The sequence below is a fragment of the Typopeltis vanoorti genome, chromosome 18 (assembly GCF_054136105.1).
Source record: "Typopeltis vanoorti isolate ZY-2024b chromosome 18, IOZ_Tvanoo_1.0, whole genome shotgun sequence".
NCBI lineage: Eukaryota > Metazoa > Arthropoda > Arachnida > Uropygi > Thelyphonidae > Typopeltis > Typopeltis vanoorti.
Genome location: NC_143566.1, coordinates 59706637 through 59950678, shown reverse-complemented (window position 1 = coordinate 59950678; position 244042 = coordinate 59706637). Strand labels below are relative to the sequence as shown.

Sequence of the window (244042 nt, the reverse complement as noted above, 5' to 3'; positions counted from 1 at the left end):
GATATGAGGAAAGAACTTGACATTGTCAGCATCCAGTAATGCATTAGCAGAGCTAATCTCAGGTGGTATGGTCACTTAAACAGAATGGGCGAAGAAAGATTAACAAAACGACCCAGAGGAAGACCAAGATATAGGTGGAGATTGATACAGTACAAAGTGCCTTAGATGATAGAAATATAAGATCTGATAATGTTGGAGTCTTGACAAGTAACAGACTGATTTGGAGGAAAATTGTAGATAGAAAGTAACGATGTAATTTTTTTTCATGTACTATCATATCCTGTACACCCCTTGAGGGTACATGGCAGGAATTTGATGATGAATTAAATGGAATAAACTTGAACAAGACCATAAACAAATACAGTGACTTCAACCAATTGAAAGGAAGTTAATTGGCCATTTAAGAGTAATTTACTTAAGAGTAATATGCATTTCTTTAAAGGATTATCAGCATAAATTGGCGTTTATTAAATCGTTTACACCCATTATTTATCTTGCTTTGGCCATTCTGGGATATTTGTTACATGGAGCACAAGAATTGCTTGGAGAACTAAAAACATCCTATCTCCCCAATTATACATGAGAGTTAATAAAGAGCATGGAGCTAAGAGACTCAAAGACGAATACTTTTAGCGTCAGATTTTTGACATAGATGGTAGAACATAACGCGTGCACGAACTAGCTAAAAATTTAATAACGGTTCTGTTTTCCACTAAGCAAAAAAAAAAGTCCCAAGTAAGCATTTTCAGGTTTGAAGTAGTGTAAGTAGCAGGAAGAAGCATAAATTTTTTCACAAACATTTGGAACTCTGATAGCAGATCCTACCATACTGATAGCATCCGTGAAAACTTGAATCTAAATGCATGCTGGTTACGATATATCTAGATTAGGTGCATGATAAAGTTCAGAAATTTCACTCTTAAAATAAAATCTGAAATGATGGAATTGATTGTTGATAGATAAATGTGATAGTAATAATATGGTTAATTGTTGATCAAGCTTAGAACTGGGAAAACCAACACTAATGGGTGAGCACAACGTGTGTAGGGCATCAGTAAGCCGATGATGTAATTGGACCTTCACATTAAGGTGAGTTCCTTTAGTGTTCTTTCCTGACCAGTTCATGACTGCTATTATTTTTTTTTAGAAAGCTGTTGAACTCAAGAGTAGATGAGAAGGTGGAGATTTATAGAATTTTTTTCATTAAACATTGTTAGTGAAGGAATAAAAGTTTTTTTTTTTTCAATGGATACATATTTGTACTGAATAGACATTAGGCATTTACAGTCATGAAGGTATAACAGCTTGTGCTTTCTAATCACCTACCATTCTCCATGCAATTTCTAAGGATGATTTGCTTGCTCTGCCTTGTCTTTCCCCTATTATGAAACTCATCCACATTAATCTTGATAATAAACACTACCAAATTTGTGGTCTTAATCAACCCCAATCCATTAGATTGTGCAAATTTCCCTACATTCCAAAAACCTGAAACTCCCTTAATCAGGTTGGATCCTTTCAATCAACTGTCTTTATTTTGAAAATCTAGCAACCAAATATTCATATTTATCCTCATCCCTTACTCTTCCACTTCCTCAGATCTTTCCACCAATAGTACACATGTATTCAATTTTAAAACCTTTCATGCAACAGAACTGGTAATCCCACTCAATGTATTTCAGTTACTAAATTTTCATCTCCATATTAACATTCAACCCTCAATATTAGGATTCAAATTAAATAGCAACAGACCTTGGATCCTCTCTGGGAATTTACTCTATTCACAACTTGCTGATACCTATCAGACAAACTTCCAAGTGTTCCAACCTTTTACATGTCTGTTCCTGTTTAATTACCAACTTGTCTGCTAGGCCGTTTTAAAAATCGTATATATATATATATATATATATATATATATATATATATATATATACACATATACATACATGACTGCATCTCCCATATCATTTGTTACTTTGGTATAATAATGCTAAATCCTTCCTTTAACAACCCCGTAATGTCCATTGATAATGCTTTTGTCAACCCAATTCTGAATCTTTGTCTTTGCCAACTACACCTGCAGGCACAGTGACTGCTTTGAGGCCCTTTTTTTTTTTTTGTCACTGTTGCATGCTTACTACCTTTACCAAGCAAGTCAATTTCCTTGCCTGCTCTTTGTAACCATGCAACTTTATATTACTACCACTTAATTTGTACATCCTCCATAATGACTTGTAGCTTGCACTCATAATTCAACCATTTTACTTCATTATTTGACCCTTTGAGCACATTCTTTTTTCTTTTAGCAGATAGGGTTGATTTCCATTTTCTCATTCTGTGACAGCTGTTTAGTCTCATGAGCTTTTCATACCTGCCAGTCTTAGTTACATTCTTTTTCCCACAGAATTAGTACTACTATGTCTGTTCCAGATCCCTTCATGGTCACTCACTGACGAATATTCCATACCCCATTCATAATAATACATAATATATTCTGTTGAAATTAAGTTCAAACCTTGATCCTCGTATGGCCTCTTGCATTCTATTTATTGAAATTATCATTCCAAATTATATTACCATAACTAAAATCGCTCATTGTTTCTGTTGTTCATCCAATTTGCCTATACACTTTCAACACTCCATTCTATACAGCAATATTCAATTAAATGTCCTACTGTATCACTACATTAGTTTTAGTTCTGGGAAGAGATAGAAGTCAAAGATGGGAATAATATTCCCCAGTTATTGTTTTACCCTTTTCAAGATAAACAAAATGCCTTTAGCATTCCAAAACACTGGTGCAGTGGCCTTTCCTGCTGATGGAACCAACTTTTCTCTTCTTTGGTGCTGAACAACCGGTTTCTGGCCACTTTTTTGACTGCTGTTTGGATTGTGGTGTTGAACCGAAAGCATGGTTTCTATGATTGGTCTACTATTCTGTCAAAGTTGTATTGTTTTTTTTTTTGGGAGGGGGGTACATACATAAAATTACATTTAAATCTTTTTTCAGGAAAAGAAAAACGAATCTAATGCAAGGCCATGTAGCTCAGTGGAATTGCTTGCATCCGGTGCTAGGCTGCCCCAAAGATAGACCTTAATTCAAGTTTAATCACTGACTGGAGGAACTTTCTAAGCAGGTCCTCCACTAGTTTCCGAGTTAGTCGATCTCTGGCATGGGAAAGCAGGTTTTTTCTCACTGAAAATGGCTTTTGTCTCCTGTAAACTAGAAAATCGACCACATTGTTTCAGACCAGCACATACACATATTCTGTTAGGTTTAGGTACCAAGAGACAAGAGATAACATTTGTTTGCCAGTCTCTTCATCGGCTGCTGCTTATAATTAGTGATGGTCTTGGGCCAGCTATCTCTGATTGCCTATCCATAGAGATTGAACTACCCACTCAGCCTCCACAAGCTAGATAGGTAGGCATAAAAGGCCTCTCCTACTTCCTATACAGGAATAAAAGGCTGATTTTATTATTACGTGACGCCTCCAGAGAGTCCAAGGACTCATTGAGGGAGGGCACCTACTCTGCAACTGTCCAACTCATCTACCACCCACCACCACTAGTATTTCCACAGATAATCACAAACATTCATGCCTACAACAGGATTCGAACTCGCAGCCTTTTGTCTGGGGAGTAGATACACTAACTACTTGGCCAACAGTTAGATATTTATATTTTACTTGTAAATCTAATGCGTATTTCCCAAAGGGAAAAAAAGTGAGGCTGTATGAGCCCTATCTAACTTTTGGAAACTGGGGGACATTCAAACACCATTACCCAGTCAGAAATAGCTGGCATGAGACATTCTAAATGACATCCGGTGAAGAGAATACAGTAGACAACTGTCATTTATCACATTTCTCCCTAACCAGAATTCAATGTATTATAGTTTGAAAATAGTTGTGGGTTTTCTTGAATTAGCGTGATGAAAAAGCCGCTTGACCAAAAAATCAACAAGCGGAAATGATCGGAGGAAGGTTCCTATAGTCTGCAAATAGAATCGAACTTAAAATGGCCTTTCTTCAACGGTGACTGCTATGGCTGCAAATTTCATTTCCACAGGTTTCTAGAAAACCCTGCAGAAATGAAAGCCTTTAAGCAGAACTGACTTTCTATTTTTTATGAAAGAAATCAATTTTCTTATAATGAACTAACCTTTTTTAAGAGAAAAAGTTTTCATTTATTTAGAATAAAGAGCCAATAGGCTTCGTTTCGGCGATGTAAAACTATTTAAATTAAGGGGATTTTAAATCCCACATTGTTTTAAAACCGAATAAGAAAATCAAAGATCGGAATCGGAGTTTCATGCGGAATATAGTATCTATAAACGTATCTGCGTTCTTTTCAACTAAAGTGACAAAGTGCGGTGATTAGAAGTTCACTAATAAGGAAACTACCGATATACGATGTATCATGTGACCCGGTGAACCGTTTCGTTTACGAAATGGGAGCTAAGGAAGCCATCCTAATTGAAGTACCTGCCTACCTGTGGTGTCATTTCGTTCAATAGTTCCATCTATATAAAGCAAACCCTTTATGTACGAATCCACATGAGAATGGCAAGATTGGTAGCATTCGAAGGTTGTTTTCGAAATTTTGGGTGCAATTTTATCCTGATAGACAAGTAGCATTAGATTTCTGTTAATAATGAAAATAACGATAAGCAAACTTTTATCAGAACATCTTCATTTTCCAATCTATCTATCCCAATGGCTTTAACAGGCCTTTAAGGCCCACAACCTTCCAAGCATGCTTGGATTTCGTAACCGAAATACGAGGATAGAATGGTCACTCCTATGCCTGAAGGTATTCTTGGCTGTATCCCTGTGTGTTCACGGGGTTTGCCTGCTTGCGGGATGAAAAACACCAGATAAACTGGCGGAAAAACCCTACTGCCCGCGCCCAAGACCGGCTAACTTGACTATGGCTGAGGAAGATCCTTCAGCTCCTCGCGTCTCCGACGAGAATCGAACCTAGGACACTCCTTTCCCAGGCATATGGTTGCGAAGCGCAAAGCCACTAGGCTAACAGCGTGGACCCATTTTCCAATCAGTCTCAATATTTCCAGAAATCCAGATTGTACATATACAACACGTGTTGGAATACAAGTAGCATTAGATTTCTGTTAATGAAAATAACGATAAGCAAACTTTTATCAGAACATCTTCATTTTCCAATCGAAGTCTCAATATTTCCAGAAATCCAGATTGTACATATACAACACGTGTTGGAATATATATATATATATATATATATAAAGTTTTTTCCCCTTTGGTTTAAAATACGTTAAAGATACCAAGAAAGTTTATATACGCACTTTGTTTTAATCATTTTCCCAAAGTAAGCAAAACTAAGTTTTGTGCGTGAAATATATTCACGCCTGAGCTATTCACATGTGTGTGTATATATATATATATATACCCAGGATATATTTTATTTTATAACCAAGCTTATAAAATTACTTTGTAACCTTAATATACAGTATCCCCAAATTAAAAAACGAATTACACATATATACACACACCGGTTTCGACCTTTATTGAGGTCTCTTCCATGGGAACCAGAGCCAGGAGAGTGTAGACATTCTTGGCATATTCCCAAGATTTCTCAGACTTGCCTTAAAGTGAAGATTTGGTCAGTTGTGCTTCTACCTTAATGAAAGCCACATTGTTCTTCTTGGAACTTTGACTCAACTATGCTCCTGCATCTTCTTTCCAAGCACTTAGCACATACTTTCCCCAGCAGGCTTAGTAGAGAGATGCCATGATAGTTGCTGCAATCTCTCTGGTCTCCCTTCTTGAAGACTGGTATTATTATTGCTGTCTGCCACTGCTTTGGTGCTCGTCCAGATATCCAAGCAGCCTGACACACTCGAGTCAGCCAGAGAACACAGTCTCGATATACGGCTTTTAGCATTTCGGGCCGAATTTTATCATCACCAGCAGCCCTGCCCAGTTTTAGCGATTCTATTACTAAATGGCCTCTTCTGCTGTGAGTAGTCATTGCCCTGATCTGCACCTCTTGAATGTCCACAGCTGCTGGGCCATCTGGGTTAAGAAGGCTCTCACAGTATTCCCTCCATCTGTGGAGGATATCCTTCTCGGTTGTTAAAAGGGCACTATCGGAGGCCTTAATTGCCCTTGCTGTGCACGATTTCCTCCCGCGTAGGCGGCGGATGGTCTGCCAGAATACCTTGTTCTCATTTCTATAGGATGAGTCTAATCTTTCTCCAAAGGATTCCCAAACCTTCTGCTTTGCTGTCTTTACTGCCTCAGCAGAAGCTTTTTATGCATCAGTGCACCGGATACGCATCTCAGGTGACCTGACCCTAAGCCATGTAAGTAGGCCTCCTTTTTTGCCCAGACAGCTTTTTGGACCTCTGGGTTCCACCAAGGTGTCCTTTTCTCACTGCCCATCGCCACACCGAGCTGCTTTCTGCCACAGCATGAGAGTGCAGAGGTAGTGACAGCTGTTCTGAACAGCTCCCATGCCTCCTCAACATCTGTAGTATGTCTGGGAATCTCCTTGAACCTGGAGATGTTATCTGTAAATTTCTTCCTCACAGCCTCATTTACCGATGCCTCCCATTTTACGCAGTATAGCTGCTTAGGTCTACCAGCGTTGATGGTAGCGTTTGGTTTCTGTAGTCATAGAGTACAAACAACAAGATGGTTGACAATTTTGCCCCTTTCCTCACATGAACTGAGGGAAATAGGACTGTTGAGACTATAAAGAAGTCAATCAGAGACTTTTGTCCAAATGTATCCCTGCACCAGGTATACTTATGGACGTCTCGGTGCTGGAAGAAGGTATTGACAAGCTGTTAGTACGTAGAAGTCCAATAATTTCAACACATCTGTGTTAAGGTCAGGAGCTCCGTTCCAACCACACCCCTTCATATCTGGTCATCTGTTCCAACATGTGCATTGAAGTCAGTCAGTCAGCACAACTGATTCCATCTGCCACCCTGTCAAAAGCAACATCCACTTCCTCCAAGAAAGCAGAGTATTCTGACTCCAGATTAGGTGCATAAGTTTGCACCATTGCGAAGTTGTGGTTTTTCATCTGGAGCCTTAACACACACACACATACCTGTACCCCAATGGGATCCACTCAGCAACAGGGCCTTGTGAGTATCCCCACACCAGCCTGAGCAGATATTGTCAGGCTCACACCAGAGTAGTAGAACTTCCACCGCTCATCCAGGTCGACAGTTCCAGAGCCTCTCCTTTTGGTGGAAGAAATCCTGACTAAATCTAGTTGGAAGTGCTTGGCTTAATCGACCACTTCCTTTTCCCTGTCAGAGAAACGATGTTGCAGTTGCCTAAAGCCATAGCCTGGTGTCATTGCCATTTCCATCCTTTTGCAGAACCATTTCTTTGCACTGCCCCTAAACAGTTCCCCAAATATAGGTAGTTGGCCCATTGGTGGAGTTTCCTCTAACAGAATGCTGAGGAATGGCGTCTAAGGGAAACTGTAACATATTTTTTGAATGGGTCCATCTTCCTATAATCCGAAAGCATCCCTTGGTAACCTGCGTGACGCAGTATGACCTGACCATGTTAATGTTTGGTAATTCCAACTTTAATCTTTCAAAGTTGGAATATCAGGTACATGTCCTTGATACACAATGCTTTGAAGAAATCCCCGCAGCCAAAAGTCAAGGATTGAGATTAGGCGATCTCGGTGACCATGGCTTGGGAAATGCACGACCAATGATTCTTCTGTCAGAGAAATGTCGCAAAACACGCTGTACCTGAAGTCTCATGTGGGGTGGCATGCCATCCTGCATGAAGATGATTGAATCGAGACATCCTTTTTGCAGTTGTGGAACCACAAAGTTCTGTATTGGCATACCTATTAGCATTGACGGAACAGGTCACTGGTCCATTTTGGCAATTTTCCGATGATAAAAGCCATAAAACCGCACCACACTTGACTTTGGGCGAGTAGATAGGTATCTACAGACACACATGCAGATTAGTTGCAGCCCAAATGAGAGTTGCGTGTGTTAATATCGCCGTTCAAATAGAAGTGCGCTTCGCCACTCCATAAAATCTGCTACGGCCATGCATCATCCACTTCCATGCACACTAAGAATCTCAAATATAAGTCGATTCGTGTGGTCGCAATTCTTGAACATGACTGATTTTATAGGGGATAAATCTTCAACATCTGATGTAGGTTTTTCCGCCCCATTGTGTATACGATATCCATTTGCCGGGATATTGCTAGTGCACTGCACAATCATCTCCTGTTCCACAATAGCAGTTGCAACTTGTTGGTGATTGATTGGTTTGTGTCCCCTGCCTACCTGCACTGCTAGAGTGCCGGTAGTTCCAAATCGCAGAATGTTTTCGTAAGTTTGTTATGCTAATCGGTCCTTTTCGTAAATTTTTCATAAGCCAAAAAAAACACAGACAAGCATTATTGTTCCACTGATAGAGTTTGACTAACAAAGCAAGCTCACATAAGAGGCATCGAAAAGCAGTTCATCTATGAATGATAAGAAATCTCAGAGGCTTTCATTTTATTGCATGCTCGCTCACAAGAAACACGATAATGCAAATTAATGCATTTTACTCTGTAAACAGCGCCAAAATTTCTCCTGTTGACGACTTTTGGTACTATTTTTTTTTTCGTTGAATCGAATATCCCGTTGCACTGTGTAAGTCTACCGAATATTGGCAGACTTACGTAGACGAAATACATTACTCCAATGAGTAATGTATTTCGTCCAATACATTACTCGTTAGATGGCTCTGAACACTTGACATTTTATAATTGCCCAGTATATGTGGATGGACCAGGCAGTGCTATTGACCTCCCTTCCCACAAGCAATGGTTATGAACTGAGCTCCTGGAAAGTATTATAAACAGTACAAAATGTTGAGCAATATTGCTGTTAGGGATGACTACATCCCTTATTGGGACAATTAGGCCTCATTTTAAACTAGTCTTCATGTACCCATTTGTTATTGAATTAAACTATTCATTCACATTTTGTGGATGCTTCTCTCACATCATATATGCTGCTTTTCACCAAATTGTGTAAAAAATTCATACCATTTCATTTTTCTCTTTTCTTACATTTATAGAAACTAGCATCTCCTGTTACCAGTCAGTTCATTTTTATGGATGTGATACAGTCAAAAAAACAACAAAAAAAAAGTCTTTGCTCATCTCATAAAAGTTGCAACTATGAATGGAAATACAAGCATTTCAACAATATGCAGCAATAGTTCTTTCACAAACATGACTTCCTGGGCTCAAATATAGTCACCATCTAACATGTGGCAAATAGCTTTTGCAAGTACACAAAATAGATATTTAATTAAAAGATAACTCTAGGGGTGTGAACAAATATCAATGTCATATTAAAAATGAAGATATCACAAAGGAACTTGACATTGTTAGCAATTCAAGAATGTGTGAGTAGAGTTAATCTAAGGTGAGGAAAAATTAGCCAAACAGGTGTTTAATGCCAAGAGAGTTTAGGTGGTTTAATTCAGTCAGAAGTGCCTTAAAAGCATAAAATGTTAGATAATATTAGAGCAAACAAGTACTAGACTAATTTGAAAACTGTTGATAGATTAATATGATCATGGTAGCCTAAACACCCTTTGAGGGTACATATCTAAGCCAAATCTTTAATAACATAAGAAAATAATTTTTTTAGGAAGAATGATAATGCCATCATAAACTTCTATGATGAATGTAGCATATCTCCATTACCAGTGCACAGTATTCTTGTCCACCACAATGGAATCATTCCATCATAAACTTCTATGAGGAATGTAGCATATCTCCATTACCAGTGCACAGTATTCTTGTCCACCACAATCGAATCATTCGGTCTTGCCCTTCATTTGTATTAGATGTACTTATGCAATTACCTACCTCTACAGAATCCTGCAAAGAGGTTTTGGCACAATAAAATCTAAGGACTATATTTCCAGTTTAGAGAATCTTATGACAATCCAGCAATGGACTATCCACTGATTTGTTTCAACCAGTACATGAAACTGTTTTATTTTTCTGGAAGTATCATAAAGAGGCCATTTCTAGTAACAATTTTTTTTTTTTTTTAAACTGATCCTCCATTATTTATTGAATTTGCATGGCAAGTAAGGTTTTTCATACTTTGGGAAATAATTTTTGCATAAAATAAGTTCACATTGCTATAATCTCAGCAATAAATGACATTTTACACTGTTCAAAACAATTAGGGGATATTTTCGTTTGTCAGATAATTATAAATTTCTGCAAATAATTATAATTGGGTACTTTATACATGAATAAATATTTCTTACTTATGGATAGGGTGTAATTGATAAGATAGTTTAAATAATTGGTATTTATTACAAATTGTGTTACATTTGTAAATTATTTTTATAACTTGCTAATTTACAAGAAAACCAAAATATCCCCACAGTACAAATGTATTATGTTTGCAAATAACCACAAGTGAGCAGGAGCTACAAAAACTAATATTACTTAACTACCAGATTTGAATTTTTTTTTTTTTTTTTTAAATTTATGCTCAATGTATTTCCTCTACTTTTTGCTGTCTCTATCACTAACAGTATCATCAGGAGGTTACTTAACATAGGTATAAAACCAACAAAAAAAATGTTTTCCAACTTAATATCCAAGTTGAAAAGAGCAGAATGATTGTTTTAATTACATTAATTAAAAGTCATTAATTACACGTTAATTAATGACTCAGATGTCATGAAGGATCATTCCTTGATTTCTATTTATTGTGCCTTTTGAACGAATGACTCCTTGAACAATCTGTCGAAGAAATTCTAAGTAGTGCATGGAGAAAGCTTGCCAATTTACAGTGTGATGTTTAAGGATGTTTACTACGTCGCATTTTTTTTCTTCCCTTTTGTTTTCAGCACCCACTATGTTCTTTGTTGTGGATTTCCAAACTTCCATCTGACCTATGTATATCTTTCCACAAAAACAGAATTTTGTATACCTTGCACAGTTATAAAAAAAGAACTTTGCCATTAGAGGAGCATAGAAAGCTTCGTAAAGTGTTAACTGGTTTGAAGTTCACTGCTTGTAATATTTCGGCTATTTTTCTTGTACTGCCAATGTATGGAATGAATACTATGCCTTTGTAATTAATTTCTGAGTTCTCACAAGATATAGTTCAAAATTTGTTTTTAGAGTAACTCTTGAAGGAACTGATTAAACAGGATTTTAAGCTGTATTTTTCCTATTTTTTTTTTATATATATTTTATTTTGTTGAGAGTGATGGAATGAGCTTGCTTCTAAATACCTGCCTGTCTGGGTTTCTTTCCTATAGATTTCTAACGATAATTGCCATTCCAAGACATTGTCTTGGAATGGCTATTTTCCATTCTTTTCTACTTCTGTGAATTTTATTTTTGAATGCCGATTATTCAGTGAACAAAATCTAGGTGGTTGTGGATGTGTTTCCATATAATAAAAATGTCATCCACATATTTCCACCATAGATGTGGTATTTGAAGAACCTGAGCTATAGCAGGTTCTTCAAATTTTTCCATGAATAAGTTGGCAATTAGAGGTGAGCCCATTGCAAGTCCAATTTGGTAAAAATTTCCAAGTGAAAAATGAGTATTTTAGGTAATGCTGGAAGAGATATGCAATGTCCAGAGGAAATAAGTTTTAAAACATATCTATAGTCTTCAACCGAAACATTAATAAATAACAAAACTTAATCTAAACTTTTTTTTTTCATGTTAGGCCCATACACGAGAGGTTGGCTGGTTAATCTCTAGTATTTAATACTATATATGGGTAATGGGAAAGGAAAAACTTGTTTACATTTGATTTAAAAGCCTGTATGTTGTATTCCCTGGGAAATAAGTCAGGGAGAAGACTGTTCCACAGTACAGCAGTAGCAGGGATGAAGGAGGAGGAAAAGAAACTTGTTCTGTGGGTTTCAAGGTGTACTGTGAAAGGATGTCGGACAGCAGCTGTACATGTTCCAATGGGCTTAGTACAGAGTGGGAGGAATTATTGATGCTGTTTCAGATGAACATTTCCCATGGAAATATATATAGAATATACAAATTGCAGAGACCAAACATCTATGTGAGAGGAGAGAGTTGGTAAGCGTGAGTCATTTATCAGTCTAATTACTCTCCTCTGTATTGAGTCAAGCATTTTGAGGGAGCTTTTAGGAGCCCCACTCCAAATGTGAGAGAGCAGTATTAGATAGCTGGGTGGATTTGCAATTTGTATAAGGTTAACAGCTGTTTACAGGTCTTGAGCGAAAGAGAAAACCTAGTTTTTTAGAAGCTGAGGATGCAACGGTTGTGATGTGTTTATTCCAGGAGAGGCTTGATGTCAAAGGTAATTCTGAGAAGAGAAATCTCATCTTGTCTGGGAATTTGAGTGTTATCAAAAATAATGCTGGGAGGGGGGGGGGGGGGGGATGGTTTTTTTTTTTTTTTTTTTTTTTTTTTTTTTTTTTTTTTTTGCGAGAAATAAGACAGAACTGGGTTTTATTTTATAGCATTGAAGTTGCCGAGGTTATCTGAGCCCCCATTGGAGAATGGCTTGGAGGTCAGAATTAAGGGCAATGGTAGTTGATGCTCTGTGTGTTGAAGTGAGTTGTGTAGAGTAGGGTTTGTCAAATGAAAGGGAGGAGTGCAATGTGCTGTCGTCTGTAAAACTGTTTTGGGTTGGAGGTCAACTGAAGTAGGTCATTGATATACATACAGAAGGAAGAGGGTCAGTGAGAGAACTGAACCTTGTGGGACCCCAGCATTAGTTGGCTGGTGGGAGGATAGGGAGCCATCTACCATCACACGTGTGTTCAGACAGGAAACTGGCAATCCATCTGCAGAAGTCCTGAGACAGTCCAAACGATGGAAGTTTGCTTAGTAAGCCTTTGTGCCAAATCTGGTCAAAGGCTTTAGAGATATCAAGTGCAACTACTTGGGATTTTGCCAAATTTCTCCATGGCATTTGTCCAGCGATGGGTGATGTATAAGAGTAGATTTCCTGTTGATCGGCATCGACCGAATCCATATTGGTGGTTGCTTAATAGCTGGGTACCTTCTAGGTAGAATAGCAGCTGAGAGTTGGTTTTCTCCAGCCAGTTTCCAGGCTTTGGGACACACACACACACTAGTGGAGTAAGAGAGTATGTAAAGAAGGCATAGGATAGGAGTCAGTTTTCAGACCTTCAGGATAATTGGAGGAATGCCATCAGGGCCAGGAGACTGTCTTTTTGCAAAAGAGGTTTATGACCTCTTTTGCAAAAGGATACAGGGTGTATGTTGGGCATTTGCCATTGTCAGTTATGTGTGCATTAGAGGCAATTATGAAGCCAGGAGGTTAACTTTTTCTATGGGTGATGTTGCAATTGAGCCATCTGGGTATGATAGTGTAGGGCTAAAGTTACAACCAACTGCCTTGGTGAGAGACCAAAAGGAGTGGCTGCCATTTGAACAAGCTGCAAGCTTCCTGCTTTTTGCCTGTTCAAATTCTGTTTTAGAAGCATTGATAAGCAAAGGTTGGTCAATTGGTAGTCTCTGCTCCTAATGGCTCATGAAAAAAGTTAAGCAAGTTTGAGCACGGTTAGTAGTTGGAAGGGAATCAATCATTTAATGCTGTTGGCACACTCTCCCTTGTTGAGTGTTTGGACTCCCTGGAGGTGTCACATAATAATTTTCTTGCATCTGTTTTGGACTTCAGTATGGGGTTTGCCACCCCCATCCTGACCATAGTCATGGTTGCAGATGTATGATTTATATCAGCAACCATCCAACTAGAAGAACACAAATCATAGGTTACATATAACACAATCTTTTTTGAATTCAAAAGTTTCACAAATGAATCTTTCTTTTAGTCAGTTATCCTTCTATTGTTCTAACTAAACTATGCACTGCAATATGGTATACTGAGTGGTTAAAACATCACATTCCCATACTAAATGGAGTCCACTACTACAACAAATGACATCAGCTACAAATATAGGTGGCAAACTATGTGGAAACAGTCTGCTTCACAGTCATGCTCAAGTGAGAACAGACAAGGAACACTAAACTGAATGACAAAGCTACACATGCTGTTACCACCATGTGCAGCTGACCATAGACATGTTGCAGATGCATGATTTATATCAGCAACCATTGGCCTAGAAGAACACAAATCATACATCTGCGACCACCATGACTATGGTCAGTCTAGCCTGGCAGACAATGTTTTGGATACAACCCACAGGATCTCCCAGAAAAAAATTCCAAGCTCCACCACAGTAAATTCAAAAAAAAAAAAAAAAAAAAAAAAAAAAAAAAAAAAAAAAACTATTTTTAGAATCTGCAGCAGCACTCAGAAGTCAACCAAATCTAAATAAATACAGTTGCAGAAAATTTGGGAAAGATTAATCATCAGAGATCCCACCTTGCATTCTAAACCACCTACGATCACCCATAGATTACCTAGATAGGACTTGAGTCGCCCACATGTTTATCTTGCGTATTGTGTTGTAATTGTATGTTACATTAGTTTTTTTGTAATCCTTGAAGATGTCTCAGTGACTGAGATGATTTATTGGAAGTATTAAAATCAGTTTTAATTCTTTCCGAGTGCTGTATACATTCCATTAAGCCTCCAACATGAGGTGGTTGGTTCAAGAAGATAACACTCACTTTTCAACATATACTGTTGTTAAATCACACTGGGCATACACTTTGTTTTTACATGGCAGATGAAATTTACCCACTGAGACCACTACCACACTCCATGCTTGAAAGAGCCATGGTTGGGCTCTAGAACAGAGTTTTCACAATAACTCTTAGCAGACCCACAACATTAATGTACTATAATGCATCCTTTCACAGGTGGGAGTTGTGTAAAAAATTAGGTAGATATCTATTAACTTGACCACTCAAGTGTACTTGAGTCTTCTTAGGCATAAAATCGAAAGGGATTTCAATGGCCCACAGCTGATTATATGATGCATACCATTGCTGGATAATCTTGTATTTTCCCCTTCACTGACTGCTACTATTTGCAACACTTTATGAGATGAGAATTTTTTGAGATGCAGTTTGGCATAAGGATATGACTGAATACATTAACTGTAATAAAAAGTGGCATACAAGAGGTCAGAGAACCATGTGGGGACTAGACACTAAGCAGAAAGAAGAGTGATTCTCTTTTGGAACAACCAAGGAAGAGGGTTTCAAAAAACAGAAGCAGATAGACCAGATACTGCTTGCATTCTTAGAGGGAATGGATGCTAGTTCACTGGAAAGTTAGGACCTTGATTGATGAAAGTACCTATAAAAAAGGTAGGTAGAAACAGATCTGCAGATAGCAAACAGTGAATATGAATTAGAAAAATCTATCAATTAATCAAACTGTCCTCTTCTGGACAGCACGATGAATTTTTAGGATAAGTTTTGGTGCCACCTCAAACAAAACAGAATTTTGCTTCGGTTGATTTGGTCAGATACAGAATTATGAAATGCTTGAGTGGAAAATGATCACAGGAAAGTTTAAACAGATATCGTTTATTTTTAAACAATTCCTAAAAGAAACATTTGTTGCATTTGACTTGTCTAGTGATCCAAGTATCAAAGATCTTTAAAGTTTTGGTAGTAATGAGAATGTTCTTACTCTATTGATGAATGGCATGGAATTAAAACTATCAAAACAATGACACTTCATTTACATACAATGTCTTCATGGGTAATGAAAGGAGAAGCAACACTTGGCCAACCAGTTACAAAGAGCAAAACTGGATAGGATGTTTGCAAAAGTTAGCTGAGTATACCAGACTCGATCTTGGAAACTAGGAGTGACTACAAATTTCTCCAATGTGGCAAGTTGACTGGCAACTGACTTAGTCACTATTATTTTCAAGAATTGAAATGAAGTTAATGGGTTTGATGGCAGATTTTATCATCCTTTTTCTGGAATAGGCTAAATATAGGCTTGCTTCTTTATTGGAATGATGTACAATTTTTTTCATTAATTATTATTATGTGTATATCTCAGTTACTCCAAATACTTCCTGGAAAAGTATCAGACAGGAGGAAGTACTGTTTTTGTATAGTGAGACTTGATTTGACTAGCAGATGCAAGAGAGTAATGATGCCAGGAAGTCAGGTTTGCCCGATATGAAAGAATCTTTATGTAAACTTTTTTTTAATTATGTAACCTGTTCAAATTTTACTTCAGAATTGTTTCCTGTTATAGCCAGATGTTTATTCATCATGAAAAATCGACAGCATACTTAAAAGCAAGTAGAAATTAGCATTAGGTGTTGTAATAAAGTTCAACATATCTGGACTGATTTTCAATAACAAGATGAAGAGAAAACTGATTTTCGAAACTGGGAGTACATCTTAACTGAAATGAGATTGTACTCCAGTCTTGAAAATCAATTTAATTTTGTGGACCTGGTATTGTATTACAAATCTCTTCTTAAAATGGATAATATTTTCATTAGATTTAACTTTAAAATTAATCAGCTATCAAACTAAGATTTAATTCTGCGAATTTTTCATGTAGATACTTTAAATGTTGGAATAAAGCATACAATAAATCCAAACTGCGAAATTTTTGAAAAAACAACAGATAACTTATGCTGAAACTATCAAACTTGATGGAATTTATTAATGCTGACAGTTACTAATATTTCATATTAAATGGTCAGTATGAGATGTCAGAACAATTGAAAAAGGGATGGGGAAAACATTTTTATAGACACTGAAGAAAAACAGAGTTTACATTAGTGTTTCAACAGCTACAATAAATATTTCCAAGCTTTAAAAACCCTTCATTTCTTTCTGTAAAAGATCACTACTGTCATATGGCAATAGCATCAAAGATATTTATTAAATCAAGACACACACACTCTCTCTCACACACACATACACACCCTACGAACTGCAAAGTGAATATGACAAAAATGGTTTGGAAAAGTGAAAACTGCACATTAATGGGTTTACATTTTTTGCTAATGCAAAAACTGCAAAGTCATTTCTGTTTTACATGAGAGGGAGATGACTGTTTTATAAAAATATCTGTTACGTATAAAGACAAATAAGCAATACCAATGCTTTTAATTAAATGCTTCAGTTCAAGAAGTAATTAGCTTTATAAACGTAAGAATGAAACTATACTTTGATGAGGCAAAATGCATATACATAAAAATATTTTATGTATAAAGATAAAAGTGAATACTGATGCTGTTTAATTAAGTACTTCAGTTTTACAAATATTCAACTTTATAAATCTATTCAAACTACACTTGGACACCTATTAGGCTATACCTATTATAAAAGTCTATAAGCAATGTTTTTGTTTAATGATTACCTTGCAAACTATGTAGATTCTCCATTTCAAAATTATGAGCATCTGATTTTGGTTTTTACATCTTAATGAAACATTTTATAGTTGAGGTCCTTGTAATTTGTCACTTATGAATATTTCACTAAAATGACTGCTTATTCTAAACCAGAGAGAGATGGATGCAATACTGAAACATTACACAAATAACTTGTCTCAATTTTATAAATATATATGTAAGCCTTGATAATTTTATATGCAATTAAGAACTGCAAAATTCTGGGAAGTATAAAGTTTATTCAATATAAAAAACCTGTAAACCAGGAATGAATTGGAGTTACCAAATAAATATTAAGAAACCTTATAAAAGTAACTGCTAGGCACTAAATGCAGAAATATGAAAATTTCAAAGATTTGTAATGGTTATTTGAATTTACTTCTCTGGTGAACTTTTACAGTCCATTAAGTTATTGTCTGGAATATACAGCTTTTATATGAAGTCAAATTACCATCTACATTTTGGCTGTAAGTTTTCCTTTAAATAATATAACAGCAACAAGCATCCTTGATTTTTTGACAAAAATGCATTCTGTTTGTAGCAAGGTATATCATTTCAAATGACAAAAGTTTACACTGAAGTCAGGATGGGGATACAGGGAAAGAATAAAATAAAAAAATAAAATAGCAAAATGCATTTTACAATGTAAAATCTACTACTGCAGCTTGTAAATAAGAACATACTCTACTTGTGCATTATTTCCTTCACATCATGACAGCAAACAATACTTACATTAAAAAAGTAAATGTATCAATAGTGTACAAGCAGAGAAACTATTCAACAGTAAGAAGCCAATGTCAAATAAGACACATGAACAAGATTTTTTTTTCTCTTTACATACAAGTGGATGTCAATCAAGACAACCTTCAAATTCTGAGACATAAATAATATTTCTTTCACTTCATTCTATTCATAATACAGAAACCATTTTTAGAAATATAAAGAACATTAATTACTACAGTGTTTAAAATACTATAACCCAAATATAAACCACTATCTTCACTGGTACTCTTGTTTTTATCAGTGTCAAAAAATACATGTCTATACAGTAGAGTATTTCATTAAGATTTCTAACACGACCAACTTATGAATCTGTCACTGGATTACTAACCAAAATAATAACTTTGTTTGAAGAATATGCATGAACAAAAAATATACACCAAGCTTCACCTAACAGTATAGTGAACCACACAGAGATCTTAACGCCTCATTTCACTATCCTGCAAATAAAGCTCATAGTACTCTTCCATTTCATCATCCATTTCATCTGGATAGAGATCGTCACCACTGAAAATAAATATATAAAATTGAGAATCTGAAAATACAAATTACACAACTTTTTTTTTGTATTTAATTTTTTCATGCAGATTCAAAAAGTGAGAATTGAGGGTTTGAGAATAAGGTACTCTGATATTCAAATAGCAGGAATCATTTAATACATAAAAAATGCTATGATCATATGGTGCAAATGGGAGCAGTCATTGGAGGAGGTACAAGATGATGATTTCATGTAAAATCAAAAACACTGAATATTGTGTGCACCCTTGTCTTACAAGGGTGCACACTATATTCAGTCTTATTCATCATCTATATGAATCCCATTACAAAGAAAAGTGACATTAAAATAAAGGAAAGAGCCAAGATGTTCATCTCAGCTCTTTCCTTTATGCAATTGATGTTCTACTCATTAATTTAGTGGAAGTCTGCAGGATTCCTTAAACTGAATAATTGCTGCAACAATTATAGCAAGAAAATACAAAAACAGGCATAGAAAGCATCCTGTATAGAGATAGAACAAATAAGATATTTCAGCTATTTCTGCCTGCCTGGTCAGCTAAGTGGTGATTAGCATATCAGCTCTCCAATCAACAGGCTGCAGGTTCAAATGATGCCATGGATGGTTGGCGATTATCTTTAGGCAGATGAATTTCATTGCTCAGTGGGAACCACCACTTGCATTACTAGAGTTGTAAAGTGGTGGTTTCCACTGAGCAATGAAATTCATCACCTGCCTAAAGATAATCACAAACCATCCACGACATCTAGAGCACAGTTTCCAGATTATGTAAAAAAATATATAAATAAATAAAAATAACCAAAAACCTCTATCTCGATATTGTATAAATGTACTATAGGTTTAAAACCATTTGTGAGTTAAAAAAAAAAAAAGTGAACATGGCAAATTAGATAGGAAAATAAACAGAATAAGCAAAGCTGGTATGATAAAATTAAATGAATAAATTTATATGAAGTAAGAGAAATCAGACAAAACACTAAAACTAGCTATATACAATTTTCAAATGAATTTTAACTTACGGATGTGAAAGTCAAGTTAGAAATAAAACAGTCAGTCATTCAAATACAACTGATATGATAGTTATGAGAAAAATTAGAGAAGTGAACAGATGGCATCAATGGTAGAATCATGTAAAAAATGAAAATATTAGGATGGAATATGACATTGTTAGCATTCAGAAATGTGTTAGCAAAGCTCATTTTAGGTAGCACAGTCACTTAAATAGAAAGTTAGCAAAATAGATAATTTGGAGATAGGAAGTTATATATAAAGATAATGTAAATTTATGTAGTAATATCCTATCTCAAACACATCCCTTAGTGATACAAAGTAGTACTTTGCAATATTTGATCTGTTTTAATTTTGAACATAAAAATATAAAGTAAAATTTTTCTTATTTGAAGAAATTAAAGAACCACCAAGGTGCAAGTGATATCTTCAAATAATTTTTGAAAATTTCAATGAAAGAGTTCTCATAATGCATCATAGTTTGAATTATAACTGACAAATACAATTACCACATAAGTGCATTTCAAAACTGACATATATTTATCTTAACAAATATAATATTTAAGAAAAAACAGACACAGAAGAGAAATTAATTCACCAAAAATTTGATTGTGTTCAAATTCAAGTAAAATAAAAAACTGTTAACAGAATAGACCAAACGTACCAATATTCCCAATCACCAGTCAAGTTGGAACTTGAATCTTATTTGATTATTTATACAACATTCAAGGTAATATAAAAGTATTGTCAAAAAGGATAGAGCTTACTCATTACAATATATTAACACAGTTTCCATATTATGGAAACTCTGAGCAAAAACTGTTCATAAGCTAAAATGATATAATATAAATGAGACATTATATAAAGCAATATAGACAGAACCAGGTAAGTGTTCACTTTTTAAAAAATGTAAGAGAAACAAGGATTTTGTTAAGATGCTTTTTTTCTGATAAAACTTTCATTACTATTGACATTTTTTTACATTTGTTACTTTTAGAACATAATTTTACTTATTCTGGAGCCAAATTTACAAGTTTCTTGAATAATCCTTGAAGTGCAAAAGTATAATGCTAACATTTAAAAAACTAGCAGTACAAGAATATTAAAATAAAACTGCAAGGTATTCAAATCCTTATTATCTGAGACTTCCATGGAGTCAAGGACTCAAAGGAGGCTATACACTGTTCATACCAGCTGTCATACTTCAAAGTCACACATGAGAAAAACCTACCTTGCATCCCTTTTTTAACTATGGACAAACTTCTACAGATATCCCCTTGTTCTTTCTCCACCTTCCACATAATGAAAAGCTTCAGACAATATCTATAACACCTGTACAGAAGTTAAAGGAGAAAGAGGAGCATCACCTTTCTCCTGTTAACTAGTCTGCAATCCACATACTCAATCTGCATTTTATGATCCCAATATAATCTTTAGAACTCTTCTTCGCACACTTAACATGGCTTCTTTATTTCCTCAGAACCCAGGAGACCAAATCTGTGCACAGCAGTTCAAGTGCAATGTTATAAAATCTGCATTTAGACATTTTGCCTCCATAAGGCCTTCTAAGAGGCAATATGACTTCTTTATCCGTACATGTCAAAGTCTGTTGCCCCGTTGCAATTGCAATTTTTGCTATAACCTTTGAATTTAATTCCTATCTCCCATAATGCCAAGATCCCTAGCCTCATCAGTCTCTTGTAGCATAACTCCACTAATATGCCTTTGGAAATCTCTTCACACCAAAGTGCATAACTTTATTCTTAATAACATTGAACTGACAGCCAGTATGATTTGCTCACATTTCCAGAATATTCAAATTATTCTATAAGTGCTGGATGGCAATTAGTATCATTCCTAATGGCCATGCCTACCTTTGCATCATCGACAAACAATTGAATATCTGTCAGATCCTTCCTGATATCATTAATGCATAAATTGAATAACAATGGTCCAAGGACTGAACTCTAGTGTATACCACTGATCACTTAAATCTGAGATATTCACACCTACCATATATTACTTCCTGATACCTGTGTTAAGACACTTATCTAAGTCAAGAGTTTATATTCCAATCCCATATTCTCCAATTTATGCAACAGCCTGTGTTTATGTGGTATCCTATCAAATGCCTACATTCATTCCCTTTATCTGACTTAGCCATAACATTGTTATAAGATATGAGCCAACTACTAAAAACACAATCTCCCTTTAAGTAAAGCCATACTGTTTCTTGCAGAGTATAGTTCGTACAAGTTTCTTTGGTTCAGTGCAAACTGCCAAAGGAACTATTATACATTCCATTTCTGCAGAATCTTTTCTGAGCTCAGGCTGAAGTTATACAAATATGTCAAAGGCCTATCCAATTTGGCTGAACATTCCTTTAGCACATGTGCTGATATTTCCATCTGTCCCATCAATTGACTAATTGATGGGACAGATGGACATCAATTGCCAAATTCTTACCCAGGTTATGAAACAGCTCTTCAACTTCTATCTCTTTATCCACTATGGTAGTAACACTGTGCAGTATGTTACATACACCTGGTTAATATATCTTGGCAAAGTGAAATTAACTGAACAATCTCAGCAGCTTCTGATACAAGAGTATTATCTGCATTCAGTGAAGTTATTCTTCCACATTTATTTTTTCCTTTTACTTGTGGCAAAATGATAAAATTCTTTTGGATTGCCTTTAGCCTACACAGTCAGCTTCTTTTCAGCTTTCTGCACAATATAACTCTTCTGGCCTGAGATTTATATATTTTATAACTTTCTTATTCTCACAATATTTCTTCATATCCATTTTACTCTCACCCTATTTTCTTCAAAATTATACTATCCTATTTAAACATTTTTTCAAAGATGCTCATGTATTGCTGATATCTTTCCCCATTCAGTTATGATTCAGTTTTCTTCTGATGCTTTTATAAAAATCTAACACTTATCTTTAGTTCATCTTTCACATGCTGGTTGAGAAAGATGTCTTGCAACAACTTAATAAATTCTCCTTCAATTCTTATGAGATTTCTCTTTTACCCAATTAATGTTTGGATAATTTAAGTCACTCATGATTACTTGTTTAATGCTAAATTACCCATCAGGATAATTTGGCAATGCATTTCATCATCCCCAGCAACTGAACCACCAGATAACCTCAAACAACTGCTGCACAGAGCAATTACATTATTAGTTTCATTTGATGCATTTCTACCCTAACAGGGCAAGTCCTCCTCCTCTCCTATTGTTTCTGTCATTCATAAAAAATACTATACCTTTACAATCTCAGTTACTCTCTGATGGCCATGTTTCACTAATGGCAACAATCTTAGGCCACAATGTATTCACCAAAGCAATGAACTCATCAACTCCTTTGTTCATGGGGCTCCTAGTATTTGTGAAGAGACACAAAAGTTACCACCTGGCTTTTTCTTATACTTAAATCTATAGTCTGCCTGGCTCTGTTGAACAACTTTCTCTTTTTCCTTCTCAGATAAACAACCATGCTGCTTAATGCAGTCTTTTCTACTATCAAACTCACTCTACACATCCAAAATCTCACATTAATTTCTTCTACACAGCCTGTGCAACTGAATCTTTTGTCATCATAGCCCTTCTTCTCAGCTCTTTACTATCTTAGTAGCAAACCAAGAATTTTTACTCTCACTTTTCTTCGTCACGTTTTCCAACGAGCCTTTCAAGTTGGGCTAAATAGGTTAAATGTTTTACTTGTTCTACAGATTCTCCATTCAGGATGTAGCTGATGTTTTCAATATTCATACCTATTTTCATCATCTTACATTTGATTTTACATCAAACCATTTTCTGTATCTCCAAAGTTTCAAAAAAATCTTTCCCTGTGAATTTATGCATATCTAAGCTGGAACATTGTGTTAGTGATGACTAGTCCTTGTCTTGAGCAGAAATACATCAAATACTATTACTGTAAGCTTACCATTGCCCTTGAAACTTCATAAAAAAAAAAGATTGGATATACTGAGGATTTCAAAAGTAGCTCTGACATAGATCCTGGAAGTAAAAAGTCCAAACTAACTAGGCAGAGAATGACAGAAAAGGAAAGACAACAAATAGCTGGTTGGGATAGCCAACCAATGCACAAGACAGGTGGTAACTGGAGGAAGTGAACTTCCAACAAGTAAAGGTGCTTGTTGGAAGTCTGAAATGCTCGAGTCTCTAATGACTCGAAAAATATCTCCACTTCTTCCTTAGTTGAACCTTCTGTGGGATCAGGGTACAAATAAGTCTTTCTCCAATTCTGCATTTTGATGTTTGCCAATGTCATTCAAGATCATCATCTTCATATTTAGTGTTGAATAGTATAGCCATTATCTCTCTTTCCCTGATCATTATTGCCTAAATAAAACATCTTAGTTATTTAGAAGAATCGCATCCATTTTTGTCTCCTGTTTCAGTATTACTAATTATGTCAGTGTAGTATCTCTCCCACTCCTTAGTATTGCTTCTTTTCCACTGATAACTTATGTTAATGGCATCTATCTTGAGTTCTGCTGACGTTGCTCGATTTCAGAACAAGCTCTTGTATATATATCCATAATTTCATTTTTGTTTGTATTCCATTCTTTCATGCCATTATTTTTTTTTTTTTTTTTTTTTTTTTTTTACAAAAAGCAAAGTTCGACAGCTTCAATATTTATACAGAGTCCCATGAAATTTCTGTGCTAGCTTGGCAGGTTGAGTGGATAACATCCACTCCATAACCAACAGGCAGCAATTTGAATGTAGCTGAAGGCAAGAATATCTGTGAAAGTCTAGGTAGATGATTTTTATTACCCAGCATGAAATCACTCCATTTATCAATGCCTGAAGTGACTGAAAAGTACCGTGTTTAGTCTCTAGGACAGGAGAAACTGATTATGTTGAAAATTTTTTCACTTGGTTATACTATAAATTAAAAATACTAAGAAATTATATTCTTGGTTTCATCCTTTATCCAAGTGAAAGTTTCCATGTGAAGTAACTTCCCGACTGGGCTACATGTATATAGAGGCTAATGACCACATCAATGACTTCACAATGCATAGCATTATCCATGTCCGTAAGGATATGTATGTTGCATTATGGGATACTACGCCAATTGATGTGAAGTCATTAGCCTCTATATACAAGTAGCCCAGTCAAGAGTTATTTCACGTGCAAACTTTGTTTGCTTACACTTGGATAAAGGATGAAAGAAGAATATAATTTCTTGGCATCTATAATTTATAGTATAACCAGGTGAAAAAAATTTTGATGTCTTCATGCTCTGTGATAGAGCAAGGGTGGCTTCTTAGCAAATGTCTGGAACACATTTCATTGGTTTGAAATGCTGACCAGAGCCTGGATCGATGCTATATGAAACTGATTATCTAAATTTAGTTTCTCATGCTACTTTTATATATCAATCCCAGTTCTTACTTGTGCTCAGCACATGGTACTGATATTTGCCAGCAAAGGTTGGTCGATTGGTAGAGCCTCTGCTACTAACGGCTCAGCAAAAACTTAAGCAAGTTTGAATGCAGTTAGTAATTGGAAGGGGTTCAATGCTGTTGGCACACTCTCCCTCGATGAGTCATTGAACTCCCTGGAGGTGTCACATAATAATAATAATAATAATGCTGTAGATTCTTTAAGCTTTCATGTAGGAGATAGAAAAAAAATCTACTGACATTTTTCTTGAAGAGTTGTTATTTGAGAACACATCATGAGAACGGATGTTCCCAGAAAACTGAGGTAGATGGAACAAAGGAGAAATAAGAGAAGCAAGTTCAATGTGGTGTGTGTTTGTGTGAGAGACTATACCAAAAAGGTATGTTAGGCAGTTGCTACTCTTATTTTACAGGCCCAATAAAAAGTGGAAGAATGAGTGTTGCCAGTTCAGTGGAGCAGTGACCATGGAAGTACCTGCAAAAGACAGCTGAAAAAAAAGACAGCATTCTAAGGATGGGCAGATGTGGGATCTGTATAGTTAATAGCTGGGTAGATGAAAACTAGCATCTTGAAGGTTTTTTATTTATTTATTTATTTTTTTTAAGAGGCAGGAGGTAAATGTCAGTCCAAGGAGAGATATCTATGGGGGGGACCTCAAAAGTTCTGATAAACACCTAGAACAAAAATGATATTAAAACAACTGATATAATCACAAGAAAGAACAACATATCTTAAAACCCTTTAATCCCCATGTTTCAATTCCTTCATGGTGGTTATCACAACAACAGAGAGAGATTAAAAAAAAAAACTTATCACATTTGAAAGAAAGCACTGAAAAAAAAATTTATAGACCATCCTACCATCAAAATACTGAACTGTATGAACAAAAACATAAGAACTATGATACCCATTAAAAGACTCTAACATTCCACCATTTATAAGTAGTAAGATAACCGGGTGGTTTTGTTATGTATGGATAACCGATGAACAGTTAATGAAACAAGTAGTTACAAATAAAACTGACAAGAACAGATCCTCAGGAACACCTAAAACAGCCTGATGAACACTTTATAACAGATGCAGCTTATGACAGACAGATGGAGAACTCTAGTGATGGTAGCATTAGACCTAATGGTCCATTAAGCTGCTGAAGACAAAACTGAGAAGAGTAATTTGAACTGGAGTAAAACCCAGAAGGAACTACTCCCAATCCCGGAGACATACTGAATACAATCTTCTCTTCCACTCATGGCGGGTTGAGTTTCTCAAAGACAAATTTTTACCATTTCTTTCTGTCAGCTGTCTTTTTATAAAGTTCTATTATAAAGTTTAAGTGGGTGCTTTCTTTAATGCTGTCAATCCATTTCTTTCTTGGTCTTCCTCTGCTGGGCTTTCCTTCAATTCTACGATTTAATAATATGTTTGGTAGTCTTTCTGCATTCATTCCTGAACAAACAAGCTTAGTTGGCTCTTTTTTAGTGCTGTGATTATTGTTTCTTCAAAGTTAAATTCTTCTCTGACTTTTTCCTTTATTTTTCTTAGGCATACCATTTCAAAAGCATTGAGTTTATCCATTTCTTTTTTTTTTTTAAGATCCAGCATTCTGAGCCATAGAGTACTGTGGGAATTATCACTGTTTTATATATCTTTGAGTTCTTTGCTTAATCTTTTATTGTTCCATATTTTTTGCAGTCTGCCAATTGTTATCTATCCATTATTGATTCTGTGTTTGATGGTTTTGAAATAGTCAACATCTTCAGTGATCATTGATCCTAGGTAACTGAACTGCTTTACTTGTTCTATATATTCGTTTCCTATTTTCATTTGGATTGCTTCCCTTTTTCTTATTACCATTAGTTTTGTTTTACTAAAATTGATTTTCATATCACATATCATATTTGTTACTTGTTTGATGCAGCTTGATCAGGATATTTTCTAATTTTTCTTAGCTGTCTATAGTGATAACTATGTCGTCAGCATACTTTAAATGTGTTATATTTCTTCCATTTAGTTATGCCTTCACACATCCATACTCCTTTGTCTACTACTTCTTTTAGGTATAGGTTGAATAAATATTTCAATGTTTTTGTAATTCATCATTGCTTGTGTTTCTGAATAGTAATTCTTGATAGAATTTATAGGTATTTGTGGAACCCTCAGTTTTCTAGAATTTTAATGAGTTCGCTTCTGTTTATCAACTTCAAAAGCTTGATTGAAGTTGATAAAACAGCAGAGTAGGCTTTTAATTTTTGTCTCTCATAAGATCTGCTAATCTGTTTAATGTAAAAATTGCATCTATTGTGCTTTTGCTATTTCTAAATCCCATTTACTCTTCTTCCATTTCTTCTTCAAAGGAATATTTAACTCTGTTTTGAAGAATCTGATGAATATTTTATACCAGTGGCTTAAAAGGGTGATAGGTCTATAGTTGTACAGGATCTGACATCTTTTTTTTTGTGGATGAATATATTCTGGCCTGTTCTCCATTCTGTTGGAGAATTTCCTTTCTTTAGCATTTTGTTGAACAGTTTCCTCATCATCATCAAATTCCTGCCATGTACCCACAAGGGGTGTACAGGATATGATAGTACTATATGAAAAAAATTACATTATTATTAACTTCCTATCTACAATTTTCTTCCAAATCAGTCTGTTACTTGTCAAGACTCCAACATTACCAGATCTTATATTTCTATCTTCTAAGGCACTTTGTACCGTATCAATCCACCTATATCTTGGAATTCCTCTGGGTCGTTTTGCTGCCAACCTGGCAGAGAACACTTGTTTTGCTAATCTTTCTTCGCCCAATCTGTTTAAGTGACCATACCACCTGAGATTAGCTCTGCTAACGCATTCCTGGATGCTGACAATGTCAAGTTCTTTCCTAATATCCTCGTGTTTAATATGATATTGCCATTGATGCCATCTGTTCACCACTATAATCTTTCTCAGCACTCTCATATCTGCGGTCTCTAGTCTTTGGTCAAGTGTTTTACTTCTGACCCAGCTCTCAGATCCATAAGTTAAAACTGGTTTGAACACTGTCTTGTATACAGCTAATTTAGTGTTCCGACTAATTTCTCTCTTATTCCATATGAATTTGTTCAATTGACTTCCCACCATATCAGCTTTGCTGATTCTGTTGTCTATTTCCCTATTTAATTTACCATCTTCAATAAAAATCGTGCCTAAGTAGCTGAAATGTTTTACTTGTTCCACAGGTTCTCCATTTATAACACAGTTGACATTTTCAATGATTCTGCCTATTTTCATTGTCTTTGTATTGCTGACCTTCATACCATATCTATTACAACAGCTATTCAATTTAGTCAGAGAATCTTGCAGACTTGTAGTGGATTTATTTAGAAATATAACATCTGCATAAAGCAAAGAGCTGAAATTAACATCTCCAATTTTGATATCATGTTTAATACCACTTTTCTTCATAATGTGATCCATATAGATAATGAATAACAGAGGGGATAATGTACATCCTTGTCTCAAATCAGATTCAACATTAAACCATCTTCCTGTACTTCCTTCAATTCTAACTGCTGACTTACAACTCAAATAAAGACTAAGTATTGCTTGATATAATGCCCCATTGACACCATATAACTGTAGCGTATTGAATAGCTTCTCTCTTGGCACCTTGTCATATGCCTTTTCCAAATCGACAAAACTTAAATACAGATCAATGTTATATTCCCATGCTTTCTCGACTATTTGTCGTAAAGTGAAGATCTGATCCTGACAGCCTCTATTTGGCCTGAATCCAGCTTGTTCTTCAAGTTTTTCTTCCACAATTCTTCTCAACCATTTCTCAAGTATACTTGCCAGGAACTCAGTAGGAAAATACCTCTGTAATTCTCACATTCAGTTTTATTTCCCCTTTTATATATGGGTACTATGAGAGCTCTACTCCAATCATCGGGAATTCGTCCTTCTGTCCAGGCTTTCTGAACTATGCAGTGCAGCCACTGTAAGACTTTTATACCACCATACTTCAGCATTTCTGGTCGAATATCATCTACTCCTGCTGCCTTTCCACATTTCAAGCCTTTGATGGCTTTTCTACTTCAAGTATGGATATGTATTCCTGACTGCATGCCTGGTCAGTGTTTTTTTACCACTGTTCTGTCATCACTGCTTGTTTCATTTAGCAGTTTTTCAAAGTAATTACTCCATACTTCAAGGATATCTTTTTCTCCTGTTTTCATGTCACCTTTATCATCTCTAACTCCTTTTACAGCACTCTTTCCTCCATTCCTAAGCATCTTCAACAGCCTCCAGAATATTTTGCCACCTTCTTGATATTTATTTTCTATATTCTTGCCAAAGTCCTCCCATGACATTTGTTTAGCTAGTTTTACACAGTGTTTAGCATTCTTGCATTTGTCTCTATATTCTCTAAGAGCACAAGCTGACTTATTTGACAGGAACGTTTGATATGCTTTCTTCTATTCCTTCACTGCCTTTAACTTCCTGTGTCCACCAGGGAATTCTGATTTCTTTTATCCTTGCAGACAACCTCACCACGTCTCTCTGGCAGAATCAATCAATGTTTTCTTCAGAGTTTGCCACTGAATCTCTAAGGTTTGATTCCTGTTCTCAAACTCTTTCATTTTTTCTTCAATAATCTTTGTGTATTTTAGTCTACAGTTCGCATCTGAGAGCTGCTCAACTTTTATTCACTTTAAAACTTTCTTACATGATATTCTTTTTCAATATGAAATTCAAATTGAATTTCAATATGAAATTCAATTTGAATCCAATTTCAAATCCTCTGTACACTCTGGTGTCCTGCACCAGGGAGAAAACATCACTATCAACAATAACATAGTCAATGAGACTTTTCTTATTCCTTGCCTCTTCTCTCTATGTGAATTTGTGCACATTTTTATGTTGCAACATGGTGTAAGTAATAACCAGTCCATGTCCTGAGCAGAAATCCAACAGATATTTGCCATTATTAGCTTTGCTCTTTTTTTCAAAATTTCCCAAAATATTTTTGTATGTCTCACAATCATTTCCTACTCTGCTATTTAGATCACCTACAAGGACCAACTTTTTCCTTTTTCATTGTGTCAGTTGCTTTTTCTAAAGCCTCAAAAAATTCCTCCACTTCTACCTTAGTTGAACCTTTTGTGGGACCATAGGCACAAATAAGTCTCATTGTCCAGTTCCCCATTCTCATATTTGCCCACATTACTCTACTTGAGACTAACTGCCATTCAAGAAGATTAGCCTCGTATTTTGTGTTGAATACTATGGCCAATCCTTCTTTTCCTTGTCATTGACTGAATATAACATTTTGCATTTATTGCTCAGAAAGATCTCACCAGTTTTTGTCTTTTTTGTTTCAGTCACCCCTATTATGTCGATCTGGTACTTATCTAATTCATCAGCTAGCTCCATTTCTTTGTCATTCAGGCTTCTTATGTTGATAGTACCGATCTTTAACTCTGATGATGTTGAATTTGGGGTTTGTTTTCAGATTTGTTCCAGTAGCTGACTTTTCGCTGTTAACCCTGGTTCCCTGGTGAAAACAAAGGGGGGGAGCTTATTTAACAGGGCGACGCCCCAACCAGCATGAAATTTTGTCATGTCGTACCATCATTTTTATTTTGGTTTAACCAATAAGAATACAATTTGGTCGGCTAAATCCCAAATTGCCAGCCCATCCTCGTTCGTTCAGTATCCAAGTAGATACCCAACAGGGTGCACCACGGGAAGATGAGGATTGGACATTAGGTCAGAAGCCCTGGTCGGTTCTCCGCATTCCTTTAAAGGCTATGTGGAGGTCTCCTCTCAGTTATACAGCTTTGACCCTTAAGCACCCCAAACAGTTTCCTTAGTAATTTATTACTTTCTCTCCCTTTTTCTAGAAGTTCTTTTTGATTGTTGTCTATGCCTGGTGTTTTATTGTTGAAGGCATCTTGATCTATGTTTTCTTCAGTTGCATACGTTTCTTTAAAATGATTAGCCCATATTTCTTTTGTTTCACAGCTACTTGTTGTGGTTCCATCTTTTTGCAATATTGAAACTGGGTTGGGTGAGTATGTTCTAATTATCTCTTTAACTATTTCATAAATGGTCTTAGAGTCATGTTTTTTTTTTTTTTTTGTATTCACATATTCCTGCTTTTTCGTCTAAATATGTGATTTTTGCTAATCTACATTTCTTGTCTATTTCTTTTTTTCAAATTTTTGTATAATATTCTATTTTCTTCATTATCTTCTTTGAGAGGTTAGCTCTGGATATTCTTTTTTTCTCTCATAAGTCCAAAATCTATGGTGAAAGCCAATCTTTATTTACTCATCTGGTAGCCCTGGTGTTTCATTGCTGTTTCTTTACCTTTTTTCCAAGACTGTATACCTAAAGCAAGATTATTTAATTTTTTTTAAAATGTTCTCTGATAGTTAGATCTTGTCAAGCTATCATTGAGTTTTGAGATGTCTAGCTTCTTTTGTTTTTGGTGGTTTATTCTCTTTCTTTTGAAAGTGATTTTTAGTTTGGCTGATAGTAGTTCATGGTCTGTATCCGTGTCAATCTTTTTTAATGTTTTGACATTTTGGAAGGAATGTTTCCATTTCTTATTAATGATTATATAGGCTATACAGTTTTTGATTTCATTGTTTGGTGATGTCCAGGTGTATTTGTGATGTGGCCTGTGTACTGACTGATCTTTGCATTAAAATCTCCCATAATAATAATCAGGATATCCCTTGTACTTGTTCGGCTGATTTCTTCTTGCAGCTGTTCAAGAAATTGACTCCTCTTCATGTGACTGGTCTGAGGCATAAACTTCTATTATTATTATTATATATATTCCTTTTTCTTTTGCTTTGAATCTTACTGAGATAATTCGTGATTGCCTGTGGAAAAACTAGTGGTGGTGGTGGTTGGCAGTAGATGGCGTTGGTGGATTGAGTAGTGGAGAAAGCTGTAGAGTAGGTGCGCTCCCTCGATGAGTCAATGGACTCCCTGGAGGTGTCAAATAATAACAATAATAATAATTCTAGAGGAAATTGGTCTTACATCAACTATTGAGTTTAGGAGCCATTTTTTAATGGCTAGTGCTACCTTCCTGAGTAAAATATGCTTACGTTTTTTATGTAGATTTTTCCCTTGCCTGTATATGGGTGTCTGCAACTCCTACTATCTCCCATTTAAACAGTTCAAATTCTCTCTCTATCAGTTTTAATTTGCCAGGTTTGTACAATGCTCTGATGTTGATGGTTGAAATACTATATATGCAATTTGCGCTCCATATAGCTATCTTCTCGCCTACTCCATGTGGAGTTAAGTTACAATCAAAATGGATTGATTATCTGAATATCCATTTACTACTAAGAGAGAGAGAGAGAGAGATACCTACCTCCAACCCTATCACACCTGCCAAGTTTAAGATACCTAAATTTTCTCCTACTTATATGTCATTTGATAAATCTTGTATATTTCTTGAGAAAACAAGTCCAAAAACAAAACCCAAGCTTCACATTAAAGCTAAAGTTAAAGGAAGTCATGGAAAAGAGCATATCAAAATTTCCTAGCAAGTAAGTCAACAAGAATACAAAAAACTAAGTTTCATGTAAAAGTAGCTAAACAAAAGTCAAGGGAAGACTAGTAAGAATACAGAAAAAAAATACAATGATGCTGACAATATATTCTGGAATCTGCTAAAAAAATGGAGAAGAGTGGTGTAAAATGAATTAGAGATTATAAAAGACAAAAACTGAAGATATTCTGAATGTCTGGAATAATTATGTTGAAAGATTATTAAATTAGATAAGCACTGACGAAGAATGGCAATAAAAATATTCTTGGGGAATGCAGTCAGGAGGAAATCAGTACTTGAGATAGAACACAGACCTAGGATATAATATAACATGCATGATACCATCATGCATGTTATATTATATCCTAGGTCTATTATATCATCATGCTTGTTGGAACATGCATGATATATGCATGTTCCAACAAGCATACAGTAAAGAATTTACCATTTGTATTCTGGTTTATCAATTATATGTTACAGTTGTGCAGTTATCAAAAATATCTAATGTGTGTAATTAATTGTTAACAGGTTTTTGTTGTGACTTCAAGAGAGGTGTCATCATGGGCAGCACGTCCATACGTGTCATTGCTGCTCACCTGGAACATCCAAAATCAACGGTTGGTGATGTGAACAACTAGTGCAAGAAAACACCCAGGTGGCTGCAAAAAATGACTGACAGCGATAGGAGGGTTAAAATGAGTGGCACACAAAAACTGGCTACAATCAGCACAGACCATCCATGATGAGTTCCAGAGTGCCAGTAACACCATGGCGAGCACTAATACTGTACGAAAAGAACTCCATTTACTGTGTTTTCCACGGAAGAGCAGCTGCATACAAACTGAACATCACAACAATGAACATAGTGGCTCATCTGCCCTGGTGCAAAGAGCATGTGAACCGGACAACTGACCAGTGGAAAACTGGCACTCTTGAGTGATGAATCAAGGTTCACCTGTTTCCAGTCTGATGGCAGGGTGTGGAGACAGCCTGGTGAATGCTTGTTACCACAGTGTGTTGTACCCAAAGTAAAGTTTGGTGGAGGAGTAATGGTGTGGGGTTACAACCATGGACAACCACCAGTGGTTTGGAGTGGGACCACTGGTGGTTGTCGATGGTTGCATGAAGACAGGTCAATACCTTGATATTCTGGATAATCAGGCTGCCTACACTGTGGAGTTTTTATGGAATGGACCCATGTTACTGGGTGTCAAATGACTGCCCTGCTCAAAGTCCTGACTTCAACCTCATCTAACACCTGTGGAACAAATTGGAGTGGTGATTGAGGTCCAGAGCAGCACATACTCGATTTGTTGCTGAACTCAGTGCTGCTTTGATGGAGGAATGGAGATAAATTCCACCTGATGTCTACTGCACATTGGTGGAAAGTCTCCCTTAAAGTGTGCAAGAGGTGATCAAAGCCAAAAGGTGGACATACCTGATATTAGAGTTCACCTGCTGGTATCAATTGTAGATTGCTAAAGTGTCTGGACAATTATTGGCAGATAGTGTGTATGTGTGTCTATTCCTCCTCCCCCCTCCAGAAAAGGCACATGAAGATAGTTTAATGTAAAATCTGGCATGAGACAAGGATGCAGACACTATCTTCAATAATATTCATCACCTGTATAGATCACATAATGAAAGAAAGTGGCATTATAAACCCAGTACCAAAATCTGAGATTAACTACTTAACTCAACATGTTATACTCTTAAAGAATCCTGCAAGATACTAGATTTAAGTAAATTTAAGTAATTACTATAACAAATTTGGTATGAAAATCAGCAATAAAAAGACCAACCGAAAATAGGCAAGAACACTGAAAACATCAACTGGATCCTGAATGGAGAACCTATAGAACAAGTAAAACATTTCAGCTAATTTAAGCACAATTTTTTAGTGAAAAAGGCAATTAAATATGTAAACAGACAAAATAGAACAAAGCTGATATGACAAGGCCCTACTCAACCACATATGGAATAAGAGAAATTAGTCAAAACAGCAAGTGTTCAAACCAATTTTAACTCACAGATCTAAGACAAAGTTAAAACAGTTGATCAAAAACTAGAGACCAATATGACAGTTCTGAGAAAAATTAAGGGAGTGAACAGATGGCATAAATGTAAGATTTATATGAAAAATGAAGTTATGAACTTGACACTTTGAACACCCAGGAATGGAATGGTCACTGTATACAGAATGGAAAAGGTTAGCAAAGGTGTTTCTGATTGCAAAGGAAAAATACCAAGTCTAGGTGGGAACTGACAGAAATGCTTTAAAAGAACAGAAATGACAAAATGACAATACCATAGTGAAGTTCAGACATAAGATTCCCCTCCACTTTTCTCTACAATTGTACACCCACATTCTGATTTACTACCCAGAAACTTTGTATACCATTTTTTCATGGACTGCTTCTTTAACTTCTGTGTCTGATGCAAAATATTTATTTTTTTGCATCTGCAAATCAATGTTTTCTTCATATTCTGCCAGCCAATGCCTCAGGTTTTGGCTCATGGTTTCATACTCTCACAAATAATATATCTGAATCCATTTTACACCTAAGAGTTATCCAACTAATTCAAAGCTTAACTATATATTTTACTTTTTGTGAAGTGATATTCATTTTTATCCTACTCAAATATGGGTTTCAACTCCCTTGTATAAGCTTTCCTATCTTAGATGAATCTGCAGACAATTTCTATTGACTTAGTTCAAGCGTAAACATATCCTGAGGCATATATTAACATGGTTTATAAACACTTTGAATTCTTTTCAATCAACATTGAAAAGAAAAAGTGCTATGTTTGATCTCTAGAGCACTATTTCTAGATTTACCATTAGCCCACCAACAATAATGTGCTGAAACACTGGCAACTCATAGGTGAGTGTCATAAGTTTGCCTTGATTAAAACATTTCAAGAGCTTTTTATATGATTTCTTTAAAAAAAAAAGATTTTTTCATTGATCATGCTAAGTCAATGTTTTGCTCGGATGGTATTGCCTTTCACTTGAAAAAGCCCTCAATTCTTATTTATCCGATCTAGGATAAAAGGAACCTAGCTTTTGAACTGGTGAAATTAACTAGTTTCATACACAATCAGAAAGTGTTTTGTCATCTCATAAAGTAGATGCATGACACAAATTAACAGACACATCATCCTTCCAGGAATTTAGAACCAATGGCTTGTTCCAGGCTGTCCTGACTTCTATGTCCTCCAGCTGGGTGGTATCAGAGTATCTTTTTTTTGGATACTCTCTTGAACCATCCATTTTTTTCTTCCAATATGTTTGATCCATCATTTCTTTTGGTATATGTTGTCCTTCACTTCTTGCTATGATTATTTGGTCATCTGCAAACAAAAGGGTGTTATGATCTAATTTAAATGCAAAGCATCAATAATAATTAATCCATCATGCATTTAGCATTATATCTTTGATTTTTCTCAAAATATTTCCTCCATTAGCATGGGATTTATTTATTTTTTTTTCCCATTTATTTCTTTAAGTGTCAGTTTTCCTTTCTATTAGCTCATGATATCTATTACTGCACTTTTCTAATGAATTATAGGCACAATCAAGCAGCAGCATAAAAAACTTTTTCCCATCAAGGTTTGCAAATCATTCTATCTGGATAAAACATCATACTTAGAAAGATCTGTTTTTCAATCATTGTCTCTTAGAAATGTAACTTTTTTTTTTTTTTTTAGTTCTGTTAGTTTTATTCCTTTCATAATTGGTGGTGCTTAATTTCAGCTGCAATTCAGCTTTCAGTTGGGATTTGTTCCAACTTTTTTTTTTTTTTTTGAGAATTACTCACAACAGGCTGTAAATCTGTCTATAAATCTGTCATGGATGGGATAAATAATGTTAATAGTATAGGTTAAGAATTAGATAATCAAGTAGTATCTGCTCTAGAGACCAAACAATTTTTAAATCCGCTTCAGGCTTCCAACAAGAATAATAATAATAGTCTTGTATCTGTATGAAATCATGCACCATAAATTTGTCACAAGACCACTATTTCACTTATTATAGGCTTGATACCATGTTTACTCTCTAAAGAAGGGTTCCCAGACTGTAACTTAGTCAACCCCAGAGTACTAATATGCTATTTGTGTTTCAATATTTTTGTATGGGATGATTTAAAAGAAGGCAGAAGGATGAAATACTGATAGGATGCAGAGCAAGAAGGCGAGATTTGTATGCTGGATTGCAATTGCAAACCTATTCAAGTTTTTCATAGTCTAGTGGTTTCCAAACCATGTAGTAATACCAAAGATTCAAGTTATAGGTAACAAAAACCTTGTGAAACTTTACTTCATTCTCCTAACTTAAACAGATCAGACGGCTTATGTCTATCCCCTTTATGGGAGATAGTACTTTATAAATCAGTTAATCTTTCCTAACCTTTTATTGTATACATTTTTTTTTGTTAGGAAATTTATTGACCTTTTTAATTATCTTACACCAGCTACTTAGGTGGCGCTTTTGGAAATTGTCAGTTATTGTTTAATATCTTGAGCTTAAAATGTACTGAAGATGCCTGTGACACACAGGTGAAATTGTGCTATTAAATAATCTTTGTACGCGAGTTTTCCATTATTAATTTTGTATCGATATGTCTACTCACGGTATACCTCTTTTAAAACTTATAGTTTCAAATGGTAGAAAATGTTAAAAAGAAAGAGTAGATATAATGCTAGTTAAAGACAGTTGAGAGTATTAAAAAAAACACTTACTCATAATCATCTCCATCCACTATATCTGAGTAATGGCTCTGCATGAACATAGCTTCTTCTGCAGTTAATGGCCTACCATCAGGGCCATATAAAACAGCTTCATTCTATATAATTAAAAAAAAATATATATATATAAAGTTATTCTAAATAAATATTTCTGATTATGATGTATGGAAGTTCAACGTATAATGAGCCTAAACACCAGGATTTCTGATTATGACTTTTCCGACTCAGTGAAAAATACTGAGGTAGTCAGGAATAAGACATGAATTGAAGCTTTTTTAAAAAAATGAGCAATGATTGCTGTACTTGTGAGCCTATTCTTAAAAGACATTAAATTGGGATTTGGTTCAACTTTTAAAAAGGAATGATCCAACCAGAAAGTATGATCAAAGAGCTCTAATGTTCTATTTTATTTCCATCAAATAAATTGATATTAAAATAATTATGACAATCTCACCTATTAATATAATTATGAAATCTACATAACTAAAGAAAAAACTTACCTAAAGACTTGCACAAATATTCATGCAAAAGTTTAGATAACCATTTAGCCATTTGCGTTAAGGGGGAAAGCCTTTCTCTTACTGTGACTAAACTAAACCTTACAATTTCAAAAGTGAGTCACCAGATGAAAAACGATGGCAAGGCTTACATTACCTTATCTTCCTCAAAATAATGTTCTCAGCAATAAACAGAACTCTTGATAAGAGGAAATGCTGTATCCAAATTATAAAAATCTGGAATGATCCAACTCCCAGTTCATTGTTATACACAATGTCATTTAAAGTTACAAATATAAACAAAGATTCATAAACTTGAATAAAAGTGGTGCTTCAAGAAAAACAAACTGCCAGGTTGGCAAGTGGCTCAACATACCTGCTCTTCAACCAACAGGCTGTGGGTTTGAATCCTGCCATAGGCATGGATATTTGAAATTATCTTGAGGTGGGAGATGAGAGACCACTAAACACTTATTGGAGGCCTGAAGATGGTTTTGAAAAAGTTCAAGGTTTTATTTGGTCTCTAGGGTAGGATTTTGAGATTATGTTAAAAAAAATCCTTAGCTCATCCATGGTATTGAAGTACTACAGCAGTGGTCAGCAACCTTTTTAATATGAACGGCGCAATACTGCAGGCGCCATGACGCTCACGGGCGTTACGTTGCCGACTCCTCCTGATTTAAATAATTAAACTTAAAATTACAATTGGCATGAATGGTTTTGAAATGTCTTTCTATATTACTTCTTAAGAAATAGCCACACTATTATTGCATAATAAACAAATACATTTGCCATTATGATTGATAAAGCAAGGTGCTCGCATCTGATCTGACAGATACATGCTAATTATTAACACGAATATTCTTTTTTTATTCATTTTTTATTTTTAATGGTATTTTATATTCATATGTGACAAAAATATGTTGTAAAAGGGAGGTAAATAAAATAATGTTAAAATTTGAAATCTAATTTTTCTTAAAAACAACTAATCATAGAATTTCTAAGCCTTAAACCACTAATGTAACATTCCTCATATTAATGTTGCTTTTTTTTTTTTTTGGTCTAACTTGCAAAATTGATTACACTAAATTAATTCACTTAAATCTGTGTAGCTACAAAAAAAAAAAAAAAATTGACCGAGTTCAAGTGACTGAAAGGTATAGACAGACACTAAACAAATATACCGCTGCAACTTGCCGACATCAGCATCAGTTCACCCATATGACACAGGACAAAAGTAACTAATTAGAGTGTATTAACCATAATGAAGCTTAACAATATAACTAACACCAAGAGAAAAAAATACATTTATGAAACTCACTAATATTTTGCTGGTTTTCTACCCAGCATCAAAGCACAATGAAACTGTGATAGACACACAGCACTAAATGAAGGAATTGTAGAAACAATTTGAATTGTAACTGACACCTAATGTCCTTACGTGGCACCCTCTATGGGTCAGATAACTACAAATTTAATTCAGAGAAGTCAAGCTATTAGGTCTTAAAATGATAGTCTCCCAGATTTTTGGTAAATTAATGCAACTATGCTTGTTAAGTTTGGGAGAGAGTGCTTCAGAGCTGATGCTGATTCTGAGAATAGCCTCTCAGACCTTTAAGGACTTCTATGTGATAAAGATGTTTTTCTTCATCTGATCCTATTCGAAGGAGTGTCCAGAGCATGGTTTGCCAATCATTGCTTGCCATACAGATGATCTTGGATGTAATTTTTATGTTCTTCAAGGCATATGCTAACTGATCTACCAGTCTGTCCGAAGTAGACTAACTTACAGACACAGGGAACTTTACACACTCCCGGTTGTTCACGAGGATGTAGTCGATATCTTTAGGAGAGTGTATATAAAAGTAAATAGCTAAATGAAAGGTTTGAAAGTGGTATAGAGATCATATATGCAAAGAACTTTGGCTATTTTTTCTGATGTATCCTTAACATATGGGATGGTGCATGTAATATTTTATCTATTTTACATGGGCTGTAGCCACTGGCTAAGAAGGTGTTGCAAAGGTCCCTAAGCTCAGTTTCAAGGGCTGTGTCATATGAACAAATAACCCTGGCTCTGTGAGTAAGAGTTTTGAGGATGCCATACTGTTGGGAAGGGTGGCAGTATTATTGTTTATGTAAATACTTACCAGTATGTGTGTATGGGTTTTCTGTAGATGGAAAACAATAATGAGCCATTAGGAAGTTATGTCACTAGTGTATGTAAAAAGGAAAGACTATTGTTATTTTCTTTTAGGATGTTGGCTGTTAAGATGCACTAAAATATATCTAATGTGTCTGGAACACGAGGCCAAACAGCAAACACATCAACATAGAGCAGCCAACATGTTGGCTTTTATGTGGCTGTGTTAAGAGCTTAGTTTTCAAAATGCTTCACATAGAAGTTTGCTTGGTGGTGGTGGGGGGACTTCAGTAGTCCCATCTAGCTTGTATGTTTTTCCTTTCCACAGGAAATAATCTGTATGTATGTATGCATGCATGTATGGTGAATCCAAATAATTCAATTATGTCAGGGGAAAAGATGCAGATTGATAAGGTCAAGAGTCTCTGTCAAAGATACATTAGTGAAAAGTGAGGTGATATTAAAACTGACCATTATGTAAGAATATATCAGAGTTAAATTTTCTAGTAATGTTTTAAAGTATAAAGAATTTTTAATAGATGAAGGAGAGTTGCCTGTAAGGAAGGAAAGTGATTTGGATGAATGTTTAGCCAGTTTGTAGGTGGGGAAGTCTATGCCATCTACTATTGGACAAAGGGGGATATTGGGTTTGTGAATTTTAGAGATCCCATATATCCAAAGTTGGTTGGACATAAGTTTAAGTTTTTTGGTAATTTCTTTAGGCCAGGATGTAATTTTTTTTTTTTAACTTTTTTTTTGAGATTATGTAGGATCCCAATCTATGATCTGAAAGTGGAGGAGTCTTTGAGAAGTTGATTCATTTTCTGTTGTATGCTGCTTGGGTCATAATGACAGTGGTATTACCCTTATCAGCTTTAGTTACAATAACTTGTTTATTCTTACATAGCTTTTCAAAGTACTGATGTTTCTTTTGATGGAATGTTATCCTTGGAAGGCATGGATTTACTTAGAATACTAACCACATCCAACTGAATGTTGTAAGTGTGCAAGTTCACAGATATATTTTCTATGCTGGTTGTAATTTTAAAAAATGTCACTTTTTTTTGGGTGTGATAGCAAAATTATGCCCACGACTAAGTTCACTGATTGCACCCTCTGAAAGTGTCTGTGATGATAGATTTACAACCATGCAATAAGTCAGGAGAAGCTCTGCTGTTGAAGAGCTGCAAAATTTTTTCAGATGACAATTCTTAACTTTTTCAAATTCTTTACTAACAGCATTTTCTGAGATGGAGATTAGAATAGACCACAGTTCTAGAGTGAGTATTTCTGAAAGCTCTTCGTGTAATGTAGGGATGGCAGTGCTGCTTTTTGTCAACTGGATGCGAGTGTCACTGATCTGTTCATGAATTATCGCTATGCTTGCCTGCATATAAATACCCTTAGATTTTGTGGAATTAAACTTCTGTCTGAATCTTAGACAGTTTGGAATGGTATTTGTGTCCTGACATCTCTTAAGGAAGGTCAGTCAAGAGTGTATTAAGTTGAAATGGGTTAGAGTAATATTGGAGTAGAGATATTGGATAAGTTACTAAATAAAATAAGTGACAAACATGATTTATCACATAATTTGTTTTTATAGAATGTTCAAAATTGACTGTAAATTAGAAATTCTGAAAGAAAAATTATGTACACACATGCACAGCTTGAAGGAAACATCACTGACAAATTATAAAATTTACAATTAATCATTTTTGATTGTTAGAAGAAATTAAAAAATATTTATGTACTTACTGGCATAATGACTGTCCTCTAAAAGAATGAACATAAGCTAGATGAAAATTCGAAAATGGGGAAATCCATGTTAATAATGGACAACACAAGCTATCATAATGTGTCAAGCATTGTGTTGTTCTGTGTATTATTTCACTGTTGAAATAATGAGTTAGATTACTTCAGGTGAGAGCTTAGACACATGCACTTAGGTGAGAGATTGTTATTACAGAAAAGGATAACATGGACCATGAAAATAGTGATACTTTTTTGTCAGACAAGAAAGCAATGAGGCAAGGAATTTGGTTGAATCATCTCAGGCTGCTTATTTGAACTAGTCAAGTTTTAAGAGTTATTTGAATACACATCAGTCTTGTAGATGATTATCGCACATGTCAACTAGTACCAAAAACATCAGGAATAAAGACTAATTCTTAGCAGTGGTAACTGAGGCCAAAGATTATCATCGTTAGTGAGACCTTGATGACAAAAGAGGTTATCCTCAAGAATAAAATGCAATAGTGTTTTCAGAAAGTACAGACAGGAGAGAAAGGATGGGGAAGTATTGTTCAATATTATAGATTAAATCCAATAAGAGTACAGATCCTGAATGATGGTTTGAAAGTAGTATGAAGTTGGAATTAACAGACTAAGATAAATAGTTGGATGCCACTACAGACCAGCCTCTTTTGAAGAGGACCAAGCTCTACAGTTAAATCTTAAGGATTTAACTATCATTATGAGTAATTTCAATTAATGGAATACTAATTGCCAGACAAGGGAAAGAATTTTCTCATGAGAATGATATGGTTCCCCCCCCCTTTTAAAAGATAATATGCATCGGTACAGCGTACTGACACACACACACAGATGATCTACATTTAGAAATGTGTAACATTGTCATTTTTTTTTTTAAATGTTTACCTAGTATTCAAATAAGCTGAGTTATTTAACAAAATGTGCAATTTTCATATTTTAACTGTCAAGATATCTGCAATATAAAATATCAGGGGATGAAGGGATAAGAGTGTTTCATAGATCGATTGCAAGGATATGGGAGACAGCAGCATGGCCTAGAGACTGGAAGAAGTCTGTTTTCATACCACTACAAAATGCAATAGTGTTTTCAGAAAGTACAGACAGGAGAGAAAGGAAGTATTGTTCAATATTATAGATTAAATCCAATAAGAGTACAGATCCTGAATGATGGTTTGAAAGTAGTATGAAGTTGGAATTAACAGACTAAGATAAATAGTTGGATGCCACTACAGACCAGCCTCTTTTGAAGAGGACCAAGCTCTACAGTTAAATCTTAAGGATTTAACTATCATTATGAGTAATTTCAATTAATGGAATACTAATTGCTAGACAAGGGAAAGAGAATTTTCTCATGAGAATGATATGGTTCCCCCCCCCTTTTAAAAGATAATATACATCGGTACAGCGTACTGACACACACACACACACAGATGATCTACATTCAGAAATGTGTAACATTGTCATTTTTTTTTTTTAATGTTTACCTAGTATTCAAATAAGCTGAGTTATTTAACAAAATGTGCAATTTTCATATTTTAACTGTCAAGATATCTGCTATATAAAATATCAGGGGATGAAGGGATAAGAGTGTTTCATAGATCGATTGCAAGGATATGGGAGACAGCAGCATGGCCTAGAGACTGGAAGAAGTCTGTTTTCATACCACTACATAAGAAAGGTGATATGAAGGCATGCAAGAATTATAGAACTATTAATTTAATATCTCATGCAAGCAAAATTTTATTGAAGATCATGCTAAATAGGATTGAGGCCAAAGTTGAAGCAGATGCCTGAGGAACAAGCAGGTTTTAGGAAAGGTAAGGGCACCAGAGATCAGATCCTTTGCCTTACAGATCATAGAAAAATATAAAGAATTCAGACTCCCTCTGGTAATGTGTTCCTTAGACTACTTTAAAGCTTTTGACTGTGTTGAGCATGTGAAACTGTGGGAAGTAATGAAAAGAATGGGCTTTCCTCAACACACTATCAGGTTGATAGCCAACCTGTACAGGGAGCAAGAAGTCACAGTAAGAACAGGTGTTGGATTGACTGATTGTCTTCAAGTTGGAAAATTAGTTAGGCAAGGATGTTTACTTTCTCCTCACTTGTTTAGTATATATGCAGGGGACATCATGCGTGACGCATTGGATGAGCTCAGGACAGGAATTAGAATAGGAGGTAGATTGATCAGTAATCTGAGGTATGCTGATGATACAGTACTCCTTTGTAATGACATGGAAGAAATAGGACTAATTCTTGACAAAGTTAACAAGATCAGTAATAACAGAGGACTTCATCTCAATCCTAGCAAGACAAAGATTATGGTTCTCAAAGAAAATGCAAACAGAGAAGCTCTCGAGAAACAAGTGTATCTTAATGGAGAAAGAATTGGGGAAGTCAGCAAGTTTGAGTACCTGGGATCCATTATTAATGTGAAGAATTGCTGTTCAGAAGACAACAGAAAAGGGTTAGGAATGGCTAAAACAACAGTCTGAGACCTGTCTAAAATCTGGAAGGATGGATCTATCTCCATGGGAACAAAGTTGAGGATTTTGGATTCAGTTGTTTTTCCAACAGCGACTTATGGATGTGAGACTTGGAACCTAAAGAAGTCAGATAAGAAACGGATATCTGCTTTTGAGATGTGGTATTACAGAAGGCTGTTGAGGATATCATATACTGAAAGGCATACAAATGAATGAGTGTTAGGAAAAGATCAATAGAACTTTAAGGCTCCTTAAGGATATCGACAGAAGAATGTTAAAATATTTTGGACACAAAGAAAGGATGGAAGGGGAACTTCTCAGAACAGTAATAGAAGGTATAGTTCCTGGAAAAAGAGGAAGGGGTAGACCATCAATGAGATGGATGGATGGATGGTGTGTGTGTTTACTGATCTTTAGAGAGTTGAGGCCGCCAGAAAAGCAAACAGGACTACATGGCGAGGCCTGGTGTGGTACATCACTGAGCATTGGAATGACTATATGGCATCTGTAGATGACCAGTGAACATAGAGAATAATTTTTGTGAATTTTAAATTACTTTCATGTTTATGAATTAATATATTCATGTCAGGGGACACATTTTCACAAGCTTACTAAATAACTTAAGGAAATTACAACATACAATAGAATATACATTAAATTAAACTTTAATATATTTCCAATATTTCGGCAATGTCACGTTGCCATCTTCAAAGGAACTTACAATAAAGACACGTGCATGCAGGCACTAAACACAGTAAATGAGAAACGAAGCGAGGAAGCTATGGTTTTCCTAAAAGTCCTGATGGTGCCCACTAGAGGGCTATGTAGGTATTCTTAGCCGTTATGCTGAAGGTCTCCTGATGCAAGCCTCCCAAATTTGGGGCAGTCTCATGCAATCAAATTTGTTGAGGTTTGGCATGTTTCTTAGGGCTGAGGTTGATTCCATGAATAGTCTTTCAAATTTGAACTTGCTAAGGTGTATTACTGTGGCTTTCTTCCACGTATTCTGTGGCATATATCCATAGCATGGTCTGCAAGACCAGAGCACTGTACTGGTGAAACCAGATGTAGTCCTTGTGTTCTGAAATTCTGATAATCGCTATCCTGCTTGTTTGGGCCAAAGTAGGACAACTTACAGCTACAATGGACCTGGTATACACCAGGTAGGTCTAGGGGGAGTGTTGGTGTTTAGTGGAGCGGATAAGGGATGCCAATTTTCTATATGGTCTGTAACAAGAGGTCAAGTCATGTTTTTTTTTCGATTTTGGTAATTTTTTCTGAGGTGCCTTGGATGTAGGGAATGGTGAGGGATTTAGAGTAATCCTTGTTGTGAGGAGGATGGGGGATTGTGGTTTACTGGTTTCAATATCTTTTGGATTTTTTTGGGGGGGGGGGAAGGGGTAGTCATTGGCTGAGAAACTGTTGAGGATGTGATTTAGTTCAGCCCTGTTGTATAGTGTCTTAACAACGCGATATTGTTGCGAGGGGGGGGGATGGTGGGATTGTTGGTGAATGTATCTACCTGTATGGGTGGGTTTTCTATAAACTGAGAAAACCAAGGTTCCATCAGGCTGACTAGTGTATCTAGGAAAGGGAGGCCGTTGTTTTCCTCTTTTTTCAGGGTGAACTTGATTCTGGGGTGTTGGTTGTTTAAGTGTGTTAAGAAGGAGTATATCAGAGACATGTGGCCAAATAGCGAACATCATCATCAACGTAGCGAAGCCATGTTTGGTTTTTGTGGGGCAGAGTTTAAGGCTTTCTCTTCAAAGGTCTCTATAAAGAAATTGGCCAAGGGTGAGGAGAGTGGTGAACCCATGCCTGTCCCCTCTATTTGTATGTAGAATTTTCCCTGCCAAACGAAATAGCCAGAGTTCATTGTGAACTGAAATAGGGCTGAAATATTCAGGAGGAAATTTAGCTTGGATTAGCTCTAAGGTCCTTGAGTGGGACATTTGTGAATAAGGAGGAGACGTCAAAACTGACCATTATGTCAGTATGTTGGAGTGTAAGGTTTTCTATGCTGGGCTGAGTTTTTTTTTTTTTTTTTTTTTTTATATGTGTGGTGTGTTGCCAGTATAGTGTGCGAGCACTTTGGCCAAATGAGCTAATTTGGCTGTGGAGGAATCAATGGCATACACTATGGGACGTAATGGCACATTTTCTTTATGTATTTTTGGGAGTCCACATACATATACATCGGTGGGATATAGAGTTATATGATTTTAATTTGTTAGTAACTTGTACAGGCCAAGAAGTGACATTCTTAAAGAGCCTGTGGAGTTTTCTAATTTGTGAGTTGGTAGGATTGTATTCAATGGGGAGGTAAGTAGTCCGATCTAATAATAGAGCTTACCTGTGCAGTCCGTTTGGTTGAGTACTATGGTGGCATTTCCTTTATCTGCTTACTATTTCTTTGTTTTCCTCATTTCCTGCAGTGCTTTATATTCCTTATTGGATATGTTGGTTTTTGGTGGTCTTGCTTTGGAGAGAACACAAGCTACATCCAGTCTCATATTGTTGGCTGTGTGGTTTGGAAGGTGGCGGATCCTGCGTTCAATTTGGATCCTAATATCCTCGGCCAGTATTTTTCTGGGAGCAATGGTGAAGTTGTGGCCACTTGAAAGCGTGTTGAGTGCTTCAGAGTAACTGAAGAAAGGTTGACTAGTGTTGGTTGAAAATTTTGGTTCAGAGGTCGAGTTCTTTTTTTTTAATTTCTCAAATTTCTCGATATGTCGACTCCGTATTTTCTCGAATTCTTTATCCGCAGCAGTGCACAAAAAAAGTCATAAAATTGACCAAAGCTCGTGATTTAACGTGCTGGAAAGCTCTCCTTCAAGTGCCTGAATAGCTGCGTTAGTGTCAGCCAGGAGAATGCGCTACATCAGGAGACCTTCAGCCCAACGGACAAGAATACCTACATAGCCGGCTAGGGGCACCACCAGAACTTTTAGGAAAACCATAGCTTCCTCGCTTTGTTTCTCATTTACTGTGTTTAGTGCTTGTGTGCACGTATCTTTATTGTAAGTTCCTTTGAAGATGGCAACGTGATGTTGCCGGAATATTGGAAATATATTAAAGTTTAATTTAATGTATATTCTATTGTATGTTGTAATTTCCTTAAGTTATTTAGTAAGCATGTATAACCAACGTTTAAGCCTTTCTACAAGACTTACATTTTTACAAGCTGTTAAATAATGACATGCCAGTTTCAATTTTTTTTTTTTTTTTGATACTTATTTTTAAAAGTACACATACCAGGCACTGAATTAGAAACCCTTATGCAGATGTATGTAGGTGTCAATTATGCAACAATGAGGGGGTTCCCAAAAATAACCAGAATCTGAACTTGGCGCATGCACATTTTCTAGTTACAGATGATACTGCTAGACATCGTGAATGTACAGCAGTTTTCTGTGCCAGCCTGGTAAGTGGCACCATCCTGTGTGAGCTGGTTTGTTGTTCTGACTACTTTTTTTTTTTTTTTTGTTAGTGCTTGCAAGCAAGTTGGGAAATTTTGTGATGGCTGATCATAAGGAACAGTGCATGTGTGAATTTTTGTTTTCCTCTAGGTAAAACTGCAGCTAAAATATGATTCCACACTGGAAAACATTTGGTTATACAAAGCCAAAAGGGATGAATATATGCAAAATAGACTAACAAATAGGAAAACTGCTGACTGACAGGCTTCTGAGAGTAACATATGGAGGTGTTGATGTCTAACAGGTGGGAGACCAATTGGATATTACATTTTTGTTCATGAAACATTATTGTTTAACTTGTACATTAATGATACTAGAGTTGTTCTGGATAGCAATATACAATTATTTGGTGAAGATACAAAGATTAGGTGAAAAGGAACATTTCCGATACAAAATCCTTAGCTGATCTGAACAAACGGGTTCTATAACCAGTTAATTATAAATGTCAGTTCAATGTCACGAAGCGAATGCTGGACTGAGGACAATTACAGGCAGAGTACTATATTAACGATAATTTGTTACTAATGGTCAATGAAGCTACAGACCTGAAGTGATAGTAGAGTTCAAGTTCATGGACCACAATGCCAATGTGGTTTGTCATCACATTGGATAACTTCAATACTGAAGAGAACACTAAACTGTACGAATAAGTTAATCTTCTCCCTGTCAAAGCCTTCCCACAAAGCTTTGATGTGAAAGTTAATTCCATTTGGTAGCATTGTAATGCCAAAGGATATGATATTGAGAACAGCTGGATGAATGATTTCCATAGTAAAGGCAACTTGGATGAGGTTATGGTTTGAGTTGAGATGTTATCATTACCAACATATTTGGAAGGACAGCTGGTTAAAACATTTGGGGGTAATGAGGATTATAATCTGGTCTTCTGGTGGGTATTTGAACTATAGAAATATTCAGTAACATTTCAAAGGAATAAAACTTACTAGAGAAACTTCAGCCATAACTGGATCACTTAGGACAACAGGAGATGATGGTGCTCTACCCCAATTACTAGCTCTTAATTCAGCAACATTCATGATCATATTCTTAACATCCCTAGAAAAGCAATAAATATTTTGACTGTGAGTTTCAAAAGCTATCAATTCATTCTTTCATATAAAACTGAAAATGGAATGTGGTTAACAGAGAATATGTATGTAATAATTACATATTTATAATAGAATAACATTCTATTATAAATTCTGCAGCATAGCAAATATTAGAAATCATACAGAAAATAATTATCAGTTAGCAACTTAAGTCCAAACATTAGTAATCATCATGTGCAATCCAATGTTACAATATTCTTTCAAGAACTAAATTCTACAAGCTACACAAGGTCAACAAAGTAGTTTCATGTGAATATCATGGAACTAATTTTAAGTGGTGGTCAAGTACAACACTCGTGGCTGACTTACACATCAATGTTTGAGATGTGCAGTAGCTGCAAGGAGTATCTTACATGTAGCCATATAGAGCCTTCACTTTGTTCTGCATTCAAACAATACTCCATATGACACTTCCAATATCATAATACACTGGAAAAAATCAACAGATACATGGGCAAAGTGAATCATGCCATGTAACAAGCCACATGTTTGTAGCCAGTATAAACTGAAGGAATATGATGCTCCCAAGAGAGTGCAACAATGTCTGGATGAAATGGCTGTGAGAAGGGAACTGATGGAGTTTGAAAGAGGCATTGTGATAGGATGCCAGGTTGAGAAATTGGGCCACCCCAGGTCAACTGCAAGTGCTACCTGCAGCAGACAACCCACCACACTCACCAAAAGTGACCATAAGGTGTGCTACAAAGGATAATATGTACAAACCTGCATGTTGAATGCAGAGTTCCAGACATTGACTGGAACACGAATCTGCACAAAAATATTCAGAACCAAGGCTCAACAACATTGATTTCAATGGTAGGACTGCAATATGCAAGCCCCGCATTACCCAAACCAATATGCATTGTCATCTTCAGGGGTGCAAAGAAGATGTACAGTGGGACATGGAAGCTTAGAAAGCTGTTATGGAGCCACGAATCATGTCTCTTACCAGAGTGTACAAACCCAAATATGAAATTCAAACGTGGCGGCATCATGGTATGGTCTTATCTTGGTTTGGCTTCAGACCTGTGGTGCTATGAACTCCGAGAGGTGTCCGAACATTCTGGACAATGCAATGCTTCCTGCTTTGTGGTGTTTCTACAGAACTGATCATTGTTTCTTTCAGCAAGACAATGCAACATGTCATAAGGCTGCTACTATAACTGCGTGATTTGTGGGCATGAACATCATATTTGACTGGCCTCCACAGAGCACTGATCTCAACCCTAGTGAAATTCTGTGGGATGAAGTGCAGCATTGGGTGAGGTCAAGGGACATCTACCCCCATAACAGTCCAAGACCTCATTACATGCCTACAGGAAGAAATGTCCAAAATCCCCATTGATTGCTATCTTACACTTGTGTAAAGTATATGCCTGGTAGTCATCACAGCAAAAGGTGGTTCTATATCTTATTAAGGTGGGTGCCATGGCTGTTTGTTCCTCATACACTATGGTGTCCACTGACTTCTTTCTAAGCAGTGTCCAATTATATTTTAATGTGCATTTCAAACATTAAGCTTTTTTTGTGGTGATATTTGTGATGCCTTATCATGGAAATGATTGAGGAAAGAATGATTTTGTGTTCATTCGGTTTGGACACTTCTCAAGCAAGTGCAAGGATGTCTGCACAAGTAAGGCACTAGATAAGAAGATATCTGCAAAGTTATCCAACTGTCATGCAGATTACAGAGAGAAGAGTATGCAAAAAAAAGCATACTTTTAACTTAGAGTTCACAAATATTAGGGGTAGAGTTTGCTTTGGTGAAACTTTACTATCAGAGGCAGACATACTAATTGGTATTATCAAGTGTAGAGGGTACAGTATTTTTAGGAAGGATAGACAGGATAGTAGATGGGGGGGATATGCTACTAATGATGGATGATTTGAATCCAGTTAGTCATGTGGATTTGAAGACATCTGGTGTGAGGTGAAGTCTAAGAAGAGCAGATACATAATGGGACATTGTTAGACCTACTTTATTAGTTGGTAGTGAAAAAAATTCAAATAAATACCAATTCAAATAAATAAAATACACCAAATAAAGATGATGGATGCAAAATAAGTAATCATAATATGGGATTGAAATCTCATGAGAAGAATTAAAATGAATTTATTGAGCTGTTGCAAGACAACCTTTTTTGAATGTTCCATTCAGAAAAGGTTACATGCTAAACTACAAAGCAAGAAATTAGGACCAACTGAGAAGTATGCCGAGTTCTGTGCCAAGGTATTAGTTGTTGAATGGGAAAGATATCGAACAGCATGTGACAGAAGAAACTTGAGATCAAACAGTGTTAAAGCTGATTATAGTGTTAGAGAGGGAGGGGGATTCAGTTAAAGACTATGCTACCCCTGGTTGGTGACAGTGATCATGCAATATACTGAATTAACCATGTAACCTTTTCTGAATTTTCCATTCTGATAAGGTTATATGCTAAACTATAAAACAAGAAATTATGACCAACTGAGAAGTATTCTGGGTTCGTTGCCAACATACTGGGTTATTGGATGGGAAGGATATTGACAGTGCATGGGATGTACTTAATACAGCAATATATGAGTTGTGTTCCTAGAGTTCAAAGAATAAATAGAGTAGGAACGAAATGGATATGTAATCTTATTAAACAAGATTCACAAGATGATGTGGAAGGAATATCGTGTGCATAAGGATGATGTCAGTTATGAAAACTATAAAGAGCAAGTCAGAAGATCTACAACTGTTGTACAGAAAACCAAGTCTGAGTATGAAAAGAAACTAGCTCTACAAGTAAGTGAGACACAGAAGATTGTTCAACTATCAATTGCCTGGTGTATGCAACATTGAGCTCACCGCTATCTCTTCAATGGACGAAGAAAGTTAGTTGTGTGAAGAGGTATCAGAGCTGTTGTACAAACTGAACAAGAATTCAGCAGAACTGTGACCAGACTATATAATTTGAGTCTCAGAACATGGAAGATTCCACAGGAGTGGAATAAAGTAATCCCTTTGTATAAGGGTGGTGCAAAGACTGACGTATCCAACTATCAGTATCTCTGAAACAGTGAAGATTCTGGAAAAATTGGTTATGGATCACATACAAAAATGAGTTGTAAGAGAATTATACTTTGCAATGAACAGTACAGGTTTACCAAGAGAAGGTCACATTTGTGCAACTTGCTCACATTCTATAATTACTAAATCATTTAAGGAATTGACAACGTAGATAAGAATATAAATTAAATTACACTTTAATGAATATTTCCGATATTTCGGCAACGTTACGTTGCCATCTTCAAAAGGAACTTACAAAAAAGGCATGTGCACGCAGCCACTACAACACGGTAACTGAGAATTAAGTGATGAAGATATTGTTTTCCTAAAAGTCTTGATGGTGCCCCCTAGTGGGCAATATTGGTATTCTTGGGTGATTGGGCTGAAGGTCTGCTGATGTAAGCCTCCCAAATTTGAGGCAGTCTCATACAACCAAATTTGTTGAGGTTTAGAGAGTTTATGGCTAAGGCTGATTCCATGAATAGTCTTTTGAATTTGTATTTGCTACGGTGTATTACTGTAGCTTTCTTCCACCGTATTCTGTGGCGTGTATCCAGAGCATGGTCTGCAAGACCAGAATGGCTGTACTTGTGAAACCAGATGAAGTCCTTGTGTTCCAAAATTCTGATATTCGCTGTCCTGCCTGTTTGGCCAAAGTACGACAGTTCTCAGTTACTGTGTTGTAGTGCCTACGTGCATGTGCCTTTTTTGTAAGTTCCTTTTGAAGATGGCAACGTGACGTTGCAGAAATATCGGAAATATTCATTAAAGTGCAATTTAATTTATATTCTTATCTACGTTGTCAATTCCTTAAGTGATTTAGTAATGCATAACCAACGTATAAGCTTGTCTATGAGAATCGCATTCCATAATGTTAGTTGAGTTAGACAAGGACGGATAATGGATACATAATGAAAGACTGTTGCAATTGGAGAATATGAGATTGGATAATAAAATACTAACATGGATAAGAGGACAGCTGACATAATCAAGAAGTGGTATACGGAGAATGTGCATCTGCAAGATTTAAGATAACCAGTAGTGTATCATAAGGACCATTCCTTGGTCCACTGTTATTCAATCTAATTGGGAAGAATTTGACAAGAGACAAAAGGTATTTTCTTTTTTCAAAAATAGAAAGGGTAATCAGGAGTGCAGCTGATATATAGTACTTGCAGAATGATTTGAATAGGCTGGAATTGTTTGCATGTAAAAATGGCTGTCAGTTCAATGTTAATAAAAGTAAACTCATGCACTTAGGTGTGATGAGATATACAATGTCATTATTGGTAGAATTATGACAGAAAAACTGATCAGGCTAGGGCTCTCAGAGTTTTAGCAGACAGGAAGTTGAAGTTCAAGGGTCATATAGCAAAAATTGCAAATAGAACCCAGAGGATAATTGCAATTCTGAAACAAACCATAGCATTTAAAGCTAAGGAAGTTATTTTGCCTCTTTACAAGACTCTGAGGTCTTATCAGAGTCTTTATAAGACCTCACTTGGACTATTATGTACAGGTCTGGTCTACTGGTTTCCATGGCAATTCTGATAATGGACAAGAGTGTAAAGGATTGTTAAAATGATATCAGGATTGGAGAATACAGATTATGAAGACCGATTGAGAATTTATAGACTGCAGCCACTAGCAAACAGGAGAAAGAAAGATGATATGACTGACAAATTTCTCAAAATGTTATACAGAATATCAGTAGATGGAATTTTTCATTTCACAGATTGTGGGTAAAGGATAAGAGGGCATCCCCAGAAGGGGGGTAGGATCTTGATTTTTCTTTCTCTAATAGTGGTGTGTGATTGGCATGGATTGCCATTGGAAGTGGCAAGTGCTGGTAGTGTGGCTGAATTTAATAACACCTGCTGCAGGTAATATGTGATCTCCCTTAATCCCTAACTACCTGGAGGTACCTTATTATTTGCTTTTCACTGAGCTAACTTGAAACCATATCTTAACCCTGACTAATTTCCACCTATGGCACTGCTTACAGGTTGTTCTGCTTAGTGAAACTAAATATATCACAACATAATCTCAAACCAAATTTCAATTTCTGAGTACTGCAGTGAAATATAGTTGAATTCTAGTATTGAATTCCCACAAAAATGACCAGCCATAAAACTGGGGACATGCCATAAATATCTGATATGGCAATGGTTTTATTGCAGTTTACTTTTGGGAGGGTACAAGCATGAGATAAAATATATTTTGATTAATGGTACATTTCAGGAGTTAGCAAAAATTCTGAAGAAATGCAACGTGATTATCACCTTCAAATCACACAAAAAAATTGGCATTCCTTATCTTCTATCCTCAAGACCAGCCATAATCCTTAAATTTGGCTGGTACATACTAAGCAGCACTTACAGCTGTACTTCCATTTTCAAACAGGCAAGACAGCCAACATGTGATGCAAATCACATGTTGGCTGTCTCACATCAGAAATTCACATTTTATGTGAATTTCTGAGCACAGATTAACATCTAGAACTACCACCAAACACAAAGGATATTTTACAGAAGCTGCAGACATCGAAAAAAGATGGAAAGAGTATACAGAAGACCTTTACAAAAAGGACTCCAAAATTACTAAGAAATTTGAAGAGCAGGATTATATACAGGAGCCAGTACCACTGGAGAGTGAAGTGAGATGTGCACTGCAACAGCTATCCAGTAAGAATGGAATACCTATTGAGCTGCTCAAAGCCCTGGGAGAAGAGGCAGTTAAAATTTTAACAGCTCAATGTCAGCAAATTTGGATCACAACTGCATGGCCTAAGGAATGGAAAAAAATCAGTTTATATACCTTTATTGAAGAAAGGCAATGCAAGAGTGCAAATACAGAACTATAGCGCTGATTTCTCATGCAAGTAAAGTCTTAAGATCATTCAGAAAAGACTGGAACCATTCATGAAGAGAGAAATGCTAGATGAATAGGTAGGATTTCGAAAAGGCAGAGGAACAAGAGATCAGATCTTCAATGTGAGATGGATAATAGAAAGAGCACAGGAATATCAAAAGAATGTCTACTTTTATTTCCTTGACTACAGTAAGGCTTTTGACTCTGTAGATCATGTGAAACTGTGGAATGTGTTAAGAACAATGGGAGTACCAGAGCATTTCGTTATCCTTCTGAAGAATCTTTATTATGAAGAAGAAGCTACTATCCAAATAGACCTTGGAGAAACTGAATATTTCACAATAGTACAGTGAATACATTTTAAGAATGGCAAGACTGGAGGAGTCTTCAGCTGGTATTAAAATTGGTGGAAGAAATATTAATTTGAGGTATGCAGATGATACACCTTGCTAACAGAATGAAAAGAAGATTTGGATGAACTTATTATGAAAGTTAAAGAAGAAAGTGCTAAATATGGCCTTAAACTTAACCTTAAAAAGACAAAAGTTATGACAACATGTGAACTTAACGATTTTGAAATAGATAGGGAGAAAATGGAAGTAGTTAACAATTTTGTGCTCCTAAGATCCCGAATTGATAAAGATGGTTATTGTACTGAAGAAGTTAGAAGATTATTATTCGGAAAGAAAGATCACAAATTTAAGTAAGATCTTTAAATAAAAGATATTAGCTTCGCAACAAAATCAGAATCGTGAAAGCATGGTATTCCGTGTAGTACTGTATGGATGTGAAAGTTGGACCCTGAGAAAGAGTGAAAGAAAGAAGATAGATGCATTTGAAGACACTTACCAAGAATACCATGGACTGCAAAGCAAACCAATAAATCAGTGACAGACAAAGCTAGATTGCTCTGTCGAAGCTATGATCATCAAACAAAAACTGTCATACTTTGGACATATGCGAGCAAATGACAGTTTGGAGAAGGCGATGCTTGTTAAAGTTGATGGAAACAGGAGAAGAGGAAGACCATGAATTAGAGGGGTGAATGGAGTTAAAGCAACAACTGGAATGAGATTGGAAATTCTGAAAGATATGGCCAGGGACAAATCTGAATGGAGAGTGTATGTTCATAGAATCACCAGGAGTTGAAAACGACTTGATGGAACACAACGCACTACCACTATGGTAGCTCAGGACTTGCAGATCATGCCTTGAATAGCTGTCATAGAATCCACTGGAATATAAACACAAGGCCTAGGATTCCACAAGTCTGATTTTTTGTGTGTTTCATTTATACATGTAATGGAGTATGGTCGCCCAACATCATCTTGACTGAAGCCTTTTTTCTATGAAAATAATGTTCTCAAAGTTTGCAAAAAATTAAAAGCAGCTGGCTTAAGTAAAAAAAAAAAAGAAAGTTACGAGTTCATATGAATTTGCTCCCCCCCCCATAACTTTTTAAGGAGAGAAACTCTTAGTAGGTAGCTATAAACCCAAACTCTTCCTATTCTGTTATTTTCATCCTTTCAAGCCTTTTGAAAATGAAGAAAATAAGTACCTATCAAGTAAATTTTTTTTTTTTTTTTTGTTTCTTCTTCAACCTTTTGGTTCTGTCCACTGCTGGATGAAGGTCTCCCCCCATGGTTTTCTAGACCACTGTTTTCTACCTCTCCCATTCATCTCACTCCTGCAACTTATTCCAGTTCATCCTTCCACCTTCTTCTCGGTCTTCCTCCATCCATTGGTCTTTACTCTGTTGTGTTTCTAGTCCATCTCCATTATTGCACCTGGCAATATGGCCAGCCCATCTCTGCTTAGCCTGTTTCACCTCTCAAACGTCCAGCTACATCTGGATATGATTCAGCCACCTATTGAAAGAACAGGGATAAGAAGTGCAATTTGATGGTCATGTCCATTAGAAAGTGTGATAAACCCTCACGCTGAAGAGAACAGTTAATCGGATTATCTCACGCTCATAGCTGCCTCTCAGTTGCCTATAACAAGAAACACACTTCCTTGTTCTATGCTGGGTAACTGGATCTTAGTTACATTGGATAGACTAAAATATGGAAATTATTTATATTTTTGTTTTCTCTTTTTATTGTACAATACAATTTTAATGTCTGGACAAAATAAAGATCCTTGCATAATTTCTTCGCTTAAATATTGCCTTACCTTGGAGAACCAATTTCACTTTTAATTTTTTTGCGCTAATTTTTTTCTAATCACTTACTCGAAAAAACATTTTTCTTTGTTCTCGAAGAAATTAATTCACGATAATTATTTGAAATATTCTTTTAAAAAAAGGAAGTTAGTAATGATGTAAATTTTTCATGTAGTACTGTCATATCCTGTACACCCCTTGAGGGTACATGGCAGGAATTTGATGATGATGATGAATACTTCACAGATTTCCTTTAGGACACACTTGAGCCACTTTGCTTTATAGAGAATAACATGAAATTCTTTAATCATATCACCACTAAATTTTTTCTTTATATAGTAATCTACTGTTCTTTGTACTTTCACTTTCTTGTATAATTGGTCATCACAAAATGAAATTAACAGTTATGATTTAAATTTATATGTATATATTTTCTGCATAATTAAAATATTTTATTCTCCAATTTTTAAAGTAAGCGATACATTTGCTTATTTTTATCATTCAAAATATGTATATCAAATGCATCAAATGTGAAATTTCATTTCCATATTTTTACAATAGAATTGAACTTTATTTTGCCTTCGATAGTTTAACCCTCCCCCCTGTTGCATCACTATCACACACCTGAAAACTGTTATGAAACATAAGTTTTTATTTAATTTGTTATTTTTCACTAGTAATTGTTCCACATAACTTTAATTTTTCGATACAGAAACTACGTGGTGATTATTATAAATCAGATTCAAATTATAAATTATGTGATATTCGGTAATAGGTGAAATTAATATTTAAAATTACTGTCATCTCCTTCAAATGCAATATCAGAATAAAGAAAGATGGAAAAACCAAACATGACATTTCTGCCTATAAAATACTCAGATATTGCTTGAAGTTCTTTAGTGCGCTGCATGTTCTATTTCTCAGTGGGGGTTAGTAATCTCCGTTAGCTTAGAGCTGGGCAGAAAGGCATAATTAGTAAGTATACCCAAGACACAATTTATTTACGAGATGGCAAGCAGCAGTAGCATTCAGGGTAAGAAAAGGAAACTTCGTGAGAAGCAGAAAAGTTGGAGCCTTCGCCTTTCGAGCAGCTCTTGTTCTACCGATGAGAAGAGAAATCTTCCTAGCCCTGAAGATAGCGATTCTGCCTGTACTTTAGATATGTCTTTGTGCAGAAAATGGATGATCGCCACTGAATGTACACCAGCTTGTCCATGGTTTCCCTTCATAGGTAAGCCAGGAATTAATGAAGAACTGACTCCAGCAACATTTTAAGCTCTTTCTGTCTATTTTTAGATGATGATATTCTTTCCTTCATAGTGGAACAGACTTACCTTTATGCTTGCCAACAACATCAGCAAGTTGAGTACAGTCTGCATTCTCGCAGTAAACTTTGGAGCCCAATAGATATCAACATGCTCCTTACATTTATAGCACTCTTGATTGTGCAAGGTATCGTGAAAAAGCCCGCTCTCGAAATGTATTGGTCTACAGACTGAATTCTGAACACGCCAATGTTTCGTAATATTATGACTGAAAAATAATTCAGTCTCATCATGAAGTATTTGCATTTTCAGAATAACGAGGAATACAATCAGGCAACACATCCTTGCCCAGTCTTCAACAAAATTTATGATTTTCTGATGAAAATCCGTCAGAAATGTAGATCACTCTACATTTCTAATAGAGACTTGAGTATCGATGAAAGCTCGGAAAGTGGATATCTTTGGATGGAATTTCAAACCTTATACGGGAAAGCAAACTGTAATTGAGCATGATAAATATTCGGATCTCCCCTTGTCGATGCATGCAGTAATGCAGTTACTAGACCCTTTACTGGGGAAAGGTTACTGCATTACAATGGATAATTACTATATGTGTCCTGAACTTGCTGATTTGCTTTTACAGCATCGTACAAATAGTTATGGTACTGTAAATGCAAAAAGGCAAGACATTCCTCCAGATCTGGCTTCAGGAAAGCTATCGAAGGGGGAAATCCGAGCTTATCAGTGAGGGAAAGTCTGCACTACATTGGAAAAAAAAAAAAAAAAAGATGTTTTTCTGCTGTCTTCCCTGCACAATCCATCAAAGGAATCCATGGAGAAGCATGGTTTGAAGAAAGAAAAACCCATTGCTGTGTGTGCATACAATGATACTATGGGTGGAGTTGACAGGTGCGATCATCAGCTATCATTCTACTCTGTAATGAGGAAACAGCATAAAAAATATTACAAAAAGTGTTTGGACATATATTGGGTTTTGTTATTTGGAACAATTTCCTCCTGCACAAGAAAAAATGTTTGTCTACCATAATATATCTAGAATACAGAATAGAAATTGCGAAAGCATCGCTGCATGCACGTTCTTCAGCAAGCAGAAAAACAGGCAATCCTGCCAGACATCTGAGGTTGAATGCTGCTAACTCCAACCATTATCCCGAAAATCTACCACCGACTGCTAATAAAAAAAAAACCTGCACGCAAATGTTATGTATGTAATAAAAAAAAATATCAGAAAGGAAACAAAAATCTGGTGCCCTGAACGTAAAACTGCTTTGTGTGTTTACCCTTGCTTCAGGGTGTTCCACACTGGTCAAGAATTTTAAATTCTGAACAGTATGAAATAAAAAATGTTTCTTTTCAGGGCCATCAAAACAGTCCTTTTCAGAACTACAAATATTGATAGAGGGATATCTGAATGTACTGTTTCCTTTTCATCTTGAAGGCAAATTTTTAAGTTCTTTTTATAACACAGAATGATATTTTCGTATTTTCGAAGGAATATAACATAAGAGGAACTGGAATACTCTTTCCAGTTCCTCTTGAACTGGAAAGAGTATTCCATGTAAAGTATTTCACCAAAAAAATAAAAACAAATAAAATATATAAATACTAATGTGAACATTTTCACCTTGCCAACACTCGATATTGATGTGATATGGGTTCCAAATTTCTTGTTTCGGAGATATATATATTACAAAGTTTTGTAATAAAAATTTCTGCTACAATGAAGTTTGACAGAATCAACAATATTACTACTAGCTTATTTCTGTTTCTCGTGTGGGAGAAAAATGGTAAAATGTCACTCTTATAATTATATCAGATGTTATACTGGGAAAAATAGTAAGAAAAAAATCATATGCACTCTCTTCAAAACACAAAGAAAGAACATTGTAAATTCAGCCAATGAAAAAAGAAAATGCAACATATTTTTCTTCTGTTATCCGATTTTTTTCTCTTGGAAATTGATTACATTATAACGAATAGAGAAATCATGTCAGAAAAATTATTCACGTAAGATTCTAATATCAGCAGACATAACATTTTCTTCTAGATTAGATATCTAAAGTAACCAAACCTTTGCTATTTTACACTAAAATGAATGGGCATGTTCCCCAAGCGATTTACGTTTGTAACAGTTCTCTTGCGAACAATTTATGAAATAAATTCTGAAATATCTGCAGATTGAATAGGTCTATATCCCCCCCCCCCAAAAAAAAGAAGATTATGAAACACATATGCATCTTTTCTTTTAAAATAATTCAAATCCTCTTTTTCAAGATAATTGTATGAAATCTCTAATTTTTCGATAATAAAAGTGAAACTGATGATTATAAATTAAGAAATTATTTTGGCATAAATAATGTATCAGCATGTAAAAGAAATATCAGTATTTCTGTTAGGATATCTGTAATCAACAATCAAAAAGGAAACAAGACATTCTTGATGTATTCTGCACTACAGCTTGAGGCACTTTAGTGTGACTTTAATGTCTCTCTTTTCTTTCTCAATTTAGCTTTTCCTCCAGCTAAGAGGATATTACCAAGTATTTCTAAGACGTAGATTATTTCAGAAATAGCAACCAGCAGCAGCAGTAGAAGTAGTAATATTTAGATTTTTTTTAAAGAAAACAAACAAAAAGAATACTACTGAACTTTTGTGTGGTAGGCATATAAACAATTTTGCATGGTGAAAATATAGCATATTATTTCTAAAATTTCAAATAATTTCAGCAGACAGTACAACAGCTGATTTTAGATTGCAAATAAATACTACAGAATTAGAAGCTTCACGGTACAATCTGATTGCCGTATATCTTTTGTCAAAACGGTAAAATGAAGTAATAGATTTTGAATACTATGTAGAAAAGCTTTCAAACCTGTAGAAATTTAGAGTAGTTATGCAACTGAGTTCCAGGAGAGGATGGGGGGGGGGGGGGAAAGCATTAGAAAATCTTCAAAATGAGCAAAAATTTTGAATCATCCCGTATATGATATTTTTCATATTATATTTTCAACATATCTATGAGGATATATGCACTGGACATTATCGTAATGTGCATAATACAAATAAATAAAAGACGAAGGCGAAGAAGCACTGCTAAAATATCAATTCTAAGCAACACAATAGATGTCAAGACATGGGGGACACAAAGGTCACTCAGCAACAGTTAATTCACTAATGGCTATAGAATAGCTGTAACGAGGTTAACAGTAGAGGAAGGTAATGGCATGATAAAAGGTAGAATGCCGACGAAGATTTGATCCATGAAAAAAGGTAGGGAGAGCTGACTATTTCATCCACATCAGCCAGTTTTTTTTTTTTTTTTTTTTTGGGGGGGGGGGGGGTAATGTATTTTACGATATCTGTGACACCTGTTTGAGATCTTATCCAGGTATTTGTCTTCCCGTCTTTAATGTTATTTTTAGCATACTTCTCTCCATGCACCGTGTTGTTCTCAGCTTTTTGTTTAGGGTTCTGTTGAACATGTTTCTCCCCTGCATGTTAGGACAGGAAGTATGCTCTGGTTGACAGCTTTCCTTTTTAGACTCTTAGGGAAATCACTTCTGAATATGTCTCATTTTTCCCCATAAGCCATCAATCCAAGGTGAATTCTTCGTTCGATCTCTTTTCTTTGGCAATTCTCAAAGATAACTGGCTCAAATATACATATGAGGTAACTTGTTCTATTTCATGGATTTCAACTTTGACAGTTCTTTGGTTTATGTCTTTATTCATTATTATTTTTGTTTTTTCTCTATTTATTTTTAATCCAATTACTCTGAAGGCTTCATTTAGCTGATTTAGTCTTTCTTCCAGATCTTCAAGATTATCTGCTATTAGGATATCATCTGCAAATTTCAGATAATGAAGCCTTTCTCCATTTATGTTTATTCCTTTTGTTTCCCAATGCAGCTGCAAATACTTTGGGAGATATAGTATCGCCTTGCCAGATGCCTTTTTGTATTGGAAACTTTTCACTGTTATTATATAATTTAATTACAGAAGTCTCATTATTGTAATATGTTTTAGTGTTTCAATATATGGTTTCTCAGTTCCCTAAGTTTCAAGAGCTTAATTGCAAATGTTTTAACTGAAATCAAATGCTTTTTCATGGTTTTTGTTTCATATCCATTCTGTTGGAGGATTTGTGTTAAGTATTTTAGTTCTTCATTACATCTTTCTTGTGCGCTGGTATTTTCATCATATTCAATGCAACAACCGATGAACTTATCAATTTCAAAGATTACCTCAACAATTTGCACACCACCATAAAATTCACTTTAGAACAAGAAGAAAATAAAAAACTTCCTTTTATGGATATTCTATTAGAAGTTAATGAAGTAAACTCCTCAGTATATAGGAAGCCGACAAACACTGGAAGATTTCTAAATGCAACCTTACACCACCATCCTTCACAAAAAATAAGCTTAATTAAAACTCTTCGAGACAGAGCATACAATATCTCCAGCACACAAGAAAGATGTAACGAAGAACTAAAATACTTAACACAAATCCTCCAACAGAATGGATATGAAACAAAAACCATCAAGAGAATTAAAATGCCTCCAACTAACACAATAAAACAGGATTACAAAATTGCAATCTCACTTCCTTATATCAAAAATGTTACAGATAAGCTAGCCAAATTAATGAACAAACACAACATAAAGGTAGCCTTCCTTCCTATGGAAAACATTTCAAGATTCCTACATCCACCAAAACCACCTCATCATCCTCTTAAAAAACCAGGAGTCTACAAAATCCATTGTTCTTGCAGGATTTGCTATGTAGGACAGACAAGAAGATCTAGAGAAATACGCATGGCTGAACACCAAAAAGATGTACAATACAAAAGAGAACAAAAAACGGGTCTTGCTTTCCATACCACTTCCACTGGACACGATGTACTCTGGCAAAAAACGACGATGTCATACATAGAAAACAACAGTTATATAAGAAAATTTAAAGAAGCTGCTAATATGCTAAAAAACCCAACCCAATACAATAAAAATCAAGGTTTAATTCTCCATCAAGTGTGGTCAGCTCTAATAAAAAATCTACCTCAATCTGAGCTCGGACTGTATGAACGAGAACACGTGGCATCATCCAGTATTGTTCAACATCAATAACGTTTTATATCTGCATTCTGTTATTTGAGTTTATGAATAGCCAGACGGTTATGATTTGTATTTATTAATTCTCTTGTTTAAACTTTAAGTTATACTATTTACCCCCTGAAGATGTAAATCCTACAATTTACGAAACTTGTCGGGAACTATTATTTCAGTATTTTGTATAACTGAATAATAAAAAATGTGGTGTAATCATCAAAATATATCTTAAAAACAACAATATCAAGCAAAAGCACACTTTTGCTCTTGGCAAAACAGACATAATATGTGAAAATGCACACGTTAACTTTGCTTAAGAAAGGAATTAAAATATAAAGGAAGAAATTGAATCCTAAATTAAAATGAAACCGAAGAAGGAAATAAGTATTAGATTGTACTATGTTTAAAGTATTGTCTAAAATAGATGGAAATCTTAAACTTTCAAAAACATCAATATTAAACTATGCCATGTATAAAATCGTGTATTGTCGTGCAAATGAAAGTTCAAAGGTTACAGTTTGACCACCAAAGATGACGCAACGAACGATAAGTAGGCATTCATGGAAGGCGCTCGAAATTCGCGTTCCCTGAAGAGAGCGAAGAAATTTACTTACCTACTTAGACTAGATAAAGTATTACTTGATTTCTGGGAAGCTTTCTCTGGATAAGAATTTCTATCCTAGAGCTCTGACTGGCACAGCATAAACAAATAAATTTTGTCAGAGCTCAATACAGGAAACATGAAGGTCAGTTTAGAAGTTATATCTCAGTAGGCACAAAGAAATAAAAGAACGACGAGATAACAATATAAAAACTACCCACTAGACAACACTCATCTAGTGGGTAAATTTATATTCTCTTCCCCACACTCCCACCATAAGTCTACTCTTGGAGACAATAACCCCCATCCATGTTTCCTTTACTATGGAACATGAATGGCATCACAGCAGTAGTAGTACCAACTAGGATTACCTCCCTAACCTGGTAATTGGTCTAATTACTGTTTTCTCATCCTTCTGATTCAAATATCTGTACTGATAAAAAAACTGAAATGAGGGCACCCCATCAATCAATGCACCTGTAACTTGTCTCATATAGGTGAAAAACTGGATGCACAATTTCTACCCAGATAAAAAATCATAAGTATAAGACAACCACTTGCATATAAGGATGGACTGCATTTGAATTCATTTGGCATCAGGAGCCTGGAGAAATTATTTCTTGATATGAGACCTAAAGTACAGTTATTCCTCCCTTGATGAATTTCTAGATCATCAAGGAAGGAATCAGAAAAATGTATGTGAAAGTTCAGCTATGGTATGCAAATGTGATAAAGATACGAATGTCCTTGAACATGGCTATGTGGCGAAAGGGTGGAAGAATATGCTTTAGGTTCGGACTTTTTAAGTATGTCTGGGAAGGGAAAAGAGAAAATTCTAGAACAAGATCAAATAGATTGCATACCTAATTATAAGAATAGGCTAGGTGGATTTATGTCTATACACAAATGCCAGGAGCAATAGAAACAAAAGGGGTCAAGTTCATTACTTTACTGAATATGATGTGGCCTAAGATTGTTGACATTAGTGAAACCTGGCTATCAGAATCACATATGGTAAGTGGGATCGAGTGTAATGGGTATACTATTTTTAAGAATGACAGAAGAGAGAGGAGGAAGAGGAGTATTACTGATGATATCAGATGACTTAAGTCCAGTTAGGGAAGAAACAAGAAAATAATGACGGTAACAATGTCTCATGTAGCAGTGAGTTTGAGTATCTGGTGTGAAGTGGAAGTTAACAGAATGAAATATATGTTGGGGTGTTGCTACAGACCTGGCAGCTCAGTCGCAGGGGATGAAATGCATAGCCAATTTAGCCTTATGGGTACCAAACAAATGATCATTATGGGTGACTAATTTTCTAAACATTGATTGGGGAGAAGAGAAATAAGAGGAATTTATTGAATTGTTGCAAGACAACTTGCTCAAGCAGTATGTGAAAGAATGAACTCATGGTCAAAGAGTGTTGGATTTGCTCAGTGTCAGAAGGGGTCTCTGTTAAAAATATGGCTATTTTACTACCAATTGGTGACAGTGATCATGATGTGCTTTCTTAGGAAGTATCTAATTGTATCGATGCTTCGATTAAAACAGGTTACATGGTGAACTACAAAGTTGGAAATTATGATCAACTTAGGAGAATACCATCTTTGGTCCCATGGTATCAGTTACTGAATGGGAAAAAGTGCTTAAATGAGGTGGTATCTGAATGTATCCCTAATGTTTGAAGAATAAATAAGTTGGGAGTGAAATGGATGTGAAACCTTATTAAGCAAGAGATCCACAAGACGATGTGGAAAAAATATCATAAGAATAACAGCAAGAGGAGTTATGAAACAAAGCTCAGGCCAGAAAAAATGAGTATTGTTGTGGAAAGCTAAATTGGAGTATGAAAAGAAATTGGCCATTGGCCTTGCAAGCTAAAGGCAATCCGAAAGAATTTTGTCATTATGCTGCAAGCAAAAGAAAGAATAACTTTATTGAATGCAGATGGTACTCAAGTGTTGGAAGCTAATGAGTGCTCACTTTGCTAAAGATATATCAACCAGGTGTATGTAACATTGTGCACATGCTACTGCTACATTGGATGAAGAGTTAGAGGTTCATGAAAATAAGGTTGAAGAGATGTTGCATAACCTGGATAAGAATTTGTCTATAGGGACAGATGGAATATCAGCCCATTTGCTAAAGGAATGTTCAGCCAAATTGGCTATGCCTTTAGCCTGTTTGTATAACTTGAGCCACAGCTCAGGAATGATACCACAGGAATGGAAGGAATGTATGATAGTACCATTGTACAAGGGTGGTGCAAAAATTGATGTGTAACTACCAACCTATCAATATCTCTGTGGTAATGAAGATTTTAGAGAAGTTGGTAAGAATTTTAATTATTAAAATTTTAATTATAATTAAAAAATTATAATTAAATTTTAATTAAACATTGTAATGAAAACGTAACACACTGGTGAATGTCTGACATTAACCTGGCCTGAAAACTTTTCTCCGGCAATTGGAACTCTTCTTTTCGGCAATTTGAAACCTTGTCTGCAGCCTACAAGAAGTCTCTCTCTAGCGAGATCTCGAACTGAGAAGCTCCTTTCTGGAAGTGGGAAACTCCTCTCTCAAGCAATGCGGATCCGGGCAATATCTCTGATGGTGACTCTGGACCAGGCGGCCTCTTCTTTGACAGCAATTCTGGGACCCCTTCTGCTTGCTTCAGTCCCTTTTTATTAGGCCTCCTCTGAGACCTCGCATGAAGTTTGGCAACCCCAAAGATTTGGCGAGTCTTTCATCTTAAGTTTCAAGTTCAGCATGCCTTTTGTTCTCCTCCGCTTTCTTTTGATTGTAAGTTGTAAGTTGCCAGCCATTGGAAAGTTGGTTGAACTCTTTCTGACTGACTTTGGAGATGTTTACACTTAGAGCCTGCAAGCCTTTCTCATACATACAAGTTTCAATAACAATCTTTCTAATACCACCACGTACAGCTTTGTACAAGAACATTGCCTTTGTTTTTAACATTCTAACATATTTTTATTAAAGCAGTATATACAGTTAGCTTCAAAAGAGTTATTTACAGAAACATCTAATACAAACTATACCGAGACAAACAAAGTTTTTTTTTTACAATATTCACATGGGACTTAACCTAAGAAATCTATGTAATGTGCTTTGGAATATTTAATATTTAAGCTACAATCGAGTTTTTACACTTTGCTTATAATCATATTCACTCGGCTCACTGTTCGACTTCCACTGATCCAAATTAATTCATTTACCCGGACTTAAGAAAATTACTGATTTGACAATTTTAACGAAAAATAAATAAACAATAGCAATACACTTAAACCGAATCAAAAATAATACAAAATAATGATAAATAAAATATTATGTTTTCAGTTTTAAAAGAGATCGACCAAAAATCGCTCCGCGATCGACGGGTTGAACACCCCCTGCACTATGATCATGTTGGATTTTTCTAAAGCATTTGATAGGATACCATACAGGTTTTTGCATAAACTGGAGAATATGGGAATGGAATATAAACTCTTGACTTGGATAAGGGGATGGTTGACAGACTGATATCAAAAAAGTGGTATGCAGTGGGTGTGAATCTGCCAGATTAAAGGTGATCAGTGCTGAACCTCAGGGTTCAGTCCTTGGGCTGTTATTGTTCAATCTGTACATTAAGGACATCAGACAGGGCAACTAGGGATGCTACTGATATTCAGCACTTACAATGATTTGAATAGGCTGGAAATTTGGGCAAACAAAAATGGCTGTCAATTTAATGTAAGTATGTGTAAAGTTATGCACTTTGGCATGATTAGAGTTCCAGCAGCATATTATATTAGTGGGTTAGCCACAAGAAACTGAAGAGGCAAGGGATCTTGGCATATTGGTAGATAGGAATTTGAAGTTCAAAGGTCACATAGCAAAAGTTGAAAATACTACTCCGAGGATAATTGTAATGTTCCAGTCAGAGTCTCAAACAGTCTTAGGCATTGGATACAAAACTACACAAACGGAATTTGAGCATGAGAAAGTTCGAGGAGTTTCAGATTTCATAACAGAAGATCCTGAACTAAAATCAGGAAGATTAGTCAGCCTTGAGCATGTGAAGAGCCTGATAAAAATGGAAATTAAACCTCATAAGGACGAAGTGTTGGAGAGATCAGAACAGGTGACTGAGCTATTAAGGAAGTATGAAAAAAAGGTGGGGGGAAGCTTGTAAAAGAAAGAGTTGAAACTGATTCAAAGAAGAAGCAGAAACTTGTTAACCGGATTACCTATGGCAGTTTCTCAAAGTGTGGTACGCGAAAGGTCGTTAGGGGTACGTGGCAATTTTCGGCTATGCATAATTAAAGTAGTATTTAAAATTATATTTTTCAACAAACAGTGCAATTAGAGACAACAGGGATAAAATGGCACTAACTAATGAATCACATCCCCTCTCCAACAGAAACTGCTGTATAGACGAGCAAAACCATATGTTGCCGGTAGAACATATGGTTTTGCTCGACACCACCCCGTCGTTAACGTGTTAAAACTAAGAAATATATAGCGAATGTGTTTCAGATTATGGAATTTGGTTGAAGAGAATTAGCATTTCAACTCAACTGTTGAAATGCTAATTTGTCTTTGGTTCGCACGATCTTTTCTTAATACAGCACCAATCATATGCAGTTCTTTGCTGCTCTACGTATCTCAAGTCTTGTAAATTACTGGTAATTTTTGCTTGAAATAACAGGAAAGAAGATGACGCTATTTGGGTAGATGACTTTGACGATGCACACAAAGAAACTGTTCTCGATGCCAAAAGTAGTGATAGCAAGTAGGAGCTTCTTGGTAAGTTGCACCATTTTCAGATTTTTTTCCTGAAAACTTTAGTTTCTGAAAATTCCCACACATATCGCGCAACACGATTTTTTAGCTTTAATTTTGGGAAAAAAGTTAGTTATATTAGAGTAAATACAGTATTTTTTTTTTTTAGCTTTCAAATTCTTACGTATGGATCATTGGTTAAAGATTGGATTTATCTTTGTAGTGGTGCAGAGCTCCGTTTTTGCTACCCCCGTGAGTTTGATTGGGCATGTTAGTTCAATAACATCGTTGGGATCTAGGCTCTTTAATTTTAAAAATAGCAGCCAAGAGATAAAGGAGACATGAGCTCCTGTGTCTAGGAGAACATCACAGGGTGTACCCTTTATCGTGCCTTGCACGGTTGTTGAGGAATTTTCTTGCTCCCTAGTCACCCCCAGCAACACTTAGCATTTTATATAGCCTTGGGTTTACTGCACGGGTCCCTTTTGCCTTATCATAGGTCAGTGTTTCTCAAGCTTCAGATATCTGCGTACCCTTAAATTTATTATTAGCAAGTCCCCTAATTAATTAAAAAATAAATTCATTAATAAATTAATTTAAAACAATTAGGCAATTAACAAGACAGAGAACCTATCACATGAGTTGATTGTCCTCCCTGAGACAACGGGCACAACCGATCAAGTGAATCCTCGACCTTGACTTTCTGAAAAGATATCAATTCGCATGTAATTTCGCTAAAGGCACTGTATCTCTCTCTCTGTGGGATAGAGCACAAACCCAGCCACGGATCTAGGAGCAAGGATATCAGATGGGAGGCAAGACAGGTGAGATGTTAGAGATTAGAGTGGCAAACTCAACTGAGAAAAGTTCCAACTGGAAGGAGGAATTGATAAACAATGCCACTAGCCTAACTACTTCAGTTGAGGAAAGGAAAGGGATAGATAAATACTTCCACACAGTGTTCCAAAGGTTCAAGGGGGGTTTTTACAGAGGAAATAATCTCGTTGTCCTGTATGGATTTAGTAGAGCATACTGTTCAAATCACCACAACTACTTCCATCCATGTTAAGCAATACCAGACTCCCATAAAACAAATGGAGAGATTGCAAGCATTGTTACAAGAATACGAAATGGCAGGGATCATTGAGAAAACTAACTCTCAGTGAAACAGCCCATACATACATAGTGGAAAAGCCTAATGGTAGTCTGAGATTTGTATTGGACTTAAGGGAAGTAAATAAGGTTTACCAAAACTCATTATGTAAGATAGAAGAGTTATTGAAAGGATTGGAAAATGGCAAATACTTCTTGAAACTAAACTTGAACTCGGGCTACTTTCAAATCCCTTTAAGGAAGGAGGACAGGAAATATTTTGCCTTTACAACTAGGTGGCAACCAACTTTGTAGGCTTCCACAAGGTGCAAGAAACTCTGCCATATCCTTTCAGTCTCTGATGAACACAGTTCTTGCTGACATTCTAGGTAAAGGGATCATTTGTTTCCAAGACTAATATATTCACAAGATTTGCATGAACACAAAGAGATCTTAATAGCTGTATTGATGAGATTGAGCCAAGCCAAGCTTTCATTAAAATACTCAAAATGTCAGTTTTTTTGAGAGAAGTTGAGTATTTAGGTCATCAGGTTAGTGAGAATGGAATAATCCCCACTCAAACAAACATAAGTGCTATTCTTGAAGCAAAGATTCCAAAAAACTGTGAAGCAAGTCCGATGATACATTGGGATGGTTAATTTCTATAGAAAATTTATTCCCAACTGCTCTATGTTAATGGAAACTATTGTCAGACTAACAAAGAAAGAAATAAAGTTTAAGGAAAATGAACAAAAAAGTGTCTATGATTCTCTAAATTTGGCCCTGATGAGATCCCCTGCTCTCACTTATCCTAAACATTTTTTTCTCTCGGCAGATGCCTCCCGTGATACCATAGCCTCTGTGTTGGAGCAAAAACACGGGAACGATTTCTGCCCAATAGCCTTCATTAGCAGAAAGCTCATCATCCTCCAAGCTGAACTATTCAATTATAGAAAAGGAGGCCCTAGCAATTGTGTTCTCCTTTAGAAAACTCTGATATCTGTTATTGGGACAACACATAATCCCGAGGTCAGAACACCAGCTGCTATTCCTTCTTGTCTTCCATGAAGGATAAAAATCTGAGAATAATTAGGTGGACCCTGGAACTCCAAGAGTATAACATTGATATCCAATACATCCCAGGAAAAAAGGAACGTAGTAGCTGACTACTTATTGAGGTCATTAAACACAGACAATGAAGAAAATCAGTCTATTGAGAGAGAGACGACAGTTCTACCTCCATCTATAAAATCGAGAAATTAGAAGCAAACAAAAATAAACCTCCCCACCTTTAATCTTGGGAAAAGCCCCTCATTATTGAAGCCCAACGGAGAGATCCAATGTGGAGAGGAGTATATGACAGAATAGAGAAAGGAGAGTCTCTTCCTGACGAGTTTTTGTTTCTGAAGACCCTACATATGGATGATGACGGGCTTCTGCTCTCCAAGCAGGAAGTGACGAGAAGATGGAGAGATACTGATCCCAGCAGTCATGATACCGTGGGTGCTCTATACATTCCATGATTCTGACATAGCAGGGCATCAGGGCTTTGATCGAACATGGCAAAGAATAAGTGATAGATATCTTTGGAAGGGTATGAGAGGGGACGTGCTCACATGTGTCCTCTTGTCATATATGCCAGAAAAAAATCCGCTTCAGGGGAAAGGCCCCAGTGCAGTTTTCCCATCTCTGTCCAGGCAGTGGCCATAGATATAATAGAGCCCCTGCCCACTACACAAAAGGGAAATAGGTACATACTTGTTGCCATAGACATGTTCACGAGATTTCCTGAAGCGACAGCCATGGCAGTCCTGCAAGCAAACATTATTTGCTTGCAGGACTGCCATTCATTCTGCAATCAGAGAAAGCCCTGCAGTTGTCCTTTATGGGTTTGAGCAGAATTTCCCCTGTGATATAAGTACTCTAACATCAACACTGGATACTCGGACATTGATGAATACTTAAACAACCTAGTCGAGTATAACAAGCTGACTCATGAAATCATAGCAGAATCCAGCAGATGTAGCTCGCAGAGAACAAGGATGTATGTGAACAAGCTCAGAAAATATAAAGATTTAAATCCTGGAAACCTGGTTCTTCTTGAACAAGTCAATCCAGAAGAAAGGGGAAAGTTTGGAAGTAGTGCACTAGGTCCTTACGAGATCCTGGAAAAACTTTCCCCAGTGAACTACAAGAGTCAGAATGTAAAGGACCCTGGAAAGGTCATAATAGTGCACTGACAGAATCAAAAGTGTACAACAAAAGAAATAACAGACTTGCGTATTTGGGTGATTCCTTAGAATAAATTTTTGAGAAAAGAGCCTCTGATCATCAGAAGAGGAATGCAAGAGAATGTAATAACCTGGGAAGAAGGGGTAACACTACACTAGAGGAGGAAGCGGGCAAGTACCTAGGTTCATAAACCAGGATATTCAGGAGAAGAATGTAAGTGAATGCAAAGAGATCCCCAGGGAGGGAATTACTGAGGTTGTAGATGCGGTATAATTTAAGATTGAGAAATAAAGGATGTTTTTTTTTTTAAAAAAAAAAAATTATTCACATTCGCGTCTAAAATTTTTTTTTAATAAAAGGAGTGGGCCTTTGTAAAATTCGATGCAGTAAGACCCCCCCGCCATCGAATTTTACGTAGGTCACAACTTGTAAACAAGGTATATATTTCTGTATTAACATTGTAAATTTTGTGAAAACCCATGTAGCTAACTCTAAGAAGCAACATTCAAGTTTGGACAGAAATAGTAAATATCAAAAAAATTTTTAAGTTGTATGATTCAAGGTTAAAAACATAGAAATCGACAAAGTATTGATGTAATTCAGTTTTGAAAGAAACAATGTAGGAATTGTATATATAAAGTAAGTGCTTTTTATTACACTCTGAGTCAGCCAGATGCAAGTTTCAAGGACAGTGGCATAAAAGGTGGTTCAGATCTTAAGCAGTTCTACTTTTTGTAAACAAGATTGTGTGTGTTCCATGAGAATTAGAAGTGAACATTAACATTGAAGGTCAAGACCATTTTGCGCTAGAATATTTGGGGGGGGGGGGGCTCAATCCTGAGTCCAGGGACCTGAAGAGCTGTATATAGGAGGTCCTATAAGTTACAAAAGATGTAGAGAACTCTGGACCCTCTCCTCTCGCCGTGTTAGTCGGCCCATCTGAAGTCGGGAGAGCATAGCTGTGGGCGGCATGAAGCCATCGAAGGAGCAAGAAAGACGAACCAGCATACCTTGCCAGTGAGAGAACCTGCAACATGCATCAGACGACTCAGAAACATCGGTAAAATGTGCTTCGAGCCCCCCGGAGTCATCTACATGAGACAGCGGTAAAGACAGAATCCCTGTACGGAAGCTAGAGCCTGAGATGGATAAGCAACCAACAGAACCTGCAAAGGAGCTAGGAACTGGTATAGTGATGTGTGTTAACGAAGATCAGCGAGTACAATTTGTTATGTTTATCTAAGATATGGAAAATTGACTGAAAGTCCACAAGACAATTTTTTTTGTTTAAATTTAGTTCCAGATTGAAAAGTAAACTAAAGATCAATTCTACAAAAAAAAATAGAATAGGTGATATCTTGCCTTAGAATTTATAAAGTATGATTATTTTAGTTTTGAGAAGAGTCCACAGTTTTCTTTGTGTGTAATATTATTGCATTACTCAGTGTAAATTCAAATGTTGAAATGTTACAATTATAGTTTTAGAATTGAGCTAAGAGGGAACACTTTTAAAAGTGTATGATCTTGTATTTTGCCTTTTAATTTGAAATAAACATGCTTGTTTTGTTAAAGAATCATACTGCCTAATCTTTATGCAATGCACTGTTTCCAAAAAAAAAAAAAAAAAATTACGGATCTGTGAATGAAAGCAGTGAAGATTAGCCACAACTGATAAATTAAGCATTTTGGATAATCTCAAAGTAAACTCTATAGGAAGTTTTGAATATATCTAATACCACAAAGAGAACCCTGGTGGGACAGTCATTAACTCTAAATATAATTTTCAGAGTTCTCCCAGTAACAGAAATAGCTAACCTGTAGAGACGAGTAAGAAAAAAATAAACCCACATAAGGGGGAATATTACATGGCAATTTTGTAGAATTGCCAGGTTGGCAGGGAAAAGATCCAGAGGAAAACCAAGATGTAGATGGGTTGATAATACAGTAAAAAGAGACTTAAAAGACAAATATAAGCTTTGATAATACTGGAATCTTGATACATAACAGATTAATTTAGAGAAAATTGCTAATCAGAAGTTAGTAATGGTGTAACTTTTTTATGTAGTACTATCATAATTATCCTGCACACCCACTAAGAGTACATATCAAGAATTGGATGATGATGAGTCAAAGGCATCGCCAGTTCCCCTGCACATTTTCTTAAAATGGGAGTCAATATCCCATCCAATCCCACAGCTGTATTTGCATTGAGATTCTGCAATATCTTAAACACCTCTAATTCATCAACCTCTGTTCTCACATCAGTACCTGTCACCTCTGCCATGATAACATCTTCACTTCTTACTAAATAGCTTAAGGAAATTACAACGTACAATAGAATATACAAGTGTATCATAATCACTCACCTTGTCATTCCACATATACTCCTTAAAAGGGATTTCCACATGTTTTGCTACTTCCCAAGTCAAGACCACATCATCACTTTCCCCAGTTGGAAGCAATGTAGTTATGCCTGAAGACCTGTCCATAACCTTAGTTATGGACAGGTCTTCTGATCCTATAACCAGATCCAACACTCTTGCACCCAAGTCCACCTCAGTCAGATTCTGCTTGGTCTTCTGATCCTATAACCAGATCCAACACTCTTGTACCTGAGTCCCCCCTCAGTCAGATGCTGCTTGAAGCAATTATATCTCAGTAAGCGTATAAATTCGATTTCCTTCCTGCCATGTTGTCTTTCCTCCTTCCAATGTATGTCTCTGAAGTTGAAGTCCCCTATAATAATTACTCTACTTGCACTCATTGTGTTTATCTGATGATGCATGTCTTCCACATCATCCCTAGCACCCCCCCCTCCTAGGCCTATGGCAGCAATCAATTTTACATTTTGTCCTATTGGCCTCAATCTCACACCAGATTCTACCCATACAACTTTTTTTTTCGAAGAGGATATTAGAATTAGGACTGTAGTACTCCATGATCTTAGCCTTAATATAACAAACACTTCTTTTGAATTCCTTCACTTTGCTATATTAAAAGAAAATATGAATTTGTTCTCTGCCCATGTTATATAAAAATAGGATATAACTTTGATGTACGAGGTTTTGTCCCCACTAGAGGTCAGGCCAGTAGAATAACAGTTGATCAAATCAGTCACTTGGGCATATTGTTTGAATTGTACTCTTTCTTTTACAGAAACTTGTGGCATAGTTATATTTATTTACATGAAAACATAAGATAGGTAATACTATTTATTTGTTTAGAAGCCAGATATTTCTGTCTGAAACTTACCTACCATCTTCGGTGGCAGTGACAGTTGATTATAAAATAGATGTTAAACAATGGATTGTTTGAAACAGAAAGAGCCACGTGATGTTATACTTACAACAGCATAATGTTATAACCAAGGAAACATAACTTTAAAAAGTGTTGTTCTAAGAGGTTGCCATATTTTACAGAAAGATAGGCAGTTGTTCTGATTCAAGTTCAGGCAATGAAACAAGGACTTGTCGCTCTTTAAACAAATGCTAAAATCTGTTCCGACAATGTAGTAGGCACGTTTCAGACCAAAGAATATAGTGTCTATTCCATGTTGAGTCAAGTCAGATTTATCAGATTTCCTGTGGTAAACATATGATTGATGTTCTTGTATTCTCTATAAACATCCAGTTTGTCTGAAGTAGGATAGATGGGAGTCATGAGAAACTTGGTATACATCAGGGAGAGACATCAGTGAGCATTTATCTCTTGAAGAGGAGAACAAGTTGATAGTTTATTGATAGGTATAAAAGTAGTCACTAAATTTACTTCAGAATTCTGGAAATCGGTTCTGAAATGTCTAAAATCTATGGGATTGGAACAAGACATATTGCTTCCTTGTTATTTAGGTTAGGAGGAGTCAAGCAGATGAATTCCTTTCTGAGAAGTCATTTGATGAGTCTAACATCAAAATAAAGATTTTATAATTCCTGTCTTTTGAGAAGGATGGTGTGCAGATTGCTGAAGAATGTAGAGTTCAGTGAAAATGGGCTTTCGATTCACTGATGTCATTAAATGCGGAAATCCCTTTTAATGAATATATGTGGAATGACAAGGTGGGTGATTACGATACACTTGAGGCAGCTCAAAGCAGTACCATGGCATGAAGAAATTCTGGAAATTGGTTCTGTAATGTCTGAAATCTATGGGATTGGAACTAGACATTGTTTCCTTGTTATTTAGGTTAGGTTTGGAGGAGTCAAACAGATGGGTCCTTTCTGAGAAGTCATTTGGATGAGTCTAACAAATAGTATTAACACATCGAAATAAAGATTTTATAATTCCTGTCTTTTGAGAATGATGGTGTGCAGATTGCTGAAGAATGTAGTCCAGTGAAAGTGGGCTTTCGATTCACTGATGTCATTAAATGGCGAGTAGATGAGAAGAAAGTGTAGAAAGGATAATTTGTTGTTTCTTTCGATTTGAATACAAGACGGTATTCAAATCTATTTTAACTTAGATTTGAGAACAAGGTTAGAACTAAGATACTTGGTCAAAGACTGGAGATCACAGATGGCATCAGTAGCAGTATCATATTAAAATCGAAGACATTAGGAAAGATCTTGACATTGTTAGTAGATCTAATTTCAGGTGGTATTGGTCACTTAAACAGAATGAGAGGAGAAGAGTTAACAAAACAAGTGTTCTTTGCCAGGATGGCAGGAAAAAGACAGAGGAAGATCAAGATCTAAGTGAATTGATACAGTAAGTGTCTCAGAAGAGAGAAATATAAGATCAGATTGGAATCTTGATAGATAAGATTAATTGAAGAAAATTGTCAACAGGAAGTTAATAATAATAATAGTGTCTTAGAAGAAGAAATATAAGATCAGATTGGAATCTTGGATAGATAAGATTAATTGAAGAAAATTGTCAACAGGAAGTTAATAATGATGTAACTTTTTAATTTAGTACTATCACAATATCCTGTATTGTGTTGTTTGGATTTGGCACAGGGGCCATGGTCTGCCTTACTCACTGGTTTCTTGCTGTGTCATAGTGGACGGTTTATTCTCCTCAGATTTCTCCACCAATGTAGGAGTGGAGAAATCTGAGGAGAATAAACCGTCCACCATGACATCCACCCTTTTCCTCTTGTATACAAATGCCTGCTCACTCTCTCAGACTTCCAATCCTATCCATAGCTTTGCTGATGATAGTACACTCCATTTCTGCTTTTCATTCGACAAACCTTGTAGTGCTCAAGTATTAAAATCCTCAAAATCTACCACAACCAATGATCTGAACTCAGATCTAGCAATATTCCTATGGAACATGGACAACCTTATAAACTTCAATGCCACCAAAACTCAGTCCTGTCTAATCTCTCAAGAAAGATCCCTTACCTCCAGCCTTGATGGTAAGGGATCTTAACACAATAGGTGAGATACCACCAGGACCAGATGCTTTGTTTGTGTTCAGGTTATTGAGGATTCTTTGGATTTGTTTTTGTCAGAAGACTGTGGGCGACATGAAGGGAGCCGTTCTTGGTAGTGTGGAGAGAACTTTGCCCAGGTCATCATCCAGATTTCTCTTCTTGGACTGACCTACACCTCCGATCTTTCCTGGAACAACCACATTTCAACTATAGCTTCTGCAGAAGCCAAAAAACTTGGTGTACTTTTTTGCACAAGACACTACTTCACACCTGCTAACTCTATACAAAGCCCAAATCTGCCCAGCCAAATAATATTGCTCCTATATTTGGTGAACCAAAATCCAAATAAAAAATAGTTTATTACCACTTGACCAATACTTCTAAATAAGAGTTAGTTATTCATTAATCCATGGTCAAGAATTAACAATTTCAAATATGAACAGAATCTATGAGATTACTAAACGGAAGGTATGCCATCTTGAACTTTTTAAAATGTAACACCACTCTCCCTTCTACGTGAAAGAATACGTCATACAAGATTCACACTAAGCCAAATAGACTCAAAATGTTATGAGTTCTTTACAGACATCTCTAATACTGTTGACGAAGATATTTGGCGACTTCTAGATAATATGATTTACACAAGTTATGATAAAACCTTCAGAAATAGCAAACAGACGCAAATAAAGAAATTCAATTATCTGTACTAATCATAGTGAGTCTAAACCTTCTCCACCAGATAACCAAGTGATTGTTAATCAATCAAAGCACATACTAACAAAACCTGAGATCGCTATTCTCAAAGAAGGCTTCAATTTTGCCTTAACACCTGTTGTAATACCCAAAGTAGATTTCATCTGCAATTTAGAGAAAGCTATTTCATTAGTACCACAACTTACAGCTAATGACCTTAGATTGAAAAGCAGCATAATCCTATCGTCTCCTTCCAGATCTCCACATACAAATTTCACCCCTATGGAAAAAAGAACCCTGCTCAACTTAAAGAATAACAAAGACATATTTAAAGCAGACAAGGGAAATAGTACTGTCATCTTAAACACAAAAGACTATGAAGATAAACTTAACAATCTGTTATCAGATACATCCGTCTATAATGTCCTTAATACAGATCCAACGTTAAAAAATCATAACGACACCAATGAACTATTACGTTGAATGACAAACTGGCCTACAGATTTAATTAAAAAGTTAAAATCTATGCATCCTCTAACTCCTAGACTGTACGGCGTTCCAAAAGTTCCCTATCTACAATGGGGCATAATCGCTCCCCATTACGCCCCATTGTAGATGGAATCAATTCTCTAACTTATTTACTGTCTAAACATCGAGCCAAAATTCTACAACAACACATCCATAACTCAGATACTTATATTAAAAACTCTCAACATTTTATTGAAAATTAAAAAACGTCCCTATCTCTGAAGATAATATACTTGCTAGCCTTGATGTTACTTCCCTGTTTATCAACATTCCAGTAGTTGAAGTCATCAACATCTTAGACAATTTGTTCCCACAAGACATCACTTCATTGTTTAGTCACTGTTTAACTTCTATTTTGTATGGAAGAAAACCATTTACAAACAATTAACCGGATTGGCTATGGGTAGTCCGCTCTCACCCTCTTGTGCTGACCTATTTATGGAAGATCTTGAAACTAAAATCTTATATCAGATTAACCCAAAACCTACAGCATGGTTTAGATATGTAGATGACATCTTTATCATATGGAGCCACAAAAAGGAAGAGAAGAGCTATTGGATTACCTAAACAAAATCAATTCATTCCACCATACTATCAAATTCACACTAGAACTTGAAAAGGACAAAAAAACTACCATTCCTGGACATAATAATAAAGAAACAAGAAAATAACAGCGTCAACTTATCTGTTTATAGAAAACCTACAAATACTTGATATTTGTAGGTTTTCATACAAATACAAAAACGTACAAAAACTACACTTCAGCTCATCACATCACATCTGCCAAAAACTTAGCATTATTCATATGCTAAAGAAAAGAGCTATACAGTTTACTACGGACCAAAATGATCTACAATATCCAACGACCTACCCTTAAATGGCTATCCTAGAAGACTCATCAACAAGATTCTCTTCTCTGACATACTACAAAGACAACATAATGTCACCCAATATATCACCACTATAACTATTCCATACGTTGGTACCATTTCCAAAAAACTGGCTCTCCTCCTAAAACCACACAATATTAGAGTGACCTTCAAGCCAATTGAAACTATTCAGAAATTTCTAAGATCACCGAAAGACTTCCATCTTTTCTACAAGTATGCTGGAGTTTACAACATTCCTTGTTCCTGTGGTCTTAGTTACACTGGTCAGACGTCTAGAAGCTTCGAAATGAGACATCGGTTATGTAAGAAATAACAGACAAGATATATCTGGCCTTTCTTTCCACTTCTCTACAACCAACCACATTATTGAATGGAATAATTATTGAACGGAAGAAAACTACCGTTCCAGAATCTTCAAAGAAGCAGCTACAGTCGCCCATTCCACAAAAAACTTCAACAGGAATCAAGGTTTAATCCTACCTGATATATGGAAGACCTTAATCAGATCACTAAGCACACATGAAATGAACTTCAGCGCCAACTACAAAATGTTTCTCAACAAGTAAATCATGTATCCGCGACACGTGTATTGTTTCACGTTCAGTACTATTTTGTTAATGAATTAGAATTGTCAGTTAACATGTAGCTTGTAATTTACTTTGCCTACCTTATTTGTACCCTGAAGATGCCGACAGCAATAGCCGGCAAAACTAGTTGGTTATTAAATAGTTTATTACCACTTGACCAATACTTCTAAGAGTTAGTTATTCATTAATCTGTGGTCAAGAATTATAACAATTTCAAAAATGTTGCTATACATTTTATGTATGTGAGTCCCAAATATGAAGGATTGTAAACATTCACTTTGGGCTGCTAGGGAATAATAACACATCCACAGTACTAACATAATACTGTGGATGTGTTTAATATCAAAAGTATGTAGGCTATACAGCAATTTACTCCCTATAATTACTGAAAAATTCCAGTCAAAGCTTTATTTTAAACATTTTAGAAAAAAGGAAAAAAAAATGTTAAAAAGGACTGGATGTATTTACTTATTTTAACCACCATGCCAGCAATGACATGCTTACACATAAATAAAAACAAGACTGAGGAGTCTATTGAAAAAAAAAAAAAAAAAAGGTTCTGATATCGCTGAAATAACATGAAGCAGCATAAACTTGATATTTGTGCATATGGCCAGTTGAATGGTTACGATGCACAAAGACCTAACTTGTTTGTCTCTTCTGAGAGAAATAAGAATTGATCATCGTACTTCTAATGTCCGACATCGAGTTAAGCCTACGGATTTGAGGGGAAATGCTAGGTAACTCAGTAAGATGAATATTTTGTCAGTATATTATAGGTATTAGATTTCAGATTGTAGATGTGATATTTAGATTAGGAACATTTTCATAAAATAAACAAGGGAGTATAAATACTTTATTTTTATGACATGACCTATTTCAGATTTCATCATCATGCGTATCAAGGATTTAGGCCTAGCATGGCCTGTTGTGGCCTTAGACGTCATCATTGAATCGATTAAGAGGATGTCCTGGTTTTCTTTTTCCTAACGACTTGTACTTTAAGGCTTATTTTGGTAATCTTTCTGTTTTCATTCTTTGAACATGTTCAGATTTCCTATTTCAGATTTGTTGAGTTCAAATGAATAAAATCAAGAATACAAGATAGAGATAAAAACTGTCGAAAGGAGGATAAAAGTTTTGGATAAAAACGATTAAAAGGAGGCAATTTAAGAGATATTTTCAGCAATTATACTTAATTTTCTTAATACAAAGATTGAGTATCAAAATTATAATTTTTTATAATAAGCAGCTAAAGAAAAAATACCTGGAATATTCATTATTGCAAGCCAGTTCTTTGATGGAACTGATAATTGAATCAAGATGAGGTGCACTTCCTTCATTAGAAATTTTCATTCTTTCAAAATCTTCCAAATATGCTCCAACAAGCTAAAATTAAAAACATCACATAGATAAGTTAATATATAAAATGGTGGGCTCATTCTGAAAACCCAATAATAGGTCAGATAATCTGTTATAAATCTATTCCAAATAAATTAAAGATACTAAGAAATTACATACTTGGTCTAATCCTTTATCCAAGCAAGCAAACAAGTTTGTGCCTGAACTATTTTCAGGACTGAGGCAACTCTTTTCACCCTAGAATCAAAGGCATCTTTAGTATGACTTTCAAATTAAACTATTAGAGAGAGAGCCATACTGAAGATGCTCTTGATACTAAGCAAAGGTGAAAGTTTTATTTTGTAGATTCAACAAGGTAAATGCATAAACTGCATGTACATGATGTTGAGTTTCATGGTCTAAATACATTAAGGTTCTAGTAAAAAATAACTTCAACAAAAAAAAAAAAAAAAAAATTACCATATTTTCTGGCGTATAAGACGCACCCCCTTTTTGTACACATTTTTTAGGAAAAAACTTTATCCGAGTTCTTGTCATTTTCTCAGTTGGGGTGGCCCGAAATGCCTCTCTACAGCCCTGTTTCCATGTTCTTTAGCATATGCAATCACGTGTAGCTTGTATGCAATATTGTAGCAATGCTGACATTTTTCAGCCATAATTTGCCAAGAAATTTAGAGAAAATTAAATGGCAGAAATTTATCACCGTTCACAACAACCGTGACAACAACTGGAAAGTTTAAACGAACAGGAACACAGCTGTGATTGTCAATGACAGCGCATGTGCACCCACTGAACTCTGCGTAACTGGAATGCTCTCACGCCCTGCAAGGAAGCAAGAAAGAAATCACGTAACTCGGAACAGAGAAAATTTCCAGAAATGAAAGTAATAAAATACTGAGGTGGAATAGCAATCACAGTAACACCTCATAAAACACTCAATTCTTATAGAGAAGTGACTATCAGAATGGGATCTCCTCAATGTTCCTGATGAGATATGTTCAGATCTTAAAGATCAGGGAGTGACAGGTTGTGAGGTGCATCCTGATAGGGATGGTTCCAACTGGATTATCCTTACTTTTGATACATCCAAGCCTCCAACATCTGTAAAAGCAGGGTACCTAAACTGTCCTGTTAGAGCACACATCCCTAATCCACTAAGATGTTTTAAATGTCAGAAACATGGGCATGCCCAAACTGCCTGTCATGGCTCTACCACCTGAATAATATGGTAATAAAGAGCATGATAACAAATCTTGCTCTGCAAAAAAGCTAAATGTGTCAACTGTCAGAGACCATCCAGCTTACTCTTATGCATGTCAGAGGTGAAAAGATGAAAAAGAAATACAAAAAATTAAAACAGAACAAAACGTATATCAGGATGCAAAAAGAAAGTTAGCCATTGCCATACCTTCTCTGAGATCCTCATATGCTGAGAAGGTGACAATTAAGAAAGTGCCAACAGCAACTAACTCTTATGTCTATTTCACCATACCTGAACTTTATGATCATTGATGAGAAACCACTTGTCAAAAAAATTATGGCAAAAATATCATTTAAAGATATCACCAAGAGATCTCCACAAAAAAAATGGATACTTTGGTATTTACTGAAAGTAAATTAAACTTGCCAACTGATTGACACATCAGATGCATTGAATATTTTACCAAAGGAAGGAAATGGACACTGGCCATCCATACTTCCCAAAACCAAATGATAAATATATACCTCACATAAGTAAGTCCTGAGCCTCCTGAAAACCAGACAAGTCTAAAGCCAAAACAATAAGAAATTTTTTTTGCAATGGAACTGTTGTGGATTTTGCCAGAATATCAATATCTTATTGCAAAAACAAGAATCTTTCTGTTTCTGTCTACAGGAAACATATTTAAGACCCAATGAGGACCCTACCTTAAGGAATTTCACTGTTATATGCAAGGACAGAACTGGAGGTAGTCCTGCTCGTGGAAAAGTAGTTATCCTAGTGGGCAGTCATACTCCTTTCCATCATGTCCAACTTAATACTGCTCTGGAAGCAGTAGTAGTTTGCCTATCTGTGGTATTTCTTATTACAGCATGTTCAATTTATTTATCACCAAGTGCTAAGATAAATGAAATCTATCTTGATAACCTTATCTTGCAACTGCCTGAATCCATACTTCTTACAGGTAACTTTAATGGTCACGATACTCAGTGGGGTAGTACCAATACAAAAAACACAAGGTTGAATCATTGAAAGAATCCTTGACAATGACATCACCCTTTTGACATGTCCACCCACTCATATTCTGCAATAAGTCATACAATTTGCTCCCTTTCCATTCTTCCACTGCTCACATGGGATGTCAAAGAGAACATATGCTGAAGCAATTACTTTGTGTTCCTTGCACAATGTCTTCACAGGAGGATCCATGTTCCCCTACACAGATGCCCATATGGAAAATGGACCAGGCTGACTGGAACACTTTTTCCCATCTTGAAAAATTTAATGCTGATACATTCAAACACCTATCAGTGAAGCAGTAAAGTATGTAACAGGCTGCATTGTCCAAGCAGCAACAGTCTCCATTCTAAGAACATCCCGATTTCCACTCTATCCAAAGCCTTGGTAGAACTCAGAATGCCAGACAGCCATAAAGATCAACACAGAGCATAGCTATCAAATTTAATAAGCTTTTAAATGTTGTTTGTGACAAAGCATGTTAAGTGTGACATCAGGATCAAAATCAATCCTCGATCCAATTTACCTCAATTAATCAAATGACCAGCAAAAGTTGTATGGGATAAAATCCAGAATAATGAAAGGTAGATATAAGACACATTTGCCTACCTTAGACCATAATGGAAGTGCTATTGCTGATCCCCAAACTATCGCAGACACTTGAGAAAATTTTGCCAGAATCTCAGTAACATCTTCATATTCTCCTGAATTTTCAATATAGAAAGAGCAGCAAAAGAAACAAAGGCTAAATTTTTCTACCAATGGGCTTGAACCATATAATCAGCCATTTTTAAAGAGGAACTAAAAAAAAACAGCTCTCTTACTGTCTCATCTTAATGCTCTGATGACATCTATTATGAAATGATAAAACATGTACCATCATCTTCTGTGGATCTCCTTCTCTTAGTATACAATAAGACTTGCAGAGGAAGAGTTTCTTGATTAAGCCAGTTGTCATTGCTATCCCAAAACTAGGAAAAGATTCAGCACGAGCAAATAATTATCAACCTATTGCTCTGACCAACTGTCTTTGTAACATATTAAGAGAAAATAGTCAATACCAGACTTCTCTGGTATTTAGAAAGCAATGATCTTCTCTCCAATATACAATGTGGCTTCCATAGACATTGTTCAACTTTAAACCATTTGGTTTGTTCAGAAACTTGTATAAGAGATACATTTCTAAAGCAAGAACACATCTGGATGTTTTTTTTTTTACATGGAAAAAGCTTACGACAGCCTGGAGATATGGCATATTAAAAGACCTCTATAATCTAAGTCTCAGAGGAGACCTTCCTATATTTATTAAAAACTTTGTCTGGGCAAAATTTCCAAGTCAGAGCGAGCAGTACACTATCTCTGTCATAGCATCAAGAATCAGGTTTCCCAAGGTGCATGCTGTCTTAAGTGCGACACTTTTTGCTATCAAAGTTAACTCAATCACTGAACAGTTTCCTCCCACTGTAGAAAATGCTTTATGTGTTGATGACATCATAATTTACTGTCACTCTTGTAACATGAGGGTAACTGGAAGACAACTTTCCACACAATCAAAGCAAGCAAGTGATTGTGTTTCTCTATGGACTCTTAGTAATGGGTTCAGATTTTCAACAGAAAAAGTGTCAAAAATGCACTTTTCACCCAGATCCTGAATTAAGAATGGGACAAACTGTTATTCCAGTAGTAACAGAAACCAATTTCTTGGGACTCGTCTTTGACAGAAAACTTGCATTCCTTGTGCACATCTGTCAACTAAGAGAAAAGGGCAAGAGAGCAGAGCATTGAATCGCCTTTGTACTCTATCCTCTACTGAATGGGGTGCCGATCGATCTCACTGCTTCATCTTTATCATGCACTTACACGTTCAAAGCTGGATTATGGAACTCAAGTCTATGGTACTGCAAGGCAGAATGACCTGCAATGGTTGGATCCCATCCATCATCAGGGTATATGTATAGCTACTGGTGCCTTTTGCACATTACCCACTCAAAGTTTATGTTGAAACAAATGAACCAGAGACAGAAACAATTGTCTCTTAATTATGCCTTAAAGATAAAATCTCTTCCAGATCATCCTACATGGAATAATCTCTTTTCTCTGCAGTGGGAAGCTCAATATCACACATTAGACTGCCAGACGTCCTTTTGGTATGCATGTTAAAGAGACTATGCAAGCTGTTGGTCTGAATGTTGACAACATTGCCTACCCCAAACATAACAGCGTCCCTCCATGGCAGGTTTGCACTCCATTCTGCAACCTCTCATTTTGTCAACTACAGAATGTCTCATACTCCATCTGTCTATCTGCAATTGTTTAACTATACTGATGGCTCAAGAACCGATACTTGTGTTGGCTGTCATGCTGTGTTTCCTAGCATTACTATCTCCAACCAGATCCCACTTGATTGTAATTATACAGCAGAGTTGCATGCCACTCGGTTTCAAGTCAGCTAACAGACCTGAATCTACCAATAAATTGTGTGAAGACTTCACTGAAAAGGAACTAAAAATAGCAACAGATCAAACCAAAGCAGGAAAGTCCCTCCCCAGGGAATGATGGAATTAGAGCAGAAACTTTTAAAAATGCTCGGTATAATACATATTCCAATCTCCTTGCCATAATGAATCAAGCTTTAAATACTGGAATAATACCTCAACAATGGAAACAAGGCCTTATTGTCCCTATACCCAAAAAGGACAGTCTTAATAGAATGGATAACTACCAAGGTATTACTTTGCTATCAACCACAATTAAAATCTACAACAGGATGATACTCAATAGAATAAAACTTTACTTAACACCACTTTTAAGAAAAAACCAAGCTGGATTTCTAAAAAAACGATAGAACAGATACATTGCATCAAAAGAATCATAGCAGGTTCACGTGATAAAAACTTACCACTCATTTTAACCTTTATAGACTTCAAAAAAGTCTTTGACTCCATTAATAGAAAAGCAATGTTTAAAATACTCAGCTTCTATGGTCTACCCTCAAAACTCATACAAGCAATCTCAGCACCTTATAAAGATTACAATGCTACAGTAATCTTTAAAACAGAAACATCTGAATCATTTCCGGTGACAACAGGAGTCCTGCAAGGTGATGTACTAGTACCTTATTTGTTTTTAATATGCTTGGACTACATCTTCTGGACCATCCACACAGATCTTGGTTTTAACATTAAAACATCCACCCACACCATGCAAATAACTGATCTTAGCTTTGCAGATGATGTTGTACTTATTGATACAGAACTAACAAATGCACAAAAACATCTTAGTCTACTAGAGGCACAGGCTAAACTTATTGGTCTGCAGATCAACATCCAAAAGTCCAAAGTATTCTCAATAGGTTGCGAAAACTTTATACTTCATATCAACAATAAACCCTGAGAAAGAGTAAAGGACTTTCAATACCTTGGATCGTACATCAGCAATACAGAAAATGATATCAGAAAACATAAACAGCTGGCTCTAGTCTTCCGTAACAAACTCTGCCCCATTTGGAAATCATTAGTATCATTAAAGACAAAATTAAGACTATACCGTGCAACCAGTAGATTCATCTTCTTGTATGGGTCTCAAACTACAGATCTAATTAACTCCTTTGGAACTACATGTCTCAGACTGATCCTTGGATACACCTAGATGGACTGCATCTGCTGTGCTAAATCTGGCTAAGCAAGAACCACTTGTCAGTATAGTCAAAAAATTACAACTCAGATGGCTTTGGCATCAACATTTTGCAGTTCAGCCTACTGATGTGAAACCATCAGTAAGCTGAACTGCAAAACTCCATCTGACATCTACCAGTTAGCTCAAGATAGACTTGGACGACTATAATTTGCAATATTTAATTTTCAATAAATCTCTTTTCCCTTTTCACATTGTATCATATTGCAGATAAACTATGTATGTATACCTAGGATAAAGAGGGTTAATCGGATAGGAGTTAGATGAGTAATATCATTAAGCATGAGCTGCATAAGAAGAAAATGCTGTGGAGGGTATATAAAAAGAAAGGTGACAAGCAAACTCAAGAACATTACAAAGCTCAGGCAAGAAAGGCAAAATCAGATTATGAGAAGAATGGTGCCAAGCAGACCAAAGGAAACACCAAAGAGTTCTTTTGTTATGTAGCAAGTAAGAGGAAGAATGACTATGAAAGATTAACCTTAATTAGTGTTGATGGTTACGAGGAGAAAGAAGTGGATAAAATAGTTGAGTTACTGCTTTAACCTGTGACAGACATTAATGTGGGAACAGAGATAGATGAATTGGAGGTTCTTAGGATATTGCAGAATTTCAATGTAAATACAGCAGTGGGATTAGATGGAATGTTAGATAGGGTTTTGCAAGAATGTGCAAGGGAAGCGGCAATGCCTTTGACTAAGCTGTTAAATTTAAGTCTCGGCTCTGGTTGAGTTCCAAGGGAGTGGAAAGAGGGCAAAAAAATTCCTTTGCATAAGGGAGGTTTCTAAGACTACAGTAGTAATTTATGGTCCAATCAGTATCTCAGGCATGGTGGTAAAAGTATTAGAAAAATTGGTAAAAAAGAGAATTCAAGCATGGGTAGATAAAAATATGATACTGTATGAGGGGTAACATGGCTTAGTGAAGGGTTGGTCATACCGTAGTAATTTATTAACTTTTTATAACGGAGTAATAGCTGAGTTGGATAAAGGAAATGGCTATACAATGATTTTGCAGGGAAATCTGTCAAAGGCATTTGATAGAATACCCCATGGTTCAGTTGCCAAGGACAATTGCTGTTTATTTTGTACATAAATGATATAGGAAATAACCTGAAAGGAAATATTTAGTTGTTTGCTGATGATGCGAAATTAGGTAGAGTAACAGTTAATCAAGGCGATGTGGAGAGCTTGCAGGACAATTTAAATAGGCTGTCAGTATAGGCAAAAGTTAACGGATGTCAGTTTAATGTTGAAAAATGTATAAAGTTATGCATTTTGGGATAAATAAATTACAAGCAGTGTATCACATTGATGGCACACTGTACTTCAGGAAATAGATGAAGCTAGATATTTAGGGGTGGTGGTAGACAGAGAGTTCATCATCATCAAATTCCTGCCATGTACCCTTAAGGGGTGTACAGGATATGATAGTACTACATGAAAAATTTATATCATTACTAACTTCCTATCTACAATTTTCCTCCAAATCAGCCTGTTACTTGTCAACACTCCAACATTATCAGATCTTATATTTCTATCGTCTAAGGCACTTGTACCGTATCAATCCACATATATCTTGGTCTTCCTCTGGGTCGTTTTCCTGCCAACCTGGCAGAGAACACTTGTTTTGCTAATGTTTCTTCGCCCATTCTGTTTAAGTGACCATACCACCTGAGATTAGCTCTGCTAATGCAATCCTGGATGCTGACAATGTCAAGTTCTTTCCTAATATCCTCGTGTTTAATATGATATTGCCATTGATGCCATCTGTTCACCACTATAATCTTTCTCAGCACTCTCATATCTGCGGTCTCTAGTCTTCGGTCAAGTGTTTTACATCTGACCCATAAGTTAAAACTGGTTTGAACAGTGTCTTGTATACAGCTAATTTAGTGTTCCGACAAATGTCTCTCTTATTCCATATGAATTTATTCAATTGACTTCCTACCATACCAGCTTTGTTGATTCTGTTATCTATTTCCTTATTTAATTTATCATCTTCACTAAAAATCATGCCTAAGTAGCTGAAATGTTTTACTTGTTCTATAGGTTCTCCATTCACAACATAGTTGACATTTTCAGCAATTCTACCTATTTTCATTGTGTTTGTCTTTTTATTGCTGACCTTCATACCATATCTATTACAACAGCTATTCAATTTAGTCAGAGAATCTTGCAGACTTGTAGCGGATTTATTTAGAAGTATAACATCATCCGCATAAAGCAAAAAGCTTAAATTAACATCTCCAACTTTAATATGTTTAATACCACTTTCCTTCATAACGTGATCCATATAGATAATGAATAACAGAGGGGATAATGTACATCCTTGTCTCAAATCAGATTCAACATTAAACCATCTTCCTGTACTTCCTTCAATTCTAACTGCTGACTTACAACTCAAATAAAGACTAAGTATTGTATTGCTTGATATAATGCCCCATTAACACCATATAACTGTAGCATATTGAATAGCTTCTCTTTTGGCACCTTGTCATATGCCTTTTCCAGATCGACAAAACTTAAATACAGATCTTTGTTACATTCCCCTGATTTTTCAACTATTTGTCGTAACTCGAAGATCTGATCCTGACAACCTCTATTTGGTTGAATCCAGCTTGTTCTTCACCAAGCTTTTCTTCCATAATTCTTCTCAACTGTTTCTCAAGCATACTTGCATAAATCTTACCAGGAACACTCAGTACGGAAATACCTCTCACATTCAGTTTTATTTCCCTTTTTATATAATGGGTACTCTACTCCAATCATCGGGAATTCGTCTCTCTGTCCAGGACTTCTGAACTATGAAGTGCAGCCACTGAAAGACTTTTATACCACCATACTTAAGCATTTCTGGTCGAATATCATCTACTCCTGCTGCCTTTCCACATTTAAAGCCTTTCTTAGCTTTTTCTACATCAAGTATTGATATGTATTCCTGACTGTATGCCTGTTGTGTATTTTTTACCACTGTGCTATCACTGCTTGTTTCATTTAGCAATTTTTTGAAGTAATTCAAATTAATTACTCCATACTTAAAGGATATCCTTTTCTCTTGTTTTCATGTCACCTTTATCATCTCCAATTCCTTTTACAGCACTCTTTCCTCCATTTCTAAGCTTCAACAACCTCCAGAATATTTTGCCAGCTTCTTGATATTTATTTTCTATGTTCTTGCCAAAGTCCTCCCATAAATTTTGTTTAGCTAGTTTTACACAATGTTTAGCTTTCTTACACTTGTCTCTATTCTCTAAGAGCACAAGCTGACTTATTTTCCAGGAACCTTTGATATGATTTCTTCTTTTCCTTCACTGCCTCTTTAACTTCCTGTGTCCACCATGGAGTTCTGATTTTTCTATCCTTGCAGACAGCCTCACCACATGCCTCTCTGCCTGAATCAATTAAGGTTTTCTTCAAAACTTGCCAATGAATCTCTAAAGTTTGGTTCCTGTTCTCAAACTCTAATTTTGTCTTCAATAATCTTTAGGTATTTTAGTCTACAGTTCAAATCTGAGAGCTGCTCAACTTTTATTCGCTTTAAAACTTTCTTACATGATATTCTTTTCGATATGAAATTCAATTTTATCCTGCTCAAGACTAAATAATGAACACTTTCAATTTCAAATCCTCTGTAAACCCTGGTGTCCTGCACCAGGGAGAAAACATCACTATCAACAATAACATAGTCAATGAGACTTTTCTTATTCCTTGCCTCTTCTCTCCATGTGAATTTGTGCACATTTTTTATGTTGGAACATGGTGTTAGTAATAACCAGTCCATGTCCTGAGCAGAAATCCAACAGGTATTTGCCATTATTATTAGCTTTGCTCTTTTCTCTAAATTTTCCAAAAATATTTTTCTATGTCTGACAATCACTTCCTACTCTGCTATTTAGATCCCCAATAAGGACCAACTTTCCCTTTTTCATTGTGTCAGTAGCTTTCTCTAGAGCCTCAAAAAATTCTTCCACTTCTATCTTAGTAGAGCCTTCTGTGGGACCATAGGCACAAATAAGTCTCATTGTCCAGTTCCTCATTCTGATATTTGCCCACATCACTCTACTTGAGACTGCCTGCCATTCAAGAAATTTAGCCTCATGGCTACTCCTTTTCCTTGATTGTCATTGCTTGAATATAACATTTTGTATTTATTGCTCATAAAGAACACACTAGTTTTTGTCTCAGTCAACCCTATTATGTCGATCTGGTACTTATCTAATTCCTCAGTTAGCTCCATTTCTTTGCCATTCAGGTTTCTTATGTTGATAGTACCGATCTTTAACTCTGGTGATGTTGAGCTGGGGTGAGTTTTCATATTTGTTCCAGTTGCTGACTTCTTGCTGTTTGCCCTGGTTCCCTGGCAAAAACAACAGAGTTTAGAGGACATATTGCTAAGGTTGCCCATAAGATTACTTGGCTACTGAAGAACACATTAACAGGTAGAGATAAGGAAGTTGTGATTCCTCTCCATAAAGCTTTGATACACTCACATCTGGATTACTTCGCTCAAGTCTGGTCGCCTGGGTTTCTTGGGTGATGAGGAAGTGGTGGAAATGATTCGAGGGAGAGTGACCAAGATGGTGAGAGGCCTGTGAAATGTTCCCTATGAGGATAAATTGAAGGTGTGTGGATTGCAGAAGCAGTGCATAGTGCTACTGCCATATTGGATGAAAAGAGGAATGGAATATGACAAACATTTAAGTTGCTTAATACCCCAACCAGCCACGTCTATAGATGTCCAGCTAAATCTGGATACGATTCTGTAACAGCTATTGAATAACATGGATAAGAAGTGCGATTTGTTCTCACTATTTCATCCACCTCAGTCAGTAGGGAGGTTAAAGGGTTTTATAGGATAGATGCAAGAGAAATATTTCAGCACTTGGTTAGCGGGACCAGAACAAGAGGTCATCTCTGGAAATTGAATAAAAATGTTGTTAGTGGGGGTGCAAAGACTAGATTTTTTTTGCTTGGAGAGTGTGAAATGGTGGAATAGGTTGCCAGAATTAGTTGCGAGTGCTTTGTTAATGGATTCGAGGAAAGATATGATAGATTGTGCCTCCCATGATGAGTCTTCAGACTCCATGGAGGTGCCCATATAATAATAACGTATCAAGCCTTCGTACATGAGAAGTAATATGTTCCAAGAAACAAGATAGAATCTGTGGTAAAGTTATTCTGATTGGAAGAACATTTGTAACTGCTTAAAATGAATGTACTCCAACTGTCTGAGCAATTATTCTTCATGCCTACTTCAGCAAAAAGACAGAAAGGTGTTTAAGGAAACTTGCTTACTGAAAGAAGTCATATGCAAGTATTAGTTACATGAAGCCTTTTAACTTTTGTATTTTGAAGAATTTAAGAGAAGACAGATTGAATGAGTAGAAACAATAAAGGAGGATAGCAAATTTCAAGTATTTAATGTCATCCTTAAGATTTTAATTCAACTGAGAGTGAAAGAATATTTCTTTGAGCTCATATAATCCAATTTTAGAATAGACATATCCTGTGTATATTTAATTAGAATTTAATAAATATCGATAATTGAAATTAACTGATCATAATACTAAGAGTATGAATGTCAGATCTCTTTAGAGAGATCAAGCGAACTACTTGATATACAGAATTTGTATCTATTACACACAAACATGTTTACAATAACATTTTTATATTTGAGCTTCATTCTTTGGATAAACAATGCATGCTGATTTTGAAGTTAACGTACCATCGCAAATGCAAATCTGAAACATTCTAACCAACTAAAATAAAATTACATATTCATTTGTTATGTCTGTACACAAATGCTGGAGTATCAGAAACAAAATAGTAGTTTGTTGCCTTGGTTAATATATATGCACCTCATATTAAAGGCATTAGTGAGATCTGGCTAGCTATCAGAAGCAGAGTTACTAACTGGTATCAAGTACAAAGAGTGCAGTATTATTTTTAGGAAAGATGACAGGATAAGAGATGAGGTGGGGGCATGCTGATAATGATATCAAATGTCTTGAATCTAGTTAGATTTGAGACCTAAGACTGCAATACTAGTAACAATTTTTTCATGTGGCAGTGGGTTTGAAACCATCTAGTGTGAAGTGGAGTCTAACAAGATTAAATACACAGTGGGGGTGTAGTTATAGACACGGTGGATTGGTTACTAGTGATGAAGAAATGCATCAACAAATAAATACAATGGATGCGAGAAGAGTAATCATAATGGGGGACTTTAATTATCCAAACATTAATTGGGTAACTATGAAATTGCATGAGAAGAATGAAAGAATGAAACTGAATTTATTGAGCTGTTGCTAGACAAATTCCTCAAGCAGCATGTGACAGAAGGAACTCTAGGTCAGAGAGTGTTAGATTTGGTTAAAGCATCAGAGGGGGTTTCATGTAAAGACTTAACTATTCTGCCTCTGGTTGGTGACAGTAATCATGTGGTACTCACTCGGGAAGTGGATGTTTATGGATGTTCCATTCCGAAAAGGTTACATGCTGAACTACAAAGCAGGAAATTATGACGATCTGATGGGGTATGCTGGGTTCTGTGCCATGGTATTAATTATTGGATGGGAAGGATATCGACAGTGCATGGCAAGTGTTTAAAAAATACTTAAATGATGCTATATCAGAACTTGTCCCTTGAGTTCAAAGAATAAATAGAGTATTATTAATTAACTTAAGGAATTCACAACGCACACTAGAATATAAATTAAATTAAACTTTAATATATATTTCCAATATTTTGGCCAACCACAAAGACCAACCACTTCCTCTAGACTTACCTGGTGTATACCAGGTCCCTTGCAGCTGAATTCTATTGTTATGATGCAAGTAAAAGAAAGAATGAATTTGAAAGGATAACTCTATTGAATGCAGATGGTATGCAGGTGACTGATGAAGTGATTGTTCAACTAATGACCAGCCATTTTGCTAAAAAGGTATCAACCTGATGTATGTAACATTGTACTCACTGCTACCTCTTCACCATATAAGAAAACTCGTGTGGATGAGGAGGAAGTACTAGAGCTGTTACACAAACTAATAAGAATTCTACAATAGGAACTGACGGGATATCAGCAGGAATGCTAAAAAGAATGTTCAGCTGAGCTGCCGATTCCCTTGACCAGGATATATAATTTGAGTCTCAAAATAGGGGAGATTCCACAGGAGTGGAAAGAATGTATGGTAATCCCATTGCACAAGGGTGGTGCAAAGACCAATGTATCCAACTATCGACCAATTTGTATCTCAGGAGTGGTGAAGATTTTGGAAAAATTGGTTGACAGTGAATCTCTACTTTGCAATAAACAACATGGGTTTACTAAGGGAAGATGATGTCTTGGCAACTTGCTCACATTCTATAACAATGTTACCATTGAACTAAACGAGGGGAATGGATATACCATGAGACTTTTGGATTTTGCTAAGACTTTCGACAGAATACAGCATGGAGTACTGTTATATAAATTGGAGAATATGAGATTGGATTATAAACTATTGGCATGGATAAGAAGATGGCTGACTGACAGATATCAAAAAGTGGTATATGGGGGGGGGGAGGTGAATCTGCAACATTCAAGGTAACCAGTGGTGCGCCTCAAGGATCAGTCCTTGGTTCGTTGCTATTCAATTTGTACATTAATGACATTGGGAAGGATTTGACATGTGACATACAGCTATTTGGTGATGATGCAAAGACAGGTAGGGTAATTAGGAGTGCTGCTGATATACAGTACTTTCAGAATGATTTGAATAGGCTGGAACTGTGGGCATGTGAAAATGGCTGTCATTTATGTACAAATTGAATAGCATCGAACCAAGGACTGATTAAAACTCCAAAATTCCTAGCCTGATCAGTTTCATACTCCCACCATAATACGATGTTGGATATCTAATCAGACCAAAGTGCATGATATCCAACATCGTATTATGGTGCGAGTATGAAACTGATCAGGCTAGGAATTTTGGAGTTTTAATAGACAGGAAGTTGAAGTTCAAGGGTCATATATCAAAAATTGTAATAGCACAGTAGTCTTATTAATGGCAATGCTGAAACGAATCTTGACATATAACAATAAGGAAGAAGTCATTTTGCCTCTTTACAAAGCCTTAATAAGACTACTGTGCGACTACAACATCTTTGCAAGTTGATAAATACGTTATTCCTCATCACGACTTGGACTACTGTGCACATGTCTGGTCTCCTAGTTTCCGTGGTAATTCTGATACAGTGGAGAGTGTCAAAAATATCAGGATTGTGAAGATGAGAATTTGTAGACTACAGATACTAGTAAGCAGGAGAAATAGAGGTGATATGACTTTTTATTGGAAGGGATTGCTGTTGAATGTTGCGTGTGCAAGTAGCTTGAATGAATTAAACAGGTATGATAGCTGGTGCAAATAACATGGCTTCCTTGATGAGTTCTTCACTCCCTGGAGGTCTCTCTTAATAATAATAATCTCCATGATTGGCTAAAAGGTCAGATAGAGAGAAAGGTGGGGAATAGTACCTTTGATAGTCGACTGACACTGTAATGTAACTTGCACAAATGAGCTTCAAATATAACAAAGATATGAATATGATAAGATAAAGATTCATTGATAAGCGACCATTAGTCAATTTAGTATGACAATCATCACACCTGAACCAAGATTGCCAATAAAGAACTGAAAACATTCCTAATAATCATGGAGAGGTTTCTGTGGTTAAGAAGTTCAATCTAATCATTCCGGTTTTGTGACCACATTATTATTAAAAAAAGACTTTTTTAAAACTAAACAAGTACTAAAAAACAAACCCGACAAGTTTCATTAGTTGTCAGACTAACATCTTCAGGGGTAAAGATAACAGTTTAAAGCACAAACTATAAGAAATTACGAAAAAATGAGTTCATTTATTGGTATTATGAACATCAAAAAAGTTTGTTAAAAGACCAAACAACAAATCTATACAACCGTTAATACTTTTTAGCCTGGAAATAATGCTATTTGATGTCGCATTCTGTGGGTCATTTTCACTCTGTCCGAGGTCTGAACTGGGTAAATTTTTAATAAACGCTGACCAAACTTGATTTAAAATCAAGCCTTGATTTTTGTTGCATTGTGTAGGAATTTTAATCATATTTGCTGCCTCTTTGAATTTTCTTGTGAAACAGTTTTTATCAATGTAGGACATGTTTGTTCTGTCCCAGAATACATCATGATCAGTAGAAGCTGTGTGAAATGCCAAGCCAGACTTATTTTCTCTATTTTTTTTGTACGTCCTTTTGATGTCCGCTCATGCAGATTTCTCCCGATCTCCCCTACATAGCAGATGCCACAGGAACAGTGAATATTATAAACTCCTGGTTTTTTCATTGGGTGATGTGGAGGTTTCGGAGGATGAAGAGATTTTGATATTTTTTCAAGTGGCAGGAAAGTCACTTTTATGTACTTGTAGAGATGTTTGGCTAATTTATCTGTTACATTTTTGATATAAGGAAGGGTGACTGCATTCTTGAAGTCTTGTTTATTTAAGTTTCTTGTAGGTGCTGTATTGAGAATTTTCTTAATTGTCTTAGTTTTGAAACCATTTAGTTGTAGAATCTGCGTTAAATATTGTATTTCTTCTTTCCGCTTTTTTTTTGCACTGGGGATGCTGTATGCTTTATCCCTCAAGGTTTTCATGAGGCCTTTTTTTGCTTGGGATGGTGATGTGAGGTAGCATGAAGGAATCTTCCCGTGTTTGTTGGCTTTCTATAAATGGAGAACAATAATCTGTTTTTTTCTTTCATTTATTTCTATAAGGATGTTTTTTTATTTTCTTCTAGTTCCAGAGTAAATTTTATGTTAGGATGCAAGTTATTAAGATAGCCTTTTAATGCATTCAGTTCTAGTGCTGTTCCTGGCCAAATGATGAAGATATCGTCCACATAGCAGAGCCAAATTTTTGGTTTGATGTGCCAGTTTTGTAGAACATTATTTTCAAAATTTTCCATATAGAGGTTTGCTAGAGCTGGTGAGAGAGGTGAACCCATTGCTAGTCCTCCTTTTTGTTCCCAGAGTTTGTCTTGGTAAAGGAAGAACATGTTTTTTATGTTTGTAGAGAATGTCCGGTGGGAAGAGATTTTCTAGGATGTTTACTGTTTCATTTCTTGGAATCTTTGTTAAAAAGGCTGACCACATCTAAACTCACTAAAATGTCTGAAAAGATCGATGTGTATATCTTTTACTTTCTCCATGAAGTCTGTGCTGTTCTTAATGAAGGATTTTTGATATAAGGAAGGGTGACTGCATGGTGTTTTTCCTATATGTTGTAAAATCAAGTTTGTAAGGTGCTTTGCCAGATTTGAGGTAGGAGAGTCCCTTCCGTCTACTATCGGTCTTAGTGGTATATCTCTTTTATGAATTTTGGGAACTCCATATATTCTAGGAACTAGTGGGTAGATTGTAAATTTCTTTTTAGTTCCTCAGACCAATTTGGTATATTCTTGATAAGTTCATTGGTTCTGTTGCGAGTTCGCCAAGTGGGGTCTCTATCTAATGCTGTATAGGTGTTGGAATCTTCAAGAAGGCTTTTCATTTTTTCGTTATAATCTTCTGAGTTTAAAATTACTGTTGCATTTCCTTTGTCTGCTTTTATTATGACTATGTTTTTGTCTGATCTGAGTTTATTAAGGGCTGCAAATTCTGTTTTTTGTAGGTTGTTTTTTGGTGGTAATTTGCAATTTAATAGTAATGCTGTGCTTTGAATGCAGATCAGATCTGCTATATCTCCTGGTACATTTCTTATTCCTTTTTCAATTTGGGCTATGGTATCAATTTTCGGAACTTGTCATGGCGTTAGCGAAATTAGCCAAACTTCTCTACAAGTACAATATAAAAGTGACTTTCCTGCCACTTTGAAAAAATATCAAAATCTCTTCATCCTCCGAAACCTCCACATCACCCAATGAAAAAACCAGGAGTTTATAATATTCACTGTTCCTGTGGCATCTGCTATGTAGGCCAGACGGGGAGATCGGGAGAAATCTGCATGAGCGAACATCAAAAGGACGTACAAAAAAAATAGAGAAAATAAGTCTGGCTTAGCATTTCACACAGCTTCAACTGATCATGATGTATTCTGGGACAGAACAAACATGTCCTACATTGAAAAAAAACTGTTTCACAAGAAAATTCAAAGAGGCAGCAAATATGATTAAAATTACTACACAATGCAACAAAAATCAAGGCTTAATTTTAAATCAAGTTTGGTCAGCGTTTATTAAAAATTTAGCCAGTTCAGACCTCAGAAATAGTGAAAGTGACCCACAGAATACGACATCAAATAGCATTGTTTCCAGGCTAAAAAGTATTAACGGTTGTATAGATCTATTGTTCGGTTTTTTAACGAACTTTTTTGATGTTCATAATACCAATAAATGAACTCATTTTTTCGTAACTTCTTATTTGTGCTTTAAACTGTTAGTTATCTTTACCCCTGAAGATGTTAGTCTGACGACTAACAAAACTTGTCAGGTTTGTTTTTTAGTACTTGTTTAGTTTTAAAAAAGTCTTTTTTAATAAAAATGTGGTCACAAAACCAGAATGATTCGATTAAAAACATTCCTACTTTTTTTTTTTTTTTTTTTTTAAAATCGCTTTAATTTTATCGGTTCTTCAACAGTTAAACAGCAGATCAGTTTTTTACTACTGAACGAAATTTATTTATTTATGCTTATGGTTACATGAAACTGGTAAGTGAAAAGAACAATTACAATTTCCAGCAACAAATGATGAAAATCCTAACATATAAAAGTTCATTACATAAAAGGCATAACCAACTTTCCAAGTCTTTCCTTTTTCTTTTTTTTTAAATAAAGTAAAAGAAACTTGTCATAATCAAGCCAGGGACAATTATCGTCTGCTGTAACAAGTATGAAAAGGCTGCATGTTCTCACAACACTTCACAACATAAATGTATCTGTATCCTAGGTTTAATCAGAGAGCAGTTGTGTGTTGTGTGAGAAAACTTGATCCATTAGAGGAGGCCCATTTCACATTACCTCATCGTTTAACATGAGGAGTTCTGTTGATACCATGAAAAGGACTATGAGAGTGACTACGAGAATAACGTCTTCGTGGTGAGACAAGACCATGATCTTCTGTTTTCCTCCATAACCACCAATCCAGGCTGGAAAGCCAATTCAAGGCCTCATCCGTCACTTTGTAGATGTCCTGCAGGCCCAAGGCGTACACAATATGAGTAATCTTCTGAGCCACGGGAGAACAATCACAATAAGGGTGATCTGACAGTCCCCATTTATGTAGAAGGTAGCCACATCTGCCCTAACTAGTTCTGATCCTGTTTATTGAACCAAATGGATTCAATGTTTCAACAAAAGAACTGTTCCAAATGTTCCAACAAGGACCAACTTTTCCTTTTTCATTGTGTCAGTTGCTTTGTCTAAAGCCGCAAAAAAATTCCTCCACTTCTACCTTAGTAGAACCTCCTGTGGGACCATAGGCACAAATAAGTCTCATTGTCCAGTTCCTCATTCTGATATTTGCCCACATCACTACTTGAGACTGCCTGCCATTCAAGAAGATTAGCCCCGTATTTAGTGTTGAATACTATGGCTACTCCTTTTCCTTGATTGTCATTGCTTGAATATAACATTTTGTATTTATTGCTCAGAAAGATCTCACTGGTTTTTGTCTTTTTTGTTTTAGTCACCCCATTATGTCAATCTGGTACTTGTCTAATTCTTTAGCTAGCTCCATTTCTTTGCCATTCAGGCTTCTTATGTTGATAGTACCGATCTTTAACTCTAGTGATGTTGAGTTGGGGTGTGTTTTCAGATTTGTTCCAGTAGCTGACTTTTCGCTTTTTGCCCTGGTTCCCTGGTGAAAACAACGGGGCCTTGTTTAACCGGGCAATGCCCTAGCTGGCATGAAATCATGTTGTACCATGATTTTGTATTTTGGTTTAAGCCAATAAGAATACAATTTGATCAGCTAAAACCCAAATTGCCAGCCCATCCTCGTTCGTTCAGTATCCAGGTAGATACCCAACAGGGTGCACCACGAGAAGGTGAGGATTGGACATTAGGTCAGAAGCCCTGGCCGGTCCTCCACATTCCTTTAAAGGCTATGTGGGTGTCTCCTCTCAGTTATACAGCTTTGACCCTTAAGCTCCCCGCTCTCAGATTCATAAGTTAAAATTGGCATGAATACTGTTGTATATAGCTAATTTCTCTCTTATTCCATATAAATTTATTCAGTCGACTTCCTACCACAACAGAATCAACAAAGCCAGTAGGCTTTGTTGATTCTGTTGTCTATTTCCATATTTAATTTACCGTCTTCACTAAAAATCATGCTAAAGAAGCTGAAATGTTTTGCTTGTTCTATAGGTTCTTCATTCACAATGCAGTTGATATTTTCAATGCTTCTGCTTATTTTCATTGTCTATCTATTTAATGCTGACCTTCATGCCATATCTATTACAACAGTTATTCACTTCAGTCAGGGAATCTTGCAGACTTGTAGCAGATTTATTTACAAGTATAACATCATCTGCATAGAATAAAGAGCTGAGATCGACATCTCCAATTTTGATATTAGGTTTAATACCACTTTCCTTCATAATGTGATCCATGTAGATAATAAATAACAGAGGGGGATAACGTATGTCCTTGCCTGACACCAGATTTAACATAAAACCATCTTCCTGTACTTCCTTCAACTCAAAGACTAAGTATTGCTTGATATAATGCTCCATTGCCCCCATACAACTATAGCACTTTGAACAGCTTCTGTCTTGTTGGCATCCTGTCATAGGCCTTTTCCAGATCTACAGAACTTAAATACAGATCTTTTTTATATTCCCACAATTTCTCAATTATTTGTCGTAACATGAAAATTTGATCCTGACAGCCTCTATTTGGCCCGAATCCAGCTTGTTCTTCACCAAGCTTCCCTTCCATAATCCTTCTCAACCGTTTCTCAAGTATACTTGAATAAATCTTATCAGGAACACTCAGTAGGGAAATACCTCTGTAATTTTCACATTCAGTTTTATTTCCTTTTTATATATGGGTACTATGAGAGCTCTACTCCAATCATCTGGAATTCTGTCCAGGCCTTCTGAACTATAGTGAACCACTGGAAGACTTTTATACCTCCATACTTGAGCATTTCTGGTCGAATATCATCTACTCCTGCTGCCTTTCCACATTTCAGTCTTCTGATGGCTTTTTCTACTTCAAGTACAAATATGTATTCCTGATTGCATGTCTGTTGAGTTTTTTTTTACTACTCTGCTGTCATCACTGCTAGTTTCATTTACCAATTTTTCAAATTACTCCATACCTCAAGGATATCTTTTTCCTTCAGTTTTCATATCACCTTTATCATCTCTAATTACTTTTATAGCACTCTTTCCTCTTTTTCTGAGCTTTTTCAACAGCCTCCAGAATATTTTGCCACCTTCTTGATATTTATTTTTTATGTTCTTACTAAAGTCTTCCCATGACTACTGTTTAGCTAGTTTTACAGTGTTTAGCTTTCTTACAATTGTCTCTGTATTCTCTAAGAGCACAATCTAACTTATTTGCCAGGAACTTTTGATATGCTTTCTTCTTTTCCTTCACTGTCTCTTCAACTTCCTGTGTCCACCATGGAGTTCTGATTTCAGTTCAGTTCTGATGCATCATTCCTTCCAACCTTAAGTTTTAAAAAAATCATGCTTTACATAATTAAACATTTAAAATAAACTAAACATCAATATTTTTTCCCCCTGTCTTCCTTTGTCTTGAATCATGTTATCTTCAACTTGCTTCTGAAGATGATAATATCATTTTAAATTAATACAGCCTCACAACATAAGCTAAATTAAGTTGCAATCCCAGTGAGGTTTATGTTGCTTCTTGGTTTACAAATTTAAGCTGCCACTCCTTTCAAAAAAATTAGTTTTTACTTTACAATGATCATTTCACTTATGTTTTTTTTTTTTTTTTTTTTTTTTTTTTTTTTTTTTTTTTTATAAGCATCAATGATTATTTTGTCTATTTTTATTTCCAGTTTAAAGATGTTCTGGGTTTTCAAGATAACACTGATAATAACAAAGTAGAAAAATGAGGCACTCTGGCAAATTGGTACATAGCTATCAAGTTATAATGTAATCATTACAATTTAGATTTATAACCATAATATGAACTGGGAAATAATGGAGAATTATGCAATTTTTATGTTATACAAATTATAACCAAATTTCATAGTAATAATTTTGATCAACATTCATTTAATGTTCTATGTCCACTACCACACTATTCAGACGTGTGTGATCTGCCAATGAAGAAATTTTAAAAACTCCACTAGGAAAGCAAGTTCCAAATGTCTTTCCTGAAAGGAAATGGGTAACAACCACCTAATGCATTAAGTGCAGTCATGCCATGTATCAGGTCATCCCAAAAGTAATGTAATTTTTTATACTTGTTCAAACATGTTTCAGCTTGTCTAAACATGAATTTTTAAAGCTTTAAAAGTACCACTAAGTTGAGGCAGTCTCAATTCTAAGGAATTCCACCTTGCAAGAACATCATACATAACTTATTGTATGATGTTCTTTAAAAAAAAAAAAGTGCCAGAAGTGTATGGCGATAATGTTTTGAATGTGCAAAAATGCCAGCGATGGTTCCAAAAATTGACAAGGGGACTTTAGCTTGAAAGACTCCCTTCATTCCAGGCACCCTATCTCTCTCAATAATAATATGCTGGAAGCTTCTATTGCAAGAAATGCCAATGCAACTGTTGAAGATTTGGCAAGAGATCTTAATTCATTATCATCAACCATCTATCACCATTTGCAAGAACTTGGAATAGTGTTTAAGCTCGGCAGGTGGGTTCCACTAACCGACGAACAACAATTGAAGAGTGTGTCAACATCTGCACTACTCTTCATTCTCGAGAGATTAAATCTCTGTTTTTGAGTCATGTAATCAATGATATGGCTGGTATTATATACTTTGAATTCCTGCCACAAAACCAAACAATCACAGCTGAAGTATGCTGTGAACAACTATCTATTGAATGAAAAACTGAAAGAAAAGGTGTTCTCTGGTCAATTGTGTTGTTTTTCACTACGATAATGCAGTTATGCAAGAATCACCTGTACCAAGATTGAGGGACTCGGCTGGGAAAAGCTTCCACATCCTCAATATTCTTCTGATTTTGCACCTTCAGATTACCAATTATTTCAAAGTTTGCAACATTTCAGTAATGAAAAACAATATGATACATTAGAAGCACTGAAATTGAGCCTATGCGACTTCTTTGCCTCCAAACCTCCCCAATTCTAAAAAAATGGCATTATGAAGCTTTCTCAACATTGGAAGAGTGTTACTGATTCAAATGGAGAATATATACTAATTGATAAATCACTTGCTAATTGATTAAATTAGCAAGTGGACTAGTGGTTTCAACACCAGGCAATGAAATTCATCTCTCACCTATAAAACAATCACAAAAATCAAGGCTCATGGCAGAATTCTAATCCGCATCTGTTGAGCAGATACGCTAACCATTTGGCCAACCAAGCCAGCAACATTAGTATTCTAGTGTTAAGAGTGTTTATTTTCATGCCGGTCTGGTGGACCAAGTGAACTTCATCTATTCTCCAACTATACAGGCCATGGACTCAAATCCCAATGTAGCATAAATTTTTTGGAAACATTTTTAGGTGGCAAATGATTTTCAGGCAATGAAATCACCATCATGCTTACTGGAGAGCTGGAGTAGTTTGAAAAGTATGCTTAATCTCTCAAGTAAATTTCTGCATTTTTTCACTGTTAGCCCATCTATAAGGCTAATGTGCATAGGTTTAAATTTTCACACATAGGACTTGTCATTAAAAATGTATTATACAGAATAAAAGAAAGATTGATATCTATAAAAACTACTGCAATCAGCTTTTTATTAAAAACTGTCCTTACCTTTAAAACTTGACAGATACATTTCAAGTTGTCTGATGAATGATATGTCAAGAGAGTATCTATCATCTGTGGCAATGCATCAGCAATAATATTTAGCCGCTGTTTGTGGTCTCCATTAACAACCTATAAAATATCAAAAATAAATTGAAGATGCCAAAAAAATTATATTCTAGGTTTCATCCTTTATCCAAGTGTAAGCAAACAAAGTTTGCATGTGAAGCAACTTCATGACTGGGCTACTTGTATATAGAAGCTAATGATTAACACATTAGTTGCCTTAGTATGCCATAATGCAAAGCACATCCTCAGATAGGTATAATGCTACATTATGGGAAGGGCCACTACCCAGACTGGTTTCAATCTTTATTGAGGTCTCATCAGTGAGAGCCAGACCCAGAAGTGATACCAAGGTTGAAGTAATGCAAAAGTCATATTTCCATATACAAGTAGTCAAAAGGTGTCAACACCTTATTACTAAAATACTCTGGATTAATTTATAACTTATAGAATAAAAATAAAAACTAAAAATGCAAAGAAACTATAATCAGCTCTCTACAGCAAACTCATAAGAACCACAGGAATAGTTTATATGAATTTCTTTTAGCAAAGTACCCATGTGACTTTGTTTGGGACTTCACTATTTTGTTATAAATGTTTGCTATAGTGAGAGTCAACTGCATACTTCCATTAACGATGTCATGATGCCAGCCTGCAATGACAGAAGATATTGCCAAATCACAAAAAAAATGAAGACAGGAAGTGATGAAGTGTCCATGATATTTCATGGCAGCATAGCAAACACTCTAGAAATCAGTACTTGAGAGATATCATCAAGGAATATGAAGAAAGATCTAAAAGAAATTATATTCACAATCAACTTTGAATCTTCAGCGTCATGTTTTGAACACAGGTTGACTTTCATTATAACTGACACTTATGACCAAGTCCAATAGAAGTGCCACAATGCTCTTATAAAGTAAGTTCATTAGGAAATAACCCTATACGTATAATGAACTATTCCTGTAGTTCTCACAGGTTAACTATGTTAAGAGTATTTGTATCATTTGTGATATACATTTAACTAAAATGAATAAGCACCAGTAATACTAAGCAATATTCAAAAGATGAAATACACCATCTTCTTACTATTCAAGTCCCAAAATATAAAGTAATTTCATATAAAAAGATAGATAAAATCTATTGTGTAGCAAGGTGACCATGCACACACGCATACTATCCATTATATACACTTTTTAATCATATTAACTTGCTGTGGGTATACATTTTCTGATATATACCCACATCAGAATGCACATATGACATAAGATTTCACGATTTGTTTCCATTTACTTTCTTCCAAACTGGTATATTTTTCAGGTCATGCATTTCAATCTTCAAGCATTAACTGTAATAACTTACTCATATCTTGGACTTCCTATCTCTTTCCTAACATTTTTGCTTTAAATACTTATTTTGTTATTATTCCATTTCCCATTCTATTTAAGTCACCATAACATCCTAGCTCTGCTTAACATTATTAATATTTAAGAATGAGTAATTATTTTTTACATTTTTAATAATGTTAAGCAGAGCTAGGATGTTATGGTACAAATTGATACCATATGTTCATTCTCTAATTTTCCTAAGAACTCTCATCAACTATTTTTGTTTAACCCAACTCATCGATCCATATTTTATAAACAGACTTCAACATCTATTTTATATACTGCCAGCTGTGTCTTTTGGCTGGTTTCCCTCTCAATTGATATGAATTTATTCATCTGACATCCAACCTTATTTATTCTTAGTCTACTTCCATATTTCACTGCCATCTTTACTAAAAAGTGTGCCTAATAGCATGTGTGGTTTGACCTACACGTTCACATCTACTGATAGTGAAAACATTTTTATTGCAGATTTTCACATCAAATTTGTTACAATTTCATTTAGTGAGGATTCTCTTATTGGAATCTCGGGATTCATACCTCAAAACATCCTGTAAGTCTTTCAATTATAATTTCTGCTTTGAAACTTAAGTTAATGTATTACTAAGTTCCATTTATACCATACAGATTTAATATTTTGAACTTTTTTTTTTTTTATTTGGTACCATAATAACCATATGCTTTTTCAAGAGCAGTAAAGCTTAAATAGAGGTCTATGCGATTTCTCACTATATGTCGAAAGGGAAAATCTGATCTTGGCTACTTTTTTGGCTGATGTTCTTGTTTTACACCAATTTTTCCTACCCTTTTCTTAAGTATGTTTGCATAATTCTTTCCTAGTACAAAAAACTTAATTTTCTCACATTATTTGCCTTCTTTGTAATATATCGTTCTGTTAAAGTCACTTAGGATTTGACCTCGCAACTAAGCTTTAAATTATTCAGAAAACTTATAACAGCATATTTCAGTATTTCATGTCAAATATCTACAACACCTATTGTGATGTTCTCACATTCAACATATCTATATCCATATTTAAAAACCATAGTTTGAAAATTGGGCAGGAATTTTGGAGAGGAGAGAATAAAGGCCCTCATTCGAACATGGATAATTTCTTTAACAATTTCTACAATTATTTAGAATATGGAGAGAGTTACCAGTAATCTCTGCTGATGGAAGATGTGCAAATCTATCCCTACTTGACATTTTTGTGATGCCAAAGGATACAAGGATGCAAATAGCTGAGGAGAGGATATTCCACTAGAGATTAAGCTGGTACAAGATTATAATCTAAATTAACAGAGGTCACCTTAGTGTACCAGAGGTGGCCTCTCTTGGAAATTTACATTGGTATTAAGAAAAGATCTAGTTTTGGATGAGTGGAGAGAGAAATGTCAGGTATCCTGGTTGGCAGATGAACAATTGCTTCAGATTGCTGCTTAGAACAAGTACTTCAACTTCTCTTCCGGCTTGGTCCTTGGTCAAAAAGGAGTAAGCTGAAGCTGTGGACATTAAAGTCACCAAGGAAGATGACTTCACTGTTAGAATTCAAAGAAGTCAGAATAATTTTTGGACTTGTGGAAGCAGTAGAGATATCAGATGAATACATAACAGGGCAAAAGAAATCTCAAACCACAGAGGGTCAAAAGAGACAGAAGTCAGACTGCACAGAAGCAAATGTACTACCCTTGGGACAGTATGAATCACACACAATATACAGAGTATTAGACATGTATTCACAAGTATAAAGAATTTTTATTACTGCAAATATTTCAGCCAAAAATTAACGGGCTGTTATCAGTGCATCGACACTGAAACTATGGATGTGTTGTATATATGTATTCTTGTGAACACGTGTGTAATAATCTTTACTGTGTTCGCAAGTGCCATTAAAAACTCATCCAGAATATAGTTAGGACAGTTAAGATGGACTGTGGTGATTGTAGCAGCAATTTGAGGTTCTGTCAAACACAGATCGGATTTGGATATCTATTATAGTGGACATCATTAAAATTGATTTTATACAGATGCGAGTTCTTAAAAATTTGAGTGTCATATTAGTGTTTCAGAGATGAAGTGAAAAAGAACAGGAGCAAATGTGCAGTGGTAGAAGATACTCTTAGACATGTTGCCCACATGGAGTTTCCATGACATGACTTCAACAGCCCCCTATCCCCTTCAACATACCACTACTCTTCCAGAAACAATATGACAGTGTATATGAAAATCTGCTGGCATTAGGTCTTTTCCTATTTACTATCTGACAGCCTGTGAAATTGCTTGGTTGCTCCACCTTTGAAGACAGAGGCTCCAGACTGCCACAGTATGAGTGGCAAGCCTTTGAAGAAGTGCATCACTCACTGTTTCTTGTAATACCACTGAAGATGGTCTGCTATTTCCAGACCGAAATATTTGGTTAATTAAATATCTTTCTTGTGTTTACGCGCATTTATCAATCACTCACTGTATCTGAAGATGGGAGGAGAGGAGAACAGAAGTTAGAACCTGTATTCTGGGGACTAAACATAGCATCGGCCACTTCAAACACCCTAATAAGCAAGGTGGTTTCTAAGCACTAGTCCCCCTACTATCTAGCAGAGAATAATAACTAGCCTGGAATGTAGAAGTTAGTCAACTTTAATTATTTTAAAAACTTTCATACATCATTTTCTTTGTGATATTCATTTTCATTCTGCTTAATGTCAGGTGGTGGTGGTGGTCACTTCCTATTTTAGATGTGCAATACACTTGTATATCTTGGACTAATCTGAAGATATCACTACAAATGTTATCGATAAGGCTTTTATTTTTATTTTAAGGGATAACTGTGCATTATTTTACTAAAGTTGCACAAATACAACTGAAAAAATTATTTAATTAAGATAGATTAACTACAAATAGTTCGATTCACATATTGTGGATCATCAGTGTAATACTGTTGGAAATTAAAAAAAATTAAACCACAATGAAGGTATATGGAGAATGGAATCTCCTTATATACAGTTGCAAGACAGCCAGGCTAGGTAAAAACCAATGTGTGGAAAATATCATTAAGGTTAGGATTTAGCAATACAGAAGTATTTCAAGACTTTCTTTAAAGAGACACTTGTACTTATGGTAACAATTATGTATGTTTGGTGTTGTTTCAAAGGATCCTTAACTAGTAAGAGTAATCCCATATTCTAGTAGACCTAATTTGTTGCACTTCTTAAAGATGATTATTATATGGGCAACTCCATGGAGTCTGAAGACTCATTGTGGGAGACCTAATCTATCATACCTCTCCTTGAACCCATTAACTAACAAAGCATTCAACAACTGACTCTAGCAACCCATTCGACTCATTACAACTCTCCAAGCAAAAAATCTAGTCCTCACACCACTACTGACCACACCTTTATTCAACTTCTAAGGATGACCCCCTTGTTCTGGTCCCTCTAGCCAAATGCCTCAATTCCCCTGCATCTATCCTATAAAATCCTTTAAGCAACTTAAATGTTTCTATCATAAATAACGTAGGAAGAAGGCATATAGAAACAGATCAGCCTGTTTGCTCAAAGTAGAATAATATGTAGTTGCATGGGACTGAATAGACTGTAGAGGTGGAATTTTATCTTTAGAGATGGTATCAGAGCTAAGAGAATTAATAGGCTTGAAAGTAGTAAAAATAAAATTAAGATACAAGAAATGCAATCTGAAATGCCTTTAATGTATGGGATAGTGATTCTATGTGATATCATTCCCTACTGCAGTCTTCAACAAGAATCAACATTTCCTCATTGTTTATATCTGCTCTCTCTCATGACTCGCATCCCTCTTTTTCCCTACTGGAACCTCCAGTAAAAGTTGGTAGGTGCAAATAAATATTGTTCAATTTCCTCATTTTGATATCTACCTGCCTATATCAATTCACTGAAACTGGCTCCATGTTCAGTGTCAAATAATACATTCATAAGCATTTTTTCAAATATTTTAGTCCTGAACTATTCCTAATGTCCCCATTTCTTATTCTTTTCTTGTTTTCAGTAACACTGTCCTCACAACTTTCATTTCTATTCTATTCATGTCTTTTCGTGAGTTTTCATATCTCTGCTGCATAAGTCAAAATGGACAAAAAGTAACTTTTGTTAATTAAAAGCTTGTACTTTAGTGGGACCTCACTGTCCCAAAGACTACTTACACTGTCAAAAGTGTTTGGCTCAGTGAAATCCACATCTCCTAGTCTAAAATTCCATCACTAGAAAATATACTTCCTAGATATCTGAAGTTTTCATTGCTCTTTAAATCTTGCCAAATTAGTTTAACATCAATGTTTATATTTCCACCAAGTTTTTTTAAAGCCACGTCACTCTTTCTAATATTAATATGTAACTCATAGTTCTGTGTCACACTGCTCGTTTGTCCAGTTTCTTCAGTAGTTCTTCTGAAGATGCCCAAATCACCACATCTGCAAATATGGCCTTTTCTCCTTTAGTTTCACATGTTAGCATCCAACAAAGCATGCTATAATCGAAATGGAGCCCCTGACCAACTATAAACAACCATTTTCTTTTTAAACTGTGATGGATAACCCCTATCTTCTCCATCAATCAGCTGACCTGTCCATGGACACTATTCATCACCATAATGAACAGCAATGGAGATGACACCTTGTCAGTCCATTTTTAATATAAACCACTCTAAATTACAAATTTGGTTTTCACACAGCTCTTAAGATTTAACACACATTCTTTATCATGACTATTTCTTTTTCATGTCCATCTTTTTCCATAATTCCCAGACTTTTTCCAAATAAAGAAATGCAATGAATAGGCTTTTTCCAGATTCAAAGAGTCTTTCCATCATTTTTTTATATAACTAATTCATAACAGAATCACATTAATTTAAATCTTTATTTGTAGAATTTTTGGCTATGTTTCATAGCCATTTTCAATATGATTATAGGAGAAATAATCAGAAAAAAAGATATCAATTCAATTGAAAGTGTGCAATATTATGTGCACTATTGGCTGCAGGAGAATAGTTCTGCCTGCATTAATAGATATCCAAATATAATTACAATAAAATAAATTAGTTAATAAAATATTTTAAAATATAAACAATTAATTACAGAACACACAAACGGTGAGTATTAGTCACCGTTTCCCAAAATTGAAAACAAAGACTTTTTTTTTTTTTTTTAAAATTAAGGTTTCGATTGTGAATATGCACTTAACAGCTTTCTTTGGAGTCTTTCCAGAAGAAAAGAACTTTTACGTAACACTCTAGGTTTCTTTCACTGCAGCCTGTTTTTTGTAGATAATGTGTGGTTTGCTAAACCAGATTTGTTGGATTCTTTAAGGGAAATATATTCTTGATATTCTTCAAGACAAATTTGTGCAGAACGACCAGTCTGCCCATAACATAAGCTTCAAGAGCAAGGGATTCTATTAACTCCAGGATGAGAAAGAGGAGGATATTTGTCATTAGGAGAAAGAGGGAAGGTATTAAAGAACATCTGTAATGAAATAGTTATAATGAACTCTTCCACTTATGTCTATTTTTAAATCAATTCCAACATTTTTCTTACAGCAAAAATCAGATCCATTGATAGCCCTTTTCTAAAACCAAACTGCTCTTCTCTTAGACCTTCCTTTATCTCTTATTCTTGTTGCCATTATGCTTTCATAGATCTTTGCACAGTGACAATATTACTCCTCTATAGTTATTAAACTCCTCTTTAGAGGATTATTGTTCCGATATATTTCCTGACATTAAATGAGGAAGTATTACCTGTCAATCCATAAAAAGAGCTAAATGCATCTACTTTCCATGCTCTTTTACTATTTCATTAGTACAGATAGTTTCACATGTTAGCATCCAACAAAGCATGCTATAATCGAGATGGAGCCCGTGACCAACTATAAACAACCATTTTCTTTTTTAAACTGTGATGGGTAACCCCTATCTTCTCCATCAATCAGCTGACCTCTTCATGAGAATTAAAAAAAAAAAAAAAAAAAAATTATGTCCAACTATCTCTAAGCAAGCCACTTAGTGGAGATACAAGGATGATATATTTAAATTATACATATTTGGTCGTTTTATGATAGAAATACAATTTTATTAATACAGACCAGTTTACGATAAAACTTATATTAAAACCTACCAGTTTCGCCAGCAAACTGTCTGGCTTTTTCAAGGCATTTACGGAAATATGAAAACTAGTAAATGCAAATTGAAAGGAACATAAAAAATGTTGTAAACCAACTAGTAGCTAAGGTTACACGTTTCGCATGACAGAGAGGACTTATTGTTCTTATTCATTACCACGCATGCGTTGTAGACGTGTAATGTGATTACTGGCTAGCTGTAGTTCAGATTGATTGAGAGAGAGGATCAAGTTTTTCCACGAACTGTTTAGAATTACACCCCGATTTCTGTTGAGGTTTCCGCCGTTATTGATACTATTGTGGCTTCCTTAAATAAACTATGTCTGTAGTCGTCATCGAGATATGGCATGGAGCTGTTTTGCCAATCAATCAGCTCCATGTCATATTTCGATGACGACTACAGGCATCGTTTATTTAAAGAAGCCACAATAGTGTCAATAACCGGCGGAAACCTCAACAGAAATCAGGGTGTAATTCTAAACAGTTCGTGGAAAAACTTGATCCTCTCTCTCAATCAATCTGAACTACAGCTAGCCAATAATCACATTACACGTCTACAACGCATGCGTGATAATGAATAAGAACAATAAGTTCTCTCTGTCACGCGAAACGTGTAACCATAGCTACTAGTTGGTTTACAACATTTTTTATGTTCCTTTCAATTTGCATTTACTAGTTTTCATATCTCCGTAAATGCCATGAAAAAGCCAGACAGTTTGCTGGCGAAACTGGTAGGTTTTAATATAAGTTTTATTGTAAACTGGTCTGTATTAATAAAATTGTATTTCTAAGGATGATATATATATTATGTTGAAACATAACCTTCAAAGTCTACAACCACTTCACTCTCTCAATTTATTTAAACCTACAATTACTTTGACATAAGAACTGGAAAAGGATGGCAAACTCCCTTACCTAGATGTTCTCGCCATAAAGAAACCTCACAGTGCTGTCACTTTGGAGGTATATCATAAGTTTTATAATCACACTAGATGCTATCTTCCTACTTTATCCCTTCATCTTTCTCAAAAGCTAGACATTATCCACACCCTCAGGAATTGAGGGGTGGGTTTCTATTTTATAAAATAGAAGATTAACTTAATACAGAACTCCAAACCCTTTGATTTTTGTTCTTAATGGGTATTCCAGGAAAAAAAAAAAAAAAAACAGCTGAAGATTTTTTTATTTTCACACCATTCTCCTCTTTTCATAATCAGAATATCCAGATAAAGAGATTCAATCAACGTTCTTTAATTGACAATATCTATTAGGATCATAACATCCAGGCAACTTTCAAGCTGATTCAAACTACTTGCAGCCTTCTTAGATCTAAAGAGCCAGCACCCCTTTTACAAACACCAGGAGGCTTATAGGACTATGCTCATATGGCTTGGCCTAAATGAGACAGACAAGCTATGATTTTCAGGCAAGAAAGAAGGAACATGTTGAAGATATCGGTACACAATAAATAACGGAAAAAACTCGCGTAGAAAGATTATTTATTAGTATAATTTTTGCCTGTGTGTCACAGGCATCTTCAGTACATTAAGCTCAAAATTAAACACTAACTGACAATTCCAAAAAGCGCCACCTAAGTAGCTGGTGTAAGATAACTAAAAAGGTCAACTTTCCTTAAAAAAAAAAAGTCAGGAAAGATTAGCTGATCTTCACTAGACAGAGTTCATTGGAGAAAGATGAGTTCTTCACAAAAGTCAGTTTCTCATGGAACGCCTTTTATAAAGAAAAATGTGAAACTCTACTTCATTCTCCTAACTTAAACAGATCCGATGGCTTACGTCTATCCTCTTTATGGGAGATAGTACTTTACAAATCAGCTAATCTTTCCTAACTTTTTATTGTATTATTATTTTTTTTTTTTAAGGAAAGTTATTGACCTTTTTAGTTATCTTACACCAGCTACTTAGGTGGCGCTTTTTGGAATTGTCAGTTAGTGTTTAATTTTGAGCTTAATGTACTGAAGATGCCTGTGACACACAAGCGAAAATTATACTAATAAATAATCTTTCTACGCGAGTTTTTTCTGTTATTTATTGTGTACCGATATGTCTACTCACGGTTTACCTCTTTTAAAACTTATGTTGAAGATAGCAAAATAAAGGAAAGATTTGGTCTAGCTTGCCATATAACTAGCTCATCATTCAACTACCAGCCATACAGTAAACTGGAATATTCCACTATGCCCTATTTAAGAGATTTTTTTATTTTTTTTATTTCTCAAAGTATCCATTAACAGTTATCCATTCACATGGGTCTCTTAACAGAAACCAAGAACTTATAATGAATGACATCTGAAAATGATTCATCAGATCTCATTTCTAAGGCTTCTATGTATGAAGATATAATAAAATGTATTGCCAGTATTTAACCACATAGAACAAATTGATAATAAGAAATGTTTATTCAGACACGCAACTAGTTTCTGAAATAGCTATTTCATATCATTAGGAGACTATGAATAAAAAATCAAGCTACAAGGAGGTGGCTTGTAGTTTAATCACAATTAGTTTCATATGGATCCCTCCCTTTCCTCCTCCATCTCTTCTGCTATGTAGAATTTGGTGTTACATGCATCACTTTTCTCTGCATGCATTTAGATGTTTTATGAGGGGATGTCAAGACAGAAATAATTCATTTTTTCTTATTGCATTGTTGTGGATATTTTTTTTCCCTACCGATTTGTTCCATGTAGTTAAATACTAGTGTTAAATTTTATTATTCTCCTATCAGATCTTTTAAAAAAATGTCAGCTTTCAATTTTTATAATAATTATCTCCGATCTTTACTGGGTGACAGATGACATGCCATGCAATGCAATTCTGCACTCCTGTTAGGATGGATTTATCTCTATTGCATTTTTTTTTTTTTTTTTTTGGCAAGCAAAACTAGTTGGTAAAAGTTTTTAAATTGCAAAAACTAATAAAATCCTGTGTAATTCTCATTCATTTATTTATAACTCACTTCTAAAATGTGATAGTTTTCATTAAAAAATGAAACATCACAATCAGAAAGCACACAGTGATGGTATGTACCTCCTATATAGTGGTCTACTGGGAGTGATTATAATTAGAATTCTGATCATATTTCAGCTATCTTCTGAATGTCATAAACATTAGATTTTATTAAATTTTCATCCAGCCACAGTAAAATTGTTATATATAATTACCAAACATTTTGCCTATTTTATGCCCTTGCAAATAGTCTGACAAATTACAATGACTTCAGAAAGTTTTACAGATTCCAAATACTAAATTTCAATAAAACTCAGTCACAGCAAATAAATAACTAGCATACAGACGATAGATGGGCAAAACCAATCGAATAGGTGCTTATGCATTTTTAAAAATACCTATTTATAGACAAGATTCTTTTCAAGTGACAAATTAACCAGATGATTCTCTTCTCTAAACAAATAGAACTGTGGAAATGTTTATGTAATTTAAATGTTTAATTCAAAGCTGGTAATTTACAGTTGACCTTCAAGCTTAATCATGATTTACTGCATGCTGTACACTGAATCCTGGTTCATTGTAATCCACTAAGATTTATTAGTTATATATTTATGACTTAATCGATCATAAATATGTAACTAATAAAATCATAAATACATAAGACTATTATAAATATATAACTATAATAAGTATTTTTAATGAAAAAATGGATTAAATATAGTTATGAAATAAATCTAACCTCCATTTGTGAGAATAACTCGGCTAAAAATATAGTAAACCCTCTCAAGTATGCTCCATTGTCTGTAGCATTAGCCAGATCTTCCCGTCGATTATGCTCTTGCTGACATCTGAAAGACAGGATAAAAACAGGATTACCTCAGGTCAAGTCTTGAGAACTTTTTTAAATCATAGCATATGCTCTATTATAAATGCAAGATCCATTCACTTACCTCTTAAGTAACAACTGCCTGAAGCTTCCACCAATGTCTGTAGAGATACGCAAGTGCTGAGATAAATGATTGCATAATCTGGCTCCGCTGTACCTCAGGTTACGCTCACGTATTGACTGCAAAAATAAATACAATGCCTGACCATTCAAAAGGCTTCAATATCTAAGAACAGTAAAGTTAAATACTGAAAGATCAATATAACCAGTCTAAAGTGTGTGATGAACATATGAAAAAAGTTCCCCCAAACTTCTAAACCTAATGCTTTTAAAAGCAAAAAAATTAAAAATAATATCCATCTTTCCTTTGTAATAAGTCAGATGTTAACTGCCTGCAGCAATCTAATAGATGCTCACTCAAACTGTGAAATAAGCAAGGAGTGGATTTAAAACCTTGGTTAGTTCCAGTGTAATATTTAAAACAAAGCTTTTTCAAGCATGCAGAAAAGCTAGGAATGAACTAACATAAGCAAAATGTGGCACCCCTCAAAGGTAGGACAAAGCATCACTAGATGGTGGACCACTTTCACTGTCTGGTCTACAAGCACATTTTGCTTACTAGAAGTTTGATTTGACAAAAAACCACTTTGGGACTCCAAAACAAAAAGACCCAGTTCACCTATTTTCTCCATTTTTCCCAGCATGCAATCCAAGTGATGTTTTCAGGGTTAGACATCATGGAGAATCCAAAATTTCTTCTTTTTCAGGCATTAAACTCTGACTGAATAAAAAAAAAAAAAATTTAAACAGCTATAACAGCTTTAAAGCTGTCATTCCACATACTGGCCACTAGACAGAATACTCAAACTGAATAAATCACTTCATGCTTTTGGTAGCTTCAAGAATTACTTAATAGATAAGGTTGCCACTATTCTGTTAAGCATGAAAAAAAGGGAGGGCAATTACACAAAGAAAAGGGAAACCCTACCAAAATCTTTCATATTCACTTGAAATACATGAAGATTCGATCCTAAACTTGATGTTCATTTTGACTTTCTGCAAAACCACACCTTGATCAAATTTCAGCTTCAAGCACTAATCACCGAGAGTCTCAAAAGGTAGCATTTATACACATGTTCAATCTGATGCACTATCAAGTTTTGTCAAACTTTGAATCTTTACGACAAAACTGTCTCATTCTATCCAATTCATTTTCTGTTTTTAATCACTAATCATCAACCAACTGAACTTTTCAGTTTCTTTCCTTTAAATGTTGATTTTCTACAGTCTAACTTTTCTAATAGTGAAATACCATACTTGGAAATTTTAATGTTCATAACCATCTAGCTTTCCACGTTTAACTGTGACGGCACTAGTAGCCACCAAGGAGACCAGTACGCAGGCACTGCATAGGAAATGTGCAAGGCCCTTGAGGTCCAAGCCATGCCCCACAGACCCTTGCATATCCACTACACCAACATCCATGGTCTCAACTCTAACCTTAATAGCATTCACTATCACCTACTCTTCTTAACAGAAACTTAAATTTCACCTTCCCCGGCACCATCCATCTCAACCATCCAAACTATTCACTCTTTAACTCCTTTCGACCCAAGGGTGATGTGTGCGCATATATCCGCTCTGACATATCCTGCCAGAGAGCACCTAACCTAGAATGGCCCAACTTTGACCTTCTTTGATAGTCTGTACACACTATCTTACTCCACTGGTATATATATATCAAAGCCTGCAAATTGGCCTATATTCAACCCATTCGCAAAAAGGGAGACAAATCGCTGCCATCTAACTACCACCCTATCTCACTCACCTCAATCCTATCTAAAGTGATGGAGAAAACCATCAATTCTCAACTACTACTCTACCTTGAAGTAGTACCCAATTAAGTGACAACCAGTACGGATTCTGCCGATGCCGATCAACAGGTGACCTGCTCTCATATGTCACCTATCTCTGAACATATACCACGGAAAAATTTGGCAAATCCCAAGTAGTTGTTGCACTTGACATCTCTAAAGCCTTTGACTGGGTCTGGCACAAAGGCTTACTAAGCAAACTTCCATCATTTGGGCTGTCTCAGGACTTCTGCAGATGGATTGCCAGCTTCCTATCTGGATGCACACTATCATTACATGTGGGGGGTAGGGAGCCATATCATTACATGTGGGAGGATAGGGAGCCATATCATTACATGTTTAATGATAGATGACTCCCTATCCTCTCACTATCCAACTAATGCTGGGGTCCCACAAGGTTCAGTTCTCTCACCGATCCTCTTCCTTCTATACATCAATGACCTACTTCAGTTGACCTCCAACCCAATACACAGTTTTGCAGATGACAGCACATTGCACTCCTCCCTTTCATTTGATAAACCTTACCATACACAATTCACTTCAACCCAAGAACATCAACCACAATTTCCCTTAACGCAGCCTCCAAAACATCCTCCGATGGGACTCAGATAACCTCATCAACTTCAATGCTAGTAAAACCCAGCTGTCTTATTTCCCACAAAAAAGAACCATTTTCCCCAGTATTATTTTTGATAACACTCAAATCCCATTGCATCCTCAGCTTCTAAAAAATTAGACTCTCTTTCACTCAAGATGTTACTTCACTTCAAAATAGCTGTTAACCTTATACAAATCGCAAATCCGCCCAGCTATCGAATACTGTTCTCACATTTGGAATGGGCTCCTAAAAGCTCCCTCAAAATGCTCGACTCAATACAGAGGAGAGCAATTAGACTGATAAATGATCCATCTCTTACCGACTCGCCACCCCACTTTCACATAGACGTTTAGTCTGCAATTTGTATATTCTACAAATATTTTCATGGAAAATGCTAATCTGAAACAACATCAATAATTACCCCACTCTGTACAAACCCATTGGAACACGTACAGCCACCTCCCAACATCCCTTCACAGTACACCTTGAAACCCACAGAACAAGTTTCTTTTCCTCCTCCTTCATCCCTACTACTGTACTGTGGAACAGTCTTCCCCATGAGGTATTTCCCAAGGAATACAATATACAGGCTTTCAAATCGAATGTTAACAAGTTCCTCCTTTCCCATCCCACTACCCATATATACAGTATACTAAAGTACCATAAGTTGACCAGCCAACCTCTCGTATATGGACCCAACATTTAAAAAACTGATCCAGCAGGTAGAGATGCCAAGATATACTATCACCAATCATCTCATACAAATTGTTTACATGCCTACAATACTAAATCTTAAACAGTCTCAGTTTGTCCTCCAAAACATTCAGACTTAATATAACATAGCTCTTCACTCAAAGCTATTCTCATCCTAGTGTATCAGGCATTATAAGAATGCCAAGATGTTTGTGACTTCTTTGCCTCCTCATTTTCATGGCTAGAAATTCGGTTAATGTTTTCAGTCATCTGATGCAAACATTTGCACTGAACACATCACTGAAAATTCTTATAGGTATGGAAATATTTCTTCCCATTCCACTTTAAATTCTCACTCCTTATCTACACCTTGGTTCTCCAAGAAGTGTGCCAAGGCTAAACAAGAAGAAACTGGCTTTCATCATAAGTTCCATCTACATTTTTCCATTTATATCAAACTCAAAATAGAAAGCAATTATCAACCAATCCATAATTCATTTTGAAAAGGCTGCCTACATCATGTTTAAATGTCACTCATGCTGTTTATTCTTTTGCCCAAGCTATTGGTCACACCTTGTTTGTCCAACCCTGCTTCTAAACACTTTTGCACTATATTTCCTGGATTAACTTTTTTTTCCAATTTTAGCAATATTAATGGTGATAAATGATCCACCATTGCAACGCTCTTTTTTTTTCTTTTTTCTTTTTTTACCAGAAAGATTAGAAAAAAAATTTATCAAAATGGATGAAGCTTCCTGGACTTATTACATTTCCAATTACCCTGAAGATTTATGTTCTAGTTATTCCTATACCACCTTTTCATGATATCATATTCCACCCATGTAACTTGCAAATTAGCCTGTATTCCACTCATTCCCGAGAAAGGGACAGCATATCTATACAATCCTGAAATATGCTTTCCATCAAATTACCATCCAATTGTTCTTGCTTTGATTCTTCTTTTTTCTTCTACTTATTAAGGGAGACTTCCAGGGAGTCAGAGACTTATCGAGGGAGGCCCCATACTACATGCACCAGCTATCATACTTATTCTTGAATTCATTCACACTGCTTGCATTCACAACATCCAAAAGGCAACCCATTCCAATCACGCACCACTCTGAGAGAAAAATTCAGCCCTTGCACCCTTCTTGGTGGCCTACATTCTCAGCTTCCAAGGATGCCCTCTCATTCTTTTCCCACCCTCCATCAATTGAAATCCTGTATGACCCTTTCAGTAGTTTGTAATTCTCAAATCATATCATCCCTCTTTCTCCTGTTTGCTAGTGTCTGCAGTTTACAAATTCTCAATCTGTCTTCATAATCAGTATTCCACAATCCTGATATATCATTTAACACTCTCCAATATATCAGAATCACAACCAGGAGACCTGACCTGAGCACAATAGTCCGAGTGACGTCTTATCAAGACATTGTAAAGAGGCAAAATAACATCCTTATTTTTACATTCATTTCAGCATTGCAATTATCTTTTGAGTTATCTTTGCCACATGGCCCCCTGAACTTCAACTTCCTATCTAGTTTCTTCTAGCCTAATTCCGCCAATATAATACGACATTGGATATCTAATCATGCCAAAGTGAATAACTTACTGACATTGAACTGACATGCATTTTCCCATGCCCACAATTCCAGCCTGTTCAAATCATCAGCATTCCTGATTACCATACCTATCTTTGCATCATCAGCAAATAGCTGTATGTTGCTTGTCAAATCCTTCCCAATGTCATTAATGTACAGATTGAATAACAGCGGACCAAGCACTGATCCTTGTAGTACACCACTTGTTACCTTAAACCTTGCAGACTCAGATCCCCCATATACCACTTTTTGATATATGGGGGATCTGAGTCAGCCATCCTCTTATCCATGCTAATATTGTATAACCCAAACCTATTTTCTCCAATTTATGCAGTCATCATTGTTGTATGCTGTCAAAAGCCTTAGCAAAATCCAAAAGTCTCACGGTGTATCCATTCCCCTTGTCTGGTTCAATGGTAACATTGTTATAGAATGTGAGCAAGTTGCTAAGCATGACCTTCCCTTAGTAAACCCATTTCTGAATGCGAGCCCTAACCAATTTTTCCAAAATCTTCATCACCACTCCTGCTGAGATACTAATTGGTCGATAGTTGGATACATCAGTCTTTGCACCACCCTTGTGCAATGGGATTACCATACATTCCTTCCATTCCTGAGGAATCTTCCTTGTTCTGAGACTCATTAAACATTTTGGTCAAAGGAATGGCCAGTTCAGCTGAACACTTTTAGCACATGTGCTGATATTTCATCAGTCCCTATTGCTGAATTCTTATTCAGTTTGTGCAACAGCTCTAATACCTCGGCCTCACACACCTGCATTTCTTTATCTAGTGAAGAGGTAACAGTAAGCTCAATGTTGCATTCACTAGGTTGATAGCTTTTAACGAAATAGGCACTCATTAAGTGAACAACCTCTTCTGCATCTGTAACCCTCACGCCATCTGGATCTTATTATCTTCTTATTGTGCTATCTTCTATCGAAGGTCAGCGACCATCTTGGCAAACAAACCGCGCTCCTGTGCCAATCTGAGCAGTTGTGCACTGCTCTTTCCTGTCCACGTCTTGATGTTGTCAAACCATGATATTCTTTTTCTTCCTCTAGTTCCTTTGCCATCAATTCTTCCTACCAAAATAGTTTGTAGAAGTTGGTATTTGCTGTTTCTCATGATGTGTCCAAGATATGATGTTTTTCGTTTCTTGATTATTTGTACAAGATGCTTAGCTTTGCCAATGGATTTTAAGACATCTTCATTGGTAATTTTTTCTGTCCATGATATCTTTAGCATTCTTCTGTATAGCCACATCTCAAAGGCTTCGATTTTCTTGATGGTTGTCGCCTTCAATGTCCATGTTTCAACTCCATAGAGCAGAATAGACCACACGTAACATTTCAGCATTCGGCATCTGACTTCCATGTTTAGGTCTTTATTGCAGAATAGTGTTCTCATTTTCATGAAGGACTGCCGTGCAACTTCAATCCTTGTCTTTATATCTATTTCTGGATCCCAACGTTCATTAAGCCAGCAACCAAGATATTTATATCTTGGCACTTGATCAATATTTTCCCCATTGAGTGTCAGTTTCATTGATGAGGCTGGATGTTTGCTGATGATCATGTATTTTGTCTTGTTGATGTTTATATTTATTCCCATTCTTTGGCTTTCTATGTACTTTGGCTTTCTCTGTCAACGAGTTTTTGGAGATCCATAATGTTATCTGCAATTAGCACGGTGTCATCTGCATATCGTAGGTTGTTAACAATCTTTCCATTTATTGCGATTCCTACTGATTTCTACTGTGATTCCTACTGAGGATTTTCTACTCCTTTTCTCAGGCTAATTATTGCTTCCACTCATCCAACCCTAACATCTGTTTTAAACAAGTCATAGAAATTATCCTCACTGGCATGAAGGCCTTCATTTCATATTCTACCCAAAATCCTCATCTGCAGGTGGCTTTAACAAGAAGTCCGGCTTCATACACAAATCACTCAACAAATGCAAAGCAGTCATTAAGAGACAGCCAACAACAGAAAATCTGCCTCTTGTCCAAATGGAAGCCATGCCTTCTGGACCCTTACTAAGGCTACTGAATGCAACTTCTGCACACCTGCACTTCCACATCTCTCTCTCTTACTAATGGCACCACTGTTATTTCACCCATAAGGCTGATCTCCTGGCATCTCTTTTTCTTGAACTTTTGCATAGATGACTAAGGGAAATTTCCTCCCATCATAGCAGAATCTGAGCACCACATGCCTCCTGAAGTTTTTCAACAAATACATCAAAATTACTGAATAACTTTGACACTATAAGTCTTCTAGTCCTGATGGCATTGCTCCAATTGTTCTCAAACATTGTGCTCTAGAACTAATACCAATCCTGTATTATCTCTACACCCTATTATACATAGCTGGTACTAATCTCAATGCACAGAAACAATCACACATCCAACCTATCCCTGGAAAAGGGAGACAGAAGTCTAACATCAAACCACCAACCAATCACCATCACTCCAGTCCTCTCCAACTTCTCCACAGCTGACCTCTTAGCTTAAATCACCCACCATTGTACATATCATGGAAAATTTCAGAGAAATTAACTCTTTTGCTCTTGACATTTCCAGATCTTATAACTATGTCTGGCATCGAGGTATGCTAAACAAATTGGGTTGGCAAGAGGAAGCTGGCAACCCAAACCTTTGGGTTGCCAGCTTCCTCTCTGGTCATTTGCTGTATGTCATGATGTATGGCTCCCTCTCTTTGAGATTTACCACCAATGCAGGAGTACTTCAGGGCTGACATATCACCTACTCTTTTTCTCCTATATGTAAGTAACCCACTGTCAATCACCACTAATCCTGTCCACAGCTTTGCAGACTATAGTACTCTCCATTAATCCTAATCATTTGACAAAACATGCAGCGCACAGCCATCCCAAGCATCAAGATCTAAAACCAGTGCCCTAAACACTGATCTACATCTACATACCATCTTTCAATGCCACCATAATAGTCTTGCCTTTTCTCCAAAAGAGAAATCAGCTCAGCTACCCTTATGTTCAGTAATACATAAATCACCAGACAAGATTAGATCTCTCTGCTTGGACCAAATTTTACCTCCAGTCTCTCCTTGGCATAAACACATATCAATAGCTTCCTTAGCATCCAAAAAACTAGGCATCCTCTTTTATTCAAGATGCTATTTTACACTCGACCAACTCTTAACTTTATATTTCCCAAATCTGCACATTCTTAGAACACTAATGTTTGGGGGTGCACCTAAAACTTCTTGATACTGTCTAGAGGAGAGACATTTGGCTCACAGATATTACAGATTCATTTCAACCTCTATCTCACAGAATGTTTCAGCACTGTCTGTTCTATAGATTCACTGAACTTGAAATCATAATTTATCCACTTTGTTCACCTGTTAATACAAGCGCAGCAACTGTCTCATGTCCCTTTATGGTGCACCTATAAACACACTGAACCTCTTCGTCTTTTATTCCATCTATCTCCATCCTCTGGAACAGCTTAAGGCAATAAGTATTCCCAATCAACTACAACTTACAACTCTTCTCAAACTTCTATCTCAGTTCTCCCGTGCACCAACCAGCAACACTGATGTGCTTATTGATTCTTTGATCTCTTGTGTACAGGACCAATGAAAAATTCCTGGAAAGCTTTCAACTAAAATTATGACAATATGGATTCCGCTACTGTCAAACAGGAAAATGTCTTATTGTCAAGCACCTCTGGACAAATATTGAAAAGTTTAAGGAATCTCGAGTGGTATTTATTAATATCTCTAGAGTATTTCGATGTCTAGCACAAAGGCTTATTAGATAAGCTATCATATTAATGATAATTTATGCAAGCTTTCTCTTTATTGTGCATTACACATGGTGGTGGATAGATTTTTATCCTCAAAATTGTCAATTAATACTGAGGTTGCTCAAAGTTATGTACTTTCACCTGCTTTCTTCCAGACAATCTTTTTCCAGGTGAACCACATCCAATCCATAAGTTTGCTGATGACAATATCGCTCTTTCTCATTTGTCAAATCTTGCACCAAATACAAAAATTTCAGAATATCTATAACCTAAAATTCTGATTTTGAAACTCTTCAATAAGGTTCTAATAACACTGTTAATATCAATGTGAGCAAAATTCAATTCCATCTTCTTGCATAAAAGAAATCATTTTCTTTCAGTCTTACTTTAAAGAACAATCTGGAAAAAAACAAGAATTTTCTTTTTAGGATAACTAACTTCCAATCTTATCAAACATATTACAGGCAATACCTGACTTTCATAAATTATCGTGAAAGAGCTAGAAAATGGTGAACGATAAAAATTTCACTCAACCTATGTTATTTCAGCCTGGTTGGAGTGGTTAGCGTATCCTCTCTCCAGCCAACAGGCTGAGGGTTCGAATCCTGCTGTGGGCATGGATGTTTGCGATTGTCTGTGAAAACACTAGTTGGTGTAGTTGCAGTTACTTGTAGTTGGTAGATTGTTAAGGTGGAGACAGATTTGTAGAGTAGATGCTCTCCCTCGATGAGTCTTTGGACTCCCTGGAGGTGCCACGTAATAGTAATTTCGCATGCTATCTAACAACAGTCTTCAGCAAGGCAAACGTGGTGCATTTGCAGAATTTTCCTCAGTCTTGCTTTCTACATAAATGCGCAATATTTTTACTGTTTTAGTGCTGTATATTTTTAGTGTTTGCATGGATCCTAAGTGCCCATTTCTTGAGAGTTTAAAGAGAAACAGATGATATATTAGCCTGTTATGGGGAGATAGAGAGGAGGAGAGATTTATGAAGAGAAGAAGCATGCCACATCCAGTCATCTCTTGATAATTCCATAAGAAGGGTCGAAAAAGCAAAGTAAACATTGATTTTCTGTTTTCTCATAATATTTGTACTGTATTATATTACTTTGATTAATAAATACTATGTAAACTTCAAGATTATAAGAGTTGCATTCTCCAAACTTTACAAGCAGGGACTGTCTGTACAAGTATTGCCTCCAGCATCCAAGAAGTTGGAAGTCTTTCCCACTTGGTAAGACTATAAATTATATATTTAGTTTAATCCTTTATCCAAGTGTAAGTAAACAAAGTTTGCACCTGAAGCATCCTCAGGACTGGGGCAACTCGTGGCAAAGGTGGACTGAAATCTGATCACTTTCCTTAGTATTCCATAATGCAAAGCATATCTCCGCAAGGAGATGTATAATGCCATGCACTATGGGAAGGGTCACTTCCCAGACCGGTTTCGACTCCTATTGAGGTCTCTTCAGTGGGAGCCAGACCCAGGTGATACCAAGGTTGAAGCAATGCAGAAGTCATTTCCATATGCCAGTTGCCAAAAGGTGTCACACATTATTAAATTACTCTGGATTAGAGAAAGATGTTGGAAGTCTTTCTCACTTGGTTAGACTATAAATTATATATTTAGTTTAATCTTTTATCCAAGTATAAGCAAAATGTCTGTAAGGAGATGTGCTTTGCATTATGGGATACTAAGGAAAGTGATCAGAACTCAGTCCACCTTTGCCACAAGTTACCCCAGTCCTGAGGATGCTTCAGGCACAAACTTTGTTTGCTTATTAAACACTTGGATAAAGGATTAAACTAAATATATAATTTACAGCATCCAAGAAGTTAGGTTTTCTCCTTTAACCATCCATCCAAGCCAAAAGTCCATTAAAATCTTCCCGGTAGTTAACCATACAATCAATTCCATCCAACCATTGAATGCTCTTGCCGTCATGGTTATATGGTGGACATTTATTGTGTAGAAATTCTGAATACAAACACCAGAGTTAGTTTTAAGTAAATTGCTCTCAGATACCTCACAATACACTTTAGCAAATTACAGCATAATTACTCTCTTTACCATTGATCCAGCCTAACCTCTGGTGAGGAAAAGAAAAAGAGCAAAATTTAAATAATTAAAAAATTTAAATAAAAAAATGAAGACATTATTTAAAGTAGCTATCAGTTAAATTCTCTACAGTCCTATTATTTTTAAGCCAATCACCACAGAATTTCTAATCAATTCTGTGGTGTGAAGTTCATGATTGGAAAGGTCTGATTTTCGAAAATAAAGGAAAATATATTTTGTTATTTTCATATTGGGATTGTACGTCATGTTTTTCCTATGTAGGATAAATTACAGATAACCTGGGTTTTGATATACCCCTGGGAGGGCAAGGTGAAGAAAAGTATGTTAGAAGGGGTTAAACAAGCTTTATAATTGTGTGGGTTGTTTGATTATCATCTTGATGATGTATGATATATTCTTGCAGTGTTCTATTTTCTGATATTCCCTTAATGTAATCTTCAATAATGCCATTGCCATTCTTTGCATTAGAAGAAAATATGAAAAAACAGAACCCAAAAATACAACATTAAAAAAATCTTCAAACCACCCATAAAATTAAAAAGTCCCAGCTCTTCTAAAGATATCCTTCACTAATTTGCCCACCTAAGGATATACAAAATCTAATGCATTTGAAATATTCCTCAAAGACTACTCTCCAGCTCTTTTAAAAGAATTCAGATTACTTTTCTCTTAATCCTTTCCCATACAGGGCAATGATTTATGCCATGCATGGGGAGGGATTCCCATCCACTTACCAAGAATTGGTTTATCAAAGGTGCTATCGTGAAGACTAGGGATATTGGGTGTCAAACTATCACTTAGTAGATTCCTGGCAGCCGAGAGCAGGATGCATGTTGAAAGTGCAGAACTGGTAGCTTTAGCCATCAATTCCAAGATCACCACTGAGACATTGGGATCAACATCTATAATAGTTCATATAGGCCCAATAGCCTGAGTACTACAGATGAACATGGAAGGTTTAAGCTGTAGCAAGTGTCAAGTTTTGGGAAAACTGCTTCTGAAAGAGAGCACTGATATAGTCATTGTACAAGAAACGCATATTGAAGACCTGTCAAAAGCTGACGTAAGATATATTATCCCCGGATATACAATAATTGATGTCACATCCCACAAAATTTATGAATGTGCCACATATGCAAGAAGCACTATCACAGGGATATCACTCCTCTCAGGAACAAGAACAAATCAAATGGTATATCAACAATAACTATCCTTCTCCCCTGTGGTCTTAAAATATTAAATGTCTACAAACCTCCAAGTACATCTTGGCCTCAGTCAGTTTTACTCTTATATAGCCACCCAGCAATATATGCAAGTGATTTTAACATTCATCATACTAAGTGGAAATAAGAATAGTGACAAAAATGGAAAACCCTTTGCATATTGGGCAGATAATAATCTGCAACTTGTCTTTGCCACCAAGACCAAGCTGAACAGTGGAATATTGACACCAACCCCAATTTATACTTTATGACTACCGACAGCAAACTGATGCCAGTCCTTATAACCTGACAAGTACTCCCTAGTTTTGGGAAAACAATGTAGCCCAGTCATCCTCTAGGCAGGCCTAAGAGTCCCACTAACCTGATCAATGCCCTTCCAAGATCGAACTCCTGCAAGGCAAACTAGAGCATCTTTAAGGAAATTCTGACATTGTATGGTTCATTAAGCCTGAGCTGAACAACTATGAAAGATTTGGTGGAGTGGTCCTCTACAGCTTGACACTGTATTCCAAGAGGATACTGAAAGGAATATATTCCCTGCTAGAACACAGATAAACAAAGACCATATGAAGAATTTCAAACCAACCACTCGCAAGATATCACCGGAGAACTTGATAACCTGAACAGAGCAAGAAGAGAAAGATGGCAGTCAATCATACAGAATGTGGATTTCAGACACTAGCTGTAAAACTGGACACTACTACAAAAACTGGGTGGTGCTTCAACTCTGAACATTAAGAAAAGGTCAAATAGCAAACCATATAATTAATCTTTCCAGAACACCTGCAGCCAGGAAGCATACAAAAAATGTTAAAACAGAACTGGAATGGAGCCATCATGAAGTCAGAATTTTCTCATTCTTTCACCTCTTCCAAAATTGATAAAACAATTCAAGCTTCTATGAGTGGACAAGCCACTGGTTCAGATGGCATGTTTCTGGAGTATGCTAGGAGTGACTTCGCTGTTTCTATTCAAACATCCTTGCTAGTAGTAAACTACAAAGTGTCTTTAAACATTCTAAGATAATAGCCTTATTTAAGTCTGGCAAGAGTGAGGACAAACCTGAAAATTATTGCCTGATAGCATTGCTTGCTGTTTTAGACATAACCCTGTAAGCCCAATAGTCAAAAATTGTATCCCTATAAATAAGGCTGGGGTTAGACAATGGCAGAGTTATTGTCTAACCCCAGCATACAAGATGTATAACATACAAGATGTGTTCAAAAATAGACCGAACTTGCTATCAAGACTGTCATTTTAACATTTTAAACACTGTCCCCCTACAAAGTAGTCCTCTCTACTGGCAATATACTGTTCCCAATGTTTCTTCCATTGTTGGAATGCACTTTTGTGTGATGGTGCACAGTTCTCTTATCATATTTTCCTTAAATCCCCTCTGTGGTTTGGAAAGGATGTCTTTTCAAAGTGGCTTTAAGTTTGGGAAACAGGAAAGTCTGCTAGGCACTAAGTCCAGAGAATAGAGTGGATGGGGCACAACAGATGTCTGATATTTTGCTGTACGGATGATTGCGCATTGTCATGGTACAACGTCCTCTTCCTGCAAACATCATCCCTCACACACACACACACGTTCAAGCTCTTTCATTGTCACTAATTTGATGAACAGCTTGTGCATCAGCAAATGTAATTCGACAACTAATACTCATAGCAGAACCGGGCAAATGGCAGTTTGTTATAAAAACCTGCCACTAGGTGCAGCGCGCTATTTAAAAAGTTCGGTCCATTTTGAACGCCTTGTATAGGAGCAGACTTTTCAAAAATGCTTGAAAACATCTGTAGCATTTATTGACCTCACAGAATGACACTGTATGGAGGCAGGGCTTACTTCTTAAGTTACCTTGTATAATCATGCAAAAAGTTGTACTCTTCTTAACTGCTGCACCACTCGCACCTTCCAGGTTTTCGCAAAGGATGCAGTAAGCCAGCCCCTACAGATTGAATAATGGCCTACCCCAAGATTTTGTTCTGTCCCTGCTGCTCTTCAACGTGTGTATATTAGTGATTTGCCCTCTACTGTCTCTAGGAAGTTTTCTTATGCTGACGACCTGGCAATAGCAACAAAATCAATGACTAAGTGACAGAGGACATATTAACAAGAGCTCTAGCTATGTTAAATACCTATTTTAGGAACTGGAGATTACAACCAAACATGAATATAAAACAGAGGTGTCTAGTTTTCACCTCTATCATAAACAGGCCCATGAGAAACTCAAAATTGAGATGAATGGTCAAATACTAAAGTACAACCTAAACCTTAAATATCTGGGGATCACACTGGACAGGACCCTGACATTGTCAGCATCTCAACACTTATCACTAAAACTGGCATCCTGCCACAATATTATCCAGAAGCTTGCCAGCACATCACATGGAGCCCCAGCAGAGGTGCTCCAGACTGCAACTATCAACTTGGTCTATGCTGAATACTGTGTATCTGCATGGCTGAATAACATACACACATGCCTCAAAAATCAATACCCAACTCACCAGTATGAGAACTGTGACAGAAACAATTCAAACTGACTCCACCACGCTGGCTCCCAGTTGTAAGCAATAGTGACTTCCTTCAAAGGGAATATACAAAAATCATGAACCCCCTCGTCCCCAATTCCCATTGATCTGGTAGTGACAGGACATGACACTCATACAGACTTCTCTCTATAAAAACTGCTGAACAGCTAATTGACAAGGGATTTAATATTTCCAATGCTTGGAAAGAAGAGTGGAACAATATGCCAACACTGACAAAGAAGTTAAAGAATCCAATTAGTCAACCACCTGGCTTTGATTTCCCTCATCATGCCTGACAAACACTTAGCTGTTTTTGAACTGGACAAGGCAGGAGTGCAGCATGCTTGCACTCCTGGGACATCAATTCATCTGACTTGCAACTGTGGAGCATCGATTCAAACAATGACCTACATTATGTAGGGAAGTTACAAGCCTTCCCTGGCAGCCCATCAGACTTATCAAGAGTATCAACAAAAGCAGATGAGTGGCTGATGAATTTGGACAAATCTACAACACAAATGATGACTTAATATAGAAGAGTAAACCATTACACAAAGTATCTATTCTGTTCTCTAAGATTGTTTTTACTTTAAATTAAACCTGCTCTGTACCCATACAATAAATAATAATCCTGAAGAACACCAACTGTGTGCTCAGCATATGCTGAAGCATGCAATAAATGCAAAATAACCATAACCAATCCGATCAGCAGAAAATGCACCTCTTGTCCAAATGGCAGCATTGCCTTCTGGGTCCATTGCAAAAAAGCCCATCAGATGCAACTTCTGCTCATCTGAACTTCCACCTCTCATTCAGATGGCAGAATTGTTACAATACCTAAAGATAAGTGATCTCCTGCCATTGTTATTCTCCAATTCCTGCATGGTCAAGACAGTGTAGTTTTTCAGCAAAGACATCAGAAGAATACTAAAACTTAGATACCATAGAAATCTTCCAGTCCTGATGGCATTCCTCCAGTTGTACTCAAATGTGTCAGTGCTGATATGTCCTATATCTTCTACGCTCTTTTATAACTAGCTAGCACCTATTCCAAAACATGGAAGCAAACACATTTCAAAAAAAGAAAAGAGAAATATGCCATCATTTAATCCTTTCCAAAAATAATGGTGAAAGTCAGTCAACCTCTCCAATACCTATAGACCTATCAGCAACCACCAATATGGATTTCACTAATCTAGTTCCACAGCTGATCTTAGCCTACATTATCTGCACTAGATAATGATCTTAGCCTACATTATCTGCAATGGAGAAACATGCTGTGGCTCTTGACATTCAAGAGCGACATGACTTTCAAATTAAACAAGAACAGAAACCAGTATATTCAACTGGTTTCTGTTCTAGTTTAATTTGAGTGATACTGAAGATGCCCTTAATATTAGGGCAAAAATTTTATACTAATAAAAATACATAAGATATAATTTATAAATAATATAAAAATGGATTTAACTTATTTCTTATACATCAAGTTATTATAGGTAATTATATTTCAATCTGCATTAATCAAATATGAACTATTTGCATATGACTGGCACAACACAAATAGATTTGTTCTCTCTTCTTTCTATTATGAATAAGAATTCTTTCCCATCAAGCTCTATCTCAGGCCATTTCTTCTCTGAGGATTGATAATTGTGACCTTTCCTTCAAAGACTAACCAAGTTCTTTTTAGTCTGCCTCTTCATCTTCCTCCAATGATTCCTTTCAAGGCTATATTTTGTAATCTCTGAGAAGACATTCTCTGAGAAATGTCCAAACCATCTTAATCACTGTTTAAGAATTATATCTATGATACCTCCAGAATAAGATATTCTGGGGGTTGTTGAATTCGTGTATAGAGGCTTAAGTGCTGTGAAGACATAATGTTGGAGGTTTAATGGATTTTTTTACAACACTCAGAAAGGATTAAAAAGAATTTAATACTTCCTATATTTCGTCCTAGTCACTAGGACATCTACAGGAATTACAAAAATAACTAATGTAACATAACACAAATATCATACAATACTAAGCCCAACCACGTGGGTGACACTAAAGTCCTATTTAGGTGGAGCGCCCTGGAATATAAAGTAGGATCTCTGGTGACGAGCGTTTCCCAAATTTTCGGAAGCTTAATGCAACCGTATTTATTAAGATTTGGTTGATTTCTAAGAGCTGCTGCTTCTAAGAATAGTCTCTCTTTCTTGAATTTGCTGTGATGGAGCATGGTGGTTTTCTTCCATGATACTCTGTGGGTGGTGTCCAAGACATGGTCAGCCAAGCCTGAATGACCATAGTTGTGTTTACAGATGTAAGACTTGTGTTCCTCTAAGCGGATGGATGCTGATCTGCCTGTCTGTCCGAAGTACGCCAGCTTACAGGAACAGGGTACTTTGTAAACTCCAGGCAGAGAGAGAGAGAGGAGGGAGCTGATCTTTTGTAGAACGGATAAGGGTAGCAAGTTTGCAGTGGGGTTTATATGCTGTGTGTAGGTTGTACTTTTTTAGAATCTTGGCTATTTTTTCGGATGTGCCATGGATGTAGGGTATGGTGATGGCATTTTTAAATTCTTGTTGACGAGAAGGACCGGGAATGGGAGAGGAACTAATTATTTTTTTGATACTGTGATCGCTGTAGCCATTGGAGAGGAAAGTGTTGTGTATGTAGTTAAGCTCAGTAGTGAGGGCGGTTCCATTGGAACAATGATTGTGGGCTATCTTGGTAAGAGTTTTAATAATGCCATATTGTTGAGAGGGTTGGTGGTGTGAGAGTTTGTGAATGTATCTGCCTGCGTGTGTGGGTTTTCTGTATACAGTGAAGGCAAGTGTATCATTAGGCAGGCGTGTGACTAAGGTGTCTAGGAAGGGTAAACAATTGTTCTTTTCCTTTTCCATAGTAAACTGGATTCTTGGATGTAGGCTATTGAGATGACTGAGGAAGGAGTAATGTGTCTGGGCCATGAGGCCAAATAGAGAACACATCGTCTACATATCTTAGCCAGATAGAAGGTTTGAGTGGGGCTGAGTCTATGGCTCGTTTTTCAAAATCTTCCACATAGAAATTGGCAAGGGGAGAGAGAGGGGGGAACCCCATGGCAGTTCCCTCCATCTACTTGTAGATTTTGTTCTTCCAAGAAAAATACCCAGAGTTAATGGCAAAGGAAAAGAGATCTAAGATGTCAGAAGGGAAAACTTTTTGTAAGAGAGATAAGGTGTCAGTTAAGGGAATATTAGTAAACAAAGAGGAGATATCAAAGCTTACAATATGTCTGCTTTATTCAAGGTTAAATTTTCTATGAGGGCTTTAAAGTGGGTCGAGTTTTTTATATAGGAAGTGGACCTTCCAGTGAGGGGGGGTGTCAGAGAGTTGGCCAGCTGTTTAGACAGTCTGTAGCAAGGTGCATTGGTGGCATCTACTATAGGTCTGTGTGGGGAATTGGGTTTGTGGATTTTTGGCAAGCCGTAAATTTGGGGGGGGGGGGGGACGGGAGCGGAAAGGTTTAAGTTTTTTCATGATGTCGGGGGGGCCAGGAAGATACTTTTTTAAGCAAGATTTTTAATTTTTTAACTTGTGTTTTTGTGGGGTCGTGTTCTAGCGGGATGTAGGTAGCGCGATCGCGGAGGATAATATTCATTTTGCGATTGTATTCACTGGTATTAAGAACGACTGTGGCATTACATCTGTAAACACAACTATGGTCATTCAGGCTTGTTTACATCTGTAAACACAACTATGGTCATTCAGGCTTGGCTGACCATGTCTTGGAAACCACCCACAGAGTATCATGGAAGAAAACCACCATGCTCCATCACAGTAAATTCAAGAAAGAGAGACTATTCTTAGAAGCAGCAGCAGCTCTTAGAAATCAACCAAATCTTAATAAATACAGTTGCATTAAGCTTCCGAAAATTTGGGAAACACCCATCACCAGAGATCCTACTTTATATTCCAGGCCACTTACAACCGCCCTTAGAGGGCGCTCCACCTAGATAGGACTTTAATGTCACCCACGTGGTTGGGCTTAGTATTGTATGATATTTGTGTTATGTTTACATTAGTTATTTTTGTAATCCCCGTAGATGTCCTAGTGACTAGGACGAAATATAGGAAGTATTAAATTCTTTTTAATCCTTTGAGTGTTGTAAAAAATCCATTAAACCTCCAACATTAGGGGGTTGTTGAAGAAGTTTAGAAAGGAAGGAAAGAGTGCTGTAAAAGGAGAAAGATGATAAAGGTGACATGAAAACAGGAGAAAAAGATATCCTTGAAGTATGGAGTAATTATTTTGAAAAATTGCTAAATGAAACAAGCAGTGATAGCACAGTGGTAAAAAACACTCAACAGGCATACATATCCACACTTGAAGTAGAAAAAGCCATCAAAGGCTTGAAATGTGGAAAGGGAGCATAAGTAGATGTTATTCGACCAGAAATGCAGAAGTATGGTGGTATAAAAGTCTTACAGTGGCTGCACTGCATAATTCAGAAAGCCTAGCCAGAAGGACGAATTCCCGATTGGAGTAGAGCTCTCATAGTACCCATATATAAAAAAGGAAATAAAACTAAATGTGGGAATTACAGAGGTATTTCCCTACTGAGTGTTCCTGGCAAGAACTTTTTTCTATGCAAGTATACTTGAGAAACGGTTGAGAAGAATTGTGGAAGAAAAGCTTGGTGAAGAATAAGCTAGATTCAGGCCAAATAGAGGCTGTCAGGATCAGATCTTCACTTTACGACAAATAGTTGAGAAAGCATGGGAATATAACAAAGATTTGTATTTAAGTTTTGTCGATTTGGAAAAGGCATATGACAAGGTGCCAAGAGAGAAGCTATTCAATATGCTACAGTTACATGTTGTCAATGGGGCATTATATCAAGCAATACTTAGTCTTTATTTGAGTTGTAAGTCAGCAGTTAGAATTGAAGGAAGTACAGGAAGATGGTTTAATGTTGAATCTGATTTGAGACAAGGATATACATTATCCCCTCTGTTATTCATTATCTATATGGATCACGTTATGAAGGAAAGTGGTATTAAACACGATATCAAAATTGGAGATGTTAATTTCAGCTTTTTGCTTTATGCGGATGATGTTATACTTCTAAATAAATCTGCTACAAGTCTGCAAGATTCTATGACTAAATTGAATAGCTGTTGTAATAGATATGGTATGAAGGTCAGCAATAAAAAGACAAAGACAATGAAAATAGGTAGAATTGTTGAAAATGTCAACTGTGTTGTGAACGGGGAACCTGTGGAACAAGCAAAACATCTCAGCTACTTAGGCATGATTTTTACTGAAGATGATAAATTAAATATGGAAATAGACAACAGAATCAACAAAGCTGGTATGGTGGGAAGTCAATTGAATAAATTCATATGGAATAAGAGAGAAATTAGTTGGAACACTAAATTAGCTATACAAGACAGTGTTCAAACCAGTTTTAACTTATGGATCTGAGAGCTGGTTCAGATGTAAAACACTTGACCGAAGACTAGAGACCGCAGATATGAGAGTCCTGAGAAAGATTAGAGGCATGAACAGATGGCATCGATGGCAATATCATATTAAAAATGAGGATATTAGGAAAGAACTTGACATTGTCAGCATCCAGGAATGCGTTAACAGAGCTAATCTCAGGTGGTATGGTCACTTAAACAGAATGGGCGAGGAAAGATTAGCAAAACAAGTGTTCTCTACCAGGTTGGCAGGAAAAACGACACAGAGGAAGACCAAGATATAGGTGGATTGATATGGTACAAAGTGCCTTAGACAATAGAAATATAAGATCTGATAATGTTGGAGTCTTGACAAGTAACAGACTGATTTGGAGGAAAATTGTAGATAGGAAGTTAGTAATGATGTAAATTTTTCATGTAGTACTATCATATCCTGTACACCCCTTAAGGGTACATGTCAGGAATTTGATAATGATCTATGATACCTTCTCTATTGTTTAATTCATGTGACTTGCTTATTTGTTTTGTGTTCCAACCAGTGAATTATTTTTCTTAAGTATTTCAAGCATTTAGGCTTAAGTGTGATTTTACTTATGTCACATGTTGGAATAAGTTACAGCACAAAAAAATAATTAAACAGGCTTAATCATTTCAATATTTCAACTGTCACAGACATCTTCCGGAATACAATGTTAACATTGAAAATAAGTGAAAGAAATGAGATTAGGATAAATTAAGACTAAAGTAATATGAGGGATGCCATCTATGGGTTAGCTAGCTTCAACATTGGGTGGGAGGCCTAAGAATTAAAGTTTCTCAAATTTTGAGAAGTTTAATACAACCATATTTATTAAGATTAGGCTGTTTTTAAGTCTGCTACTGATTTTAAGAAGTCTTTCAAGTTTTTGTATTTGCTACAATGGAGCATGGTTTTTTTTAATTTTATTTCAATTTCATTCTATGCAAGGTATCCCAAGGCATGGTCTGCTGGACCTGACTAACCATAGTTGTGACACCTGATGTATTTTTTTGTGTCCATGTTCTTCTAGGAAGATGTGAACAGATCTGAAAGTCTGACCACAATAAGCTGCAAGAACAGGGAACCTCGTGAACACCTGGAATAGAGGGGGGGGGAGGGGGAGGAGAGGTAGGGAGTGGATGCTTTAGGAGAGCAGCCAGCTTCAAATGAGGTTTGAAAGCAGGTCACTACCCAGACCAGTTTCGACCTTCAGTGGGAGCCAGACTCAGAAGTGATACCACGGTTGAAGTAATGTGGAAGTCATTTTCATATACTAGTAGGCAAAAGGTGACACCTTATTTAAATACTCTGGATTAGAGATAGATGTTGAAAGTTTTTCCACTTGGTTATACTATAAATTAAAGATGCCAAGAAATTATATTTGTGGTTTTGTCCAAACTGGTCTGGGTAGTAACTCTTCGCATAATGCATAGCATTATACATGTCCATAAGGATCCATGCTTTGCATTATGGGATACTAAGAAAAGTAATGTGTGGTCATTAGTCTCTATATACAAGTAGCCCAGTTGTGAAGTTACTTCACATGCAAACTTTGTTTGCTTACACTTAGATAAAGGATTAAACCAAGAATATATTCTTGGCATCTTCAATTTATAGTATAACCAAGTGAAGAAATTTCCATCCATCCACACATACCTTGAAAATGAGACTATATTTATATTATCTCTGAACTTGTTCATGCTGCTTTTGTAATTTTTGATATAAAGAGATAAGCACAACTTTTATGCTTTACTTATTTCTTTACATTAAGTGAGAAAAAGTTACTTTAAGATATTTTCTATACCATAGACCAGCACTTCCCAAACTGTGGGCCACGGCCCCTTTGGGACCGTAGGTTTTGTTGAGGGGGGTGGCCGTGAAATAATGAAAACAAATTTAAAATGTTTTAAGACTAAGTAGATTTTTTTTATTTTAAAAGAAAAAACGTATTTAACTTTTATTATTTATTATTTCTTTTTTGTTATTTTTTATATTTTAATGGAAAAATTCACACATTGGTGTTGGTTCACAAACTTTGCTTCCTGCATATTCGGCGCTTAATGAATATTAGTAAATATTGCGTATTCATATGTTTCATTTCAAAGCAGTGGTTAATTGTATTTACTTCAAATGCTCTCCAGGGAAGCTCCAAATCTTCCTGTCCCTTTCATCACGCGTTCGTAATCAGGGACTGTTGATATTGACTTTATATACATATCAAAACTCGTTTTATATTATCACTATCATCCGAGCTAGTTTTCTGTTACCAATAAAAGTTTCGCATATACTTCACACATGAAAAAAAGCTTAAACAAGTTCATGTGGGGAGATAGTAACTCGCTAGCAGTGGTAAACAACACGCCCTCCCTAACAGCCACTATACTGCAGAGGCAATAAAAACAAGTACTTTTATTATGCCAGTGAATAAGGTATGAGGAGTCTGTGTAATATATTTCTCAACAAATAGTGCAATTAGAGACAACTGGGATAAAAACACTAATTAATGAATCACATGTCTCCTCATACAGAAACTATGCTGTATAGACTGAAACAAAACTATATGTTGCATGGGCAAACACAGTATCTAACTAAAAACTATTGTTATTAATTAGATGTGTGCGAGTTCGATTTCCCAAGGCAGCGATAAAATTCAACCGAACGTGTTAAAATTCGTAAAAGTTTTAAAACTAAGTAATATATATAATGAATGTTATGGCAGTTTCACATATGGAATTCGGTTGAAGAGAGTTAGCATTTCAACTCAATTGTCAGCTATGCTTTTATCTTTTGGTTGCGCGATCTTTTGTTAATACCGCACCAATCATATGCACGTTTTAATAACCTGCCTTTGCTGTCCGTTTCGTGTTAGGCTTAATTCCTTAAAGGGAGAAAAGTCACAAAAGAGAAAAATGTTACTGGTCCAGGGATTCTCTTATTCAGGTAATATTCACTAATTTCATGTTATCAGTCTGTGGTGTGCCAGTATCGGTAAGTGGTGATATTATTTGATCTATTCTACGTTAAAAAATTTAACCCTGAGATGGATAAGTGGCTGATAAAAAATAAAAAAGAAAATTCCGTGAACAATCAGAAGAAGCAGAAACAGACTAAAAAAAAAGGGACAGTATTTCATATTTTACCAGAACAGCCCGCAGAACAGTTTCAGAACCAAACGGTAAGAGGCAAAAAATGTAATATATGCATTTGATTTTTGCAATATTTGCTGTGTATGTTTTGTATTGAATATAAATACAATAAATGTTATAATAATATATCTCTCTATTACGATTTTTTTTCGAGGGGGGGGGACGTAAATATTTTAATTTTTGCAAAGGGGCCCTGACATCCAGAAGTTGGGGAAGCACTGCCATAGTTCATAAATTAGTTTTAAATAAAAATTCTACAAAAACTTGAAACTGGCAAGCTATATATTGACTAATGTATAAAAAATGCTTTACTTGATGAGAAAAGGCCATGTTATATAGTCAAGTGAGCTCTTGCCAGTCAAAATATACATGCAAAACAGTCTGATGTAAATAATATGTTAAAATTTTCAAGTCTTTAACTGAATTTTAAAGATGAGATAAATTTGGTATGAAAATCAAGATTAAAGAAACAAGCTACAAAAATAAGCTGGAAATTGAAAGCAACAATTAACTTCTCAGTGGCAAACCTGTTAGAATAAATAAAACATTTCAGCTGTTTAGGTACAATTTTTAGAAAATACAGCAAATTAAATGTGGAAATAAGTAATGGTTAGAATTGGTTTGAAATTATATAGAACAAAAGAATCCTACAAAATACCTAACCAGCAGTATATAAGAATGCAGTCAAATCACATAACATATCGAGCTAAGAATTAGATTAATATAACAGTTAAACCGTAAGGAATATTTGAAACAGTTTATCTCAAAAGTTTTAACCACAAGGTGCTACTACACACCATTTAACACTTGAGGACTTGTTAGAACAAAATTATCAATCATAATCAGTAACTACAGATATCGGCCTTAAGTAAATAGTGAACAAATGGCTTCAATGGCAGAACCATATAAAAAATTTAGATATTAAAAAAAAATTGAATTAGGCATTAGTATGAAAAAGAAAAAAAATAGTATTTAGATTTAATGAAAGATTAACAAGGCATTTGTTTACAGCAGAAATGGAAGTTAGGAAGACCCAAAGGAAGATAGTTCTAAATGAAGTGGTGATGTAGTTGAGATATTCGACAAATCAGAAATATAAGAGCTGACCATATTGGAGATCAGACAAAAAAAAACAGACTAATCTGAAAGAAAACCGATGACAGGAAAACTATCAATGAAACTTTGTGTTCGACTATCAGTGTTCTATATATCCATTGGAAAAAATAAATAAAAATTAAATCACCCTTAAATAATTACATTTAAAAGGGTAATTAAAAAGAATTTAAAGCAGCATCTGAGAATTGTACATTGAAATCTGATACATGCATCTTGATAAATGATGGCCTTGATTAAACTCAATTTCTATGAAAGTGTTTAAGTTATTGTACATTAGTAATATAGTGTCATGGAGAAAGAAGAAACTTGATAATATCTGAGTAGAACATAGATCAGATTTCTTACCGAGTAAAGTAGTTTCAAAGAAAATCATCCTTGGAACAGAAAGAAGAAAAAGTTAAGATGCAGGATTTGAACTGTGAATGGGCTAGTGGCTTTACACATCTTTAAAGGAGTTTAGAAAGTAAAAGTAAAAGAAAAATAATTTTTGTTGAACAGGCAGAAAGAAAAAACATCTGTAGAATCTGCAACCAATGAATCAGATACAGCAGGTCATAAAGATTTTTCTTTCTATTATAGATTTCTAAAATAGGACTATTTTAGAAAATCTATTTTAAAATAGATTTCTATTTTTATTCTTTAACAGAATAAACTTGAACAGTTTTAATTAGATGTTCAGAAATAAAATTAAAACAAAGCAAATCCAGTTTCTTTCATAATGCTTAAGTCATACCTTAGTATATTTAATCCAAGAAAAAATAGATCTGTCTTTCTACAACAAAATAACATCTGCCTTTCTACAGCATGTAGAAAGGCAGATGTTAGTAGTAATTCATATTTTTGACAGTATTAATTCAACACCACATTAGGATAAAAAAAAATCAATTATGTAAATTTGCTGATATTTAACTGTATTCAAGAAAAAAAAAAAATCAGACTCAGTATTAACTTGCAGGAATTGTGTGACATCACCTTTAGAATTAATGCTAAGACAGTCAAATTTTTTAAATGTTTGTGTTCACTGGCTGATTTGTCAATTTCACAGAACAAGAAAAAACCCAGAATCCTTATCTGAGAAACATACTAACCTCAGCCTCAGGTTAAAAAGACCTAGAAAATGCTCTTCAGACTAAAACATAGTTATGCCTCTTTGAGTGAAGGCCTGATGTGACTAAAAGCATGTTTGGATCCAATGTAACATTATTCTTCGTCTTCTTGATGCCTTTCAGGAGTTTTACACATGCACTATGCTCTATCCCCCTTCCAAGAATTGTCCTATCACATCTAAATTCTGCATTCTCCACTTAAAGGTACAACAGCAAAATTGTTTTGTTAGGCTAGTTGTCAAATAACCACACCAGACTCGATGAAAATTCCAGAGGGATTCTAGGCTGCAGTGAGAAATTGAAGAGAAACCAAAACCATTCTTTGGAAAACTGCTACTTTGAAACCCATCTCTTCATGTAAATTCACTATAGCAAAAACCATTATAGACTACTGTAAAGTCCTGAGCAGAGCTCCAATGCTACACACTGAAAGCACTTCAGTGTAAGAGCAAACTATATTTATTCAATTTTTATTTTCTGGTTCAAACCCAATTCAACCTTCTTCACCAACTATTCATTTTACTTGTCCAAACTACTTCCTATAAGAGATGCTTCTGATATTAAAGGCAGTATCTGTGCTTTGATATCAAAAATGTTATTGCTTCATGTCAATTATCTTTTTAGTTCTTTAGAACAATTTCACATAAGGAAATTTAATCTGCTTTCTCTATCCACCACTATCTTTACTCACTCAGGTCTCTTTCTGGAAATCTTAACTTTTTAGCAGTCCTAACAGCAAAGTCATTTTAAGTGACTAATGTGCACAACCCCAATTTTGCTCACTTTCTCAAATTCAGTTGGAATTTTTTTTTCTTCTTCCATGTATTATTAAGAAAGAACTTCAAAGGAAAGAGGCATCACCTGCAATCATACCCTTTCTTCAATTCATACTACTTGAATTAATCTTAAAAAGCTATCTATTTTAGTCATGAATCACTATTAGAAAAAAAAAAATATATATATATATATATATATTTTATATACAGTAGTCCAAATGAGATCATATCAGAGCCTTGTAAAGAGGCAAAATCACTTCCTTATATGTTAATGTTTTTTTTTTTTTTCAGCATTGCAATTATCCTCCGAGTTGTATTTGCAGTCTTTGTTGTATGCCGCTTGAACTTCAACTTCCTGTATACTAAAACTCCAAAATCCTTAAGCCTGATCAGTTTCTGCTAGCATAATCCAACTGATATAATGACATTGGATATCTCATTATACCAAAGTGCATAACTTTACATTTACTGACATTGAACTGACAACCATTTTCCAATGCCATCATTCGAGTCTATTCAAATTATTCTGTATTTACACCTAAACCTCTTTTTACACAATAGATACGTTCCTAAAAATTACGCATAAATAGGATTCGCGTAAAAAAGAACTACTGATTCCATAGAAAAAGTGAAGATTGGTTCCAAACCTGAAATATAAGCAAAATAATGAAAAATAAAATAAACATTAAATTAGTTGAGGATCATAAGATTTTTATTTACATTTCATGGAGAACACGCATACATTATAATGAATTTTAATAACTTAAAAAAAAAAAACATTCATTTCAGTTGTTTGCTACGGATTCTATAAAAAAATTATGTTATTCACTATCAGTTTCTGACAAACGCATAAGCTTTTGTTAGACTGTAATATCACTAGAACTACTAGATATGGTATTATCGTCATCGACTTCTGCCTCAACTTGTGGAATTCTTCTTGTCATGTCTTGAACAAAAGTACCACTGGTTGTTTTAGTAGTTTTAGGCATGAACTCACTTATTAATCACTGTGTTGATGCTTTAGATAAGTCGCGATATAATTCTCTGTATGAAGACATTAACAACTTAAGCTCAAGTGAAAACTTCCCAGCACGTTCTTCATTTGGATCATGTCGGGCAAAATAATTGCCTAAATTACTGGCCAGTTTAAGACCTTCTTTAATTACATCAGCAGTAAAAGTAGGATTATCTTGATCATTATCATTAACTTCTTCGCTTTCAGGAGTCTTGGAAACAATCTCCACTATTTCATCTTTGCTAAGAGGTTTATCAATTAGCAATTCTTCGCTATCTGCCAACGTAAGATCATCGAATCCTTCTCTGCCAATTTCACATGCCAAACTTATTATATTGGGGAATTCTGCAGTATGATTGAAGGGAACAGGAGCATTCTCTTTAACACATGCAGGCCAAATAGCTTTCCAGCATGCAATCATAGTTTCAGATCTCAATTCAGATAACGATAATCGAACCCGATCAATACATTCCATAATTTAAAATTCTTTCCACACATCCATAACTGACAATGTTTCATCATCATTTAGCTTATTCAAAATGTACTGAAATGTTTGTCTAACATAATATGTTTTAAAAGTTACAATTATACCCTGATAGAGGTTGTAACAATGATGTAGTATTGGGTGGCAGAAAAAAAAAATTGCACATTTGGGTGTTCTATGGCAGGACGACTGGGAGTGCATTATCAAGAATTGAAAGCACTTTAAATTCAAGACCCTTGCCATTCAAATAGCGTCTAACTCAGTGTTTCTCAAAGTTCTTTGGATCGCGCCCCACCTCAACGTCTCAAAGATTTTGAAGCATAAGAAATTTGATAGATGTGAGGGAGATAGAACTGATTCCGTCAACACAAATCGATTAACAAATGGTGTGTTGGATATAAAGAAGGTCCAATCGATGGTTCAGAGAGAGGTAGCATTTACAACAGCCAGTCATGGATTGCCTTGATTCTGTTTTAACCCAGCTAGCGGCAGTGTCCACAAAAACCTGTGAGCTCCCCATCTCTCTCAAGTCGATCGGACTGTTGAATTAGCGAGGTTAGAGGTTTAAAGACTGCAACAACCCTTGCTTAACCGGTTGGACACGGTAATGAAGAAACTGGCTGAAATGACTACTCAGAATGCATCAATCTCTCCTGTGAGACAGGAGGACAATGAAGGAGATGACAGAAGAGAACCTCCTAAATGCTTCAGTTGCGGCAAGCCTGGGCATTTTGCTCGCAATTGCTTTAACAGCAAGCGAAGATCCAGCAGAGGTTATGATGGGAGATCAAATTCCCACATGCATGCTAACAGAGCCTGGGAAAAGGATCAGAGAAACCGCTACCAGTCCCCAGAATTGAAAATAAAGGGAATTATCTGTGGCAAGCACTCTAATGCCATAGTGGACACAGGTTACCAGGCCTCTATTATTACAGGGGACTATTTTGAGAGACTGAAACCCCCTTGTGGAGGAATAATAGCTTTTATTTTAGAAGGCCAATAAAGTTATCTGGAGTGGCTACATCAACCATCCATGTGACAAGATCAGTGTTCCTGAAGGTATTTTTGCCTGAGTTTAATTTGTGTGTTTGGCATGAGTTTTTGATCCTGCCCAGGATTTCTCTCCCACACATTAAGCTAATATTTGGAAATGACTTCCTTAACAAGAATAGATTTACATGCGACTATTCTCAAGGTGAAATACGCCTAAGAAGGAAGAAAACCAACAAGAATATTCTAGGGTCACTATCTTCAGTCAGAAGTGAGAAATGTGTCTAAATAGGCATACAATGTGGAGGCACGGTAGAAGAGAAAGAAGTTAGAGAAAATATGACCGATGACCAACTTGATTCAAAAGAGGCCTCCACTTCAGAAGTAAAAGAACTTGCTGAGGCCTGTTGCACACTGAACTGAAAAGTACAAGGGAAGACATGGAAGAAATTCATCAAAGAGCAATCGGGATAAATCTGATCAGTGTTGTTAACTACCAAAGGACAGGCCACATATTTTCTAAACACAGAGAGAACTGTTGGAAAAGGAATAAAGAGATGAAGCCAGCGCCACACAGGCGAAGGGAGAGTAAATATCAAGAAGGAAAAGGAAATGAAATTTCTGATGATTTAGACACCTGCATCTATTATAGATACAGGGCACCTACTAGTCAAAATCAGGGAAGAGATCATTAAATAACAAGAATGGAAAAGGAGGTATAACCAGTGATGGAAGTGATAAATTTGTCCAATCTAGATATAACCTAAGACCAAGGGAAAATAAGAGGGTCTACTCCAGAAACATTGAGTGAGTGAGGTTGTGAAAACTTTTAGAGTGAAAAAATTTTTTTCTTTGAAGGGGGAACCTATGTTAAATCTGGAATGAACACTTAAATTGTCTTTGAGTATTTCATTCAGGATTTAATTGAAGCGCAAAGAAATCTCCTAAAAAGAATTAATTGTAAATAGATAATAATAGAAATCCTTGGGTGTGTGTGTGTGTGTGTGTGTGTGTGTGTGTGTGTGTGTGTGTGTGTACACACACACACACAGTAATAATAGTCCATTCATGTAATTTTTCTATGTAAATATTTTGTAAATGGTCCTCAAACAACTGACAAGAAATAAGGTAATGTAGAGATGACTTTGTAACAAGGTCAGAGTTTAGAGTAAACTATTGTAATCCGATTATAAACATGACTACAGGCAGTTGCTATATGAACCCAAGGTACTTGCAAGCTGCCCACGCAGAAACGCAATGAGAGGAGAAGGTGCAGTGTGCAAGGAGAATTAGGTGGCGTCTGCAAATCAATGACGTATTAGGGAGAACAGACACTGAGCATATATAGCGACGCGAGTTCACGGTCTTTTTGCCTTTTTCATTCCTAGTTCAGGTTTTGGTGTTTTCTTCCCCCCCCCTGCAGTTTTCTGTGTGGTGGGTCATAGCTTCGAGGCGACGAAGTCAAGCGGGAGTCATTCAGCGGCAGTAATATGGTCAAATAGCGGGCTTGTCCGAGCATAGTCATCCATGCGACGAGACAAACAGTGTATGCCAAAACTTCGTATAGCTCCAGCCGTACCCTTCTGCCAGACAGATTCTTGGACATAAGGTAAAGAGGTGATCCATGATTGAAATCACCAAGTCAAGGCAAGGAACTACAGCTCTATGAATAGGGTGACAACCTGAAAGAAACCTACAAGAGGACATGATGAGAAGTATCTCCTAATGAATTCATCTGGTTGGTAACATAAAGCTTTATTTCATATTTGTATTGTGTAATTCTTAGGCCAGAGTAAGCTACAGTGTAAAATTTCCTGTGGATCAGACTTGTTAAGACAAATTTTAGGACTTACACAATACATAATTTAGTACCTATTCCTCTAACAAGATCTTTGTAGTTATGGAAGTGTAGAGTTACCAGAATTGTCATTAGTTTAAGGTTAGTTTGAATTCGATGTGTTGTATGTGCATTAATTGAGGAAGAAGTAAGGCATTCATCTACATAATTGTGTTAAGTAATCAAGTTAAGGACAGTTTGGATTTGTCAATATCACCCAATAAGATACTGATTGTGAACTAGATCTTGTTTGTTAATTTTAGGGACCTTCATTTAGCTTAGTTTTGATTAACATGTATTGTATTTTAGAATGAATAAATTTCTTTGTTTCTTAACCCAAAATACATGTATGATTTTCCAAGCCAATGCACCACCTGCTAAAAATATCGAATCTGTATAAGAAAAAATGCAGGAAATGGTTACGACTGCTGTTTAGAAATAATTAAGGGGTTGTTTAATGTTAATGTTTATTGGAATCTTGATAATCTGTAGGTCAAATCCCTGACATAGGAATCAAGATGGCCAGCTAAACAAATAAATTTTCTTGATTCCAAAAAGGTCTTGACCCCAGAATTTATAGATCAGGGAGAATTCTCCTTGTTGTTTGAGGACTTTGCACATGATTTTAGATTGAAGGAGAGGCTACAAAAGATTACAACAAAGGTGCAGCGGACAAGTGATATAGATGAGGATTAAACAAGACAAGGTTTATCTTTGAAAGAGTTTAAAGAGATAGCAATATAGAATTTTAGTTATATGTAAACAAATAAAACAGATAAAATAACACCATGACAAAGTTTAAAACTTTGTCGTGGCACCCAGAATGATTAACAAACTTGATTTTATTTACCATGTAGAAAGAAGCTTAAGATTTATCCCAACCACCATAGCATATAAAACACGTTTGGAAACCTCTAACATTTTAAATTTAAATTATACTAAAACAAATAACCAGCAACTTAACAAAATGTGAACTGACAGTGGTGAAATCATCAAAATTAAATCCTGACATCTGAGTTATTAGAGACAATAAAGGCAATGCCACAGTTATTCTAAATCAAACTACATATTTGGAAAAAATGAATCTAATAGTCTCAGATAACAGCACCTATCTAACTATGACCCAACCAATCGAATAAAAAAGAAAACTGAGAATCTACTTAAATCAATCAGTCACCACATGCACGAAGATACCGTTAAAAATTACTTCTGCATTACACTCGTTCACCAAGAATTTACGGTCTACAAAGATTCAAAAACAAAATACGCCACTCTGGCTGATAGTCCAAGGTATAGACAACCCAAGTTATCACCTCGCCAAGAAACTGGTGTCAACATTCAAGGAGTTGGTAGGTTATTCCCCCCCCCCACCCCCCATGTTAAAAACACAACACTTTGTTAAAAAAAAAAAAAAAAATCAGACATCACGCTGGAAAAAGATGATTTATTAGTCAGTTTTGACGTCTCTGCCCTCTTCATAAATGTCCCAATCAATGACAACCCTTCTATTACAGGACAAATTCCCTCCCAATATCAGAGCACTCTTTGCACATGTACTACATTCTGGCTATTTTGTGTGGCAAAACATTTTCTACCTACAAAAAGAAGGCACACCCATGGGCTCACCATTATCCCCCCACCAGTGCTAACTTTCACATGGAACATTTTGAGTAACGTACTCTAGATTCCTCTCCTTTAAAACAAAGTCTGGCTGAGATACATTGACAATGTTTTCGCTATCTGGCCACCAGACATTAGACACTTTCCTCAGCCACCTAAACAAACAACACAAGTGCATACAACTCACAATTGAGATTGAAAAGCAGAACACTTCCATTTCTAGATACTTGTCATATGTCTTCCTTCTGGCAGTCTTTCCTTCACTATTTACTGGAAACCAACACATACTGGCCAATATATGCACAAACTCCTACCACCACCATCACAAAAACTAGAGGTCTTTAATACACTAAAAAAAAAAAACAGGGATTTGAAGATTTGCTCCAATGAACAAGCCCTTAAAGATGAATTAAAAGTTATCAGCCAAAATACTATCAACAAAATCTCACTTAAAAACAAAAATAAACTAGACTACACTAAAACTGTAACCATTCCATACATTAAAAGGATATCAGACAAAATAAACAGAATACTACAAAAATACAATCTTAAAGCCACCTTTAAACCTCCTGCAAAATTAAAGAACTTACTCAACTCATCCAAGGATCCACTCCCTCTGCTGGCCCACCTTAGAGTATACCGTATTCATTGCACCTGTAATTTGCCCTATATAGGGCAAACAGGACACACAATTCCTATCAGAAAAAAGGAACATAAATGACATAAAAAATAATAACTATGGTCAAGCTCGTCTTTCTGATCATGTCCTGAACACTTTACATAGACTAGACTGGAAAAGCACCTGTTATTTACATCACACCAAAACATGGTATGAACGTAAATTTAAGGAGGCCTGTGAGATTCTTATCTTACAGGCCTCCTTAAATTTACGTTATCTTATATTCTTGATTTTTAGACAATAATGATGGTCTAAAAATCAAGAACATGGAAGGCACATAATCTACCCACTTAACCTTCTTTCTTCCTAAGAGTTAATTATAAATAGAACCATAGTTAATCCAGGATCCTAAATCTAATATAACAATTGTCATGCTAAATTAGGACATCATTTTCACTGTAACAAAATGATCTATATGAAAGAATGTTTCTCTGATGTTGTCTTAAATAGAATATAGCTTTGATGCAGTTAATTTATTTTATTTATTGTAATTTTATTTTCACTAGAGGTCAAGACACATTTTATATATATATATATAAAATGTGTGTGTACTCCAGATGACCTTTCGTTAAATGTTGATTTTCTCTAATCCAATTCTCCAAGTAGTGAGGTAATCTACTTCAATGTCCAACAACACTAGCTGGTTGCACACTTCCAAACTGCACAGATCAAGCGGGTAGAGAGGTTGAGGCTTTTGTAATCACAACTCTCTCTCACAAATTGTATGCACGTCCACCAGAATACCAGACAATCCCAATCACTTTAGATCTCTTCCTCACCAGTGTAACCCATATAAGTATGCTGTGAATGCCGTCGGTCCTCTAGACAGCTCAGATCACAATGTAATGCAGATCTCTTCCCCCATGGAAGAAAACTTATCCACATGTTATATGACACTACCAGAAAGCCAAGTGGGATGATCTTCGCAACTTCTACTCCCCATTTCCTTGAGCAGATTACTGTTTTCAGTCACCTGAACCAAACCTATGTGTAGAAAGAATCAAAATATTTATTGGCATGGGAACATTTATTCTCCACTCCATCCTAAATTCTCACCACCTATTTAAGCCTTGATTTTCCAACAAATGTGTCAAGGCTGTACAAAAGAAGAGTCAGGCATACCACAACTGGTTTGCATTCAAAACTCCATTTTCCTCTGCAGCCTACACTAAAGACCAGAATAGCTGCAAGAAAATTATCACCATGTTGAAAACTGATTTTGAAAGAGCTAAAAGGAAACTTGCATCCTACCTAAATGGCAGCCTTGCCTTCTGGGCTCTAGCCAAAGTTATCAGCCATAACTTCTACCCAACACTACTGCCACTATTATTACACCCAGATGGTACTATTGAATCATCACCCATACAAAAAACCAACCTCCTGGCTTCCTACTTCTCTTGCATAGCTGATCATGGCAAATATCCCCAACCAAGCACCTAACACTCAATGCTGCATCTGATCTTTTGCAAGAAAGACCAGAAAAATTTTGCTTAAACTAGATACCAGCCTTGATGGAATCCCTTCAATTGTTCTAAAAGGTCTGTGCCCCAGAGCCGAATCCGACTTTATGCCACCTATTTACACTTTCTTATTCCACTGGTATCTATCATGCAGTCTGGAAACTAGCCCATATACAACTTATTCCCAAGAATGGCGAGAAATCCTTACCTATTGTCCAATTTCTCTCATCTCAATTCTTTCTAAAGTAATGGAAAGAACCATCAATGGACAATTTCATCTAATAAATAACAGTATGGATTCTGCCACTGTCGATCAACAGGAGTTTACTAACCTACGTCACTCAACTCTGGACAAACATCTTGGAAAGGTTTGGCAAATCTCAAGTGGTTGCTCTTGATATCTCCAAGGCTTTTGATCAAGTTTTTGCACAAAGACCTATTAGGAAAACTCCATCATTTGGTCTGTTCCAACTTCTACAACTGGGTAGCCAGCTTTCTGGCCAGATGCTCACTTTTCTTTCTATACATAAACGATCTACTCCAGCTGACTGCCAATCCAGTACAGTTTTGCTGATGACAGCACATACTTCTTTTCATTTGAAAAACCCTGCAAAGCACAGATCACCACAACCTCCAGAAATCTAACCTCTACTACCTTCATTCTGATCTTCAAAGCATTCATCAATGGGATATAGATAACATTATCAACTTCAGTGCCAGCAAAACACAGATCTGCATTTTTCCCATAAAAAAAAAAAAAAAAAGAACCCTGTTCTTCCAATCTTGTCCTTGACAATACTCAAATCTCTATTCAAGATGAGATTCACCTTCTCGGGATAACTCTAACCTCTAATCTCTTGGCACAAACATAAATACTGATCTCATATCAGGGATGTCCTTAAGAGCTCCAAGAGCAATCAGATTGATTGATGACCCCTCTCTCACTTTCGCACAAGCGTTCAAGTCTCCACAACGTGCAGCTTCTATAAATACTTCTATGGCTGCTGTTTATCAGAACTGGCATCAATAATTCCCTTACCCTCGTGCAAATCCATCCAAACACATGTAGCAGTTAACTAGTGCCCTCTTACAGTCCAACTCCAAACCCAGAGAACAAATTTCTCCTCTTTGTTTATTCGTTTCACTGCTGCCCTCGAACAGTCTTCCACGTGTTTCCCAAGGAATACAACCAGTGGTAAGCTATGGAAATTTTAACAAAGGGCTCGCATCGTCAAGCAAATAAAAAGCCTAACTTAACCCTTATAATACTTATATTGCAACTTTGTAGAGCTCCTGACAGATATGATAATTCCTGTAGGAAATCAATCATTAATGCTAGATCTTTCAAAAATTCCAAATTGAGAAGTCGGTTTAAAAAGCCCTTATATTTATCATTAGATGCAAAATGCTTGCATAAAGCTGGGTAATTTCTCCACAAAGCAAGAGCCGTTCGTAAACTGCAAGCTGCCCATCATGGTCCAAACACACGGCCGATCTTTAAAATTTCGTTACCAAGGTCTTTTGCAATCTTATTTCATTCTCGTTGATTTTTTGGTGATTGATGATAAAAAGCATATAATTTATTAATAAATATTTCAAAATGATTTATTTCTTTAATGTTTTTTATCAAATCGTCTAATGCTAAGTGTAAACGATGATCGCAATGTCAAATCACAACATTGGGAAATTTTTGTAGAAGCTTGATTGCAACACCTGATTGGTTTCCTAACATCACACTAGCTCCAGCAGAACAAAATGCAATGAAATGATTTTTTTATATTGTTATCAGAAAATCCATATGAATTTAAAGTAGCATAATAAGTTTAATTTAATCCTTTATCCAAGTGTGAGCAAACAAAGTTTGTGCCTGAAAGTATCTTCAGGACTGGGGTAAGGTAGTGCAACACTGGGCAACTCGTTGCAAAGGTGGAAAAAGTTCTCATCACTCCTATCTCAGTATCTCCCATAATTCAAAGCACATCTCCTTGCGGATATGCATAATACTATGCATTAAGGCAAGGACCCATAGCGGTTTCGACCTGTATTGAGGTCTCGTCAGTGAGAGCCAGGCCCAGTGTTGCACTACCAAGGCAGAAGCAATGAGAGGTCATCCCAACCTCTCAACAATTATAGTAGCATGTATACATTCCACGGTGGTATTTTCTAGTTCTACAAGGTTATTAAACAAGAAGAACATTGGGCTCGCAAATTTGAGAAAAATTTAACAAAGGGCTCACACGAGCCCCTTATAGCTCACCACTGAATACAACCCACAGTTTTTCACATCAAATGCGAATAAAGTTCCTCATTGCCCATATCCATGGTACTAATGTACTATAGGTTGACCAACCTCTCATGGATAGGCTCCCCATAAAAAAATTCAATAAATTTCTTGAAAGAGTAGTATGAATTTAAAGTTGTGAGAAAGCATTTAAAACATACAAAAAATTCCATTTCTTTCAAAAACTACTTTGGCCCTTATGGGAAAATTCTTCAGTGATACAATGATAGTTTTGTCATCATGGGAAAAATGTCCAATAAAATGCTTTAATTGATTTTGCACTTATGAAGGTCACGGGTAACTGTGATCTTCATAAACTGCAAAATCAGTTTTTTTCATTTTAGACTCAACTACCATATATTTCCATGCCAAACAGAAGGCTAAAAATGGCAATATCAAGTTGCATCACACTTAAGTGGTACAATGCCAAAAAAAAAAAAAAAAAAAAAAAAAAAAAAAAAAAAAAAAAAAAAAAATGAAGCCTAATACACCAGCTGAACATTAATTTTGTGGAGCTCATGCCATTGTACCCTAGACAGACATTATTAGTGGCTTTACACCAGAAGACTAATTAACAGAAAAAAAATTATATGAAAGAAATCTAATCAACTCAGTTTTTTCTACTGAAGTGAGTAAATTTTATACACTTTATGTAAAGCTTAGAAAAATTGATCAGCAGACATTTAGGCATGGATGAATTATTTACAAACAGAAGCAACAAGCAATAATAGTAGTTAGATGGTGTGAGAATTATAGAAGGAAAGAACTGCTGTTGCAGTCTAAACGCAAGAAAGACGGATTTTCCATGATCTCAGTGATGAACAAAAAATATATACAGAAACTCTCGTTGAACAATAATTATGTGAGAGAGAGATACTTGACACAATGAATATGACTTCATAATAACCTATAGACACCTAAACCCAGAACTAAATAGTCAAGTGTTTGGAAACATTACTTCCACAAAAAATTTTATAGAGCACATTGTCTAAAAAATGTAATGCCAATTTTTAATTTTAAAAATTGGCATGAATTTCAGCACCTAGTATCTTAAGAAAAGAAGCTGTGACTGGAAGAGTATTATGCAAAAATGCTTGTGAATCATTTGGGATACACAATTCAGAGACTAGAGCATCACAAAACAGTTGTTTTTAGTTTAAGACAATGTAGAGTCATGCTTCAGATAATGCATCCTCATAAATTTAACCACAAAAACATTATTTTATATACTGAGAGAAAAGAATATTTCAAAAATATTCTAAGTATCAATTCCTAAAACAAATCAAATACTTTACCTCATCAAATATGATGTTAACAACAGCACGAAGTGTTTCACCATCTCGCACCCAATCATTCAAAATATCAGTAAGATGCTGCACTCTGCGTTCAAATTTTCCTGGACTAAGAGTAATATCAAACAAAAATTCCCTCAGCTCTTGAATAGGATAACTATCTGTTAGCCTGTCTTGGTCTCTAGTAGGCTCTGTTGCCTGAAAATTAAGAGAATATTTAAATAAAGATTACACTTTTAAGAAAAATGAGATGTTCTTTTACAACAAATTAATAACCAGTTCCTGTCTTCCCCTTCACATTTTCATTAAGAACGTGATTTTTTTAATATTAAAAAATGTTTGGCATATTACCATCTTTTATTAATGAGCATTATTATGTGACACCTCACCGAGGGAGGGCACCTTACTCGACAGCTCTCCGTCTCCACCACTTAACCCACCAACTACAGGAAACCACAACTACCATCATCCACACCAATTTTAATTCACTGTAAGGTTAAATATCTGTTATATGTTAAAAGATTATCTTAATATTGATAAATGTTGCTATTTTTTAAGCATCATGACAGTGTTGTCGTGTTAGCTAGAAAAATAACTTCTCATAAGAACAGGAATAAGTTAGAAAGTATCTGAAATGTTACAGCGATTTTTTTTTTTTTTAAATCTCATTATGACTACATAAACAATATTGACTTTGTTATTTAAATTACATTAACTGACTAATCATGTCATCCATATCAATTTCCATATCTATGCTTAAGGTCAAGTAAAATGGACTTCCAAACAACTTGCAGATAAGCAAAAGGAAAGTCATTTTCACGTAACTTCTGAATATCACAAGGGTAAAGTATAACATGATTCCACCACCTCTACCAGCCAGAGAGAAACAGCTAAGAATGAAAACATGGAAAATCATTTCAATGAAATTACTTGTGATAAATATAAGTTTGTTTTTTTCTCCTGTAATATTTTTAACTCAGCCAACATACTTTACCTGTTTCAAATAGTGAATAAGATAAATCAAGGAATTTAAAGAAAAATTACAGACACTAGATTTAAACAAAAGCATTTGCAAAATCATTAAGTAATAAACTATGGAAGAAATCAACTCCTTATAATACTAGCTCTCATAGTACTGACTGATGAGTAACTGCTGTTTCAATTAAATACCATGCAAAGAGATGACTTCACTGAATTTGCTGGAAATGACATGGTCAATAAATTACCTTCTGAAGATAGGACATCGTTGTTATGATGTTATATGAATAAACAGATTCATATAACATCATAACAGAGGTTGCATGAATAAATAGATTCATGAGTTCCTTTTCTCCAATTTTCCAACTCCTGGTTTCACACTGATACAACTTATGCAAGTACAACAGATTTTGTACACTTCTGGAAAGGACTGATAACTTTTGGAGATCTTAGAAAACTTTAAGCTATCTTAGTAGCTAGTTCTTAGAATAAAGATATAATGCAACTAGATGGCTTATAAACCCACCTAAAATTGCAAATTATTAAGATCTCCAAAATAACAGCCCATTCAGTGCAGGCTTAGGTTTGAGCAGTTATTTAAAGATTGTTGAAGCACTTTTACATAATCAAAATTTAAATCGGAATGACTGTCTATCCATGGTCAAGATTTAGGAGAGTCTCATGCTCATAAATGGCAAGCAATTGTGTATTCTCCCCATTCTAATTATTTTTTTTAATATAATGCTCGTCATTTATTTAAATTTAATTTTAATTTAAATCACTTAATTTTGGGCCATAGACAACCTCTGGTGGTATCCAGCATGGCTCAACTCTATAAATAGGATTAATTCTTTGTTCTAGTTTCACCTTGTGATTATGCCAATGCACTGATGATAACCAGTTAGTTTCCGATTGAAATATTTGCAGTAATAAAATTCTATATTTTTGTGAATGTGTTTCTTCTTCACTTCACTGGGCATCTACAGATGCTGTATGGTCACTCCGATGCTCGGTGATGTGGCACACCAGGCCTTGCCATGTAGTCCTGTTTACTTTTCTGGCAGCCTCAACTCTCTGAAGATCAGTCACTCCACACACGCCATCCATCCATCTCCTTGATGGTTACCCCTGCCTCTTTTTCCAGGAACTTTCCCTTCTATTACTGTTCTAAGAAGTCTCCCTTTCATCCTTTCTTTGTGTCCAAAATATTTTAACTTTCTTCTGTCAATATCCTTAAGGAGCCTTAAAGTTCTGCTGATCTTTTCTAACACCCATTCATTTGTACGCCTTTCAATATATGATATCCTCAACAGCCTTCTCTAACACCACATCTCAAAAGCAGATATCCGTTTCTTATCTGACTTCTTTAGGTTCCAAGTCTCACATCCATAAGTCACTGTTGAAAAAACTATTGCATCTAAAATCCTCAACTTTGTTTCCATGGAGATAGATCCATCCTTCCAGATTTTAGACAGGTCTCTGACTGTTGTTTAGCCATTCCTAACCCTTTTCTGTTGTCTTCTGAACAGCAATTCTTCACATTAATAATGGATCCCAGGTACTCAAACTTGCTGACTTCCCCAATTCTTTCTCCATTAAGATACACTTGTTTCTTAAGAGCTTCTCTGTTTGTATTTCCTTTAAGAACCATAATCTTTGTCTTGCTAGGATTGAGTTGAAGTCCTGTTATTACTGATCTTCTTAACTTTGTCCAGAATTAGTCCTAGTTCTTCCATGTCATTACAAAGGAGTACTGTATCATCAGCATATCTCAGATTACTGATCAATCTACCTCCTATCCTAATTCCTGTCCTAAGCTCATCCAATGCTTCACGCATGATGTCCCCTGCATATATACTAAACAAGTGAGGAGAAAGTAAACATCCTTGCCAAACTCCTTTTTCAACTTGAAGCCAGTCAGTCAATCCAACACCTGTTCTTACCGCGGCTTCTTGCTCCTTATACAAGTTGGCTATCAACCTGATAGTGTGTTGAGGAAAACCCATTCTTTTCATTACTTCCCACAATTTCACATGCTCAACACAGTCAAAAGCTTGACTGTGTTGAGCATGTGTTTAATAAACCATGTTTATTATGCCACAAGTGCCATTAAAAATTTGTTCTATTTAGTTAAAAAAAAAATACAGAAAACATTCATTTAGAAGTATAGCAGCTGTATAAAATAAAACCACAAAGTGTAATAGATATCTGATTTTGATACTCTTAATGCCAAATTTTCTTCAAAATATGATCATCCATTATAGGTGATTAAGTAGAGAAAGCAGAATGCAACACTGCTTACAACTGATTTCGACCACACTCCAATTCTATTGGCTTAAAACCAAAGTATAAGCCAGCATTTCCCAAATTTCATGCAGCTGGGCCAGACCTATTTTTTTTAGTATAATTTTTGCAGTCTAATACTGAATGCGAGTATGTAGCTTGCTGAATTAAATAGATTTGTAATACCAATAAAAAAGAATTTGTCATTTTTATTGCTAGATTAGGCAATAGTCTTGGGACTATTTTCTGTGTGTGTGTGTGCATGTGTAGCTATTAAAACTTGAATAAGCAACAGGTACAGGTCTGTCATTTAATTTTTGTTTATATAAACTTTATTATCTCTATTGACAGTTCATTATATTGAAGTTTATATATTCTGAGGACCAGTATTTCCTCCTCCCCTTCCCAAAGGACTAGTACAGCAATCCCTCGATTAATGCATTCTTTAAAACAGACGTATTAATCGAAAATGCACTAATCAAATATAATAACCTAAGGGAAAAGAATACTTCGTTCCTCAAATTTCTTTTTTGACCCTTAATTATTTTTTTTTTTATAAAAGAATTAGGGTACATCTTAGGGCCTAGTTAAAGGAAAACATGAAGGTGAAAGACAAAAGCATATTCAGAATATAAATTTATTATTCTACTTGTTAACAAAGAATTCATCTAATATAGTTTGATGGGCATTCTGTTTCTTTTTTTCATACAACTGATGGTATGGCCCTACTGCCTTTTCTACTCTTATGCAAATTTTACTGCTTTTCTCTTCATCAGGGTCAGTCTCAGTTCTGCTTAAAAACTTCAATTATACAAAACATATTTTCTAATTGTTTCTGTGAAATCTCTTTTGGCTGACTGTCAATGGTTAAATTTTCTTGATATCCTTCAGGATCTTCCTGCTGTGAATCTAAATTTAGCTGATTGGAATCACTCAATTCCTCAGAATGAGATTTAATTAACTTTTGGATGTTATCATTATCAATCTCATCAAAACCTAGTTCATTCATGCCCGTTCATTAATGCCTTTGAGGGTCCTAGGATTTTGTACTTTATATAAACTACCATGGATTTTAACTTTAGATCACCTTCGGCATTGCCACCTAAGAGAAGAGTCATTCTATCCTTTGCAACTTTATAACCAGGCTGAGATTTCTCTGATTTGGTCAGAAAAGTCTTGGAAGGCATTTACTTCCAAAAAAAACCAGTTTCATTGACATTAAACACTTGGTCATAACAGCCCCTTTCTTCCACAATTTTCTTCAAAATCTCTGGATAACTTGCGGCCACCTCCTTATCTGCACTTGCATCTTTGCCTGTGATTCGAATATTGTGTAGGCTCTTTCTCTTTTTGAAACACTGACCACCCAGCACTAACATGGAATTCTTTTCCATCACTGATAGCCCTTTCTTTCAAGGTTGCAAAGAGACTTAATGCTTTTGATTTAATAAGGGCAGTCATCGATCCATGTAGAAAGAAGTCTAATTCAATTATTATAATACTTTGATTTCGAGTGGTCCGGATGCATGATGAACTTGAAGCAGCCTTACTTTTCTCTTTGTATTCGGCAGCTTTGCTTAAAATTGTTCTTATAGTTGAGTCACCCATTTTGTGTTCTGGTCTTATCTTTGCTCTGGACTTCTTTATTATTTCAAGTTTTATTTCTAATGAGATAACTCTTCAAATCTTTTTCACACTTGCACTTTTTGGCCCACTAATTCTTTCACTCATTATTAAAGGTTGGGAAAATACTTTAAAATAAAAAATTAAGGAAAACAATTGCAAAGGAGGCACGAGATGTGATCAGCTAAATGCTATGTAATTAGCAGACAAATTTTGGCGGTAAATTTGGAACAGTGTAGTACTGTATGCCATTGAAAAATAACTTTGCAAAATGTTTTAAATCAGTAACTAAATTATTTCATCGTGGCGAGTAATTTTTTTTAAAAATAGTTAGCCACAAAAAATGTATAGATAGAAAAATTTTTTAAATTTGTAACATTTTTAAGATGTATATGCACTCTAATCGAATTTTAGAGGCGCATTAACTGAATTTAGATATAGAAAAAAATATGACACTAATTGGAGATGCATTAATGCCTCTCCAATTAAGGGATTGCTGTACTGGGCTTTCAAGCCCATTTCTTAATATTCTTTGTTCAAATGTAATGCATAAAAGTTATCTATATAACTTTAATGCATTACATTACATTACCACGATTCCTCAAATGTAAAACTAATAAACTGGTCTTGATAATCTACTGGCTGGCCTGAATTTTTTTTTTTTTTTTTTTTTTTTTTTACAACCTCCAGGACATTTTACTGGCTGTAATATTTATCTTTAATCAGCTTCTAAATGCTTACCATGACTTTATTTAGCTACTTTTACACACAGAATATGGAAGAAGGCATAAATGCTAAGCTAAGGACATATGCTAGTTACTTATCAGAAACTTTCATTTCAAGTTTCATAATTTCAGTGTAATCGTTTATATACATAATAGTCAAGAAAAAATACCACACGATGTAGTTCTATGTTTTCAGGAAAGGGCCTAACAAGAAAACTAACACTGATGAGCATTTTCTGTAAAAAAGGGTGTTTAGTCTGGTAGACATGATTATGTATTTGTTAAACAACACAGTAATAGAATCAGTCAGAGAATGATTTTATTCTTTTAAGATAAAGGAGATCTCTAAAAGTGTAGACTTAATTTTAAAGGCCTTGAATCCAATTACTGTGGTTATGTATTTAATTTTATTTATAATGTACATAACATTTCAGTGTCATTAAATGTATATATTTTTATTTGGTAGTAAAGTCAATAATTTTTTCAGATTCTAAAAGAAATAATTGCACCAATCGGAATAAACTCTTGTGTAATTAGCTAATACTCTGTGTAAAACGATCTTGTTCCAGAGATTGAAAAATAATAAATAGCAATGATGCAGCTGGCAGATTTTTTTAAAATAATTGGAACAGTTGACAATAAATGATGAATAATTAAACAGTAGTATTTTGTAATGTTGGTTCATTTCTCTTGGTTTTAGATATGCTTCCTGCAGGCAGCATGTGCTAACAACCATAACAAGCTTTCTGTGCTCTAAAGATAGTGGTTTGAAGTCCAGATAAATATTAGTAGCTTAATCAATACCCCACCACCTCTCATGATGCATTTATATTATGAGACAGTAAAATGAATACCACACGAAATCCTTATATTTTCTTTCATTTGCTGCAATTTATAAAATAACTGCCTGGATACTTAAACATGACTTACTGAATATAGTCAAATCTCAGATTTATCTATGCCTATGAATTTCAATAAAATCAGTACGTTATAGCTTCAAAATACAAGTTGCATTTGTTTTTGGTAACATTTTACACCAGTAAAATAAATAAAATTTTTAAATAATATCACTGTCTATGGAAAACTGATTAATTTATAAGTACTGCATCTTTAGAATTGCTACATTAATTTTAACATGCAAAACAGTAAGCACTGTTGTGTATAATGTTCAATCAAAATTATCCAAAAATTTATTGGTGCAAATGATCAATAAACGTCAGTATGAAAAATCTTCACTTAATATGTCTTGCTACTATGTGATAAGTGAAGAACAATGAACTGGCGATTTGCATGGCTGCCAGCAAATGTCTCTATTTGTAATTTTACAATGGTAATATTACCGATCAGTTATCATGCAGATGGGGGAAAAGGGACAGATCGACTGTTTTCAACAAGAAACCTGGGCAAATGGTGAAAACTTAGCTAATGAAACCTCAATAGAACTGAAGATCAGGATTATTAATGGAAGAGAGGCAATGCTAAAAAAAGGAAGTACAGTAATATAAACACAGCTGGTGATGGTACTGAAGCTGAGAAGACTAAAACAAGTGAGATCCTTCTAAACACTGAGCATAAGATAGAAGGTCATGATAGTAAACTTCAGGTAATTTTCTGAACCATTTTTCTCACCTCTGTTTTAACCTGTTCATTCTTAAAATAAATCAAGAGTAATGTAGATAAGATCCAGGCTATAGGTTGTTTAATAACTTCAAATCTGATTTCTGATAAAGTAAATATGCTTATCTGTTCTCTGGCAAGAAAATTATTAATTCATTCTTTTAACTTTCTCAAGAGAAAAGAGATTCATATTGTGAACTATTGTTACTTCTTTCAATGACACTTTTGCCATCCCAAAAGGCAGTCACAGTATGCTTCCCAGCAAGAAATTGAGTTTTGAAATTTTTTGGATCCTTATGAGATAGGATGGCACTATTTCATACTGCATGAGTAATAATGATGAACCCAGATTTCATGACTAGTCACAATTTTGTGAAGAAAATACTGCCTTTTCTTTGGTAACATGGAAGCAAATCAGCAAGAATATCACTCTTACCAGTTTCATTTCTGATGGAGCACACAATATTTTAGCAATTCTGCAACAATTTGAATTACTCGTGCTAATCCAATAGCAATTTCAGTGCTAGTGATCTCTGAATTATTCACCAATTTTCACTGATTAACTGCTCAACTTTCTGCTTATAGAAATCATTAGCTGTAGTTTTCTGGTAGCTTTCATAAATAGTCACTAGCATTAATGAAGTCATCCGTTCCTTGTTCTTCATGCCCGGCAATGTACAATATATCTACAACTGCTTCACAGTAAAAATCTTATAATCAGACACCGAATTTTAACAGAGCTAAAATTTTAATCTGAAAAAAATTCAATTATTGTGTACATTGTGTACTACTTTATATGCTTCAACTGACTTGTAGAAGACTACCATTTATGTGCAACTACACAAGAAATACAATTATACACTATCACAACATTCTAAACTGCAGTGGAGGAATGAAGGAAACAAGATGAGGCTACCCATGCTGCAAATATCCCTTATACTCCAATTGCTGTGTGTGTGTCCATCCGTCCATCCAGGAATTGCTTTCGGAATATCCTTCATATTGAATTTCTGCTCAACACAGGGATTACTAACTCCCATATTCCCCTATTAAAAATGTGCAATTCTGATGGAGAGAATATCCCTACCCCAAAAGTTATTGCATTATTCTTCGGTGATAACTTGATTATTTCAGGATAAAAGGGCATATATAGGATTTTGAAATCTAAAGTGACCAGCAACACCTAGTGTTCAATCAACTGTAACAATATCGCTGGGAAACAAGTGTGAAAACTAACTACTTTAGAGAATGAGCAGAAAAATTTGACAAAATCAATGATGCAGCCAGAGAAGCATGAAGCTGTTTGCAAGAATAGGAAAAATTAAAACTCCATGGCAGATACAAGATATCAAACAGCTGATGGAAAACAAAGCAGTCATATAGAAAGTTGGTTAATAAGACAGCATGTGTGCTCAGAATATGAAGAAAAATTGGAAGAAAGCTAAGTTATATGAAAGTAGTTAAGCAGAAGTCATAGGAAAATTTTGAACAGAAAAATTTCCAATTCCAGCCACAAAAGGCTAATACTCAAATAAATTACAAACGGAACTGTTTTTCAAGCCATTGCAGGCAACCAATGAGTAATTTTATGGTCTCACACTGGACAAAAAGCATCAACTACTTAAACATTCACCAATATCCATATCACAGTGAGTCACAAAGGAACCAAAAAAAAAACTGGAGATGAGGTAATCTGCATGTCTGAAGTAATTACTTTGTGAAAAGAAGAAGAAAGTGATAAAAATTATTCATGAATACATTCAGGAGTACATTGAAATAGATGATATCTAAGCTGAATGCGATAATGAATCTTAAATAATTGGAGAAAAGAGCAACTTTATTCATACGCTGCTATTACACTTCAGTAAATAAATATGAATAGAAATTCATATAGAAAGAATTCACAAAAAAATAAAATAATATTAAGTGTTTATGCAAAATAATCCTTCAAATATCCAGATGCACAGGATATCAAAATCACATGACAGATAGAAGATATTAACCAGCTGATGATGATATCCTTCAGATAATTGAAAGATCAATCACAATTGAAAGTTCGTGTTACGTACCAGAAGTCAACTAATCCATTTGAGGGTTGGTTAATCAATGTTTTGGTTATTTGAAAACTAACCGAGATCACTAATTGAGCGATATCTTTAATGATTACTTTCAGGATACAAGAGATTTCAAATAGAAAGTGATAGTTATTATTCTGGTCAAAACCAAATGGTTATCACATTGAAAAAAAAATGTGAATGCATAAATGTTTTGGAAAGGACAAGAAGCTTTTAGAGGGAAGCTGTGCAGTTAAATACACTTGGTCGTCGACTTACGACCGACTTCCATTCTGGCTGACAGGTCGTAAATCGATCTGGTTGTATGTCGGCCATATATTTATTAACAGTATTCTTTAACCTTTCTAATCTTTTTATCATCTTTATAAGTTATTTTTATAATCTTTTAAATTTATAATTATGTATATTGTACATAATGTGAAAAATAATACTGTACATACTGTAAACACAAAAATACAATCTAAAATTAATGTAAAAATTAATACAAATGAAATTTACAAAATCAATTTTTAATCTTTGCTTGTGCTGGGTTGTGGATCGTCAAGGTCATGTTCTTGGGTTGAGGTAGAAGATTTTCTCTTGATGAGGAACATGCTGAGCTTTGTTTGAACAGTTTGTTTCTTTTTTTCCTTCATATATCTCACGATAACAATGCACAGCATCTTGAATGATATGTTCAACCTTTGTGAATCGTTCAACATTAGGGTCCATTGCTTCGAAACTGGCGAGAGCTTTATTCAGTTGCGAAAAAGAATTTGATAAACTCTTTGCAGTGAATTTCTTTTCTGGCTCCTCTCCTTTCTCTCTCGCTTTTTCTTCCAACACTCTCTGTGCTTCCAATTCAATCAACTCTGCATCCAAAAGTTCTTTTATTTCACAATCTAGCAACTCCTCAACGTCTTCTATTTCACATTCTAATTTAAGATGTTTTGCAAGTTTAACTATTTGTTCTGTAATCACTTCCAGTTCCTCTCCTTTTTCAAATTCTTCAAATGTATTCGCATAACATTTTAGACACTTTTTCCAAATTCCCAACATACAATTCTTTGTTACACATTCCCATGCAGTCGAAATATTCTTGATACACTGAAGAATGTTGTACTGCTTCCAAAAGTCTCGCAAAGATAAATCAGCATCAGAATCTATCGTTTCGATGGCTTGTGCGAATGTCGTTCTGAGGTAGTGAGCCTTGAACGTTGAAATAGCACCACCCTGATCCATGGGTGAAATGAGAGTGGTTGTGTTAGGTGGCATAAAAACCACTCTTAATCATGTTGAAGGTCGTCCAGATGAGGAGGTTGGCCAGGGGCACTGTCCATAATCAATAAAATCTTGAAAGGGATACCTCTCTCCGCAGGGAATAAAAGCAGTTCATGAACCATGATTCTAGTAGCAAGGCTTATACGTTGGTTAGACATAACTGGTAATTAGTTTACGGAATTAACAACGCAAATGAAGTATATTAATTAAAGGTAACTTTAATGAATCACTTCTATATTTCGGCAACGTCACATTGCCATCTTCAGGAACATAAAGATATGGTATGTGCACTCAGGAACTAACACAAAGCAAATGAGGAAGAAAGCAAGAAACTAATATTGTTCCTAAAGTCCTAATGGTGCCCTCTTGCGGGCTAATTTGGTAGTCTTGGCAGTTGGGCTGAAGTTCTCATAATGAAAGTCTCCCAAATTTGGGGCAGTTTCATGCACCCAAATTTGTTGAGGTTAGGAACGTTTTTTAGAGCTGCTGAAGATTCTTTGAATAATCTTTCGTATTTAAACTTGCTGCGATGAATTATTTTTGTTTTCTTCCAACGAATTTTATGGTGGGTATCTAAGGCATGGTCTGCCAGCCCAGAGCGGCTGTACTGGTGAAACCGGATGTAGTCTTGGTGTTCTGAAATCCTGATATGTGTTGTTCTGCCTGTTTGGCCAAAGTAGGACAATTTGCAGCAGTAAGGGACCTGGTATACACCAGGTAGGCCTAGGGGAAGTGGTTGGTCTTTGGTAGAGCGGATAAGGGATGCCAACTTTTTGTATGGTCTGTAACAGGAAGTAAGGTCATATTTTTTGAGGATATTGGTTATTTTTTCAGAGGTGCCCTGGATGTAGGGGATGGTGATAGACTTGGTGTAATCTTTATTGTGGAGGGGGGGAGGGGGTTGTGGTTTACAGGTTTTAGTATTTTTTGGATTTTTTGGGGGTTATAGCCATTGGCTAAGAAAGTGTTGAGGATGTGGTTTAGTTCAATAGTCAGGGCCTTGTCATCTGAGCAGATTAATTTTGCCCTGTTATATAGTGTTTTTATCACCCCATATTGTTGGGGGGGGGGGGATGCTGGTGAATGTATCGGCCAGTATGGGTGGGTTTTCTGTAAACAGAGAAAACCAAAGATCCATTAAGCTGGCGGGTGATTAAAGTGTCTAGGAAGGGGAGGGTGTTGTTTTCCTCTTTTTCTAAGGTGAACTGGACTCTGGGGTGTTGGTTGTTTAAGTGTGTTAGGAAGGAGTAGAGTGCGTCTGAGCCATGTGGCCAAATAGCAAACACATCATCCACATAACGAAGCCAAATAGTGGGTTTTTGTGGGGCGGAGTTTAAGGCTTTCTCTTCAAATGTCTCCATAAAGAAATTGGCCAAGGGTGGGGAAAGTGGTGAACCCATGGCTGTCCCCTCTGTTTGTAGAACTTTCCTTGCCAAACGAAATAGCCTGAGTTCATTGTGAACTGAAATAGGGCTGAGATATCGGGAGGAAACTTGGCTTGGATGAGCTCAAGGGTTTCTTTGAGTGGGACATTAGTGAATAGGGAGGAGACATCAAAACTGACCATTATGTCAGTGTGTTGGAGTGTGAGGTTTTCTATACTGGCTTTAAAGTGGGCTGAGTTTTTTTATGTGTGATGGTGTGTTGCCAGTGTAGTGTGCGAGCGTTTTGGCTAAATGTTTGGCTAATTTATATGTGGGGGAATCAATGCCATCCACTATGGGACGCAATGGCACATTTTGTTTATGTATTTTTGGGCGTCCATATAATCGGGGGGGGGGGTCTAGAATTATAAGGTTTAAGTTTGTTGGTGACTTCCACAGGCCAAGAAGTGACTTTCTTAAGGAGTCTGTGGAGAGTTCTAATCTGAGAGCTGGTAGGATTGTATTCAATGGGGAGGTAAGTAGTACGGTCTAGTACTAAAGCATTTAGCTTACCTTTGTAGTCTTTTTGATTGAGTACCACAGTGGCGCTTCCCTTATCAGCTTTGGTGATAACTATTTTTTTTTTGTTTTTCAATTCTTGTAGGGCTGCATATTCGTTTTTGGATAAGTTGGTTTTTGGAGGTTTGGCTTTAGTCAGAACACCGACTACATCCAGTCTTACGTTGTTGGCGATATGGTTAGGCAGGTTGCGAATCCCACGCTCTATTTGGATCATGATTTCTTCAGCAGGTATCCTTTTAGGATCTAGGGCGAAATTGTGACCACGTGAAAGTGCGGCAAGTGCTTCAGGCTTTAAAACTGCCGACGAGAGGTTGACTACAGTGTTGAGTGGTGGCTGTGGTAAGGAAGTAGAATTCTTCGTCAGGTTCTCATATTTTTTTTTATGTGCCGACTACGTATTTTTTCGAATTCTTTTCTTGCCGATGAGCATGAGATGTCATGAAGTATCGACCATAGATCACGGCCGAGTGTATTCGAAAGCTCTTCCTCTAGCGCACGTACGGTTTTGTTTTCGTCGGCAAGGAGAACGCGCGTCGCGGTAATTTGTTCTCTTAACAGGGCGAAGCTAGTGCGGTTATAAATGCGTAGAGCTTTCTCTGAAGTAAAACGGTGCTTCAATTTGACACAATTAGGGATCACTTTGTTATCCCGGCAGCGTTTTAGGAACGTCAGACGATTTATTTGCCTCGATATCTTCAACCTCAATTTGCCATATTGATGGGCCTTTCGTGCGATTGCATCTCCGTGGATGATCATGATTCTAGTAGCAAGGCTTATACGTTGGTTAGACATAACTGGTAATTAGTTTACGGAATTAACAACGCAAATGAAGTATATTAATTAAAGGTAACTTTAATGAATCACTTCTATATTTAGGCGTCACATTGCCATCTTCAGGAACATAAAGATATGGTATGTGCACTCAGGAACTAACACAAAGCAAATGAGGAAGAAAGTATATTAATTAAAGTTACCTTTAATTAATATACTTCATTTGCGTTGTTAATTCCGTAAACTAATTACCAGTTAGTTCATGAACCAGTCTTCGAACAATGCTCGAGTCATCCAAGCTTTAGGGTTTGAACGGTAGTAAACGGACAGCGTGTGCTTGTTGATGTGCTTAAATGCATGAGAGTTTTCTGAACGATAAATGAGAAAAGGCTTCAGCTTAAAGCCCGCAGCATTCCTACCAAGCAACAAAATCAACCGATCCTTAAAAGCTTTGAATCCTGGCATCCTTTTTGCTTCTTGGTATATGTACGTACAATTAGGCATGCGTTTCCATTGCAAGCCGGTTTCATTTATGTTAAATATTTGTTCCAGTAGATAACCTTCTTCTTTGATTAAAGAGTTGAAACTATCAATGAATATTTGGGCTTCATCTTCATCTGCACTTCATGCTTCTCCTGTGACACATACATTATGCAAAGCAAATCTTTTTTTTAAAACACTTAAACCATCCAGTACTAGCCTGAAAATGTTCTGCGTAATTGTCTCCGGCGCATGATTTTAAACTCTGAAACAGACTTCTAGCCTTTGCTTGCACCGTGCAAAGACTCATGGGTGAATTTTTCTGTATTAAATCTTCCATCCACATAAACAACAATTTCTCCATTTCATGGATGGGTCCCTGTCGTTGTTTGGTTAAAATTGTAGACTACATAGGTGCGGAACCTTTCACAGCTTCCCGAATTTTTTCTTTGTCCTTAAGTATCGTCGATACCGTGGAATGCGATAACTTCAAGTCACATGCTATCGTATTCACTTTCTTTCTGCCTTCATACTTCTGGATAACTTTCATTTTACACTCTAAATCAATAGTTTTCCTTGACTTCCTAGCTGGCATATCTGTAGATGAAGGCATTTTCCTTTTACTAGACATTTTATGGGTAGTATTTCAGTAGAATTTTAATTAATACATCACACGCAACAGATGCTTGGAAGCGACTGAGTGTGTGTGAGAGATAGTTATCGTACGATAACTATCGCATCCCATAGTTATCGTACGCGCAGCTGCCTGATTTATTATTAATTTTTTTTTTTTGTGGCCGTAAGTCAATGACCAGGTGTATACAAATATCATTGGAGGAAAAAACAATTTGAAACAAGAACTGCTGGACACACTCGTAACAAAATTTGAAAAAAAAAAAAAAAACTGATTCAGCCATGTGAACTTGTTGGTAAGGATTAAACAAATCAACTTCATGTAGAATAACTTGAATTAGAAGCAGTCCAGGAAAAGAAATCATACTGTAAGTTCATGGCAAGTATATCAGCAGGTACCCTGATAGAATATAGAGTTTAAAAAAAAATAAAAATAAAATCTAAAAAAGGTACATGTAATATTAACTAAGAAAATGGATATGATAAATACAACAACAAAAAAATAATATAAGGATATTCTAGATGTCTGCAGTATTTATGTTGAAAAATTACTAAATGGAAAGCACTAACAGATCAGCAATAGAAAACATGAGAAATGCAATAAGGAGTGCATGTCAATACTTTAGGTAGAGTCATTAGAAACCTGAAATGTAAGAAAACAGCTGGAGTAGTTGATATGCTCAAATAGGAGTACATTAAATCATTTTCTAGTACTCCTTATAGCATGAGAAATCATGATAATAAAACAAGGATTTCTATTAAAGTTCTGTAAACCTCAAAAAGGAATATGATAAAGTTCCAAGTAAAAAAAAAAAAAAAAAAACTGTTCAAAAACATATAGTATAAATGAATCATACAGTCTTACAACAGCTGTTAGAACTGACAAGCACAGGAAAATGATTGAAAAACATCACTTGTGAAACAAGGACTCATGCCATCTCCACTGTTATTCATTTATATGGATCACAAAAAAAGGCATTAAACCTGATATGAAAATGAGATGGTCAATATACAGTTGTTATACTGAGAATTTAGCCTCAATAGCTGAAACATTCCTAGTATGTTTTTATGCTGATTTTTCATATAAAATTTGTTACAGCAACTTTCCAATGATAAGATACTATCATAGTATTCTTTAAGTGTCCTCTGAGGATGCATATCAAGTACTTGATCCAGTACAAGTTTTCAGGATAATTAAACTGAAAAACTGCTATAACAAATCAAGTACTTGATATGCACCCTCAAAGGTCACTCAAGGAATACTATGATAATATCTTATCATAAGAAAGTTGCTGTAATAAATTTTACATGAAAATCAACAAAAACTAGGAATACAGGCATGAAAATAGACTACATTCTCAAAGGAAAATCTATAGTACAGGTAAAAATATTTCAGCTATTGAGGCTAAATTTTCAGTCAAGACAACATTGGGAAATACATAAGAAAATAAACAAAGCTTGCATGGTCCATTCAATAAATTTATATGGAACAAAAGTAGCCAAAACATTAGAAGTATACAAGAGTGTTCAAACCAATTTTAGCTTGTGGATCTGAGAAAAACAGTTGATCAAAGAACAGTTCTGAAAAAAAAAAAAAGGGGGGGGGCAGATATCAACGACAGAACATTAAAAAAAAAAAAGCATTAGAATGGAATTTGACACTGAGCATTCACAAACATGTAGAAGATCATTATGGGTGGTATGGTGACAAAGAGAATGAGAAAGGAAAGGTAAGCAAAATAAGTGATGCCAAAATGGCAGAAAAAAGCCAGAGAAGCCAAAATCTAGTGCATCATTTCATTGCAATGACTTAAAACAAATATAACTGATGATACTAGAGACCTGACAAATCAGATTGATATGGATGAAAATGTAAGCCAGTAATAACATGCACATCCCTCAAAAGGTACTTCTTAGGAAAGGATAAGATCCAAGAATTATAGAGCAATTTCTTTGAATAGTGAAGGAGAGATTCATATAGTTCTGTGAGAAATATCTAAGAAAGTTTGTTCAGGCAATACTAATTAAGAACAAACTACTTTTATGCCAAGACTTTTGAGAGTCCCGAAATCAACTAGTGAATGAGATATAAATAGTAGATATAAGAGGATATTATCCTCTTAAATAGAGGAAAGAACATCACATAATGCTGCAATACAAATGCAGTTTCATTTTCAATATCCTCACATTTGAGTTCTAAGCCTTCTGTTCCCAACTGGGTTTTATTTTATTAATTGTTTGGGATATCTGGTGTTGGACATTCAGTTCACATATTATATTGAATTTTGTTTATATTTGTTTAGTTTTTCTTCTACTGATTTTATTTTTAGTTCTTTTAAAATACCTTTAAGTGTGTATTTTGCAGCTCATCATGAATTTCATTTATTTTTATTCTTTATCTTCTTTATTGCCCAAATTCCACTGCCATATAATAATGCAGGTACTGCTAAAGTACTGAATATTTAAGCATTCTTTCTGCATAACATTCAGATTAAGCATTTGTATTAGACCTATAACCTGTAAAAGTGTTGAAGTTTTTAATTTCATATCTTTCTACTTCATTGATATTTCACATCTAAGATAATAAAAATATATAAATGCTTTTCATTATTAATAACGGCTTTACTTCTGACTGGAGTTTTTTCTCAAAATGTCATTTGTTTTAGTTTTGCTTAGATATTTTCATTCCAAACTGCTCTTTATAATTTTAAATTATATACTAATATTTGTAAATTGTCTTCCTTATCTGATATTTACAGATGATCAGGTAATAACCTATTTCTGGGAAATTTCTATACCCAGGTTATTTAAAATGTTCCACTGTATTTCATTAATACAAATATTAATGTGTTGCAGACAGGATATCCCCTTGTCTTTCTCCTTGGTTTACAGACATTTTTCCATTTATTTTGATTTCATTATTTTTGTATATATTATGCCTTTAGTAAAATAGTCATCACCAAATTCTTGATATCAACCTTCAGGGGATGTACAGGATATTATGATAGTACTACATGAAAAAGTTACACCATCTAACTTCAGATCAACAATTTTTCCCTCCAAATTTATTATCTGTCAAGACTCCAGCATTAACATATTTTAATTGAATTTTAATTTATATTTCTGTCTTCTAAGGAACTTTTACTGTATCAAAATCCACCTACATCTTGGTCTTTCTCGGGTCTTTTTCCTGCCAAAGAACACTTTTGCTCAATTGTCATCTCCCATTCTGTTCAAATGACCATACCATCTGAAATTAGCTCCAACACATTCCTCAATGCTAACAATGATAAGTTTTTTCCTAACATCCTCATTTAATTTTGAAAATTTCTGGTGTAATTTCTTCATGCTTTCACCACTCACCTCTGGACTCGAGCAATGGAGAAATTTGGAGAAACACATGGTTGCCCTCGACATTTCAAATGGCATTTGATTGGGATTGGTATAGGGGCATACTTAAACTGCCATCCTATGGTCTGCCTTCCTCACTCTGCAACTGGTCACCAACTTCCTCAATGGTTGCCTGCTATGTTGCATGGACGGTTTACTCTCTTCAGATTTCCTCACCAATGCAGGAGTACCCCAGGGATGTGTTTTCACTCACTCTCTTCCTCATGTATATAAATGACCTGCTCTCTCACACTTCCAATCCTATCCATAGCTTTTCTGATGATAGTACACTCCATTCCTGCTTTTCATTCGACAAACCTCGTAGTGCTCAAATATTAAAATCTAAGATCTACCACAACCAGTGACCTGAACTCAGATCTCCTAGCTATATTGCAGTGGATAAAGGACAACCTTGTAAACTTCGATGCCACCAAAACTCAGTCCTGTCTGAAAGAGTAATACTAAGATATCCAAACAAAATTAGATTTCTGTTCTCAGACTGACCAGCAACTCTGATCTTTCCTAGCACAACCACATTTCAACTATAGTTTCTGCAGCTGCCAAAAAACTTCATGTTTTTTTTTGCACAAGACAGTACTTCACACCTGCTAATTCTATACAAATCCCAGGTCTGCCCAGCCAAGGAATATTGCTTCCACCTTTCAGGTGGTGAACCAAAATCCTCTAAGATTGCTCAATTCTATCCAGAAGAAGACAATTCACAGCTAATTAATGATCCCTCTCTTACAGACACTTATGAACAGTGCTCTGCTGAATTGGCCACTATTATTCCTTCACTTTCCTCCAAAATCATTAAAAAAAAGAGCTACTGCTAACCAACACCCTTTTACAGTCCATACTGAAACTCACTGAACCAACTTCACTGCTTCCTCTTTCATTCATCTACTTCTGCCCTTTGACTTCCACAATGATTACAATCCTCAGCTGCTCACACAAAATGTGAACAGATTCCTCCTTTCTTCTATTCCTCTTGCCCACATGTGCCATAGGTCTTGTGGCCTTTCATGTGTGGATTAGGTTTTAAAAAAAAAAAAATTAAGATCAGGTCCAGCTAAAGGTATCCGAGTATGGGCATATGTCATGCACATACTCACAGAAGTGGATACTTGAGACAGTAAAGAACTAATCCTGCTAAGTAATTTACCTCATTAACCAAATTAAATAACTGCTGTGAAAAACAGCAATAAAAAGATATGAAATTAGAAAAATATAAAATAATTTCACATTTAGCGAAATCATTTTATATTTTATTTTATGGTCTCGGCCTCGACCATAAATGGCAACACTCATCGGCAATTTTTTTTTTTTTTTTTTTTTTAAGTTGGTATATCTGTCATAAGCATTCATGTGAAATTGCAAGTCATTCTATCAAGTGGTTTGTTTTATATAGCTGTCTAAAGCAAAAGTGTTGTCTGTATCCCTTGAAATGGATAAAATTTAATATTGGGCAGTTATAAAATTCTTTGTAAAAGAAGGTTTAACGGCAAAAGAAATTCATTCGAAGTTTATAAAAGTTTATGAGCACTCTTCTTCATTTTCAACAATTAAGAAATTGGCTGCCGAGTTTAAACATGGCCATACCAGCCTTGAAGATGATCCACGTGAAGGACGTCCAAAAAGTGTAATACTAATACAATGAAAAAAACTAATTTATAATTTCATTTTTCAACAATTTCTCTTAAGACTAATACATTTATTCCAGCAATGCTCCAGCACACAATTATCCCATCCCTGCAGTGGTTCTCAGTAAGATCTGCAAAATACCCTTCTATAGCTGCAATCACTTCTTGATTCGAAGAAAAACGCTGACCAGTGAGGAAAAGTTTTAGTTTTGGGAAGATAGAAGTCAGAGGGAGCCAAATCTGGGGAATAGGGTGGATGTTCCAACAATTCATAGTGCAGATCCCTTAATTATCCCATTGTCAAAACACCTTTGTGGGCAGATGCAGTCCTGATGAAAGATGATTTTTTCTTCTGCAAACCGGGTCTTTTCTCATGAATTTTTTTGTCTAGTCAAAAGATCAAAATAATATTCCCTGGTTATTGTTTTACAGTTTTCAAGATAATTAATAAACAAAATGCCTTTAGCATCCCAAAACACAGATGTGCCTTGACCTTTCCTGCTGATGGAACCGACTTTGTCTTCTTCGGGACTGAAGAACTGGTTTCTATCCACTGTTTTGACTGCTGTTTGGATTCTGGTGTGTAATGGTGAATTCAAGTCTCATCCATAGTAATAAATCGACGCACAAAATCAGTTTTATTCTTGTTAAAACGTTCCAAACACTGTTCAGAGATTTTCATGCAAGTGCGTTTTTGATCTGCTGTGAACAAGCGCAGCTCCCATCTTGTGCAAAGCTTTTTCATAAAATTCTTCATGCAAAATATATCCTACATGTTCTTTTGAAATGGCTACAGTCTCAACAATTTCATGCACTTTGACTCGCCAGACATCAAATACCATATCATGCACTTGATTAATGATTTCTGGCATTACACTTTTTGGACGTCCTTCATGTGGACCATCTTCAAAGCTGGTATGGCCACATTTAAACACTTGGCAGCCCATTTCCTAATTGTCGAAGACAAAGGAGAAGAGTGCCCATAAACTTCGAATGAATTTCTTTTGGCATTAAACCTTCTTTTATAAAGAATTTTATAACTGCACAATACTCAATTTTATCCATTTCAAGGGATACAGACAACACTTTTGCTTCAGACAGCTGTATAAAACAAACTACTTGTTAGAATGACTTGCAATTTTACATGGATGCTTATGACAGATGTACCAACTTAGAAAAGAAAAAAAAAACTTGCCAATAGTGTTGCCATCTATGGTCGATGCCAAGAACCTTTCAGACAACCCTTGTACTTTAAAAGACAAATTAAGAGTTCTGATAACGGCCAATTCGAAAGAAGTATTGATAAGAAACTGGTAAAGAAATGCAAATTGTTGGACTCATATGGTGCACCCTCGAAGGTTGATATTTTCAGATCTAATTTGATAAATGTTAAGAGTATTTGATTTCTCAATCTATCTCTACACAAGTTATTCTAGTGAATAACTTGAGCTTTTATTCAAATCTGGGCTATGGAATTGTTACCAAAATTTGTTGAGTTATCCCAATGTGTCAGAACATCTGCAGGGACCACAGGGCAAAATGTATTAAGTCAATCAGATTCCTAATATGTACCCTCAAAAGGCATACAGGATAGCTATGATATTACTACATGAAAGTTACTTCACTACTAACTTACGATCAATAATTTATCTCCAAATTATACTGTTATCTGTCAAGACTACAACATTATCAGATCTTATATTTGTCTTTTAAGGCACTTTTTACTGTTATCAGTCCACCTACATCTTTGTCTTCCTCTGGGTCTTTTCCCTGCCAAATGACACTTGTTTTGCTAATCTCCTCTCCCATTCTGTTTAAGTGCCCATACCACCTGAGATTAGCTCTACTAACACATTCCTGAATGCTAACAAAGGCAAGTTCTTTCCTAATATCTTCATTTTTAATACCATACTGCCAAATATGCATTTCCATGTTTCATTTACCATTGTCACTAAAAATTGTACCTAAATAGCTGAAATGCTTTACTTTTATAGGTTCACTATGCAGGATACAGTTCATTTTTCAAAATGCTTCTGCTTATTTTCATAGTTTTGGTCTTTTTAATGCTGATTTTCATATGAAGTTTATTACAACAGTTATTCATTTTAGTCAGGGAATATTGCAGACTTGTACTGGATTTATTTATAAAAATAACATCATCTGCATAAAGCAAAGAGCTCAGATTAACATCACCAATTTTAATATCAGATTTAATATTACTTTCCTTCATAATGTGATCCATATAGATCATGAATAACAGTGGAGATAATGTACACCCCTGTCACACACACACACCTGATTTTACCTCAAAGTATCTTCCTATACCTCCAATTCTAACTGCTGACTTACAGCTTAAATAAAGACTATGTATTGCTCGATATAGTTATATGGTGAAAATGGAATGTTACAACATTTGAAAAAGCTTTCCTCTTGGCACCTTGTCATATGCCTTTTTCCAGATCAACAAAACTTAAATGTAAATTCTTGCTATATTCCCAAGATTTCTCAACTATTTGACTTAAAGTGAAAATCTGATCCTGATCACCTCTATTTGGCCTGAATCCAGCTTGTTCTTCAACCTTTTACAATTTTTCTTAGCCATTTCTCAAGCATACTAGATTAGTACTATGAGACCTCTGCTCCAATAATTTGGAATTCAACACTCTGACCAGGTCTTCTGAATTATGCAGCAACCACTAAGATTCCATATCTGAGCATTTCTGGTTGAATTTCATCTACTCCAACTTTCCACATTTCAGGTTTGACTTTTTTTATACTTCAAGTATGGATATGTGTTCTTGACTGCATTGCTGTTGGGAGTTTTTTTATCACTGTGCTGACATTGCTTGTTTCATTTAGCAGTTTTTGAAAGCGATTACTCCAGACATCTAGAATATCTTTATTTTCAGTTTTCACATTACCTTTACCATCTCCGATTCCTTTTACGCTACTCTTTCCTCAATTTCTAAGCTTTTCAGTAGCCTCCAGAATATTTTGCTACCTTCCTGATATTTATGTTCTATATTCTTACGAAAGTCTTCCCATGACTTTTGTTTTATACAGAGCTTTGTTAGGAACTTGCCAGGAACTTTAAATGCTATTCTGGTGTATTTTGGTGCTATTCCTGCTTTCTTTTCCTTTACTGCCTCTAACTTCAAAGTCTACATGGAGTTTTTTTTTTTTTTTGTTTTTTTTAATACATCCAATCTCACTGCATGCCTTCTTCAAGATTTTTCATTTTCCATTAAACCTCCAAGTTTTGGTTATTGTTTTGAAACTCATTTTTTTCTTCAATGATGTTTATGTATCTGAGTCTACAAGTTCATCTCTGAAAACTACTCAACTTTGTATTAAAGTTATATACTGCAATATATCCTACTCTGGATAAATAGAATTTAACAAAATTTGAGATTTAGGATGTTTAATTAATAATTTAGCAAGTGGAATTTGATCAAATTCAATATTTAACATCTGTTCAAAATGGTTGAGTCATTGCAATTCAACCACATTAGTGATAAAATTAGATGAAATTTTATCTAGAGTACACAAGTCAAAAAAAAAAAGGTCAACACAAACACACTATCATGACTTAGAAAAAAAAAGACCAGAGTATGACAGAATTCTCTGAAAGTCACTGTCAAACAACAGTTTTTCCAAAAATAAAATCAGATTTCTGTTTTCATTTAACTTGGAACAATTTCAAACCATGTGTGAGAGCAATTGAGAATATCAATATAGGAAGATTTATGCTATTTCAATCATTACACTGAGGATACTTTTGAATTTGCCATTGTACATACTGAGAATTTATCCTCAGTATCATTAACCCCAACTGAAAACATGCTGCTCATTAAAAGAAACAAAGTTAAAATATTTTACTTACCCGTGTTGGAGTAACCCTTGCAGGCGGCTGGAAATTGCGTGGAAAAAATTCCTTTGCATATGGAGAAAGGGTAGAGATTTTCTGTTTTCCTGGTTGAGATGGAGTGGCAGTAGTATTGGTAGTACTGCAATTACTTCTCACTGAGTCTGGATGAGGCTGGTCATTAGATGGTAATGGTGCTATTCCTGGTTCTATAATAAAGAGAGCTGAATTATAGAATGAAAACAGAAATAACAAGCTAAGAATTAATTAAAACAGGATGCATCATTAGTTTCAATGGATGGATTTATTCTTAGTACACAGAGGTATGAATTACTAAAAAAAATCTATTCAAATCTAAATAAAAAAAAAACCTTGCATATTTGTTGTTTTATTGCAAGAGATTTAATATATATTCTTTTGTATATCATTAAATTTTTTCTAAGAATTTTCACATTACATCTCTCTCTCTCTCTCCAAGCTATCCACTCTTGCTCGCCATTCATCCTCGACACCATTTTTTCATTTATATTCCATTCATTCTCTCTAGGTCGATATTCTCCCACCTCTGACAACACTGCTGAGGTCAGTTATGGTAATCTCTAACTCAAAGTTCTTCTCATTTTCTACATTTTCCACATATATGTACCCCCCCCCCACATCTCTCACTTGCCACATACCCAACTGCTGGGATGCATACATATCACAAACACCGCATACCACAAAATCCTGTAGTATGCTATGCAATGTGTAGTCCTTAAATAGGGGAGGACGTGGTGACATGCCATTCGTAATTTGAGCTGTGGCTGCTGCCATCATTCAAATAAAGACTGTCAGGAGTGGAATTCAAACCCACGCCACATTCGTGGACCAGAATTCAGAATCTTGTTACACAAAAGGAGATTATCCTCAAGTCTGGCACCTTAGACCACTCGGCCACCCTGACAATGATACCAAATACCAAAACGACACCCAGTTACCAAAGATCAGCAGCTATCTAGCTAAGCAGTAGTCTTGAGTAGAAAGGGAAACTTTTTTATTTTGCAAGGGGATAGGGTATGAATTTATGTCCATACCAGCAATTAAAGCTACAAGAATACCAGATTATGTCTTAATTGCATGTATTCTTCTGGCTGGTTTACCCATTTTACAGGTTATTGATAAGTGCTTCAAACTATTTAAACACCACCAGAAGAAAATTAAATTGGAAAGTTAAATGAAACTTTTTTTTTTCCCACTAGAATCAGAGCACAAATTACAACTGTGCTAATAGGACTCAATTACATTTTTGCAAAAACACTTCCAAATTGTTTCTATAACAATTTGAATGTCCAAACAAGGTTCCTTCTGAGAAGGAGGATAATGAAATTAATTCAGAGAAAAATCAGGCTAAATGTAGTCTTAGTATTTTAAATTTAATGTAGTCTTAGTCAAATTAATACACCCATACTTATTAAGATGAGGGGAGTGCTTCAGAGTCCATGCCAATTCTAAAATTAGTCTTTCTCAGACTCTACAGTGACTTCCATATAGTGCAGTTTTCGTCTATTTAAATTTTGTGCAAAGGAACATCCAGAGCATGGATCCCAGTCCTGACTTGCTATACAGATGACTGCAGATGCAATTTATGTTCAAGGTGTATGTCAACAAATTTACAGTGTCAAAAATAGGTTGAACTGCATGAACTTTATACACTAGAATGAAAGTAATGACTTGAATGAGTGGTTTGAAAGTAGCAAGGAGATTATATGTGCAGAACTTCAGCTATCTTTTCAGATGTGCCCTGAATATAAGGAATAGTTTTGATTATTGTTTATAAGAAGGATGGGAGAGGAGATTTTGTCTATTTTATAGGAGATGTATCCACTGGCTTAAAAATTAAAGTGTTACAAAAGATACTGAGCTCATTTTCAAGGATTATGTAATTTTGAACAATGAGCTCTAGTTCTGTGTATAAGTGTTTTGAGGATGCTGTACTTTTGGGATGGGTGGTGATGTGACTGATTGTATAAGTACCTTCCAGTATGTGTTGGTTTTCTATAAACAGAAAAAGACAAACCATTTGGTAATCATTTCACTAATGTATTTAAGAAGGGGAGAGAAGAGTTCCATTTTCTATAGGGAAGTGAATTTTCAGATGGATTTGTTGTTTTTTTTTGGAGGCCAACAAATGCAATGTGTTTGTACTAGGAAAGGCAAGGTAGTGAAAGTTAGCTTGAGGAAGGAAATCTAATCTAGTGTAGAAATCTGCATATATGAAAAATGGGTATAAATTTTGTCAAATGAAGAGGAATAGAATGCACTGCCATTGGCATATTATGGATTGGATATTTGCTATCCTATTTATATACAAGAAGAACATGGATGAAAATCCATAAACCCTAGGGTAATCCAACATTTATGATTAAATCTGAAGAGAGGGAGTCATCCAACCATGACATGTAGTGAACATCCAGAGGAAAGCAGTGACCAAATTATAAAGAATATGCAAGGCAGATACTAAAACAAAAAAGTTCACTAAGTAGGGCTCAATGGCATACTAAACACCCTGGAAATATCAAGAATGTTCATATGAGTCTCTTTAAAACCTTCCATAGTTTGTGTTCAAAGGTGGGCAATGTTTGCTAGTAAATCCACTGTTAATGTGTAAATGTTTTAGGATACCATAGAATTTGACTGATGATGGAACTGTTTATTTAAAAATCTTCCATTATATTATTATTATTCGTGACACCTCCAAGGAGTCCGAAGACTCATCGCGAGAGGACACCTATTGTACAACTGTCTCCACTATTACACCGATTCTGTACTACCAATCATCTACAACAGCACCATCTACTGACCACCACAACTAGTATTTTTTGTCTGTAAATCGCACGTGTTCTGAAGGGCCGATATGTCTGTATGCAGAATGTAAAACCCTGCTACCTCCGTATGAGATCGGCTAACTCGCCTTCGATTCAAAAAGTCCATATAAAGATTCCTCCTGTCATGACGAGAATTGAACTTAGGCCTTTTCCAATCGAATGGCGCAATATACCATCGTTCTTTCAATTGCGCTACGGAGGCGCTTAACAAAAAACTAATTCAGCCAAACAGTAATCAATGCAGAAAATGGTTAAAGAGGCAGAATCACCTGTAAGGCAAACCCCCCCCCCTACTTTTAAACCCACCAAACTATCAATCCTTATCCTTTCTTCTAAGGACAAACTCTGCTCACATTCAGGCACATATAAAGTGCAATTTGCCTTCAGGTTGGCCTACTTTAGATAAACAACAAAAACTTAGCACCTGCCTTGAAAAACATAATACATATGCTATAATTACAAGTCAGAACTAGCAGACCATGCCTTGGACACTTCACACAAGATTGGATATGTATTATTGATACTGATGCCAAATCCATAGCATGGATTTGGCATCGGCAACAAGGAACCTCCCTAACCGTAGCAAGTATGGGTACATTAAACTCTGGTGGACTTAACACATCATTCAACACAATGCCCGATTATGAATTAAACTAGAAATTTGTCATTTTCCCCACCTGGAGACTTAAGTCCATCTTGGATAACTATGGCATAAACTCGCAAAGTACTCAAATTCATACTTTACACCTTTACAGTACATGCATCTACTATCAAACATATTGTATCAGATTTGTTTGAGGAGAAACTTCAATAGGTATACCTCTGACTTTCAGTAGTAGGGCTTCAGCAGCATTACATATAAGTAGGGAGAACAGGGACTCATGACAACAGCCACTTTGGTATTACATGTAAGTTGGCTTGCATATATTCAACACTCATAACTTATCTTTGTCCTCTCCATTGTCAATATTTTTAAATTTTACATAAATATAAATAAATATATAGAAACACACAACACTAACATTTTTAAATATTAATCATATACATGACAAGGTACTAATGGGTTGTTAATGCATATTTTGCAAACTTAAAAATGCATAGATCATGTACAGATGCAATATTCATAATCAGGCAATTGATAGAGAAAACAATAGAATACAATAAGAAATTATTTATATGCTTTATAGATATGAAAAAGCATTTGACAGAATTAATTCAAGATGTAACAGAAATATTGCAGAGAAGTATCCGAAAACAATACAGATTATTATATGACACCTCCAGGGAGTCCAAAGACTCATCGAGGGAGGGTACCTACTCTACAACTCTGTCTTCACTGACTCAATCCACAAACTCATAAATTAAAAAAAAATATATGATAATAGCTGTATAATAAAAACACAAGAAAAAAATAAGTAAAGAGATTAGTAATGGTATTAGACAAAGAGACTAAGTCCAACAATATTCAATATAATAATGGATGAAATAATACAAAAATTTAAAATACAGGAGTGGAAATAAATAACAAAATAATAAGAATCATGTTATACAGATTATGTACTATTAATTGCAGAAAATGAAACTCAGTTACAAATATTACTACATGCATTTAATAAAGCAGCAAAATTATATAATATGAAGATATCAAAAACTAAAACAAAATGTATGACAATATCACAAGAACCACAAAGATGCAAATTAGAATTATAAGGTATTATTATTAAACAAATTACAACTATTTAGGTATACAACTGAACTGGGAAGGAAGGTCACATCTAGAAGTCAGAGAACAAGTTGCAGAAGCTGCAAGAATATCAGTATGTTTGAATGAAACAATATGGAAAAATAAATATCATAGAGTAGAGAAAAACAAGAATTTATAAAACAGTACTTAGGCCTATTATGACATAATGCAGAAACAAGACCAGACACTAGGAAAACAAGACAAATGTTAAACAGGCAAAATGAATGTATTAAGAAAAACAGTAAATAAAACTAGACTAGATTAAAAAAATAAATAAATACACATATAAGAAAACAATGTGAAATACAAGAATAAACAATTGGGTATCAACCTGAAGAATAAAATGGATTGAACATGTGGAGAGAAGAAGTGAAGATAGAATAATAAAATAAGTCTATAGTTGGAAACTAAGAAGATGAAGTCTTGGTCACAACAGATATCTCATCTAATGCATAACGAAGAAGAAAAAAATGCCAAGTAGACCTCCACCTCTAGATAGATTACTTTCACTGATAAACAACAAAACCGCTATCTTGCTTATGTGGGAACTGAAGTAACTAGGAATAATTTGGAAAAACAGAGTGAGGGGAGTGTTGTAGCAAACATACTAGAGATGCAGAAACTCCCATTTGAGAGTATAGTAGCAAAGCAACTCTACAGGCAGCTACTAATTAGTAAGTAGAACTGAACCAGATGGTGATGCATTAAGATTCCTAACCAGCTAGAGAATATCTCTGCTGCTTACTCTGTCAAACTGTGCCTATGAGTCCAAATACAACATCAAGTAAGCAGAGACCTCAAGTGGCTGTTGACAAGTTCAGTCTATAGATCAAGGGCTCCAGTTTCTCTCCCTCTCAGTTATATGTAGTGTTATTGACATCCTTCAAGGACATTTCCAAATAAACTTTACAGAATCAGACTATCCCTCCTAGTTCAAGGACACAACAGAAATTCTGCAAGAGAAACACTAGATAAGGATGGATTGAACCTGATCCTTATTGATTGAACTAACAAAAAATCCTGCTGCCACTTGCTCAGCTAGATTGTGCTTAGGAGTCAAGAATGGCAGTATGCAGCACTGTATAAGAAACAGGCATATTTGCAGGTCTTTAATTTCCCAATGCATTCTTTGCAGTTATTTAATTCTTCCATCAACATTGAAAGAGTTTTCCTAGGAAAGAGAAACCTGTGGGAAATTATTTAAGTGGAAAAAACACATTAACATTAAAATTTAATCAAACCGTTAACATACAAACATTTCAGTTTGTGTAAAGAAGCTATGTGTTATAATAATAATCATCATTTTAAATGGAGTCAACTGTGAGCTAGGCTGTAAACTATACTGCTATCAAAATCATAAAATTGAAAAATAAAATATACATTTGCTGATAATTTTTTAAAGTTTGGGCACAGATAGTCCACAATTAATGTTAGGACAATGTATAAGAAACCTAAATGAGTTTTAGCTGTTTTATTACATAATTTTTATAGTTATGTTTTTCTCTTACAAGTTTCATCCCAGAAAAACTTGAGCATAAAGATGTATGTCCTAAGATAAACACTGCTGTTGCTTTAGGAATTTTAGTGTAAAAGATTATTTACACACTTCTAAATCCCACATACTATAAGAAAACAATTTTCTTTTTACAGTACATTATACAAATCCCCCACCCCCCTCTCTCTCTCACACACAGTAAATATTTTGAAATAAAAATATACTTTTTGATGTATTTTTTCTATTTTGTGATGACTGAATTTTATGAAATTATTATCATGAAAAACTAAATCACATGATTTGAACAAGTCTTGGATTTCTAGAAGCCATTTTTGTTATTAAAATTGCCATCTCATTACATATTTGCAATTTTCTTAGATGAATTAAGTTTTTCAAAAATTAATAAGTACATTCAATAATGCAGCTGCTAGAGAATCCATAAAATGTAGGTTAGAAATCAGAGAAAATAATTATCACAAACATCCATACCATTGGCACACCCAAGGAGGGGGCCAAGGCACCCCCCCAAAAAAAACACTAAAAAAATATCCAAAAATATTTTCCTAATTAAAATTATTATTTTTTTTATTTACGTTGTGTCTTCTATTTCTATGCTACTTATGAATTAGCTATCACATAAGGTGGGAATACCCTCTAGCATAATAGTAAATTTAGTTTAATTCTTTATCTAAGTGTAAGCAAACAAAGTTTGCACCTAAAAATATCTTCAGGACTGGAGTAAGGTAGTGCAACACCAGGTAACTCCGAGCAAAGGTGGACCGAGCTCTCATCACTCCTTATCTCAGTATCATTATCTTATGGGAGATACTGAGAGCTCGGCCCACCTTTGCTCGGAGTTGCACTACCTTACCCCAGTCCTGAAGATATTTTCAGGCACAAACTTTGTTTTCTTACACTTGGATAAAGGATTAAACTAAATTTATTATAGTCTAACCAAGTGAAAAATAAACTTCCAACATGTTTCTCTAAATCCAGAGTAATTCAAAATAAGGTAAATATGACCTCTCCTGTTGCTTCTGCCTCCCACTGACGAGACTTCAATAAAGGTTGAAACCGGTCTGGGTAGTGGCCCTTCCCTTAATGCATAGCAGTATACATGTCTGCAAGGTGTTGGGAGATATCAATATCTCCCATAGTGCTTTGCATTATGGGAGATACTGAGACAAGGAGTGATGAGAGCTCGGTCCACCTTTGCTCTGAGTTGCACCACCTTATCCCAGTCGTGAAGATATTTTCAGGCGCAGACTTTATTTGCTTAAACTTGGAAGTGTATTTTTAACTTGGTTTGACTATAATAAATTTAGTTTAATTCTTTATCCAAGTGTAAGCAAATAAAATCTGCGCCTGAAAATATCTTCACGACTGGGATAAGGTGGACTGAGCTCGCATCACTCCTCGTCTCAGTATCTCCCATGATGCAAAGCACCATGGGAGATATTGATATCTCCCAACGCTGAAAGTTTATTTTCCACTTGGTTAGAGTATAATAAATTTAGTTTAATCCTTTATCCAAGTGTGAGCAAACACAGTTTGCGCCTGAAAGTATCTTCAGGACTGGGTTAAGGTGGTACACACCAGGGCAACTCGTTGCAAAGGTGGAGCAAGCTACCAACACTCCTATCCTAGTATCTCCTATAATGCAAAACACAACTCCTTGCGGATATGTCTATTGTTATGCATTAAGGGAAGGGCCACTACCCAGACCGGTTTCGACCTTTATTGAGGTCTCTTCAGTGGGAGCCAGGCCCAAGTCGAGAAATCAGGCAGAAGCATTTGCAGGTCATCTCCACCTATAGGAATTGCCAATTGGTGTGCCACCCTTTTTTTAATAAATTACTCTGGATTTAGAGAAAGATGTTGAAAGTTTATTTTCCACTTGGTTAGAGTATAATAAATTTAGTTTAATCCTTTATCCAAGTGTGAGCAAACACAGTTTGCTCACACTTGGTGTGTACCACCTTAACCCAGTCCTGAAGATACTTTCAGGCGCAAACTGTGTTTGCTCACACTTGGATAAAGGATTAAACTAAATTTATTATACTCTAACCAAGTGGAAAATAAACTTTCAACATCTTTCTCTAAATCCAGAGTAATTTATTAAAAAAGGGTGGCACACCAATTGGCAATTCCTATAGGTGGAGATGATCTGCAAATGCTTCTGCCTGATTTCTCGACTTGGGCCTGGCTCCCACTGAAGAGACCTCAATAAAGGTCGAAACCGGTCTGGGTAGTGGCCCTTCCCTTAATGCATAACAATAACAATAGACATATCCGCAAGGAGATGTGTTTTGCATTATAGGAGATACTAGGATAGGAGTGTTGGTAGCTTGCTCCACCTTTGCAACGAGTTGCCCTGGTGTGTACCACCTTAACCCAGTCCTGAAGATACTTTCAGGCGCAAACTGTGTTTGCTCACACTTGGATAAAGGATTAAACTAAATTTATTATATCTCCCAACGCCTTGCAGACATGTATACTGCTATGCATTAAGGGAAGGGCCACTACCCAGACCAGTTTCAACCTTTATTGAGGTCTCGTCAGTGTGAGGCAGAAGCAACAGGGGAGGTCATATTTACCTTATTTTGAATTACTCTGGATTTAGAGAAAGATGTTGGAAGTTTATTTTTCACTTGGTTAGACTATAATAAATATTTAGTTTAATTCTTTATCCAACATCTTTCTCTAAATCCAGAGTAATTCAATAATAAGGTGGTACACCTGTTGGCAACTCCTATAGGTAAATATGACCTCTTCTATTGCTTCTGCCTTAGTATCTCCACGGTTGGGTCTGCCTCCCACTGACGAGACCTCAATAAAGGTTGAAACTGGTCTGGGTAGTGGCCCTTAATGCATAGCAGTATACATGTCTGCAAGGAGATGTGCTTTGCATTATGGGAGATACTGAGACAAGGCGTGATGAGAGATCAGTCCACCTTTGCTCGGAGTTGCACTACCTTACCCCAGTCCTGAAGATATTTTCAGGTGCAAACTTTGTTTGCTTACACTTGGATAAAGGATTAAACTAAATTTATTAAAGTCTAACCAAGTGAAAAATAAACTTCCAACCCTCTAGCACTCAGGAATCCTGGCCACTGTGAACGCAAAGCGAATGAAGTAGTGCTCGGGCATTACTTCGTTTGCCCGAGCCTGGTCAGAGGAGATTACGAGTATCATGTATTGGCAATCACTGCAGATGCTCAGTCATAGCTCGTATGCAATGCATAGTGTGTATTCTCAAATCGTCTACTCAACTCCCCCCCCCTCCCACAAGATTAAATCCTGAGTGTGCCACTGATCCATACCCACAGCAGGATTTGAACTCTCAGCTTTTTTGCCTGAAGAGCAGATACACTAACTACTCAGCCAACCAAGCTAGCAATTGAACAAGTTAGAAAATATTTAAGAACAGAATTAACAGAGGACTTAGAAGCACCAGAACATAACTGGCATTATCAAAACCAAGGTAAAAAAGATAAATTTTTTGAAATAATATAAAAAAATAAGAGCCATAGCTAAAAGACAAGTCAGAAAAAGACAGAATCATGGAACAAATTTGTTTCTAATTTAGAACATGATTTATATAAAATAAAACCCAATGTATATAAGATTTTGAAACACTTAAGTACAGATACTAAAGAAAATATAAAATTAAACACAGAATTGAAATTAGAATTTATAAATTTCTATACAGAATTGTGGACAGATAAATATTTTAAAAAGGATAACTGGCAAACATTAATGAAAAAAAGTAAAGAAAAATTAGAAATCAGCCTGAAAGAAACAAAAAATCAACTGGAGAAGATAAATTAGGTTCAAAATTATATAAATATGCAGGAACAAGGTTCAAAGAAAGACTCCTAATATTTTTAAATAAAATCTATTCAACTAGTAACCCCCCCCCCCAATAGAATGGAAAAAAAGCAATTGTGATCCCTATCTTTAAAAAAAAATAGAGATGACCCTAAAAACTATAGAAGTATAAGTACGCTAAATTCTTGTTACAAAATATATAGCAGAATTTTAAATAGCAAACTAATAAAATATTCTGAAAACTTTATTTTAGAAGTACAGAATGGATTTAGAAAAGGACAATCATGTATAGACCCAGCCTTCTGCCTAAAATTAATAATAGAAAAAAGAATAGAATACACTTTAGAAACACATATTACATTTATTCACTTTGAAAAAAGCATTTGACAAAGTTAAAAAGAAGCATTTTATTTAACATATTAAAAGAAAGACAAATACCAAATAATATTCTAAAAGCTATCATAAGTATATATGAAAATAATCAAATATAAATAACATTAAATCATCATCATTATTATTATTATTCAGGCCTCCATGGAGTCAAGACTCATCGTGGGAGGTCCTTCCTAAGAAACACAGTCTATCATACCACTCCTTAAATTCATTGACCGTTCTCACTCTCACCACTCCATCAGGCAATGCATTCCACGGTTCAACCACCCTCCACACAAACCACTCCTCACTCTCTTGCTCACAGTTTCCTTTCGTAACTTCCAGGGTGGCCTCTCGTCATCACTCCTTCCCGCTGTTCAACCAAGCGAAAGAACTCCCCAGTGTCAACCCTGTAACCACCTCTCAACAGTTTAAAAGTCTCAATCATATCACTCTCCTCCTTCTATCCACCAAACTCTGCAGTTCACATTCCCTCAGCCAATCCTCATAACTATCCTTGTACAGTCCTGAAACCATCTTTGTATCCTTTCCACAGTTAATTTATCCCCTTCAAATCCTGGGGACTAAATCTGAGAACAATAGTCCAAGTGTGGTCTGATCAGAGACTTATACAACGAAATGATAACCCTCTTATCTCTGCAGGTCAGTGTCCTTCTCATAATCGCAGCAATCCTCTGTGTTACCTTCACCACCTTTGCAATATGTCCCCTAAACTTCAGGTTTCTATCAATCATCAACCCCAGATCTCGTCTCCCCTACTTCCTCCAGTATAACTCCTCCCATAGAGTATACAGCATCCCATCGATGTTTCCCAAACCGCAAGACCTTACATTTTGCTGCATAAAACTGACACCCCCATTCATTTGGGCATCTATCTAGCTTATTCAAATCCTCTTGGGGCTACCACATCTGCACTATTACTAATAATCCTTCCCAGCTTCGCATCATCCGCAAACAACTGAATATCCCCTTGCAATGTCATTGATATAAAGGTTAAACAATATAGGTCCTAGTACTGAGCCCTGTGGGATCCCACTTTTAACCCTCTGCCTCCTTGAAACTGCTCCACCATACACAACTCTGATACCTATCAGACAGCCAATCCAGAATCCAGTTGACCAATCTGACATCCAGATCCATGTGCTGCAACTTAAATATCAGCTTATCATGTGGCACCCTGTCAAATGCATTTGACAAGTCTAAGAAAATTGCAGTATATGCCTTTCTCTCATCTAATGTTCTTGTAACTTTATTATAAAAGGCTAGCATGTTGCTAAAACAAGAGCACCCATTCATAAATCCATGTTGACTCTCACAGATAACATTATCCTCATCTGCCCAATGCTGTATACAGTTCCTCACTACTTTCTCCAAGATCTTAACTACTGATGACACACAGACTGGCCTATAATTAGACACTTCCAGTCTAATCTTACCTTCCTTCCATTCCCTGGGCACCTTTGCCGAAGCCAGATATCATGAGCTATAATATACAAGAGAGATAAACCAAGGAGACTGATATAAATCAGTCTCCTTGGTTTATCTCTTTTTAATATTTATCTAAATGAAATAATAAAATGAAATAAAAATTTCCATCAAGTATTAAACTCTCTCCTACTGTGAACACTCCTTTTTGCCAATGACCAAATAATAATTACAAATTCTAAAGATAACTTACAGAAAGGTATTTTAAATTTAAATGAGATAGATAAAGATTATGGAATGATAATATCAACAGAAAAATCAAAAACAATGGCCTTTAAAGGGCAAGATCCAGTAAGAACTAAAATAGTAATAGATAACAAGATTTTAGAACAGGTGAATTTATTTAACTACTAGGATATATGATTACATATGAAAAAAGATATAAACCTAAGAATTGCAAAATATTTAAAAATAACAGGTGCAATTAACTATTTAAACCAAACCTAGTACAAAAACAAACCAGACAAAGTATAATTAATAACAGCTGAAATGAAGTTTGAGAAAAACTGCAAAGTATGCTCTATTTGATCACAAAAGAAATTATGAAAGAATTAAACCAGGAATCAGTAATAGAAAAAAAAATAAAAAAATATAAACACCAATGGATGGAAAACGTTGATGGAATGGAAACAAAGATTACCAAAACAAGCCTTAAATTACAAGCCATCAGAAAAAAATCCAGAATGTCCTCTAAGGTCAGAATAGACCACTTTAGGCCTAAATCCTTGATAGGCACGATGATGATTTAAGCCATGACAAGGCCTAAATATCGTATGTTGAATATTACAGGCTATGCCTGTAACATTCAACACTAAAATCTTGAATTGCAGACTATTTCAAGTAGAATAACGTGAACAAACATCACAATAGGGAATTGGACAATAAAACTTATTCATGCCTATGGTACCACAGAAATCTCTGAAAAGGCAAAACTGACTGGGGAAACTTCACAAGAGATGACAAAAGGCAGCAGACAAAAAGTTAGTCGTTGTTAGAGAACTAAACTACAAAATAAGAAATAAATACCAGACATATAGAAATGTTTTGGGAAAACTGAAGAAACGAATAAAGCTAATAATAATAATGGCAAGTAGCTGCTGGATTTTGTTCAGAACATGGAAGTCATTGCTAATACAATGTGTAACAAAGATGTGCACAAATTCATATGGTAAAAACAAGAAATAAGCATCTTATTGTTGATGGTAATATCTTCGTGCCAGTTCAGGAGACAAGAGTAAACAGGGGATTTGAAATAGGAAGTGATTATTTAGTTTGAGAAGGATAAAAATTAAATCATATTGAAAAGCAAAATACAGACAAATTTTCAAAAAGAATGTCAAGCAGATTGCAGAGGTAAAATGCAGACTCAAACACGCATCTTACTAGTGGAAAACAAAAAAAAGCACGACTTCAAAACCAAGAACCAACTTTGGAAATCCAGTGCCACACTGCAAAAAACTGATTCAGCCAGCACATGCAGGAGATAGCACATCAGATTTTCACTTTGTAGAATCACAGAAATATAACAAGAATGTGTTTAAGTTTTGTAGATCTACAAAAACATATGACAAGGTGCCAAGAGAAAATATTCAAAATGCTATGTTGTAAATGGGCTATTGTATCAGGCAATGCATAGTCTATATTTAAGCTGCAAGTCAGCTGTTAGAACTGAAGGAGGTACAGCAAAATGAGTTGATGTTAAAGTGTAACACAAGGGTACTTGCTAACTCTGCTATCCTTCACCATTGATACAGATCGCATTATAAAGGAAAGCGACATCAAAACCCAATATCAATGCTGGATGTTTAAATTTCAACACTTCACTTTATGCAGACAAATTCCAGTACCCTCAGGGGTTATACAGGATAATTATTATTATTTAGTGACACCTCCAATGGAAATCAAGGAGGTGTCATCTACACCACCACCACCATCTACTTCCCACCACCACTGGTACTTTTTGTCTGTAAATTGCGTGTGTTCTGAAGGCCGATTTGTCTGTATGCGGAATGAAAAACCCAAGTTTCTGGGAGAAAAAACTATGCTACCTCTGTATGAGATCGGCTAGCTCATCTTCAATTGAAAAAAGTCCACAAAGATTCTTCCCACTATGACGAGAATTGAACTTGGGCATTTTCCAATCGAAGGGCACAACGTACCGTCATTCTTCCAATTGTGCTTATGATATAATTATGATAATACTACATGAAAAAGTTACACCGCTACTAACTTTTTATCAATCATTTCTATCATTTTTAATCTGTTATCTGTTGAGTTTCTAATATTATCAGATCTTATATTTCTGTCTTTTAAGGTACTTTTTTTTACTGTAACAATCCATCTACATCTTGGTCATCGTCTGAGTTTTTTTTCCTGCCAAAGAACACTTGTTTTACTAATCTTTCCCCTTCCATTCTATTTAAATGACCATACCTCCAAGATTAGTTCTACTAACACATTTCCGAATGCTAAAATGCAATTTCTTTTCTAATATCCTCATTTTTAATGTGATACTGCCATTGGTTCACTCCATTAATCTTTCTCAGAATGCTCATCTCTGTTGTTTCCAGTCTTTGGACAAATGTTTTATTTCTAACCGAGTTCTCAGATCTATTAGTCAAAATTGGTTTAAATGCTGTGCTGTAAATAGCTAGTATAGTATTTGAACTAATTTCTCTCTTATTCCATATAAATGTATTCAATTGATTTCCTATCATACCAGCATTACTAATTCTGCTATCTATTCCCATATTTAATTTACTGTCTTCACTAAAAATTGTGTCTAAATAGTTAAAATGTTTTACTTTACTACAATGTTTCTGCCTATTTTTATAGTTTTGATCTTTTTATTGCTAATTTTCATGCTAAATTAATTACAGTTATTCAATTTAGTTAGGAATCTTGCAGACTTGTACTGGATTTATTTAGAAGTATAACATCATTTGTATAAAGTAAAGATTAACATTGTCAATTTTGATATCAGATTTAATGTCAAAATTGGTGATGTTTTCCCACTTTCCTTCATAACGTAATCCATACAGATAATGAATAACAATGGAGATAACGTGCACCCTTGGCACACACCCGATTTTTACTTCAAAACATTGCCATCAACTGTGACAGTCCACGAGACATTTCTTGCATCTTTTCTCCATGTGAATTTGTGCGGTGTTAGTAATCATCTATGTAACGTAGCCAAATAGTGGGTTTATGTGGGCCGAGTTTAAGGCTTTTTGTGAGGTCTCCATAAAGAAGTTGGCCAGGGGTGGAGAGAGTGGAGAACCCATGCTGTCCCTTCTGTTTGTAGAATTTTCCTTGCCAAACAAAATGACCCGAGTTCATGGTGAAGAAATTTTCCTTTGGCAAGGAAAATTCTACAAACAAAGGAGACAGCCATGGGTTCTCCACTCTCTCCACCACTGGCCAACTTCTTTATGGAGACTTTGAAGAAAAAGCCTTAAACTCAGCCCCACATAAACCCACTGTTTGACCACGCTACGTAATGTGTTCGCTATTTGACTGCATGGCTTGGATACACTCCACAACTTCTTAACAGTCAGCACCCCCAGGATCCAGTTTATCTTAGAAAAGGAAAACAATAACAATCTCCCTTTCCTAGACACTGATTACACATCAGCCTGATGGATCCCTGGCTTTCTGTTTACAGTAACAATAGCTGTTTAAATCCAATATCTTCTTTTATTCTTTAGCTTTATCTTTATTCTATATTTTACTAATTAGCTGTGCGCACTTTCCCTCTCGTAACCTTTCTCACTTACTCTACTGCATATTATGTTTATCCATCTTCTGTATTTATTAGTCGTATGCTGAACACTGAAAAATTTATTTATCAGACTGCACCATCAGTATATCAAAAATTCGGCATAAGACTCAATAAAACTTCCGGTAGATCTCTCTCTCTTCCTTCAACAAAGTTTACATAAACAGTCGTGGTTCTTAAGTAATAAAACTGCACTTTTAATGCCTTAGTTGTTTCCTGCTCACAAGTCCGAATTATTTAGGAACAGTGCAGTTGTAAAATAAAGGATCAGGCAGCACTCTTTTAACAAATAATTCAAACAAATTTATTTACATTAATATGAAACATACATGAATCAAACGACAGGGAGATTGCTTTCTCTACCCATCTATAAAATCTTTAGCATAAAATTAGAACTTTCACTTCAACACTAAATAATCTCTTTAACTCTAAAACTTATTTACTCTCTGCTTACAAATTCAACTTATTAAACTTCTAGTTTACTCGCAAAGAGGTTATTTTTACAAATTAGATATCAACTTCTAACATGCCAATTGACTCTCTTATGGACACTTCTTATTACTATTAAACTAATTCTTAACAGTCCATATACAACATATCTCCTAGATCATAAAAGAAAATATACAAGGGGAAGTAACTTACAGAGGCTCTGTATCGCACATTCAGTCAAGAGTCTTTTACTAAAGTCTTTATGGCTTTTCTTTCATCCCGAGTTTTAGGCTTCCTTCAGGAGTATCTTGCTACAGCGGTATCACATCGGGATATTAGCAGGCTTTTGGTCTGCAATCTGTGGTACTCTAATAGCACATACAAGAGGTTTCAGCATATGGGTAAATTCTCCTCTGGATCCTTACTTCGAGAATTCCAGATTATTCCTGGAATTCCCGAAGTATGGGAATTCCATATATGTATGGAATTCCCATACTTCGGTTATGGAAATATGAGGCATGGGAAGTTTTTCAGAGCTGAGGCTGAAAAACTTCCCATACCTCAACAAATTTTGATGAATGCAAACTTCCCAAATTTGGGAAGCTTGCATTCTAAAGAACCAGCCCAACAACCAAGACAACAAATTTAGCCCACTAAAGGGCACCTTTAGGACTCTAGGATGAATTTCAGTTGTTTTCTTCAGCCATATTTGCTTAGTGTTAGTGCCTGCATGCACATACTATTTTGTGATCTGAAGATGGTAATGTAACATTACCAAAATACAGGAAGTATTAATTAAAGTTTTCAATTAATATTCTAGAATCTGACAGTTATGTATTATCAACGTACAAGTTTATCTACAAGAATTACATATCCTGAATAGAAATCCACCAGGCATTTACTATTATTAGTTTTGGCTTTTCTCCAAATTTTCCTCAAACATTTTTATGTCTGGTAATCATTTCCTACTCTGCTGTTCAGATTTCTTACAAGGATTAACTTTTCCTTTTTAATTGTGACAGCTACCTTAAATAATGCCTCAAAAAATTGCTCCATTTTTTCCTTGGTAGAACTTTCTGTGAGAACATAAGCAGAAATAAGTCTCATTGTCCAGTTCTCCATTCTGATATTTGTCCATATCACTACTTGATCATCATCATCAGTGGTCCTAACAGGCACTTAAGTGCTAACGACCATCCAACTATTCTTGGAAGGTCCAGTGTGTCCCATCTCTGCAGATGCGAGAGTTCACGGGGCCAGTTGGCCTGTTCTGGGGGACGAAAAACCCTACCTCCATATGAGACTGGTTAACTCACCTTTCGGCAAAAGAGACCAGATAAAGTTTCCTCACATCATGGACAGGAATTGAACCCAGGTCTTTCCAACTGAGCTACAGAGGCTCAACTCTACTTGATATTGCCTGCAATTCAAGAAGATTATCCTCATTTAGTGTTGAATATTATAGCTACTCCTTTTCCCTAATTGTTATTGCCTGCATATACCATTTTGTATTTGTTGCTAAGAAATATATCTTACTGGTTTTTGTCTTGTTTCAGTCATGCCTATTATGACTGAAACAAGACAAAAACCAGTAAGATAGGCATGACTGAAACAAGACAGTCATGCCTATTATGTTGATCTAATACTTATCCAATTCTGATGCTAGTTCCATTTCTTTTTTTTATTGATGCTTCTTATCTTGTATGGTATGCAGTAAGATTCAAATAAACTGCCAAAAAAGAAAGAAGAAACTGTTTCTAAGATCAAAGCAAAGCATAGATGTACACAAACTCAAAATCATCAAATTCCTGCTTTGTACCTTCAAGGGGTGTACAGGATATGATAGTACTACATGAAAAATTTACATCATTAATAACTTCCTATCTACAATTTTCCTCCAAATCAGTCTGTTACTTGTCAAGACTCCAACATCATTATCAGATCTTATATTCCTATCATCTAAGGCACATTGTACCATATCAATCCACCTATTTCTTGGTCTTCCCCTGGGTTGTTTTCCTGCTAACCTGGCAGAAAACATTTGTTTTGCTAATCTTTCCTTGAACATTCTGTTTAAGTGAACCATACCACCTGAGATTAGCTTTGCTAACACATTCCTGGATGCTGACAATGTCAAGTTCTTTCCTAATATCCTTGTTTTTAATATAAAGTTGCCATTGATGCCATCTGTTCACCACTATAATCTTTCTCAGCACTCTCATATCTGCGGTCTCTAGTCTTCGGTCAAGTGTTTTACATCTGACCCATAAGTTAAAACTGGTTTGAACAGTGTCTTGTATACAGCTAATTTAGTGTTCCGACAAATGTCTCTCTTATTCCATATGAATTTATTCAATTGACTTCCTACCATGCCAGCTTTGTTGATTCTGTTGTCTATTTCCATATTTAATTTACCATCTTCAGTAAAAATCGTGCCCAAGTAGCTGAAATGTTTTACTTGTTCCACAGGTTCTCCGTTCACAACACAGTTGACATTTTCAATGATTCTACCTATTTTCATTGTCTTTTTATTTCTGACCTTCATACCATATCTGTTACAACAATTATTCAACTTAGTCAGGGAATCTTGCAAACTTGTAGCAGATTTATTTAGAAGTATAACATCAACCGCATAAAGCAAAGAGCTGACATTAACATCTCCAATTTTGATATCAGGTTTAATACCACTTTCCTTCATAATGTGATCCATATAGATAATGAATAACAGAGGGGGTAATGTACATCCTTGTCTCACACCAGATTTAACATTAAACCATCTTCCTGTACTTCCTTCAATTCTAACTGCTGATTTACAACTCAAATAAAGACTAAGAATTGCTTGATATAATGCCCCATTTACACCATATAACTATAGTGTATTGAATAGCTTCTCTCTTGACATCTTATCATATGCCTTTTTCAGATCGACAAAACTTAAATACAGATCTTTGTTATATGCCCATCCTTTCTCAACTATTTGGCCTGAATCCAGCTTGTTCTTCAGCAAGCTTTTCTTCCACAATTCTTCTCAAACGTTTCTCAAGTATACTTACATAGATCTTGCCAGGAACATTCAGTAGGGAAATACCTCTAATTCTCACATTCAGTTTTATTTCCTTTTTTATATATGGGTACTATAAGAGCTCTACTCCAATCATCAGGAATTTGTCCCTCTGTCCAGGCTTCCTGAACTATACAGTGCAGCCACTGTAAGACTTTTATACAACAAACTTCAGCATTTCTGGTCGAATATCATCTACTCCTGCTGCCTTTCCACATTTTAAGCCTTTAATGGCTTTTTCTACTTGAAGTATGGATATGTATTCCTGACTGTAGGCCAGTTGAGTGTTTTTTTTTTTTTTTTTTTTTTTTTTTTTTTTTTTTTTTTAACACTGTGCTATCACTGCTTGTTTCGTTTAGCAATTTTTCGAAGCAATTACTCCATACTTCAAGGATATCTTTTTCTCCTGTTTTCATGTCACCTTTATCATCTCTAATTCCTTTTACAGCACTCTTTCCTCCATTTCTAAGCTCCTTCAACAACCTCCAGAATATCTTACCACCTTCTTCATATTTATTTTCTATGTTCTTGCCAAAGTCCTCCCATGACTTTTGTTCAGCTAGTTTTACACAGTGTTTTGCTTTCTTACATTTGTTTCTATATTCTCTAAGAGCACAAGCTGACTTATTTGCCAGGAACTTTTGATATGCTTTCTTCTTTTCCTTCACTGCCTCCCTCTTTAACTTCCTGTGTCCACCATGGAGTTCTGATTTTTCTATCCTTGCAGACAACCTCACCACATGCGTCTCTGGCTGAATCAATTACTTTTCTTTTCTTCAAGGCTTGCAACTGAATCTCTAAGGTTTGGTTCCTGTTCTCAAACTCCTTCATTTATTCTTCAATAATCTTTGTTTATTTTAGTCTACAGTTCACATCTGAGAGCTGCTCAACTTTTATTTGCTTTAAAACTTTTTTACATGTTATTCTTTTCAATATGAAATTCAATTTTATCCTGCTCAAGACTAAATAGTGATCACTTCCAATTTCAAATCCTCTGTACACTCTGGTGTCCTACACCTGTGGAAAAACATCACTATTAACAATAACATAGCCAATGAGACTTTTCTTATTCCTTGCCTCTTCTCTCCATGTGAATTTGTGCACATTTTTATGTTGGAACATGGTGTTAGTAATAACCAGTCCATGTCCTGAGCAGAAATCCAACAGATATTTGCCATCATTATTAGCTTTGCTCTTTTCTCCAAATTTTTCCAAAATATTTTTCTACGTCTAACAATCATTTCCTACTCTACTATTTAGATCCCCAACAAGGGCCAACTTTTCCTTTTTCATTGTATCAGTTGCTTTCTCTAAAGCATCAAAAAATTCCTCCACTTCTACCTTAGTAAAACCTCCTATGGGACCATAGGCACAAATGTCTCATTGGTCCAATTCTCCATTCTGATAATTGCGAACATCACTCTACTTGAGACTGCCTGTCATTCAAGAAGATTAGCCTCGTATTTTGTGTTGAATACTTCTTTTCCATTATTGTAATTGCCTGAATATAACATCTTTTATTTATTGCTCAGATAGATCTCGCCAGTTTTTGTCTTTTCTTGTTTCAGTCATCCCTATTATGTTGATCTGGTACTTATCTAATTACTCAGCTAGCTCCATTTCTTTGCCATTCAGGCTTCTTATGTTGATAGTACCAATCTTTAACTCTGGTGATGTTCAGTTGGGGTGTGCTTTCAGATTTGTTCCAGTAGCTGACTTTTTGTTGTTTGCCCTGGTTCCCTGGCGAAAACAACGGGGGCCTTATTTAACCGGCGACACCCCAGCCGGCATAAAATTTTGTCATGTCAAACTCAACATTAAAAAAGATATATTCTAACACGAACTAAACAGATTTAAAAATCTTATAGATGACAATGTTGATCCATCAGAAAGTAATGACATTATTACCTAAAATCTTTTAAAATGCTCACTTGAAATAGCTGGTACGACAGAACAGAAATAAGACAAAATTTCTGAAGAAATAAAACAGCTGGTGAAGAAACGAAGAGAAATGAAACAATCAAATAACCTACAGAATAAAATTGAATACATTGAATTGTGCAAAACTTATCACGGAAGAATTAAGAAAATTCAATTGTAAATTCATACAACAAACAATTGATAACAACTGTAGTCTCAAAAAAGCCAAATGGCAATTGATAAACAGCAATAAACTGATGGTTGCAGTCAAAGTACAAGATGGGACCATAACCAGAGATAGATATGCTATTACAAAAAGAATTAAAGAATTTTACTCGGTATTATATCAGGATGATGAATTAAATGAAGAAGACAACTACAAAATAGCTGAAGTATCACAGATTCTACCAGAAGTTATGTGGAACACCCAAAGTTTGCAAAATGGAAAAACCGCAGGTGAGGATGGAGTTATAGCTGAACTTCTAAAAACAGGTAGAGAAATAGTCTACAAACTCTTAGCAAAACTATTTACTTTATGCCTGAAGAAAAATGATGTACGAACAACAAGGAAGAAGGCTACCCTAATTCTGATACATAAAAAAGGTGAAGTAGAAGACTTGGCAAACTATCAACCCATCAGTCTACTATCAGTGGTTTACAAAAGTCTTAATTCAGAGTTTGTGTGACTCTGGACCTAGCACAAACAAAAGAACAGGCAGGCTTTCGGGGTGGCTTTAGTACAATGGACCATATTCAAGTTGTACAACAGATTATTGAATGGCGTATGCATATCATTTATCATTATGTCTTGGTTTTATAGATTACGAGACAGCCTTTGATTCAGTAAAAACTTGTGCAATACTTAAAGCATTACAAAACCAACAAGTTGAGGAGCCATATGTCAGGACCATTAAATCAGCATACACCAATGCCACAGCAGCAATTCATTTCAATGGAAAAATCTCTACTGTGGAAATACAGAGAGGTATTAAACAGGGTGACACAATATCTCCAAAATTATTCACAGCGTGCCTAGAAAAAAATATTCAAACTTCTTGAGTGGGAAAGGAAAGGTAGGAAGATGTTTAAGCCATTTACGCTTTGTAGATGACATAGTTATCTGTGCTTCACCTGCTCATGAGTTATACACTCGTATCCAAGAACTCCAAATTGCTAGCAAAACAGCTAGACTAAAGATAAACCTAAAGAAGACCCAAGTTATGTTCAATAACAATGTCCAACCAGAAATAATAAAAATCAATAATGATGAAATTAAACAAGTAGATCATTACATATACCGGGTGAATATAAAATAACGTCAAGTGTTCAGAGCCCTCTAGCGAGTAACGTATTGGACGAAACACACCAATATTCGGTAGACGTACACAGTGGAACATGGGGATTCAATTTAACGAAAAAAAAAAGTACCAAAAGTTACCAACAGGGGAAATTTTGGCGCTGTTTACCGAGTAAAATGCATTCATTTGCATTATCGCGTTTCTTGTAAGCGATCATGCAATAAAAGGAAAGCCTGTGAGATTTCTTATCATTTGCAGACTAACTGCTTTTTAATGCCTCTTATCTTACGCGAGCGTGCTTTGTTAGTCAAACTATTATCAGCAGAACAATAATGCCAGTGCTGGTCTTAGTTATTTTCGGCATATGAAAAATTTACAAAAAGGACCGATTAGCGTAACAAACTTATGAAAATTGATTCGGCAATTTGAAATTACTGGAACTCTAGCAGTACAGGTAGGTAGGGGATGCAAACCAATCAATCACCAACAAGTTGAACAAGTTGCAACTGCTATTGTGGAACAGGAGATGACGAATGTGCAGGGTACCAGTAGTGCACGAGCAATATCCCGGCAAACGGATATCGCATACGCAACGGTGTGGAAAATCCTACATTAGATGTTGAAGTTTTACCCTTATAAAATCAGTCATGTTCAAGAATTGCGCCCTGGTGATGCGACCACACTAATCGACTTATCTTTGAGATTCTTAGCGCACATGAAAGTGGATAATGCATGGCCGTAGCAGATTTTATGGAGTGACGAAGCACACTTTGATTTGAACAGCGATATTAACACATGCAACTGTCGCATTTGGGCTGCAACTAATCTGCACGTGTGTCTGCAGATGCCTATCCACTAGCCCAAAGTCACAGTGTGATGCAGATTTACAGCATCTTTTATCATCGATCCATACTTTTACAAGGAAAATCACCAAAATGGACCAGTGACCTGTTCCGTCAATAACGTCAGGATGGTGCACCACCCCACATGGGACTTCAGGTACAGCATGTTTTGCAACAACATTTCTCTGACAGAAGAATCATTAGTCGTGCATTTCCCACACCATGGCCACCAAGATTGCCTGATCTCAATCCTTGTGACTTTTGGCTGTGGGGATTTCTTAAAAGCATTGTGTATCAAGGACATGTACCCGATATTCCAACTTTGAAAGATCGAATAACGTTACACGTGAGACAAATCAATTCCGATATGTTGCAAGCCACTGTGGAAAATGTCGTGCACCTTATGCAGTTCCTGGAACATCAGAATGGTGGTCATATTGAACCTAATTTGTAATTAACAATAGACGTTATGAAATTGATGTGTGCTGTCTCTCATTTGCCATTTAGTCATTCGTTAGTCACACCTACTAAAATTAATTTGGCAGCGCCAAAATTTCCCCTGTTGGTGACTTTTGGTACTATTTTTTCCCCGTTAAATCAAATCCTCATGTTCCACCGTGTACGTCTACCGAATATTGGTGTGTTTCGTCCAATACATTACTCGCTAGAGGGCTCTGAAACTTGACGTTATTTTATAATCACCCGGTACTTAGGACAACATATCAATGGAACAAAATATCATAGATGAAATTAAAAGATGCACAATGCTTAGGTGGAAAACCTTTGGAAAATTACATTCAATATTCAAAAGCCAATTACCATTATGCCTGAAAAGAAAAGTTTTTAACCAATATATTCTTCCTATATTGACATATGACTGTGAAACATGGACACTAAATGCAGAGGAAATTCAAAAATTAAGAACACAATTTAGTGTGGAAAGAAGTATGCTTGGTATCACAAAAGGAATACCTGGATAAAAAATCAAACTAAAGTGTCTGACATCATAGGAAGAGTGAAACATCTGAAGTGGGAATGGGCTAGGCATATTGCTCAAAAACAAGATCAACAATGGACAAAAGAAGTATTAGATTGGATTCCATGAGAGGAAAAATGACCATGACGTGACCTAAATCATGGTGTATTGATGATATCAAATTTGCAAGAGTGACATGGGAAAGGAGAGCCATGGACAAACAGTTTTGGAGTAATCTTGGAAAGGCCTTCATCCAGCAGTGGATCGGCAATGGCTGATGATTATAGTAACTCCTTTTCCCTAATTGTTATTGCCTGTGTATACCATTTTGTATTTGTTGCTTAGAAATATCTTACTGGTGTTTGTTTTGTTTAAGTCACACCTATTATATCTGGAACTTATCCAATTCTGCTGCTAGTTCAATTTCTTTTCTATTGATGCTTCTTATATTGATGGCACCAATCTTGAACTCTGATGATGTTGAGTTGGGAAGTGTTCTGGGATTTGTTCCAGTAGCTTACTTTTTGCTATTTGTCCTCGTTCCTTGATGAAAACAACTGGGGTCTTGTTTAACTGGGCATGCCCCAGCCAGCATGAAATTCTTTAATGTTGTACCATCATTTTACATTGTGATTTAAGCCAATCAGAATGCAATTTGGTCAGCAAAATCCCAAGTTGCCAGCCCATCTTCATCTGTTCAGCATCCAGGTATCATGGTGCACCACGAGAAGATAAAGATTGGACGTTAGGCCAGAAGTCTCAATGAGTCGGTTGTGCACAAAAAAGGTTACGTGGAGGTCTTCTCCCAGCTATACAGCTTTGACCCTTAACCATGCTACCAGCCAAGACTTCTATAGACGTCAAGGTTAGAAGTCACTGCTAGAGGGATTCGTAGCGTGTAGTGTTCGTGAAAGCTCCTGATAAGCATTATTTTCAGTTATCGTTGATAAAATTACTTTAATATTGCGTAGTTTTGTTTGCCTTGCGTATCTTAGTGCGTCCGTTTGTGTGTTTTTGGTGTTTATAATTTATAATTTGATAAAATACGTTACTAGTAAGTATGGCTCCAGTAAGAAGGAAAATGGCGGCCAGTAATGATGGTTCGCCATCTTCTTTCAAGAACGGTAATGTAAAGGAGATGATTCAGTGTACTATCTGCGAAATGTACGCTTTGCAGAGTGCAGTCAGAGTGTGGTTAGATGATAATAAAGGAGTGAATGTGTGTAAAAAAGGGAGAATGAGGAATTGAAGCGTATTTCGGATCGTGAGCGTGATATTTTTGTCAAACTTCAGAATGAAGAAAATAGGGATATGACAAGAAACGGCGAGGTTGTACCAGAGAATTGTGAGAGTGTGAATGTAGAAAGTGTGAATGATAGTATTAATGGTTTTACAGAGAATAAAAAAGATGAGATAGATGCAATGAGTGAGATCGCGTTGTTGAATGGTGCGATACAAAGGGCAAAACAGCAGCTAGAGCGTATGAGTAAAAGTCGACTGAATGAACCAGCCAATAAAAAAAGTATAACAGGAAAAATAGGCATACGAGTGTGAACATGAACAAAATGAAGGATAGAGTGCTGTATGGAGACTCGTTAGTACGAGGTGTGTTAGTAGAGGATTTGACAAAATCGTACCAACCTGGTGCGACCATAAAGGATGTAACTGAGTCTATTACAGAGCAAAAGGAAAGGGTGAAAGAAATGATTGTTGTGGCAGGTACGAATGATTTGAAAGGAGATAAAATGGAAACGATAGAAGACCTGAATGAATTGTTTGAGGTAGCAAAACAAAAGAGTGAGAGAGTTAGAATGATTGGTCTTTTGCCACGGTATGACAGTGAAATGTTTAAAAGGAGGGCCATAATTGCGAATGACTTTATGCGTGGGTTATGTATGATGAGTGGTGTGGAATTTGTGGACGTGTGGAGTGAGCTTGATGGCTGAAAGGATCTATATAAGATGAATGGCTTGCATCTAAATGGTTACGATGTAAGGAGACTTGAGAAAGTGTTGCTGAATGTAGTGGATGTGCAAATTCAGGGAAACTAGATTTATTAAGGGGGGGGGTAGATATACAGTCCTTAGGGAGGCAGCTGAATGTATGAATGAATATAATATGCCCGAGCAAATAAGGACAACAAATCAGAGTGGGATAGCTAATATAAGGCATCAAGGTAGGGTTGGGTCTAATGGGGGTCTTAAATTCATGTACACTAATGCTAGGAGTATTAGGAACAAGAAGGAAGAGTTTTGGGCCATGGTTGGCACTTCCAGACCACAGGTTATTAGTATTAGTGAATCATGGCTGACTGTAGATGATATAGCTAGTGGGATTGAATGTGATGGGTATAGTGTGTTCAGTAATGACAGGGAGAATAAAATGTGTGGGGTGGAGTATTGTTGATCATAGCTGATGAGCTACAGCGAAGGAGAATAGAAGTTGAATTGCAGGATAGAGAAAAGAGCACATTTAAGGCCATTTGGTGCGAGATTGTGGCTAGCAGAACTAAATATACAATTGGGTGCTGCAATAGACCATGTGATGACCTTGTGCATACTGTCACCACCATAAGATGGTGGTGACAGTATGCACAAGCAAATAGAAGAAATGAGTGGAAGGAGGGTAATTATTATGGGAGATTTCAACTATGGTCGCATTGATTGGAGTGAGGAGAGAACACACGGGAGGAAGGAACTGGATTTTATGCGGTTATTAAGGGATAACTATCTGCGACAGCATGTAATGGAAAATACTAGGGGTCAGAGAGTGCTTGACCTAGTAATTACATCTGAGGATTTGGCTGTAACAAATATGACCACATTGCCACCAATTAGTGAGAGTGATCATAGGGTCTTGACTTGGGAGGTGGCTAAAGGTGTGGAATTTTCAATTAAGACAGGGTACATGTGGAATTATCGGGCTGGAAAGTATGACAAGCTTAGGAGTTTGATTGGTTCAGTGCCATTGCATGTAGAACTGCAAGGACTAGAAGTTGATAGTACATGGGAGGCAGTTAAGAAGTGTTTGCATGAAGCAATGGCTGACTGTATACCTAGAGTCCAAATAATAAATCAAGTAGGGGTTAAATGGATGAATAACACCATTAAGCCTGAGCTGCAAAAAAAGAAACAACTATGGAGTGAATTTAAGGAGAAAGGTGACCGGCAGGCACATGAACGGTATAAAGCACAGGCCAGAAGGGTAACGAGTGTGGTTAGAAAAGCAAAAAAGGATTACGAAAGAACATTGGCCATGCAGGCTAAAGAGAATCCTAAACAGATTTTTAGATATGTAGCAAGTAAAAGGAAAAATGTATATGGCAGAATGATTTTAAAGAATGCCGATGATAGGGAGGTAACTGAATCAGTTGATATAGTTGAGTTACTGAGTGAGCATTTTGCAAGTATATATCATCCAGGTGGCGACATTGCAGAAACGAATAAACCAGTAGATTATACGGGAATTGTGGTGAATGAAGTGGAGGTGAGTAGTCTATTGCATAACCTCAATGTCAATACATCCGTGGGATTGGATGGTATACCAGCTCGTGTCATACGAGAAGCAGCTAAAGAATTGTCAGTACCCTTGACCATTTTGTTTAATTTGAGTCTCGGGTCTGGGTTAGTCCCGAGGGGGTGGAAAGCGGGGGAAATAGTTCCACTGCATAAAGGTGGTTCCAAGACTGCTGTTGTAAATTACCGACCGATTAGCATATCAGGAATCATTGTCAAGATCTTAGAGAAATTAGTCAAGAAAAGAATACAGGATTGGATAGATGAAAATGGGATATTGTATGGGGGACAACATGGTTTTGTGAAGGGTAGATCATGCCTCAGTAACTTGCTCACGTTCTATAACACAGTGACGGCTGAACTGGATAGGGGTAATGGGTTTACAGTGATACTACTGGACCTTGCCAAGGCCTTTGACAGGATACCACATGGAACCCTAATCAGTAAACTGGAGCAGATGGGGATAGATATAGGGTTGGTGAGATGGATAGGAGGGTGGTTGAAGGAGATACCAGAGAGTGGTTTATGCAGGAATGGAGTCTAAAAGACGGCTTGTGACTAGTGGTGTGCCGCAGGGCTCTGTTCTTGGACCACTGCTTTTCAATTTTTTCATCAATGATATAGGAAAGAATTTGAGAGGAAGTGTTCACTTGTTTGCTGATGATGCAAAGTTGGGTAGAGCAATTGTGAATGCACAGGATGTCAAAATGTTACAGGATGATTTGGATAGTTTGGAGGACTGGGCTAGGAAAAATGGACGTCAATTTAATGTGGCAAAGTGTAAGGTTATGCACTTTGGGGTGAAAAGAATAGCAGCAGTATATCGCATTGGTGGAACCGTACTCCAGGAGATTGATGAGGCCAGGGATTTGGGAGTGTTGGTGGATAGGGATTGAAGTTTAGGGGGCACATTGCAAAAGTGACTAAATCAGCTCATCAAATCACTTGGCTTCTGAAAAATACTTTAACATGCAGAGACAAACAAGTTGTTGTTCCTCTGTATCGAGCCTTGATAAGACCCCATCTGGACTACTGTGCCCAGTTATGGGCACCAGGGTTTCTTCACGAAGGGGAGGAAGTGGAGAGGATCCAGAGACGAGTGACCAAGATGGTAGAAGGTCTGTGGAATGAACCTTATGAGAATAGGTTGAAGATTTGTGGGTTGCAGAGATTGGACGATAGGTGAAGGAGGCGTGATATGATTGAGACATTCAAATTACTGAAGGGTTTCTATAAGATTGATCCAGAAGATATTTTTGAAAATATGACTGGTGGTGGGAGGACTAGGGGCCATGCATGGAAGCTGGGAAAGAGCATGGTTGACAAGGGTGTTAGAGCTAGGTTTTTTTACTTGGAGAGTGGTGAATGAGTGGAATAAGCTTCCAGAGTCTGTTGCGAGTGCTACAACCGTGAATGAGTTCAAGGCAAGGTATGATAGATACTGGGTCAATATCGAACAGTTGTTCTTGACATGATGTTAGGGCCTCCCTCGAAGAGTCTGTCGACTCCTTGGAGTTACCCGGAACAATAATAATCATGGATGCAATGTGCATATTAAAATTGTAATACCATTGATATTACATTGAAATACATAATGGAAATGAAGCATATGAGGATGTGTATTTTATCCATAATGGCCGGTTAGGTGGTTAAGCACCTCTTATGCATACATTATACTTAAATCCAGTACACAGGATTGCTTAATTAAATTGAATGAATAGTAGAAAAAATTAGCACAAAAATAGCAATAAAAAAACAGAAAAAATAAAAACATCAGCTCCATCCTAGATAGATGGATTTACAAAACAAATAAAATTTTTAGCTGTTTAAGCATAATTTTTAATGAAGATGGTAAACTAAATATGAAAAAAAAAAAATTTATATGTAATAAGACAAATTAGCGAAATCATTAAAGCAGCTATACACAAGACACCATTCAAATCAGTATTAACTTATACATACAAGAGTTTGGTTAGAAGTTAAACAACCAGACTTGTGATACTTTGAGAAAATTTAAGGGATGAACAAAAATGATGACAGCAGAATTGTTAAAACTCCATAATGCAACTGGAAGAATGATGAGACAATGTGCCTTTTGAATGGAAAAGACCAGAGTGATTCTTGTCATGAGTAGGGAAATTTTTCATCAAATTCCTGATATGGAAATTGCTGAAAGATTTCCCTCATCATGACAAGAAACAAATCTATCCTCAGAGTTTACAGAAGAATCTTTGTATGGGCTTTTTCAGTTGAAGGTGGATTAGCCAATCTCATGCTAAGTATCAGGTCTTTCCCTTGGAAACTGTTTTTCATCCTGCATAAAGAAATCTGCCACAGAATTTACACAATTTAACAGGGAAAAAAAACTATTGGGATGGACAGATGGCATGCACTGATGGTGGTTAGTGCGATTGTGTATGCATGGAGGATTAAGTAAATGGAGATAGTGGATTGTATGTAGTGCCCTCCAACCATGAGTTTCCCCTACAATTATTATTGGAAGTAAATTTTGTTAACATTCAGGAATGTGTGAAGGAAGCTAAATCTCAGGTATGGGAGAAAGGGTAGTGAAACCATATCTTGGAGGACTGATGCAGATAGGAGTGCCTTAAAAGACAAAAGATTGACAATATTAGAATACTGACAGATAATTTAGAGGAAATCTGTCAAAAGGAAATTAGTAATAATGTAAACTTTTCACACAGTACAATCACACTCTTGATATACCCTCAAAAGGGTGTATAAAACATGATGAACTAAATCACTATGGCATCACAAAACATACAAGTATTAAAAGTTAGGAAAATATGTGGAAAAATTAGAGCAAAAAAAATCTATAAAAAGGAGTTATCACACCAGTAATATTAGCAGGAGAAAGTATTAAAAGAGGGAGGGGGAGGAGAATGAACAAACTTCTCTTCAAGAGTTAGGCCTGTTCCAGCTTCAATAATCTTCCCATCTTGCAGCTGGTCTCGCTCTCTGGTCTATATTTATCCATCTCTTCTGATAGCTGATATCTTACAGATCCTTTTCCCCCCTTTCTTTCTCTCTTTGTTGCTTGATCTTTTCATTTAAACTGTAAATATCTAGCTCCTTTCTGATGTCTTCATTTTTTATATGGTCCAATTTTGTGCATCCTTTAATTGCTTTTAAGAATCTCATTTCTGCAGCTCTTATTTTACATTCATCTTTCTTTTTTTAAGAGTTCATGTTTCTGAATCATATAACAATGGGAGTGGCCATTACTTTATAAAATTTTAGCTGTTCGTCTTTTTTTTTTTTATTCAGTGTCCTCTTAAATTGTTCCATAGTTTATGAAATTTATTTTTTCATTTATATCTATTGTTTAGATATATGCAGCCTAAATAATTACACTGTTACCTGTTCTATTATTTCATTTTGTAACTATTTTTAATCTAAAATGTTCAACCTTTAAATGCCATGACTTTTGTTTTATTTTGTGAAAATTTGAAATTGTATTGTTGGCTTATTTTGTTTAATTCATAAACCGATTAACAAACTACTGAAACAAAAACAAGCTGAAGGTGTAAAAATATGAAAATTAGGATACATAGATAAGAAAACTACAAAATATAATAAATGACAACAAAGAATTGAAAAATTGTGTAGTTAAAATGCAGGATAACAGATCAAAAAAGTAAAGCACCAGATACCATATGAAAAGAGAAACTAAGGAAGATCTAGACAGAGATGGCAAGATGATCTTGAAAACAGCAACACTACAACAACTAAGCTTAATAGTGGAAAGAGGAATTTTGTTTTTTTAACCAAGGTTCTCAAAGAGAACACATTTCAAACTTGCAAATCATATTACAAAACAATTCTGGTGTCCAAGATTACATGGTAAGTATTAATGTGATAATTAGGAAGGAGATGACAATGTACATGATATAAACAAATTTAAATCACTATTTCCTATGTTTTCCCAAAGCTAAATTGGCACTGTCAGAGATTGTTCTATGAAGACTTCTAAAAATCCCATGATGGATATCAATCTCATGCCAACTTTTTTTTTTTTTTTTTTTTTTTTTTTTTTTTTTTTTTTTAAATATTCATCCCTGCTACTCCTATTGAACAATTTCTCTAGCAGTGTTTCCAAAAAAACAGTCACTATAATCTGGCAAGTAATCTCCATTCTGTTTTTTTTTTTTTTTTTAAAGATGTATCCCACCCACAAAAGGTTGAAAGCCTACTGCACCATGGGTGGCCTAAGGGTAAATAATCTAGTTCTTCAATCATTCTGGGTCTAAAATAAGCTGTGATCTAAAACTGTGATCTCATACTAAGCAACAAAAACCATCAAAATTGGTTTTGTTGCCTAGTACGAAATCATATTGAAAGTTCTTGACAAAAGGTGGTCTCAGAAAATAGAGAAAAACTTAAGAAAGCAAAGCTACAGTGCTTTGCTTTCTTAAGTTTCTGTCTTATGATGCTCCCAAGTCAGTGCAACTGTTTACAAGTAACATCACTGTAAGAAGGGAGCTGATGGTGTCAGAAAGAGGCATTGTGATAGGATGCCAATGTTGATGGGCTATCTGTTTGGCAAATTGTTGACAAATTGGGCCATCCCAGGTTAACAATCAGTGATATCAAACTGATATCAGACTGCATACTTGGGTATGCAGAATCAGGCTATGAACCAAGTGAGAATCAAGTAGATGAGTAGAAATATAAAGCAAGAGCTGCAAAAAACTGGAATATAAAGAAAAGGTGATTAACATATTCATGAGCAGTATGAAGTGCAAGCAAGAAGGGCAATTAATATGGTAAGAAAGGCCAAATCAAATAACAGAAAGTTAGCTAAGCAGGACAAAGTAAGTCCAAAAGAGGTTTTTCAATATGTAGCCAAGTAGGAGGAAAAATTACTCTGATAGGAATACGACAGAGGCAAAAAAAAAATTGTTAAGTTGCTGAGTGATTCATTTGGGAAAGGCGTATCATCCAGGTAAAGATCTTGCAGTCGTCAATGTGACAGATATGCATGTCAAAATTAAGGTAGATGAATGGAAAGTGTCCCACATACTGAAAAAAAAAATCAATGTGAATACAACAGTGGCACTGGATGGCACATCACCCTATGTACTACATGAATGTGCAAGAGAACTGACACTGCCTCTGATGAAGTTGTTCCATCTAAGTCTTAGCTCTGGCAAGGTTCCAAAGGAGTGGAAAGAGGGTAAGATCATTCCAATACATAAAGGTGGCTCCAAGACAGAAGCAGCAAACTACAGACCAATTAACATATCATCAGTAGTTGTTCAAGTATTGAAAAAGTTGGTTAAAAAGGTAAAATCCACAGTGGATAGTTAGGGATACAATATTCTATAGCGAGCTGCACAGCTTTCTAAAGGGTAGGCCCTGTCTTAGTAATTAATCATTAAAAATTAATTCATAATAAAGTGACAGTGGAATTAGATGAAGGAAATGGCTACATTATGTTGCTACTGGTTGCAAAGGAATTTGACAGAATACCACATGGAAAATTACAAAAAAACTAAAGCAAATGGGAATGGATATGAAGCTAGTTGTATGGATAGGAAATGATGGCTGACAGAGAGACACCAGAAAGTAGTACATAGTAGAGTGGAATCTCCGCGCGGTTAGTCGAGTGGGTACACGCTCCACAACCATATGCCTGGGAAAGGAGTGTCCTGCGTTCGATTCTCATTGCCGACATGAGGAGCTAAAGATCTTTCTCAAACACAGCCAAGTTAGCTGGTCTTGGGCAGGGACTGCAGGGTTTTTTCCTCCCACAAAGCAGGCAAACCGGTCTTAAGAACACAACGTTTCACAGACAATTACATATGGTTGAGCGTGAAGGTGACTACCTCATCTCGTAGTGAGTTATGAAAACCCAAAAATGGGAGGCCAAGGCCCTACATGGGGATGTAGTGCCAATAGAAGAAAAAGTAGAGTGGAATGAGGATAAGTAGCAGAGTATCTCAGGACTTGGTATTAGGGCCACTACTCTTTAATTTGTGTATCAATGATATAAGGAAAGATTTAAAGGGATATTCAGTTGTATGCTGATGATGAAAAACTGGGCAGAACAATAGTTGATAAAAGGTGATGTAGATATCCTGCATGATTATTTAAATAAACTGGCATTGTGGACAAAGGATAATGATTATCAACTGAACGTTGTGAAATTGTAAGGTTATGCACTTCGGGTTGAAAAGGTTACATGCTATGTATCACCAGTGACGTAACGAAGGCGTGGTGAAAGAGACGCCCGCAATGGGCACAAAATGTAAAAAATAAAAATAAATAAATAGATATAAAAGTCTGCTATTTTATATTGTGTTTTTAAATTTCGGCAATATGCTGCTTTAGACACACAAATTCTGCAACACACTGCAACTCATTTTGATGGGGTTAATAGTAAGTATTTAACATATTGCATTTAGTGAAATTTAACTTGTTACATTTACATTTGTCATTTTTGGGTTAGAGGGCGCAAGTTAAACATTTGCCACAGGCAGTTAATACCCTCGTTACTGTACTGTGTATCACACCAGTGATACTAGAATGCAGGAGATTATGGACAGAGTTGAAGTTTAGAGGAGGGCACATTGCAAAAGCTGGTGAAATAGCTGAAAGGATTACTAGGATGTTGAAAAACATGCTAACAAGTAAATAGGGAAGTTATTAGCCCTTTTCACAAGGCTATGATTTGGCCACATCTTGACTAATGTGCACGGATTTGGTCACCTGGGTTTCTTTGGGATCACAAGGGTAGAGAGGATTCAGAGACAAGTGACCAAGCTGGTAACAGGTCTGTGGAATGCTTCCTATGAAGGATAGATTGAAGGTGTATGGGGTTAAAAAATTTAATTGATAGGCAGAAAAGAGGGGATATGATAGAAACATAAAATATTAAAGTTTTATAAAATTGATACAAAAGGTATCCTTTCCTTCATGATTACTTGGTGATCAGAATTCATTATTAAAAATTTTGGAAACAACTACTCTGTTATAGTAAAATTTCAGTTTAATACAAACTGAAATAATCATTTGACATTTCGACCTTCATATCAAGGTCATCTGGAGTAAAATTTTCAATATATGACAAATAGTCACAGAATTATGGATCATCTGTGGAAGTTGTATAAGAGTGTGGTTAGTAAGTGTGTGCAGACTAGACATGGAGAGTGGTAAATAAGTGGAATAGATTGTCAGAATTAGTTGCATGTGCTCTGAAGTTAAACGAGTTTAAAGAGATACGATAGGTTCTGTATGCATAAACCTTAGTGTGGGTCTCCCACGATGAGCCTCCAGACTCCATGGAAATATTGTATAATAATAATTTTACCAACAATTAGCAATATACAATTCAGTCTTTCACGATATGCAAATGCTATATGCTTAAGTAAATCCAGTTCAATCTTTAGTGCTAACTAAACTGAATAACTGCTCCAATAATTTTGGTATGAAAATCCCAATAAAAGAGCAAAAACTATGAGAAGTAAGAAACATACACAGCTTCTCATTGGAAAGCATATAAAAAAAAATTTAAATATTTCACTTATTTCAGTGAAATATTCTCAGTGGCAAACATATAGAAAAAATAAAATAATTTATCACAGCTGAGTTTTTAGTAAAGATGACAAATTAAATTTGAAATACGTAACAATAAGGCAAAATACCATGCCGGTGATATACAGACAGTGTTTCAAAATAATGTTAATTATGAATATGAGAGTTGAATTAAAAATAACAGATGACCACTGACTAGAAACTGCAGATAGAATTCCAAGAAAAATTAAGAGTGAATGAAATGGCATTAATGGCAAAATGATTAAAAATGAAGATATTAAGGAACCTGACATTAGCATTCAAGAATGTGTGAACCGAACTAATCTAAGGTAGTATAGTAATTTAGAGGAGAATGGGGAAGGGAAAGGTTAGCAAACAAGGCATATGATGCCAGGGTGGAAGGGAAAAAACCCACAGGAAGATCTAGATTTGGGTGGATTGTAACAGTAGTGCCCTAGAATATCAAAATGTAAGATCTGACAATATTGGGGTCCTGAGAAAAATTCACTTGGGAGAAAACTACTGCAAGGAAGATGGTAACAATGTAAACCTATTATTAAAACACTTAAGGAATTGAACAACGTAGTTAAGGATATAAATTAAATTAAACTTTAATAAATATTTTCCGATATTTCGGCAACGTCACGTTGCCATCTTCTAAAGGAACTTACAAAAAAAGTTACGTGCACGTAGGCACTACAACACAGAAACTGGGAATGAAGAGATGAAGCTATTGTTCTCCTAACAGTCCTGATGGTGCCCTCTAATTTCATGGGCTAAGTGGGTGTTCTTGGTCGTTGGGCTGAAGGTCTGCTGATGTAGGCCTCCCAAATTTGGGGCAGTCGCATACAACCAAATTTGTTGAGGTTTAGAGAATTTCTTAGGGCTGAGGCTTATTCCATAAAGAGTCTTTCAAATTTGTATTTGCTACGGTGTATCACTGTAGCTTTCTTCCACCGTATTCTGTGGCGTGTATCCAGAGCATGGTCCGCAAGCCCAGAATGACTGTATTTGTGAAGGTCTGCTGATGTAGGCCTCCCAAATTTGGGGCAGTCGCATACATAGTTGTATGCGACTGCCCCAAATTTGGGAGGCCTACATCAGCAGACCTTCAGCCCAACGACCAGGAACACCCACTTAGCCCGCTAGAGGGCACCAAACAATAGCTTCATCTCTTCATTCCCAGTTTCTGTGTTGTAGTGCCTACGTGCACGTAACTTTTTTTGTAAGTTCCTTTAGAAGATGGCAACGTGACGTTGCCGAAATATCGGAAAATATTTATTAAAGTTTAATTTAATTTATATTCTTAACTACGTTGTTCAATTCCTTAAGTGTTTTAATAATGCATAACCTACCTACGTTGTTCAATTCCTTAAGTGTTTTAATAATGCATAACCAACGTATAAGCCTGTCTACGAGAATCAATGTAAACCTAATTGTGCAGAACTATTATAGTATTTATTGCACCCTTTGAGGGTACACATCAAGAATTTGATGAAGCCTTTGTATTTTCCATTGCTATTTTACTGACAGTATTTCTTCTATTATCTCAAATTTTTGAGGTAACAGAAGAAAATCTGTTAACCATTTCATCAATCAAATGCACAACCGTCTCACTTCTTCCCCCTTAAGTTATGGATTCATTCAAATACTGAGTTTTGAAAGATGTGCAAATTTAATAATAAAAATGTTCCAAACAAAAAATGTCATTCAGAAAGAAATCATATGGAAAAAACTAGGGAAATATCTGCATGAAGGTAGCACCATCTGTACCTTTGTGTATCTTGAATGAATTCATAGTGACTAAAAGAACAAATCTAACAGGTACATGCTTACATTTTGCAAGATTAGCCTAGAAATGTCATTTTACAAAGAGTTGGGTGGGCAAATGTATAGTAATAGGCACTATGTAATGTTATCCAATAACGAACTACATTATACTATTGCTATTTCTCTGCAGTTCAAATCACTGAAGTCCAGGCTTCGCAGGTACACTGATGTAGTCATAGTAAAAAAAAAAAAGTTAAAACAAGCTTTATATTTCATTGTATCAATAACTGCAGTATACGGTCACTTCAAACAGAATAGGAAAATAAGTTAAAGTGCGATGGCAAGAATGGAAGGGGAAAAGATCCAGATTTAGATGGATTGACATGGCAATGCCTAAGAAGATCAAAATAAGATATGACAATGGAGTCCTGACAAAATTCTCCTTGAGGATACGTATGGATTTTATGTTGGAATCCAACCTTTGTCTACCAAATTTCAAATGTATCATTTTGCAAAATGGAAGTGGTATCGCTGCTCACCTGCCCATCTAAATCCTTGAGCTAAGTTTGGTTTGCACAGTTCTTCCCAATTTTGCACCATGTACAAACAACTGCACATCTATTTATAGATCTTCCAATATTAACATAGGAAGGCAGTAGCATAAAAAAAAAAAAAAAAATTGCTGCAGCACACTCAATTTTCTTCCTCACAAACAACTTGCCAATACCTGGAAGCCCAATCTCTAATTCAATGCAACATCATTTACTTCCTCTGCTACAACTTAAATTTCAAATTCTAACAAAACAGTCTAGTTTTATTGTAGCCCAGTAAAGAGATGATGCAAGATTACTTACAATTCTGCAATTTTGTGTTAAAGTGTCCATTCTGTGATGGTTTTACTCACTTAGAAAAGTTGGGTTAATTTACCAAAAACAAAAAAATAAATAAATCCAAGCCATAACAAAGACCCAAAGAACAGCCTTTCCTCTTTTGTGCTATTTCACAAAAAAAAAAAAAGACTGCCACAAACACTGTGTGCAGAGAAAGTAACATGTTCTGCAAACTAGTACCACTTGAAAGAAATATGAAAGACAAGATACAGTGCACTGGTACTTCATAAATAGCAGGCAATATCTAGCCATTTTGAATATTTTGAAATTTCCATGAAAACAATTTTGGTTGAATTTCATACCACCTAAAAACCATATGCTAAAATTTTAAATGAAATTTAGCATCTCAACAGGCTGTGGTTTGTCCCCCAACATGCGATGAATGTTTGTTGAGCGTACTGACCTGATTGTCAGAGCCTGAATTAGATGGATAACAGATCAGGTTTGATATCTACACAGGAATTCTGGCTTATATTCCAGAATCCACCAACTGTATTATTGGGTTCATAACAGATGAATAAATTAGATTTTTTCCTCAAATAGAACTAACGAAATCACGCTTTTACTTTGTACCCAACCATGTAGTTTCTGGTTTGGATAATTTGAAAATGATTGCGCCAGATGTTCAAATATCATGAACACAGACATCTAATTTCCTGGGTTGAAAAAAATAAATAAAGAAAGAAAACTTACATTAAGGAAATAATTTGAAAATTTGCTAAGTACATTCATGATGTATACATGTGTTATCCCTTTGGCTTCAAATACGATGAATGATTAATTTACTTTACGAATGATTTTACAAGTATTCATTTTATAACAAATGGCTTACATACTTGAACGTTCACCCATCCTCAAACCATATATTCCTTACTATATCTGGCAAAATCGTTTAATCTTTCTTTTCTCAGATGAAATGCCTTAACATGGGCAATTTAAAAATAAAAGATTTTAAAAAAAATGAAAGACTATTCCTAACGTATACTTACCATCATTCATAGTTCAACCTGAAAATTGCATTAACGCTACCGACGAAAAACGTTATCTTACGAGTAATACGTGTGACAATATACGTACGCGCGCACACATACACTCAAAACTGCACTATTTCGAAACTTACGCTAACCAAGAAACAGTGAATGGACATTTAAACTATGCAAACCTTTATTCTCCTGATTGCACCAGGCTTGCGAATATGAACCAGATGGCTCAGTCCCTTTGCTGTTCCCACCACCTTCAGTAGACACCGATTCTGGTATCTGGTGGGGAAGATATTGCTGAGGCGGACACAATGGTGGACGCAAAGGTCTTCGTGGTGGCACACCTCGCCCAACTCCCCTCGTCGCATTTGTATTCGTTGGTTCCATTACTCTTTATAGTTCGATTTAATGTGTTAAATGCCAGTACTAAATACCCAAAACCAAGTCACAAATGAAAACAACTACAATGCAACACATCAAACTACTTCCACCAGAGCTTTTAATAATCTTCGCAGCGCTACCTAATGAATTCGTTGGCGGTTATGAAGCGAAGAAATCGTTTTTGGAAACTACGATAAATAGAGAAGCCATTTTTTTTTTTCCCTCTCAATAGTAAAATTATTACAAATGACAAAAGACTGGCATCTTTTTTTTTTTTTTGCATTTATCTGTTAATGAGAATATATGGTTTCATTTAAAAAGATGAAGCAAAACCAAATCAGTTTTAAATTATCTACATTTTGGAGTTTTATACACATTCACATTTTTTTACACATACAAGATTATTAAATGTTATTAAAAGAAATGTATACACATTTCTTTTAATAACATTTATATCGGCAATTATTTTATCTGCATTTTGAGGTAATTATCAACCAAACTGAAAAAGCCTATCTTTACATGGACTTTTTCAATCGAAGATGATTTAGTCGATCTTATGCGGCGGTAGCAGGGTTCCGGAAAACTTTATTATTATTATTATTATTATTATTATTATTATTATTATTATTATTATTATCCAGGATACAGGCAAATCGGTCAATTAACACATACACACAATTTACAGGCAAAATACCATTAGCGAGTGATAAATAGCTGTCTGCAGATGGAAGACGTAGACGGAGGATTGAGTTGTAAGCATTGGTTGTGTGAGCAGAGTGCCCACGAATGTTTCGTACTGTATTAGTATCTCATTTATTATCATCAACATAAGGCATAAAACAGCCAGCCGTAAATCCTGTCATGTTCATTACATTATCTCTGAGGATTAGCAGCTCCATAACATAAATATCCGTGCAAAACTATTCACATATTAAAACGACATAGATTAGTGGTACAGTATATAAATAGAGTGCACTACAACTCTCCCATATTCTGAAGACGGTTATTTCTGAAACGATTTTATTTTACTCCGTAAATTTATATGTTCGCTCCTACTGCATCTTATTATCATATTTACTTTTCTAAGTTCTTAGGTTTTTAAAATTTGCTCTTCTCATATTTCGAGTTTTAATACACTTTTTCTGTCCAGCCTATTTTAATATTTTTCTTTTATCAACATCATATTCATTCACTGCTGATTTTATCTCGTCGTTTATACATGAACTTTGATAAACGAACTTTGAGCTCTAGGAAACTACTTAAAGGATACTGCCAAAATAGAAAAGGTAGGCGATGATTTATGACTGCTTTCATTAATGACTGTTTAATATTTTCTTAATTTAAAGAGGTTGTAGCCAAAAAAAAGTTATATTTATAGACCGATCTCAGGCGTGATGGGATAAGTACTGGAAAAATTGGTCAAAACGACAATTCAAGAGTAGATGGATAAAAATACGATACTCTATGAGAGACAACATGGATTTGTGAAGGGTCGGCCACAACTAAGTAATTTACTAACTTTTTATAATAGAGTAGTAGCTGAGTTGGTCAAAAGAAATGGTCATACAACGATTCCGCTGGAATTTGCAAATGCATTTGACAGAATACCACATAGAACTCTGTTACGCAAATTAGAACAAATGGGAATGGATATGACGCTGGTTATGTTGATAAGAGGTTGGATGCTTGACAGATATCAAAAAGTGGTATATGGCGGGTTCAGAATCCAGGCAAAAAAGCAGGTGACTAGTGATGTGCCACAAGGTTCAGTGCTGAGACCATTGCTGTTTAATTTGTACATAAAAGATATAGGAAATAGCCTGAAAGGAAATACTCAGTTGTTTGTTGATGATGCGACATTAGGTAATAGTTAATCAAGGCAATGTGGAGAACTTGCAGGATGGTTTAAATAGGCTGTGAGTATGGACGAAAGATAATGATATCAGTTTTAATGTAGAGAAATGTACAATTATGCATTTTGGAATAAATAGATTACAAGCTATATCCACATTGATGGCACTGTACTCCAGAAATTTAGGGGTGGTGGTAGTAGACAGAGAGTTAAAGTTTAGAAGATATGTCGCTAAGCAAGTTTGAGACACGAATAAATTTATATAAGAGGGAGGCCTTCTCTTGAATGTCTGGTGAAATTGTTTATCAGTATGAGACTTACTTAGGAAGCCATGAAAACTAGATCATAATGGAAGGTCTGTTGACAAGCTGAGTGAGAGTAACTACAGCATAAGAGGCTATGTTTAAAGATTGCTGGAAGAAGGTATACAAAGTAGCTCATAAGATTACTTATTATTGTACTTTATAAGGCCTTGATACGTCGACATCTGAATCACTGTGCTCAAGACTGGGTTTCTTGGGGATGAAGAAGTGGTGGAGAGGATTCAGAGGCAAGTGACCAAGATGGTGAGTGGCCTGTAGAATGTTCCATATGAGGATAGATTGAAGGTGTGTGGATTGCAGAAATTTTTGATAGAAGAAAAAGAGGGCGTATGATAAAAACATTTAAGTTGCTTAAAGGATTTTATAGGATTGATACAGGGGAAAGGTTTCAGCATTTGGCTAGAGAGGCCAGAACAAGAGGTTATCCCTGGAAATTTAATAAATGTGTGGTTGGTAGGGAGTGTGAGGACTATATTTTTTGCTTAGAGGATAGTGAATGAGTGGAATGGAATGGATTTCCAGAGCCAGTTGTGACTGTTTTGTCTCTTAATGGATTGAAGGAGAGGTATGCTAGATTGTGTGGATAGTTTGGGTCTCCCAAGATGAGTCATCTGACTCCATGGAGGAGCCCTTACAACACCACCACTGCCAATAATAATAATAAGTGAGGCGTCCATAAAATAATTGTTTTTTACTTTATCATATGTCACAAAAAGGAGCTGCAAAAACTAAAACTTCATAGGTAATATGAGCCTACAGTGAAAGTTTTAACTAACAATAAATACAGCATAAGGGAGGATATGAAAAGATTGCTGAAAGAACCGAGAGTAAAGAAGGAGAAAATGAAAATCGTTAGTCTCTTATCAAGATATAAGACTAAATTAAGAAGTATGATGGCAAACATCAGTGTACAAGAGGTGTAGAATGGTTGTGAGCTCTTTGATGTGTGGAGCGAGTTTTAGATGAATAAATTTATACAAGGGAGAGAGAGGCCTTCTCTTGAATGTCTGGTGAAATTGTTTATCAGTATGAGACCTACTTAGGAAAGCCATGAAAACTAGATCATAATGGGAGGTCTGTTGAAAATCTGAGTGAGAGTAACTACAGCATAAGAGAGTATGTGAAAAGATTGCTGGAAGAAGGTATACAAATGTGTTAATGACACAAAGATGCACAATGGTTGAGGTGATTATGATGAAAGGATAACCGTGTAAAAATTTGTGAAAGGGAAAATTGGTGAAGTACAAGCTTGGTTCAGGCCAAATAGAAGTTATCAGGATCATATATTCATGTTAAAGCAAGCAATCAAGAAATTTTGGGAATGTAATAAGGATCTGTATTTAAATTACATATGGGAAAGACATATGGAGAGGGTGTCAAGGGAAAAAACTGTTCAAAACACGATTATATGGTGAAATTATATGTTGGACAAAAAAACTCAGAAACTCGGGTTTTTCGTCTAGTAAACTCAAAATATTCGAACGTAGAACCTACACTATTTTCAGACATTAAAATAAATTGTGTTAGGTACCACGAGATGGCGGCACTTGTTGAGCCGTCTCTTTACTGCGTGCCGCATAATTAATGATAGCCTTGGGCCAGCTATTTCTGATTGGCTATCAGAAGAGATTGAACTATCTTCTTAGTCTCCAAAGTGAGATAGGACTAAACCGGCCTCGCCTACTTCCTATATGGCAATAAAAGGCGTTAGCTGATTTCGTTTTTATTTTTCTGCTGTATTCTCTTCATCAGATGCTGTTCAATATCATTAATAGTTTGGGGCTGATATCTCTGATTGGCTAAGGGAATGGATTTACTGCCCAGCAGTCTTCAAAAGTTAGATAGTGCTAAAACGGACTTACCTATTCCATTTGGGGATAAAAGGCGTTTGAGGATTTTTTAATATATATAAATAGAGATATTACACAATTCATTCTGAAAATAAGAACTGTATGGAAATACAAATAGATATATTAATGGAAAAAAACCTTTGCAAAACAAAAAATAAAAATATTACGAAAGGTATACGATTATGAGCAGTGTATTCTCAAGAAATAATAAAATCTGGACTTAATTACATGTTTCTAAACCCCATGATCTACCCAAATCTACCCAAATTTGAACATAATTTTAGGGGAAGACGTTTAGTGTTATACCTAAATATATGATTATATGTGGTGAAACATTCGATTTTCCGGGAGGAAAAACTTTCTCATATTATGAGACCAATGACTTCATTCACTTGAAAAGTTCTGAAAAAGGTTCTCCCCTTTGTAGTTGGGATTCGAACGCAGAAGCATAGATATGGTTTTGGCTACCTTCGGTAATTCTTAGCTAATCTCCTTCTTTAGTGTAATGATTTCGATAATTGATAAATTATCTTGTCACTAACGCCATTGGAAACTTCCCCAGCGTCATATCGTTCTTACACCATTAAACGCAGGTGTTATCAATCAAAGGGCTTCATCGTAACCAACTAAGCTATGTAGACTTCCATTCTACACATTTTATACTACTGTTTACTAGTATAAAATAAATAAACTAAAATATACTAACGTTTTCTTAGGAATATACGAAACATATATGAATATATGATAATATATTGAATATACAAATATATCATATTTTTGTTTTATTTCATTATCATATTTTATGTGTATATCAAGGATATACACATAAAATCCCATGTTATATTTACAAATGAATAATATTTTAATATGGAAGAATATCTACACTCCTTAAAGAAAATGAAGATGATGAAACCGACAAATTAAATAGAGAAAAGCAAGAATAGTATGTGCGTGTGTGTGTGTGTGTGTGTGTGTGTGTGTGTGTGTGTGTGTGTGTGTGTGTGTGTGTGTGTGTGTGTGTGTGTGTGTGTGTGTGTGTGTGTGTGCGCGCGCGCAACGGAATGTATTAATATGGAATAAGTTATATTGGCCAAAACACCAGACTTGCAGTCTCTAGAACTGTTCGCAAATATAAACTCAGTGGACAATCTGAAGCCTATTCTAGTCGCTCTCTGGAACGGACAAGGGAGTTTTGTCTCCCCTTTATTATTATTATTATTATTATTATTATCATAAACGCCCAATCTTCGAAGCAGGTGGGATTAGCACGGTTTAATCAACTAATGCCCATTATCCAATCGCTACAATTAACTTCCAAGTTGCAATTCTTGACATCCTCTAATTGACTCTTAAAGATATTATTTACTCCTACGGCAATCTGCTTCGTCCCTTGTTACGTATACTTTACTTTCTTTCTCATATCATATCATATCTGACTTAGTCCGCATATACCAGTATTCTTTATAGCTTTATGAATATTCTTCTTCCTCCCGCTTAGAGAATACTAAGGATGTTACTTAGATACTTAGAGAATATTACAGAATAACATCCTGTACCAAACCGAAAATATAATATATGAGTAATATTTCAAAAAAGAGTATGTATCCATAAAAAATGTAGTTTTTCAGAACTGATTATATGGAATTGAAAGTGAGTTGCATAAATCATAAATAATATTTATGTTAACCTTTATCAAACTTTTTTGCGGGGAAGAAATATATATATATATATATATATATATATATATATATATATATATATACACTATCTACCAATAACTGTCCAGACACTTTAGCAATGTGGTGGAATTCCAACTCCTGATTCCATCTGATGGAGACAAATTCCACCTGATGCAGACATCAGGTGGAATTTGTCTCATTGCTCATCAAAGCAGCACTGAGTTCAGCGACAGATTGCGGACGTGCTGCTCTGGACCACAATCGCCAGTCCAATTTGACCTACAAGTGTTCAGTGAGATTGAGGGCAGGACTCTGAACAGGCTAGGGAATTCGTTGAACACCTATCTCTTCATACCGTTCCATAACAGCCGCAGCTTTGTGGCATAGGGCATTATTGTCTTAATAGTAACAAGGATCCATTCCATAAAAACTCTAGAAAACTGTAGGCAGCAACTGATTTTCCAGAATATCAAGGAACTGAGCTGCCTTCATGAAACCATGGACAATGACCAGTGGTCCCACTCTAAACTAGATGAATGCACCCCACACCATTACTCCTCCACCACAAAACTTTACTCTGGGTAAAACACACTGTGGTTACAAGCGTCCTCATCCTCCTTCGGCAGTTTGAAGGCCTGTTTAGCTCAGTGGAAGTGGCGCAGGCATCCTCTGTGCTTGGTCGCTTGAAGTTAGACTTAAGTTCAAGTCTAGTCGCCGGCATGAGGAACTTTTCCTAAGCCTTTCTTCGACCGATTCCCGAGGTAGTCGATCTCTGGCACGGGCAAGCGGGTTTTTCTTCCAGGAAAGTCGGGTTTTTCATCCCGTAAACTCAAGAGAATTGACCGTAGTACCCACATTATTTCAGATATAATTAATGATAGATAATTAGTGATATATATATATATATATATATATATATATATATATATATATCATACCGTTATATGAAATCGTCCAAGCATATGAAATCTTCCTCAGATAACTCAGCCTAAAAGCTTCGAGGAAGACAGTGGAAACCTCACCCGAACAAACAAACAAACAAACAATTTCAGTGTAGCAGTACCAAAAACAATCATTGATATTTGTCGATAAGAAAGTTCTCAGTATTATGTATCTAGTAGTAAATGTATACTCAGAGCTATTCTGTCGATTTGTGCCTCACTTTCATTAAAAATTAAAAGTTCCCGAAATACAATAACTTGTTACGTTACCGCCCCTAAATTGTGCCGTCCGGGTTCGTTGCATCCTTTGCAACCCGGTATGGAACAGGCCTGTGTATACCTTCAGTAAATATATATACCTAGTAAATGTATACAATGTAAACCTTCCAAGTATACCGAGGTTGCCGGTTCTCCTCTTGGAAACTTGCACCACAACCTCATACAAGAGTGAAAACTCTTGTATGAGGTTGTGGTCTCTTTTGCTGTAGAACAACCTACACCCACCAGTTCACAGCTCATGTCCTCCCGCACAACAAGGGTGCCAAATGGAGGACTTTTGTGACTTATTTCTATTTCTCCTTCCCATGGTCCGACTACTGCTTCAGCTCTTCTTACCCAAATCCTGCTCAGACTGACTAACAGAAATCATCCTCACAGTGAAAACTTTCATTTCCTATTCCAGTTCATATTCTCAGCCACCATCCAAGCATTGATTCTCAAAAAAAGTGTGATAATGCTGTAAAAGAAAAAACGCCTCGGCCTTACCAAAATTGGCACAAGACCAAACTCCAGCTGCTCTCTCTCTTCCAATACTGCAGCCCGCAATAGTTGTAAATTAATCATCACCAAGTACAAGTCAGACTTTGAAAGGGCAAAATGCTGCAAACTCGAATCCTGTCCAAATGGCAGTTGCTCCTTCTCGTCCCTTGCCAAGGTCATTGGGCGCAACTTCTGCTCAGCAAATTCTCCAATACTCTCACATCCTGGTGATACTGTAATCACATCACCAAAAGACAAGGCTAACTTGCTTGCATCACTCTTCTTTTCCAATTCTTGCATTGATGAACTGGGAAAAGTGCCTTCCACTCCACAAAGAATGATTCCATTCATTTCATCCTTAATCTTCCGATAAAAAATGTAATTCGAAGAATCTTTCAGTGCCGTAATGAGGGCATGGTGAAAGAGGCGCCCGTCAGGAGGCAATTTGGTTTGGGACACAAAACGCAAAAAAATGTAAAAAATAAAAATAATAAATAGATATAAAAGTGCACTACTTCATATTGTATTTTTAAATTTCAGCAATACGCCGCTTTAGATACACAAATTCTGCAACCCAGTGCAGCTCCTTTTGATGGGGGTTAATAGTATGTATTTAACATAATGCATTTAGTAACATTTTACTTGTTATATTTAAATTTTTCAAAACTTTTGGGTTAGGGGGCGCAAGTTAGACACTTACCACAGGTGCTTCATACCTTGATTACTGTACTGGAATCCTTACCAACACAAACAAGCCATCTGTTCCTGATGGTATCCGACCTAATTGTGTTAAAAATTGTGCAGCAGAACTATTATTATTATTATTATTATTATTATTATTATTATTATTTCGGGCAACTCCAAGGAGTCGACAGACTCATCGAGGGAGGCCCTAACATCATACCAAGAACAACTATTCGACATTCACACAGCATCTATCATACCTCGCCTTGAACTCATTCACGGTCATTGCACCCACAACAGATTCTGGCAGCTTATTCCTCTCATTCACCACTCTCCAAGTAAAAAACCTAGCTCTAACACCCTTGCTAACCACATTCTTGCCCAGTTTCTATGTATGGCCCCAAGTCCTCCCATCACCAGTCCTATTCTCAAAAATATCTTCCAGATTAATCTTATAGAAACCCTTCAGTAATTTGAATGTCTCAATCATATCACCCCTTTTCTGCCTATCAACCAATTATTGCAACCCACAAATCTCAAACCTGTTCTCATAAGGTTCATTCCACAGACCTGCTATCATTTTGGTCAATCGCCTCTGGATGATCTCCACCTCCTCCCCATCAAAAAGAGACCCTCGCCCATATCTGGGCACAGTAGTCTAGATGGGGTTTTATTTTACGCTCGATACAGAGGAACAATAATTTGTCTCTGCTTTTTAAAGTATTTTTCAGAAGCCAAGTGATTTGATGAGCTGATTTAGTCACTTTTGCAATGTTCCCCCTAAACTTCAACTCCCTATCCACCAACACTCCCAAATCCCTGGACTCATCAATCTCCTGGAGTATGGTTCCATCAATGTGATATACTACTGCTAATCTTTTCACCCCAAAATGCATAACCTTACACTTTGCCACATTAAATTGACATCCATTTTCCTTAGACCAGTCCTCCAAACTATCCAAATCATCTTGCAAAATTTTGACATCGTGTGCACTCAGAATTGTTCTACCCAACATTGCTTCATCAGCAAATAAGTGAACACTTCCTCTCAAATTCTTTCCTATATCATTGATGAAAAAATTGAAAAGCAGTGGTCCAAGAACAGAACCCTGCGGCACACCACTAGACACAAGCTGTCTTTTGGACTCAACTGCTGCATAAACCACTCTCTGGTATCTCTCCATCAACCACCCTCTTATCCATCTCACCAACACTACATCCATCCCCATCTGCTCCAGTTTACTGATTAGAGTTCCATGTGGTAACCTGTCAAAGGCCTTGGCGAGGTCCAATAGAATCACTGTAAACCTATTACCCTTATCCAGTTAAGCTGTCACTGTGCTATAAAACGTGAGCAAGTTACTGAGGCATGATCTACCCTTCACAAAACCATGTTGTCCCCCATACAGTATCCCATTTTCATCTATCCAATCCTGTATTCTTCTCTTGAATAATTTCTCCAAGATCTTGACAATGATTCCTGATATGATAATCAGTCAGTAATTTACAACAGTAGTCTTGGAACATCCTTTATGCAGTGGAACTAGTTTCCCCCTCTTTCCACCCCCTCTGGACTAACCAGACCATAGACTCAAATTAAACAAAATGGTCAGGGGTACTGACAATTCTTTAACCGCTTCACGTACGTCACGAGCTGGTATACCATCCAATCCCCACAGATGTATTGACATTGAGGTTTTGCAATAGACTACTCACCTCCACTTCATTCACCACAATTCCCGTATAATCTATTGGTTCATTCATTTTTGCAATGTCACCACCTGAGAGATATATTCTTGTAATTTGCTAGCTCAGTAATTCAACTATAACAACTGATTCGGTTACCTCCCTATCATCGGCATTCTTTAAAATCATTCTGCTATATACATTTTTTCTTTCACTTGCAACATATCGAAAAAAACTATTTGGGATTCTCTTTGGCCGGCATGGCCAATATTCTTTCATAATCCTTTTTTGCTTTTCTTACCACACTCGTTACCCTTCTGGCCTGCGCTTTATACCGTTCATGTGCCTGCCGGTCACCTTTCTCCTTAAATTCCCTCCATAGTTGTTTCTTTTTTTGCAGTTCAAGCTTAATGGTGTTATTTATCCATTTAACCCCTACTTGATTTATCATTCGCACTCTAGGTATACAGTCAGCCATTGCTTCATGCAAACACTTCCTAACTGCTTCCCATGCACTATCAACTTCTAGCCCTTGCAGTTGTACATGCCATGGCACTGAACCAATCAAACTTCTAAGCTTGTCATACTTACAAACCTGATAATTCCACATGTACCCAGTCTTAATTGTAAATTCCACACCTTTAGCCACCTCCCAAGTCAAGACCCTATGATCACTCTCACCAATTGCTGGCAACGTGGTCATATTAGTTACAGCCAAATTCTCAGATGCAATTACTAGGTCAAGCACTCTCTGACCTAGTAATTGCATCCCTAGTATTTTCCATTACATGCTGTCTCAGATAATTATCCCTTAATAACAGCATAAAATACAATTCCTTCCTCCCATGTGTCCTCTCCTCCTTCCAATCAATATTACCATAGTTGAAATCTCCCATAATAATTACCCTCCTTCCACTCATTTCTTCTATTTGCTTATGGATACTATCTCCACCGTTTATTCCACCACCTGGTCTATAGCAGCACCCAAGTGTATATTTGGTTCTGATAGTTTCAATCTCACAGCAAATAGCTTAAAATGTGCTCTTTTCTCTATCCTGCAGTTCCACTTCTATTCTCCCTGGCTGTAGCTCATCAGCTATCATCAATAACACTCCCCCCCATTTTATTCTCCCTGTCACTCCTGAACACACCATAACCCTCACATTCAATCCCACTAGCTGTGTCAACTTCTGTCAGCCATGTTTCACTAATGCCAATAACCTGTGGTCTGGGAAGTGCCAACCAACGCCAAAAATTCTTCCTTCTTGTTCCTAATACTTCTGGCATTAGTATACATGAATTGCAGAAGTCGATTTATCCCATCCCTATTTTGATGCCTTATACTAACTATCCCATTCTGATTCGTAGTCTTTTCTAATCGCTTGGGCATATTACACACATTCACACACTCAACTGTCTCCCTACAGTCTGCATATATTCCTCCCCCCTTCATAACTCTAGTTCCCTGATTCTGCACATTCACTTTCACTACATTCGAAAACACCTTTTCAAGTCTCTGTACACCAAATTCATTCAAATGCAAACCATCCATTTTATATAAATCCTCTCGCCATCGAACTGATTCCACACATCCACAAATTTCACACCACTCATACTGCATAATTCATGCATAAAGTCATTAGCAATTATGACCCTCCTTCTATACTCTTCACTGTCATACCGCAGCAACAGACTCACCATCCTAACTCTCTCACTCTTCTCTTTTGATACCTCAAGCAATTCCTTCACATCCTCACTCATAGCCATTTTGTTTCCTTTCAAATCATTTGTTCCTGCTACCACGATCAATTCTTTCACCTGCTGCTTTTGCATTCTAATTGACTCGTTTACATTCTTAACGTTCGCAACAGGTTGGTACGATTTTGTTCAACTCTCAACTATCACACCTCTTACTAAGGAATCTCCATACAACACCCGCTCTTCCATTTCGTTTGTCCTAATGGTATCCCACCTATTGTGTTAAAAATTGTGCCCGAGAACTATCACCTATTCAGTCTATCCTATTCAACCAGCATCTACCTGTCAACATGGAAACAGGTCCACATCTAGCCAACCCAAAGACAACTTACGAACTATCGTTTAATAGCCGTCTAAAAAATTATGGAGAATATTATCAACAACCAACTGTTGAACTACCTAGAGACCAACTAATCAGTGACCAGCAGTTAGGATTCCTCCACTCGCGATCTACAGCTGTACTTTTTGCTTTCACCACCCACTTATGAATTCAGGCCATGGAGAAATTTGGAGAAACTCACATGGTTGCCCTCGATATTTCAAATGCATTTGATTGGGTTTGGCACAGGAGCCTACTCACCAAACTGCCATCCTATGGTCTGCTCTCCTCACTCGTGCAACTGGATCACCAACATTCTCACTGGTCGTTCACTAAACGTCATAGTGGATGGCTTACTCTCCTCAGATTTCCCAAACAATACAGGAGTACCCTAGGGTTCTGTTCTTTCACCCACTATCTTTCTCTTGTATATAAACAACTTGAACTCACAGACTTCCAATTCTATCGATAGCTTTGCTGATGACAGTGCACTCTATTTCTCATTTATATTCAAAAAACTTGTTAGTGGTGAAGTATTAGAATCCTCAAGAGCTACCACGACCAGGGACCTGAACTCAGATCTCGTAGCTATATTCAAATGGAGCAAGGACAACCTTGTCAACTTCAATGTCAACAAATATCTGTGCTGTCTGTTCTCTCACAAGAAAGAGCTTGCATTCCTCTCCCCTACCTTCAGTAATACTGAGATATCCAAATAAGATCAGATTTCCCCTTGGACTGACTTGCATCGCCGATCTTTCCAGACAAAACCATATTTCAACTATAACTTCTGCACCCACCAAAAAAAAAAAAAAATTACTTTTTTGCACAGGACACTACTTCACACCTTCACAGCTGCTAACTCTATTCAAAGGCCAAATCAATCCAGCCATTGAATATTGATCAAATCCTTGGAGTGATGCACCAAAATCCTCTTTAAGATTGTTCATTTTTATCCAGAAGAGAGCAATGTAGCTAAGTAATGATCCCTCCCTCAAAGATTCAGTTCAATCCCTCTCTCACGGACGTTCAGTTTCGCCTTGTGCCTCTTCTACAGATACTTTCTCGGACAGTGCTCTGCTGAATTGGCCACTATTATTGACAAAATTATTCCTCCATTCTCCTCCAAAATCATTAAAACAAGAGCCACTGCTACCAACATCTTTTTACAGTTCTTGAAAACTCACCGAACATCTTTACTTCCTCCTCTTTCATTCCATTTATTTCTGTCCTTTGGAACAGGTTCCTCTACTCTGTCTTCCCCAAAGATTACGACCGTTAGCTGTGCAAGCAAATGTCACAGAAGTCTCCTTTTTTTCTCTTCCTCTTGCACTAGTGTACTAATAGGTCTTGTGGTCTTTCATATTTGGACATGTGTGTGTATATATATTTTAAAATAATTGTCCATGTTCCTTCCCTTTCCTTAAGGCTTTCAAAAAGATTGTCGATATATATTTGGTAAGGTACTCTTCACAATTTGTTTATCTCAATCATGTCAATTCCTTCTGTTTGTTTATCCAGCTCTTCAAATTCATTCCCTCAAATTATCCCAAAACGAACTATTTTTGAAAGAATGAGCATGCACAAGAACTTGCATTGGCACTTTCCTCGCAAAAGTAGGAATGCATAAAGGACACATAAGGTAATGTTTATTATTTATCTTATGAATTATAATTTTGTAATGAGAATATTAGCGAAGATATTTAATTTGTAAATAAATATAAATATGTGCAGTGATGCGGAAGTGAGAAATCAGTGCTTTTCTCTAGTTTCACGTGAGCAATCTCATGGCATAGTGTTTTGATTCTTTGGTTGTGATATCGGAAAAGAAAAAGTTTCAGGATGTTTATGGGGCTGTGGAGCAATTAAAGCTGGTTTATAAAAGATTTATATTTTATTAGGTGACTGATTGTCTGAAGAAGTAATGTTCTGATTCTAACGAATAATATTTTTAACACAAATGGGGAATGGAAATATCAGACATTGTACAACGTATATTTACAAGTCATCATAAACATACTGAATCTACATACGAACCAAAAAGGAAACATGTCAGCTTAGCATGAAGAGCAGCGCGATATTAAGGCGCGTTTTTCATTTTAAAATTATAATTTTTTGTTGTTTGTAAACCCTTTTCAGTAATGTGTTTCGGTTTCTTTTTTAATTTTTATTTTTAATCATTCTTTCCCACGTGTACTTTTTCACACTACTCATTTTCCTCTGTAGTTGAGTAATGTGAAAAAGCTAAAGTAAATGTTCTGAAAAATATATAGTTGCAAAGGATATCGGCTTATACAAACTATTGCTCTTCATACTAGATTAAACAAAGGGTGAAAGTGTTTCAACGCTAAGACAAAAACGTGCACAATCTTCACGGTCTGTCGTATACCGTATTTAGAAACTCATATCGGGAAACAAGAGCACCATAACACTGTCGCGTGAGAGAAGTTACACACCCTCACGTAATAGCACCAGAAAGTTTATTTCTTTTAGTTAATTTTGCCCATCCTCCCTCGGCACCCCCCCCCCTCAAAAAAAAAAAAAAAAAAGGCAAATCAAACACTCAACTAATTTAATGAGACACTTGAAAGTGGTCTTCTTGCCTTCCAAACGTCATGAGGACGTCATGAGTACGTAAGAGTCATGACGTCCCCGCTCAGCTGTGGATCGATACAGCAAAGGAACATCCCCAAAATGTATATCACTCAACGGCTTTTAATTTTCCACTTGGCGTGTTTCGGTTTGGAAAATAATTGGAAGCACACGCACAGACATATACACGTGTTTGTCAAGCGTGTCATTTTTACTGAGAAACAGTCGCAGAAGGATATTTAAAATGCACTTGAACAATCCATCGGTCCCATTTAAATTTCTCCTAACTTCGGCATAGAAAATGGAGTAAGTTGGGTTTGCATAAGGTAGGAGATTACACACTTAATATATTTATATTAAGAGAAGCTATATTTTGTTGTTATTAGAAGAAGGAAAATCTTTTCTTGATATCAAAAATAATCATGTGGAGTGGATTTTTTTCGGGAAGAAATGAAAAATAAATAAATAAATAAGACGATTAAATGTGAAGGAGTGAATCTAACTAGCTTATTTATTCAAAGCTGCAAGGTTTCCGATGAGACAATTGACAATTGACATTTATGTCTTTAAGGGTGAAGCAAGAAGCTTTTCATATTCCCCGCTATCTGTCGTGGTTACAGTGAGGGTAAAATTTACGAGCAGTTTGCTCGCCCTGAATGGGCATGGAGATTATGCATCGTTATAGGAGGCTAATATAGTTTTTGGTCTTCTATATTTGAATATGTCCGTTGGCTCATATGCTGCAGCTTGTTGAATCAAATCATTGGGGTGTGTGGACGTCTTTAGAAAAAACTTGGAAGCTAAGGATTGTAGATAAGAGAGAATATATGGAATATTTGTGTCTCTATGGAGCTGGCTGTTTCTAACATACCACGGGGCGTTCAGAATCATTCTCAAGCACTTGTTCTGCACACGCTGAATCTTGATAATGTTAGCGTTAGAGGTGTGGCTCCAGGCTGGAGAGGCATAGGTGATTATGGGACGAATCGTCATCTGGTAAAGTTGCAATTTGATTCTGTTGCTGAGCTTGCTATTTCTATTAATTAGCGGGTAAATCTGAGCTATGGCTTTAGATGCTTTTGCACATGCAGACTTGATATGTTGGTTGAAAGATAGCTTTTTGTCGAGAATTACACCCAGGTAATTTGTTTCTGTCTGCCAGGGAATTTTAGTATTGAATAGTAACACATCTCCTGCAGGAGACATTGGCCTTTTTGAGAAAAGAACCGCTGAGCTTTTCAGGGGGTTGACTTCCAATCTCCACCTAGAGAACCAACCCTCCAGCTTTAGAATGTTTTCTTGAAGCTTTCTAGTAACGAAGTGGGGTCTGAGGGATCTGGTTAGTATTGCCGTATCGTCCGCATACAGCGCTAAAATGGAAGTCATCGGATTGTGAGGGATGTCTGACATGTATACAGAAAACAGCAATGGAGCCAGTAGAGATCCCTGTGGCACTCCAGCAAAGATATGGCGCTGGGACGATATAGAACCGTTAATTTTAACTTGCATTGATCTATTCTGAAGATATGAACGGATTAGATGAACCATTTTTAGTGAGATGCCGGCTGAGATAAGTTTGTGCAGGAGTCCAAAATGCCAGATTTTATCAAATGCTTTAGATAGGTCTAGGAAAACAGCTCCTGTGTACTGGCGCCAGTTGTAGCTGGTGATGATATATTCCACAATTCTATGGATTTGCTGGGTAGTACTATGGTGTTGCCGAAAACCAAACTGTTCTTTAGGGAGGATGTTTAGGTCATTTATTGAGGTTTGGAGTCGTGAGAGGATGACCTTCTCTGCAATCTTACCCAGGTTGGAGATGAGACTGATTGGACGATAATTCTGCGGTAAGTGTGGGTCTTTGCCTGGCTTATGTATAGGAATCACATCAGCCAGTTTCCAGGTGGAAGGAAAATAGTGAAGTCTTAAGATTGCATTTATTATACTGGTCAGATGCACTATAGCTTTTCGAGGCAGCAGCTTGATCACCCTGTTTGAGATGCTGTCTGGTCCAGGAGCTTTATTGTTCTTAAGTTTTTTAATAATATCATATAATTCAACAGGTGATGCGGGTGCAATATGATCAGCACTGGTATCCGGGAGGTTTAGTGCATGTCTAACCTGTCTGTGGATTTTATACAGATGATTGAAATCAATGTTGTTATAAGATGGTTTGCACTGATCCTCAAGATTTTTAAGTATGGCTTCTGCCTTATCTGCATCTGTGTGGATTAGGCCCTGGTTTGAGATTATAGGGGGGAGGGATCTGTTTTTGTTTTTGATGTTTCTCAGTAGGCCCCTTTCCGATGAGAGAAGGGGAAAAAAATACATATACTGGTAACAACATTTAAATTCTGAATACAAAAACGACTCCTACAGCATGCGTATAATATCACGTGTCTCGATCGCAGATGTCCAGCGGGAGGAAACACTATTAAAGTTCGGAGACGTGGGTATAGATTTATAAACAATTAACAGCAATCACTTTATTTAATGTAAGAAGTTAAATTTTACTAAATGCAATATGTTAAATACTTACTATTAACCCATTCAAAATGAGTTGCTGTGTGTCTAAAGTGGCATATTGCCGAAATCTAAAAATCCAAATTAAAATAGCAGACTTTTATATCTATTTATTTATTTTTATTTTTTACGTTTTGCGCCCCAAATCTAGTTGCCCCTTTGCGGGCGCCTCTTTCGCCACTCCCTCGTTACGGCAATGACGTTCACTTATCAGCCACGTGCAACGTATAACAGCATATTAATATATAGTTGCCTTGAGGAAACAAAGAAAAAAAAAATGTTGACAGAAAGGTTTATGAGAGAAGACAAATTTGGATGATCCTCGGGAAATTCTCTTCGAAGCTTAAAGGCCAAAATGTGCAGTTCAAATTGAGCGAATCGCTTGGATCACTTATGAGGTACGAACGGTATAAAGGCATATAAAGAGGATATTTTGTACCCGGTACAAAACACATAAATCCAAATCATATTAATGAAGAAATTGCGAAAGGGAGAATAAAATATATTAAAAAAAAATTCCGCTAGGGATGTGTATAAACATATTCCATTCAACACGCTATTAACCGACTTGACTTGTGACTAAACTGGTGTGATGGAGAACCAAGCCCTTGGCTTTTACTCCTTTTGTCTTGGTTCTCCATTACACGAGTTTAAATTACCACTATAAACCACAGAGGGTGAGCAAGTGCTCGCCCTCTGTGGTTTATAGTTAATTTTGGATTAGCAGGATTGCTTTGGACCGTTTGTGTTTCATTGTGTTGTGTTCATTGTATTCTGTTGCTGTCCTTGTTAGTTGGTTTGGGTGGGTGGCTGCTTGTGTGAAGTAATTTGTGGCAGTTTGTTGAAGGAAGTTGAGAATTGTCGGTATATCTGCTTCGCGGTGGAGTTGCGTGTTTCGTATGAACCACAGGGCGTCAAATGACATTCTTAGACATTTGTTCTGTATCGTTTGGAGTTTTTTGATGTTGTAAAGTGCTGTGTGACCCTAGGCGGGTGATCTGTATGTTATTATGGATCTTATTATTGATTTGTAGATGAGTAATTTGTTTTCTATGCTTAAGCAGCTGCGTCTGTTGGTTAGTGGGTAATTTCGGGGTATGACTGTGCTTGCTTTGTTGCATATCTGTGCTATGTGGGTCTTGAAGTGTAGTTTTTTTGCCCAGTTGTATTCCTAGGTATTTGGATGTGGTTACCCATGGGATTGATTTGTTGAATATGTTTACTGAATTGTGGGGGGATTTTTTTCTTCTTGTAAATAGTATTGGTGCGCTTTTGTCTCCGTTTACGTCGATCCTCCATTTCCTGAACCAGAGTTCAAGTTCATTTGCTGCGGTTTGTAGTCGTTTAGTTATTAATTTTGGGCATAGTGATCTGGTCAGGATGCTGTATCTTCGTCTGCGTAGTAGGTAGAAAATGTGGTCTTGTTCTGTGGGATGTCAGCCATGTAGATGGCGAACAGTAGTGAGCCTTGTGGAAATCCGGCTGTGGCTTTGCTTTTGGAGGATATTATTCCTTGTGTTTTTACTCAGAATTTTCTACTTTTTAAAGTATGAGCTAATCAGGAGGACTAGTTGTATTGGTACTTTGGCTGTTAGTAGTTTATGTAGGAGACCGGTGTGCCATACTTTGTCGAAAGCATTTGCTATGTCGAGAAAAATGGCACCGGTTTGTTCCAATTGAAACCGCGAAGATAATACTTCAGCAACCGATTAAAATTCACCATAGAAACAGAACATGAAAAAAATCCATCAACAACAAAATAGCCACAAAAATATTCCATGAACTCACACATATCGGAAATTACTTCCACTTTAATTCATATCATCCTTATTCTATTTAAAAAAATCGGTAATTCTAGCACAATTTTTAAATGCATATAAGTCTTCGGATACATATAATTATCTCAACATGGAAATAAAGAAATTAATACAGATTTTTAAAAACCGAAATTTGTTAGCTAATAAATTTCGCTAACAAAGCAACAAAAACTCGTCAAAACAATACAACAACCAAAACAAACTTCCAAACAAAAAATCATGAAATTGCCAAATATCCAGAACACATCCAATGCCTAAAAATATATTTTCAAACAAACCGACTATAAGCTGTTGCTCACCGCGAACCAAAAATTTGCAACACCTCTAAAACTTAGAAAATTGCACACGCAGAAAGAAATACTTAAACACCATAATGTAGTTTACAAGTTTCCTTGCCAATAAGACCGTGACGTCACCTACACTGGTTCCACAATCAGATCTTTATTGACAAGACTACGAGAACACTTACGCGCCTGCAACATACCATTTGCAGAACATTTAACGAATAAAAAACGCAACAACCAAAAGAAATATACAGAATACATGAAAAGGGAAATAGCAGTCCATGCCCTGGAACATAAGCATACCCCACAAATCGATAAAGCCGTAATACTAGACATACAAGGAAAACGAAACAATGCTTAGAACATCGGACACGATAGCCATAAAATGTGACAAAAACTCAATAACGTACACCGCCTCTACACTATCTCCAGGAACTGAAAGCTCCAAAATATAAAACTTAGCTCACTACTCCAACCAATGGAGAACAACATAACAATCAAACACAAAACCACCAAGTCAGCATAACACAGCCTCCGCTTTTCCCACGAGTTTCGAAGACGACACACTGTTGAAACGATTGACAACCATTACCCCCACCCAGGGCCGGATTAAGACCCATAGAGGCCCTAAGCACTTAAAAGATTTTGGTGTCCCATATATATACAATTCAAATAATAAACAATAAACCATAAAATAAATTTTTATTTTTCAAAATGAAACAAAACTTATAGTAGTAAGATGGAAAATAAAGCTTATTTTTGTATACTTCAACTTTATTTAGATTTGAAAAGTTTTCTCCTACTTTTTTTAATGGCATGGTCTTTGATCAGATCCTCAAAATTAATCTTACGTAACATATCTGCTTCTATACTTTGTAGAGCTAAGGCATTCAACCTGCCTTGTTGCATAGTTGTTCTGATGGGATTTTCAATATACTTCAACTGAAAAAATGAACTCAGCTGAGAAATTTGTGACCATTAATGTTAAAAATATACGAAAGACAATGTCTACATTTGGAAAGGCACACTCAATATTGTCTTCTACAATTATTTTATAAAGTTCAGCATGAATGAATCTCGTTTTTACATTTTTTTGTTACACTGAACATATGGCGCACATATGAGTGAAACTGCTGAAGCTCAGCTGAGAAATTAGTGTTCAAGTCCTCTGGGTAAGCATCAATCAGATTTAGACAACACTGAGAATACCTTTCAATTTCAGTAGATGATGAAGTCACTGAAGTAGCATTATGTGGCACATAATGCTACTTCAAAAAAAAAAAGAAATATCAGAGAGATTTTCTACAAAAGAAAATCTCTCTGATATTTCTTTGTATATCACTCCTCTTCTTCTCATCTCAGTTTCAAGTTTGTCAACAATTGTGTAAAAGGTGGTGATACGAAATTTATCTCTGGCATTTTCAGATATACTTCTGCAGCATCTCTGTCATTGGGTACATTCTTTCTGATACGTTTGCGAGTTTGAGCTGCCTTGTAATCAACATCTGGTATCACTTCCTTTGTAGCTGCTTCATATCTTTCAAATTCATTTCGTGAAGTGCGCAATTAGTCAGCTAATGATCCATACAGATCTGCACATGTTTTTAAGTTGATATCCTCATTCTGTAGAACTTGGCTTACTCTATGAAAATTTTGCAAAATCTCATCCCAAAAATTCAACATAAAAACGAAATCTAGCTCTTACATCTTATTTGCAATATTATCTGCTTCTCTTCTAGTGTCTCCCTTTTGTGACTGGTCTTCGGCTATACAGTCTAACGCTTCTAAAATTTGAAGGAAAGATTTCAAAATTGCTGCTGTTGCCATAGCATGTGTCTCCCATCTGGTATCAGAGAGGGATTTTAAGACATTTTAATTTCCAATACAACCTTTAAGAATTGTCCACCGGCTGGTTGAGGCTGAAAAAAAAGGTATAGAGCAACCACACTGTAGAGAAGAAATTAACCGCCTCTTGACAGCAGTCAACAGCACTTCGGCCTACCGAATTTAGTGAATGAGCTGCACAGGTCACATATATAGCAAACTTGTTTGTTTCTAAAATATTTTGCTGCATCCCCTTATAACGCACAGACATGTTAGCAGCATTGTCATAAGACTGACCCTACATTTTGAAAAGTTTAGCTGACAAACTTTATGTAAGTACTGCAACACCTGATTTGCCCTTTCCTCATCAGTATGGCTTTTCATTTCTAGAAAGGTTAAAAAGCGTTCAATAGGCTGTCCATCTTTTACGTACCTAAGTACAACACTCAACTGGTCAATATGTGACAGATCTGGTGTTGAATCAACGGACAAACTAAAATAACCAGAAGATTTTACTTCATCAACAATAAGCACGTGGACCTTCTGGGCGATCAGTTGAATGAGTTCCTGACAGGCGGCTTTGGACAGATAAGAAGGATTTCCTTTGCCACAATTTCCATATTTCGCAATGAGATCTGCTAAAAATGGATCAAACTGACTTATGAGTCAAGCAGCCCTAAAACGTTCCTATTTTGCAATGATCTAAATCCTTCTTCTGTTCCTCGAAAAGCCAAGCTATGTTCAGCTAACGTATGAATAACAGCTATGACATGCCTCTGTGATTACTGGGAGCACATGCTCCCAATAATCACACTCTTCCTGAATTTGTTTTTCCAACTGTTGTCCCAACCCTACACCTTGTCTGTGAGTTAAGTATGTTAGCATAGAGTCTCGGTGAGTAGTGCTTTTTTCATGTTGATCAATGACAATAGTATTTCGCCAGTCACTGAACCCTTCTCTTGTAACAAAATGTGAGAAATTTTTAGGAACAAACAAAACAATAAACTGATCCCGTTGATGGTGAATATAATAACCACTCTCCCTTGTATTCCTCACCATTGGCTTTTGTCCCAACAAAAAGTTTCTGCGAACAGTATCTTACTGGTTTGTCACTACTAAAATGTCGGTAAGACTTGTCAAATAGCCCATTGTGGTGTTGACAGTCACTGGGTCCACAAGCAGTCCAAAAAGCCACGTCATCAGCAGAGAAATCAAGCCACAACCCTGGATCTATTGCTATATTTACTTCATCTTTTGCAGACTGAATCATTTCACCACCATCACCATGGCCAACTAAACTTTCATTTTCAGCAATTATTTCAATCTCAGAATGTTTTGTAAAGCAACTTGCATCAACATTTGCAGTAGAGATATCAAGAGAACTTACAGACAAAGTGAGGTCAGTAGTGAGACATGTGCTAGATGAACCTGCTTTTGATACCTTGATGATTCCAACATCATATTTTGAATTTGAAGTGATCAAAGTGGTATTTGTGTCCACTTCTGACGACGGAGATTGGCTCTAATCAGGAATTGGAATATAATGTTCTGGAACTTGTGTGAAGAAATCAGTCAGCTTTGCAGTCTTGAAATCTAATTCCAAAGTCTCCTCTTGTTTCTTTTTTGATAGTTTTCGCTTTTGTGCACCACTTAACTGAACACGTTTCATCTTGGTTCTTGGGATCTGTTAAATACAGAAATAAAAATATTATTTTGTTGAATATTAGGTGGCAATCAACACAGTTACACATATCACAGGCAAAATCATACGAACAATTTAATTTTCGGCTTACAGCTGAATCTTGTGCTTTAATTAACTCTTATTTTACCGCAGTCTCACTTCTGCGACAGCTTAGGCCTTTTACCGGAGGCACGTTTCTGAGACAACCGCGTGATTTGTTTTATATTTGCTTCTGGAGCCTTTTATAAGACATAATTTATTAAAACAAGACCTAAAACAGACAGGAAAATAAAAAAATAAAATGGTTACGCTAATTATAAAAAAATACCTCATTTGACGCAATTGTACTGCCAGAAAGCGTCGTGAGCAATAATACGGTGTAAACGAACCGTCATGCACGTGGTTAGAGTTTTATTAGGTCTTCTACACGTCATTATTTATTGAAACAAAGTAGGTAACAGTAAGAAAAGATAAAAACAATGAAAAGCTAATTAAAAGTTAATTTAAATTAAATTCGTCATCTAACTAAAGCATAAATTCCGTGGTGCCCCCCCCCTTTCATGATGCCCTAAGCACGTGCTTATTTTGCTTAATGGTTAATCCAGCCCTGCCCCCACCCATAAACGTATCTCATTATATCTTTCTCCTTCCCCTAAAAATTATATTTTTCACCTTTTCCCAAATATTCTCACCCCACCTTAATACCCGGGTTTTTAACTTCACATACCTCTTACCTAACCAACAATTCTTCCACATCTCTTTATCCTCACTTTTCAACCCCCCCTCCTTCCTTTCAGTTATACCTCTGCAGCTGGAAATGTATATCGCCGGATGCCGGGGAATATGAAGAAAACCAGCAACATTCTACTAAGGTATGTCCGAATTATTCTTCCTATATATAGTATATGTAAAAAACCCATGACATTGTAATATGCTAATAGCAATAATAAATAAAGTTAATTTTCATGCTCAGACCAAGAACACTATATTTTTGTATCTACTCCACCAGAGGACGCTTCTGTAATTAACGTAAAGAAATATCTAAGCGAGCATTGCATTCTCTTTTAAATTAAATGTCAGCATTACACAGCCTCCGCTTTTCCCACGAGTTTCGAAGACGACACACTGTTGAAATGATTGACAACCATTACCCCCACCCCTAAACGTATCTCATATCTTTCTCCTTCCCCTAAAAAATTATATTTTTCACCTTTTCCCAAATATTCTCAGCCCACCTTAATACCTTCACATACCTCTTACCTAACCAACAATTCTCCCACATCTCTTTATCGGCCGGAAGGGTAATGTTATCTAAAAATTATGGAAGAATTATTTTTTGTTTTTAAATTTCATATTTTTCTTGGTAATATGACATAATTTAATAGGTGTGCAGGCTTGTGTAGAACGTGCTTGAATGTTTATGTAAGTGACAAATTAGGTTAATTATGGTGGCCATATTTTTTTGGAGAAAATAAAAGACAAATCAGAATTGTTGCATAAAAAAAATAAATTAAAAAATGGCGGGTTGAGTTTATTTGTTTCACTAAAACTAAAAAGCTTAATAACATTTATTATAAAATATAAGCATATACATAGCATTTTAAACAATCATATTATTACTTAAAATTTAAATTTTGATACTTTGCACAAGAATGAACTTTTTTAATAAATCATAAAACTGTATACAACTCATGTCAAATAGTTAATGGTTTTATCAGTGTCAGTTTGTTTACATTTGTTACGTGGGAACAGTTGCCGGCTTTAGGGGTTCTGGCGTCCCTTACTTTTTTTAAAAAAATGTAGTTAAAATTTAAAGGTCGAACTCGTAACACATATTAACAACACAGCAAAAATCGCAAAGCATACAAAAATGCACAGACTAGAATTACAGATACATCAGTTGCTGATTACTGACTATGAGATATTATAACTAGAGATGTACAAACTAGAAAAATTGCACAAGACAAGAATCATTTAATTTTTAATGGAAAAAGCAATGTATGAAAAAAAAATAAATGATTTAACTTTCCAACCGGCCAGGACGTATATATATATACATCCAGCTAAATCTGGATACGATCCAATACACCTGTTCAACGAACATGGATAAGAAGGCTGTTCTGTCCTTTAGAACAGCCCTTCCCAAACTGTGGGCCGCGGCACCCTTGGGGGCCGTAGGTTTTGTTGAGGGGGCCGTGAAATAATGAAAACAAATTGAAAATCTTTTAAGACTAAGTAGATTTTATTTTATCTTAATAAAAAGGTATTTAATTTTTATTATTTATTATTTCTTTTTTTTTCGCTTCCTGCGTATTTCGGCGCTTAATGAATATTAGTATTCATTAAGCGCCGTACGAATAAGCATTCGTATAATACGAATGCTTATTCGTATAAGTTTCGTTTCAAAGCAGAAATCTAAGAATTGCAGTTTCAAATATTTCACTCACCTGATATTGACTTTTTGTGTAGCAATATTGAAACACATCCATTGCATTAAATTGTTATTAAACTTCTTTTATGTTTTTAATTCTTTCTTTATTACTAATCGTTTTACGTTTCATGTGCTTGTACTGCAAATGTACAATAACAATATATCTATCTATATAAAAATATGAGATAATGTGCCATGTCAAATGTGTATGTAAGATGCTAAAAATGTAATATTTGCATTTGATTTTTGCAATATTCGCTGTGTATGTTTTGTATTGAATATAAATACAATAAATATTATAATAATATATGTCTATATTATCGAGGGGGGCCGTGAAATGTTGAAATTTTTCCAAAGGGGGCCCTGACATCCAGAAGTTTGGGAAGCACTGCTTTAGAAGGTGTGATAATCCTTCACGCTGTAGAGAACACTTAAACAGATATCTCCAGACGAGTCTCAGTTCTCTATAACAAGGAACGCAGTTCCTTGTTTTATTCTGGGCAACTGGATTCTTAGTTATATTACAGAGACTTAAAATATAGAAATTACGAAATTAGACGGTAAAATATAGAAATTAGACGGTTACCCGATACGACCAACGTCAAACTCTATGATAAAAAATACAGACGACCTACTCCAGAAAATAAATAACGTCACTTTATCCTGGGAAGACGTCCTCACCTCATTGGATGCAACTTCGTTATACACTAACGTGGACGTCCCCGGAACGTTAGACATCGTACACACACTACTCACAGAAGACAGTATCCTGCAAGCATGCACAAAATTAACACCTTATGAATCATAAACTTGATCAAACTCATAATATCAGCTAACTTCTTTAACTTCAACAACATGTATGTTCAAATTTTAGGTCTCCCTATGCTGGGTCGGCCATCTCGGGGGGTGCAGTGGATGCAATGCACCCGGGCCCCACGATCGAGTGGGCACAGTCGGTACACATTTGCGGAAACTTATTATATTTCGAATGTTTTTTTTTTTTTTTTTTCCTGTGCCAAAATCATTTGCAGGTAAGAGGTTTTACAATACGGTTATTTCGAATCCTTTAATTTTTACCTTTGAAAAATATTTTAAGGCCCCAAAAGGTTTCTCGCACCCGGGGCCCCTTTATAGAGAAGGCCGGTCCTGTCCCTATAGGCCAAAACATCAGTGGACAACTAGCAGAATTATTCCTAGCACACATAGAATCTCTCCTACTCCCCCCACCCGTCATCAACGTTTATGGCAGATACGTGGACGACAACATATGCATTGAAGAACCAACACACATCACCACGTTACAAGCATCCCTTAACAATTACAACAACGGACTAAAATTCACCATAGAAACTGAACAGAACAAATCCATTAATTTCTTAAACCCGACATTAATCAGAACTAACGACAAAATAGCCACCAAAATTTACCACAAACCCACGCATATCAAAAACTACCTCCATTTCAGCTCATACCATCCATATTCGGTCAAAAAATCGGCCATCCTATCACAATTCATAAACACTTACAAATTCTCAACTTATCGTAATTATCTCAACACGGAATTAAAAAATTTAACACAGATTTTTAAAAAATCGCAACTATTCCGCATAACTAATAAATTATGCAAACAGAACAGCAAAAACCCGTAATAACAACCCTACAACCAAAACAGACTTCCCAACAAAAAAGGTTATCAAACTGCCATACATCCAAAAACACACATACAAGGCCTACAAATACATTTTCAAACACACGTACTATAGGCTTGTATTCACCACGAACCAAAAATTACCAACTCTCCTAAAACTCACTAAATCTCTCATACAAAGAAATATTAGAACATCACAATGTATTCTACAAATTTCCTTGCCAAAAAAGACTGAAATCAGTTCTACCGTGCATCAGATCTTTATGGGCTAGACTACAAGAACACTTCCGCGACTGTAACATCCCTATTCCTGAACATTTAAACACATGCAAAAAAGAAAACGCAATTAAAACAGCAGAATCGAAACGGCTCGCACCCGCCCCTGTTATTCCACAAAACACTTTCCCCCAAAAGCGCCCTTAAATATTATATATATATATATATATATATATATATATATATATATATATATATATAATATTCATCATATATATATAATATCGGTCAAAAAATCGGCCATCCTATCACAATTCATAAACACTTACAAATTCTCACTGCAACTTCGTTATACACTAACGTGGACGTCCCCGGAACGTTAGACATCGTACACACACTACTCACAGAAGACAGTATCCTGCAAGCATGCACAAAATTAACACCTTATGAATCATAAACTTGATCAAACTCATAATATCAGCTAACTTCTTTAACTTCAACAACATGTATGTTCAAATTTTAGGTCTCCCTATGCTGGGTCGGCCATCTCGGGGGGTGCAGTGGATGCAATGCACCCGGGCCCCACGATCGAGTGGGCACAGTCGGTACACATTTGCGGAAACTTATTATATTTCGAATGTTTTTTTTTTTTTTTTTTCCTGTGCCAAAATCATTTGCAGGTAAGAGGTTTTACAATACGGTTATTTCGAATCCTTTAATTTTTACCTTTGAAAAATATTTTAAGGCCCCAAAAGGTTTCTCGCACCCGGGGCCCCTTTATAGAGAAGGCCGGTCCTGTCCCTATAGGCCAAAACATCAGTGGACAACTAGCAGAATTATTCCTAGCACACATAGAATCTCTCCTACTCCCCCCACCCGTCATCAACGTTTATGGCAGATACGTGGACGACAACATATGCATTGAAGAACCAACACACATCACCACGTTACAAGCATCCCTTAACAATTACAACAACGGACTAAAATTCACCATAGAAACTGAACAGAACAAATCCATTAATTTCTTAAACCCGACATTAATCAGAACTAACGACAAAATAGCCACCAAAATTTACCACAAACCCACGCATATCAAAAACTACCTCCATTTCAGCTCATACCATCCATATTCGGTCAA

At 36.0% G+C, this 244042-nt stretch overlaps 1 protein-coding gene across 1 annotated transcript; it reads right to left on the bottom strand.

The window, feature by feature from the left end:
• Positions 1-16611: 16611 nt before the first annotated feature.
• On the bottom strand, positions 16612-216191 carry LOC150096707 (polyadenylate-binding protein-interacting protein 1-like). The gene is made up of 10 exons (XM_090408127.1): positions 215839-216191; positions 176844-177034; positions 153540-153734; positions 115926-116041; positions 115715-115823; positions 104410-104532; positions 81441-81562; positions 48764-48875; positions 37436-37539; positions 16612-18665 (listed from the first exon to the last, which is right to left on the bottom strand). The coding sequence occupies exons 1-10, from the start codon at positions 216041-216043 to the stop codon at positions 18578-18580; spliced, it is 1365 nt and encodes a 454-aa protein (XP_090264253.1). The 5' UTR covers positions 216044-216191; the 3' UTR covers positions 16612-18577.
• Positions 216192-244042: the final 27851 nt, after the last annotated feature.

Bases quoted from the DNA above. Each gene is read 5' to 3' on its own strand.
- LOC150096707 (XM_090408127.1), bottom strand. From the start codon at position 216,043: ATGGAACCAACGAATACAAATGCGACGAGGGGAGTTGGGCGAGGTGTG. The intron at 153,735-176,843 runs GTAAGTAAAATA...CTTAATTTTCAG, and splicing joins CAAGGGTTACTCCAACACGG to GCAACAGAGCCTACTAGAGA. The intron at 115,824-115,925 runs GTAAGTGAATGG...CCTGTCTTTCAG, and splicing joins AGGCAGTTGTTACTTAAGAG to ATGTCAGCAAGAGCATAATC.